At 36.2% G+C, this 288358-nt stretch overlaps 5 protein-coding genes and 16 long non-coding RNA genes across 23 annotated transcripts; 13 read left to right on the top strand and 8 right to left on the bottom strand.

Annotated features, from left to right (window-relative positions):
- Positions 1 to 54641: 54641 nt before the first annotated feature.
- On the top strand, positions 54642 to 57405 carry LOC139431845 (uncharacterized). 2 transcript variants are annotated; one of them, XR_011641875.1, is made up of 5 exons: positions 54642 to 54923; positions 54990 to 55827; positions 55882 to 56246; positions 56303 to 56763; positions 56816 to 57405. It is a non-coding gene; the product is annotated as an uncharacterized lncRNA (long non-coding RNA). The 2 variants fall into 2 exon arrangements; XR_011641874.1 differs by having other exon boundaries at positions 54642 to 55827.
- A 27-nt stretch (positions 57406 to 57432) lies between these two features.
- LOC139431844 (uncharacterized) lies at positions 57433 to 58658 on the top strand. The gene is made up of 3 exons (XR_011641873.1): positions 57433 to 57681; positions 57734 to 57907; positions 57960 to 58658. It is a non-coding gene; the product is annotated as an uncharacterized lncRNA (long non-coding RNA).
- A 2931-nt stretch (positions 58659 to 61589) lies between these two features.
- LOC139431843 (uncharacterized) lies at positions 61590 to 62546 on the top strand. Its single transcript, XR_011641872.1, has 4 exons — positions 61590 to 61820; positions 61884 to 62129; positions 62187 to 62263; positions 62322 to 62546. It is a non-coding gene; the product is annotated as an uncharacterized lncRNA (long non-coding RNA).
- Positions 62547 to 67330: 4784 nt separating this feature from the next.
- Positions 67331 to 68051, top strand: LOC111417854 (uncharacterized). Its single transcript, XR_002706733.2, has 2 exons — positions 67331 to 67558; positions 67625 to 68051. It is a non-coding gene; the product is annotated as an uncharacterized lncRNA (long non-coding RNA).
- A 12817-nt stretch (positions 68052 to 80868) lies between these two features.
- LOC139432081 (uncharacterized) lies at positions 80869 to 81444 on the top strand. The gene has a single exon (XM_071200419.1). It carries the CDS (start codon positions 80869 to 80871, stop codon positions 81442 to 81444), a length of 576 nt encoding a protein of 191 aa, XP_071056520.1.
- Positions 81445 to 82895: 1451 nt separating this feature from the next.
- On the top strand, positions 82896 to 276421 carry LOC139431697 (uncharacterized). Its single transcript, XR_011641752.1, has 3 exons — positions 82896 to 83276; positions 83332 to 83826; positions 276274 to 276421. It is a non-coding gene; the product is annotated as an uncharacterized lncRNA (long non-coding RNA).
- LOC139431695 (uncharacterized) lies at positions 83979 to 85032 on the top strand. The gene is made up of 3 exons (XR_011641750.1): positions 83979 to 84705; positions 84785 to 84907; positions 84961 to 85032. It is a non-coding gene; the product is annotated as an uncharacterized lncRNA (long non-coding RNA).
- LOC111417859 (uncharacterized) lies at positions 101623 to 102686 on the top strand. Of its 2 annotated transcripts, XR_002706735.2 has the most exons (3): positions 101623 to 102123; positions 102227 to 102458; positions 102613 to 102686. It is a non-coding gene; the product is annotated as an uncharacterized lncRNA (long non-coding RNA). The 2 variants fall into 2 exon arrangements; XR_011642007.1 differs by having other exon boundaries at positions 101623 to 102458.
- Positions 126008 to 128078, bottom strand: LOC139431867 (uncharacterized). The gene is made up of 2 exons (XM_071200083.1): positions 127655 to 128078; positions 126008 to 126937 (listed from the first exon to the last, which is right to left on the bottom strand). The coding sequence occupies exons 1-2, from the start codon at positions 127948 to 127950 to the stop codon at positions 126049 to 126051; spliced, it is 1185 nt and encodes a 394-aa protein (XP_071056184.1). The 5' UTR covers positions 127951 to 128078; the 3' UTR covers positions 126008 to 126048.
- On the top strand, positions 168614 to 169887 carry LOC139431983 (uncharacterized). Its single transcript, XM_071200309.1, has 2 exons — positions 168614 to 169124; positions 169172 to 169887. The coding sequence occupies exons 1-2, from the start codon at positions 169027 to 169029 to the stop codon at positions 169686 to 169688; spliced, it is 615 nt and encodes a 204-aa protein (XP_071056410.1). The 5' UTR covers positions 168614 to 169026; the 3' UTR covers positions 169689 to 169887.
- LOC139431957 (uncharacterized) lies at positions 171792 to 173554 on the bottom strand. The gene is made up of 2 exons (XM_071200267.1): positions 173044 to 173554; positions 171792 to 172996 (listed from the first exon to the last, which is right to left on the bottom strand). The coding sequence occupies exons 1-2, from the start codon at positions 173139 to 173141 to the stop codon at positions 172480 to 172482; spliced, it is 615 nt and encodes a 204-aa protein (XP_071056368.1). The 5' UTR covers positions 173142 to 173554; the 3' UTR covers positions 171792 to 172479.
- LOC111422201 (uncharacterized) lies at positions 198062 to 198711 on the bottom strand. The gene is made up of 3 exons (XR_011642006.1): positions 198428 to 198711; positions 198245 to 198375; positions 198062 to 198184 (listed from the first exon to the last, which is right to left on the bottom strand). It is a non-coding gene; the product is annotated as an uncharacterized lncRNA (long non-coding RNA).
- LOC139431979 (uncharacterized) lies at positions 200380 to 201889 on the bottom strand. Its single transcript, XR_011642005.1, has 2 exons — positions 201371 to 201889; positions 200380 to 201286 (listed from the first exon to the last, which is right to left on the bottom strand). It is a non-coding gene; the product is annotated as an uncharacterized lncRNA (long non-coding RNA).
- On the top strand, positions 202069 to 202572 carry LOC139431696 (uncharacterized). The gene is made up of 3 exons (XR_011641751.1): positions 202069 to 202173; positions 202226 to 202356; positions 202417 to 202572. It is a non-coding gene; the product is annotated as an uncharacterized lncRNA (long non-coding RNA).
- On the top strand, positions 204668 to 207818 carry LOC139431980 (uncharacterized). Its single transcript, XM_071200305.1, has 2 exons — positions 204668 to 205556; positions 205612 to 207818. Exon 2 carries the CDS (start codon positions 206854 to 206856, stop codon positions 207754 to 207756), a length of 903 nt encoding a protein of 300 aa, XP_071056406.1. The 5' UTR covers positions 204668 to 205556; positions 205612 to 206853; the 3' UTR covers positions 207757 to 207818.
- Positions 211923 to 212363, top strand: LOC139431897 (uncharacterized). Its single transcript, XR_011641932.1, has 2 exons — positions 211923 to 212057; positions 212118 to 212363. It is a non-coding gene; the product is annotated as an uncharacterized lncRNA (long non-coding RNA).
- Positions 221282 to 221933, bottom strand: LOC139431864 (uncharacterized). Its single transcript, XR_011641900.1, has 2 exons — positions 221459 to 221933; positions 221282 to 221357 (listed from the first exon to the last, which is right to left on the bottom strand). It is a non-coding gene; the product is annotated as an uncharacterized lncRNA (long non-coding RNA).
- On the bottom strand, positions 224481 to 224941 carry LOC139431862 (uncharacterized). Its single transcript, XR_011641899.1, has 2 exons — positions 224658 to 224941; positions 224481 to 224556 (listed from the first exon to the last, which is right to left on the bottom strand). It is a non-coding gene; the product is annotated as an uncharacterized lncRNA (long non-coding RNA).
- LOC139432186 (uncharacterized) lies at positions 225774 to 226384 on the top strand. The gene is made up of 2 exons (XR_011642058.1): positions 225774 to 226207; positions 226309 to 226384. It is a non-coding gene; the product is annotated as an uncharacterized lncRNA (long non-coding RNA).
- Positions 240399 to 244425, bottom strand: LOC139432193 (uncharacterized). Its single transcript, XR_011642065.1, has 2 exons — positions 244155 to 244425; positions 240399 to 240965 (listed from the first exon to the last, which is right to left on the bottom strand). It is a non-coding gene; the product is annotated as an uncharacterized lncRNA (long non-coding RNA).
- Positions 245730 to 247524, bottom strand: LOC139432194 (uncharacterized). The gene is made up of 3 exons (XR_011642066.1): positions 247230 to 247524; positions 246961 to 247172; positions 245730 to 246907 (listed from the first exon to the last, which is right to left on the bottom strand). It is a non-coding gene; the product is annotated as an uncharacterized lncRNA (long non-coding RNA).
- Positions 276422 to 288358: the final 11937 nt, after the last annotated feature.

The following is a 288358-nucleotide window of genomic DNA, read 5'->3' as shown; positions in this document are numbered from 1 at the left end:
CTGTGCGCTCGTCTTCTTCTCTCGGCCCGTCCTGCCGCTGGCTGTTGACCATCTTGGGGGCCCTCAAAAAACCATTCCCCAGGTCGCGGTAACTCGTATCCCAACAGCAGGGCGGCAGGGGTTTCTCTTGTCGCCGCGTTGCGCCGTGACCGAACGTTGAATAGAGCCCGATTGATGTGTCGATCCCAGGTCGTTGGATTTATGCCCTGGAGTTGGATCCGTATGCATTTCTTTATTTCTTGAATCCTCCTCTCCGCAGGATTGGCCTGAGGATGGTATATCGGCGTCGTCCAGTGGTGGCACCCCCAACGTCTCAGCGCGGAGTCCCAGTTGGCGCTGGTAAACTGAGGCCCGTTGTCGGATAAAATAGCCCTTGGATAACCATACCGGGGAAACACCTCACTCTCCAGGATGTTTATGATTTTCGGAGCGCTGCTGGTAGGGGCCGGAAACGCCTCCACCCATCGACTGAACAGGTCGGTGACAACGAACACAAACCTGTTGTTATCTCGTGTTTTCACGTACGGGCCCATGAGGTCTACTGCCAAAACTTCCCATGGTTGTGTGGGCGCTCGTGGTCGTAATGGAGCCCGTTCCTGTAGGGGTCCCCGCTTGAGCGATGAGCAGGCCCAGCAATCCCGGACGTGTCTGGCCACGTCTTCCTCTACGCCGAGCTACCAGTATTTCCTCAGGATGACCCTCGTGGTTTCCTCAGCTCCGGGATGGCCTGCGGTGGACGCGTCATGGTAGGCGTGCAACACGTGGTCGTGCATGTTCTGTGGCACGATCAATCGGTTACCATCGGGATGTCGTCTCCACAAAAGCCCATCATGCACTAAATACTGGGCGGCGACTCTAGCTTCCGCCGGGTTTGCGGGACCCGCCTCGTTGATTCCGTCCAGGGTACGAATCAGGTTTTGGCTGTGGGGATTTCGTCGTTGACTATCTTTTAAGTCGTCTGCTAGCCCAGGGAATTCGACACATGCGATGTGGGGTCGGACGTTTTTTGGTTCTTGTTCGGCGGATGGTGGAAGAAACATCCGGTCGACGTCCGTGTGACCCGCAGGGGTCGTTGCCTCATGCCCGGGTTGACGCGAGAGAAAGTCCGGGAGTTCGTTCTGTTCCCCCGGGACGTGTTGTACGTCAAATTTATATTCCTGAAGAAGGAGCGCCCACCGGGTTAACTTGGCGTTCCGGTCCTTCATGGTGTCAAGCCATAACAATGCTCTACTGTCGGTGCGCAGGGTGAATCTTCTGTCCTCCAGGTATGGTCGGAAAAATCGCATCGCCCAGACGACTGCCAAGCATTCCTGTTCGTTAGCGTGGTAGCGCTGCTCGGTGGGAGACAACTTGGCGCTGGCAAATGCGATGATCTTCCTTTCCGGTTCTTGGTAGAGGACCGCGGCAATTCCCTTCCCGCTGGCATCGGTCTGTAGCACGAAAGGTTGAGTGAAGTCTGGGCGTCTAAGTTGCAGTGGGCGGCTCAGTAGCTGTTTAATCTCGAGAAAGGCGTTCTCGGCTTCAGCTGTCCACTTAAACTGTTTCTGGCCCCGCAAGAGATCTGTCAGCGGGGTTAACACTTCGGCGCAGCGTGGGATAAACCCGCGTAGCCAGTTACACAGTCCCAAGAAGGATCGCAGCTGCTTCTTGTTGGACGGTCTCGATGCGTCGCAGAGGGAGTTGACGTGGTTCGGTAAGGGCTCCACTCCTCCTGGTGTAATCCGGTGACCCAGGTAGTCGATGGTTGTTGCCCCCAAGTGGCATTTTTCCGGTGATAACCGGAGGTTGTGTAACCGGAGTCGTTCAAACACCAGGTGTAAGTGTCTAAGGTGTTCTTCCCAGGAGTTGCTGTAGACGATGACATCATCCAGGTACACCAGGGCGAATTTCCGGAGGTATCCAGGGAGCACTTCTTGCGTCATCAACTTCTGGAACGTCGCCGGGGCATTCTTCAATCCGAAAGGCATGACGCGAAACTGGTAGGTGGCACCGTCGGGAGTTGTGAAGGCGGTTAAGGGTCGGGACCCCTTCTCCATAGGGATTTGCCAATATCCGGACCGCAGGTCGAGGCTCGAAAAAACGGTTGCCTGGCTGAGGTCCCGCAGCGTCTCGTAGATGATTGGCAACGCTGAGGACTCGTCCACCGTTTGCTGGTTTAATCGACGGTAGTCGACGCAAAACCTCTTGGCCCCATCTTTCTTCTCCACCAGTACGATCGGAGATGAATACGGGGAACGACTGGCTTCAATGACACCTTCCGCCAACATCTTCTCTACTTCACGGGCGATAAATTCCTTTTTGGTATAGGAGCAGCGGTATGGCGGTAGTCGAAACGGCCTTGCTGCTTCGGTGAGCTCCAGTTTGTGCTGAGTTGCCCCTGTGGTACTCTTATGGGAGTCGGTAAACACGTCGGGGAAGGCACGAAGCGTCGTTAGAAAGGCCTCTTTGTGTTTGTCCGGAAATTGGTGACGGATAGTACTGACGTCCAGGGCGGGCAGTGGCGCAGTGGGGCTGCCCCGTCGGAAGTACATCGTGGTCCTCTTCTCTTTCCCGAAGTGAAAACAGCCTCGTTGGAAATCGAGGATCACCCCTTGGTCGCGGAACCAGGGATCCCCAAAAACAAACGGGGTGCTGAGTCGGGGAACCACCAAAAACTGCTGGGTGCACTGGAGTCCACCGATGGTGAACTGGATTTCGGCCTTCCCGAGGATGGGCAACTGGGCATTCGGGTCCGCTTGGGTGGCGTAGGTGTCTCCCAGCGGTTTATAAGACGCGACGGCTCTTGAGCTGACGAAGTTGCTTGTCGAGCCGGAATCCAGGAGAGCTAGGCTGCGCCTTCCTGCTACCTCGATTATTACGGTCGAGCGGCTGGAGCAACCAGGTTCCTCCAATGTGGAGATTACTGCGGCCGTCCGGGTTGTCCTGGGCGAACGGCCGCCGGCCGCTTCGTTTCCCGAACCGGTGCTGCGTTGTAGGGGACAGTCACGGTTCCAATGGTACCCGGGGCAGTACCAGCATCGGGGCACCTTCTTCTTGGGGTTCTCGTTGTCCCCTTCAGGAGTCTTCTTACCCTTTGGAGATGGTGTTGTGGGTTGTTTGAGGAGGCCCGACTTCTTCAGAAGCGCCTCTGTGCGAATTGCTTGGTGTCGCAACTCGTGTATGTTGGCCGGCGTGGGGGACAGGTGGAGCTGTAGCTGAGGTAGCAGTAGGGCCACCATCATTCCAATGTCGTCGTCCGGTTTTCGGTGCAGACGCCGGGCTTGCAGGTGTTTGCGTTTCAAAAACGCCTGCACCGATTCATCAGTCTGCTGTTGGCGGCTGAAATATTGGCCGTTGACTTGTGCCAATATTTGCGGACTGTTGAACCTTTCCAACAGCGCTTGGTGAAATTCCGCGAAGGACATCTCCAAATCATCGAATGCACTCCACCATACAGCGGCATCTTCTCGAAGAAAACTGGTCGCTTTCTTTGTTTGTTCCGCTGATGGAATGCCGGTGTCAGTGAAATATGTCTTTATTACCTTGATGAATTCTGCAGGATCCTCCAAGGAATCGCCGGTGAAGCACGGGGGCTCGGCTTTTGGGATGCAGACATGTTCGGCCAATAACTTTGACAAGGCGCAAACCTGTGTCTGAACGGTCGCACTGTCTTGTTTCGGTTCTTCGGCGGTCTTCCCCATCTTCTGCGTTTGGGATTCTTTTCCTTTCTTCTCTTCTTTAATCGGTTGGGTGGGCCCCTCTTCTTCTGAAGAGCTTGCCAAATCTTCCTTCGTCGGATATGGCCGTGTCGACAATGAACGGCTTCTCGTTGTTGGTCCTTTTGGCATTATCGGGCCATACGTTGGGCGCCAATTGTTACGGGGGATGGATTGCGCCGAAGAAGAAACAACAGTTGTTGAATAAAACGAAATAATTTATTTACAAATATGTACAAAAAAAACCCTCAAAGGTTTTTTTAAGACGAAAGGGGTCGTCTTCGAATTGGCGGTTGAAGTGTTGGCTTGTTGTCGCTGCTGTTGTCGCTGTTATCGTTGTCGCTGTTGTTGTCGCTTCGGAGTTCGGTTGGAATTGACCGCTGATGGAAACCCGGCCGCCTTATATAGGCGCCCTTGGGTAAAACCCTATCAACCGGGCGTTGTGGTTGGTTGGCGACCATCCGATCCGTAGGTAGTGTTGACGACCAATGGCCAAGCAGATCGAACGGCGCTCAATTCGTACTTGGTGACAAGACCCTATGTAGTCTCCTACGTTTTCAAGAAAAGAGAGACGATACACTTAAAAAACCGCTTTTATAATCTCGAGCATTACCTTCTAGAAAAAGAGATTGTACGCTCTTTTGATTCAGATTGATTAGTTGTTTGGTTGAGTTTTCTTCTTTGGAATTTTAAATTGTAGTGTCTGTCGTTTGCCTGAAGGTTTCCGTTTATTGTTTCTGTGTGTGTAATAAGTAGTCTGTTGAAAACCAAAATTAAAGCTAGTAATACTAATACATGTAATAAAAACGTACTGCAGATTCAGACGAAAATGTTGTAGAAATTTAATAAATTAACGAGAAAAAATTTCATCGTGGCGCTGGTATCTTCTAATTATTATTAATTAATAAATAAGGAATGAAAAATGTCGTAATGATTTTTTTTTGCGGTTGTTGACATCATGTAAGAAGAATTATGACGTAATGAGGGCGAGAAATATTTAATTGCCATAGAAACTATCACTCAACGGACCTTGTTTCAAGAAAAAAAAGTTTATATACATATCTTGAAAGTCTTCAATTAATTCAGCAAGATCCCATTCCATTAGTAAATTTGAAACTGTTATCGAACCCTGCATTAGGTTTACCTCCATTTTCTTTAAAAATCTTCTATCTATTTAAAAAAAAGTAATGCACATTTTATGCACGTATTGCATGTTTGTAATTTTAAATCTGTATAATATCAGTACTTGCATAAATAAAAGAGTATTAATTAACTATTGAACTTACCTTTGATAACTATTTGCACGCCTATTTCGTGTACAAGTACGCACAAGTTAACACACACATCATGTGATATCATGACGGCGACAATCGACAAAAAACCTGGACATTATTAAATACATACTTCTTTTAACACAACACAAATTCCTTTTCAACTAAAGAATATTTTTCTAGAAATCATTTAACTAACCATTGAATTTAAGTAGTAGTTGGATAGTGACACAGTGCACATAAATTTGGAAACAATGCTAATTCTCCTTCCGAATAACTAAAATATATTTAAAATAAAAGATTATAAATTTTATATAATTTATATTTAATATTTGGAATTAAGAAAATTGCAGACTTAAAATGAAATGTATGTAGGCTTTAATCCCCTCTTATTTAAATTTATTTCATTTAAATGAATTTCTATTGTAACCACGATTATTTACGTTAAAATCAAGAAAAATGAAATAACAGTATCAATTCGTTATTATAACCGCTAATATTTTTCTGAGTGTACGTCTCGGATCTATGATTTCTGGTAACAGACAATTGTTATAAAAATATGACAATTTTTCTATTATTTTTGTGCAAAATGTTTCATCGCGGTGTATTTCTATGATTTCAACATCTTTTTCCGTATAGATAACAAAATAAGAAAAATGTGTATCTGTTACCTGCATCTGACCTTGTATTTGGTAATAATACGGGTGATTTTCTTTTAAATAAATCTTGTTGTCTTTGATGTAAGCAAACGGTATTTTTTTTTGTGTAATAGCTTCCCTAGGTGTTAAGTTTCTTGCAACAAATGGACATTTAATTTCAATCATGGAATTGTCTTCCGTCTTTCCATCTGGACTTGCAGCCAAAAATGGATGACGTTTATCCACGAATAGCCCACAGCTCTTTACTTTTACATTTATTGAGTTTCCTTTCAACGGTTTCAATAGCCAACGCTTCATGGGTTATTCCATAAGTTGTGACGGCGTTACCTTTAAAAGTACTATACAGAAGCATTTTTACAGTTCCTTCACAAACTGTTGAAGATCTTAACCGACATATCTTTCCAAAATTGGACGCCGTTAAACGTATTTTCTGATGATGAAACCAAAGAGGATTTTGGCGTTGCCCTAAAGTCTTGAAAAATTTATCTTTTTTTTTGTTGTAATCACCACCGCATAAATCACCTTTTCCTTTAGAGGCTTCAGGTTCGTAATTATTATCTGCTACATATAAAATAATAGTATTAGTACGATTCTTACGTTGCCGTCTTTTATATCTCAAAACGTCTCAATAGCTTTCTTACTAATACAGGGTCATCCACGACGACCGTCCATTAGAACTGTAAAGAGTTCTGCCCAAAATAGAAATTTGAAAATTCAGATTTAAGTATTATTAATTGCGTTCTCTTCGACTAAAATATTTTCAGATTTCTAGCACTTCCGGTTATACCGGAAGTCGCCACCTCCTTTATTTTTTTAAATGGAACACCCTATATATTTTTACATATTTGGGTTTGTCTGTTTTCAAGGTTTATGAATAACTTTACTTTTTGCAATTTGATTCGGCCGTTCTCGGGTTATTCGAATTTTTCTAAAAAAATCTGCTCCAGCAGACATTTTTTAAAAAAATCAGAGAACACTCGATTTTTGCGATATCAAGTTAGGATTCAGAACATGCGTAAGCAACATGATGGAGTATGTTTTGGTGCCGAGTACGGCTGTCTAGAACGCTTGGTCACTTTACTACGACACGTTAACTTTTCGAAATTTGGAAATACCATAACTTCATTTTTTTAAATGGCACCCCCCATATTTTATTACTTAGTCGTCTTCGGTGTCTCATTTTACATCTTTTATATCCCATATGTCCTATACCTAACATTTATAGTTTGGGAGATAATTAGGGTTCTTTGAAAAATGTACACATACAGTGTGTCCCCGGATAGGTGAAACGACTCTTATAAAATGTAAAATTTTTTCTATACTAATTGTCATCTTTTGGGGTTCAGCCCTGCTTGGTTAAAGACTAATTTTGAACATATTTTCAAATTTTAAAAAACAAGGGTGTGTTGACACTGAAGCGAAAACTTCTTGTGTGTCAGGTAAAGTACCTGTTCTATTTACAGTATGGTAAAATGTTACTAAGAAATTCTATTCAGAATGAAAAGTTATGATCATATGCAAATTTTCGGAATCATCGGCCTACTTTGACAAAACCCATTGTTTATTATTTTCGTAAATAGTACTTTATCAGGATTTTTTGTTTTGAGATTCAGATTATTCGGGAGAAATAAACAAACTGTTCTTAAAATGCTCACAAAAAATTAAGTGTGTGTTCACCCACAAAAGAAAACAGTTAATCAGTTTCATCATAATTTTTTTTCTTAGAGTGAATACTTCATGCTGTAAGAAATCTTTTGATTAAACGCCAACAAACACTTCTTTTAATTCTAGTATTTGGAAATTGTTCACTAAATAAAGCAATAATCATATTTATCGGTTTTCCCCGCTTCCATAACAGTGAATCACGTATACTTTTTCCTCTAATGTTAACATTGTACTTAAAAAACTGTTTAAGTTTAACAAATTACAGTTTGACAGATTAACAGTAACAGGAAAGCAATTTTGTTTTTCCATAGGAGTCTTCGTTAAAAATAAAATTGTTTGATATGGATTTTTTCAAAGTAGGCCGATCATTCTGAAAATATGCATATGGCCATAGTTTTTCATTCTGAACAAATCTTCTTAGTAACACTTTCACGTACTGTAAACAGTAAAGGTACTTTACCTGCCACAAAAAGCGTTTTTCTTTCACTGTCAAGGCTCACTTCTTTTTTAAAAATTGAAAATATGTTCAAAATTAGTCTTTAATCAAGCAGGGCTAAACCACAGAAAATGACAATTAATATCTAAAAAATTTTACCTTTTATAAGAGTCGTTTCACCTATCCGGGGACACACTGTATATCGATATTTAACCTAGTGTGCCATGAATACCTAGTGTGAGCTAGTGAATAACCAAATGAAGTGCGGATTTGAAAATTTGCAGACTTATGATGTTTAATGCCAGCTTTTTAACTAAAATATTTTCAGGTTCCGGGTACTTGTGGTTATCTACTCTGATCGCTGGAAAACAAGGTTTGTGTTAGGAATGTTGTAGTGGTAATGTATTATCGGACGATCAGTAAGGTTCGTTGAAATGCTATACAGGGTTTCAAATTATAATGTCAAAGTTACACTTAAGAAAAGCCCTAAAAGTCCATTTCTTCAAATGGCAACTCTAACATATGAATTCATTTGTGTAGAATGTCCTGCACGTAAAACATATTTTTAACGAGTTAAATAAATTTTTTAAAACCACAACATATTAAATTGAAAACATCCAAAGCGCATTGGATAACAAATAAGCTGCTAGAGGAAACAAAACTTTATTGATTAGATTTAATTCTAAACGAAACTGTACCTACTACCTAAATAACAAAAATAACTATTTAATTAAATGTTCAAAAACATTGTCATTTTCTCCTAAACATGCTTCTATTCTTCTTAACATGTGACGGTTGATGGCTTCCCGGATAGAACTGCCTTGTAACGAATTGAAAGCAGCGCGAATTCTATTTTGCATGTCGTTTTTATCGCTTACAGGATCCGCATAGACTTGGTCTTTAATAGAACCCCAAATAAAAAAATCGAGTGGGGTTAAGTCGGGAGATCGTGGTGGGTATGTGTATGGCCCGTTAATTCCAATCCATCTATCTTCAAACATGGCGTTTAGCACAAGTCTCACTGCATTGGTCCTATGTGCAGGAGCACCGTCCATTTGATACCAAGCATCACGGGCTTCATATTCTGGAAGAAGTCGCAATGCTGTCCCCAACACATTGTGTAGAATTGCTTGGTATCTCTCTGAATTTAAGTTTTCATCGTAAAAGAAAAGTGATAAAATTCTATCGTTTTTTGTAGCACAAAACACAGTAAAACTCCACGATTCTTGGAAGTTTTGCTCACGAATGACTCTAGGATTTTTCGGTGCCCAACAATGATTGTTATGGCGATTATACCCTCCATTTTTCGAAAATTTTGCTTCATCGGTCCAAATTATGTTTTTTGTAAAATCGTGTTACAGTTTCTTTTTCCTTATTTCTTTTCTTACTTTGGATTCTTCATTTTCAAATAATAAATCCAGATGTTCGGTTTTGTTTTGTTTTGTTTCAGCAACGTTACCGAGAGTTTCCGTTCTTACTTATCCTTATCCCTAGTTTCACTATTACTTTATAGAGGGCTTTTAAGAAACACGATATTTTTATTTAAAAATTTTATTATCACGGTATTTTTCGAGTTTTTTTTTTTTGTTTTCGGGTATAAATACGGACGAGTTCCGGAAATCGCTCTCTTTTCTGCAATCGAGTGCGCCGAGAAAATATTCGAGTTAGTGAATTTTAAATAGACGGGAAGACATTTTGGAATTTTTTTTGAAATTTGGATTTTGGGGTCTTTGTCTATACTAGGACGAGTCGATTGTTCCAGGATAGGATCGTGATAAAAAATTTACGCAATTATTTTTTCAATGCCAATATTTCGCAAACTATTGTTGCTTCATCAGGGCTTGAGCATTTACTACAAACAAAACCAATAGTAACAGTAAGAAATTACAAAAACAATAAAACGTACAATTGCCAGGAAAAAGGCGAAAAAACAGAGAAATCAAACGTAAAACTCGGCATCGAAAAACACGTGTGAGAAGTCGTTAAAAACAACCTGTGGCATAAGCGCCTGCGTACGAACGTTACAAGTTAAATCGACAACTTCACGTGAGGCGGGAAGCGCGAAAAATTTAAAAATAAATTTAAAAAAGTAAAAAATTTTTTTTTTTTTTTTTTTTTTTTATTAAGTTGATTTGTACATTTCGAAAACCAGCGAATAAATACTACTCAAAGCGTCTATATCTGTCCTAAAATTAATCGTGTTTGGTTGGGTAGATATGTGGAACATTTCCAAAAATAATCTGTTGTGATAATTAGATTCTCTGTCCAAAATTTTAACTTCATCAAAGTTGAAAGGGTGGTCATTGTCAAGGCAATGTTGTGCCAAAGCACAACCACGCTTCGAAACTCTAATATCGCTTTTGTGTTTACTAAGACGTTTTTTAAGCCATTGACATGTATGTCCCACATATCTACCCCCGCACAAGGAGCACGGTACAACATAGATAACATTTGACTGGTACTCCAACGGAGTCTGGTCCTTAAGTTTAGAAAACACCGTAGACAGTTTTGACGGGTAATGTTCGATATATTTAATATCATTATTGGGGATATTACTTTTAAACATAGTGATCAGTTTCTGTGTAAGTTCAGGTATATAAGTAATTTTCTTATAAGTAAACGGATTGTTGTCTGTGTTTGACTGAAGGTCCAAATTTTGGTTTGATGGTGAAGAACTAAAGTGCAATTTGTTTAAAAGTTTGGAAGGGTAATTATTGATCATAAAAATTTCTTTGAGTTTGTTGAGGTTGGTGTTGACCCACTGCGGTTCACAGATCTTCGTAATTCTATATTTCATGGCCATGACCGTATTAATTTTGTGTTTAATTTTGTGGAAGGATGAGAAATGGATATACCTCCCCGAGTACGTCGGTTTGGTATACCAGTCAAAAGAAATCTGGTTACTGTCATTTCTTATAACTTTAGTGTCCAAAAATGGTACATACTTATTGGTTTCTAGTTCTATAGTGAATTGAATGTGCCTGTTGAAACTATTAAAAAGGGACAAAACCCTATCCTGGGAACCTTCGGGTATAGCTAAAATGATATCGTCAACATATTTCTTAATAAACGGCAAATGAAAATCCAATTGAGGTATAATCATATCTAGTGTATAGTCCATTACTATTTGCGCTAAGATAGGGGAGATTGGAGATCCCATGGGAGTGCCAAAAACCTGCTTATAGGTTTTTCCGTTAAAAGTGAAGACAGTGTTATTGAATACAGTTGAAAGGCTTCTTAGGAAGAGACCCTGATCCATCGAGAAATGCTCCTGTACGAAATGCCATCTTTCCTTGATTATATTCACAACCAGTTCTATAGGGATGTTAGTGAAAAGACTGACTACATCTAGTGAAACCACCACAAAATGAGGGGGTAACTGTAGTCCTCTTAGTTCATTTACAAAGTCAAAAGTGTTCTTCACATTATAATCATTTCTGAAGTTGAAGGAAGATGTTAAAATTGATGACATCCACGTGGCAACACCATGCGATGCAGACCCCACAGCAGAAATGATGGGTCTTAGAGGTAAATTAACTTTATGGATTTTGGGTAGGAAATATGCTTTGGAAACGATAGAGTTGTTATTGATAAGTTTCTTTAGTTCAGCTTCACTGATGTAATTGGCATTAAACAAATCTTTAATCATACCATTGATCTTGGTTTGGGTAATACCCGCAAGGTCTTTATTGCCTAGTTGTAAATAAGTGGTTCCATCCCTGAGCATATACTCCGCTTTATCTATGTATTGTTTTTTGTCCATCAAAACTGTTGTTGAGCCCTTGTCGGCTTTCGTGACGATGATGTTAGGGTTTTCTTTGAGAAATTTTTTCGTTTCATGCTTCATACGTATCAAGTGAGCTTCCATACCCGTGGGGAAAACTTCCGAGGTTAAATAATTGGTAAGAATGTTGGTGGCTTTTGCTCTAATTAAGTTCTTTTTATTACTAGGACAAGAAGAGATTATATTTTCAATTTCCATCAACAAGGTTTTCGAGCTAGCCTTCTTGTTTAACTCTGGATCCACAAATTTGGGGCCCAACGACAACAGGATCCTGACACTCTCAGGGATCTCCACCTCTGTGGTGTTAACTAACCACTTATCAACATTGTCAGAGTTGAAATTAGCTTTAAAATCTTTAATTATATCTCTATTTAAGTTATCAAACTTCTTTACATTTAATTTTTTGACATTATTGTAAATTTTATTAAAGGTAACATGAACATTATCATTAAATGTCAAATAAATATTATGAGGTAAAACTTTTTTTATATTTTCTAACAATTTTTCAGTTAAATTAGTTAAATTATTGAGTTTATCTATTGTGATTTTAATTTCAAAACCTAACGTGCGTGTTGCTAACCTTTTACTGAAGGTTCCAATTTTTTGTAGTAGGGAACCTGCCGCACCATCCATCAAACCGCAAAGGTTTTTTGATCCGTCGGAGATGTGTCTGGGAACGATACCGTGCTTTCTACATCTGATAAGGAAGGTTAATCTGTTTTTCAATTTCGCCATTTTGATGTTGTTGTTGGAGATGGTCTTCATGTCCATCTTGATTTTGTGACCATAAGATCGTTGAATGTCGTCGTAAAAACCCATATACCTGAGAGAATATACAGAAACAAGGAGATTGTTGTTCAATCCCGTTAGCAACAAGGACGAGTCGATTGTTCCAGGATAGGATCGTGATAAAAAATTTACGCAATTATTTTTTCAATGCCAATATTTCGCAAACTATTGTTGCTTCATCAGGCCTGATGATGCCTGATGAAGCAACAATAGTTTGCATGACATGTTTGGGCCCTATGCCCGATAACTCCGCAATTCCAACACGCACCCGATTTCAACCCTGTCGTACGAGTCACCGACTCAGTTAACACTGGCGCCGCCGCCACGTCCACGTCGACCGACACGTAAGCCAAATCCGGTTCCAAAGTTTTGTTCATCCTTGTAGGAGGAACATAATCGTTAACGGCAGTCCGAGTCGCCTCTAACTTTCGGCCAAGCTGTAGTAATTGATCTACGGACTTAATTTCCACGAGGGCCAATTGTCGCTGAAACGAGGGTGTTAAATTCTTTACGATAATCTTTACTTGTGCCAATTTCGTAATATTTGTCCCCAACCGCGAGAATAAATTTTTCATGACCGCGACGTACATTCCTATACTTTCAGAAGGTCCCTGCGTACGTCGTTTGATTTCCTCTATTAACCTTTCATCGTAATCGACGGGTTGAAACTCAAATTTTAGTCCCTCAACGATTTCTTCCCAAGTCGTATACTTATCGCGATTCGCTCGGTACCATACTAATGCGGAACCCGTGAATAAATCCACAGCCGAAGTGAATAAAACCGCCTTCGAAACACCACGAGCCACCCTCAACTCATTCACTCTCTCGAGGAACGCGCTAAGAGACCTCCGACCGTCTCCTGAAAAATCAACGCCCCATTTCATTACTGGCATCGCGCGCTTATCAGTAACTACGTCATCGTCCCCGGACGTCACCGCCGATTCTCCGCTAAAATCACCAATGCCGGTGGACGATTCCATCGATTCAACCGCCGCGGTTCCCCGTTGCGGTGTGGATGTAACGCGTGTCTTCATTTCCAACCGGGTCATCAATGAGACAATTTCCCCCACGTATTTTGAAATGTTTTCGCGTTCCTCGTCCTCGGTCGCGTTAGCTCGATTAGCCCTACCAATCGAATTCCCGTGTACCAACCGTATAAATAATTTAATCAATTTTAACAAATCTAATCCCGATTTCCTTTCCAGATAAGAAAATAATCGAAGGGAACGGACAACGCGCAAGTGTATTTCAAGTAATCTATCTACAACACGACCGCAAGAAAATATTTTGCTGGCGATTCTTTTTCCCTGTATGGCCTTTTCCTTATGGGGCCCACGTCACCTAATTTTTTTTGAAGGCCCCACGTTGGGCGCCAATTTGTAACGCCAAAAAAAATATTAATATAAAAATAAAAAAAATAGTGTTTTATTACTAAAAGATTCTTTTCACGACCCCGGTTTTGTTGCGAACTCCCCGGCTTAACTCTTTCAGAGAAGGGAGGATTCGATTTACTTTTGGCGCCACCCGATCCGACAATCCGCAACTGGCTCTGAACCGGAAGAGTAGTAAAAAAAAATGTGAAAAGATCCAATAGTGCAAGTGGCACAAAAAAAAGAAAATAGTAAACAAGAAATATATTAAATAATAATAAATCCAGTTAGGTAAGTTTCAAAATGTATAATTTAATAAAAGAAATATACCATAGAAACCAAGAAAAAAATATCAAAATTATAATAACATAATAATTATAATAATAATTATAATAAAATTATGTTGTTTCTCCAAGTCGGTAGCTAAATGCAATTGTTCGAAATGTATCCCCCGTAGCAAAAAATCTAAAACAAAACCTGGTTAGGTAGTGAAAATTATCAGCTATACTTTTTTTGTTTCATTTTTAGTTTCCGAATGCAAAAAAAGATGGGGAACGTTGAGGGACAGTTTCCGAAAATCCATGAAATCTCAGAAAACCAGAAGTGGTCAATCAGCAGAAAAAAAGAAAAGTTGGCGATATGATAAGCAGATGTCATTTCTGGAACCGTTTTTGGCAGATAGAAAACAAATCAGCAATGTTGACATATCTGACTCGTCAGAAACAGAAGCGCAGGAGCAGGACATAAATATCTAAGTAGTCAGTCCTCTCAGTATTGCAAGCTGCTCTTCTACGTCTACAGCGTGCAATGCTACTCTTAATAAAACGCAAATGTTAGCCAAAAAAAAGGACAACATTCATCAGAAGAAAAATGCTACCTTATCATCGGCAGAAGTATTGCAAAATTATTTAAATGATAAAAGAAGACAGTCTACTCCAGAAATACCGCATACTTCTGACCCCATCAACAAATTTTTTGAATGTATGGCGGAGACTGTAAAAACATTTTCTCCGCAATTGCAAATAGAGGTCAAATCCAAAATATTTTCAATAGTGAGTGACGCGGAGAGAAGAAATATGAATTTCAGCTCGATGCCTGGTCAGGGAACGGCTTTTGATGAGAGCGTAATTTGTTCTTATATGTTATCTAAAAATAATTTTTTTTCTAGGAATAACTATTATTTTTAATTTTTTGCTGGACGAGATTTTCTTTAGTAAACTCGACTTAAAACAATTGTTTATTACTAACCTTAATGCTACAGCAAGCCTTTCTTCCTTTGATACTGCTCTTCGAAATGAAGTATTCTGGAATGTTAATTCATGCTCTAGAATATCACCAAGTTCCGAAAATTTAGTTGGTGACATTCTAAAATATTGGAAAAATTTATTCTCATCTTCTTTCAGGTCATTAAATAGATGATGGAACTCTCCAAGATTTAATCTTTTTCTATTAATGGGGTGAATCCAAGTGCTTCTCTTTCTCTTTTTCTTGCTCTCATCTTCTGCTAGTATTGCGGCCACTATCATAACTTCTTCATCGTCGGAACTACTGTTGACAAACATGGTGAATCTGTCGCTGGTAGATGTAAACTAAAAACGTTTCCATTCACATCACGCAGCATAGTTACCGGTTACCGCCGGAGAAGTAAGCGACCCTGCCATCCGTCGCTGCCAGGCGATGAACGGCGTCGAGCCGTGCTGTGACGGGCAAGTGAGCGACAAGCTTAACACTATGCCGTCCGGTGACACCACAGTGGTGTCGCGCGAAAAATATCGCTTAACGGCCGGCGTCACCACATTGGTGTCGCCCGCTTACGTATGGATCTACTATCCGTGCAAAAAGTCAAGGCGATATCTTCGCAACCGATCGATGAAAAAAATTGCGACAAAGTTTGTTGTAATCACTGAACATTTCTACGTAACATATGTTAATTTGAACATTTTAGGATCCGCGGTTTTCTTTTTATCGCGAGTTAAATGAAAAAAGTACCCAATTTTTGAGTGTGCCGGCAACTTTGTCAACTTTGCGATTTTTTTTCTCGAAAACTATTTGACGAAAAAATTTCAAATTTTAACTGGTGGTAAACCGATGTGTTATTTTATTTTTTCGATATTCCATATAGTTTCGCGGAAAATCGCGGTTTAGTAGGATGCGGTTATTTCGAAAACGACCTGGCGGAATTCAACGCGGTTTTTACCAAAATATGTCAAATCATGTCGGTTGTCGGATTCCGTTATCAGTTTTTCAAAATTAGGACTCCCTAATTTTTTAAGGACCATTTAATGGAATTACAAATTAAAGAGAAACAGAAATAAGCCATGCGGGGAGAGGTGGGGTTCCGGCCAATCGGAACAGAGTTGAAGAGATGTTGCTGGCGTGCGCTTCGGATGGGCCGTGGCGTCTTTCCGTCTACGTAGATAAAATGATTTTATTTCAAATTCAATATGTATGTTTCATTTTTGTATATAAGACATGAATAAAGTATATAAATTTAAACAAAATAGGGTGGCACTATTTTCTTCAAAATTTTTAATTTTGTTTTTAACATATCAAGAATATTAATAATTATTATTATTATTTTATTTTTATTATTTTATTTTTATTATGTTATATTCTATTATTATGTCTTATTGTTAGTTCTCCTGATTTTCAATAATGTCTAGCTATTTTCACGAAATTTAGAAGATATACATATGTAAATAAATGTAAAATTTGTTTGTTTTATATAATAATAATAATAATGTGCTTTTATTGAAACCACAAAATAAATACAACAAAACAATAGTAATAATAACAATAAACTAATAAGTAAACCACACAACAAATAAATACATATTTTGGCATATATGTTTCTTGATTTACATTTTCTTTGGCACTTATTCAGTATTTCTCTTTTTGATGATATGAAGCAAAACAATCCCCAAGATGTAACGCAACTCCACAAGACTTGCACATTAAATTCGTTGTCGTTCTTTTTTTGTTTTTGGTACAAACACGGCATCTTCTTCGTTTACGTTTATTAATTTTGGAAATGAGTATTAGCTGGTGTTGTTTTACCTGACCGGAAAGTCTGTGGATCGCATCAAGATGGGACGTACGCAATGTAGTATCTACCTCCGCGTGTTCCTCAGGAGCAGGTACATGATCTTTTATCCACGATTCAGATACTTTCAGTAAAAAATCATGAAATCGGAGATCCTTGTGTTTTGCATTGAAATGTTGACATGTTCTGAATGCATTAAATAATGCACAATTAAAGAGATACATCGAAACCTTTTTTGACCATTTTATGGTTTTTCTATATATAGGGTAGTAACTGAGAAATTGGTCTGCCCGATCCACTCCCTTCATGTATTTGTTGTAGTCCAATACACTTTCGGGTTTTTTAATTCTGCAATTGGTCTTTCTGCATGTTCTTTGAGTGTCAATCAAAGTGGCGTTATGTATCGTAGAGATTATTCGTATAATTTTCGTTTTCGAAGGTCTCCATAATTGCGTGAGTACTTCACTTTTTCGTTGATGGCAAGCTTCAGACACATTGAGTTTTGCGCGCTTTAATTTTTCTGGAAATCCTCTATGTTGTCGCATCGTTCCACAGACTCGAATTTTCTTTCTAAGTAAATTCACCGCAAGTTCTACACTGTTTCCATCACTGTTTTTGCTAACGGTTGTCCAACGCCAGAATATATTTTGAATGCTGAAATATATCCCGTATTGGAATCACATAGCATCCGAGTGAGTACGCCATATTTTATTATTTTCGACGGATTGTAAACTTTAAAATTTAATCGTCCACGCCACGGTATCATTCCTTCATCAATTGAGATGTTTTGGCCAAGATTAAACTTTTCTTCAAACTTTTTGGAAAAATAATCTATGATAGGTTGCACTTTAAAAAGTCGGTCGGCATTATCTGGTTTAGAATTATTGTCGGAAAAATGCAAAAATGATAATATTTGTCTAAATCTGTTACGTGACATCGTTTTCCGAAATACTGGTGTTTCTATCAACGGATTCATTGACCAATAGTCATCTATCTTTGCTTTTTTTACAATTCCCATCAAGATAGCAAGCCCAAACCATTTCCTAATTTCGGCTGCCGTAACATCGACAAATTTGGCACTTTTATTATCTAGTTTCCTTTTATTGCAATTTTGATTGTGGTACTTGTTCGTTTCACTACTAATATGTTCAAATAAATCATTTCCAATAAATAAGTTTACAACATCCTCGACGCTTTGTGTATCTTTGGGAAATACGTTTGGACCCAAAGACCCTTCAAATTCATTATTGGTCCTCGGTAAATCGATGTCTGACCACGGTGCATGTTCTTCATCTGATTCATCATGATGTTTTGCGCGCGACACCAACGTTGTGTCGCCGGCCGTTGACCCATATTTTGCGCGCGACACCACTGTGGTGTCGCCGGACGGCATAGTGATAATAAAATTATTATTATTCTTGATATATATCCAACTTGATATTATCCAACATAATACAAACGATACTAAAGCATTACTAAAGTCAACTAAAGTGCTTGCACTTGTCGGTGTACGATATTTTGCGCGCGACACCAATGTTGTGTCGCCGGTCGTTGACCGATGTTTTGCGCACGACACCAATGTTATGTCGCCGGGCGTTGACCAATGTTTTGCGCGCGACACCAATGTTATGTCGCCGGCCGTTGACCGATGTTTTGCTCGCGACACCAACGTTGTGTCGCCGGTCGTTGACCCATATTTTGCGCGCGACACCACTGTGGTGTCGCCGGACGGCATAGTGATAATAAAATTATTATTATTCTTGATATATGTTAAAAATAAAATTAAAAATTTTGAAGAAAATAGTGCCACGCTATTTAGTTTAAATTTATATGCATTATTCATGTCTTATATACAAAAATGATACATACGTATTGAATTTTAAATAAAATAATTTTATTTAAAATTTTAAATATCATTTTATCTACGTAGACGGAAAGACGCCACGGCCCGTCTGAAGCGCACGCCAGCAACATCTCTTCAACTCTGATCCGATTGGCCGGAACCCCACCTCTCCCCGCATGACTTATTTCTGTTTCTTTTTAATTTGTAATTCCATTAAATGGCCCTTAAAAAAATAGGAAGCCCTAATTTTGAAAAACTGATAATGGAATCCGACAACCGATATGATTTGACATATTTTGGTAAAAACCGCGTTGAATTCCGCCAGGTCGTTTTCGAAATAACCGCATCCTACTAAACCGCGATTTTCCGCGAAACTATATGGAATATCGAAAAAATAAAATATGCCCCATATTAAGAACACATCGGTTTACCACCAGTTCAAATTTGAAATTTTTTCGTCAAATAGTTTTCAAGAAAAAAAATCGCAAAGTTGACAAAGTTGCCGGCACACTCAAAAATTTAACTCGCGATAAAAAGAAAACCGCGGGTCCCAAAATTTTCAAATTATTATATGTTACGTAGAAATGTTTAGTGATTACAACAAACTTTGTCGCAATTTTTTTCATCGATCGGTTGCGAAGATATCGATCTCTAAAGTGAGGGGCCTTGACTTTTTGCAGGGATAAGTAATCTGAATTTTCTGCCGGCGCCAAGCGAGTAAATTTTTTCGAAACGTGCGGACGGCAAAGTGGTAATGTCGCGACGATTAAGAACTAACTTACCTATGATTGAAAAGAAATTAAACGAAACTGTTAATGTAGCACATTTTAGAGAAAGGGAAGAGATTTATATAATAGAAAAGAGAAGAATTACAATGACAGGCATAAATCAAAGGACTTGGGTGAGTTGCAAATTGGAGAATGGGTGTGGGGGTAATTGATTTAAGGGTTTATGGATATGTAGTTGAAAAGTGCGCGGAGCCACGATCATATATGATCCATACAAATCGAGGAGTGTTTCGCCGGAATTGGTGGCACTTAATTACAGCTCGTTATTATGAGAAACATACAGTCAATGCAACACCTAGTTGTGATGTAGACGCCACGAGAGCTGGCAGTAAATCATCATTTTCCGCTCTTACAAATGCCATACGTAGTAAATTACAATTCACAAACCGCTAGAGAGTAATGTGTGTTAGAAAGAGATAGCATTAGTTTAATATGTCTGCTGTACAATTCAAATAGCCACGTCGAAATAGTACGTCTATTCTTCTAAGGGATGTAACTTTATAATTATAACCTCAAATCGAAACGTCTTGTGAATGTTGTCATGAATCTGTCAGTGTTTTCACAAGCCGAAAATGAAATAAATTAATAATTAATGAATAAATTAATAACCACTGTTTAAATAAAACTTACTCAATCCCTTGCGACCTGTAAATAACCTTTTAAAGTATTTGTTAAATAAATTAATAATTACATAAATTTTATTATAAATTAATATTAACGATGTTTCGCTGCTTAACCTCCTAAATTTGACAATGTTTGACATATAACCTCCATTACTAACCTAACACATTTAAATGTATGTGGTGATATCTTGATTCATACCATTTTTAAACGTCAAGTCACTGCCAGCTCTCGTGGTTTCTACTATACACGAGGAAGTTCAGCACCCTTCCGAAAGTGATTATGATTATGTATTAGAATAGATTAATTTTACTATTCTTTAAACAAAACAAAAAAAAGGGATGTAATGTTAGAGCCATCTATTATATTGTATAGATACTAAAAAGGGTGTGTTCGTTAGATTAGTAGGGATAGCCGACGAGAGAGGGTTTTTTCGGTTTTTTCCTTTGTTCTAAATGTACGAAGGTTGTTAATAAAGTAAAGTGGTTATTAACTGGGTATAACAATCTAAACAAGTAATTTTATTTTACCTCCAATGCATAATACTACAGTAACCCTGTAATACCTTTCTGTAATAATGAACAGAGTATTGAAACTAATATGATGTTACCTTATAATCAAGAAATAGACCATATTACGAACGATATTAATACAAGGCGATGAAAGCTTGTTATTATTAGACATTCCAGAAATTACTGATATACACAACAATATGATAATATAGAAATAAGTGATGGAAAGACTGACGACATAACCTTACAAATAAATAACGTTTGCAAAGCCTTAGCGAGTACAGAATGTGATATTGAAGGAAATAAAAAGGCTGGACTAGAAAATAATGTGCGTTTAGAACATTTACCATATACAAATATTGAAGAAGAGATAGAAGTGCAAATGGATGATCCGGATTATGTGCCTGAATTAAATAGTGAACATGAGGAAGATGAAGAAATAGATAGTGATGATGGGGATCCGAATTATCTGAAACTACCACCCATCCCCAGGATGATGTAAGCAATGACACAGCTCAACAATCTGACTTACCAGAGATGAAAAGGAAAAGAAACAAGAGACAGTTTGTAGACAGCGAAACATGGAATGAAAATAAAAGAAAGTCGTTTCGCGAACAAGGAAAATAATATTTAGGAAGTAAAATGGTTGACAGAAAATGGAGATACGATTTGCCAAAAGAGGAGAGAAAAATGCAAGAGTGGTGCAACTGCAAACCTTCCTTGCGTGAGAATTCGGTGCTGAAATGTCACGATTTTTCAGAAACGGAGAGGGAAAATGTTTTTGTTCATTTTTGGTGGAAAAAAAGCAGAGTTGGGTCAGGTCGGCAGTCGTTATTTTCTGAGTTGGAAGATTGCATCTGGGAATGGATTGCAGGCAGGAGAGCAATGGCTTTGGTTGTGCGCAGGGCTGATATTCAAAAATTAGCCCTTGAAACAGCAATTGAATTTGATATATCCACAGAAGAATTTAAAGCATCGTCGTACTGGTTGGACAACTTCCTTAAACGATATGAACTGTCTCTAAGGAGATCAACAACATTGTTTAATCTGGAAGATAATGAAGTTGTTAAGCGTGCACTTGCGTTTAAGCTTTTTGTTGATGGCATCGATTTTTCGAAATACCAACTCTCCAACATGATTGCTATGGATGAGACCGCGGTATTCCTAAGCCAAGGAGCTCAAATGACAGTTCACGATTTTATGCTGCCACCACTGTGAAGAGGTCAGAATAGAGGTTTACTAGTTTGGGATTCAGCCAGTACACCGCGCTAAAGACATGAAAAACTTTCTTGCTGAGAGGAAGATTGATCAAATAATGATTCCGGCAGGAATGACTGGTTACCTCCAGACACTTGACATTGCAATAAACAAGCCATTCAAGGATCATTTGCGGATGGAAATCAATATATTGAAAACAGAATAGTGAGAAATCATCGAGGTAATTTTGTAAAACCAGGCTTACAAGAAGTTGTGAATAGGATAAAAAATTCATGGGACAAAATAACTGATAATGATGTTTCCAATGCACTACGAGCAAGCTACTTAGACAAGAAGTATTCATTTAACGATAGCTATATCGCAAGACATGAGAGATTCGGACCAATGATTCAACAGGAAATGGATTTGGAAGAAAATCAGAATATAATTCAGAATTTTATTTATAACGATGTTCCAGAAGAAGATGACATGACTAATTGAATAAATTTATATTTCTGTATTCTGTGTAAAATAAATATTAAATAAAAATATATAAATATACTTTTATTTTTGCCCTCCCCCGAAAATAAGCCCTAGCGCGTATTTTGGACCAAAAAAGAAAGTAAGACAGTGTCTTATTTTCGGAAAAAGACGGTACTATAATCTGCAAATTTATAATAGATAATGTTTTTATGAATATGGAACCAGGACAAAAAGTAATATTGCACAGTGATAGCTGTACACCCCAAAATCGTAATTCCACTTTGGCTAACGCATTAATAAACTTATCGATGACTCTGGATATAACTATTGAACAAAAATACCTCGAAAAAGGCCATACCCAGATGGAGGCCGATTCGATGCATTCAACGATTGAGAGACAGTTCCGGCACACAGACATCAATGTACCAGCCGATTATGTGAACATTTGTTTGAAAGATCGAGAAAAACAACCTTATAAAGTTTTTTATTTCGATTATCCTTTTTTTGAAGGATTTTCGCATGTTAAATTATTTGAAGTCATACGTCCAGGAAAGCGGGCTGAGGATGTTAAGCGGTTGATGTGGTTGGGAAAAAAGACGGCGCAGTTAAAATTACTTAAGAGATGTGGGAAATTATCTTATAAATTTAATGAAATGTCTGAAGTTATTAAGATCTTCAACATCGTTCATAAGTTGATTGTTGTGATTATTAATATGAATGTAGTATTCTTCTAAAAGATCTAATTCTTTAGACTTATGGAAGTTCCTTAGAAGTTTCAGATTATTTATATCTATTTTATGGTTAAAGTTATGAATGTGTTTACAACAGCAGATTTGTCTTTCGTTAGGTGTTCTTTATATCTTGTGAGTATATTACGTCCAGTTTGACCAATGTACAACATATCACATTTGGAACATTTTATTTCGTAGATGCCACTCAGTTCCTTCTCTGTAAATTTATGTTTATTTTATTTTATTTGTATTTATTTATTTGAACAAGAGAATACCAACGGGACGAACCCAATAAAGTTGTTCCACAACATATATTTATAAAGTACAACTAAAAAAAATCTTAATTTCTAAAACAAGCTTAAGGACAGAGCATTAAGGCATTACAATCATAGCGATACGGCAGGTAAAGATATAATTGCGGTTCTGATGTTGCGCTTAACATTAGCTGGATTATACGCGAATAAATCGCAATTAATGAGATCAGAGGTACGCTCCATTCTGAGAATAGGGGAATTCCGATAAGCATTTGTTCGCGGCATAGGTGCGTAAAATAAAAAGTCATATCGCAGTTGACGCGGGTTAACATGAAAGTCGATCCTAGCCAGTAAAGACGGTGAATCAGAAAGACCACTGACAAGCCTGAACAGAAAATGTACGTCATGATATGCTCGTCGTTGACGGAGAGTCAGAAATCCGAACATCTCACAGCTTGCGGGATAATCCACATATTCACGTCTGGTTTTGTAGCAAAGATATTTAATTGAGCATTTTTGAACTTTTTCTAACCGTTCGATGTAAACCGCATATTGTGGATTCCAGACAATGCTTCCAAAGTTTAAGACACTGCCAATATAAGCAGTATACATGCTTATAATTGCACTTGAGTTTGTGAAATGCTCGGTAGATCGTTTTATAAAGCCTAACATTCTGTAACATTTTATTACCACTCCGTCAACATGTCTGTCAAATATCAGCTTCTGGTCGAGTGTTACACCAAGATCGACGGTATGCGTCACTCGACGCAGGCCTTCCTTACCAATACAATAGTTATATTTGATGTAATCGCGTTTTTTAGTAAATGAAATAGTATGGCATTTGGCAATATTTAGAATAAGGTGATTTCTAACACAGAACTGGTCAAACCTGTCAAGGTCAGTCTGCAACTTCACACAATCATCTGTGGTCCGAACCGGCAAGAAAATTTTTAAATCATCAGCATACATTAAACAGCGTGAATTGGTTATACAAGAGAATATATCATTAACATATATTTAAAATAGTAGTGGTCCCAGGTGACTGCCCTGAGGCATGCCAGAAATTACTATAGATGGATGTGAAGAGTAGCCGCCCATGCGTACTACATGAACATTCAAAGAAAGACCAAAGTAATGTGAAAATAAAAGTTGATTCTTCTAATTCTAAATTTATAACACAATTCCTACAATCTACCAGTACATCGTCTGCCCACGAAGAAAATGTTAAAACTGCTGAAATTAAACTTTGTGTACAGCGGAACATTTGTTCAATGTAATTATGAAAACATTTGAAGAACATAAAGTTTCGACAAAAAACATAATTAGATTTGGATCAGATGGTTGTAATGTAATGATAGGGTCATTTAATTCGGTTCAAACAAGAGTCTGTGCCCAGGAATACACAATTTTAAGTGTATACTATGTTACTTGTTACATTTATGTAGCAGCCAAGCGCGTAAACATTTACCCATTATTGAAGATCTTGCCCGAAATACTTACAACTCCTTTAAGGTAGGAAATTTAAAAATATTACTGTTGTTTTTAATAATCTTTTCTTTTTTAGTCTAGCAGCAAAAGGTAGTCTTAACTTAAAGAATTCCACAGGTTTGTTGAAGTTGACGTTCATAAGATCCTTCATCCATCGCAGACCAGATGGCTTTCTGTAGCAATAGTGCCAAAGAGAATTTTAGAACAGTAGTCGGTGTTACAATTACATTTTAATTCGAAATGGTTAGATGAATGTCTTCTCTCTGTGGAGCAAATCCATAAAGGCTTGAATGATCCTTTCACAAAATTATATTTTATGTTTCTAAATAGTGTGCTTCCAAAAATTGCGACTATCAACCAATACCTTTAGTCTGACAAAACTGTAATTTGTAATTTACATCGTGTAATGTCAGACTCTTACAAAGAGTTACTGTTATATTATGTGGAAAGACGGTATATTATCGAAACAAATTTATCGCAGATCGATCCTGAGAATAGAATTTTTACCAAAAAATGTAATATATTTGGGAATACAAGTTTTTAATGAAATTAAAAAGCCAGAACTTTCCAATAATCATTTAATTAATCATTTAATAATTTCTATGAAAGATATCAGAACTTTTATAGCGCTCTCTGTACGAAAAGTAAAAAAAGATTCGATTTTGAAGATTGTTTACTGTCAAATATTCATACTCCCAAAAATGCAGTTTCACATCAAGTAAGACAAATATTTTCTTCCTTAGTAAATTGTACAACTCGTTGTTTTGATTCTAAAGATTCTCAATTAAATGATGATGAATGGAGACTATTGGCAAGTTATCATTTTGAGGTGAATGTGTAGCAAACCGTGGGGTCAATTAAAGTTATTGTTTGATTTTGTTTTAATTTTTAATTTCGTAAAGGTTCTCTGTATGATTTCTCCCCTACTTTAGTTTAGTTCGATCGTTTCTACTGTCCGAATTGTCGGCCAATGGAAACGATTGTTTAAATTAAGAGCGTTCGGAAAGAAAGGGTCTCAAGAAAATCTCAGACGGAAAAAAAGAACGGGCAGTTCCGTCGAGTAAGTTCGCGTTGGGCTCGAGTTGGAGTTCCAGTTTCAGTTCTTTCAGTTGAGAATCAAGATTAAGATCGATGGTCCGTATCACAATGAGATTTTTAAACCTGTGTAAGTAATATTTTGTAAATCAATACTAACTGCTTTTGGTTCTGTTGACTGGTATGTCTTTCGTATATTTAATTAGTTATATTTTTGTTTGTTAAATTTTGTTCAAAATTACCCGATTCCTAAAAATACGAAAGAGATTTTCGAGCTTTTCTTGATTTGGTTGGGGGGTATCGGAAATTCATAAATAATTTTTCTAAATTGGCGGCTCCACTTACGAGGTTAACGCGAAGGGATGTATATTTTTCGACAGGGGAAAGCGAAATAAAGGCTATTATGGCATTAAAAATGCAATTACCGAGGATTGTGTATTAACGCATCCTGATTTCTCTCAACCCTTTATTTTGACGACTGATGTGTCCGATCGAGGTTTGGGGGCAATATTGAGTCAAGTTAAGAACGGTTTTGAGACTCCTATAGCTTTTGCTAGTCGAGGGTTGAAAAATGCAGAACTGAATAATTATAGTACTAGGAAAAAGGAGTGTTTGGCGGTTGTATACGGAATTAATGTTATTTGTATGGTCGTAAATTTACTGTGAGTCCTATAACGCCGTTACGTACCGGAATCAACAAAAAAAATTTTTGACCAAGATGGTTTTCCCTTAACGCCTCCGTGACAACCCAAAAAAAATGAAAACACCGCCGAACCACAACTAGCTCAGTGAAGACGGGGAGGTTCGTTAATTTATATCTGGCGCCACGTAATTTATTACAGCGATGTCCATCAATTACGAAATGTAGATGTTCAGGAATAGGAATAGGCACACAAGTATCAGATATACAAAATTTCTATGAAACACCTGATATTACATAAAAAAATAATTTTGTTTATTAAAAACAAAGAAAAAAAAATTGAATTGTAGAAAGAAATTGAATAATAAAAAAAATGAAGATTCGAAAATATAAACTAAAGTATTATAACACAAATTTAAATAAATGGGAAACCCACTGTTTTGGGAGAAGTTAAAATTAACTTTAAAATGAAAATAAAAAAAAAACTGTAGAAAATATTCGGTAATAAAAAAAATTCAACAAAAGAAACTGAAACAAATTGATCTCGATACGTTTTGTTTAAAGTACAAGCTTGTCTTTTGAAACGTAGTAAAACCAAAAAAATTCGACGAGAAAAAAAATAAATAAAAAAAAAATCACCCCAAAATTTAGATTTTACCCTTACAATGTGAAATAATTTATTTGCAAGGTAAGTAAAATTTTTAAATGTTTATACTAAATTCTCAAATATAATTATTATTAACCTTTTCTTTTTTTTTATAGCGATTCAACACATTAATGAACACAAAATAACTTTACATATACGTTCTGACCTTGATACGGATAAGATTCTTCTTCATGCAGCGATTCCTCTGGAGAGGGAAAGTATTCGGAGTCAGCAGAGGGGAGGCACTCCACCATACAATTATATTATTTGATTTTTTTTTCTTTTGGAATGGAAAAATCCCAATGTAAAAAATCCAAAGAAACTATTCCCGGAATAATAATATCCCAAAATAGGAGGCCTAAAAATTAGTAAAAGGACGATACAAAAAATTAGAAAAGGAGGAGAAAGAGAAGAAAGAAAAAAAATTGTTAAATTATTAAGTTAAACTAATTTTTTTTTTGAATTATCAAATATTATAAGTATTGATTGTGTCTGAATAAATGATTGAATGATTAAATTTCTATTAAATTACTATCACATACCTCAGATGTTAAAGGCCTCGCACGTGTGAAAAGTAAATCGACTCAAAACGCAAAATAGCCGGGTTAACCGTAAGAAAGAACTTAAACTTGTTCTCAAATAAATTGTCGATGTGATGATCCCGATTAATTCGGATGCGTTAAATAAAATTATGACCAAATGAATCACTCAAAATGTCAACCAAAACACCTACACAACTACGTTACACGTTGAGTCTCGTGCCACCAAAAAAAAACTCGACCTGCGCGCAATAACTTTTCCGTATGAAATTTAAAATTAAGAAAATGACATCTATTAAAGAGAAGGCGAAATATAAGAAAAGAATAGAAAGAAAAGAAAATTTATAATGATAATTCCGTACAAATGAAGGAATAATAGGAAGGGAAAAAAGGATCTCCAGATTCCGTCGCTTAAGAAAAAATTACAATATAAAAAAAATTTACAAGTAACATAAATACAAAACATTGGAATAAATTAGACTGTAACAGTACTGATCATCGTCCATTGCGTTGTTTATTGACGATAAAGGATCCGAGCTCGAGGTTAGTTCGATGGGCTTTTACGTTGGCTGAATACGATTTCGATATAGTACATCGTCCCGGAAAGAAACACTGAAATGTCGATGCTCTGAGTAGGATCCATGTAATACTTGTCAAATTAGAATCGAAATTTAAATTAGAGGAAAGGAAGGGGGATTTATTTACAGCATCCCCGAAATATGCATTGGCTCATTGTGTATCTCAAGATCTTCGTATGTCTCAGGGAATAGCAAAAACTTTTAGACAAAATTTTGGACGGGTAGACGTATTAAAAGGACAAAATAAATCAGTGGGCGAAGTAGCGGTAACTGAATCCGGAAATCGATCTATTTATTATCTGGTAACCAAAAACGAGTATTATCATAAACCTACTTACAACTTCTTACGAAAATGTTTAGAAGATTTGAAGGCAAAAATGCTGAATAGAAACGACGAATTTTTGGCAATACCAAGACTTGGCTGTGGTCTGGATAAATCGGATTGGAAACTAGTACGACAAGAAATTAGAAATGTATTTAGCGATACAAATATTCAGATTATAGTTTATGTTTGGGATGAACCTACGAATCAACAAGTTGCAATGGTAAACGACAAGAATAAAGATAAATTTCTTCCAGTTTGGGATAAAGCAGTGATAGCGGATGTACAGAGAAAAGACGCTTTTTGTGCCGAAATTTTAAAAACAATCGAAAATCAAAATTCCGGAGAGATAGAAAATTTTAATTATTATGTGGATGAAGAGAATTGTAAGGTATGACTAATAGTAATGTTACTAATAATATTAAGTAGGTTAGGAGTAATAAGGTTATTTAATAAGGTTAGTACGACAAACATAACAAGGTTTGTTGTGCTACGTTAGCAGTAAGTCTAGTATAAGTAGAGTGTAATTAATTGTAAAAGATATAGTTACAAAGAAGTCAAATAGAAGTTAAGACAACGATACAGTCTTTCATTATTAATTGATCACCTTTACCAATCTTCCCAATACTTAATAGAGAAGAACACTTATTAAGTTATTACATGGCGATCCTGCCAGCGCGATTGCCTGCGCGACTCAATTAACATCTAAGAAGACAGAAGAAAAAGAAATATGAAGAAGAAAAAGAAATATAAAAAAGAAAAAGAAATATGAAGAATAGAAGAAATATAAAAAAAGTAAAAAAAAAATATAAAGAAGAAAAAGAAAAGAAACGAAAACACGAAGAATGTCAATTGCACGATATTTTTCACCTAAAATAACATGACTAAGCCCTGCACCGCTACCACATTCACCATCAACATCATCAAACTATACAATTCCTGACTGGATAAAGATATAAAAAAAATATTAACAGAAAATACTACAAAGAGTTCTTGAAAATATGCTGATGTGTTTCATTTGAAAACCTACACGCTCACGGTGACAAATGTTTACAAAGAAGCAATTCATTTACAAATATCAACAATATCTATTTACGTTAAATCGTACCGACTACCTCAATCATCATTATCATCAAAACAAAACGGAAAAATGATACCAAGGAATTTGATCCAATACTCCACTAAAGGCTTGATCACCCTGGTGTGGTGAATTGATTAAAAACGCGAAATATGCCAGTAAATAATCTTTAATGATTGGAACAGAGTTAGAGGCCTTAAAAAAAATAATAATTGAGAAGATAATGATATATTATATGTATAATGAAAATAAAGAAGTTCTACAAAAATTGGATTCTGGATCAGCGTCAGCAATAAATTCGTCGTTGACAGACCTTTTTAACTTATGTAGAAGGAAAATGTAGAAAATTAAATAATCAAGAATGATTTATAATTAAAAGTGATGCGCGCATCGCTATTAAAAGAATAGGACAAAGAATATGGTGAAAGATAGTCCAATTTGAGGACTCTACAGTTAATTTTGAAAATAGAAAGAAGAAAAAAAAATTATTATTATATATACAAAACAATTGTTTTTTATTTAGCGGGGAAGGTGTAAGGTATGACTACTAGTAATGTTGCTATTAATATTAAGTAGGTTAGGAGTAATAAGGTTATTTAATAAGGTTAGTACGACAAACGTAACAAGGTTTGTTCTGCTACGTTAGCAGTAAGTCTAGTATAAGTATAGTGTAATTAATTGTAAAAGATATAGTTACAAAGAAGTCATATAGAAGTTAAGACAACGATACAGTCTTTAATTATTAATTGATCACCTTTACCAATCTTCCCAATACTTAATAGAGAAGAACACTTATTAAGTTATTACATAATGTATTATACAATATGTCCCCGGATCGAGTTACAAAGAGGAAAAGAAATGTATTACCGATTTTTCAAACTTATCTCAGCATAAATAATGCGTCGGATATGGTCAAACCACCAAATCGCACGAACTTTATATTCTAACTATAGCAGTTAACTAATTATTCCAATTTTTATGTAAAAATTATACTTTTCCTTAATTAAAAATTTTTTAAGTTCAATTTACAATATTTAACCATAGAACCCATAAAAGTTACAACTTATGTTAGTGAAAAATAAACGAACAAATCAATTTAAAATATAGCTAATTGAATAAAATATTTTAACCACTTAAGCATCTCGAACGAGACCTTCTCACGCATCAAATGTGTTCCAATTTGCGCTATCCCGAGCAGGGGTGTGGAGTCGTCGCAAAAATACAGCGACTCCGACTCCACATCCGACTCCTAATTTTTTTTTTTGCTTCGACTCCGACTCCTGATTTTTTTTTGTTTTAATATGACTCCGACTCCTCAATTTCTTGTTAATTCGACTCCGACATATTAATTGGTTGTCGATACCAATCTAATCTATTCCTCTAATATTAAGTATGTGAGTATTTAATATTGACTATTTTATTCATTATTATTTATTATACGATACGCAGAAGTTTGCTAATAAAGAGACACAGTGAATTCTTTATGTTATTACGATTTAACCAATATACTTGATACTTTTATAACAATGTCGCTAATTTAGGAGATACAGGTTATTCAAGAAAGTATTTGTTTAAATTTATCGTTTGTTGATTGTAAAGGGTGGTACTTTTTTTTGTAAACTGAATTAGGGTCTGTGGAAGTTATGCGAAGTCAATTATACCCTACGGGGACACAATCCGGGGACACACTGTATACGATTCTCGTGTAAAATGAGTTTCGGAGATAAGACATATATCAATATTGTTTTCTTTAAGTATTATTGGTAGTGTGTTTTGATGCTGTCGAAGACCATTGGAATTCCACAACATTATCTTTAGTTGCTGTTTTTTAGACATTTTGATTTCTTTTTTGAATCGCTCCTTGGTTTAAATTGCTTTCAATGAAATCTAGACGAGTATATAAAGTTTTTATTATTTCTTCTTGTTGAAGTATTTTTTCTAGTATTAGATCTAATTTACTGTCAGCTTTCTTATCGGTTAATGTACTTACAGTTTTCTCTGTAGTTTCACCACTTGCTTTTTCGGCATACGAGACGCCTGGCTTTATTTTATTTGAATTTACTGTTTTCTTATTTCTGATGGCTTGTAGTTCCTTAATCACAATGCATTCACGGTAGTTCGCTGGATGATTTTCTCCACAGTTGAAACATTTAGCCGGGATTTCTTTGGCTTTAGTGCATTCGTTGGTCCAGTGTTCACCAGCACATTTAACACATCTCGGATTTTTGTGGCAGTAAGCTTTGGTATGGCTCCAACCTTGACACCTGGGGCATTTGTTTTGGCTTTCTGTACTCTTCGATTTTGACACGCATTCCTAATATATTTGTTATTTCATGGATTCTTTTTACATCCTCTGACGGTGCAAAATCCAAGATGTATAAAGGAAGAGGCTCTTTTGTTTTGTATTTTAACATTTGGGTTACATTACAAATGTTATACTTGCGCTCCAATAGATCATCTTTGATATCATTAACATCACAGCTTTTATGCACCTTTTTAGCGACTACTTTCAGATTTCTGGTTTGCTTATTTTCGTAAGTTGACCAGGACAAATTCTTTTCAGTAAGCATCTTTGATGCTTCTCTGTACTTTTCTTCCGAATTAAGATTCAGTTTTACTGTGCCGTTATTTAACGCATGTGTTAAAAATCCATCTTTAATTACGCTTTTAAGTAATTTATAAATGTCATCATATTGTTTGACGTTATAAATTAATATTGGTGGGGGTAGTAATACCTTTGTTTTGTTTTTTACGCCAGATTGTACGGGTTCAGTTCGATTTGTGCATCGCTAAAGAGCGGATATGTTTTGCGATCGTGCGTCAAGTGTTTTATTTTACGCTTTATAAATCGTTTATAGATGATATAAATAATGTAAAATAGTGTAAACAGTACAATATTTTTGATATTGATAAAATAAACATATTAATAATTTATTTATTTATTTATTTATAATTTATGGGTACAGAAACAGGACAAACCCAAATGATCTGTACCACGAAAAAAATTTACAATAAAAAAAAGAAAACGTGTACCAAGGAAAAATGAATAAAGAAAAAATCAAAATTATCAAAATTAAGGCGAGCAATTAAAAATAAAATTAAACTTAAACTAAAAACACCGGAATTCAGATATTATATATATACAAAAAAAAAGATAAAACAAAATAAAACAATAATAATAATACAATAAAGCCAAAAAGTAAAATAAAATAAAACAATGCCTAATAGCAATAGTAACGGCGAAATTAAACATTATACAAAAACAGAAACCAACGAGCTACCAAAACGAAGGAGGCAATTCGCTGACTGCATTAAAAAGTATGCGCCTAAACGTAGAAAATGAATGCTGAAACAAATCAATATCGAGCTTATCAGCCTGACGAGCCATTCGCAACATAGGGGAGTTTCGAAAAGCATTGGTGCGAGGAATAGGCGTACAGAACAAGAAATTAAAGCGAAGAAGACGGGGAGGTACATGAATATTGACCGAATTCAAAAGAACTGTGGAATCACACATATTGTGTAAAACCTTGTAGAAGAATAATGTGTCGTTACACAGGCGACGTTGTCGAAGGGGCATTAACCGAAAAGATCTGCAAGACGAATGATAATTAATATAAGGTATGGAAGATTTAAAGTTTAGATATTTCAAAAATCTAGATTGAATTTTTTCAATTCGGTCAATATAAATAAGGTATTGGGGATTCCAAACTACAGTGCAAAAATTAAGAATACTGTAAACATATGCGAAATATAAATTTTTAATCGCGTCAACGCTTACAAAGGAAGAGGTGGATCTCATAATGAAACCGAGCATACGCCAAGCCTTATTAACAGTAGTGTCAATGTGCTGTGCGTAGAGAAGCTTGGGATCAAGAGTCACTCCAAGGTCTCTAATAAAGGAAACGCGTGTTAAGTTTACGCCAGCGATGTTGTAATCGTAATGAACAGTATTCTTCCTTCTCGAAAAAGAAATAACATTACATTTAGACAGATTTAGGGTCAAGTGATTTTTAGTACAAAAGTCAGAAATCCTGAGAAGGTCAGTCTGCAGTCTAGAGCAGTCCAACGGAGAGGAGATACGCAGATAAAGCTTGAGATCATCTGCGTACATTAGACATTGACAATGTTTCACAACCTTGAAAATATCGTTAACATAAAGATTAAATAGCAAGGGTCCGAGGTGGCTACCCTGAGGGACACCCGAGGGAACTGATATAGGGTCAGAGCAATATCCGTTAACAGATACAATCTGGCTCCTACCTCGCAAATATGAATCAAACCAGCGGAGCAACCCACCATGAACACCATAACCATGAAGTTTTGATAAAAGAAGGCTGTGATCCACACGATCAAAAGCCTTGCTAAAATCGGTGTAAACAGAATCAACTTGACAATATTGGTCAAATGATGTTGAAATATAATTTGTGTACTCAAGCAGGTTGCTCTCCACTGACCGATTCGCAAAAAAGCCATGTTGTCTAGGATCGATTTTGGATTTAAGCCTAAAGAAGAGTCTGGTATAAACCAGTCTTTCTAAAACCTTACCGAACACTGACAGGTTACGACTACCGGATTTGAAAATGGGCAAAATATATGCACGTTTCCAAAAGGCAGGAAACGTACCTTCCTTTACAGATTTGTTAAATAAGATGGAAAGTGGTAGAGAAAGAGATTCAAAACATGATTTTATTAGGATAGGAGGAATACCATCAGTGCCCGGACCCTTATTTATGTTTAAAGCAATAAGAGCTTCCTCAACCTCAGACCGCTCAAAGCGCATCGGACCCAAACATGTAGTATCATTAAGGTCAGCATTAGCAGAATGAAGTGAATTAATTGAATTAACAGGATTAACAGAGGGAGGGACATACACCGAAGAGAAATATGTTGCAAATAGCGAGCAGACACCCTTACCGTCCCCGGCAACAGCCCCATTTAATGTCATAGGTGTAGGAATTGTATCCGCACCTTTCTTGTTTTTAATATAAGACCAAAAGTATTTAGGATTAGCTTTTTAATACTGCTCTCGACGCCACCAACATACCTCCCATAGTCGCGCCGAATGAGAAACTTAGAACGCCCTCGCAATAATGAAAAAGTCAAATAATCTATTTGTTTTCCATACCGTTTCCACTTAACATGAGCCCTTCGCTTTTCTCTGATCACTCTGATAGTATCTCGCGAAAACCACATCGGAAAACCACTAGTGAATTTGCGCTTGATCGGAGTAAATTTTTGAATGGCAAAATTTAAATGGTAATAAAAGAAATCAGCAGCAGGGTCTACTTCACGAGTATTTAGCTCTGTATCCCAGTTAATAGTAGACAGATACGAATCAATGTCAGAGAAATTAGCACGTCTGAAGTTAAATACGTATAATATAAATCATACACGCGATTTATAACAATAAATAACAATTCAGCAATTCGTAATTGCTGTTATTACGAAGTAAGTAAATCGGAATGCGCGTAATGTGCAATAATGTGTGTGAAATAAAAACAAACAATTAAGTGGGTCAATAACATGGAAAAGTTTACTCCAAAAACGGATATGGAATTCTCCCTGTTAAATTCCCTAAAAAAGAAAGAACACGCGGAACGTGTTCTTTCTTACAAAAGAACTTACAAAAGAAATCGAACAAACAAAGGAGCAACGCACTAAAGATGAAGCCACTCTTCAGAAACAAATAGATGACCTGAGGGGCATTATAGAAGGTCTAAAAACCCAACAAAATCTTAACCCTCCAGTAACCAACAAAGTGGTGTATACCACAGACGAAGATGAGTTAGCTTTGGAGACTGACTGGATAATAAAACAAGCTAAAAGAAACAAAAAACGTAAAACTGAAACCTCGCCCTCTAAACTGTCTTCGGAAATTGAAAGCAAACCTGAAAAGCAAAATACAAATGATTTTGAACAATTTTTAGACGACGAAGAAAATAAAAGAAGTGAACCTCATTTAAAATCAGATTTATCTGATAATGATGTTGCATTATTCAAACAAAATTTTGAAAATGCATTAGCATTGATGGAGAGATTTAACAGTATAGTAAATTAACTGTAAAAGAAGCTATTCCAAAATATCCCAAAATAGTTCAAAATAGTGCATGGGCTGTAACCGCTTTACCACCAACGCAAGTCAGTGTGGAACGGTTATTTTCCGCATTGAAAATAATAAAATCTGATTTGAGAGCATCACTCAAAGATGACATTTTAGAAGCGATACTATTTTTACGAACTAACGTTCAGTAATTTATAATTAATATTTATTTTATTTTGTGTATAAAAATATTTTATAAAAACATTACATTTAATAAATATTGTGTATCAATTAGTATTTAGTCGTGTGTAATTATGTTTGTATCATTTCTTTTGTTTTTGTTTTTATATCTTCTCTATTTATTTAAGTTAAGAAGTCGAGGTCGGAGTCGGATTAATTATAGTCGACTCCGATTCCGACACCACATTCCTAAATTGATTAAAGATGACTCCGACTCCGACACCTCACAAATTCACAGACTCCACGACTCCGAACTCCGACTCCGACTCTGACTCCACACCCCTGATCCCGAGTACCTCTCGCCACTTATAAATATTACGTTTATATTTTTATCTGGAGCGATACCTTCTCGCCCGTTTGTATTTCATAGAGCTTAGTGTATATTTATTGTATGCTCGTTCGAGTTCAGTGCGTGCGCCAGTGGCATGCGCCCGCATGCGTATAACAAAAAAAAACATAAACAAACACGATCAGACGTGCTTTTTCTTTGGATTCACGGTTTTATGCAGTGTTTTTCAGTTGCATATTTTAAGTGTATTATTTTGCAAATATTTTTTATTTATTGTTTTTGATCGTTAAGTAAGTAATTTTCACTTTATATTTATACATCAATTTCTATATTCAACAATTTTCATTTATTTTATTTGATTTTTTTGCAGAATGGAAAGCGATAGCGATAGCGGAGAGGAGTTCGATAATGAACATTCTGAACCCGATTCAACATGTTCAGCTATGAGTTCTAGTTCCGACAATGAAACAGATTCAAATCAATCGCAAAACGATATATCCGACGAATGGACGGAAATAAATATTGAAATTGAGTAAATTTTTCAACTACTTTTTCGATGACGAATTAGTACAAAATATTGTAGACCAAACAAATTTGTACTATGTACAAACTTCTTCCGCCAATGTTGAAAATACATCGTCTACCACTATGTCAGAAATGAGAATTTTTTTTTGCCGTTACCATGGCTATGAGTATTGTCCAAAAACCAGAAGAAAAATTGTACTGGACTAGAAGACCGTCAATTTTCACACCGTTTTATGCTAAGTTGATGAACAGTTGAAAACGTCAGTTTCTATATTTTATCAGCACAAATATTTTCTTATGGAAAATTTTGCTATCATTATTAGTTTTTCCGGAAAATAGATAAAGTTTGTTTTTTTAAATGGAACACCCAGTATATTATGGTATCTTCCGAAAGATGAGAACAATACGAATCCAATGATACCTCACAATCAAATATCGGTTTATTAGTTTTTCGCATAAAAATTAAACAAAATGCGGAATTTCGCCGGAAAAACCAACGTATCTTCCTCGACTACCTGTCGAAATTCAATCGACCAGGTAAATAGTGGACGGTAGGTTAACGGTCGGTATGTTACGTCGGTATACGCTCGAGCTAAGACGGGTTTAAACTTGCAAGTTCAATTACTTATCTTTTTTAGAAATGAAGTGAAAGTTGGGTGGAAGTATATTAAATTTATGAATTAATCATATTTTATCAAAAAATATTTATAAAGATTAATGCACTCCAATAATATATAACCAATCAGAGTAACGATCGCTTAAAATTTCGTCCAATAACGTGAATTTCTAAGTGGATAAAAGTTACCTAGGTTTTTCAACTGAATAAATCACACGTGATATTTTATAACTGATTAAAACGCGACTACCATATATATACTTTTGTTTACGTCCCGTTTTTGACAACTATAATTAAGTCAAAAATAATTAATAAATAATTAAAAATTGTTGATAAATTGTGCAATTGTCGTGTATTAATCTCCCTAAAATACGCTCGAGCTTGATTTTAAATCAGGATAATTTTATTTTTAATTCACTCAAGTTTTGTTACCCTTTGGAAATAACTCTCAATCAAAAACAAAAGATAAAATCGCTCCAGCTAAAGCTGTCGCGATTTTATCATGCTTTTGATTTCGAGTTATTTCCGTGGTAACAAAACTTTCGTGTAAAAATAAAATTATCCGATTAAAAGTCAAGCTCTTGTGTATTTACCCCTGAAAAAAATCAAAGTCAACATAAGAAATGAAATATAAGAAACGATCGATTTCGTTCAACCATATTTGTCATTAGCTCACAAAATTCTGTTCTTCTATTTAATTTCGCATTTTTATTTAAAATGGATGATATTATTCTTCTACTATTTCCGCGTCGTCCAACAACGACGCAGAAATATTTAACACATTACACGCTGATGCGATAGCAGCAGACGACATCTAATTAACTACCTATATTAACTACTTCTATTAATATCTGCACTTGTGTGTCTTCAGAAATTGAACGACGACCAGTTCTTTTGCGGTCTTCGACGCTTCCAGTTTCAAGTCAACAAAGATACGTTGGTTTTTTCGGCGAAATATCGCTTTTTATTTAATTTTTATGTAAAAAACTAATAAACCGATATTTGATTGTGAGGTATCGTTGGATTCGTATTGTTTTATTCTTTCGGAAGATATATAAGATATATATACATAATATACTGGGTGTTCCATTTGAAAAAACAAAGTTGATCCATTTTCTGGAAAAACTAAAAGTGACAGCAAAATTTTCTGACAAACCGACGTTTTTTTTGTTCATATTGATATCTCAATCTATTCAGAAGTTAAACAGGGGGGGTTACTTTACGCTAGCACTGTATATGGTCATCACTTATTTATACAGGGAAAGGAACAATTATCGGGGAACAACAAAATGTCAATTAACCAATGTCAACGCAAGTTGTAATGGCTCTCATGAAACCATTACTAAACAGAGGTTATTGCCTTACAATTGATAATTTTTATTCATCCGTTGAATTGGCAGATCTTCTAGTATTACATACCACCGATACCTATGGAACCATATGATCTGATAGAAACAGAAATCCTAAAAATTTAACGGTTCCAAAAAAAGTAGGGCCGGGAATTTCATCAGCATATCGAAAAAGAAAAATAATGGTGATGAGATGGAAGGATAAGAGGGATGTGTTCTTTCTCTCTACCATACATGGCACCAACTCCATAGAATATTCAAAGAAAAATATTAGAAAGAGCAAACCACAAGTAGTTATGGACTATAATTTCACCATGGGAGGTGTTGATAGAGTAGATCAACACCTCTCAAATTATCCTGTTGTGCGCAAAAGGGAAGAGAAGTATTATAAAAAAATGTTTTTCCATTTATTGGAGCAAGCATTGTGGAATGCTTTTGTTTTGTACACAAAACAAGTGGGCTCTACGAGTAACTTACAGTTTCGCGTACTACTAATCGATGAATATGTAGAAATGTACCATCATCCACAATATTCATCAAAAAGTGGTCGTCCAAGCTAGAGCAATCCATAAAGATTGACAGAACGTTACTTCTTGGAACCAATTCCAAGTACCGAAAAAAAATCGGCTCCAACAAAAAGATGTACCGTCTGCTACAGTAAACAAAATGAGAAGGGGAAGAAAATTCGGCGTGAAAGTCGGTATTATTGCCCTGACTGCAACGTGGGTTTATGTTTGACACCTTGTTTTAAGATTTATCATACAAAGTTGAATTTTTAATTTTTTTAAAAAATTAACGTTTTTTTATGATTTCTACTTTATCAATGTTATAAATAAAAACAAAAAAAAACTTGCTTTTTTTTGACCTCATTTCACAGAAAAACCCTCGCATTAAGTGGTTAAATGGAAATTTGTGTAATAACACACTATGTAAGTAATAAATATTATTTATTTGTAAGTGAACAAATCCTCATTCAAACAAATCCCCTCCTAATTCGGTACACAGTTCTAAATGCTTTATAAGAATTACAAATTTCCGCCAGTGGTAGTGATTCTATCGCATTAATTATTCTTAGTTTTAATAGCTCTGTATCATTTTGTAATGGTTCACTGTAAACAATTTGTTTCAAACGTCCCCAATTATAAAAATCCATAATTGTAAGATCAGGACTACGTGCTGGCTATCAAATAGGACCATTTCGTCCAATTCATTTTTGACGAAATTGTAAATTTAACTGGGGCATCTGTCTTGCTGAAAGTACATTGACCGTATAAAATTTAAGGGTAATTGGATTTACATCACTCCAATAACGACAATGCTGGGAAGAAACAATGTCATTTGTTGAAAAGTTATCTGAAAAGCAGCGTCTTCTTCATTTAGTCTCTTTCTCCGCGTCTTTATGGATAATACAGAACCCGTTTCCAAAATTTTTTTCATAAGTTTGCGAGCCCCAATGTGAGATATTTTTGGTGGAATTTTTGTATAACTACACGCAAACATGATTAACTAGTACCAGTTTTATGGTTTCTATGGTTACATATCATAAATTGAACTTGAAAAATTTTCAATTTAGAAAAAAGTCCAATTTTTACACAAAAGTTGGAATAATTAGTTAACTTTTATAGTTAGAGTATAAAATTCGTGAGATTTAGGAGTTGGAACATATCCGACGCATTATTTATGCTGAGATAAGTTTGAAAAATCAGTAACAACATTTTTTTTTCTCTTTGTAACTCGATCCGGGGAGATACTGTATATAATATAATATATTATATTATAAAATGTATAACAATCGTGATTTACTGGTTTTACCAAAATTCTTTTGTTAAACGGGCAATTCGAGATTATCATGACTTACCGTATGCTGGCCATAGTGGTCAGGCAAAAACGATGGCAGTAATGTATGATGGATTTTATTGGCCTAACATGAGCCGCGATATAAAGAATTATTGTAACAATTGCGAGTTATGTAATCGACGAAAAACTCCAGCGCACTTACAGAGGGTACCGCTACAAAAATTCCAAGCAATAAATCGTCCGTTCGAACGTACATCGATGGATATCGTTGGACCTTTGGTCACTACAGATAACGGGAATCGATATATTTTGACATTTCAAGATCACTTTACGAAGTACATCGAAGCTATACCTTTGCCAGATCAGAAGGCTGAAACAGTTGCCTAAGCTTTCGTGACTAAAATAGTTTATCGTCATGGAACGCCTAAACAATTATTGACGGATCAATCTAGTAATTTTGTTTCAAATTTAATGAAGGAAACGTGTAGGTTGCTAAAAATTGAAAAAATTCAAACTACCCGTTATCACCCGGAATGTAACGGATTGATCGAACGAAGTCACCGTGTAATTAAAGACATACTATCGCACTATATTTTCAAAATTCAAAGGGATTGGGATGAGTGGTTGCCTTTTGTTGTTCTTGCTTATTGCTCTTCTTATCACCGTAGCACAGGCTATACGCCTTATTTTCTCTTGTACGGTTGAGATATTGAGTTGCCGATTGACGATTTCATTAAACCTCTAACAACTAAAGGCCTATTCACACTATCGATCAACGACCGGTCAAGTCACGGGCCGGTTAAGTCACGGGTCGATCAAGTCACGGGTCGGTCGCGGTCCGGTCAATTTTCAATTAATTCACACTGGTGATCTACCGGCAGTCAGTGTGGTGTTGGAAACGTGGTGAAAAAATGTTGTCAACAACAAGTTTAATAAAAATTGCGCTAATTTTGGATGAAGAGGAAGAAGAAAATAGGATTTGTCACCTTATATAATGAACTCTTAGACGACGAAATTAAATATTTTAAATATTTCAGAATGTCAGTCAAAGAATTCAATGACATTCTTCAAGTAATTAAAGTTGATATTCAAAAGCAAAATACAACATTTCGAGAAGCTATATCTCCAATGCAGAAACTGGCAGTTTGTTTAAGGTAAGTAGTATGCCTGATTTTCAAATATATCTTATATCTTTTAAATATATTTTTTACTATAATATATGGTGAACGCAATGGCTTCGCGTTCGATTAGGTAGAAGAAAAATAAAGTTTTGATATGTTGTTATTTATTAATATAAATACATTAAAAAAATATTTCAAAATTAAAATAATATTTATTCAAATTTTCGTGCTTCTTTGCCCGGTAAAAAATTTTGAAAATACATTGACGCACTAGAATTCGGCCGTCTGTGTTCAGGGGGTAATGTGCTTGATGCCTGAGAGGAATTTGAGGATTGTGAAAAATGGTTAGATGACTGGTATTGATTGGGTGTGCAAGTTAAAAAATTAATATTATTAGTAGTAGAGGCAGTATATTCTAAATGGTTGTCTTGTGGAGGTGCTACTGGTGAAACTTGTGGAGATGGCATTGATTGTTGCAAAAATGAAATTCTATCATGTGCATGAAACGGCTGAATCTGATGATGTATGTATGTATGGATTGGGGAGTGCATGCAAAACCGCACGCCACACTTAGGCCCCATTGGGCCCCTTGTGCATCCTCCCATTACACACTCTGGTCACATCAACCAGCCTAAGGATTTACCAAAGGCTAGGACGGCTCCTAGAGGTGCATTCCTGATGTCATCTGTGGTCGGCCATTCCTCCCCGAAGGTCCTCATTCTGAGGTCGGTCAGAGAGGGGCAGTCACACAAGATGTGTTTAACCGTCTCGTCATCCTGTTCACAGGCTCGACAGAGAGGGGAGTCAGCAAGCTTCATGTTTTGAAGGTGCTTGTTTACCTTACAGTGTCCCGTGAGGAGACCTGTGGCAGTGCGAAGGGCACTTTTACCGAGCCCTACGAAGAACTGGGCTGTTGCGGCTGAAGGATATTTTAACAATTCCTTGGCGAGATGACAGCCCGGGGTACGGTCCCACCCGTTTAAAAATTTTTTGTGGGTAATGCGCTTGATTAACTCGATGTGAGTAGCTAAAGAGGGGGTAATTATCGGCTCGGGTGCACAGGGCGCTCTACCGGCAGCACGTTTGGCAAGCCTGTCAGCGTGGTTGTTACCCTTGGAGCCGGAATGCCCCTTAACCCACTGGATTCTGACACGATTGTATTTCGCGGCCTCCTCCAGTGCTTTGTGACAATCCATTACTACTGCAGACGTTATAATAACTCTGCTTAGAGCTAAAAGAGATTGTTTACTGTCTGTGAAAATAGTGAAGCACTTACCCCGCTTGTTGGATTCAACAATGCAGTCGGCAGCAAGTTTAATAGCAGTTAGTTCCGCTTGTATGACGGTGGTGCTGGACCCTAAAGGTTCCGAGAGGCGAATCGGGGGATCGTGAGAGAATACCCCGGCGCCTGCACCATTTCGTCCTGATGATATGACTGCACTGGTGGAGGGTCGATGTACTTGCTTTTGAGCGTTGAAACGCATTGTAAAAATTTGTTGCTTTGCTGTATGTTTGTCAGCAGCTGAAAATTTTTTAACCGTCTGTTTCATCGTTTCAAAAAAGTAATCAATTTAAGCAATTTATAAATATCACGTTAATTTATAATATTAAAACGGCAACAATTTGCGTAATAATTCTCGCTTTTACTTACAGATTTCTTGCCACCGGAGATTCGTTTCAGACGATAGCATTTAGTTATCGCCTTGGCCATTCGACGGTGCATTCTATCGTGCATGAAGTATGTAAAGCAATTGTAAACAATTTATTGGCTACATGCATTCCAGTGCCAACTGAAAGCGATTGGCACGATATTGCCAAAACATTTTGAATGCATTGTGTCATAATAAATAGTTTATTTGTAACGCCATCTAGTGGTGAATTAGTAGAATGATAGAGACAAGTTGTAACGGTCAAGAAATAAAATACGTTATCGTTAAGAACATGTTGTTCTTTGTTCCTAAATAAAACCCAAAATTAAACATGGTGTCAGGTTGTGTTTAACCAATTTAACTAAAAGATAATTGTTAGTTAAAAGAAAAAAAAAACGATAGATATTTAATTTGTTTTAAGAAGTTGGTGAGATTAAACGAAACATCAGGATCCTAACCTAAAAAAAATAAATAAATAAAGAAGGTGAGTGAAAACTGTATACTCATGATGGAAGAATTTCTAAAAGTTCAGATAGAAAACATAACTCTCTTAAACAAACAATTACAAGATATGCAGAGCCAAATAAATAGTTTAAATTCAACAAACGAAAATACAAATGTTCCTTGGCTTAAGTCATTACAGATCAATTTCGAATTATTTAAAAATAATTGGGAAAATTACGAAAAAGCCACAGGAATGGATAAATGGGTAGATAAGGAAGGTCAAAAAGTTGGAATATTACTAGCAGTAATCGGAGATGCAGCTAAGGTAAAATATAATAATTTTGGATTAACGGAACAGGATAAAGGTACCGTAAAATTAGTTTTCAATAAAATGGCTGAAAAAATTTTGCTTAAAAGAAACACAATGTATGAAAGATACAATTTCTTTCACTGCAATCAATTAGATAATGAAAGTTTTGATAATTATTTAATTAGATTATCCCGATATATAGATAATTGTGATTTTAGTAAGATAGAACCTACGACAATTAAAGATGTGATGTTAAGAGATCGTATTGCATTTGATATTAAAGATCAAGAACTAACAAAGAAATTTCTTAAAGATGATCCCGAGAAGTTAACTTTGGATGATGTTATTAAAGCATGTAAAATAAATGAAATCACAAATGACAGATTCAAGAGTCTAAATACAAATGAAGTTAATAAGATTGAAAGACGAAGTAAGGAAAATGACAGAAAATGTAAATTTTGTGGTAAACAACATCCATTTAAGAAAGATGTATGTCCAGCATTAAAACATTTTTGTAAAATTTGTAAACGTAAAGGTCATTTTGAAATATGTTGCTATCAAAAGAACAAAAAATTCAATGATAGAAATTCAGAAAAGGGTAAAGGAAAACATAAACAAGTTAAAGAAGTTGAAGGAGAAGAGGCAAAAGAAGAGGATTTTACAGTTTATAAAATTCAAGATAATTCTGCAATTGGTGGAAACGTGACTGCAAATTTAAATTTGAAGTTTGACAACATTTGGAAACAAGTTTCATGCGATGTTGATACAGGATCAATTGTTTGTTTGATGGGATATGAATATTTAATAAGACAATTTAAAAATGAAAAACCAGGTTTACGAAATTCTAATTACAAGTTGAAAGGATTTGGAGGACCAATAACGCTTAAAGGGGAAACAACAATACCTTGCAAATATAAAAATAAAATTTATAATATTGTTTTTCAAATTGTTGATGTAGAACACGGACCGTTATTATCTGCAAATGCTAGTAAAGTTTTGGGACTAGTTAAGTTTTGCAATGAAGTAATTATTCATAAACAGGAAGATAACCAGAATCTTATAAAGGATGCTGAAAACATTGTAAAGGAATATGATAATCTATTTGAAGGCTATGGAGAATTACCTGGGGAAGTTGATTTGGAAGTAGACCCGATGGTAAAACCAACAATCCAACCAGCAAGAAGAATTCCTCTAAGTTTACGTAAAGAAGTTAAAGAAGAATTGGATAAACTAGAAAAAGATGGAATTATTGTTAAAGAAGAACAAAACACAGACTGGGTGAGTAATCTTTTAGTTGTAAAGAAACAAAAAACCTTGCGTGTTTGTCTCGATCCGATTCCATTAAACAAAGCACTCAAAAGACCTCATTATCAATTCACGACAATAGACGAAGTACTGCCTGAGTTAGGTAAGGTGAAGGTATTTTCGACAGTAGATACGAAAAAAGGCTTTTGGCAACTTAAACTTAATACAAAAAGTAGCAAATTAACGTGCTTTTGGACACCTTACGGTCGTTACAGATGGGTAAAATTACCATTTGGTTTATCAACAAGTCCTGAAATATTTCAAATGAAAATGTATGAAATTACACATGATTTAAAAGGTGTAGAAGTTACGGCCGATGATATTTTGATGTATGGAGCAGGAGATACTATGAAAGACGCAATAATTGATCATAATTCTAATCTTAGAACATTGTTCGAAAGACTAAGAAAATACAACTGTAAATTAAATAAGTCAAAATTGAAATTGTGTCAAAATTCGGTAAAATTTTATGGTTATGTTTTAAGTAATTCCGGATTAAGAGCTGACGAGCAAAACATTGAAGCAATTCAAAATATGCCTAAACCAGTAAATAAAGAAGATCTTTATAGGTTTTTGGGAATGGTTACATATCTTAGCAGGTTTATAAAAAATCTAAGTACAAGTTCAGTTTATTTACGAAAGCTATTACAAAATAATCAAAAGTGGATTTGGGGAAAAAATGAAGATGAAGAATTCGAAAAGCTTAAAAAGAAAGTAGCAAATATTGAAACGTTAAAGTATTACAACCCAAATGAACCAATTGTTATGGAATGTGATTCAAGTTCATCAGGATTAGGAGTAGTTTTATTTCAAGAAAATCAAGTAGTAGCATACGCATCTAGAACAGTTACAAAAGCAGAAAGAAACTATGCTATGATAGAGAAAGAACTTCTGTCGGTGGTTTCTACAATATGATTGTAGAAAGTGTGGAAGAAACCATGGGCCAAGAAACTGTCCAGCATATGGTAGGCAGTGTAAGATTTGTAGAAAATACAATCATTATGCAGTTGGATGTAAACAGAATGAAAGGAAGAAGGTAAGAGAAGTAAAAGAAGATAGCAGATCGAGTGAAGAAGAAGAAGAGTGTTTGCAATTATCTTCAATCAAGGTAAAAAGAAATTTCCCTAGAAAAGCTCAGGATGGGAAGAAAATAAAATCTATGAGTGAAATTAGTAAAGTCAGCGAGTGGAAAGAAACAATTGAAGTCAGTGGTAGCTCAATTAGTTTTAAGTTAGATACAGGGGCAGAGGTCAATGTATTGCCTAAGCAAATTTATGATAAGATTAATTCTATAGAGAATGTAGATTTTAAAACTAGTAAACTAGTATTAGAAGCATATGGAGGTAAAAAAGTAAAGCCACTAGGCATTGTAGTATTACCTTGTAAGTCTAAAAATATTACAAAATTTCTTGAGTTTGTTATTACTGATATAAAAGGAACTGCATTGTTGGGGTTGAAATCTTGTTTAGAGCTAGGCTTAGTAAAACGAGTGAATACCTTAAATTATGATCAGGTTGATGATTTTATTAATGGGAATTTAGATATTTTTACTGGTGTGGGTAAATTCAAAAATAAATTGAAAATAGAACTTAAAGAAGGAGCGATTCCTGTTGTAAGACCACCTAGAAGGGTTCCAATAACTATCAGAAATAGGTCAAAGAAAAAACTTAGTGAATTAGAAAGTCAGGGGATAATAGAAAAAACGGAGCCTTCTGGTTGGGTGAGCAATTTGGTTGTAGTAGAAAAGTCTAATGGCTCATTACGTATTCGCCTTGACCCACAGGACTTAAATAAGGTGATTAAACTGTCTTATACCAACTATGGATGAAATTAGTAACAAATTAAAAAACAAACAGTACTTTACTGTACTTGACCTTAAAGATGGATTTTATCATGTGGAATTAGAGGATGAGTCGAGTGACTTGTGTTCATTTAGTACGCCGTTTGGACATTACAAATTTAAAAGGCTACCGTTTGGTCTGAATTTGGCACCGGAGTACTTTCAAAATATAAATCAAAATATATTTGGTGATATTGAGGGGGTCATTGTCTACTTTGATGACTTACTAATAGCTGCTGACAGTTCAGAGACTCATGATAAAATTCTGGGCGAAGTAATAAAAAGGGCCAGGGACAATAATGTAAAGTTTAACAAGAACAAGGTTCAGTTTAGGGTTAACGAAGTTAAATACTTGGGTTTGTTGTTCTCAAATAAGGGAATTTCGATTGACGAAGAGCGTGGAAGGGCAATTAAATTAATAGAGGCACCCAAGAATAAAAAAGACCTCTAAAGAATTCTGGGTATGTTGAATTTCTTTTGAGGTTTTGTCCCAAATTTTGCACAAGCCACAGCACAGCTTCGGGAATTACTGAAAAATGACATTGAATTTGTTTGGACTGGAGGTCATGAAAATTGTTTGAATAATGTAAAAAATTTGCTATGTGACGCTCCGATTATAAGAAATTTTGATGAAACGCTTGAAATTACAATTCAAACTGATGCGAGTAAGGACGGGTTGGGGTGTTGCTTGCTTCAGCAGGGTAAACCGGTCAGTTTTGCATCGAGATCACTAACTGAGTCAGAAAAGAATTACGCACAGATTGAAAAGGAGTTCCTTGCGATTGTTTTTGCAATTAAAAAATTTCATCTTTTTGTTTATGGTAGAACTGTAACTGTGCTAACAGATCACAAGCCGCTGGTAGCAATAATGACTAAAAGTATTTTAAGTGTTGCATCACCCAGACTACAACGTCTAAAAATCAAACTTCTTAAATATGATATTAAAGTACAATATTTACCGGGAAAATTTATGTTTGTGGCGGATACTCTATCGAGAGCCTTTTTGGAAGATAGTGTAGATGATGATCCAGACATGTTAGAAGTTATTCATACTATTAGTGTAAAGAATTACATAAATATGACAGAGGAGAAAAAACAAATGTTTAGGAATGAAACAAATGCTGATCAAATTCTTGCGACAGTAAAAAAGTATTACATGGATGGTTCGCCTATGAAAAAATTTCAGGGTCATATGAATACATTCTTTAATATCAGACGCGAATTGCATTTAGTTGAGAACTTGCTATTTTATAAGGAGAGGGTAGTTGTGCCTACTAGATTACGCAATGATATCTTAAATGTGCTACATGAAGATCACTGTTTCATAGTCAAGATGAAATCTATGTCAAAAAGTTCAGTATACTGGCCGGGACTAAATAGCGATATTGAACATTATGTCAGAAAATGTCATATCTGCGAAAGGTATAGGCCTGCAAACATCAAAGAGCCGTTAATTAATCATAAAATTCCAAACAAACCGTTTGTTAAATTGGCACCAGACATTTGCAGTTATGGCGCGAAAGATTATTTGGTAATTGTTGATTATTTCTCAAAATGGCTGGAAATCCTACCAATACACAGCAAAACAGCCACTGAGCTAATAGATAAATTTAAAGTAGTATTTGCCACGCACGGAATCCCTTTGGAATTAATAGCTGACAATATGCCTTTTGGTTCGTATAAGTTTAGAAAGTTTTCGGAAGAGTGGGGCTTTAAAGTAAAGACAAGTAGTCCTCGATATCCTAGGTCAAATGATCAAGCTGAAAGTGCGGTCAAAATTGCGAAATCGATTTTAAAAAAGGGTTGTGATTTACAATTAGCTTTGTTAAATTATCGCAATACAGCTATAATAGGAATTGGTTTAACAGCTGCTCTGATTTTGACCAACCGTAAATTCAGAACTAAGTTGCCTAGTTTAACGTTATCCACAACACCTAAAGATAACAATAATAAAATTAAAGAAAAAATTCTTAAAAAACAGGATTTGGCAAAACAGTATTACGACAATAAAACTAAAGAAAGAAAAGCCTAGGAGATAATGTGGTAGTACGTGAAGAGGGAACAAAACAGTGGGTTAATGCTAAAGTTATAAGTAAAGCTGATACGCCAAAATCATATATTATTTATAAAGGTAACAATCAGTTAATTAGAAGGAATAGCTACCATTTAAGGCCGTCCTTGAATTAACTGATTGTGACTCAATACCAAATTGTAACCTAAATGATAAGACTGATGTAGACCCGAATACCAGTTTAAGGAGAAGTGTAAGACATCCGAAACTTCTAGCAAAATTTAAAGACTTTGTAATGACTTAAGGGGAAGGTGTTATGTATGCAACATGGATTGCATGTGCATGTGCTTCGGATAGTATACGCATTAGTATTAGACAACTAGATGAACGTGTGTAATAGTTGTAACAGTAATTGATAATAAACAGTTAACTAAAGTGGTGTCTTAATTATTATAAGTAGAGACAAAACATATTAGGGGATTCTGCATTTCCCTTGAAAGTCAATCTACTACGCCCATACCCAGAAACCCAAACATGTGATGCCATAGAAAAAAGGGTGTTTAATTAACGTCACTGTCGTGCCAGACGTGTTGTGGAGAATGCGTTTGGCATTTTAACGCAACGATACAAAATTTATTTTCGAACTATTCATTCCAAACCGGACTATGTCGAACAAATTATTTTAACTACCTGTATTTTACACAACTATTTGCGAAATAATAACCTGTCACACTCTGAAAGCGATACACAAGTGAATGCACAAAATCAGTGTATATTTGAAAATTTTCAAAAGCAAGGTGGCAACGCTCAACAACAAGCATTTTTTGTCCGAGAAAATTTTACAAGTTTTTTCAATTCGGAGTCGGGATCTGTACCTTGGCAGTTGGAAAAGATATAAAACTTTTCATAAATATTTCACAAAGCTATTACCACGCAATATTTATTGTTGTTAATATTAGAATATTATTATTTACTTTTTGCAACGAATACTTATTATTTTCAAATACAGTGTAAGCCGGTTATAACGCACCCGGTTATAACGAACTTCCGGATATAACGAACGAACGTAACAGTCCCGAAAATGTCTCTATTTAATAATTTACCATTTATTCTTACTGATTTCCTTTAATTTCTTCCCAAATTGTTTAATTTCATTCAATTTAATATTACAAGATTATTGTCAATTGCAATTTAAATAAATTTAATTCATGATTTTTTTAAATTATTGCTTATAACGAACTTCGATTATAACGAACCGATTTTCAGGTCCCTTGAGGGTTCGTTATATCCGGAATACACTGTACGTACTAACCTGTATAATATAACCTCTTATATAAATAGTATATAAAAAGTATTTACTTACCTTGTTTTATTTTTTCCCCGATGTCCCTCCACACATCTGCTTTGTGTACACTATCTGAATATTTGTTATTTGAAAAATCGTATAATTCTGTACATTCGCGTACAGTTTCTATTAACTTTTCATCATTTTCACACGACAATTTTCCTTGTCGCTTCATTTTGCCGCCTTTTTTACAATGGAATTCTGACTTGCAGGCACTCGTCGGAAATCAACAGGTTTGAGCTGGTCAAATATTCTTTCAAATGATCGTCGCGGTCACATGACCGGCGCATGACCGCAAGAAGATCGCATGTGTGAATATACAGGGTGTTCAGAAATTAGCGGATAATCTACACGTAGTGTTATTCTTCGTTCGATTCTAAAGCGAAAATCTTAATTGCAAAATGTTGTACCATGCTTCATACGTTTTCACGAGGTTCTCAAAGGTCGGATAATTTATCCATAAATAATCATAAATATTCAATATGTGTTGATAAATAAGCTATAATTTGGAATAAAAAGAATTTTGAAAACTAGTTTTTTTTGTTCAAGTTATTTTGTTTTGCTTTAAAGTGCGTTTTTAACATTTTTTCATTATAACATCTTCAGGAAAAAGACATTTTTCAACGTAGTAGAACAACATTTTCACATTAAGATTTTCGATTCAGAATCGGTCATAAAATGTCGCTACGTGTAGATTATCCGCCAATTTCTGAACACCCTGTATTGCCGTGAAATGCATATGTTCAGTAGGAAAGAAATTTTGCTTTGACCGTGATCGCTCCGTGACTTGACCGATCGTTGATCGATAGTGTGAATAGGCCTTTCAAATGATCGCCGCGGTCACATGACCGCAAAAAGACCGCATGTGTGAATATACTGCCGTGAAATGCATACGTTTAGTAGGAAAGAAATTTTGCTTTGACCGTGACCGGCCCGTGACTTGACCGGTCGTTGATCGATAGTGTGAATAGGCCTTTATACTTTATTTTACTTTGAATTTTCGGTGACACTTTATAAACAATGGCGATAGAAAACCTAAAATTAGCATGAAATCTCGTATAAGATGGTAATAAATATTAGTATACTTATTACGTAAATAGACAAGTGTCACACGGATTATTTAGCATTTATTATAGACAATTAAATTGCAAAAAAAATTTTCTTCGAATCTTTGCATCGTTTAGTTTTCCAGAAAATAAAAACATTTTTGAAAGACAATTTAAAAAAAATTCTTAAACGATACAAATTTATCGTATGAAAGTGATTCATAATTAAATAATGCACCCAACTGCGAAGTAAAATTTTACATTTTCCATTAAAATAGTGAATTAGTAGCCAGTTCCGGTGTAACATAAAATGATGGAGACGTAATAACCCTCTTAAAACATTAACATATTTTGCCCATCGATATGTCAAGCAGTCAGTATCCATTGCTGCTGTAGTTTCGCTATAAAATCCTATTTTCCACTCTCGTAAGACACTCTGTAGGTTGCATATTTCGTACTTGGTTATTAAATATCGATATTGCTACAGTAATTATACTTTGGTAGATTAATACAGCAAAAAAATAAAGAGAGTCCTGAGACTGTTTCACCGCATACGTCTACTTCACTAGACACTGCGATGGGTAATATAAAATCCAACACAAGTGATATCAATACTGATAATGACAACAATGTTGAGGATACAGTGTCCACTAAAAGTTTGGCACCTTGTTGACTGGACGCAGAATTGTTGAAATCGGTTCATTATTTCAGCAAATTATAATGGAATCCGTTCATACCCCATTTAGTTGTGGATGGCAAAATTGTGATTTTATACAAGAAAAACGTGTAGGTTTACGTAGTGTTTTAATGTGTAATGTGTAACAAAAACATTGAAGTTTCTTTGGACAATAACAACGACATTTTAGACGCAAATGCGGCGGCAGTTACCGGGATTGTCTCTGTTAGTTGCGGTTTCTCGCAACTTGATAAAATACTGGCACATATGAATATTCCTCCTATGTCAATCTATACATTTTATGACCATTTTAATTCTTTTGGCGATAATGTTCATAATAACTTATTGGAAACCATGCAAGCGGCAGGCCGAGATGAACATACAATAGCTGCACAAGCTGGTATGTCAAACACGTTGAAAATCGATTATATGTTCAATTGAAAAAACCTCAAGGGTGCCATGATTTAATTGTTGTTACATTGAAATTTTGGTACACATATTAGCAATTGACATAGACACACAATATCAGATATTTTTTAACTTCTAAAACGGGAAATGACAGTTTAAAAAAATTTCTTTATATTTCTTATGAACAATCAGTTTTTATAAATTTATCGGTTTTAGGTAACATCGATTCGGATGGTATAGTTGGTCCCATAAAACCAACTATAACGCGCAATCGGGAGTTGCCTGTATTATAGGAGCAGTAACAGAAAAACAATTATTCGTAGGAATTCGCAATAAATACTGATCATATTGTGAAATATATTTAAAAAAGGGAGAAAATATACCAGCTCATAAATGTTATAAATATTTTAACAAAAGCAGTACCGCTATGGAATCCGATATCGTTCTCTACGCTAAAATATACTATTATGGTCAACCATATGGTCACAAAACTCTAATTAAAAAAATTGAATGCAAAAACCACATTTTGCGAAATATGTGTGGAAAATTAAAGAAACAAGGAAATACAACAGTTCTACCGGAATAAAAGTTCCACTCTTTCTTCGCGAGGAATTATTGAAATATATTCCGAGAATCTGCATAAGTGTGATTAAAGCCATTCAGCATAGAAAAAATGAAGGTCGAAGTGAAGCTGAACAAATTATAAGTTTGTCTAAGGATATAGAAAATACACCATCACATATTTTCAATGAACATCGACAATGTCAAAGTTTGGGTTATTTCTGCCAGGCACCTTATCTTACCAACCCACTTGTCCAAGAAATGAAAATATGCGGTCTCTGGACAAATATTCAGGAGGCTTTAACTCGTACAGCACAAAATGTTTCAAATTTGTTGATATACGTGGATACTAATATTGTTGAATCATACAATTCCGCTGTAGCTAAATATGTTGGAGGCAAACTTGTAAATTATAGTAACAGAGACACAATACGTTGTGAAGCTGCAGCTTTATCATTTGCCGCAAAACATAAATATATAAAGTTACTTCACAAATTCAAAAAAGGGTCTTATACTAATTTATATACAGCTACATATAAAATAATAGTATTAGTACGATTCTTACGTTGCCGTCTTTTATATCTCAAAACGTCTCAATAGCTTTCTTACTAATACAGGGTCATCCACAACGAACGTCCATTAGACGTTTCTATGGTTCTGGCCAAAATAAAAATTTGAAAATACAGATTTAACTATTATCAATAGCGTTCTTTTCAACTAAAATATTTTCAGGCTTCTAGCACTTCCGGTTATACCGGAAGTTGCCACTTACTTTATTTTTTTAAATGGAACACCCTGTATATTTTTACATATTTGGATTTGTGTGTTTTCAAGGATTATGAGTAACTTTACTTTTTGTAATTTGATTCGGTCGTTCTCGAGTTATTCGAATTTTTCGAGAAAAATTTGTTCCAGCAGACATTTGTTTAAAAAATCAGAGAACACTCGATTTTTGGGATAATAATTTAGGATTCAGAACATGCTTAAACAACATGATGGAGTATCTTTTGGTACCGAGTACGGCTACCTAGAACGTTTGGTCACTTTACTACGGCGCGTTAACTTTTCGAAATTTGGAAGTATCATAACTTCATTTTTTTAAATGACACCCCCCATATTTTATTACTTAGTCGTCTTCGGTGTCTCATATTACATCTTTTATATCTTACATGTCCTATACCTAACATTAATAGTTTGGGAGATAATTAGGGTTTTTTGAAAAATAAACAATAAACCTTGAAAACAGACAAATCTAAATATGTAAAAATATACAGCCGGAAAAAAAATTTTGTGATGGGAATGTTGTGGTGGTTATGTATTATCGGAGGATCAGTAAAGTTCTTCCAAATGCTATACAGGGTGTTCAAATTATAATATCAAAGTTGAACTTAAGAAAAGTCCTAAAAGTCAATTTTTTCAAATGGCAACCCTACCATATGAATTCATATCTGAATTTTATGAAAAATTTTGGATCAACTTTATGTAGAATGCCCTATGTCTAAAATATATGTTTATCGTGTTAAAACAATTTTTAAGCGAAATCACAAGAAATATCGCTAAATAGCAGCTACGGAGGACTATAAGAAGGAGGCATATCGACATCGGAGATTTGATGATTTTTTGACTCTAGGTTAAAGCTAGTTTGAAAAACTGACACTTGGTGCGCTGCGGTTCCAAACCACGGCGATTTTTATACTGGTCGTTGATTTGTGTGTGAATTAAAACTGTTTTTTGTTATATTTAAATCGTGTTACAAAGAAAACTAAAATGAATACAAAAAGTTCATGTTTTGTGCCATCTTGCAAGAGTGGTTATCCGTCGGTGGTAAAAAGAAATAAACTGAATAACATCAAAAATAAAAGTTTGTTCAAAGCAGCTAAGGTATGTAGTTCAAGCATATTTATTCATTAATTTGATAATTTTTACTGTTGATAATGTTGATTGTAGAATAATTCATTGAATAATTGCTGAAATGTTGATTGAGGTCGATTCAGATTTATTTAAAATGTGATTTTTAGTCGAATTGTCTGAACCTAACCCCCAAAAAATACGTTTTACGACTTTTTGCTTGAAATAGCGAAATTTAAATGTTGTTTACACTTACATTGACCGATATTAGTAGAGAAATGGTCATGTATAGTCTTGAACTTGTTTACTAGTTTTAAAAGTAGTTACTTAAAAAATGTACTTATTGGACCTCATTTAAGAACAAAGATTTATTAAAAAAGTGGCGGTGTGCAATTCCGAGGGCGGATAAAACGTTGATGTCTTCAGATGTCGTCTGCGAACTTCACTTTTTAGACGATGACATAATCAGGTACTATGAAACTACATTGCCTGATGGTACCATAAACAAAATAGAACGTGGTAAACCAAAGTTAAAAGACAATGCTATTCCTTGTATCTTCCCAAATCTGCCATCATATTTAACAACAATTAAGAACCAGAGAAAGGCTCCTCAAACAAGAATTGGGGCATCAGTACTCACCGATGAATCACTTTCAATGAAAAAAACCGAATCTTTACCAATTGAACAGCAAATGGAAGTTGATGAATGCAGCAGCTGCACTGAACCTGAGAACACTAATGTTATTAGTGCTTTGTATGTTGAGCAGAATTTTTTTCAATATGCACGAAGTAATTTAGAAAAAGTTATTTTGCCTACAACACTTTGGAGTGCAACATATGTGGAGGGGTTCAATGAAATAATATTCTTAGAATGGGATTTTTCACACACAATAAAGAAAAAAGTTTTAATAAAAGAACATTTTGTAATAAAACGAAGGTAAAAATACGGTTTCAATTATCTACCTTTTATGTTATTATTTCTTTTAACTAGGTGATGACATACGGAAATAGAAATGCTGAAGAAAAAATGCTCTATGGTAAGTAACGAAATTGTGCAAAACGTCATTAGTGATTTGCCATTGTATCAACAAGAAGCTGTCAAAACTTGTATTGCATCCGCCAAAGTTGCAAATCCAAAAAATAGACGCTATACACTCATTTGGATATATGAGTGTATTTTAATTAGAATTAAAAGCAAAGCTGTATATGAACATTTACGTAAAATGTTGCCTTTACCATGTGCAGCAACTCTTAACAAATATATTAAAAGAGTGAGTGGATGCTACGGTTTTCAGACAGCTATTTTCGAAATATTGAAAATGAAATCAACAGTTATAGCGCCAGAGGAAAGAAGAGGTAAGAACTAATTTTAAATAAATTTGTAACTTGTAACCTAAATGTTGTTCTTTTAGGCACTTTACTTATAGATGAAATGAAACTTACCGAAACAGTTAGTTTTGATAAACAAACTTTGAAGATTAATGGTTTTACTAACCTAGGAAAATACTCTCCTGAACATCAAAAAAATCAGAAAGGTGATCATGCGCTAGTAATGATGTTTCAACCTTTCAGGGGGTCTTGGGTACAAGCACTAGCTTGTTTTCTTAGTAAAGGTTGTGCCTCTTCAACAGTCCTGCATCATTTAATATTAGAAGCTATTATTCTTGTGGAAAAAGCAGGTTTTTTCATAGATGTGGTGACAACCGACGGTGCTAGTTGGAACAGATCTATGTGAAACAAATTCAATATTTCGGAGGAACAAATAAGCTGTCCACATGTTTGTGATGAAAACAGGAAACTTTGGTTTTGCTCTGATTTTCCTCATCTTCTAAAAAATGTTAGAAATTTTATTATTAAGCAGGCAGAAACTTGGGTAAGTACCTACTCATTTGGTCTCTTATAGTTTTATAATATTTATGTGATAGACACCTGATGGCATTGTTAAAGTTGCTCACTGGGATGCTGTAGTTGTATGTATGTATGTATGTATGGATTGGGGAGTGCATGCAAAACCGCACGCCACACTTAGGCCCCATTGGGCCCCTTGTGCATCCTCCCATTACACACTCTGGTCACATCAACCAGCCTAAGGATTTACCAAAGGCTAGGACGGCTCCTAGAGGTGCATTCCTGATGTCATCTGTGGTCGGCCATTCCTCCCCGAAGGTCCTCATTCTGAGGTCGGTCAGAGAGGGGCAGTCACACAAGATGTGTTTAACCGTCTCGTCATCCTGTTCACAGGCTCGACAGAGAGGGGAGTCAGCAAGCTTCATGTTTTGAAGGTGCTTGTTTACCTTACAGTGTCCCGTGAGGAGACCTGTGGCAGTGCGAAGGGCACTTTTACCGAGCCCTACGAAGAACTGGGCTGTTGCGGCTGAAGGATATTTTAACAATTCCTTGGCGAGATGACAGCCCGGGGTACGGTCCCACCCGTTTAAAAATTTTTTGTGGGTAATGCGCTTGATTAACTCGATGTGAGTAGCTAAAGAGGGGGTAATTATCGGCTCGGGTGCACAGGGCGCTGTACCGGCAGTACGTTTGGCAAGCCTGTCAGCGTGGTTGTTACCCTTGGAGCCGGAATGCCCCTTAACCCACTGGATTCTGACACGATTGTATTTCGCGGCCTCCTCCAGTGCTTTGTGACAATCCATTACTACTGCAGACGTTATAATATGCTGTAGTTGAAATAGAGCAAATTCAGAATCCTCACGGATTGAAAGTTTCTCCAAAACTTTGTTATGATGTACACCCAAAATCTTATCAAAAAATGAGTGTTGGTCGGGCTTATAGAGTAAGTACCTAACTTAAATTTCTATAATATATTTTAACCATAAAGTTTTAAGTTTTTTGGAAATAAGACTGCAGTTGCAATGAAGATTTATCAACCATTATCGAGTTCTTTGCATGATTGTGAACCAAGTATAAATTTAATTAATAAACTATTTGAGCTGATTACGATTATGAGTTCAAGAACACCAACTGACAAATGTTTAGAACCACATTCTGTGGAAGTCAAGGTTTTATGTCAAGGAATAATTTGTGATCATTTGGCTAACAAAAACATATTAGTTTATAGAAAATTTTGTAAGTTATCTAAAAAATTGGAAGACTGTTGCAGAAGAAAATGGCTACTGTTTCCTTTCAAATAATACTTATTTAGGATTAATAATTTCGTTGGAAGCAACGCTGCAACTTTTAAATTTTTTGTCCAGTGTCTGCGGCTTTAGTTACCTGATGACGTCAAGATTAAACCAAGATTCTTTAGAGGCACTTTTTTTATAATTTAATATTGTAGATTTACAAAGCATGAGTTTCTACCATTCCTATCGTTTTTTTTTTTAATTTTTGCTTGGCATTTGCTTGGCTAACTGCTTTTAGAATGTAGAATTAATAAGTAGATGTAGAAGCTTTTTTCAGCTTTTCGTTGTAGTAAAGTAAAAAACAATTAATTGCTCGTCTTATGATTGGTTCTAATGATTTGCTTGCACGACACAATATGGTTTCCTTGATGGACAGAAGAAACGCGTTTTATGAAAGGTTTCTACAAAGGCTTATCGAATATAACATCGATTGCCCTTTCATTCTTGAGCGACTAGGGTTTGTTGTTCCAAGGAGTAACTCAAGATATAGCTGCGTATTCGTCATTCCTTATGCTAGGACAAACATTATGAGACGGGCGCCAACATACACTCTCTGTAAAGTGGGCAACAGGATTCCAGACAATCAGTGATCACCTGCATGTATATTCAGTTTTTTACTTATTTGGTTTTTATTTTTACTTTTCTTTATAATTCGGTCAATTGTTAATTTCTTGAATTTTTTGTAATTTTTGTTTTTTTTTCTCCTATACAGATACATATTATTGTATTATTACATTATGTAATATATATTGTTATCCTTTTTTGGGCTATGTCTGTTGGGTAATAAAGGAATATTATTATTATTATTATTAGAAAATATTATGCTTAAATGGTATGACGCATTGATGTATGCTCAATGTACAGTTGATTTAAGAAAAGTAAAACAAAAGCAACAAACTGTGATATTTTCACATTTAATTTCGTTAGTCATTACTAGGGCACGGAACTTTTGTAACAAAACGATACCATTTCCCCCCTCCACTTGTTCTCATTGGCTAGTTTTCTGGGTTTGTTTTCTAGGAAGCCACTGAGAACAAGTGGAGGGGGGAAATCGTATCCTTTTGTTACAAAAGTTCCGTGCCTTAGTCATTACTCATTATTAATTTACATCATTTGACTTTTTGTTCCCGTTGTTGGTTTTGATTTTTTTTTTCAATACAATCGTTATTGTGTAAAACTACAAGAATTTTTTCTAGAACACTGAGTTACCTGCATTATATAGTAACTCATATTTTTTAATTAATAGAGTGCTTTTTTTAGAGGTTTTTTGGGATGACGAGGGGAGCATGTGGATCAAATGATCATCCTGATTCAAACCTCTTCATACAAGTATTTAGATTGATCAGTACTTACTCTCTCATTAAACCTCCTAAAGGCAGTAATATTGTGGGAGATGAAATACTAACAACTTTAATACAGGGTAGTGAAATTATTCAACAAACTGAAAAATATTCTGCCGAGTTTGCAACACATTTGGACAGTATAATGGAGAATTCTGTTTGGTTTACGGATATATCTGCTGAAGAAGTTGTTTTAGATCATGATTATTCTGTAGATAGATCTGATTTATTGATAGCCTACTTTGCTGGATATATGGCCAGGAAATCAAACCGATTTTCAAAATGTGAAGACTGTCATGAAAAATTAAAAATTAAAGAACCCACAGGAAAAGATAAACTCAGAGTATTACTTTCCCATGGACAGCTAATATATCCTTCAGAACTTTTATTTCAGCTTACAAAAACCTTAGAAACAACTTTTTTGCAGGTAGTTCAGTTACAGACCTTGAATATAAAAACGATTTTAAATGTAGCTGAAGCACTCGAACATGAACACGTTCCGTTAGTAGGATGTTCTGAACATGCAGAAAGTTTGACTGAAACATTAATCCGTTTTTTTCTTATTTCAAGAATGTTTATTTTGTGTAAAACTGTAAATAGTATCAACAAAACTGATAGAGAAAAAACAAAACTGCACTGAAAATTTGCTAAATTTTGAATTTTATTTTTTTTTTTCCTTATTTGTCTTTTCATTATTTGATTTGACAACGTATTTAAAATTTAATATCAAAATTTTATATCTTATGGACGAATTTATAGAAATCAAATTATAGTTAAAGTTATTAGTTAATTCGTCATCAAATTTTAATGTGAAATTATCTCGCAAACGTCATTGTGTATATTTATAATAATTGGAAAAAAATTAATGAGACTTTTATAAATCCGCCCTAAGTTTTTTTAAGTATTATAACTTATTTTTCAAATTTTTTGTGTAAAAATTAGTGTAGTGATTGTTCATGGACATTGCATGCATTTTTACAAATTTGGATTTTTAATATGTATTTTTTTTACAACTATTAATAATAATTACAATTATTACTTGATTCACGAAATTGTGTTTTAATGTTAATCAAATTGTAATAGGTACTTTATGACAAAAACATATTTTATAAAGATTTTTTGATCAAAAGTTGTTTGTTTTCCATTAGCACCTGTGTTAACCGAGCGTGGTTTGTAACATATGCGCCCTCTGGTGTTGTTTTGGTAAACTTGATTTCTAACTCAAGGACGAGTCCATTTTTAAAGCGTTGCGTTTACCACCTTATTATAGTCCTCCGTAATAGCAGCACATTAGAAAACAAATGAACGACAGAAAAACTAAACAGTTTGACATTTGCTAAGGCTATAGTTTATTTCTGTTGGTGTGATAACTAAGTTACATTTTGTAGTGTTTTGTTCTCAAAACTGTCACGTTTGGGTTTTAGTAATGAGGATTATTTGAATCTGATTATAATTTACGGAGAGTGCAACCGAATAATTGCGCGTACGTGTCGGCTGTTTACAGAAAGATTTCCAACTCGTCCCGTACCAACTAAGGGTATTGTAAACAAGCTATTAAAGAATTGTCGGGAATTTTGAACATTTTCTCAAAAATTTATTAAAACGAAACCTGTTACTGACAAAGAGGTAAATGAAACCATAATTCTTGCCTATTTCACTGCATACCCCTAAAATTCCATAAAAGATGCAGAAGTAGCTCTTCGAATTCCCTGGACTAGTATCCACCATATTTTATTAAAACATAAGTGGAAACCGTTTAAATTTTACGATGTTCAGCATTTGAAAGAGGGAGACTTGGCAGCACGAGTGGAATTTTGTGAATGGTTTTTAATTAAAATACAAGATAACAATTGTAACGCCAAAAAAAATATTAATATAAAAATAAAAAAAATAGTGTTTTATTACTAAAAGATTCTTTTCACGACCCCGGTTTTGTTGCGAACTCCCCGGCTTAACTCTTTCGGAGAAGGGAGGATTCGATTTATTTTTGGCGCCACCCGATCCGACAATCCGCAACTGGCTCTGAACGGGAAGAGTAGTAAAAAAAAATGTGAAAAGATCCAATAGTGCAAGTGGCACAAAAAAAAGAAAATAGTAAACAAGAAATATATTAAATAATAATAAATCCAGTTAGGTAAGTTTCAAAATGTATAATTTAATAAAAGAAATATACCATAGAAACCAAGAAAAAAATATCAAAATTAAATCCAAAATGGAAAAAGTATAAAATAATAATAATTTAATAAAAAATATAATTTTTCAATCCAAGAAGAAACTAATTTGGGTAAAAAAAAAAAAATCCTAACCTCAAAATTGACCACGACAAAACCTAACCTGATCTGTCACCCAGAGCTCTTGGTTTCGAAGCAAGTTAATGTGTAAATCAAAATCAAACAAAGTCTATCCCAAATAAAGCTTCTTTTACAAAATGTGTAAAATCAAAAAAAAAGGTAAACTAGCATTTAAAAAAAAAAATAACCCTTTCTCTAACCTTCTCCTTTTTTTTTGCTTAGGTCAACAAACTAAAGTATCAAAACAAAGTACCACTAAGAACAAGTATATAAAAAAAGGTGTATATCAATACTAAATCAAAATTACAAATTACTTTAAATTAATGAACAAAATTAGACTTTTGAAATTAAAAGAAAACATAAACGAGACCAAAATAATATACGATAAATATTAATCGACTTGATTATAATATATGTACTAGTTTCCAGGAGCCTGAAGGGCTTAAAATACAGCAGAGGGAGGTGAAAGTAAGTGACTCCACTCTTTTCGTTATGCAAATTTTTGTCTGACCTTGTCTTCGGTAGTTGAATCCCTCAAACGAAGATTTTATCCTTCGGAGTAGAAAATAGAAGTCCGGTCCTCAGCAACGCTCCTCGAGATGGTAAGGATAAATGGTTTGATATCAGGAATCAAATTATATAATTCCAGTTCTCTTTCAGGTGTTGTTAACAGGTGTTGCCTTAAATTGGAAAATTTTTGTCCTCCCAACAAAATGTTCCCGAGTTTTCCTCTCCCCACAAAAAGAACCTGAATATATTACCCGAATTAAATTTAAGTTAATTTAAAAAAAAAAAAAAAAATGAACGACCCTTACCTCAGTTGGTCGAGGTTCACGCCAAAACGTTTACTGAAAATATGTTAATAAATCCGGCAAACAACCGAAATTCGGAACAATCAATTTATTCCAAAATTTAATCGAAGTTTCGTGATTAATCCGCTAATTGCGAGTATAGACAAAGACCCCAAAATCCAAATTTCAAAAAAAATTCCAAAATGTCTTCCAGTCTATTTAAAATTCACTAACTCGAATATTTTCTCGGCGCACTCGATTGCAGAAAAGAGAGCGATTTCCGGAACTCGTCCGTATTTATACCCGAAAACAAAAAAAAAAAAAACTCGAAAAATACCGTGATAATAAAATTTTTAAATGAAAAATATCGTGTTTCTTAAAAGCCCTCTATAAAGTAATAGTGAAACTAGGGATAAGGATAAGTAAGAACGGAAACTCTCGGTAACGTTGCTGAAACAAAACAAAACAAAACCGAACATCTGGATTTATTATTTGAAAATGAAGAATCCAAAGTAAGAAAAGAAACAAGGAAAAAGAAACTGTAACATTCCCCTCTTTCCCACCAAAAGAAATTTTTCCCAAAATTTCTTTATCAAAATTCTAGGTCCCAAAAGGTAAGAAGAAGAAATGATAGAAAAGACAGAGAAGAAATGATGCAATTAGCTCAGATAAAAAAAAAAGATATAGAAGAGAAAACGATCATACAGTATTTGCGATGAAACCTCCGCGTCGTCATCGCCCTGTTCCGTTTCCGACCTGCCCGAATATGGCTTCAGATGTGTCACGTGCCAACGACCAATCAGTAATTCACCGGTAAGTTTCTCTAACTCGTAAATGTCATCCGCTATTTTTTTACGCACCCGAAAAGGACCTATGTACCGATCTGACATTTTGGCCGCTATACCTTTATTCGCGTCCGACAAAACAAAGTTCTTTCGCCAAACCAGATCACCGTCATTAAAGCTAGTCTCGCGTCTTCGGAGATTATAATTAAGACCAGATCGCGTCGAAGCCATTTTAATCCTTGCGTGTACCTCCGCGAACAGATTCTTAAATGCTTTTGCCCTAAGTTTCGTATTAATTTTTTCGTGTATTTCATCGATTTTATGCAGTGCTCCATCCAAAATGATTTCCCGCCCGTGAAGGATGTAATACGGGGAATAACCGGTAGTCGTATCTTTGGCAGTTCGCAACGCGCACGTGACCTTGGGTAAGTATAAATCCCATAACCGTTGATTGTCACTAACGTAAGCGGTTAACATAGTCTTCAACGTTCGGTTTACTCTTTCAGTCGGATTAGACTGAGGGTGGTAAAACGGAGTAAATTTAGCTTTAATATTATAGTCTTGAAGTAAACGTTCATACAATTTCGACCGAAATTGGACACCGTTGTCACTAATTATAATCTGCGGCACACCGTAGGTCAAAAGAATACCTTCTTCGAGGTTACGTACCACAGCGGAAGCTGTTGCTTTACGCAGCGGAAAGCACACCGGATATTTACTAAACAAGTCTAGTACAACTAGTATGTGAGTATAACCCTTGGAACTTCTAGGTAATGGTCCGATTATGTCTATACTTATAACTTGCCACGGACGTATTATACCGTTATGACTTCTCAGCAACCCCGCAGGAGCTCTTTGCTCAGGTTTAGTGCGTTGGCACACCTTGCACGCTTTAACATAACGAACGACGTCAGCACGATATTTGGGCCAGTAATAAGTAATAATGGTGAAGGATTTTGGACACGGTCTTTTCTACTCCTAAATGACCCCCTGCCTCAGGTGAGTCGTGGAGCCTTTTAATTAATTTTTCCCTTTCGCCTCGAGGAACCACGATTTTCCACATATCCCCGTCCGTCAAACGATAATCCGTCACTCGAATCTTTTTAAGCAACCTGTCCCCATCCGTCCGATACGAAGGATATCTATCGGGATTTGCTTTGACGGCCTGTACCAACCTTTGACACCACGGATCCGATACGCGATCAACCGACACTTCGTCCGCCAGCACCGGTACAGCTCGCGAAAGAGCATCGGGCACTACATGCTCCTTACCCTTACGATGTTTAATAGAAAAATCATACTGTTGTAATCGTATGGACCATCGCGCCAAACGACCAGAAGGTGATTTCAAATTGTTAAGCCAGACCAGAGAATAGTGGTCGGTCACCACGGTGAAATGGCTTCCTTCCACATAGGGCCGCAATTTTTCTATCGCCCACAAAACCGCCAAACACTCCTTCTCTGTAGTCCCGTATTTCCGTTCCTGCGCGGTTAACGATCGGCTCAAGTAGCTTATTACGTGTTCCGCTCCGTCAATCACCTGCGTCAGCACCGCCCCGACGCCGTAATCCGACGCGTCCGTCTGAATAGTAAATTTATGTTCGAAGTTCGGCCTGGTTAAAATCGGTGCCGTCACCAACTTTTCGTTAATCGTGCTCCACGCTCGCTCGCACTCATCGGTCCACAAGAACTTACAACACGACTTCCTTAATAACGCCGTCAGAGGAGAGACCACGGTCGCAAAATTAGGTACGAATCGCCGGTACCATGACGCCATACCGACCACACGCCGCACCTCCGACACCTTTTTCGGCGTAGGTATTTCCAAAATCGCTCTAACCTTCTCCGAGTCCACGTGTAATCCGTCACCGTCCACGATATATCCCAAATACCTTAATGACTCACGAAAAAAATTACATTTTTCTTTATTTAGGGTCAAGCCTGCCGCTACCAACCGACTACAGACCTGCTCGAGGATCTGAAAATGTTTTTCGATGGTCGGAGTCGCCACGACGATATCGTCAAGGTAGACGAAAACGTGAGGAGCCAAATCTCCCCCAATAACACCATCGATAAAACGCTGCCACGTGGCCGGTGCGTTAGTTAAGCCAAACGGCATCCGATTAAAGTGAAACAGCCCGCGTCCCGGAACCGTGAAAGCTGTGTACGGCTTGCTGGCCTCATCCATCGGAATTTGCCAGTATGCCGATTTAATGTCGATGGACGACAGATATCTCGCGTCCCGTAAACTATCTAGAGTCCACGAAATATTCGGCAACAGGTAAGCAGACAAAGTCACACGATTCAGCTGTCTGTAATCGACACAGAATCGATATCCACCGTCCTTTTTAGGGATCATTAAAATTGGCGAAGACCACGGGCTACTGGATTTTTCGACAATGCCCATCGCGATCATTTCATCGAGTACTCGATCGATGATCTTTTGTATAGCCGGCGAGACCGGGTAGTACCTTTGCTTAATCGGAAGTACGTTTTCGTTAACCCGAATTTTATGAGATACTAAATGAGTATGACCTAACTGACTTTTATGTTTAGGTTCAAAAATCCGTTGAAGAAGTTCCGGTACCCGATGCTTATCTTCTACCGACAAACTTTCACGCGCTTGTATGGCCGATACCGTGACATCCGGAGGTTCACATGAAAAGGACCAATCCCCCCTACGTAAATCAGGTACCACACCCATACGTCTCCAAAAATCTACTCCCAAAATTAACGCATGTCGTAAAGTCGGTACCAGCAAAATTTCGATGAGTCTTACGCGACCCTCAACAACCATCGGTACGGTCATCATACCTTCAATTTGACATCGGTCATTATTCGCGACAGTACATTGCGAATTAACTCTCGTTATAGGTATGCCTAAGTTTTTCAATATTAGTATCCCCTCTCGACCCGCGATCGTTTTAGTAGCGAGTCCAACAATCCCGCGATTCGTCTCCCCAAAATATTCACGTATAAATAGGGTCTTTCGTCGTCCCGTGCAGACGCGAAAACGTAATCTAACAAAACTCCGATCGGCTTTTGAAAGGTGGGACGGGTACGACACCGATCTATCGTCGACCCGCTGCCCCTTTTCCCGAACACGAATGACAATCTCGCGTTGTAACCCCGGGTGCACCACATCGTAACATAGTTTATGGAACTTGTGAGGCTATATGGAAAAAATTGGGACCGTTGGTAATACCTTCTCCTTCAAAAGAAAGTTGGATACAAAATGAACATGATTTCCAAAGATTATGGAATTTTCCCAACTGTATTGCTGCCATCGACGGAAAGCACGTAGTTACCGATAAACCCCCTAATAGTGGCTCATTATATTTTAACTACAAAAAGACATTTAGTATTGTTTTACTTGCATTTGTAGATGCACATTGTAAATTCACTGCCATTGATGTAGGCGCCTATGGAAGAAATAGCGATGGCGGAATATTTGCAAATTCTGCAATTGGAAAGAAAATGTTCAAAAATAATCTGGATTTACCTCAAGATAAAGCTTTACCTGGCACTAATGTAATTATGCCTCATGTCTTTGTAGGAGATGATGCTTTTCCTCTACACAAACATTTAATGCGACCTTATCCAGGTGGCGAAATACTGAATAACGAAGAAATTAAAATCTTTAATTACAGGCTCAGTAGAGCTAGACGTGTTTCAGAAAATGCTTTCGGAATTTTGACAAAGAGATTTCGTATTTATCAAAGACGCTTGCAAATTATCCCTGAGCACCTCGATAAAGTTGTACTTGCTACATGTTGTTTGCATAACTTTCTTCGAAATGATATTGGCATTGGACCGAAAACGGCGAAGATAATCAACCCTCACACGGATTAACAGATATGTCAGGAATAGGTGGAACTTCAACTGCACTTGCAATGGAGATTAGCAATACATTTAAAAATTACTTCTCTGGGACTGGTTCCGTATCATGGCAAACGGCAACAGTTAGGAAAGGCAAAAGAAATACGGCAGTCAATATTGAGACTGACACTTAGTAATTATTGTGCAATAACAATATGTGGCACAATTCATTTCATTAAAAATAAAATAAAATATATAAGCACGTAACGGTTGTAAAAATGGGTTTTATGGAGATAAAAAATTCTTTAAATATTTTTTAAAATTACAAACCGTCGCTTGTGACGGTTTGTAATTTGTGGTGACTTAGGAAAGCTTTGTTTTGTTGACAATGACAGTTTGTTGGTGTAAGTTGATTAAGAATTTTGTAAGTTTTCGGTGTTTTTTAAGTAATTTGTTACTATGTATTTTATTAAGGATGTTATTTTCCGAAGTTTTACTTATGGTAAGTACATTTAATTTAAGAGTTTTCTTTTTTTATAAATGTAATTTAAAAATGACAAATATGTAGGTACATCTTTTTTAATAGAAAATTAGTGGAAGGAATTACGCTACGGATGAATGCAGAGAACGGTGTGGAACTTTTTACCGATTTCCAAACCCAAAACTATCCACAAATATTTCAAAGGTCAATTGATCTAAGTGGATGGGAAGAATTGTGGCAACATGAAGACAGAATTTACAGAAATGTTCATGGTGGAAAGCATTTCTCTAAGGAACATGTTGGAGGGAATAGTAATAAGGAATAATAGTATGTTCTAGTTTTGCCGATGGTATGATAAGAGATTATGAGTTTATATATATATTTTATATATTATAAACATTATACATAGGTCTGTGCCTACAGGCTTATACATGCATGTTATATATTATATATAATTAAATAAATGTTATAATATAATAATATACCATAATTATAATACTTATTATACTTATAACTTTTTATTCATTTAATTTCTGTGTTAGTTAAAATACCATAGTAACATATTGTAAGCAATTTTGTTGGATCTTTATATATACAGCAATTAACCTTTGTGTAACATCAAATCAATGTTAAAATTTTAATATGACTGTTGTAACAATTGTACTTATACATTAAATTTTTATTTTATGAACGTTTTAGGATGAACCGATAGTCAGAATGTGACAAAGGTTTCAAATTGGAAACGAATTAGGAAAAATAACAAAAAAATAGAATAAGAATATTGAATACTGTTAATACTAATAATAAACGTCTTTATTGAACATAAATTATAATGCAAAATAGAACATAAAGTGTTTATTCCAAATTACAGTGCACATATCTGAATTAATGTGAATTTTTCTGATATTGTTAACATTTCCAACTATTGTAATTGTAAATTTCAATTATTTTATTTATTATTATTTCTGTTTAAAACTTTATAACTAGAAAACTTTTTCTTTATTATCTAAGATTGATTTATTGTCTAAGTTTTAAGTTTTTTACTGTTCAAAACTGTACTTTTGTTTTACAACATTCAATATTTAAATAAAATTTTTAAGTATACAACACACTTCTTAATTGCCCCAAAATCAAAAAATTATCTGAAAAGTTTTTTTACAATAAAAAATATGCCACAATTGAAATTGGCGGTATTTGATATTAGTATGGAACCAAGCATTTGGTGGCGCTAGTGCTGAGCGACAAAAATTCAACGCTAATGTCACATCTATACATTATCTATGATTCCGTCGACGGCCGGTCTGAGCCGTGCTGTGTCGGACTAGTGAGCGGTTGTTCATTCAATTGCATTGTTCCGATTCTATCCGGATTTTGACGGCACGTGCTGTGCCGTGCTGTGACGGGCAAGTGAGCGATAAGCTTTAATAACTCTGACGGGATGAATCCGCTTTCCGATGGAGTAGTTCTATACGCCAGCAACGCCATATAAATATCTTTGTTCTTCGTTAATAACTGTTTTGCTATTGCAACAGCTCTTTCGGCACAACCATTTTATTGTGGAAAATATGGACTGCTAGTAATATGTTTGAATTTATAAGTCATTGCAAAATTCTTAAAACTAGTTTGAAATTGAGGACCATTGTCGGTAGGTACGTACAACTTCTTCACGTTAGGGGATACCCGTAACGTGAAAAGGTTTGTTTAAATTTATCGATAATAGTATCTTCTCTCATGTCGGTTAACTCAAAGATCTCAAAAAAATGCGAATAATAATCCACGATTATTAGATACCACTTTTTTAATTTAAACAAATCTGCAGCCACCCTTTGCCAAGGCGTATCGCGTATTGGTTCTTTTAAAAACGTTTCTTTAGGATTTCGTCGTTCTTCAACACATCTCTGACAATTTCTAACCACATTCTCAATTTGTGTGGATATACCGAGCCACCAAAGAGACATCTTTGCTCTCTCCCGGCATTTCGTAATACCAAAATGACCGGTGTGAATGTAATCTAAACATTCCTTCTGAAGAACGTTGGGTATTATGATCCTTGTTCCTTTTGTTAATAGTTTATCATGACATGAAATGTCGTATCTGTATTGATACATAATATGGCAACATTTCCAATGGCAACGAACTCTTGTCTGGCCAAGACAATATAAGACTGACAATATTGTACCAATCGACTATGATCGTCATCTTTTAGCTGTTCTATCGCTATTTTTCCGAAATAATCATCCTTTATCGGTAAGTTTTGTGACGTCAAATCTTTCAAATATAATAACGGAAAATCAAAAATAAAATTTAAACAAAACAACTATTAGTTTATACCTAATGATACCCGCGAGTCCTCGACCGGCCCAGTGAAAATGGGAGGGGTTATTTATTTTTGGCGCCACGCAGTTAACCTCGCGTTGTTCACGAACTGCGACGTGTGGTGTTAAGGTGGTGATGTAAACATATAACACAACACAACAGAAAGCTATAAGGGAATTATGAGTTGCAATAATTTTATTAGAAAAAAATACTCGTAAAAAAAAATGATATTACAGGTAAGTAAATAAATAATGTACTTCTAAGATAATATACCAAAACAACTTCTTTTTTATAGGTTTTATCCAAAATTTGTAAAGCAAGAAAAAAAATATTGATGTTAGCGAGAAAGGGGAAAAAAACTGGACTTTACTGAACACGTAAAAAAAATTATCCAAAATAGTAAATGAAAAATGAAATTAATGAAAAACCGCGTTTAGACTCCGTAGAGTTGAGCTCAACCTAAGGTCCTTAAAAAAAATATCAAAACCAGATATCGCAAAAAAAAAAATCAATAAAAACTCGCCAACAAAAATTCACAAAGAAATATTAAAAATGAATCTAATTTATTCTGAATTACCTTTAATTAAAGACTAAAATTTAATTGAATGAACAAAATCTCATAATGAGATCAAAATTATTGTCCGGTTCTCCGGCAGAAATAAGTTGTTTAGTTATCTGACCTTATGTTCGTTGACTCTTCCAAACTGATCTGAAGGAAGTTTTCCACAGTGTACAATATGGTTTATTTTAGTTTATTTTTGTAAGACTGGTTTTTGTGTGTGAACACATGTTGGTGTTGTTACATTTCATTTTTAGGTTTAGTCGGAATAAAGTATTGGTAAAGAAAAGTTGTATTTTATTACAAATTTTACATTGGCGACGAGGAAAATTGTTTTAAAAAGTTAGAGTGATCAAAGTGATTAAAAGAAGTACCGTATTAGTAAAAATGGCTACAGACGGGAAAGAAAAGCAAGGAACGACGACACATGGTCGATTACGTGAGTTCGATCCACACGTGGATGAATGGGCGATATTTAAGGCAAGATTAGACAATTATTTCACTGCAAATGATATTCAAGCTGAAGAGAAGAAGAAGGCGATATTATTAAATTGTTGCAGTGAAGAAGCGTACAAATTAGTATATAATCTTGCATTTCCGACCGCTCCTGAAAAGAAAAATTATGCGGAACTTTCCGATATTTTGGATAACCATTCTAAAAGTGCACAGACGGTATTTCCAAATAGATTAAAATTTTATATGGCCCGCAAGAAAACCGAGGAATCGGCGAGGGAATGGTCAGCTCGGTTATGTTCATTAGCGTCAAAATGCGAATTTACCATCGAAATGGAGACGATTCTTAGGGATTTATTTATAGTTGGTTATGAAGAAGGCCCTGTTCAAGATCAACTGATGGAGGAAAAAGCGTCAGTAACATTTCAAGATGTAATCAGCATAGCTACACCAAAATCCGTGGCTTCGCATCACGTTATTAAAGAAATAAAACAAGAGGCCTGTTTACACGTGAGTACGAAGATGATCGCTTCGCAACATGGAAAACAAAAGAAGATGGCGATTCCAGTGGTGGCGAATCGTGGGGCGTGTTCGTTGACGACGCCGATGGCGACAAGTATGTACCGAAATAAAATAATTCATAGATGTTTTGCTTGCGGTAATATTGGCCACATGATTGATTCATGTAAATTTAAAAATGCTACTTGTTACAAATGTAATAAAAAAGGTCACATTGCATCTAATTGTCGTAATAAAGTAAAAAATTTTCAACATTTTTTAGAAGATCAAATTTTTAATATTGAATCTAGTAATGATAATAAACCAATTGTTGCGAATGTAGAAATAAATGGCAAAATGATGATTTTTCAAATAGATACTGGTTCATGTATCTCAGCAATTAATGAGAAATTATATTTAGAGAATTTTCCTAACTATAGGTTATATAAAACAAATAAAATTTTATATGTTTATAATGGTCAAAAAGTTAAACCAATAGGATATGTTAAATTAAGAGTTAAATACGCAAAAAAAGATGTAAACTTTAATTTTTTTGTGATTAGAAATGGTGGTCCACCAATCGTTGGTAGAGATTTTTTAGAATTATTTAATTTAGGAATTAAAGAAAATCGCGATTTAAATTTTGTTAGTTGTAATAAAGAACTTATTCAATTACGAAAAGAATTTAAGAACGTTTTTTGCGATAAATTGGGAACATTTAAAGATAGTACAATATTTTTGAAGTTAAAATCTGAAGATGTTACTCCAAAATTTTTTAGACCTCGTCCTTTGCCACTTATTTTAAAAAGAAAAGTTGAAATGGAATTAGATAGATTAGTCAATGAAGGAATACTAGAACCCGTTTCATTTAGTAAGTGGGGAACGCCAATTGTTCCTATTATAAAAAAAGATGGATCAGTGCGCATATGTGGAGATTTTAAGGTGACAATAAATCTATGTTTGGAAATAGAAAGATATCCAATTCCCAGAATTGACGAACTTTTAAATTCAATGCAGGGTAGTGTTATATTTTCCAAAATAGATTTGTCTCAAGCATATCAACAAATATTATTAGAAGAAAATTCCAGAGAATTAACAACAATCTCAACACATAAAGGGTTGTTTAAATACACGAGGTTACCATTCGGTATAACTTCAGCACCGGCTCATTTTCAAAAAATTATGGAAAGTTTGTTACAAGGTTTAGATTGTGTAATATGTTTTTACGATGATATTTTGATTGGAGGAAAAAACTTAACTGAACATATTGAAAATTTGAAAGCGGTTTTAAATAAACTTGAAAAAGCAGGATTTAAAATTAGAAATGATAAATGTATATTTTTCGAAAGTGAAATTTGTTATTTGGGTTACAAAATTGATAAAGATGGGTTACATACGACAAAAGAGAAAATAAAAGCAATTCAAGATGCCCCAATTCCTAAGTCGGTAACCGAATTAAAATCATTTTTAGGGCTAGTAAATTATTACGCAAAATTTGTTCCAAATTTGTCAACGATTTTGTACCCTTTGTATCAGTTATTACAAAAGAACGCCAAATGAGTTTGGTCTAATCAGTGTTCTCAAGCTTTTAATCAAGTTAAAGATATTTTAATTTCTGCGTCCGTTTTGGTACATTTCAATCCGGATCTGCCGCTTCAATTAACATGTGACGCTAGTAATTATGGTGTAGGTGCGGTGTTAGCACATATTTTTCCGAATGGGGAAGAAAAACCTATAGCTTTTGCATCAAAAAAGTTAAATAGGGCTGAAATGAGCTATTCGCAAATAGAAAAGGAAGCGTTGGGTATCATATTTGGCGTCAGTAAATTCAATCAGTTTTTATATGGTAATAAATTTACATTAGTTACTGACCATAAACCTTTAGTAACCATTTTTAATCCAAGCAAGGGAATTCCGACCTTTTCCGCTAATCGGCTTAGACGTTGGGCTGTTATTCTTAGTAATTATGATTATAATATAAAATATGTAAAATCAGAGAAGAATATTGCAGATTCGTTATCAAGAATACCAATTAAAGATGATACAAAATTAATTGATAAATGTTCAGTTGACTATACCGATTGGTAACTTTAATTTTAGGAGATACACCCAACACGGACGTACGTATAAGTATACTTGTGTGTGTGCATATGCGCGCGGAGTATGTTTGTGGGAGGGGAATCGCAAGAGTAGTGGATCGGAGAGCAGTCAGTCGTTTGACATCGTTCAATGATAAGAAATATTATAAAAATAATAACTAATATAATAAATGAAATTCAAATAAGACAAAGCAAATTCTTAATTCTAAAAATAAAAACAATTCGTAAGTAACTGAAATAAACTTTGTAAAACAACAAATAAAACAAAAAACTATAAAAATAAAATATTTTTCATATTAGGTGTTCAAATAAACCACCATTCTGTGCTAAACAATAGCCCAATCTATCGTAAAAAGTTCGCCTTACATTCGCTAGTATATCGGGACTAATATCCTGTATACAATTGCGAATTTTTGTTTGTAAGTCATCCAGATTGGTTGTCCTTTCTTCATCAAAACCATAAATTTTCGATTTTAAATATCCCCATAGAAAAAAATCATTGGGGGCTAAATCTGGTGATCTAGGCGGCCAAGTTAACGTTCCGCAAATAGATATTACACGATTTGGAAATTGTGCGTTAAGATACTCTTTAACTTGCCGGCTGTTGTGAGCCGGGCAACCATCTTGTTGGAACCAGATACTTCCAAATTGAACATTGTCTAATTGTTGAAGCGATGGGATTATGTCATTTTGCAAAATCTTTAAATACTTATGACCATTTAAATTTCCTTCTATGAAAAAAGGACCGATAATATGGTCACCTACTAAGCCAGCCCAAACATTTAATTTTTGGGGATATTGTGTACCAATATCGAGCAACGCTGGGATTATGCCGACCATGCAAAGGAAATGTAAATTCATCGGTAAATAAAATGTTTTTTATAAAATCAACATTTCCATCATAGTAAAGCAAAATTCCGCCCTTGTAATATTATCGTTCTCGCAGAGTTCCTGACTTTTTTGTACCTTGTACGACCTGTACCCGTGTTTCTTTAATGTTTTTAGGACGGCAACATGGCTGATAGCAAACGTCTCCGCAACTTGTCTGCTTGACTGATTTTTATTGCATTCAACATCAGCACATATCATCGTATCACGTAACTCATCTCTTTTACCCCTTCGTAATTTGTGTTTCTGTGGAGACACACATCCATGTCGCTCAAAGTTTTTAATAATATTTGAAATTGTTCCGCGACTAGGAATTGATCTGTTTTCATAGGCCACAGGAAACAAATTAATTATTTGGGCTACAGAATTGCCACCATAACACCATTTTATAATCTGTACCTTTTCCGCTACAGTAAACAACATCTTAGTTTTTTTTTGCTAGGGTTAACTGCAAAGCGATGCGACCAACTTCGCCTCTCAACAATCTATGAACGATTCAATTTGTGCATTACCCCTACGCTTGTTTATCCCCCACTTAACGACACCGAATATACACACACACGTATACTTATACGTACGTCCGTGTTGGGTGTATCTCCTAAAATTAAAGTTACCAATCGGTATAAATTTTTTTGAAGGTAGTGACATGTCAATAGATTATGAGCATATTAAAAAAGAAACTGGTTTAGATAGAATTTTGAAAGAGTTAAAAAAATATATTAAATATGGTTGGAATAATAAAGAAATAAATAAAGAGATATTAAGATATTTTAACTTTCGTAATGAATTAACAATAAGCTATGGAGTGATTTTGTGGAATAACAAAATTGTGGTTCCATATAAGCTTCGGCGAAAATTATTAGATGAATTACATTCTTCTCATATGGGAGCTGCTAAATGAAAGAAATGGCGCGTAATTATTTTTGGTGGCCTGGATTAAACAGTGATATAAAGAAAAAAGCACACAATTGTGAAAATTGTAGAGCACTTAAAGATAATCCACCGAAGCATCAACTTCATTTATGGGAATGGCCACGGGAACCTTGGTCTAGATTACATATTGACTATTTGGGTCCTATATATAATAGATGTTTTTTGGTGATAGTTCATGCTCACTCAAAATGGATTGAGGTTTTTCCCACTAGAAATACTACAAGTTCATTCACAAATGAAGTATTAAGTAGTTTATTTGCTAGATTTGGAATTCCACATGTAATTGTTTCGGACAACGGTCCACAATTTACATCTAATGAATTTAAATTATTTTTAAATAAAATGCATATTAAGCATATTACGACAGCACCCTATTCACCTGCATCCATCGAGATATACTATGTTTACTGGAGTGCGTGCTTTGAGCTAGAAAACGAGCCGGCCTCCCCCACCCCATAACGGCAAAAAGCTTCAACGTAACATACCACATAACAAAGTACCATAACATTAAGGTTTTTATTATTTTTTTATTTTTTAACTATTTATTATGTAATGTTTATTATTATAAAAATGTTTATTAATACTTTTATTGGGTTGATTGGGGGGAAAAATTAAATTGTGTTATTATTATTTTCCGGAATATTCCCAAGTTCCGCGCATTCAAGAGTTGCGAGGCGCGCCTTTATGCGTTTAACGCGCCATCTTTCAGAAACGCCGATTCTAGACAGGAAGTTGTTGCTCCTCCGCTCCTCCGTGACGTCATCCGCCCAATGTAAAAGGATAGGGAGGGGAGCCAACCACAAAGGCTTGAGGGAAAAAATAGGTTGGTAACAAGATCTGGTGACTTTTTAAAAAAGTAGCAGTCTACCTGGTTGGTAGTGGTTTAGTTCCACTACCAGCCACTAGGTGGCGCGTTACTTTTTTTAAAAGTCACCAGATCTAGTTACTTTTCCAATACCAACCTATTTTTGTTTTCTCCACAGCCATAGGTTGGTACCCTTCCCTATCCTTTTACATTGGGTTGATGACGTCATGTGGAGTGGATGTGGAGCTGTGGAGCAACTTCCTATCTAGAATCGGCGTTTCTATACTACTTACGTAAATTCCTACGGTTTCTGCCGAACCTTGAGTTCTATGTTTAATCTCCTGTAGTAAACGATCGTCATAATCCGGCGGCAAAAATTCGAGTCGCAGCCCCTCTACTAACTGATCCCAATCAGCAAAATAACCACGATTCGCCCGATACCACACAAGAGCTTTGTCTACGAATAAATCTACCGCCGACAAAAACAATGTCGTTTTGAAAAACCCACGGGCGATTCTTAATTCATTAACGCGTTCTAGAAATGCGCTTAACGAGTTACGTCCGTCTCCCGAAAATGTAATGCCCCATTTGACAACTGTAACTGTTTTAGCATTAACAGAGATGGCATTATCATCTTCCGATGATTCATTAGTTCTGGAAGAAACATCATCATCGCTCACCACGCTCGTTTTTAATACTGTAGCTTTAGGGGTTGACGTCCCTCTAGCTTTAAGCTCTAATCAAGTCGACAAAGTTACGATTTCTGATATAAATTTCGATTTAGTTTAACGAGTAGGAATTCAACGATTTGCTCGCCCTAACAAATGATTGAAATGAGTGTTCAACTTTCGAAAGTCCGAATGAATAGTAGTGATAGGCCCTAGAGCGTCGATTACCTTTGTTACCCGTGTAATTTCGTCTCTAATCCCAACAGAATCTTCCGCGAATGTAAATGGATATTTTGGCAACTGAAAACTTTTATGACGTTCCAAACGAATCAATTTGCGCAATGTACCCCGCATTTCATCATGACTCAGATGGTCAGTAATGCCTCTAATTTTTAACTCATAACGAAGCGCGTCAGCAAATAACTTTCCCACGTCTAAATTTCCGTCCATATCACTAACTTATATGTTTGATAAACGTAAGCTCAAAGAAGCAATTGGCCCCACGTTGGACGCCAAAATTTGTGACGCCAAATCTTTCAAATATAATAACCAAAAATCAAAAATTAAATTTAAACAAAACAATTATAAGTTTACACCTAATGATACCCGCGAGTCCTCGACCGGCCCAGTGGAAGTGGGAGGGGTTATTTATTTTTGGCGCCACGCAACCTCGCGTGGTTCACGAACTGCGACGTGTGATGTTAAGGTGGTGATGTAAACATATAACACAACACAACAGAAAGCTATAAGGGAATTAGGAGTTGCAATAATTTTATTAAAAAAAATACTCTTAAAAAAATGATATTACAGGTAAGTAAATAAATAATGTCCATCTAAGATAATATACCAAAACAAATTCTTTTTTATAGGTTTTATCCAAAGTTTGCAAAGCAAAAAAAAAATATTGATGTTTCCGAGAAAACTGGACTTTACTGAACACGAAAAAAAAAAATTAACCAAAATAGTAAAGGAAAAATGAAATTAAAGAAAAACCGCGTTTAGACTCCGTAGAGTTGAGCTCAACCTAAAGTCCTTAAAAAAAATTATCAAAACCAGATATCGCAAAAAAAAATCAATAAAAACTCGCCAACAAAAATTCGCAAAGAAATACTAAAAATGAACCTAATTTATTCTGAATTACCTTTATTTAAAGACTAAAATTTAATTGAATGAACAAAATGAATCTCTTAATGAGATCGAAATTATTGTCCGGTTCTCCGGCAGAAATAAGTTGTTGAGTTATCTGACCTTATGTTCGTTGACTCTTCCAAACTGATCTGAAGGAAGTTTTCCGCAGCAGCAACTTCTGGTAAGGTATAGGAAAGGTACATCAATTGAATAAATCTTCTTAAAGGTGTTAATGAAATAGTCCTTTCCAGGCAAGAAAGAAAATAGAAGTTCTTCTGGGACCAAAGTTGTCTCCGAAATATTGTTAATCGAAGAAGTTATGGAATTAAATTATTTCCAAAAACAATTGTCCAAAATTGCTCCTCACAATAAAACCTGCTTATAAAATTAAAGAGGAATGAATGAGGAATGGATGTTGGGATCTTTTTTTTTGTGTAGATGTAGTTTTAGGATAGTAGTTTTGTAGTGGTAGAAAGGATGCGTGATTAGGTGAACGGATTAAATGAATGGTAAATCAAAAGAATGCTTACCTCAGGTGGGCAAGGTTTTTAACCAGAGTTAATGTGGTAAAATAAGAAACTACGTCGAAATTCGGATAAACCGATAAATTCGAGAAAGGAAAAATCACATTCCTCGCAATCAATCACGAAAGATGAATCCCAAAAACTTGGATTGGAAATAACACAAAACACCCCAAAAATGGCGAACCAAAATTCCAAAATCAAACGTGATTCGCGTTTCTAATCTGGTTTCGAAAGAGAGCGAGAAGACTTTTCAAAAAGACTTTTATACCACAACGATTAATAACAAAATTACATCTGCGCAAAATAAAGTCACAACACCCTCTTGAAATGAAAGGAAGAAATTCATATTTATAAAGGAAATTTTAAAAGAAAAGGAAAAAGAAGGAAAACAAAATGTAGCATTACCAGACGTATGCTGGTGTAAAAAAGAATCTTAATTAATAAACACACTGTAAATAAAAAAAATTACGTTTTAATCATCAAACCCGAAATTATGCAACCCATAACTCCCATAGACAACACAAATAAACAATACTAAACAAAAAGAAATAAATTTAAATTTCGGACCGTAACAGTTTGTTTCAGACATACTTCCAGCACGAGCAATGGCAACAGCATGTTTTATTGCATTAATAGATGAATTATTTGATAATTGTAATGGGAGTGCAATAACTCCCCCTGACGGCAAGCCGTATCAAGTTACAAGCAATACAGGACACGATAAATTTTGGAATTTAACAAGGACCAGAATAGAGCAATGGCGATTTTTGAGGAATGCTAGGCAAAGTGTATGGAAACCACTTACTCAGTTAGGATGGCCACGCACCTTAAAAGCATTTGACAACATTTGGAAAGATTTACAATCTGCTGGTCTTGAAGCATTTCGTCCTAGGTACCGAAACCAAGATGCGTTAGAAAATTTCTTTGGTTCCATCAGATCCAGTTGTGGATGTAATGAAAATCTTACTGTAACTCAGTTCATAGGCGCATTTAAAACACAAGTGGTGAATTGTTTGGCAAAAAGAAATTTAAAAGGCAAAACTCGCAAAACTAATTGCGAGGAAGACAGCCTTGAACTTTTGCAATTTTAAAGAATTTTTAGAAACACCTACACCACAGCCAATTAAGGAAGAAGAACCTACAACAAGTTCCGTTATTGAATTAACAATGCAAGCTCTGCCTCAAGAAGTATTAACTACAAATGACATTCAAGACTTAATTTCATCTGGAAGTGTCCATTCCTTATCAGTTGCATATGTATCAGGATATATTGTGAAGCGAATTTTCAAATCCTTCAATTGCGATGTGTGCATGTCTATTTTAACATCTGATGACTTGGAACCATTTAATGCTTTTATTTCGGCCAAGGAACTCTCTGACGATACTAAACGATTATTTTATCCATCCGAATCTTTAGTAGTTACAGTAGGTCTTGCAATCACAGAACTAGAACGTATATTAACAACATACAGTAAATGTAAGAACATAACGAATATTTGTAAAGGAATAATTAATGAGAAGGTCGATTTTTCATTCTTAGACAAATGTCTTGAACACGTTGTATACAGGGTGCCCATTATGTATGGAATATAGTATACAGGATGTACGAAAAGTATGGAAGTATGGTTCTACAGCCTAAACTTCAACTTATATTAAAAAAAGTTTTAAATAAAAGTTACTTGAGACTATTTTCCGCATATCTTGATGTAGTAATAAAATAAAAATGATGACGGCAGTTTGAGTTATGACATGGTGAATGTGTTTTTTAAATGAACAGCCTGTTTATTTTAAGGTTGTTGGATTCCTTTTGACAAGGTGTTTCAAAATGCGATAAGGTTTTAATGCTTTAAACTGCATAGTTTTCGAAATATTGAAACTTTCATGTAAAAAGATTTGACAACCAAATTATGGCGTCATTGTGGGATTGTTATGTGTGTTACTATGGTAACGGTGGTGACTCAGCGTCACAGAGGTGGGCGGAGCTTATACCGACTGTAAACATCTTCGTTGCTAACGATAAATCCCCATATGCAATTTTTCAATTAGTGTTAAAATAAAATAAACTAAGCGACATATTAGATGACATTTTAAATGACATTTTTATGGCGATTTATTTTAGCAACTGTGGTTAGCAACGAAATTATTTGGAGTAGGTATAAACGCCGCCCACCTCTGTGCCGTCAGACGTAGGCAGTCTATTTTAAGGTGATTTCGAAAAGACCTTAATTGTAGATATTAAATAAATAAGAACATGGGTTTAGGACACGGAGATATTCTTAGTTATTCCAGTTATTGTTACTATTGAACATTACATACGCTTGTATAAAAATTACTAAACTACACATTTCTGGAGCAGGCAATGACGTGACGATATGATTGTTATGTGCGTTGCCATGGTAACGGAGACAGTTTAAACAAAGTAGAGTTGCTAGCATTATTAGTTAAATATCTACTAGAAAAATGGTACACTTAACGGAAACAGAACGAATTATTATTTTAACAATGTTTGGTCTTGAAGATCGTATGAGAACGCAACATGAAGTATGTGTTTTATTTAATGAAACATATCCAAATCGACAACCAATTAGTCAATCGGTTGTTAGTAAAACTCTAAAACGTTTTAAGGAGACGGGTCATGTAAAGGATATTCCAAAATGCGGTCGGCCGAATGTTGCAACAAATGAAGATATGAGGCAAGGTGTGTTAGAAGAAATAATAGATAATCCACATACCTCGATTCGTCAACTAGCCTTAAATTTCGATGTCACTACAGGATCTATTCAAAACATTTTGAAAAAGGAGAAACAACATCCCTATAAACCAGCTTTACTGCAAGAGTTATCAGAAAATGATTTTGATAGACGTGTACAATTTTGTGAAGAAATGATGAGGCGAATTAACGATGATCTAAACTTCATTAACAAGATAATATTTTCTGACGAAGCCACATTTTATTTGAATGGAAAAGTAAATAGACACAATTGTCGATACTGGTCTGCTGAGAACCCCCGCTGGGTAATAGAAACTCATACGTAAACGCCGCAGAAAATAAATTTGTGGGCAGGTATTTGTAGAGATCGAATTATCGGCCCGTTTGTAATCTATGAAAACCTGACTGGCCATCGTTATCTGGAATTACTGCAGGAACAAATAATTCCGACCTGTAGAGACCTTTTTCCGAACGAAAACAATCTCTGGTTTCAACAAGATGGGGCACCACCTCACTATCAACTAAATGTACGCAGGCTTTTAGATAAAGTATTTTTGAATCTTGGGATAGGCCGTAGGGGTCCAGTAGAATGACTACCACGCTCTCCAGACTTGACACCATACGACTTTTTCTTATGGGGTCACCTAAAGAGCAAGGTATATAAAAAGCGTCCTAACAATTTAGCCGAATTAGAACGGCGAATACGGTACGAAGTAGCTCAAATACTGCCCGATCATTTAAGAAATACAATTAGAGCTTTTAGTGATCGTTTAGGCCATTGCCTTGCTGCTAATGGACAACATTTTGAACATTTAATTTAATATTGTTACCGTTTTTGTTTTATTTTTTTTTATTGTTCGTTATGAAATTTCATTGTTTAATTATTATTTGTTACAATTAAATGTAGTAACCACCCATGTTCTTATTTATATAATATATACAAGTAAGGCCTTTTCGAAATCAACTTAAAATTCGGGCGGAAACTATCTCCGTTACCACAGTAACACACATAACAATCCCATAATGACGCCATAATTTGTTTGTCGCAACGTCAAATCTTTTTAAATAAAAGTTTCAATATCTCGAAAACTATGCAGTTTAAAGCAATAAAACCTTATGGCATTTTGAAACACCTTGTCAAAAGGAATCCAAAAGCCTTAAAATATACAGGATGTTCCATTTAAAAAACACACTCACCATGTCATAACTCAAACTGCCGTCATCATTTTTATTTTATTTCTACACCAAGATATGCGGGAAATAGTCTCAAGTAACTTTTATTTAAAATTTTTTTTAATATAAGTTGAAGTTTAGGCTGTAGAACCATTATTCCATACTTTTTGTACAGCCTGTATATCTCGGTAAATGTTGACTTTATAAAAAACATTTTATACAAAAGTTGTTTAATATTGTATTTGCCATAATAACACTTGATTTTTTTAAATGGCAATATACCCTTTCGTTAGGCTCATTTGATAGAGATTACTTTTCTCTTTACGATGACGTAAAATTTATTTGTAAAAATTGTTTATTAATAAAAATTAATCAATAACATTAATCTAGATATCCGAGATCGTCAATTACCTCGAATTAGTACCGTAAATTAAATTTACATACAAAATAAAACAAATAAACGAAAAATTAGTGTACATCTTCAATAATTAGAAGTACCTTCGAGGTACTTGACGATCTGATATCTAGATTAATGTTATTAGTAAAATTTTTTTGAAAAACAATTTTTATATTTTTCAACAACGTGTTTTGTTTTATTCGGGGGATATTCTTCCAAAAAAAGGCTTGTACATCTATGTTATTTTTTTTAAATACTGTTACTATTTTATTTCCGGTAAAACAATCTTAAAAATGCCTTTTTTCTGGAAGAATATCCCCAGAATTTTTATTCAGAATCTATATTAATATTTTACATATAGTACCGGGCCGGACATGTGCTGTTTCTACCTGTAATAACAATAGTACTAAAACTAAGAAGGCAGTAAAATCAATAATATATCACAATTTCCATGGGATCCGGAAATGCAAAAATTATGGGCAACAAAAGTTGCAAGAACTGGTCAATGCAATTTCCGCACTTGGCAGGTTTGTTCGGATCACTCTAGTGAAGCAGATTATAATAAGGATCTGAGAAATGAATTATTAAGTATTGGTTGAAATTGATTAAAATCGATTCCAGTAATTGATTTTCTTTCGTTTAGCACTTCCCTTACGAAAGATTTTAAAAAAGACTGCTGTGCCATCACTTTGTTTAGATGATGAGAATCAAGTGAACATGGACGAATGTGCAATTATGCACAGAAAAGAGCCACAACATGAATTTGTCGATTACGAGGTTAAATATTCTGTAATTTTGGGGGGAAATAAGAAACTTGAACATAAATTATTGATGTACCAAACTAAAATAAAAAATCTTCAAAAATCATTAACATATTATAAAAGCCGATGTTTCACAAAAAGCGCAATATCCCTTAAAGTTAAATCAATATTAAAATCATTTTTAACATCCAACCAAGTGGATTTAATATTAAAAAGGAAAGAACGTATTAATTGGACCCAAACAGAAATATCGAATGCGTTTACTTTGTGTTATTATAGTCGCAAAAGTTATACATATTTAAGAACAGATTTAAATTATCCACTTCCTGTAATTTCTTGTTTGCGAAGATATGCAGCAAAAATAAAAATTAATGAAGGTATACTAAGTGATGTTTTAAGTTTCATGAACTTAGCTGGAAAAAATTAAATATATTTGAAAAACATACAGTATTATTGTTTGATGAAGTTAAAGTAAAAACGGTATATGAATATGATAAAGCTAGAGATAAAATTGTGGGACCCTATAGGCAGATGCAAGTTGTTTTAGCTAGAGGATTATTTTCAAGTTGGAATCAGCCAATATACCGTATTTTCTCGAATCTTAACCGCACTCGAATCTAATCCGCAAAAATTTGTGGCGACTTTTCAACAAAACGACAACAACACAATCGAACCCCTTTTAAAAAAAATACAGATCTGCAACACCTCGGCTTCCCAGTGAAGATGGGGTGGGTTTGAATTTATAAGGCGCCACGCAGTTTCAGTTACAGATCGCTCTAACTGCGAAGAAGGCTGGAAGGGAAAAGGTTCGACAACACCAACATATAACAAAACACAAAGAAATCGCGGAATCATATACCATATAAAAACAAATTTATTAAGGAAAAAAAAATATGGTAAAACAAAATATAAAGTATATAAGTAGTAAATAAAATAACGGAAATTGTTCGAAAAAAAAAATCCCGAATAATTAGGGGGGTAAAAGAGAAAGAAAATAATAATGAACTGAATAAAACAAAATTAAAACAAATCTAAATAATGATCGCGACACGTCCCCGATTGACCCGAGCGCTCGATCAGGCGAACGGAAAAGAAAACAAAATCGAAATCAATACCGAAATTAATAACACCCCTAATAAATCCGATAACTTTACAAAAAAATTAATTGACAATTAAAATGAGATAATAATAATAAAGAACTGGTTTAAAGTGAAATGAACAAAATGAACCAGTGAAGTTAACAAAAAAATTAAATGGTAAGTACAAAAGAAAATCTTACTTTATAAAAAAATACAAAAGTATCTAACCACACTGATATTCTTTTTGTATAAAAAGGAAAATTCTGACCTTTATTCCAAACTCTTTTGAACGAAGGTTGATGACTTCACGGTGACAACAATTATACGTAGATACAGCAACAAAATCCAGCAAACCTCCTTTGGAAACACTTGTTCGATGGTAAGTACAGGAAACTTGGGTTATGTAGATTCTAATTTACTTCTTTATTCCAGGTAGTACTTGTTTCCAGGATGGGAGATTTCCCAAGCACTTATATAAGGAATAAGGCTCCAAGGAAAAAAAAAGCTAGCGTGTAAAAAAAGAAAGAAAAATGTAAATAGATAATTAGGCAAGAATGTAGGAATGGATGATTTTATGTAGTGTGAAAGGAGTTTAAATGAATTTAGGTTTAAGTTAGTATTAAGCTAAAATTAAAGAAAATGTAAAAAGAAAAACCTACCTCAAGGTGGTATGAGGTTTTAACCAGCAAAATGAATAATCTTTGTAAAAATGTGCAATAAATCCGGTGAAACCGTAATCGTTGAATAATTTCCAAACGAAAAATTAAAGGATTAATTAACTCAGATCCCGATAAATACGGATATAAATCGATCCAAAATTCTACACAGAATTATACCAAAATGTCGACTTAAAATTCTTGTTAACCATCCAAACACTACAAAGGCTGGTTTCAAAAGAGGAAGAGTAAAATCGCGCACGGGTATTCATTTCCCAAGATTTTAACCAAAAAAACTCGTTATAAAATCGCGCGATGCCAAGAATTCAAAATCACTCCCTCCCTCTATTATTGACAGTCCGAACTTAAAAATGTAAACAAAATTCATGATAGTAATGAAGAAGAGAAAAAGAAAAGTTTTAAGGTTAAGATTTATTGTGTGATTGTAATGAAGGTAATGAAAAAGAAAAAGGCGTTTAAAATGAGCGAAAGGAAAGGATTTAAGAAAAGTGATGAAAAGGAAAGGATTTTCAAGTGTTTCCAAGTTCGGCTTGCTGTAACAAAAAAACAAAAATTATAACAAGGTAAATAAACAAAATGGTATATAATTCCCCGACTTCTAACAATTACAGACAAATCACAAGGAAATTCAATAACCTCGAACGGAACCGTTACACCAGATTTTAAAAATTCATAGTGCTAAAAAATTTTTGTTTGCGAATGTAATCCGCATCTTTCTTTGAGTAATTCGACAACACCAAAACGATGCGATGCTTGTTGTTAACCATAAATATATATTTTTTCCGTTGACTGACGCTGATGCACCTAAAGAAACCTTGCTTACGACGAGTTTTTATTAGACTAGACTTTAAATTTGCCAAGCCAGAAAAAATTGGAAAATAAATATAATTTTAAAAATAAATAGTAATGTCTAGCACGAATTCAGTTCATATACTGCCCTCGTAGTAGCTCGAACGTGGTGTGTACTTAATTATACATATAATAGCGTTATTATAAAAAAAAGTTGCAAAAATCGAAGAGGTTCTTCTATACAGCGAAGTTTAAAGAGATGTTATTAAGAGTTAGCGTTAAGAAAATCGAAAAGCTGGTACAATTTTTGCTGTTAATGAGACTAACGTTGCGGCTGTTGCGGAAAGATAAGGCAGCTTTTGCAGACTGTGAGGCATCGTGCATAAAATTTACCGGGCCAAAGAAGAGACGATTTCATGAAATTGACGAGGCAGTTTCTAGTTCTCTCAAGAAAAACGAAAGGAGGGACTAAAAAGTTTTTAATACTAGCAAAGGTTGGACTGTGGGATTTATGCGCCGAATGGTGGTATCCTTGACGCGCAGAACTACAATTTCCCAAAAGCTCCTAATGATTTTCAAGAAAATTTCAATTTGTCTCAAACTGTGAATGCACTGGAAAGAACAGGTGTGTGGGAAATTTCTTTATAAACGAGTGGTTGCGAAAAATTGCGCATAACATTGATTGAGAAAAAAACCAGTCTGAAATCTGACAGACTTCCCGAATGACGTCTTATCGTTAGTTAGGCCACAACAAAAAGGATGGATAATGGAAAAGCTGATGATGGAATGGTTAAGACAAGTATGGAGTCGTAGACCAGAAGGATTATTAAATAAGGATATTAATTAATCATAGACTGATTGCCCTTGGTTTAGATTTCTTGTCATAATAATAATACCTGGTGGAATGACATCCATACTACAACCGGTATGTATATGTATATTAACAAACTCGAGAATTAACAAAATCGGGAGCAATTAAACGAGCTTCTGAACTTGCTCAGTGAGTGTGGGCGACATGGAAAACGATCCCTGAAAGCAATATTATAACATCATTTAAGAAGTTTTGTATAATCCGAATTGATCCGTATTGATCCGAAGATGACGTAATATGGGAAGAAAATGATACGATATGTAAATATCGTTCTAAAACCCTTAATAAAGTGTTATTGTTATAATGTGATATTATTTTACTATTTTCCAAATTGCAACTATACGACTGCGAATCTAATCCGCACCCGATTGTAATACGCATTTGATTTTAGAGCATATAAAATTTGTAAAAAAGGTGCAGATTACATTCGAGAAAATACGGTATATAGGATTAGATCAAAAAATGACCAAAGTGATCCTGTTTGATATTATAACTGCATTGCACAATTTAAGTTATACAATTGTTGCTTGTATGTACAAGTGATTGTGGAGCAAGTAATATGTGCTTGTGAAAGAATTGGGTATTACAACAGATAATACCAGTTTCAAACACCCTACAACAAATGACAACATTTATATGTTTGCGGATGCACGCCACTTATTAAAATTAATAAGGAATTGGTTATTAGATACCGGTTTCTCATTTAACAATTCCATCATAAGTAAACAGCCATTAATAGATCTAGTAAATTTAACAAACCAAGAGTTAAATGTTTGTTTTAAATTGTCATCAAAACATGTTGAGTGTATTAAAGCAAAGCGCCAAAATGTTAAAATGGTTTGTGAGTTGTTGTCACCTGGGTCATCTCAAGAGCTTGTGGATAATTTGGCAGAATTTATTGACATAGTTAACTATTGGTTCGATATATTTAACAGTTATATTGAAACTGATAAAGTACCAAGTAAAAATGCTTATGGTACTGATATAGTAACTCAAAATGAAATACTTGATAGGATGAAATATTTAATGGGAAATATTATACCATTAGGGAAGAAGTCTTTGCAAACCTTCCAGAAAGCAATAATCATTCCAATTATTTCTTTGAAAGAATTGTTTCAAAAATTAAAAGAAAATAATAATAATATACAGTATACTTGTACTTATACACTAAACCAGGATGCATTAGAGAATTTCTTCTGTCAACTGAGAAGTAAAGGTGGTTCAGACGACCATCCATCGTCTTTAAATGCATTATACAGGGTGTCCGCTGAGGTATCCGAGAAACTTTGTATATGAATTCTATAATTAATTTTAAGCACAAATGATTCTATTCATTTTCTCGAAATCCAACCGGTTGTTGAGATATCGAGGTTTGAAGTTGACAGATCATATGAATAGCATGCTAAACAGTACAACACATTGCTAGGTTGCCTATGGAAAAATTGCGATTTATTGTAATAAAAGCTTAATGACACTGCAATTATTAAAGCTGCTCAATGTGACCACCGCCTTGTGCAATGCATAAATCCTTTGTCGGAGCTCTCGTTTTCAGTTGTAGTTCTCCATATTGTTTTTTACCTCTCGAAACGCTAGTTAGTCACTACTATTAGGCTTTCCCGTTGAATACGTAAGTGTCTTCACATGTCCCCACATGAAAAAATCTAGTGAGGTGAGATCCGGCGATCGCTGTGGCCAAGCAATAGGACCACCACGACCTATCCATCGATTTGGATACTGTTCATTGAGGAAATTCGTGACAATTTTTGCATAATGGGCGGGAGCACCGTCATGTAAAAAGAACATTGTTCTTCTAATTTGAATAGGAATGTCCTCAAGTAATAGAGGTAGATCGTTCTCCAAAAAAGCCTGGTACATTTCGCTGTTCAAATTTCCGTCGAAAAAATGCGGTCCAATAACAACATCACTAATTATTCCAGCCCAAACGTTTACGGAGAATCTATTCTGGAAATGGGTTTCTCGAATAACATGAGAGTTTTCGAATCTCCACACATGTTCGTTATGAAAATTGTTGATTCCATCTCTGGTAAATCTAGCTTCGTCACAAAAAAAGAGTTCTTGAAAGAGTATCCAGATGATTTCTCCACCATTCACAAAGGCGAACTCTTTGGGGAAGATCCTCGGGAAGAAGTTGTTGATACTGGTTGGTAATGATTGGTTGGGATGCAGTCCGTTTTCCCGCAAAGTGTCATGCACAGCCGTCCTAGCTTGTCCAGTAAGTACAGAAATTCTTCGCATACTAGTACCATCATCATTATCAACAGCATCAAGCACTTCTGCAACATTGTTTCTTCGCCTAATTTCTCTTTCACAAGTCGATTTAGGGAACGCACCTCTTAATCGAAGAGTTGTAAAGACTCTACCGAAGGTTTGCTCGTCTGGAAGACGGCGGTTTGGGTATCGTCGTTGATATTCCCTAACTGAGGCGGTGGTACTACCGTTGCAATATCCATCTTCATGTGGATAAGTTGCAGGCATGATTTTAGCACAATTGATAACAATGATGACATTGATGACAATTAATGACCTGAATGTCAACAATTTTATTCTAATATCAATTAAATGGCTAATTATTCAATTACCTAGCAACATGTTATTTACTGTTTAGTATCTATCCATACGAACTGGTAACTTCAAATCTCGATAACTCAACAACCGTTTGGAATTCGAGAAAAGTGATTAGAATCATTTATGCTTAAAATTGATCATAGAATTCATATACGAAGTTTCTCGGATACCTCAGCGGACACCCTGTATAGAATAAGGGCAACTATACTTGGAAAGAATCCCGGTGTTTTACAGGCCGCTACCAATACTGTAGATCGTGGTCAAGAAGAGTATGTTGTGTCTTCTATACTAAAAAAAATGAAAATTAAAATCACGGATGACTGCTTTTCGGCAGAAAGCACTCTAACAAGTGATTCTTCTATTTCTTTAAGATCAGAGAATTCAGATTTGGATGTGGCTGATAAAATGAATAATAAAGTAAAGACTCGCTTGAATATATAGCTAGCTATTTAGCCAAAAAATATAGAGATAGGTATTATAGGTTAGGTGATTACACTTATAAATTAAAGGAAGATCATAACTATTACTATCTCATAACTATATACCGTCGTGGGTGACACATTTATCTTACGCTGGGTTAACTAAACCCACAAATACATGATTTACTAATGTACAACACTTAAATACATTTTTTGAGCGTTTTCATGATATGAAGTAGTCACTTGTGTTTCAGACTGTGGCTCATCAAATGTAGGCTTATAGAGGGATTTACAGATTAATCACACAAACACTTATATCAGTCAACCGTGCATTAGAAACAACATCTATTTCTTTGCAGACAGTCCACATTTACCAAACCATTACTTTTCCTATTTTCCAAAACGTTACTATTCAACCGAATACAACGCATTGGTGTTAAGTGAATTTATAACTTTAGTAAATGACTGGTTTGATGTCATGATTTCACATACACCATGCAATTCAATTATATTAAAAAGTGGCTATGGTAAAGAGGTAGATCGTCAAAATCAAATATTGGATTCTATGCACTATGTCATGTCGGAATTGAAATGTAAAAATGAAAGAGTGTTGCAGACATTTCAAAACGGAATTTTCATAAGGACATGAAAAGTCGATATAATATCCAATACATCTTAACACATAGAGTAAATCAAGACGTGTTAGAAAACTTCTTTGGACAAATAAGAAGTTGGGGTGCTTTGAATGATCATCCGACACCATTGAGTGCTTTAGAAAGGATACGGGTAATTGTACTTGGTAATTCAGCCTTATTAGGATCTATTCAAATGCTGAAGACCAAGAAACTCAAAAAGAATATTTAGTAGGGACTGTGTTTCGAAGTGCAGAAATTGCCTTAGGTAAAGAGTCAACAACGTCATCACTGTCAGACAAAAATATTGATGAGGAATTAAATATATCTCTTGAAAATAACACCCTGTTATCAGAAGAAGATGGACTGCAATATTTAGCCGGTTGGATAGCAAAAAAAATAAAACATTCATTTCCAAATTCGGGAGAATATACATACAACATTTTTGTTACTGATTTTTCAAACTTATCTCAGCATAAATAATGCGTCGGATATGTTCAAACTCTAAATCGAATGAATTTTATACTCTAACTATAAAAGTTAACTAATTATTCCAATTTTTATGTAAAAATTGGCCTTTTTTGCTAAATTGAAAATTAAAATTGAAGTTCAATTTATGATATGTAACCATAGAAACCATAAAACTTACAACTTATGTTGGTGAGATTAAGTCTTTTCATGCAATGTTACCCGTGAAAGAGAGAATTTATTTAGTACTGTACTATGGTACTAGTAAATCATGTTTTCGTGTAGTTATACAAAAATTCCAGCAAAAATATCCGAACACAAGAATATCTCATGTGGGGCTCGCAAACTGATGAAAAAAATTTGGAAACGGGTTCTGTATTATCCATAAAGAGGCAGACAAAGAGACTAAATGAGGAAGACAAGACAGTTGCCGAGCTTACCATTCACACATAATTGCGGGCCAAATGGTTAAATTTACAATTTCGTCAAAAATGGATTGAACAAAATGGTCCTATTTGATGGCCAGCACGTAGTCCTGATCTTACAATTATGGATTTTTATTTTTGGGGACGATTGAAACAAATTGTTTACAGTGAACCATTATAAGATGATGCAGAACTATTAAAACTAAGAATAATTAAAGCGATAGAATCTCTACCACTGGCGGAAATTCGTACTTCTTATTGTTAAAAATGTTAATTAATTCTTTAATTCAAATAATTTTATTCGTCTTGAAAAATACATTTATATCTAGTTACCTCTCGTTCAATTAAAAAAAAAGAAAAACACATCTGTCAAAATACAAAAGTGCATCTTTTCATTTTCGTTTTTCTCTCAAGTAACTTCTTCAGATCGCCTCATATAAAGTTTAACTCAGTGATAGTGCTTCAAATAATGAGAAGTAAGACAATTTTCTTCTAATTTAATGACATTTTATTTTATTCGGAACAATTCATTTTCATTGTATTAATTAACTAAGTAAATTCTAAACTCTTGCAAAACACTTATAAAGAATTTAGAACTCGTCTTCAAATGTGTGCCGAATTGGAAGGGAATTTGTTTGAATGAGGATTTGTTCACTTACAAATAAATAATATTTATTACTTACATAGTGTTTTATTACATAAATTTACATTTAAAATATTTTATTCAATTAGCCATATTTTAATTTGATTTGTCCGTATATTTTTCACTAACATAAGTTGTAACTTTTATTTTATTTTATTGGTTTCTATGGTTACATATCGTAAATTGAACTTGAAAAATTTTTAATTTAGGAAAAGTATAACTTTTACATAAAAATGAGAATAATTAGTTAACTTCTATAGTTAGAATATAAAGTTCGTGCGATTTAGTGGTTTGAACATATCCAACGCATTATTTATGCTGAGATAAGTTTGAAAAATCAGTAATAATTTTTTTTTCTTTGTAACTCTATCCGGGGACATACTGTTATAAAAGAAATGAAAAATTACATAATTATTATTTACCAACATGGGTGGAACGGTTATCACTTGGCGGGCTTACAATGCCATCACAAGAATTTTTAACCTTTATTACTGATTTAGAACATGAATTCCAAAAGATATTGGGAAAAAGTGAAATTGATCACTCCAAAAATGTTATAAAATAATTATTTAATAAAATATCACCTATATTTGATAAAAAATTACATAGTATTATTAACGTTTTTTTAAGGCAACCTGTATTTATTAGAATAAATTTTTTAAATAAAAAATATGACGAATTAAAAAAATCCAAAGCCTTTCAAAGGAAAATGGAAAAAATAAAAGCAAAAATTTCAAACCGTTAAACATTGTTATTGTATGATGTTTCTTATAATAAAATAAGTTTATTACTGATTAGTACTACTGTTATTAATTTAACTCGATTTGATTATATAATTCACGTCACTTTTATTACATTTTTTTATTTATTATTTTCTGCATGTTTTCTTGTTATAAAGTTAGTATTTTCTACTTTATTCCTTGTTTCATTGCTACATTATCATCATTGATAAGGATAATCTACTTTTCATAACGTTTTATTCTGTAATTAAGTTCTTTAATACAGCTATTAACCCATTACCGTTATCGGATATTATTATTTTGGGAACCCCATACGTTAGAAAAACACCCTCTTCCAGACACCGGACCACAGATGCAGCAGTGGCCTGCCGTAAGGGAAAACACACAGGAAACTTGCTAAAGGTATCAAACACGACAAGTATGTATGCAAATCCGCGCGAACTTCTAGGTAAAGGACCAATAATATCGATACTGATGATCTGCCATGGTTTTGTAACATTCACTTTACTTTTCATCTCTCCAGCTTTAGCCTTTTGTTCCGGCTTTGATCGTTGGCAAGTCTCGCATCCACGAATATACTTAATAACGTCGTATCGCATTTTGGGCCACGTATATAATTGACCAATCTTTGAAAGGGTTTTCATCGTCCTTTCGAACCTATCAACCTCCAATCGTTATCTGAGAGATTCGGATGATTGCTTTTGACTTTCTTAAAGATTTTCTTGTTTTCCACTCGATATAATGGATATTTTTTCGGTTTCGCCATGATTTTCTCACGCAATTTTTCATACCAAGGATTGTTACCTTTTTGTTTCCTTTTTTTTATCCTTTCCAATTTTCTTTCTTTTATTTAATTCTATTTAGAGATGCAAAGTTTTTTTTATTTGTAGAGAATATGTTCTTTTTTTTTACAGTGACGATTTTCACGGCGGTGCAGAATCCTATTTTTCTTTAGTTACCCTTTCCAAAAATGGCTGTCTCTGATAAGATTATTTTATTTTTTTTAATTATTCAATTTAGTTAGTCTAACGTTTCTCTAATTCAGTTCTTTTTACTTTTCAATTTCATTTATTTAATTTTATTAGAATTTTAAATTAAAGTTTCATAAATTTCACATAGTAATTTTTAATAAACAAATTTATTCTGAACATATTTTGATTTTGTTGGTACCAGATGTGACGTTAAGTTCACATTTTTTTTTATTCGGTATTTAAAGAAATCCGAATATGAGATTCTCTTTCTTTTACCAAGTCAGTCGTGAAAGACATATCTAGTGAACTTGTTGCCAAAATTTTTGAGTTTTGTGATTTAACTTTTGGATTATTTTGGGCATATCCGCTGTTAGCGAAGTCATCACGAAGATATTCATTTTATTTATAATTCCTGAAGGAATATAAATTTACGGAGTTATTCCGGAGTTAATTATTTTAACGAAAATTAAACAGTTTTTTTTTACTGACTAAGGCCTCGAAGATCGGAGGTAGGTTTCGTTTAGTTTTTTTTAACTTTTATTAAAGTCATTTAATTTATCTTTAATCCATTTACATTTGTGATCAAATTTAAATATATTTTTTTTTCTTAATCATAATCATAATCATAATCATAATCATAATCTTTATTGTGCCATAAGATAGTTCTCTTACACTCGTCAGTTCAATTTACAGGTTCACATTTACTACTAAGAAATATCAATATTACATTTTAAAAATTCATCGACGGAGTAAAACGCATTCGAAACCAAGAAATGTGTCAGTTTACGTTTCATAGTAAGAAACGGAAGACTTCTGACATTCAACGGCAACTTATTAAATAGCTTTTGACACATGTATGTTGGACCCCGTTGCGTCATACTCAATCTACACTTATCAACATACACATTACAACGATTACGAGTTGCATATTTGTGAACATCAGCATGATTTAAAAGCTCGTCGAAATTGTTCAGAGCATACAATAAACAATTTAATATGTAAATAGATGGCAGGGTTAGAACGCCTAAACGCACGAAGATGTGTCGACAGTCCTCACTGTATCCCAGGCCTCCCACAACTCTTAGGGCCCTACGCTGTAAGTTAAAAACCCGTTTGCTAGCGGGAGTGTTTCCCCACGCTAAAATGGCGTAAGATATATGGGTTTGTATAAGCGCGAAGTAAGCGGCTTTTACTACTTCTAGTTCCACCTTGACAATAAGGTTTCGTAGCAAAAAGATGTTTTTTGAAATTTTCTTACTTATAGCGTCAACATGATGATCGAACTTCAATATTGGAGTGGTTATGTGAACTCCCAAGAATTTTCCAAACGACGGGTTACCAAAATTAGTAAAATTAAAATTTCTCTGACTTAAAATCATTCTGACTGTTTTCCCATCATTCAAACACAACTCATTCGCGATGCACCAGTTACGTGCTCTATTTAGAACCAATTCTGATCTTTGAATGACCTCTTCAGCTTCATTGCCTCGGATAATTAATGTGGCATCGTCAGCATATAATAAACAGTCAATGTCCCTAAAATAATACGGAAAGTCATTGAAAAACATCAAAAACAAAAGAGGACCAAGGATAGAACCCTGTGGAACACCCCTAGTCAAACTGACTCTCTCCGATGTCGCTTGACCACAAGTCACCTGTTGCGTTCTGCCGGACAAATAAGATCGGATTAGAGCAACACTTTTATCGTCAAAATTATAAACATTGCGAAGTTTATCAATAAGAATTGGATGAGAAACTGTATCGAATGCGCGAGACAAGTCCAATAACAATGACATACAGTATTCACGCTTTTCAAAGCTGTCAAGACAGATATTCACATATTTAACTACCGCGTCAGAGGTGCACCTACCCCTACGAAAGCCAAACTGATGAGGGTGCAATAAATTATTTTGGTCCAAGTATGCGATGATTCTATTGAAAAGGGCCCTTTCAAATATTTTGGAAAAGGTGGGCAGAATACTTATAGGACGAAAATTAGCATTGTTATTCTTATCTCCGCCTTTATAAATTGGAATTACATTAGCTATTTTTAATAAGTCAGGAAATACGCCAGATGAAAAGGAAAGATTCACCAATCGTGTAAGGGGCGCCACATATAGGCCGGTGTTACTTCTCACAAAGTTTGCAGAAATGCCATAAATGTCTTTAGAGTTACTAGATTTTAAACTGCAAAGCAGATCACGAACTTCAATCGGCGTAACTTCACAACACGAAAAGTACACGCCTTCTGGAGGCAGCGTGTGACAAACGTCCATAGCGCAAACAGTTGAATCTGGCAAACCTCGAACCACCTCGTCAGCAATGCCAATAAAAAAATTATTTAATTCATTAGGGTTTAAATGAGAAGTGTCATCATTCATACCACTACGCCTAGTATTATTAATAAGATTCCACATTGCTTTTGGTTTATTCTTGCTCTGCTTAATAACTTCACTCGAAGCCTTCTTTTTTGCATCAGAAATCGCCTTTCTATATTGAATTCTAAGTTTATTTCTAGCATGAAGTAAGTCATCCATTTTAAATTTTCTATAAAGCTCACAAGAAGAGTTATACATATCCCTTATCTGTTTCAAATTGTTGTTAAACCAATTGAGGCCGTCATCACAAGACCTGAAATTTATTTTACATAGAGGAAAAGACGCATGAAAAGCCCCCACAATGACATTATGAAACATTCCATATGCATCATTCACGCTATCAGGAACCTCACTCAAAATTTTCCAATCGAATTGATTCAACATGTTAAAAAAGTTCATTCTACCGCTTAGTGTCAGAGGCCTGTGCAGTTTTGTATTATAGGTTTTAATTTCTTTAACATGATGTGTCGGTATACTAACACTTTGCGCCCTGTGATCTGATAAATTTGATTCAATCACAGTAGTATTGAAATTATTCGTAGAAAAATTAACAAATATGTTGTCAATACAATTATTTATTCTAGTAGGCTGGGACACTGTCGGAACAAAACCATGTGACACAAACAAGTCGCACACCATCGTCGCGTCAGCGCTCCGACCCCCAAACCATACATTAAAGTCACCCGCCACGACAACACGCAACTGATGGCGTAACATAGTCAATGCCGAGCTTACAATGTCGCAAAATGACTGAATATCACCAGAAGGGGATCTATAGACACAAATTATCACTACGTCAAATTTTTTACACAGTATACCCGTCATCTCACAATGTTTTTCCACAGATAATTTATTAATGTTATAAAGAGGGATGAAGGAAAATTCACGTTTAATTAGTATCAACACACCGCCACATTTATGATCAGAACGACTAAAAAAAGATGCAACGGTTTTGTCAGCAATGTTCATACCATATTCCAATTCATCCTCTCTGAGCCAATGTTCACAAACACACAAAACATCAAAATTTACAGGAAAATCAAAAAGGAAAGCATCAAGTTCACTAATTTTGTTCCTAAGGCCCTGGATATTTAGGTGAAATACATTTATTATATCATTCCTCAAGTCTACGCCACTTTCCACGGTCTCCGGTAGTTGTAAAAATTTTCGTTACTATTTAATAATATTTGTTCCTTAGAGCTAGTCTGCATGGGTAAACAGTCAATATTTATCACAGCATTAGTTTTCTTATGGTACTCACTATGATCATTATTAATAAGATTTGCAATGTGTGAAAAGATTTTACGTTTCCCAGAAGCATTCAAATGGAGTCCGTGTTTCGTTTTATCACGCCATGAGAGAACAGTGTTTGCGTCTATATAATAGTTTTTATTTCTGGGACTAATCTTATTAAAGAAATCAAAAATTTTGCAGTTGAAATTATAAATGCTAAAATTAAGTTCCTTCTTATCATACCAATACGGAACGGACAAGTACAAAACATTACACTGACGAGCTACAGCCTTTAATTTACGGTATACTAGTGCTGGCGGATCATTACCCTTTAGCAAATCATTACAACCGCCAATTACAAGAACATAATCATTTTTATTATAATCGCGACATATCTTACCAATACCATCCAATACAGTAGCAAACTCAGCATTAGGCTTACATATAGTGAGTAGATCGAATTTTGTTTTGTCCAGATAACATTCCAAAAAGTCACTAGAACCTCGCGCATGGCTGTCCCCCAGGATTAAAACTTTCGATTTATCCATTGGTTGAGAAATATGGTTTATCCCAGGAGATTTTGATGCGGATTGACATGGTATGGATAGTTCGATTGGTTTCACCAATGTGTTTTTCTCCAGTACATTGGGTATCTCTGTAAGGACACTATAATTGCATTTAGCCGTTTTCAGTAGTTTCGGGAGTGGTTTCTTCTTATTGACATCACCCACAACCAGATTGTCTGACGATGCCTTCGATAACTTCTTGTTTTTGTTTTGAGTCTTTATATATTTTGTAAGCTGTACAGACAACAAATTGACCTTGTCTTCTAGAGACTTTATTTTATTTAAAAGATTAAAAAAGAGTCTATTATGTTTTCTTGGTTTCCCCTTATTGACCACCGTAACCACACTTTCCATTGTTTCATTCAATTCGTCAGATATATTTAATGATTCGTTTAAGTTATTTTGATTGGAAATTAACGCATTTTTAAGTTTTTGCTTTAGGTAGCATTTAGAACCCTCATCATTAAGTCCGAGTTTCTGTAACTCTTGTTTAATTTGGATAAGTCTTAAAGAGTCTATCTTTAGGAGAATTTCACTCATATTTATGTTTATTGAAAAACCAGGTTTTTTACGAGAACCGGATTTCTTGCGAGAGATATCAACCTCTATAGTGTATACGATTTTGGTACTTAAGTTACCGACACTTAAAGCTTAAACATTTACAAACATTTTAATTAGATGTAGTTAAACACTGTATAAAAACACTCTATAGCACAACAATAGAACCTTCTTCAAAGACATAGAGTCTTCAATTCGACTGATAATAATAAAACTTTGTCGTAAAATCAAAATAAATACGGAGCACTTACAGACACGTGTGTGTCGCTGAAGTACTTCTTCGTCGCGAAATGAAAATGAATTTAATAAATGAAAAAATCGAATTTTTGTTTTTTCGCTTAAGAGGTGCTTTAGGGCCTTAAGAATAATATATATGTCATATAGTAATATATATGTCTTCTGTTGTCCGGGAGCGCGTTAGAATTTATGAGTACGGTTGCAGGCATAACGGTATAGGGGTCGCTATACGCTATACAGCGTGTCCCGTATCTTCCGCATCAGAGCATTATACGGTTGTAGAATACATTATTCTGAAGCGATCTTTCTAATAAAATTTTTTCGAAATGTTTATAATAACCGCACGGGAACTGTTTAACGACGACCAATAACGGACAACTTTGATTCATCGAAAAAGTTTATTTCTCTTTCCATAACGAATCTATTGGTGAGCGGACCGGCCGAGGGTGGCACCGATTACCTGAGTCTGATTTGCGATCTGCCGATTGGACGAAAAACAGTTCCTTTAAACAGTTCCCGTGCGGTTATTATAAACATTTCGAAAAAATTTTATTAGAAAGATCGCTTCAGAATAATGTATCCTACAACCGTATAATGCTCTGATGCGGAAGATACGGGACACGCTGTATACATTTAAAGTCCCTAGATTTACAAAGTACCGCGGTTCATGACGCCTGTTTTCGAACCAAAATGGCGGTTTGACAACTTGTCACTGCATCTCACCACTTATTTACAAAAATATTGCCGTCTTGTTGCCTTTGGAGTTGCAAAAATGAGAGTAAGAAGGACTTTCGACTCTTCAGAGTACCACGAGAAAAAAAGAAAGGAAACTTGGCGTAATGTTATCAATAGAACGACATAGTTTTAAATTTCCCGCTTGACTTTCGAGCCAAAATGGCGTCAAACCGCGGTATTTTGTAATTCTAGGGGACTTTATATACATTCGACTAAACATGTGTAGCGTCAGTCAGTAGACCGCGTGTCGACAGTTCAAAACAACGCGTTTCACGTCGTGTGTACGTTTGATTCTAGTAGAATAAAGTGATAATTAGAAGAAATTAGTGATAAAAATCCGAGTCGCGAAAAGAAAGGACAAAAAGGTGACCCTGCCTACGAAAAAAGAAAGAGAATGAGAAGCAAACGACCCCCAAATCGTTATGAAATGGAATGCCATGAAGATTTGAACGTCAGCGCATCGACAAAGAAACTGAAAGGCCGAAGCATTCACGACGTTGAAGTAGATTCAACGTTCGGTTATCATCTCTTAAACTTTGTATCCGTGGTGTGTAAAGTGTGCCATTCTAACGTGAACTTTACTGAAAGCAGCAAACGAGGCTTGGGATTCAAAATTATTATATCTTGTGGAAAATGCGACAAAACTGAAATACCGAATTCCCCATTTATCAAGAATGCATACGAAATTAATCGGAGAATTGTTATTGCCATGCGATTGCTCGGAATCGGTCTACAAGGCATAAGAAAATTTTGTGCCTTTATGGAACTGCCTCGTCCAGTTTTCCAATCAGTTTATGACAATATTATTGACCATATTTGTACTGCCGTAAAAATAGTTGCCGATAATATTATGTCAAATGCAGCGATGGAAGAAAAAAGAATTTCTGCCGAGAAAGGAGAAGAAAATGGAATTACTGTCTCGGGCGATGGGTCATGGCGGAAACGTGGCTTTTCTTCTTTATTTGGATTCGTTTCGCTCATCGGCTGGTACACAGGTAAAATCATCGATGTCGTAGTGAAATCAAAATATTGCAAATCGTGCGACTATTGGAAGAAGAAAGTAGATACCGAAGAATACAGTGAATGGTTCGAAAATCACGCGAATGAATGCCAATCAAACCAGATGGATCAGCTGGAAAAATGGAGGTCGATGCAGCCGTCGAAATGTTTCAGCGTTCTGAAAAATTACATGACGTACAGTACGGCAGTTACATCGGTGATGGCGACTCAAAAACGTTCAAAGGTGTCACGGATGCTAACCCATACAAAAACATAACGATAACGAAAAAAGAATGCGTAGACCATGTTCAGAAACGCATGGGCACCCAGCTTCGTAATTTGAAGAAACGTACAAAAGGCTTGGGCGGAAAAGGGAAACTGACAGGGAAGCTAATTGACGAACTGTCAATATATTTTGGATTAGCCATTCGTAGGAACTGCCAATCTGTAGAGAAAATGAAGATCGCTATATGGGCCACACTGTTTCATAAGTTATCTACAGATGACAATCATCAACATAACGATTGCCCGACTGGAGAGGATTCCTGGTGCTCGTGGCAAAAGGCCAAATCTTTAGGCACTTTGGACACATATACACACAAACCGCCAATGTCGGATGAAGTTTTCAACGCCATTAAGCCAATATACCAATAGCTTACCATTGATGACCTTCTCACTCTTTGCATCGGGGGTTACACCCAAAACAGCAACGAAAGTTTTAATGCAACGGTGTGATCGATAGCTCCGAAAACTATGAATTCCGGCAAAAAAATCGTCGACATTGCAACCATCATCGGATTGTGCATCTTCAACGACGGTCTGATGTCAATTTTACACATTTTCGAAACTATGAACATGGAAATTGGATCGAATAGCTATCAACTTTGTACGGAGGTGGATGAGAGACGCATACAACAAGCTCGGATCGGTCTCAAAACTGGTCGACAGGAAAAAGAAGACGACGACATGGAAATGGAAGGCCAATTGTATGGTGCAGGCATTGCAGATTAAAGGTATATAATAATTTAATGATTATAAATCCAAATACATGAAATTCCTCTTGATTTTGTATTTATTTTATTGTTAAGTCATTTAACGTTTCGAACTATTTACATAGTTCATCATCAGAAATCACTATAAAAAAGAACTTTAAAAAACAGATTACTTACCACATACGGAAACTTTATATCAGAATGATTCGAATGAATTAGACGTACGGAGTGTTGCAGATAGAGATAAAATAAGTAAATTCTATAAAATCAAATATATCCCGACAATAACCAATAAAATTAAAGCTATTTTTAAGAAATATGAATTTCAAGAAATCAAATTAGCACAATATAACAATAATAAATTAACCAATATTTTGAGTAATATGAAAGACAAAATAGATAAGACGGACAGAATTAATACCATATACCAATTAGAATGTAATAACTGTAATAAGGTGTATATAGGTGAAAGTAAACAACAATTACATAATCGTATAAAACAGCATAAATACGATACTAATCAACACAAAATTATTAATAAAACAGCCCTTTGCCAACATGCAATCAAGAATCGTCATAATTTTAACTTTGATACGCCTAAAGTGTTGACCACTGAAGGAGATACATTCAACAGAAAGAATATTGAAGCCATCTATATCACCAAAAACATTAACAGGTCAGTTAATTTTAAATCAGATTCAGGAAATATAGGTAGTTATTATGCAGGCATAATAAACAAATTAGATATATGATTAGTTACTAATTAATTGTAATTTTAGATATTGGTAAATTTTAAATTTGTAATTTGAATTGAATTGTATTGATTTCCGTAGAACACATTGTTAAAGAAAAACTGGTTCCGTCACGATATTCCTTCTTATAGTCGCTAAGTCCATACGAACACGTTGAAATGTTTTGTAATTTGAAAAATTTATAAAATGTAAGATCATGTAAATATACACAATTTACCGATAGAATTGATAAATTAATCAATAAGGATACTCGACAAAGGTACTTTTTTGTTTTTGTTTTCCTTTTTGTTTTTGTTTTTCTTTTTGTTTTCTTTTTTTGTAATAATCTATGCGTTGTACGTTCAATCTGTTTTAACAATTTCCATAAAGGAGATAATTTCGTCGACGTTGCTTTTTAAAGTTCTTTTTTATAGTGATTTCTGATGATGAACTATGTAAATAGTTCGAAACGTTAAATGACTTAACAATAAAATAAATACAAAATCAAGAGGAATTTCATGTATTTGGATTTATAATCATTAAAGAATAACCAATCCTCTTTAATCAATTAATATATTATAAAAGGTATATAATAATCTTCTACGATTTTTCAGTACTTCAAACTTTAAACGCGTTTTTCTCGAAACTACTTTTTTTGAACTGGGAGGAAAGATAACTCGAGCAAATCTTTACCGATCGACTTGAAATTTGTACAGTATATTCGAAACACATTTCTTTATGGAGCCACGTAGGTGTTTTTTGAAATATTACTAACTTTTTGTTTTATCGACGATTTAACGACTTTTTTTTTACTTAAATTTGTAAATTTTTTTAAATATGCACAATTTTTCGAAAAATCAATATATCGAAAAAATCCTACGTGGCTCCATAGCTGATGTTATATAGAAACTAAAAATGTTTGCTTTTATATTCCAGGTCAAGAATTACGGAAGATTTCTTTCCTCCCATAGACCCCCTTCCGAAATCAGGCGCCTTCGAAATACGCTGCAGAGCTGCCATTTTAAGATTTTCTTTTTTAAATTATATTTTGTTTGATACTTGAATACTAATAATATAAGACCTACTTTACAGATTTTCGATTAATCCTTTCATTAACCCAGAAAAAAAATCCGAAAATATGCCTTTTTTTTTCGAGCTCTACTGTGATGTCCCCCCTGTGATGAAGACTTAAAATTGGGATTAGTTAGTCGTTTTTATTATTTTTTTTTTAATTTGATTTAAATGTTTTTCCCTGACAAGCTTGTAGAGGGGGCGGGGGGGCGAATCATTAAGTTTCGCGATATTTTTGTTATTTGTTTCCCATTTTATCTCTTATAAAAAGAATGTGATTTGTGATTTTTTTTTTTATCTTTCATATTAACTGTATTTATTTATTTTTTTGTGTTATCTTTGCATCTCTTGAATAGAATTGTTTATATCGTTATTTTGATTTTAAATTTCCTTTTCCCTCTCTTTTTCCAACAACCCACTTCACCATTAGTGTGGGTCAAGGGATTTCAATGGTGTGGCGCCAAATAAATGAACTACCCCTCCAATCCTGAACTAGCCGAGATCCCCTTAACCTCATATTATTTAGATTGGGAATTAGGAATCAATTTATTTTTGTTTTGTATCTTCTTTTCTCAATTTGTTTTGAAGGCGTAACATTTTGGCGCCCAACGTGGGGCCACAAATAAATAAATATATACAAAATTTTCTTTTCCAGTGTATATTTTCTTGTGATCATATTATATTGATTTTGTTAATTTTTTTTATAATTATCACATTTATTATATTACGTAAAGCAGAAGTCAAATTCAATTATCATGGATGTGAACAGGTTGATGTCGACGAGTTAAAGTACGAATTAGCTATCCGACGGATTACAGGGAAATTTTCTTGAGATGAAATGAGACTGTAATATCTTCACTTTATAGTTTATCAGATTTTTATTTAAACACAAAGTGTTAATTTTAAAACATATTTTATTTTCCTTATAATACAATTACACCGGTCGCGAGTTTAATCGATTAGAGCTTGCTTAAGACTTCCCAGAGTATTCTATTCTACTTATTCCTATTACCTACGTCGACGGCCGAATTGCTGTCGTCAACAACATTATGATATTTCGTTTCTTTGGCGTAAGATTGCACATGGTTTAATTTATGAAATCTATTAAGGTATTTTTCCATTACACCTTCCCCGCCAAAGAAAGAAAAAAAAACCATTTCACATATGTTTTTTTTTCACACTTCTTATATTTTCTTACTTCTTATTATTTTCACTGAACATATTTCTTAACACGTTGTTTATGCACTAATATTTCTTTGTCTTTAATTTTAATTAGCACATTTGGAGCTTTTTCTTCCACTACTTCATAAGGTCCATTGTACAAAGGCTCCAATTTATTTCCGCACTCATTTTTTAATAACACCTTATCTCCTAACTTATAGCTAACATCGTGAGCTCTACTATCTAACTTACATTTTCTATTTATCTTTGATACCACTCAATTTTCTCTAGCTTCATTACAAGTAATTTGTAACTTATACTTCAATTGATTTGGATAGTCATCAAAATTATACAGGGGTTCAAAATCATATTCTAAACTTAGAGGTAATTGACATTTCTTTCCAAATACAAGTTCATATGGTGTAAACTTTGTTTCCGTATGAACAGTATTGTTAAAAGCAAAGCACCAAAACTGAATCCAAGAACTCCATGTATCTAAATTTTTGGAAGCATGTATTCTTAGAAAAAATCCAAAATTTTTATGGGTGTTCTCTAATGCTCCCAATGTTTGATGGTGATATGCTGTAGATTGCATTTGATTAATCTTAAGCATAGTACAACAGTCTTTGAATACTGAAGCTAAGAATTCAGTTCCTTGGTCGGTTACTATTGCTTTCGGAATTCCGTAGCTCAAGATAAAATTTTCAACAAATGATTTAGCCACTGTTGCTGCTTCTTTATTTTCAAGAAGGTAAGCCTCTACACACTGCATTGTCAAAATGTATTTGTTTCCAAGAACATCTTGATTAAGGGGCCCTACTAAATCAAGATAAACTTTTTGAAATGCCGAATTTGCAGTAGACGTAATAACTAAAGGTTCTTTATGCGGAATTGAATATTTATACCGCTGACAACTATCGCACTTTTTTATGAAGACTTCAATATCATGTTTAAGATTTGGCCAAAAGAAATAACGTTTTATGTTAGCATATGTGAGATTAATTCCTGCATGACCGCCAGTGGATGAATTATGAAAATCATTTATAATTAATTGTTGCTGTTCTCTGTTTTCAATAGGCTGGGCGTCAGTACCAACATTTATTTGTAATTTGTATTCTTTAATTTTATTTACGAACTTATACAGTCGGTTAATGAGCTCATTGTTCATTTTATTTTTATAACCTTTCAAGATATATATATTTTCAATCTCATTTTCAACGCATATTGATTGCAGGTCTCTCAACGACACATCTAATGCTGACGTTGATCGAGGTATCTGCTGCATAATAATTTTTCGTGCGCGCTTATCATAATATATGTTTTCCGACTTATTTTTAACTCTACAAATATTTAATTGTACTGCATTAGGGGGGCAATTCAATAACTCCACTATGCCTGGGTGATCAGTCCAGTCAGTAGAATCATTTTCATTGTTTCCCGTATTCAAATTTTGTTTCAATCTAGCTTGTGCCCGTGTAGTTACTAACACGTTAATACCCAGTTCCTTTAATTGTGTGGATTCAATTCTCGATAGAGCATCCGTAACTACATTTTCAGTTCCTTTTATATATTTTACAGTAAAGTCAAATTCTTCTAATACTAAGCGAAATTTTGTTAGTCGACTTGTTGGATTAGTCATACCAAATAAGTAAACCAGCGGTCTATGGTCAGTAAATATATCAAATTTTTTCCCAAATAAATATGGCCTAAAGTGTTTTACTGCCTAGACAATTGCCAACAATTCCTTTTCTATAGTACAATAATTTTTCTCTGCTTTATTTAATGTACGACTTGCATAAGCTATCGGCCTATGTGTTTCGTTAGACAAAACTGCACCTATTGCACTACCTGATGGATCCGTTTTTAATATAAGTTTTGATGTATTTGAAAAATTTGGATAAGCTAATACGGGTGGTGAGCTAAGTGAAGTCTTTAATAAATTAAATGCTTCTTGACATTCAGATGACCATTGAAATTCGATATTTTTACGTGGTAACTTATTTAATGGGTGAGCAATTTTCGCAAAATTTGGAATAAAACGCCTGTAATAATTGGCTAATGCCACAAATCGCTTTGTTTCGTTCGCGTTTCTCGGGGTAGGGTAGTTTTTAACAGCTGCAATTTTCTCTGGATCTGGAGATACTCCTTCACCAGATATTACATGTCTTAAATAAAGAAGCTCTTTTTTCAGGAAGTTACACTTAGACGGATTTAACTTTAAATTGACTTCTCTTAACCTTTGAAGTATTTTGGTTAAATTTTGATTATGGAGTTCTAAATTATTGCCAAAAACTATTATGTCGTCTAAATAAATAAAGCATGAGTCGTAATTTAAACCAGATGTTGCAATTGTGATGACTCTAGAAAAAGAACTCGGACTGACTTTTAGTCCCATTGGTAAACGTTTCATCTGGTAATGACCTTTGTCAGTTGTAAATGCGGTGCAAGGTCGGGTAGACGGCTCCAATTCCACTTGATAGTACCCTTGCGTTAGGTCAAGATGCGAAAAGTAAAAAGCGCCCGATAAAGAACACAAAATTTCATTAACGTTTGGTAAAGGAAATTTATCATCTTCCAGACATTTATTTACCAGCCTATAATCTATGACCACACGCCATTGTTTATTTCCATTGTTATCCGGTTTCTTTGGTACTAGTAAAAGTGGAGACGACCATTGAGAACGAGCATTATCGATAATTCCGTCGTCCAACATCTTTTGTACCTGTCTTTGTATTTCAGCTTTCTGTGTTTGAGGTTGTCGATAAGGTTTTACATATACTGGCACAGCATCTTTTTGCAAGTAAAGTTTTTGTTTGCAAATATTAGTCACTTCGAGAGGATCTCCTTCTAAATGAAAAACATCTGCAAACTTTGCACATATTTTTTAAATAGCTGTTTCTTCTTCTTTATTCAGATTTTTAGTGTTTATTAAGTTAAGTACTTTATCTATACGATTAACCGATATATTTTGTTTTTGAAAATTATAAAAATCATAATTTGAGAGTACTTCGACAACTGGTTTAAAATTTGTAATTCGAACCTCTTTGTCATTAACGTTTAGTATTCTAACTGGAATTAAATTTTGTTGTGGTCTAGCAAGGATACCGGCTGTAAAAACTCCTTTGCAAATTTCGGTTGGTAAAATTACACAATCGTTTTCTATTGATGTTTTAATATATTTAATGATTTCGCACCGTGGTGGAATAACTTGTTTATGTTTCGATAATAACGGAATACAAATTTTTCTTTGATTGATTTGTAAAGACATTGTAAAAGTTTCATAGTTTAGATTAGCGTTGTATTTTAATAAAAAGTCTAAGCCTATAATTCCATGAATAGAATCGTGAGAACGTGGAATGGGTGGGATATCGTATTATTCTGAAATATAATTGTCATTTTACATATCCCTTCCGAAAACATAGAACCACAGATACCGTTTAGTTTAGTTTTTTGAGAACTATCTATATAAGAGTTATTAACAAATTTTGAAAAAACAGCACTTATTGTAGCGCCTGTATCAATTAACAATCGTATTTGTCCTTCACATTCCACTTCTATGAAATTAGCGTCATTGACTTGTAATATTTTTTCCGACACATTATTGCTGACGACAAAATGTGGCGGTGTTATTTTTTGTTTCCTGTGACTCGTCTTGTTGTACCGCATAGATCCGATTGCCTACGCGAACATTACCCCTTCTGGCGCGTGTATAACCTCGAGTATTACCGCGATTGTTATTTTGATGTCTCAGATTTTGCTGATGATTATTATTAAATTTATGATTATAATAAGTATTATTTTGTGAATTTCCACGATTGCCGCGATTTCCACGATAGCCAAAATGTCCACGATAGCCACGCCATCCACGGTTTTCTCTCCAACTACCTCTAAAATGAAAAATGTGGGGGTCTTGCCCTAAATTATTCCTACTTTCATCAACCGCAACGGTTATAGCTTCCTTTAACGATGCACAGTTTCTAGCTTTGACAATATTGTTCTTAAATCATTATTTTTTAAGCCGTTACAAAACGCGTTTATTGCCAATGTTTCATTGACGACTGATAACACATTTGTGCTTTCTCTGTTACCTTTCGCTTGCGCAATAGTTAAATTGTTCATAAGGTTTTCAATTTCTGAACCAAAGTCGTTTAGTGATTTTGAGTTTTGACGCGCTTGGTGCAATTTTAAAGAAAGTGTTGAGGCCGATTGTTTACTTAACAAATGAGTTTTTAGGTCCTTTAGTAGGTCTGCTACAGTAGTATAACTTTCATTTAATTTAATTTTTGCTTTCTCGGATAAACGGGTTTTGATGACATATCGAATCAATTGAGTTTTACTTGGTTCATCGAGTGTATCAGAATAAAATTCAATGGCATCAATCAAATGTTTTATTGTGTCCTCCTTGCCATCCATTACTCGCAGTAATGATGACGCAATTTTAAGATCAAATTTATCAGCCATGTTTATATTTATTATTTCAAAAGATGTAATTAATTTATTTTTCCTATCAATCAATACTAACCTAGTGGACTCTATTGTATTTCTAATCTTAATTTTACATTCATGTATAACCTTCTGGACTTTATCCTCTAAATTACCTATTTCTAACGTATAATTTGTTTCTAATTCTCCTAATTCTGCTTCTAATTGATCTAGTGCCCTAAGCTTTCTTAAAATTAAATCTAAATTTGCTCGCTGTTCTTTATTATCCTTTCCAACGTTTGTTGCAAACTTCTCTAACTTTTCAGTTTACTCATTAAATCTGTCTATCATATCTATATTTACCCTATCATATCTATACACTTGATTCTATCTGATTTAATCTATTTTCATGACTTCTAGTTACTTCTTGTCGTATTTTCTTAATTAAACATCTTTTACAATAGTTATAAAAACAACGTATCATACCGATTACAATGAAGATACCAATAACGACAGCGCAGACTTCTAAAATGTCGTATTTCTTTCCATTTTCCACCGTTGTTCCTCCACTGTTTCCAGCTTGAGAAATGATAACCTCTTCCTTAGTGTTAGTTGAACCCATTTTTCCGTTTTAATTTGTGTATTTTTTACAGAAAACACAAACTACTGTTAATATTATGAAGACAGTAACGCTCAATGTTGTTGCAGCTATCCAAATCACTACGATTAATTGTTGGACTATTTCTTCTGATCTCAGTGTATAATCTTCATCCGTATATGACATTTTCAACACTTTTTATTACTTTTTTTTTTACACATAATATTACTAGTTTTTAATGTCCAGGGCTGGCAGGATCGCCATGTAATGTCTTCACTTTATAGTTTATCAGATTTTTATTTAAACACAAAGTGTTAATTTTAAAACATATTTTATTTTCCTTATAATACAATTACACCGGTCGCGAGTTTAATCGATGAGAGCTTGCTTAAGACTTCCCATACTATTCTATTCTACTTATTCCTATTACCTACGTCGACGGCCGAATTGCTGTCGTCAACAATATATGATATTTCCTTTCTTTGGCGTAAGATTGCACATGGTTTAATTTATGAAATCTATTAAGATATTTTTCCATTACAAGACATACTCTTAGAAAACTTCGAAAGATGGAAAAAGATTCAAGTTTTGAATGGCCCACATATCCATTTACTTATGAAGAGGATTCAAAAGCTGTGGACGATAAAATCAACACACTCACACCGTTAGTTGATGATTTTACAGGAAGTAAGGCTTCAAATAATTACAAAAAGTTAGATAGTCGACTTACTCATCTCTTAGATAGAGCTACACGAATAAAACCTACAACTAAAGCAGAACAGGATAATAAATCAAAATTAATATCCACGATTGTTTCTTTAATTTCACTATTGGAAGTTAAAGGGAAAGCTCACACTTCGACACCTACGAAATCAGTAGCTGAATTAAGTTTAATGGCAGGAAATTCTTCGTCAGGAGAAGAGACAAGTGATTCAACTGATGATGCTAAAGAAGTTATGTGTATGAAACCAATTCCTGTGACGAAATGGGGAACTAAATTTACAGGAGAACCAACATGTTCCTTGAGCGCATTCCTGGAGAGAGTTAAAGAATTGAGCGTTGCGAGGAGGGTGTTTCGAAACGCATTATTTTTGTCAGCGATTGATTTGTTCGAAGGTAAAGCCTTGATATGGTATAGAGCCAATAGAGACCCGTTTACGAGTTGGGAAGAATTGGTTGAACGATTACGTCAAGAGTTCCAACCTGTAGACTATGGTAGATTGTTGGAAGAAGTTCGTAAGACAACTCAAGCATCAAGTGAAACGATCGGTATTTATATAGCAACCATGAAGAATTTATTCTCAAGGATGAATGGGAAGATTTCAGAAACTGTACAACTTAAAATTATTATGAAGAATTTAACACCATCGCTTCAGAGACAACTATCGTTGGTTGAAGTTACTTCAATAGAAGGGCTATTGCAACTTGGAAGAAAAATTGAAGCTACACGAATTTCGGCGGATAAATATGTTCCTCCTCCAAAAAGATGCGATGCATTGGAGCCAGATTTAGCTTTTGTTGGACAAGGATCAGGAGAACCTCCGTCAGCCAGACCTGAACAGCATCAATCAACTAAAAATAAATGCTGGAATTGCGGCCATAATGGTCATAACTCACGTCAATGTAGAAATCCTCGTCAAAGACATTGTTATGGTTGTGGAAAACCTGATGTTGTCAGAAGTTCATGTCCAAGATGTTCGGGAAACGGATCAAGGGTGTGTCGGTAGACCGTCGTCCACACCAATCCTCCAAAGAAAAAGCGGTCGGAATTATTTTAGATTATATTTTTACTTCGATACGTGATAATGAAAGACCATACCTCGAAGTTAGTATTTTGGGACGTGGAATAGTAGGACTTTTGGATTCAGGAGCCACCAATACCATTTTAGGTGGACCAGGGATAAAAATTTTGAATAGATTGTCTTATGTTATTGAAAAATGTGATTTTACTTGTAGATTAGCCAATGGGGAGGAATGTATGGTTACAGGTAGAGCCAGTATTCCGGTAACTTTGGAGAATCGTGTCAGGATCATTGAAGTTTTGTTAATACCTAGTTTAAAACATACTCTAATTTTGGGAACAAACTTTTGGAAGAGGATGGGTATTGTGCCAGATTTAAGAAATGGAAATTGGAGTTTTTCGAAAGAACCGCCTTTGGTCACAGTTAATTCTATTTGTGCTAGATCTGCGTTACAACCAGAAGCAGAAAGAAAACTTCAGGCTTTAATTGAACGACTTTTTGAAGTATTTCCAGATCAAGTTTTAGGAAAAGCGACGTCGGTCGAACATAAGATTATTGCCAACGGACCACCAATAAAACAAAGATAATAACAATACAAACAATTATCGACAAGGAATTAGATGAAATGCTTAGTTTAGATGTAATTAAAAAATCTAACAGTCCTTGGGCTTCTCCAATCTTACTTGTGCCGAAGAAAGAAGGGGGATATAGATTTTGCGTCGATTATCGAAAATTAAATAGAGTTACTCAATTAGATGCTTACCCTCTACCTCAGATTTCATGGACTCTGGATCGATTGCGTGATGCCAAATATTTATCGTCTTTAGATATAAAGTCTGCTTATTGGCAGATCCCAGTAGAAGAGGAAAGTAGAAAATATACGGCTTTTACCGTCCCTAATCGTGGCCTCTTCCAATTCAAGCGTATGTCGTTTGGTTTGTCCAATGCCCAGCGACGTGGCAACGTTTTATTGACGATGTTTTGGGTGGAGATTTGGATCCATACGTGTTCGTCTACTTGGATGATATCGTTATTGTAACCCCAACTTTGGAAAGGCATTTGGAGATATTGGAGGAAGTTATTACACGTATAAGAAATGCTGGATTGACATTCAGCAAAGATAAATGCAGTTTCTGCAGGGAATCATTGAAGTATCTCGGCTATGTGGTGGATAGAAATGGGTTACGGGTGGATCCGGATAAAGTTAGAGCCATCTTAGAAATTCCGTTGCCAAGAAAAGTGTCTGAAGTGCGTAGGATGGTGGGAGTTGCCTCGTGGTATCGTCGCTTTGTGTCAAATTTCTCCACAATCATTTCTCCGCTAACATCATTATTAAGGAAAAATCAAAAATTTGTTTGGTCAGACCGATGTGAAAAATCTTTGAAAAAAGTAAAAGAAAATTTAATCATAGCACCAGTTTTGTCATGCCCAGATTTTACTCAAGAATTTACAATTCAGACAGATGCTTCTGATTTTGGTCTTGGAGCAGTACTCAGTCAGAATTTAAATGGAGAGGAAAAAGTAATTTCATACTTGAGTCATTCATTGACTGCACAAGAAAGAAAGTTCTCTACCACCGAAAAGGAATGCTTAGCAGTACTTTGGGCCGTCGAGAAATTGCGACCTTATGTTGAGGGAACGCAACCTGACCTTTACTGTTCTGACCGATCACTACTCCCTCGTTTGGTTAAACAATTTGAAGAATCCTAGCGGAAGATTAGCGAGATGGGCTATACGTTTGCAGCAATTCAATTTTACCATCGTACATCGAAAAGGGAAAGATCACTTAGTGCCTGATATGTTATCAAGATCAGTACCTGTTATTGTGGAGAGTTTGGAGGCTCCGATGAAGTCAGATCCTTGGTACGAAAAGATCATCAAATCGGTACAGGAAAATCCTTAAAAATTTAATAATTACCGACTAGAAAATGGTAGGTTATATAAACATATTTGGGATAAAGGATGTATTGGGTCGGAAGAAGAGCAATGGAAATATGTTGTACCTAAGATGGAACAAAAAGGATTACTTCAGCGATTCCATGATTCGCCAGAAGACGGGGGACATCTGGGTACCTATAAAACAACTTCAAAGCTCCTGAGGCGTTTTTACAGGCCGAAACTAAGGGCTGATGTTCAGCGGTACGTTCAAAGGTTCCAGATATGTCAAAAAAGTAAACCGGAACAACAACGACAGCCTGGGAAAATAAACAGTCATGTGAAAGCAGTAAGACCATGGCAATATGTCAGCGTAGATATTTTAGGACCGTTACCACGTAGTGGTCGAGGATACGCTTATATCTTAGTAGTTTTGGATTTATTCTCGAAATTTCCGTTAGTGTTTGCTTTGAGATAAGCAACGACCACTGCTATCGTTCGTAATTTGGAGGAAAATGTATTTTTGTTGTTTGGTGTACCTGAAGTTCTTATTTCAGATAATGGAGTTCAATTTCGCTCACAGGAATTCAACAAATTGATGATTAAATATCAAGTAAAACAACAATTCACACCTTTCTATCACGCGCAGGCCAATCCAACTGAAAGAACTAATAGAACAATTAAAACGATGTTAATAGGTTATATTAATGATAATCACCGAAAATGGGATTTCTACCTCCCTAAAGTTTTGTGTGCTCTCCGAACAGCTTCTCACGAGACTACGACTTATTCACCTTATTTCATCAATTTTAGCCGAGAGATGGTGACAAAGGGTAACGAACATCAAATGATTAATAGAAACGAAGAAGAAACAACACCTAAAGAAAAAAAATAGTAATATAGATAGATTATATCGTAAGGTACATGAAAGGATTAAAGTGAGTGGAGAAAAAACAACAGAAAGGTATAATTTGCGACATCGGAACACTAACTTTCAAGAGGGTGATCAGGTGTGGAGACGGAATTTTCAAATTTCGGATTCTGATAAAGGTTTCGCAGCAAAATTGGCATTAACAATAGGACCTTTTAGAATTAGAAGAAAAATCACTTCAGATATTTTTGAATTGGAAAATTTAGACGGAGAAAAACTTATCGGTCATTGGCACAGCACTCATTTGAAAAAGATTACGAAAATTAGTTAATCATCTTTTGCCCTGTGGCTTGGGCGACTAATAGAGCCACCGTATAATCGGCGGAAAGTAGAAGTCCTTCAAACGAATCGGTATAACCAACTCAAATAACATCTTTGATCAATCTTTGGTGCAGTGAGTTACTAAGTGATTTTGTGGAATGGTGGAATATTTTATATTTAGTTTGCGATGTAAAAATTTATATAGTTTAATAGTTTTAAACCCACCTTAATTTTTTTTCTTTTTTTTTTTCTCTTAGATTTCATAGTATGTTTTCGAAACGAATTCTTTTCTTTGGTATTACATTTAATCATTATTACTTATGTTGTAAATTAGAATTTAAGTACATATAGCAGAAATTTACTTTGTAAATTTCTTTTAAATAGGTAAGGAGGGAATGTTACCTTTTTGTTTCCTTTTTTTTATCCTTTCCAATTTTCAGCAGAATCCTATTTTTCTTTAGTTACCCTTTCCAAAAATGGCTGTCTCTGATATGATTATTTTATTTTTTTTAATTATTCAATTTAGTTAGTCTATCGTTTCTCTAATTCAGTTCTTTTCACTTTTCAATTTCATTTATTTAATTTTATTAGAATTTTAAATTAAAGTTTCATAAATTTCACATAGTAATTTTTAATAAACAAATTTATTCTGAACATATTTTGATTTTGTTGGTACCAGATGTGACGTTAAGTTCACATTTTTTTTTTATTTGGTATTTAAAGAAATCCGGATGTGAGATTCTCTTTCTTTTACCAAGTCAGTCGTTAAAGACATATCTAGTGAACTTGTTGCCAAAATTTTTGAGTTTTGTGATTTAACTTTTCGATTATTTTGGGCATATCCGCTGTTGGCGAAGTCATCACGAAGATATTCATTTTATTTATAAATTCTGAAGGAATATAAATTTACGGAGTTATTCCGGAGTTGATTATTTTAACGAAAATTAAACAGTTTTTTTTTACTGACTAAGGCCTCGAAGATCGGAGGTAGGTTTCCTCTAGTTTTTTTTTAACTTTTATTAAAGTCATTTAATTTATCTTTAATCCATTTACATTTGTGATGAAATTTAATTTTTTTTTTCTTAATTAAATCTAACACATCGTTTTCGATTTTCTTTCCACTTTAGGCTTTTAATTTTGGAGTAATTCATATCCTATTTAAAAGGAGCAAAAATTAGACAGTTTGTGAAACCTAAGACCTAAGCCATTGCAATAATCATTGTCCTTTCACGAAGAAGGATTACTGCTACTGCTGTGGAGATCGTCCCTGGAGGATATTACGTTTTTTTTTGGAAAACACATCGTCAACAAAGTTTCAAGGTCAGAACGTATCAATTTTCTTTTGGAATCAACGATTTTTGTAAGGAAACGAACATATTTTTTTTTTGTTCAAAAGTTTTATAAGAAAGTGTAAACAAACCTTTGTTATAACTTATTTTTTTTAATTCAATTCTTTCAACTTAACTTTTTCAATTTTCTTAAAGAAAGATAAATGAATAAAAGGATAATTTTTTTTAAATAAATACTTACACGGTTACATTTAAACTTAATTATTTTCATTTGTTAAAAGACTTAAAATTGGGATTAGTTAGTCGTTTTTATTATTATTTTTTTTAATTTGATTTAAACGTTTTTCCCTGACAAGCTTGTAGAGGGGGGGCGAATCATTAAGTTTCGCGATATTTTTGTTATTTGTTTCCCATTTTATCTCTTATAAAAAGAATTTGATTTGTGATTTTTTTTTATCTTTCATATTAACTTTATTTTTTTTTTTGTGTTATCTTTGCATCTCTTGAATAGAATTGTTTATATCGTTATTTTGATTTTAAATTTCCTTTTCCCTCTCTTTTTCCAACAACCCACTTCACCATTAGTGTGGGTCAAGGGATTTCAATGGTGTGGCGCCAAATAAATGAACTACCCCTCCAATCCTGAACTAGCCGAGGTCCCCTTGACCTCATATTATTTAGATTGGGAATTAGGAATCAATTTATTTTGGTTTTGTATCTTCTTTTCTCAATTTGTTTTCAAGGCGTAACAGGATCTGAAATTTCCATCTTTTCGCCCAAAAATTCTTCCACCATCACCGGGACAGACCTAGACAATCCATCCGGTGTAATATGCTCTTTTCCTTTTCGGTGTTTTATGGTAAAGTTATATTGTTGCAATCTGATTGCCCTTCTTGCAAGTCTACCTGAAGGAATTTTCAAAGTATTAAGCCACACGAGTGAATAATGATCTGTTATGATCGTAAAGTGACTCCCTTCCACATACGGTCTTAATTTCTCAACGGCCCACAACACCACTAAGCATTCCTTTTCCGTTACACTATATTTTCGTTCTTGGGAGGTCAATGATCTACTCAGGTAACAGATGACTTGCTCACCGTCTCCAAAATCTTGAGTCAGCACAGCACCAATACCATAGTCGGAAGCGTCTGTCTGAATCAAAAATTCATGGTCGAAGTTTGGTCTAGTTAAAATGGGAGCAGATACTAATTTTTCTTTGAGGCGATTCCAAGCATTCACACAATCGTCCTTCCAACAAAAATTCTTGCAAGTCTTTTTCAGTAAAGCCGTAAGTGGAGATACCACAGTAGAAAAGTTTGGTATAAAGCGCCGATACCATAAAGCCATGCCTACCATTCTTCGTACTTCTGACACTTTCTTCGGGATGGTGATTTCCAAAATTGATCGAACCTTTTCAGGGTCCACATGAAGTCCATTCCCATCAACAACATAGCCCAAATATCTCAAAGATTCCCGAAAGAATTGACATTTCTCTTTATTCAGTGTAAGACCTGCTGACATTAGTCGTGAACATACTTTCTCCAAAACTTCAAAATGTTTTTCGATGGTAGGTGTGACAATAATGATATCATCAAGATAGACGAAGACATGGGGGTCTATATCACTTCCAATTATTTCATCGATGAACCTCTGCCATGTAGCAGGAGCGTTAGTTAGACCGAATGACATTCTGTTAAAGTGAAATAAGCCATGATTTGGGATAGTGAAGGCTGTATACAATTTACTGTTTTCTGACATCGGAATTTGCACAATAGGCTGATTTAATGTCAATCGAGGATAAATATTTCGCGGCTCTAAGGCTATCTAAAGCCCACGACACATTAGGCAACGGATACGCGTCCGATAACGTAACCCGGTTCAACTGTCTATAGTCCACGCAAAATCGGTACTCGCCGTCTCGTTTAGGAATCAAAAGGATAGGAGATGCCCATGAACTATTGGATTTCTTTACAATCCCCAAAGCTAACATCTCGTCTAATTCGCTATTAACTAATTTTTGCACCGCAGGAGAAATAGGATAATACCTTTGCTTAATCGGTAAGGTATCTGGCTTAATTCTGTGTGAGTTTACTCAATATGATGTGGTACGTTTTACGGAACACTGGTTGACAGCTAATGAGATCGATTCTTTTGTGGTAAATGATTATAAGATTTGTTCTGCCTTTGCTAGAGTTTCAAAAAAAGGCGGTTACGGTGGTGTAGTCATATTATCAAAAAACGTAATAAAGACAAAATCTAGAGACGATATTGCAATGTTGTCAGTCGAATCAATTTGTGAAATCGCTGCGGTTGAACTTATTGATTATAATATAGTTGTTGTTAGTATATATAGACCCCCACGAGGTGACTTTAATACATTTATTAACACTTTAAACGCGGTTTTGATCCGATTGTGTATGAATGATCGAATAGTTGTTATAAATGGCGACTTTAATGTAAAATTCAATATTATTTCTGATAAAGAAAGAATAGAATTGCTAGATCTCCTGTCTAGTTGCGGCCTGGACGGTAAAATTACAGTACCGACTAGAAACCAGAATTGCCTAGATAATATCTTCACAAATGCACAGATCCCTTCCAATGCTTATGCAATTGATTGTCATATGTCTGATCATAAAGCGGTAGTTATTATAATAATAATAATAATAATTTATTATGTTAATAACCCAGAGGGCATACATTCGTCACAATCGAAATAGAAATACAACATAAAAACATATATAAGAAAGAATAAATTACTAAATACATTACATTACATTAAACCCCTGATAAAATAATCGGTGTAATAAATCGGTGTCTGGTCAGTAGCGACAAAGGCACAGTCGTAATACATCATAAAAATATCAATCGAAGGAAATCATCTATGGAGTAATACGCCTTCCCCACTAAAACATTTTTAATTTTGGTTACAAAAGCCTTATAAGGTAAGCTTCTATAACCACAATGCAAGACATTGAAGAACTTCACTCCATAGTAATTATATGCGTTTCTTAACCTCTCCAGTCTCAGTGCCTCCGGTCGAATGTCATTCCTCCCCCTAGTGCCATAATTGTGAACATCACTATTTTTCCTGTGCTGACTATGATGTAAAAAAAGTGAGCTTTAAACATTCCAAAATATATAATGAAGGAAGTGTTAATATTTTTAATTTGATAAAAGAAGGCCTACAGTCATCAGTATAGTTCAAGTTAGCAATATTTCTAATAGCTCTTCTTTGTATCCCAAATATTCTTTTATTGATCGGGGCATGTCCCCAGGCCAATAACCCATAACTTAGATGGCTCTGAAAAAGCGCAAAATACGCGGAACGCAATACCCGAGTAGAGGAAAACTCAGACAGACGACCCAACAGAAAGGCAGTGGAGCTTAAGCGTGAGGCTAATTTCTCACCATGAACATTCCAGGTAAGCCCGGAATCCAGATGAACACCCAAAAACCTGACTCCTCTATCCGCTACATAGGATTTAATAGTAGTTTGCTTTAGTGTAAAGGTCATTACTTCTGTTTTATCAGCATTCAGTGTTAGACGATTACTTGCAAACCAATGCCTTGCCGATTTTAACATTAAATCTTGCAATCCCCTGGCATCAACGTCAGAATCATGTTTTGTCAGCAAATTTGTGTCATCCGCATACAAGATTGAACTTGAGCTTCCACCACTCAGGAAAAAAGGCAAATCATTTACATATATTAAGAATAAAATAGGATCCAAAATTGACCCCTGAGGAACACCACTTGTAATATTCCCAGGGTTAGACATCACCGAGTTAAATTTAACAAATTGACTTCTATTTGTAAGATAAGATGACAAAAGCTTGCAAGCGTCCGGGGCGACATTGTAAGCGTACAATTTACGTATTAAAATAGAATGGGACACGCAATCAAAAGCTTTGGTAAGATCCAAAAAACTAGCTTCAGTGTATTGCGACGCCTCAAAACCATCGACCACATACTCGATAAAATTTTGTATAGCCAGTGCCGTAGAGAGTCCTTTTCTAAAGCCAAATTGTTGTTTGTTAAAAATATTATTAGTTTCAAAATAATTGATTAATTGATTTTTCAATAGCATTTCAAAAATTTTTGACAACACTGGCAGTATACTAATTGGTCTAAAGTTCGAAGGATCATCAATATCACCTTTTTTGAATAGCGGCAAAACACTTGCCAACTTAACTTTATCAGGAAAACATCCTGTGTTTAAACACTGATTGAAAAGAGCAGTAAGTCCTGGGATCAGACAGTTTTTGACCTTCTTTATCATTTTGGCTATGATGGCTTCCATGCTCATCGTTGAGAGTGATGAAAAATTAAAAATCAGGTTAACGATGATATAATTTTATTATTCGCAATTGGTGCTACAATGTTTCGACAGCTTAGCTGTCTTCTTCAGACACGACGTCAGATATGTGAGGATCTTGTGAGATTTATAATGTTGAAACGAATTACTTAAAGTCACACAGTCAAAAAACATCAAAATATTGAACAAGTACTAGGTTATGTTTAAAGAAGAGGATGGTCACAGAATTTATAACGGGGTCTCATCCTCGAGATAACGTTGTTTCTTCAACTCAACTTCAACTCTTTCAAATCAAGGTAATTATCAACGAGAACTCGAACGTAAAAGGATGGCCGCGTGGAAAAACCGGTTGTATTTCCAAATTAAATATTATTTTTCGAGAGTAAACGCTACGTCGGCGAATGTAGAAGTTAACAGAACTTTTCTTTCAGATTAGATTGAGTAAAGTGACGTCTTCAGTCTGTAGCAGCAGCGGATCGAGAAGGAAATGTCTTCTTTATCATGACCGCATTTAAACCAAATGCATCAACCGATTTGCCAGGCTTAAGGGCGTCAAAGGAATCCCGTACCTCCACCTGTGAGAAAGCTTTAAAGGTAAAATATTCCCTATTTGTGTAATTGACATGTTCTAAGAGAAACGACAGCGGATCTTCGTCCCCTTCCAAATTATTAGCCAATCTGTCCGATACATTTAAAAAGAAATTATTAAGTTCATTCGCGTCTAAATTACTATCCTTTCCATCAGCATTCCCAGAAGACTTATAGGTATTAATTATTTTCCATATAGCTGCCTGTTGATTTTTATGATTGATGATGTAATTATCAGTAGCATTTCGTTTAGCGTGATTCACTGCTAACCTGTATGCTTTACGACATTTATTTCGTTCAATAAGTACGTACGGATTTTTATTGATTCTGTATAATTCACAAAGAAAAGTAAGTTTTTCTTTATGTTGCCTAAGTTGTGAGTTATACCAAGCTATATTCAGTGAATCACGATTACGGGTATCTTTGACAGTTATAGTAGGGAAAGCGATCATAGCCGCGTTTCTCAAAAAGTCAATTAAAATATTAGTCTTATAATTGGGGTGGAGCCCCATATCTTTACAAAAACTAAGGTCATACCCACAAACATTATCAAAAAAGATTTCCAAGCCCCTTACTGTTATAGGACTGAACGTTCTATAAATATTACTTTTATTAATTTTGGAAGTCTGAAACTCAATGATTAACGCCATGTGATCTGAGAATAAAGTATCTATTACATTACAAGTGACTGGATCAGTAAAATTCACAAAAAAATTATCTAGACAGTTTTGCAACCTAGTTGGTTCCACAAAACTTGATTTCAAATTAAAGCTCTTTAGAAAGTCGAGCATCCTCAAGGTTTTTTTATCATTTGTTCCAAAGTGAACATTAAAGTCACCAACTAGAAAGATATCAGTCCGCTTTCTAATTAGTGACGTCATCCCCCTGGAGAGCACCTCCTCAAAGCCATCCAAGTTGAGCTTATTTTGAGCTTATTTTATTGAGCTTGGGGTAAAATTTTCTGCAACAAAAAAGGACGATCAAAATGCAGTTACAAGCATGTAGAGGGTCTGGATTGGCACTTTGTATCAGACCCTTAATAATTTTAGCAAAATTCTGTATGCATTAATAAACTACAATTTCCCCTTAAAACAAAAACCAAAAACACAAAAATGTAAAATAGTACCTGACGTTAATTTAGAGAACGCTCGTGAAACTGTAAACTTTTTAAGGGAATGGTGTACTATGTATCCCAGTGACATTAACAAACAGCTATTAAAAAAACACCGTAATATCTATTCTACGGCTATTAATAACGAATTGCAAACAGAATGATGAAAGGATCTTGTTGGCCGATAACAAGTCAAAAGTGTCTTGGGAGATTATAAATGAATACACAAAAAAAGCAGAAGTTGATACGTCTTGTTCTATTTCAGCAAATGATTTTAATAATTATTTTTCAAGTACCGCGCGTGACATTATCAACGCTATACCACATACAAATAAATCCCCCACGGACTATATAAGCCCGGAAATAAGATACAAAACCTTTACTTTTAGAGATGTAACCTTTATAGAGGTTCGAGATGCGATAGAGGGATTGAAGAATAGAAACAGCAAAGACGCGTACAACCTAAACACAAAAATTTTAAAATCAATAATTAATTTAATATATATCCCGCTTACAAAATTATTTAATCTATGTTTAAAAGAAGGTGTCTATCCATCATCCTTAAAGGTGTCGCGGGTTGTACCCGTATTCAAAAAAGGAGATAGAAGGGATGTTGGTAATTATAGACCTATTTCTCTCGTACCCGTGCTTTCAAAAGTGTTTGAGTCTCTGTTGGCGAAAATGATATATCAACATTTTGAAGACAACAGGATGTTTACAAACAGCCAATTTGGATATAGAGCAGGATTATCTACGTCGGCTGCTATACTTGAGTTGTCCAATGCTGCTGCAGATGCTTTTCACGACGGAGCATATGCGGGAGCTTTATTTTGTGATCTTAGTAAAGCGTTTGACTCGGTTTCGTTCTATATCCTAATTGAAAAATTAAAATGTTATCAATTTTCTAGTAAAGCCATTGATTTGATTCATGGCTATCTGAACAGTAGAATGCAATATGTTACATGCAACGGGGAGGACTCGAGTATGGCAAGTCTGAGTTGTGGTGTCCCTCAGGGGTCGGTCCTGGGTCCACCTTTGTTTTTGATCTATATAAATGATCTAACCCAATATATGCAAGGATCTAAATGTGTCATTTACGCTGACGATTCAACGGTTATTATTCAAGAAAAAGAATTTAAAGAATTAATTTTAAAGCTTGAATCTTCTCAAACGCTTTTATCTGAATGATTTTGCACAAATAAATTAAAAATGAATGCAGAAAAGACAGAGAAACTCATATTTACATTGAAAAATCTACCAGTATCTGAAAGCATTTATAAAACTGAAGTGAAGTTCCTAGGAGTTTATCTTGATTCCACATTAGTTTGGGACAAACATATAGAACATATTTCGGGACAATTGTGTAAGACCACTTATCTCCTAAGAAATCTATTTAGTAAAATCAGTACAAAATTGATGTTGCTGATTTATTTTTCTTTATTTCACTCTGTTGCATCGTATGCTATAATATCATGGGGTCATTCTTACCACATGCACAGAATCTTTAAATTGCAACGACGGGCTATACGTATTATCATGGGATTGCAGTATAGAGATGATGTGAGGGACTTTTTTGTAAGTCACAATATAATGACAGTTCCATGTCTATGTATATACAGAACTTTAATATATTTAAAAAGTAATCTCTCAAGATACCAAACAGTTCAGAGTGTGCATAATCAAACCGTACGATCGCACCAAAATATCAGAACCCCTTTTACAAGAGTGGCTAGAGGTCGAAATGCTGTCAACCATTTTGGGCCGTCACTTTATAATCAATTGCCACAAGATGTAAGGGATCTTCCAGTGAAACATTTTAACACTAAAATAAAAGACTACTTGCTTAGACGTGCCTTTTATTCCGTAGAAGACTTTGACTTTACATAACATATTTTAATATACATATCTTACTACATATTTGAATTATTTTATTTATATATTTAATTATTTTAATTTTATTATACATATGTGTGCGCTATTATTATATATTTTGTTTGTATTTTATGTGACTTGTGTAATGAATGTAATGTTCTGTGACACCAATAAATCTGAATCTGAATCTAATTCGAATATGATGCTGAACCAATGAGGTAGATCCTAATTTATTTTTAGATTCCGCACCGAAAACATTTTCAAGAAGCATAGTTAAGCGTTTCTCATCAGCATAACTGAGGTTCGATCGCGCTTGTATAGCATTTACTGAAATTTTGGGTGGTTCACTCGAAAAACTCCATTCTCCGCACCGCAAATCCGGTACCACACCCATTTTCAACCAAAAATCCGTACAGAGTATTAAAGCATGACGCAAATTAGGAACCAAAAGTACATTAATGAATTTAGTTTGGCCTTCAAGAGTGATTGGAACATTCGCGACACCCTCAATCTCGCATTCCGTATCGTTCGCGACCGTACATCGGTCGTTCGTAGACCGAATAGGCAATCCCATACGCTTTATCAAAGAAACACCCACTCCACCCGCTATGGTACGATTAGCACCAGAATCTAACAATCCTACAATTCGGTTACCAAAAATATCCACTGTTAAATATGGTCGTTCGACACCGATCTAACGTCGCATCGCTTGCCCATTTCCCGAACACTTTTTGCAGTTACGCGAAATAACTCCGGGTTCGCCGCATTTAAAGCAATGGCCATGGCACTGGCCGATGGCCAGTCTTTCGACAATTCCAGCACTCCATACGAGAAGAACTAGATAAATTCGCGCTTGCATTACTCACGCGATTCGTCGATACCTCATTAACCTCAACATGCGCGTACGCGAGATCAGGTTCAAGAACTTTGCTAACCCTAGCAGGTGGTACGTAACTATCTACAGATAGCTTAGTAGCTTCTAATTTTCTACCTATTTGGATTAGCTGGTCTACCGTCGTAACCTCTACTAATGCTAATTGTCTCTGAAAAGAAGGGGCTAAATTTTTCATCATAATGTTGATTTGGGTTGATTCGGAGACTCGAGTATTCATTCGCGAAAATAAATTTTTCATTATGGACACAAATATCCCAATCGATTCCGTCGCGCCTTGGGTTCTATGCCTAATTTCATCGTATAACCGGTCATCATAGTCGGCACGCTGGAATTCCTCCCTGAGCCATTCGACAAGCAAATCCCATGAATCAAATCGCTCCCTATTAGCCCTATACCATCGCTCCCATCAAGGCCTTGTCGCGAAATAAATCAACCGCCGATATAAACAACGCAATCTTTGAAACCCCTCGCGCAACTCGTAATTCGTTCACTCGTTCAAGAAAAGCACTTAATGAGCTTTTACCGTCTCCGGCAAAGGTAAGACCCCACTTATTAATCGGTATTGTTTTCCATGAAGTCGCTAAAGATTCATCTTCCGACGATTCGCTTGTTTCCGGCGACCCGCTACCCGGATTTAATAAAGAAACGTTCATTGACGGATTGGGCGTTGATGTAGCCCTAGCCTTCAATTCTAGTTTAGTTGATAGAGTTACTATCTCTGTGACATAATCAGCTACTTTCTTTTTCTTCGCAGGTTCAACAGTTACCGCCCTATTAATGCGTCCCAAGAGATGATTCAAATGGTTACTAAGTCTCTTAAAATCTGAACTGGCAACGGTGCCTGAAAAGTCTTCAATCTTATCTTTCATTTTTTTTAAATCGTCCTTAACCGCCTTAGAATCTTCCGCAAACGAAAAGGGATACTCCGGCAAAACGTAGCTACCGCTCTTCTCTAAATGGATTAGCTTACGCAACGTGTGTCTCATTTCGTCATGAGCCAATTGTGCCGTCACGCCGCCAAATTTCAATTCATACCGCAACGCATCCGCGGAGAGTCTACCTACATCTAACTTTCCTTCCATGATTCCCTCAAAATTCTCTAATCTAATTCTAAGTCGCATTGCCAATAAAAGTTGGTTTTCTTCTTAAGCTAGGTACATAGTGTCGACAAAGTCGCGGCGACAAAGACGCAAAGAAGTCGCATTCAGTATAAAATGCATGTAGTGTTCATAGTAACTGCGACAAAGACATTGTCGCGGCTGTGCGCGACTTAGTTGCATCTCGACAAAGACGCACCCATACGCAGCCTAGTGTAACGTAAATAGTGCCGTAAAATTTGTGTTCATGCTATCGCGTCAGTGTCGCTGATATTAAAAAAAGTTGAAAAATTCGCTATTCCGCATGTTTATATTTTTGTTTTAAGTTGTAGAGGGCGCTCAACTCGAGTTACATTCAGCTTATATTAATATAAGTTAATCGTTGTAGAACGAATACGTTTGTTTGTTAACAATACTTGACAATAATGTTTGACATCGAAAAATTTATTGATGCTATTGAAGAGCGTCCAGCTCTATATAATTTAGCAAATAACGACTACCATAATCGTGACTTAAAAATTAGGTTATGGGAAGAAATCGGAGAAATAATGTATTTAGATTGGGCTAAGTTAAATAATAAAGAAAAAAACGAAAGAGGTAAGTTAAAGTGTAATAATGTACTTTATTTCATGAAATAATTTAAATGTAATCATATTGCCAAGAAAGTGCACCTACAGAGGACACAAAATAGTCGGCAAATTTTTCCCTCGTAGCTAATGCAATATTTGAACCACCTCCAGTCGCAATAGGCTCAATATTATCGAATTGAAAATCTTGTACCTCGTCATTGTTGTGCGACCCATGATTATCTTTTCTTATTACAAAATTATGTAGTATACAAGCTGCCTTAACAACATCTGTAACAAAGTCGGGATCTAAATTTATTGCAGTATGGAAAATTCTCCACTTATTAGCAAGGATTCCAAAGGCACATTCAACATAACGCCTTGCTCTCGAAAGTCGGTAATTGAATATTCTCTTTCTGACGCTCAAATTTTTTCTGCTATAACCTCTTAAAACATGTTTACTACAACCGAAGGCATCATCTGCTACAATCACCATTGGTGTTTTTATTTTTGTTTGGAGTATAATGTTATCTTCCGGAATGTTTAACGTGTTGCTTTGTATTCTCTTAAACAACGAAGAATTTTTGAATACATTACTATCTCCACTTTTTCCATATGCACCTACATCAATGGCCGTAAAGCAGTAATTGCTATCTACCAAACCAAGTAACACAATAGAGAAAAAATGTTTATAATTGTAGTATAAAGAAGCACTATGTGGTGGTTTAACAATTCTGATATGTTTACCATCGAGGGCTCCAATACAATTTGGAAAATTGCTATTCCGGAAGAAATCGTCTGAAATTTTTTTCCACTGTTCTTCTGTGGGTTCCGCTAAAAACTCGTTCACCATAGTATTCCATACAGCACAACATGTTTCTCGAATAATATTGGACACAGTTGATACACCAACACGATACTCAAATGCCAATGATCTGAAGGAATTGCCCGTTGCTAAGAATCTAAAACGTAGGAGCATATTATTATAAAACTTTTAAAATCATATTATTTTAGGAAAAACCATGCAGAAAAAATGGAAGTCTGTAAGAGACAGCTTTAATCGAGAGTTAAGACTTCAGAAATTTCAGAAAAGCGGAGACTCGGCAACAAACAGAAAAACGTACGAATATTTTAACAAGCTTTTGTTTCTCTTGCCCAATTCTGAAAATCGTGAAACAGCTACTAATGTTTCGGTACAACTAGACGATAACGGAAATAATAATAACCTCAGTGAAACTCCATCTACATCTGGAACTCATAAAAAGAAGCGCAAAAGCAATTTTGAAGAAGAACTACTAAACATTTTACAATCCAAAAAGGCTAAATCTAATGACATTGAAAACGATAGTGATAGAATGTTTCTTCTGTCGTTTTTAAACGATATGAAGACGTTGTCTCTTCAAACAAAAAACTGGGTGAAAATGCAATTTATGCAAATAATGCAGCAAGCTACAACGGGGTTAAATGTCGGTCAACTTTCTCATGCAATAAATGTCGGACCATCAACACCTCAAATTAACCGACATTCAATTATACCCTTTAATTGTGAATCTACAGGCCATTCATCACAAAATTTTGAATCTCCTAGTCCAGCTGCGTCGTCGACAATGGATTCCGATATATATGATATGTACACACATTTATAATAATATTTAATAAATGCTTTCGTTATTACTTACCTGAGTGTTATTGCTACCCTTTCTTGAACAGTTATTCTTTGCATAATATTCCAATTTTTCTTTGAGACCGTATTTTTAACATTATTGCATAATGTATCAAATGTACTAGGTGTCATACGGTAATAAGCAAAGAACTTATCTTCATTCTCGCGTAATGTTATATGTAACGTGTGAAACTGTCCGTTAGTAAATCTATTTCTATTTATTGGATGAACAGAATATCTCCTCTGTCTTCTTTTCTTTCTTAAATGTCTGACAGCTAGTAATGCTACACAAGCATCATCAACGAAATCCATCTTTGAATTGCCAACAAACTGCACTACATGACGAATTTGTTCGACAATGTCGTGTCGCGGACAGTTTCAATTACTAGCGACAGCGACACGACATTGTCGCCGCGACTTTGTCGAGACTATGTACCTAGCCTTAGAGTGGCCCCACGTTGGGCGCCAAAAATTTGTGACGCCTAAATGTATTAAAGAAAATATATATAACTAGACAAAAAAAAAGGGACAATGTTTACATCTAGCGTTTCTCACGCGAGTCTTCGACCGGCCCAGGGTAGAAGGGAGGGTTATTTATTAGGCGCCACACAGTTGTTCTCGCGTGGTTCACGAACTGTGACGTGTGATGTTAAGAAGGGATGCAAACATAACACAACACAACAGAAAGGTGAAATAGAATTTTTGAGTTGCAATAACTTTAAAAAAAAATAATCATAAAAGAAACCAATGACAATAAAGGTAAGACAAAATGAATATATTGTGAAATAAAAATATAATATAATAAAGTAAACAAAACCTAGTATTTATCTTTTTTTTTTAAAGAACAAAAAATAAGAAAATTATCAATGTTAGCGAGTAAATAAATTGAAAGAAAACTCTACCAGAAGCAAATCAAAATAAAAATAAAACTGACCAAATTAAAAGAAATTAAATCACGCCACGGCCCCGTAGAATTGAGCTCAATGTAAAGTCGGTAAATATTTATGAAAATAATATATATATCGTAAAAAAAAACAAAACTTAACCTCGCCAACAGACTTACAAAGATATAAATATATAAAAAAAAACTGAAACTTAATTATTGAACTGCTTTTCTCTAAAATTTTAATTGAACTGAACTAAAAACAAAAATGAATAATGCTCTCAGTGAGAACCCAAAAGTGGTATTACGGTTCTCCAACAAACTTAAGTGTTGAATTTATCTGACCTTTAAGTTCGTAGAATCTTCTGAACTGGCTTGGAGGCAGATTTTTTTCTACAGCAGCTCCTCTGGTATATCTCAGGAAGGTAAGGTACTTTGTTTGATTCCTCCTGATGAGGTAGATGTTATAATTGTTGTTAGTTCCAGTGAGTATCGGAGAAGAAAGTCCTCTCGGAACAAGTAACACTACCAGGTTTATGGGTCTCCGAAGAGAAGTCAGAATGGAACTGTAACACCTGAACTTCTTGGCAGTAGTACCATCTTTGTAGTGTTTCCTCTCTCACACAGTTTAACATGTGATGATCAATATTTTGGCAGACATCAATAATTTTTTGTTTTAAATCCTCAATACTGTCTAGCGGAATTTCATATACCTTGGATTTTAAATAACCCCATAAAAAGAAATCTAAAGGTGTCAGATCTGGTGATCTTGCAGGCCATTCAAGCGGCCCACGTCAACCGATCCGCCGTCCATTAAAATTTGTATCAAGATAATTTCGTACTATTGTCACATAATGTGGAGGTGGTCCGTTTTGATGAAACACTAATTCCATTTCAAAATCGTCAGGATTCTGTTGTACAATTTGGAAAAGTCTTGGATTAATATCTTCTTCTAATAATCGTAAATACAATGTTCCGGTCAAATTTTCGGTTTTGGTCCCACGATGTGATTTCCCAATATGCCTGCCCAAACATTTATTTTCTTGGGAAATTGAGTGTTAACTTCGCGATATTCATGTGGATTAACATCACTCCAGTAACGTACATTTTGCCGATGCAATTTTCCATCCAAAAAGAAGGTAAATTCATCATTGAAACAAATATGTTTCAAGTATGATAGATTTCGTTCAACCAAATTTGTCATTAGCTCACAAAATTCTGTTCTTCTATCAGGGTCATCTTCTGTTAATTCATGAAGCATTTTAATTTTATATGGGTGATATTTATTCTTCTTTGAATATTTCCTCGCCATTGTTGGAATCACATCACACGTTGATGCGATAGCAGCAGACGACATCATGGCCGCATTAACTACTTCTGTTTATATCTACACTTGTGTAGATACAAGTTGTCTTCAGAAATTGAACGACGACCGGTTTTTTTTGCGGTCTTCGACGCTTGCAGTTTCCAAAAACTTATTTACAAGTTCTCTTAAATATTTTCCAATAATTGGATGTTCAGGAAATCATTAAATTATCGCTCTGTTTCATGTAGATTTCTATCAGCACGAGCGAATATTAAAATTGCTTCGATTTTGTGCTCTAAACTCCTAGCCATTTTGATCTCGCCTTTCTTTGGTTATACTTGGTCGGGTAGAATTCAAAGAGAGAAATGAAGGAGAATATTTGCATGCCGCCTTAAATACATTTCAAGGTACCTACAAACTTTAAAATTGTTATTATGACAATTTTTTCTTAGTAGTTTTAAGAAGAACTTTCTTTTTATTCTTTTGTTGCATTGATTGTATCATAAAAAAATCTGAAAAAACTGCCGATTTTAACCGTGCTTAACCCGAGCGTTGACCGACCTTTAACTGACCGTCCACCATTTACCTGGCCGATTGTATTTCGACAGGGAGGGGGTTACTTTACGCTAACACTGTATACCTTCTCCTGACACGTTAATTACTTAAAATTGCAAAATTACGGTACATTAGATTTAGAAGATACTTTACGCTAGCACTGTATAGTGTAATATAGTTGAACAATAAAGGAAGGGATATGGGATTTTAGGGAACTAAAAGTCAAAGTGATTATGAGGTGGAGAAGAGGAAGGACAATTGGTAACTAAGGGACCCAGATATTACGATATTCAGATTGTTACCATGGTCTGAAATCATCGTTTATCTGGGGGTTTTTGGGAAGGAGGTGTGTATGGTGTTTGGAGGTATGTGTGTAGAGGTTTAGAAACTGGTGAATTTGGTAAAATTCAAGTTTAAGTGCAATATTTAGTTTCATTAATTCACACGGTGATAAGAAAAATACATAACACCAATTCTATTTTCAATATCCTTTAACAAATTAATAATTTTATCAGTTTCACTTTGATCTTCATTTTTTCTATGCTGAATGGCTTTTGTCACACATATACGTATTCTCTGAATATTTTTCAATAATTCCTAGCGAAGAAAGTGTGAACCTTTCCTGGTTCGGTCCTAGGAACGGGTGTCTTGGGGCCTTTTAATACACTGAACGCGTGAAGATAAATCCATAATATTTGCGGAGCACAAAGGTTTACTGTAGACGAGTTTATTCAGGGAGTTTCGAGTTGTTCCGTCGCGGCATTGTTGACTGAGCCGCTCTTCCAAGTGGAACATTCCGTCGCTATGGAGACCGAAGTGGATGGAAAATACCGGTCGTTTTTAGTGTGTTGTGAGGGACCACATTGTTATCGTAGTCTGTGCGCAATGGATGGGCGATCGCGTTACTTAAGCGAGTTTGAGCGAGAAATGTTTGTGGGTATGGACATTGAGGGTGTATCGTTCTGTGAAATTGCGCGTCGTCTCGAGCAGTCGTTATCGGCAGTGCAACGGGCATGGTGAGAATGGTCCGAGGTAGGACATAGGTACCTTCAGCCGCGGCCGGGACGGCACTGCGCGTCCCCATCACACGAGGATCGCGCTCTTGTGCTCAGCGTTTTAGCGTCGTGTGTGTCCTCCTCAAGGCAACTTGGAGCTGTTGGCCACTGGCACGGGAAGGCGCACTCACTACGCAAACTGTACGGCGGCGTTTGGTAGATAGTGGACTGGCACGCGCGTCGTGTCATACAGCGGATTCCAGTAACACCCGAGCACCGTAGCATACGTCACGAGTGGGTCGACGCTAGGCATTAGTAGATTGCCGAGTAGAGGAACATTTTGTTTTCCGACGAATCAAGATTCGAATTGAGCACCGGTGATGCGCGAATTTTGGTTCGTGGAGCCGTGATGATCGTCTACTCGAGCAGTGTGTGCAAGAACGCCCTATCCACCGACAACCGAGCATTATGGTATGGGGTGCGATTACACATGGTGGACGTACACGTCTGCTGCGTGTATAGCAGACCATGACGGGTCAACGATACGTAGATGAGGTGCTACGGTCCGTTGTGCTTCCCTACGTTCGGCGGCTCCCATGTCTGCTATACATGCATGACAACGTACGACAGCACATCGGACGTGTTGTACAGATAATTGTGGAAGAGCAACGTATACGAAGCATTCGTAAATGCTTCCATGGCTAGCTCCGTTTCCGCATCTGAATCCGATCGAACATGTTTGGAACATGACTGGTCGGAGACTTCTACGTTATCCGGCTTCCTCGGCTAACGTTGAGGAGCTATAGAGGCGAGTTGGGGTGGCATGGTTGGCCATCCCTCTCGCTACAATATAGCGACTTATAGACTCCATGCCACGTCGTGTAGCGATGGTACGCGAAGCTCACGGGGGATATTCTCGCTATTGATGTATGATTCTTCTATGATTCTTCTCCCAGCAGAGTTGTGCCGTTCTCAATGTGAGAGTAAGTTATACTACTTTAGTACTACTTCCATACCAAATTTTATTGCGCTAGACACACGCGTTCAGATTATACAGGGTGTGCTCGTGAATTATTTCCAACAGTGTATGTTCGGGATCTTAGCGGTCTCGGGCGCCACCTTATGTTTAGAGAGTTAAGGAACTCTTTCGCCTCCAAGTAGCTTTTAGGTTACAGTCGAAGATTCAGGGATTTAACAGAGGGTGAAAAATAAGCATTCAACCAACAGTTAGGAAATAAAATCAATATTTATTATTATTGAAAAAAAAAATATATAAAAAAAAATCAATATTGGTGTTTACGGGAAACAGGAAAATTATACGCTACGGAAAACTCGCAATAGCACCAGGTCGGAAAGGGCCACAGAAAATTCGCAATAGTACAAGATCGGGAAAGTGCTACGGAAAACGCGCAATAGCACAGGATCGGGAAAATGCTACAGAAAACTCGCCATAGCACAAGATCGGAAAGTTGGATGAAAATTTATTTTACAAAACAAAATCAAAGTCCCACAATTGCAAGACCAAAACAAACTTACGACGGAAATGAAATTCGGTTTACTTGCAATATAACTGATCCAGAGATTTACAGATGAAAACTGACGAAGAACTGTTTAAGAACTGTTACAAATCGAACTTTTGGCCGGCTATTTATACTGTTTGGGGGTGAAAACTGGATTATACCGTGTGAGGACCGTATCAAAACAAGTTATCAAAAACTAAATTACAATGCGCGGCGCTAATTAATGAAAATAGCAAAATTTTAACGGCGCTATCGAATGCGGGACACAAATTTACCTAAATCCAGTTTTTGAGCGAATAAAATTGGTTAAGAAATAGACGAGTAATTAACAATTAATTAACAATAATGAACGGAAAAATTTATAACATAACTCAAAAGATACCCCTACTTGTATGAAATATTACAAAAATGTTACATACATAAACGTTTTCTCGACCGCGTGTTTCATGTTAACTCCAATTAATCGGTATTAATTTACGCGCACCTCAACACAAACTAACTGCAGCAATGGGGCGGTGTCCGGGGAAATCCTATACGGGTAGTATTTTCCATGGATGACCATCAAGAATGAAGTAAATTAATTAATTAAGATGCGGGATGATTTTGGTTAATAATAAACGGATTATCTTTAGAATCGTTAAACGGTTATTTCATGATACTAGTAAATGTTTGAAATCGGTTTGGTTATTCTACGATTTCTAATTCCACATCATAAAAAACAGTCACTGTACGGTAGCTCAACGGTAGCTCGCTGGCTGCTGAAATCAACTCGAAACGGTCGACCTTTTTTACAGTGACACACTCATTATCGATACTCATTCGTAGTTTACTTCCATGCGGTGTTATTTAATTATTTTCAATAATACTTTTTAGTAACCATGTGCTTTCGGCAATTACGTCATTCGGTGATTTCCACTAAATGCTTTTATCTATTTAAAATTCGGTCAGGGAACGTTTTCGGGAAAAGGCTTAACGGTTTTAAATGAATGATTATGAAAATTAGAAGTTTAATTAAGATGTTAGTCACCTCGAGTGACACATTCTTACTGTCATCCATAGCCACGCCTGGTGGTTCTCGCATTGCATGTTAGCCATGTATTATGGCAGAAGTTTCAGAATCTAGCAGCGCCAGGGGGAGCGAAACCGAAAAGGGTACGGTCGTAGAAAAAGTGAGGGAGATGGAGAAGACGGAGGCGGAGAGGAAGAAAGAAATGGGAAAGAAACAGAAAGTCGTAAGAAAAAAGAACCCGAAAGAAAGAAAGAAACTGAAATGAAAGATGAAGATTCAAGAAAAGAAGATGAATCTAGAAGAAAGAAAGTGGAAGAATCCAAACAAAAGGTAGCGAAGCTTGTTGCCAAAAGAGAGGTGGCGTTGACAGGGGAGGGTGAGAGGAACGTAGTAAATTGGGTGCTAGATTCTGACTCCATAGTACCGTCGGAAATCAGTGAATCGATGGAGACTGGCGAGGAATAGCGGAAGAGACAGAGGGACTCCGATAGTGAAGGTGAGCGGGATAGAGAGTCATCAAAAAAAGGGCGAAGCGTCTCGTCAGTGTTTGCGTTCGGCAGCGGACGGAGGTCTTCGCCCGGGGCCAAAGGGGATGATGCGCATGAAAAAATCGAAGTGGTAAAGTGGGAGAGGAACGCCTTGCAACAGTACCTTCTCCTTCCGGCAGCCAAGGTCAGCAAAGAGGCCACTGCTGTAATTCTACAACGCTGGAATGTCATGGAAGATGTACTACGAGAGCTGATTGTGGATAATATTAAGTTGAAGGAAGAAAATAAATATTTAAAGAAGCTGAAAAACTTACCTGGGGGGCCCAGTGTGGAGAAGTCGGCTGGTCCTGCGGTGACATATGCTGGGGTTGCTGCAAGGGGTCATGTGGAAGGACCTTCCTCGTCTGTGTCGAGGCCTCGTCGTGGCGTCCTTCCGTCCGAGCCTGATACGAGGATCCTCATTAAACCAGTGGAGGGTTCCAAGATCGCCAGTTCAGTCGTCGTGGAGGAGGAGATTTCAAAGGTCTTGAGAAACGAATTGAAAAGCGTCAAGATTAAGACAATGAGAACGACGAGGAATACTGGAATACTTCTGGAGGCGGCAAACAAGGTTGAGGTAAGTAAAATTATTAATTGTGGGAAAATTGGGGAGCTTGGTTTCAGGGTGGAGAAGCCTAAAGCGATGTTGCCAACGGTCCAACTGTACGATGTGCCAGTCGAGCTAAAAGAGGATGAGCTGAAACTGGACATCTTCAACAGAAATCTGGAGGAAAAGGGGAGGACCTGGGAGGATTTCGACAGGGAGTCCAAAGTGATAACGCGGCTCGGGAAGAAGGAGGGTTCCAGTACCTGCGCGGTCATCATGGAGGTGTCGCCGCTTGTTTGGAGCGAGATGATCAGCATGCAACGTATCTACATCGATCGTCGGGTGTGCAGGGTGGTCGATTATGTCCCGGTCACGAGATGTTTCAAATGTCTGGAGTTCGGCCACATCGCGCGCGTGTGTACGGGTGAAGTGACCTGTAGACACTGTGCGACTACAGGTCATAGTGAGATCGATTGTCCGGGAAAAGATCGCCCCGCGAGGTGTAAGTTGTGCTCCGGACGGGGAAGGCCGAGCGACCACCCGACGACGTCTGGTGGCTGCCCTGAGTTCGTGCGACAAATACAACTCCGGCGAGAAAAAACGCGGTACATTCAAGTTTAAAGTAATGCAATTTAATTGCCAGAGGTCGCGGGCTGTGATGGGCGAAGTAGTAAAAAGTGCGGTGGAAAGGGGTGTGGACTTGCTGCTAATACAGGAGCCATACTTCTCGCGAGACATCGAGATGTCGGTAAATAGTGTCGGTCGGCTAATCAAGGACGTTGGCGAGGATGTCGGTGCGGCTATCGTAGTGCTGAATGGTGCGATGGTTGTAACGGTGCTGGGGTCGCACACGAGCTCAAACGTTGTCTCCGTTGCGTGCGAAATCAAATTAATAAAAATTTGAATCTTAAGGTGCTCCACCAAAAGGTACTACACCTATACATTAACCATTAATAAACTTCATTCAATTAAAATTTATTCTAAATGATTTATTGGATAAATACAATTTACCAACGACTTTCTCTACCACCCCTTTCCCTCCCATAAGCGTTGATTTTAAAGCAATTAGAATACTCAAAATAAATTATTTAACTATGCAACGCTTTAAATACTCTAAAAATCAATTTGCAAACTAATAGATTAATATTTTTGTATTTTTATATTTTTATATATTTTTTTTTTTAAATCTTATTATTTGTTTAATTATTATTAATAAATATTGCACTAATTCAATTTATTTTTTATCAATAAAACACACAGCACATTCATTAAAAATTTTCCACCACTCATCACACTTTTCAATGTTTTTAACATCATCTTCCAAATTCGGCCAAACCATACCTTTAATCAGCATTCTATTCTTTAATCTACATCTCTCTTCAAATTTGTTCTTGCATCTAAATAAAACATGCATCGAACTTCCATTTTCACCGCCGCACAGACACAGAGGAGATTCAAATTTTCCGATTCTATTTAAATACTCCTCAAAATTACCATGACCAGTAATTAACTCAACAGTTTCGGGTTTTAAAAATCTATCCACCCTACCAACTCTAGGTATAAACAACTGGTAAGTCAACCTCCCAGTCACTGAGTTATCCCATCTATCTTGCCATTTTTTCAACATAAATTTCCTTATCCTATTTTTTACTGATCTCTTAGAAATCACGTTAAATCAAATTGTAAATCTTCGCAGACCGAAGCTTCTTTAGCTAACTGATCCGCTCTTTCATTACCCTTAATTCCAGAGTGACCCTTAATCCAAAAGAAATCAATATTATAATTTGAATCATTAATTAAATTCCATGTATCCTTTTATAAATAGATGGTTTCCTCATGTTTTTAAGGCCTTCCAAAACTGATATACTATCACTATACAATTCACACTTATCTATCTTTTCTTTAATAATATATTTAATTGCACTATTCACTGCCAACAATTCTGCATGATAATTATCACATAACGCACCTAATTTAATTTTTTCAAAATAAACTTCAACACCATCACTAAAAACAACAAACGCAGCACCAACACAATGCTTACACTTAGCACCATCCGTAAATAATTGAATTCCTTTATTCAAAACATTTTTCCTTGACTTAAAATCCATAATATCCCTTTTCGCAGGATGAATATCCGTTAAGAATTTAGCTTCCTTCTCTATTTTATAAGATTAGGTCGAGGGACGTTCGTAGGGAGGGAAACAAGGATAGATCAAATGTTATTTTAGAGGTATCGCCGGGTATAAGGAGAAGGTTGATTGGAACGGGCAGGATTTTTGTGAGAAGCTTTTCGTACAAGGTGAGTGACATTGTGTTGGTGTTGCGTTGCAACAAGTGTTTGCCTTTTGGTCACGTTGCGAGGTTTTGTGAAAGGGCTGTAGTATGTAGAAGTTGTGGAGTGGAGGGACACGTCGGAAAGGATTGTAAGAATGGAGATAAACCTAAGACTTGCCCGAATTGCAAGGTTAGGAGTAGGGCCGCCGGACACTCGGTGCTTGATACGGGGTGTCCGGAGTATAGGAGGGCGTTGGAAATGAGTAGATTTGTTTGGCTGCGCTTGTAGATAAAACGTAATTTACGGTGAAATTTTCGCGATTTAAAGCGAGTTTGTTTTGGCCAACGTTAAGGACCTTATTAGTGTTAGTTTAAAGTTAGTTAGGTGTTAATTAGTTAAGTTTTGTGGAAGTTATTAAGTGTTTAGTTAATAAAACAGCGTGTTTTTCGTCTTAAGGTCGATAATCGCTCACGGCCCTCGGGTCAGTGCGTGACGGAAAAGGTGTGGCCGAAGAAGGCCGAGAAAATGACTCCTTGGAAATTTCTTGGCCTGACGTCATCGGGACAAAATATACCGGGTGAGCGATCAAAATTTATTATATTGGGTGGCGCGTGAAAGATTAGGCCGTAACTCCTAAACGCTAATAGAACTTTTCTAAGGGTTTTTTTGCCCCCCTTAAACCACCCCGGGATAAGGGAGGCGAACATTTTTGGGTGGGTGCACTTCCGGTCAGACCGGAAGTGAATACATTAGTTTTAGATAGAACAAAATGAATTTTTGTTAATTATTCAATAACTATAAGAAATATACCCCACAAACTATATATATTTGTTATCAGAAGAAAATAACAAATTATTTTAGGTCATAGCCAACTATGGTTTCCATTTAAAAAAATAAAGTTACGTCTAAAATCTCGAAAATAAAAGATGGGAAAAAAAATCTTCCTACACCACTGAATTCTTCGTAAAAAGTTGCCCATATAATGTTTTATTTATAATACTCCATCGTTGATAATAAGTGAGATATTCGCGATTGTCGTTTTCGCAAAATTTTTACTTTTTGTCGATAGGGCGAAAACAAAAGACGATAGCTGTTCGGAGTTTTCGGCATTAACATTTTCTCGAAAAACGAGACATGTAAGCTACTTTTTTCTATCTCTTTTAGTTTCGGAGATAGCCTATGCGGACATCGAAATTGGGACACCCTGTACATCGACAGCAAAGCGTGTCGTGTCGTGGACTATGTTTTAGTTACGAGGTGCTTCAAGTGCCTCGATTTTGGGCACATTGCGCCTGTTTGTGACAAAGAGGAGAGGTGTTGGCACTGCGCGGAATGCGGTCACGCGGAAAAAGAGTGCAAAAACAAAGGTAAACCTCCGAAATGCGGGCTGTGCGCGAACAGGGGCAGACCGGCGGAACACCCAACCACATCCAGGGACTGTCCGGAGTTTACGAGGCAGATAGCATTGCGGCGTGATAAAACGGACTACTTTCAAGATTAGGGTTCTACAGCAAAACTGTCAGCGGTCAAGGGCGGTGATGGGTGAAGTGGAGAGAGTGGCGTACGAGCGGGACCTGGACGTCTTGCTCCTTCAGGAGCCGTACCATGCGGTGAATTTCAACCGCGAGTTCCGCGGTTTCGGTCGAGTCATAAAGTTCGAGGGTGTCGCGAGTGGTGCGTGGGTCGTGGTGAGAAATGATAACTTCGTTGTCAGTGTTGTGTCGTCGTTAACGGACGCGAATTGTGCCGTCGTGATGTGCGAAACCGAATATGTGCGTGTAGTGTTGGTCTCGCTTTACTGTCAGTACCCTGACAGTATTGACGTGTACCTCACAAAATTGGACGCGATTCTCGGGGTGTAATTTAGTGATTGGTTTGGACGCAAACGCGAGGGCGCCAATGTGGTTTGATCGTGTATTGGACGATAACGGGGTGAAGATGGCTGACTTCATCGTTGCGAGTGACCACGGTTGTGAAGTTAGCCATAGATTTTAAAATCGAAAAATGACCGATTTCTGCAACTGAAAACGCAAATTAAAATTAATATTTGAGTTTAGCACTCTTAGAACAACCCCTATACAAAAATTTACGGGGGGGTGTTTTCTTTTAAGGGCGTAAAAAAATCCCAAAGTTGTAAACATCGCATGCGCGCGAATACTGTTCGACTAAAATCGAGAAATGACCAATTTCTGCAAGTCGAAACGCAAATTAAAATTCATATTTGAGTTTAGCGGTCTTAGAATAACCCGTTTACAAAAATTTACGGGGGGGTGTTTTCATTTAAGGGAGTAAAAAAATCCCAAAGTTGTGAACATCGCGTGCGTGCGTATACTGTTCGACCAAACTCGAAAAATGACCAATTTCTGCAACTCGAAACGTAAATTAAAATCCATATTTGAGTTTAGCGGTCTTAGAATAACCCGTATACAAAAATTTACGGGGGGGTGTTTTCATTTAAGGGAGTAAAAAAATCCCAAAGTTGCGAAAATCGCGTGCGCGCTTGGAAATTTAGAGTTTTTGATTATTAGGTTGAAAATATGTAAGAGCGGATGTGAGAGTGTCGGGGCGCAGTCGTTGACTAAAAATGTAGGAATCTCATCTGGACCAATTGTAGCCTTTGCCTTGAATTTTTTGAAAGATTCAACCATTTCGTCGTAACTGACTTCGGAGATACCAAAGGTGACAGAATTAGTATCATAAACAGCGTGATCGTTACCAGTAGGTTACCAAATGATGCAGGACAGTACATAGCCTCAAAATGATCGGCAAATAAGCTAATTACTGTTGGCAAATCGGACACACTTTCATCGGCCCACTTAAGAGAGCCTGGAGATCTTATATTGTTTCTGCTTATGTTAACAAAACGCCAAACGTTGTTTGGTTCTTTTCTTATGTCCCTCTGAGATTTGACATAAACTTGTGCGATGATATCTGCAATGAGTTTTTCTATACAATTTATGGTGGTGTTTTTTAATCTAAGCATTCTTATTAGGTTAATGGAATACAGGTTATTTCCACCTTGCATGCTTGCCCTCAGATTTAAGTACGTGAGCGTCCAGGTCGTTGTATAATGCTTCATAAAAAACATTACAGTATTGTTCAACCGATGGTAACGTAAATAGATGAGTCCAGTCGATGTTAAGCAGTGCCTCGTACATGTCAGGCAGATAGGATAACATCTCGATCTATCAAATGTGTAGGCACCGATACCGCAATAATAAGTAGTAATACCGATTGGTAATTATCTTCTCGTACCAATGTAAAGTGTGAGTGTTTAATTTGAAACTCAAGTTTGAGGAAGCAAGTATCAAATCAAGAGTTCTATCAATGATATTCATTACATTATTTAATTGCAGAAAGTCATTATTACTTCAATATTAAAATTACCCATGACTATGGTAACCAAAGACATATCCAACATTGATTCAATGTAATCGAAGGTGTAACTATACATACATTCCTCCAGGTGTAACAGGTGGGAAATAGCAGACAACAATGTTAAAAGCCGATTTCGTCTTTTTAAAGTCAATCCGTATAGCTTTCAAGTCAATTGATTCAATAGGACAGGAAGCAATCATGAAATTCGAAGTAGCAACTCCGGAATTAACAGTCAGTAACATCTCTCCACCCTTATGGAAAGATCGATCACATCTAAAAACGTCATACCTGTCTGGAAAGATCTCGTAGTCTAGGACGCTCTTGTTGACCCAAGTTTCACTGAGAGCAATAATATCAAAGTCCTATGCATCGACCGAAGTAAAAAATTTGTTTTGAGAGTATATGTTGTACTCTGTCCGTTGGGAAGTAACTAGTTTTTCTTAACAATTCTCGAACATCCATTAATGAACTGTATTCTTAAATCATTTTCACCGTATTCAAAATCCGCATCAAACAAGGGAACTCATTGGAAATAATTTAATTGGTCCTGTTTGAATTCTTATAATTTTTATTACTTAGTTTTAGTTTTCAATTCGAATTTTCCTTTTCGTTCATAATTTCGTTCCTTTGTATGTTGTCTTTGTATTCATGTTACGCGTGCGTCTTGTCAAAAACCTGTATATTTGTAAAAATACCTGTATCGTGTCAGTCAGTCGATTAAAAGTCTTGAAAAGAGCGTGAATTTCGTCGTTTTATTGAACACATCAAGTTATAAGTTTTGTGGAGTTTCGAGAGAGGAAAAAAGAGGATATTTTCGTTTAATTCGATAAGTATAAAACTTTCAATTTTTGAATTATTCTAAACATTTGGTCCTTCGAGCCGGATTCTCGAATAAACGCGAAAATAAATTCGTGGAGGTGCTTGCAATTGTACCGGTTCAGTTTCAATAACAATTTCGATTTATTTTAAGATTAATTTTTCGGTGCGCAATTTCTTATTCTTTTTCGTTTTTTTTTTAACAAGACTTTACTTAAAATGGCTGAAACCCAATCCAAAACTGAATTGAATGCGCTTTTCGAGCAACAAAATGACTTTTACGGCTCTATTTCTCGCGTCGTGGAAAATACAAAAAAAATGGGTAAAAATAATTGGACATTAAATAATCTTCAAAGTCGTCTCGATCGACTGGAAGCAACTTGGAATGAATTTTTTAATCTTCATAAACGGTTAATTCAATATAAAGTCGAATATGCTGATACCGTGTATTTTTCGGACGATTTATTTTCGGCTTGTGAAGAGACATATTGAATCTAGAGCATTTCTTCTTGATTCTATTCGACCGTTTAAGGGATCTTCTTCAGCGGGATCGGTTCGCAGTGTTAGGTCCGTACAATCAGCTCCACCACCAATCGTCGATCCCTCAATACAACAACCGGTTCCACCGATTGCTACGGCGACACCGTCGTTTTCGTGTTCAAGACAATTACCACAAATAAAATTGCCTACTTTCGACGGTAACTACAATAACTGGCCCCAATTTTATGACTTATTTTCCTCAATGATTTATTCAAACGCTGGAATTTCTAATGTTGAAAAATTTCATTATTTGAAAATGAGCCTTGTTAACGAACCATCACAATTATTAAAAAATTTGTTGGTAACTAATGACAACTTTCAACGTGCGTGGACATTGCTGATCGAACGATACGAAAATCGTCGAGTTATGGTGGATGCGCAATTGACCTTACTGTTGTCAGCACGTTCGATTAAATCTGAATCAGCTTCCGAATTGAGGAGACTTTTCGGGGAAGTTAAAGAGGCTTTAGGAGCATTAGAATCTTTGGGATGTCCTATAAAATCTTGGGATAATATTTTAGTATATTTGCTTGTACGTAAACTTGACACAGAGACGGCCAAGGATTGGGAAAAATCAATTAGTAGCTATCGAGATCCTTCAATCTTCGACGAATTGGAGAAATTTCTCGTTCACCGCATCTACACTCTTGAAGCTATTGAAAAGTTACCTGGAAATGGTAAAAAATTTTCCCAAACATTCCCTAAAAGTGTTAATTTCAAAGTACACAATGCTTCGGCTACCGGTTCGGGCTGTTCGCTATGCGGTGCTTCTCATTACATTTCGGCTTGTCATGATTATCTCTCGCGGAAACCAACACAACGACTTGACTTCGTAACTTCTAAAGGACTTTGCTTTAATTGTCTTGGACCACACATGTTCAAAAAATGTCGCGTTTCAAAACGATGTCGTTTCTGCAATAAACCTCATCATTCAACTCTTCATGAAGCTCCTCCAGAGACACGTATGCTTCATTCTAAAGATGCTGCGTCAAAATCAAATGTACCAACAAGTCAACCGTCAAGTCATTTCGTTCACTCTCATCATCATCACATTCCAGTGCTTCTCGCAACAGCATTGGTTCGAATCGTATCACCCCGTGGTGATTCGATTATCGTTCGTGCGTTGATCGATCAAGGTTCGGAGGTGTCTTTTATTGGTGAAACTCTAGTGCAACGGCTTCACCTGCAACGGCGATTGGATCAAAACGTACGTGCGTTTCTAATGGCGTCGTGTCGATGCAACTATTTTCGCGTCTAAATCCATTTATCTCCTTTGAAGAAGAAACATTAATTATACCGAAATTAACGTCTTATGTGCCTCAAAAGTGCACCGATCGGTTGCCGTCCGAGCTAAGCGACCTTCCCTTAGCTGACCCAGAATTTACTTCGGACAGAAAAATTGACTTGATACTCGGAGTGCGTTTTTATTCCAAAATAATACAATGTGGAGTTAGAAAGAGTACCGATGGTCTTTTGATTGCTCAACAAACAGCTCTGGGCTGGGTACTTTCCGGAGCGTTGTCTAATCAACCTTCTTCTCATGTCGGTGCATACGGTTTTCAGTGTTCTATCGATCTTGAGTTCCTTGATATCATGCAACGCTTTTGGAAACAGGAGGATGACACTCTTAATGTTTCGCGTCTTTCATCGGACGAACGCGAGTGCGAAGAACATTTTAATCGAACTCATCAACGGGATTCTGACGGTCGATTTGTGGTTCGGTTGCCATTTCGCGAGTCACCAAATAAACTCGGAAACTCCTACTCGGTCGCTGTTGGATCTTTTCAAAGATTAGAATTAAGATTCGCGAGAAACGAACAGCTTCGTATAGAGTATGGCAATTTTATGCGTGAATATCTTTCACTGGGACACATGCGTCAAGTTCCAGTAACTTTAAGCTCTCCAAATTATTATTTGCCTCATCATGGAATTGTTCGTGAGACAAGCTCTACTACGCGATTGCGGGTGGTTTTTAACGGGTCGCAGCTAACTTCGACGGGAGTCTCGCTTAATGACTGTCTTTATACAGGACCGAAACTACAAAGCGAATTGATAGATGTTTTGACGCGATGGAGACGACACCGAGTGGTTTTTGCCTGCGATCTCGAAAAGATGTACCGGCAGATTAAAGTTCATAATGACGATTTACCATTTCAACGCATTGTTTGGCGTGAAGACGCTACTGAAGATCTTCAAAGCTTTGAACTTACCACCGTTACATACGGGCTTTCTTGCGCGCCTTACTTAGCGATTCGTTGCATTCGTCAAATCGCGGACGAACATTCTTCTAGTCAACCTCTCGGCACAGCGGTACTTTTGCGGGATACTTATGTTGACGATATCCTCTCTGGCGCGTAAGTGGACTTCGAATCATTCCGAATCATTAACGAATCTATCTCCTGAACTGATCGCAAAGAGTAACACTCTAGATATTGATAACGATCACTATCCCCGCGCTCTCGGGCTTCTTTGGGACAACGTCGACGATCAATTTTTGTTTCGTTTGAACGATTTTCGAGAATTTTCGGGTCAGGTTACAAAACGTTCCATTCTCGTTTATTGCCCGACTATTCGATCCTCTAGGCTGGCTATCTCCGCTGATAGTTACAGCAAAAATCTTCATGCAGGATCTATGGATCCGAAAGCTTGATTGGGACGAGTCGTTACCAAATGACTTAGCTCTAAAATGGACTTCTTTTCTAAACGATATTCGCACTATTCCAGCAATTCGAGTACCACGGTGGCTTGGAATAGAACAAAACGTTACGTCCATTGAACTACACGGTTTCGCGGATGCTTCTAATGCTAATTTGGGGCGGTCGTTTACCTTCGTGCGTTTGGGGATTCGGATGTTCGAGTTTCGATTATCTCTTCTAAAACGAAAGTGGCACCGTTGAAAACCGTTACCATACCGCGGCTGGAATTGTGCGCGGCTGTGCTTCTTGTGCGGTTGGTGAGACGCGTGATCCGTGCTTTAGACTTACAAAGTGTTCCCGTTCATCTTTGGAGTGACTCCACAGTAGCACTTTCATGGATATGTAGTCATCCCGGCAGGTGGAAGGACTTCGTCCGAAACAGAATAATCGAAATTCAGGACCTGCCTCAAGCTAAATGGTCTTACGTTCCAAGTCAGGACAACCCTGCCGATCTTGCATCACGAGGAGTCCCCATTCGTCAACTCCAAGGCGAAACACTATGGTGGACAGGACCTTCTTGGCTGTCTCTACCTTCATCATATTGGCCTTGCATTCGATCAACAATATCATCGGAGGCAGATCGCGAGCGACGACGTTCCATTCCAGTGACTCATACAGCATCTCCTGAGCACGGTTGGAACTTAAAGAATAAATATTCAACGTTGAATAAACTTCTTCGCATCACCGCCTGGTGTTTCAAATATTTTAAAAAATCTAAATCTTGTTCTGTTGTAGGCATTCTTACTCCCGATGAAATTAACCATGCAATGATGTTTGGGTCCATGAATGCCAGCAGCTTTATTTTCCTAATGAAATTCGAACTCTTCAGGACGGACAAACAATTCAGAGATCCAGTCCGTTGTACAAGCTTACTCCGTTTCTGGACGGTGAGGGATTCTTGCGGGTTACGGGCCGTCTTCGGTTTGCGTCACTGGACTGGGACGAGAAGCATCCCCTCATTTTGCCCAAGGAATCTAGGATAACTAGCTTGGTAATCGATAGTCATCATAGAGGGACATTACATGGAGGTACGCAGCTGACTCTGTCTTCATTGAGACGTCGTTTCTGGATAGTCGGCGGCCGTGTTCCTGTTCGATCTTTCATTCAGCGCTGTATAATATGTGCCAGACATCGAGTAGAAGCGAGTCAACAACTTATGGGACAACTGCCTCCTTCAAGAGTCACGCCATCTAGACCGTTCACACATACCGGAGTTGACTACGCAGGGCAATTTCAGCTTCGAACATTTCGGGGTCGGAATGGTAAGATATATAAAGGATATCTGATACTTTTTGTATGTTTAGCAACATCAGCTATTTATCTCGAAATTTCAACGGACTATACAACTTCGGGATTCTTGGCGGCATACAAGCGTTTTTCTGGGCGTCGTGGTCTTTGTAGATGCCTATACAGCGATTGCGGTACCAATCTCATTGGCGCAGACCGAGAGCTGCGATCATTGTTTTCTGTCGCTTCCAAGGAGTGGAGACACATGGCCGGTGTTCTGGGTGATGACGGTACTCAGTGGCGATTCAATCCTCCTGCTGCCCCGCACTTTGGGGGAAAGTGGGAGGCTGGCGGTCGTTCTGTCAAGACGCATCTAAAGAAAATTGTTGGTTCGACGCTGCTCACCTACGAAGAGTTTTCTACCGTCCTCATACAGATCGAGGCAGTTCTGAACTCGAGACCTCTTTGCTCACTATCCGAAGATCCCAACAACTATGAAGCTTTGACTCCTGCTCATTTTCTGGTTGGATCAGCGTTAAATGTTGTTCCAGAGCCATCTCTAGCAGACGAAAATATGTCTCGACTTTCACGTTGGCAACTTCTTCGAAGAATGGTGGAAGATTTCTGGAAGCATTGGCAGAAATTCTATTTGCAGTCTCTTCAAAATTCAACAAAATGGTATGAACAACGAAATATTCCTTCGATTGGTAGCTTGGTGCTTGTTAAAGATGAAAGACCCCCTGCAAAATGGATGATGGCGCGAGTTCAACAGTTGCATTCCGGTAGTGATGGCAATATTCGTGTGGCTACTATAAAAACAGCAACTACGACGCTTACTCGCCCTCTAGTAAAATTGTATTAATACGTTTATTTTTATGTTAATTCTTTTCTATTTCAATTAGTTTAATTTCATTTTGTTTTTCTTTAGTTGAATTTATATGTTACTGTATTCAACACATTCATATAATTTGTAATTGTAATTCAAGTTTTCTATTTGCAAAATTCACTTATTCTTTTGATTTATTTGTTTCGACGTTCCGCCTAAAATATTCAATGTTCTGTTGTTCATTATTCAAATTTCTTATTGCCAAAGTGTTTGGCAAGGCGGGCGGAATGTTTGAATTCTTATAATTTTTATTACTTAGTTTTAGTTTTCAATTCGAATTTTCCTTTTCGTTCATAATTTCGTTCCTTTGTATGTTGTCTTTGTATTTATGTTACGCGTGCGTCTTGTCAAAAACCTGTATATTTGTAAATATACCTGTATCGTGTCAGTCAGTCGATTAAAAGTCTTGAAAAGAGCGTGAATTTCGTCGTTTTATTGAACACATCAAGTTATAAGTTTTGTGGAGTTTCGAGAGAGAAAAAAAAAGAGGATATTTTCGTTTAATTCGATAAGTATAAAACTTTCAATTTTTGAATTATTCTAAACAGGTCCTTATTTTTTACCGGATGGTTTAACTAGCGCAGCATACAATGAATTTTTACATAACAATTTAATAGGCCTGCTTGACCATGTACCTTTAGAAAACAGATGTAATGTGGTTTTCCAGCATGATGGATGCCTTGCACACTATTCCCAAAATATTGAAAATTCATTAAATGAAATGTTTCCTAATGGTTGGATTGGGAGAGGAGATCCAATTCCATAGCCTGCAAGGAGTCCTGATTTGACGCCCCTTGATTTCTATGTGTGGGACCTCATGAAAGAAAAGGTGCATGTTTACACAAGTCAACTCTAAGGATAAATTAATTGAAAAAATCAAAAACGAAGCATATATTTTAAAAACGTTAATTACAATTACCCCCCCCCTAAATTTTTGTATAGGGGTTGTTCTAAGATCGCTAAACTCAAATATGAAATTTAATTTGCGTTTCGAGTTGCAGAAATTGGTCATTTTTCGATTTTAGTCGAACAGTATTCGCGCGCACGCGATGTTTACAACTTTGGGATTTTTTACTCCCTTAAATGAAAACACCCCCCCGTAAATTTTTGTATACGGGTTATTCTAAGACCGCCAAACTCAAATATGAATTTTAATTTGCGTTTCGAGTTGCAGAAATTAGTCATTTTTCGATTTTGGTCGAACAGTATACGCGCGCACGCGATGTTCTCAACTTTGGTATTTTTTTACTCCCTTAAATGAAAACATCCCTCCGTAAATTTTTGTATACGGGTTATTCTAAGACCGCCAAACTCATATATGAATTTTAATTTGCGTTTCGAGTTGCAGAAATTAGTCATTTTTCGATTTTGGTCGAACAGTATACGCGCGCACGCGATGTTCTCAACTATGGGATCTTTTTACTCCCTTAAATGAAAACCCCCCTCCCGTAAATTTTTGTATAGGGGTTGTTCTAAGAGTGCTAAACTCAAATATTAATTTTAATTTGCGTTTTGAGTTGCAGAAATCGATCATTTTTCGATTTTAAAATCTATGGATACAATCTATGGCTAACTTCACAACCGTCGAGTGACCTCCTGCTAGCGAATAGACGCTCTGACCTCTCGACGTTCTCCACTGTAAATGGGGAATCTAATATAGATCTTACCCTTGTTAGTGCGGGCGCTGCGCGGATGGTGGATGGCTGGGGAGTTGCTCCGTTAACGTCCTCGGACCATCGGGGAATCCTCTTCAGTCTGGTGGGGACAACTCCGGGAAATCTGAAACAAAAAAACGACACAGTTATTACCACAATAAAGAGAGTTAAGTGGGATAGAGTTGAGGAGTTGGTCAGGCGCGAGTTTGCGGAGAACAGAGTGCGGGAAATGCTTGGTAAGGGATCGGTTGACAGTGTAGTCGATGCTTTTACTGGTGTGGTTCATGCAATCGTAAATGAGACTATAGTTCGGAAACGCAGAGCGGGAACCAAATGCTGGTGGACCCACGAATTGACAAAGGAGCGGGCGTACGTTAGAAGAGTGAGGCGGGAGGTTCGTAGAATTGCAGTGGACCCGGCACAGGCGGAGTGACTACCAGTAATACGAAGTAACTATACAGAGGTCCTCAATGGTTACAACCGGAAAATTCTTGACGCCAAAAGGAGCAGCTGGGAGAGTTTTGTGGCTGCGAATAGACAAGATCCTTGGGGGCTGGTGTACCGGGAGGTGATGGAGAGAGTCCCCATCAGAAACATCTCATCATCGGTGGTGTGTGGAGGATCAGAACACGTGGAGTGGGCCGAGTCGGCAACCGCGTTGATTCGGGAGCTTGTGCGGTGCGATGAGTGCGAGCGCGGGGTTGTTGAGAGCGAGGTGTATAGTGCTCATGTGCCGGATGAGTGGATCGGTGTACGCGATTTGAATGCCGCGGTACAAAGTACAAAGGGGGGGGAAATCTCCGGGCCACGACGGGATTTACCCGGAATACGTAAAGTTCATCTGGGCTGTGAAACCGGGAGACCTGAAAGACATCTTTAACAGGTGCTTGGAGGAACGATGTTTTCCGAGGCAGTGGAAACGGACACAGGCGGTAGTGCTATTTAAAGATCAAAGAAAGCCCGCGTCTGACCCAAAATCTTACAGAATCATTTCCCTGCTACCAGTAATGGGTAAGATTCTTGGACGCCTTGTTTGGAATAAAATTGAGCGTCACTATGAGGCCAACGTTGGTCATAGTCTGCGCCAGTTCGGGTTTAAGGCGGGATCAGGTACACTGGACGCATTAAGTGCGGTGAGGCGGCTTGTGATGAACGAGCAAAAGAAATATATGCTGGAGGTGTTAGATATAAGATATAGATATAAGTGCGGCATTCGATAATTTGAAGTGCCTATTCCCAGACGCCTGAGGCTCGCGCAGGTCCCTGACAACATTTATGAAATCACAAAGGATTATTTTCGTGATAGGGTTGTTGCCTTGTCTTCGAGTGTGTGTTCTGTGGAGCGGCAAATGACGCGGGGCTGTCCTCAGGGGTCGGTGCTGGGGTCGAGGTTTTGGAATGTGGTGCTTGACTGGTTGCTCGAGGCTGACCTACCAGGCGTGGACATTGTGGTTTACGCTGATGACATCCTGTTCCTGGTCAGTGCGGAGAGCCGACTGGAGCTGGAGAGGCTGGGTGCTGAGGCGCTGGAGCGTGTTAACGTATGGGTTGAGGTGAATGGACTAACCATATCGAGGGCGAAAACGCAAATGATCCTGCTCAGAGGCCATATGACAAGAAAACCAACACTGAGGCTTGGCGGGGATAAGATACAATACTGCAAACAAGTTAAGTATCTAGGCGTTATTATTGACGAGCGGTGGAGTTTTATTCCGCATTTAGTCCACGTGAGGGAGAAAGTTATGGTGTTTGTTGAGAGACTCAGGAGTGTTATGAGGTGTGAATGGGGACTCGAGAGAAAGGCTATGCGTGTGGAGTATGAGGGATTGTTTTTGAGTGTGTGTATGTATGGGGTACAAGTATAGGGCGAGCGTGTGGCGAATAGCCATGTTAAAAGGCGGTTAGTCTCGATACAGAGGTTGATGTTGCTTGCAATGTTGCCGCTGTGTCGGACAGCCGCCAATGTCTCGTTACAGGTACTGGCGTGATGTCCGCCTTTAGATCTGGTGGCGGCAGGCCGGTACGTTGAGTACTGGTCTGGGCGTTGGGACTTCGTGGCTCCGCTCCCATGACCCCTAAACGTAAAAGGAAAAAGATGATGCTGTGTCAAATTATACAAAAATGGCAAGAGAGATGGGAGCACGGGGACCATGGGCGTGTTACCTTCCGTTTTGTGACTACGGTGCGGTGTCACTGGCCTGAGTGGATGAGGGTGGGGCTCCATCTTGGTTTTGCTCTGACGGGGCACGGTCCGGTGAGACAGACGCTCCATAAGCTTGGTCTGGAGGACGACGACCGGTGCTCTTGTGGAGCTGTGGAATCGATAGAGCATAGCCTGGGTGAGTGTTACAAGTACGATGTGTTAAGGAATGAGTGTGTGCGAGACTTGGGAGTATGTGATTGGGGACGGGTGGACTGGAGTGTGTTGATGGAGACAAAGCAGAAGTTTACTGTCTTTAAGAAATTCACAGATGCGGTTTTTGCCATTAGAAGGCTTGAATGTAATGGGTAACAATGTAGTACCTATGGTTATAGTGCCTGTAAAGAAAGATAATACTGCTGTAAATGTAGTAAGTTGTTTTTGGACCCACCTTTGCCTTCCGATGTGGTTGCTGGGCTCCTGTCTATTGGGACTCCGTGAACCTGGAACAGAGAAAAGAAAATATAATGTATATAGTGTAAATAAATATGTAAGTAATCATAATATATGTGTGTAGATGTGGATGGATGAGTTTATGTCGGTAACTGGGGCGGAAGTCCTGGGCTTGGTGCTGCCTAGGCGACGCTGTCCTATTCCGGGTGGCCCTGGGGGTTGTTGACTGGGTGCGCTGAACTTTCCCCTACTGTCTCCTTGGTCCTCAACGGGCTATGAACGCTGGGGGGATTGGGAGGTAGAGAGTGGGCCTTCGGGTACCGTGGGGACGGCGTACCTAGTCGGTAGGTGCCCCTTGGGTGGCTGGGGGGAGGCGCGCTTGGTAGTGTAGCCGTGCTTCGGGATTGATGCTCGGGGAGCGGCGGTTGGCGCGACGGTGTGCCTTTCATGGTGTGTCTGGGCGGGGAGGTGCGTAACTGTTACTCGTTGTCCTACGTTGGTCTTTGTTTGCATAGGTTATGACGATTGCGCAGTGGTTTCGCTGGTACGTGGGGCCCCGCCTCCACGTGGCAGGGATGGAAACTTCCCTCTTCAAGGGAAGGCTAAGAGGGCGAGTGTAAATGAGAGAGAGAGTTTGGAGCGGTAATGGGCCATGCCCTCAAACCGCATGTTGTGTAAAGTATGTTTGTGTGTTACGGTTGTATTTTTCCTTAATGTTTCATTTGAGTGTTTAACCTTTACTTTCCTAATTCTTCTTTTTAATTTTATTTTGGGTTAGATATTTTATTTTGTTATCGAGTATTTTGAGTTGCATAAATTTCGCGATGATTTATTTTGTTTATTTTTGTTTATTTTGTTGAATTTTTGTTTAATTAATTTTTCTTTTTCAGCGACAATTCTCCGAAGATCTCCTTTCGTAATTTTCCCTTTTCCTTTTCAATTTATTTTCCTCTAAACTTATTTTACTCCTTCGTTTCCCCTAAAAGATGGTGTTAATTCTTTCGTTATTCTTGCTTGTGCGCAAGTATCAATTTTTTGTGAATTTTTGAGGATATTTATCGTCTGTGTAAGATTTTCTCTTCCTCTTTTCAAGTCAGATCAGTACGTGTACGCACGTAGAGTTAGGATTTTTGGTAAAGCCATTTTGAATTTTTCGCGTGGTGATTGGTTCCTAATCCAAATTTTTGGGATTCATCTACGTGTTGTGCAACTTATTGGTAACGTTTTTGCACGTCCAATTATCGGATTACTCCGGATTAAACCGTATTTTGAAACTTTTCTAAGTTTTTCTGACTAAACCTCGAAGATCTGAGGTAAGATATTTTTATTGAATACATTTTATATTTTCCCTTACACATTCATACCTTCATTTATTCAAACATACATCCTTTTACCACCGAATTAATTAAACTATTATCATCATTTTTTTTTTTTTTTTTTTATATCTTATTTTTCCATCCTTTCTACTTTTTTTTTCTCTTTTCTAATTTCCTCGTGTTCATTTAAGGTTTTAATTGAAGAGCATAAATTTTGGCAACCTTTCTGTAACATTTTCGAGACAGAAGTTTGGTTATTTTGTGAGATTTTCAATCCATTTTCGAAGTTCTACCTTTTCGGAGGGGTTCTTCCTTGAGGATTTTGGTCGAGGTTGCATTGCCACCACCTATTAAGTTTTCCTTTCCCTGAATCGGAGGAGATTGTCGCTGGAGCTGGAAGAATTTGCTTGGATCGTCTACACGTGGTCAAGACAAGGTCAGACCTAAACGTTTGTTTTTTTTTGTTATATACCGCTTCCCGGTGAGCTTTTGTTCAATTAATTAGTACAATTTAAATTAAATTCATTAAAATCTAAATCAATTAAATTAATTAAATATATTTTATTATATTATAAAATTATCATAGATTGAGAATATTCAGTATTGTTGTCTGTTTAATCAAACAAAATAATTTTTATTTTTCTTGTAAAATTTTGGCGTACTTTTTTTGTTTCACGAATTAGTTTTTTTTATTTTCTTTCTCGACGCCACACTGATATCAGGGGTACGGGTCGTACGCGTAATTCAATTCAATTTATTATTTTCTTTTTGCGTAGTTGTTTTGGTCATTTATTACAATTTTTTTTTTTTGGTACGCCAACAATTCGTTTCTTTTTTTGTTGCTTCACGTTCGTTGGACAACAACATTTTTTTTTTCTTACGTATATCATAATAATATTTTTTTATTTACATTATTATTTTTTTTTTACCGAATAAATATTTTTTTTTTTGCAACTTAAAATATCTCGAACTTTTTTTGTGTTTTGTTATTTTTTTGTGTTTGTGTCCACTTGTGTCGATAGCATCATTTTACCACCTCACGTCACAGTTCGTGGACAACGCAGGGTTAACTGTGTGGCGCCTTATAAATAACCCTACCCGTCTTCACTGGGCCGGCCGAGGACCTGCGTTAGTTATTAAACTGCTAATCGACTATATCGTTCCTTTTTTTTGTGTTCATAAGTCGTCACAATTTTTGGCGCCCAACGTGGGGCCATATCATTTTTTTTTGGGGGCCATTTGGGCCACTTTTGCAGGCACAATTTTTTTTTTTTTTTGAAAGCGTTCTTTCAGGTGGACGATTGTTCTTTTGGTATTTCGGGGAAAGCACCGGAAATCTATTTGTTGATTTTCCTTTGTAGAGGTTTCGTTATTTTTTTTTGTTTGTAATAACATTTTCACACAGGAGCCATGGCAAAGCCCTTAGATATTTCCCGTTTGACTCAGTCTATGTTAACGTACGAGCTTGCTGTAAGGGGTGTGAGTGATGTCGCCACGGTGAAAGAGATGCGTGGTGTGCTGAGAAGTATGATTTCCTTGGAGAAAACTGGACGGAAAATGGATTACCCCGCTCACCCGTTTTCTTTTGATGTTGATTTACAGGCTCTTAATGAGGGTTACGATGAAATTAGACCGTTGGTGGCTGACTTCGCTGATCTTAAGTCTTCGCCGTCTTACAGGAGGTTAGCTGCTCAGTTGGTGCATTACAATGGGCGGATTGAGCGATCACGTCCGGCCTTGAACACCGAGAAAACATCTCGAACTCAATTATTGGTTAAATTTCATAAGCTTCGAGCGGATCTGGATTCTCGAGCGAAAGCGGTTTCCGTACGTAGTACGTCAGCAGTTGGTGGGGTCTTGGATCTCTCGCTGATTGAATTGCCAACGAGTTCTGAAGGTTCTGGTTCCGACGACGACGATACTGATTCTCGAAACGTTTCAGGTGGTGCTTCTGGTGTGATGGTTACGCCAGCTAGGAAATCGATACCGGTGGCCAAATGGGGTTTAACTTTTGATGGTTCTTCTTCGGGGTTGTCCCTCAGTGCATTTTTATCTCAGGTGGAGGAGCTTCGAGTGGCTAGGAATGTTAGTGTGGGTGAATTGTTCGCTTCTGCGTATGATTTATTTAGTGGCAGGGCCTTGGTGTGGTATCAGTCTATACGTAAGCGCGTTTCCGACTGGAAAGAATTGGTCGAGCTTTTGCGTGAGGAATTTCAGCCCTTCGATTACGAGGAACGACTTTTCGAGGAAATTAGGCAACGTACACAAGGTGTGAGTGAGTCGATTGGCATGTATTTAGCCGTCATGAATGTGTTTTTCGAGCGGTTGGAACAGGCTGGTCATGCGTTGCGTGAGTCCGTGAAACTGAAGTTAATCCTGAAAAACCTTGCTCCGTATTATCAACATCATTTGGCTATGGTGGAGGTGAAATCATTAGACGAACTTCGCCGTGTTTGTAGACAATTAGAGTATAAGCGTGCGGTTGTGGAAACCTATCATCCCCCTCCGGCGAGATCCAAGGTGATGGAGACCGATTTGGCCTGTATGGAGGTGATTTCTTCACCGGGTTGTTCTTCGGCGACTGTAGTGGTCGACAAGGTCTGCGAGACAATTCAATCGCCTGTTAGAACACGTTCATCCATTATTTGTTTTAACTGTCGTAAGGCGGGTCATATGAAAAATTCTTGTCCAGAACGGTTCCAGAAAAGGTGTTATGGGTGTGGAAAATTAGATTTTACTATTAGGAGTTGTCCATCGTGTTCGGGAAACGGGAATCGGCGGAAGTGAATGGTCGTCCTTCCTATGAGTCATCAAAATCGACCGATCTTGATATCCGTATGCAGAGTGTTTTGAGTTTTATTGTCGATAGTGCAAGGGGCGATGAGCGACCTTATCTTGATGTCGTCATTTTAGGTCAGGGGTTTAAGGGATTGTTGGATAGTGGAGCGTCGCGTACTATTTTGGGAAGATCTGGTTGGAGTCGTTTACAGTCTGTGGGAGTAGTGATGCATACTGCAAGGGGTTGCTGTACTGTTGCGAATGGTCAGAAATGTGAGTCGTTGGGAAGTTGTTCTTTACCGATTGTACTCCGTGGAAGAGTGAGGATCTTGAATGTCTTGGTGGTTCCTGGAGTGGAACATGAGTTGGTGTTAGGTGTTGATTTCTGGCGAGCCATGGGTATAGTTCCTGATTTGCGTAGCGGAGAGTGGACGTTTTGTGATTCCATCGAAGCGCAAAGTACTGATTCTTTATCGAGTCTTAGCGACGAGCAGAGACGACAACTCGACGACATGCTTAATGATCATTTTAGAGGCCAAAGGAATGGATTGGGATGTACCAGCTTGGTTAAACATGTGATTCGTACTTCCGCGGAACCTATAAAACAACGTTACTACCCTGTAAATCCTATTGTTCAGAGACACATTGACGAGGAACTTCAGAATATGTTGGATTTAGGTGTTGTAGAGCCATCAGATAGTCCCTGGAGTAGTCCAATCCTGTTAGTTAAAAAAAAAGATGGTAGTTTTCGTTTTTGTGTTGATTTCCGTAGACTCAACGGCGTCACTGAGCGTGATGCATACCCTATACCATATGTGTCCGACACCCTAAATAAATTGAGAAACGCGAAATACCTATCCACTCTGGACATTAAGTCTGCTTACTGGCAAATTCCGGTCGACGAGAATTCCAAAAAATTTACAGCTTTTACTGTTCCGAATAGGGGTCTTTTCCAATTTACGAGGATGCCGTTTGGGCTCCACAATGCGCCGGCTACTTGGCAGCGTCTTATTGATCAGGTGATTGGAGCGGATTTGGAGCCGAGAGCTTTTGTGTATCTTGACGATATTGTGGTGGTTACGTCGACGTTCCAGGAACATGTCGAGACGTTGCGGGAGGTTTTGAGACGACTTCGGGTTGCTGGGCTCACGGTGAGTCGTGAGAAATGTCAATGGGTTCGCCCGGAACTGAAGTACTTAGGTTATGTTGTGAGCAGTAGAGGTCTTCAGGTTGATCCGGAAAAGATTAAGTCCATTATAGAGCTTCCTGTTCCTAAAAATGTCAGAGAAGTGCGTCGAATCCTTGGTATGATGTCTTGGTATCGGAAGTTTGTTCCCCAGTTTTCCACCTATACAGCTCCCATCACGGATTTATTGAGGAAAAACCGGAAATTTGTCTGGTCTCCGGAATGTGAGGATTCTTTTCGAGTTCTGAAGGAGAAACTTATTTCTGCTCCTATTTTGTCTTGCCCCGACTTTGATCGGCCGTTCATTCTTCAGACTGACGCTTCAGGTTACGGTATTGGCGCGGTTCTGTCGCAGGTTGTCAATGGTGAGGAACATGTTGTGTGTTATTTGAGTCGGTCCCTTTTGCGTACAGAGCGTAATTATTCCACGACTGAACGGGAGTGTCTCGCTGTCCTTTGGGCTATCGAAAAGTTGCGTCCTTATCTCGAAGGTGTTCAGTTTCAGGTTATCACTGATCACGCTTCCCTTGCTTGGCTTCAGAATCTCAGGGATCCGGTAGGTCGTTTAGCGCGTTGGGCAGTAAGATTACAGCAGTATGACTTCCGTATAATTCATCGTAGGGGGAAGGATAACGTAGTTCCCGATGCTCTTTCACGTGCAGTTCCGATTGTTGATTGTGTGCAGGTTGAGCAGATTCAGGACAAATGGTGGAAAAGAGTGTATGAGTCGGTTTTAGGTGAGCCTTTGAAATTTCCTAATTGGAGAGTGTCCGACGGTCAGCTCTATAAGTATGTTGAGTCTAAGTTTCCTGGTTTGGATGGTGGGGATAGTTGGAAGTTAGTTATACCTAAGGAACACAGGTTAGAGAAACTGCGAGCGGTTCATGATGCCCCTACTTCTGGTCATTTGGGGATTTACAAAACCTATTTTCGTTTAGCTCAGAAGTGTTATTGGCCGAAAATGCGCTCGGATGTTGCCTCTTATGTTCGGCGATGTGAGACTTGTCTGGCTGTTAAACCCGAGCAGAAACGGCCGGCAGGGTTGTTTGCGACTCAGCCCGAGGTAGACCGTCCCTGGAGGATGATTTCTTTAGACTTAGTAGGTCCTCTCCCCAGGTCAAATCGTGGACATGCCTTTATTTTGGTCATAGGCGATTATTTTAGTAAATTCACTTTGTGTTTTCCCCTTCGACGTGCTACTGCCCCGGCGATCTGTCGACTTATCGAGGAGAATGTATTTCTTTTATATGGTGCTCCGCAGGTTCTCATATGTGACAACGGTGTTCAGATGCGTAGCAGGGAATTTGGTCAGCTGATGAAGCGTTATGGTGTGCGTATTCGGTTTAATGCTCATTATCATCCTCAGGCTAATCCCATAGAACGGACGAATCGCGTTATTAAAACAATGCTTGCTTCCTATGTATCCGATAATCATCGTGTATGGGATGATCGTCTTGCTCATATAGCTTGTGCTCTTAGGACCGCTCGTCATGAGGTCACTGGTGTAACTCCGTATTTTGTCAACCATGGTCGTGAGATGGTGTTGTGTGGTTCTGATTTTCAGCAGTTGGTAGATACAAATCAGGGTGTGTTGGATGTTAATGCCCGTGCTCATCAATTTCAGGAATTATTTAAGGATGTTCAGGTCAGGATTCGGAGAGCTGCTGAAAGATCGAAAAATAGTTATAATCTTAGACGACGTAATGTTGAATACTGGTTAAACCAACCTGTTTGGCGTAGAAACTTTGTCCTTTCCGATGCCGCTAAGTTTTATAGCGCGAAACTTGCACCTAAGTTTGTAGGACCATTTTATATTCATCGTAGAGTGTCTCCATGGACGTATGAGTTGAGGGATGAACGTGGTGTTGTCAAGGGTGTTTGGCATGCTAAGGATTTGAAACCTTCTCCCAACGTCCCAGAAAATGAGGATTGAATTGTTTTGTTTGATGGTTATGTAGGTTGTGATTGTCCTGTTGAGTAGGAAGGTTACCACTTTTAGGTTGATTCGCGTTGGTTTTGATTCTTTTGGAGTTATTTTGGATTCTTTTTTTTTATTAGTATTTCTTTCGGGGATTCTGCGGTCAATCTTTTGTTGAAGTTTTTTTGTATAACTTTATGCCTTACGGGATTAGTTTGGTAGATTCCTTCTTTTCTTTTATTGTATTAGGTGTTAGACTTTTGTATGTTTTTCTGTATGATTTGGCTCACCTGGTTGGGGCCTTATAATACGCCAGAAGACCGGATGTTTCCATTCCCGTTTGTAAGCTATTCTTAGGAATTTTGGGTCATTTAAAGAAGTTTCTTTTGAGATTTCTTTATTTTCGTTTGATTTTCAACTCAGACTTGTAAAGGGTTTTGTGCAGCCCTAAGTATTCTCCTTTTATATCCCTCCGTGTTTGCTTATTATAACTTTTAAAAAATTTTACGCCTTGTCCCCATGCACGTACAGCACGTTTGTAACCTCGTAGTCCCCGTTGAGTTTTTGTTTGGGACGAAAATTATTGTAGCCTTCAGCTTTTTGGTACTTACGAGTACAGTTTGGTTTCCTTATCCATCTTTATCCTCGTTTTCTGATTTGGTAGTTTGTCATTGGTTAATCCACTTGGTGGATTTATGTTTACTATTGTGGGGGTGCCTTATTTTTGTAAGGGGTGGGTTCGGACCATCAACCCTTCTTTGTTTTCCCAATCCTTTTCCACTTTGTATCCTTAATTGTAGTAATAAACCTTTTTTTGTTGTCCTTTTAGAGTCGTTTTTTTTTGTTTTTGGAATATCTTCGCTTCACGAAGAGTTCTGTTTTACGGATTTTGGTTTGCGGTGTGTGGTTTGGAGCGTTGTGTGACCGGGGCTCGATCTCTTGTAAGCCGTATTGTTTTGTATAATTTTCTTTTTCATTTCTACCTTCTCTAGGTATCTCTTCGCCTTTACCGGTCTTGAAGACTGCGGTCAATTGTAAATCCGGGTAGGCCTGTTAATTGTTCTTTTTCTAATCTTCTCTTTTTATACTATCTTATGATTTCCATTTTTTTTTGTTTATGGACGCAAGAGATTTGAGTAGCCGTTGCGCGTACGTAGCCAAATCCACATTAATCTCCCTAATCTTTTGTTTATTATTTTTTTTTCTTATTATTTTTATTCTTATCCTTCCGGCCGATTTGCCGAAGACCTGGTGGCTTTGGGCAAGTGGTGGACCAGGTGGATGGTTCCGAAATCTTGTTGTTATATTTGGGGGTTGGGTTGTTTGTTTTGATTTCCTCTCTTTATCCCTAATTTGGAGACAGCCGTTTGTAGTTTGATTGATGAGGAGGAACTAGATAGTTCCTAGGTTGATAAAAGTTTACTGGGTAAACTTTCTTGAAGTAAGGGGGGGAATGTTACGGTTGTATTTTTCCTTAATGTTTCATTTGAGTGTTTAACCTTTACTTTCCTAATTCTTCTTTTTAATTTTATTTTGGGTTAGATATTTTATTTTGTTATCGAGTATTTTGAGTTGCATAAATTTCGCGATGATTTATTTTGTTTATTTTTGTTTATTTTGTTGAATTTTTGTTTAATTAATTTTTCTTTTTCAGCGACAATTCTCCGAAGATCTCCTTTCGTAATTTTCCCTTTTCCTTTTCAATTTATTTTCCTCTAAACTTATTTTACTCCTTCGTTTCCCCTAAAAGATGGTGTTAATTCTTTCGTTATTCTTGCTTGTGCGCAAGTATCAATTTTTTGTGAATTTTTGAGGATATTTATCGTCTGTGTAAGATTTTCTCTTCCTCTTTTCAAGTCAGATCAGTACGTGTACGCACGTAGAGTTAGGATTTTTGGTAAAGCCATTTTGAATTTTTCGCGTGGTGATTGGTTCCTAATCCAAATTTTTGGGATTCATCTACGTGTTGTGCAACTTATTGGTAACGTTTTTGCACGTCCAATTATCGGATTACTCCGGATTAAACCGTATTTTGAAACTTTTCTAAGTTTTTCTGACTAAACCTCGAAGATCTGAGGTAAGATATTTTTATTGAATACATTTTATATTTTCCCTTACACATTCATACCTTCATTTATTCAAACATACATCCTTTTACCACCGAATTAATTAAACTATTATCATCATTTTTTTTTTTTTTTTTTTATATCTTATTTTTCCATCCTTTCTACTTTTTTTTTCTCTTTTCTAATTTCCTCGTGTTCATTTAAGGTTTTAATTGAAGAGCATAAATTTTGGCAACCTTTCTGTAACATTTTCGAGACAGAAGTTTGGTTATTTTGTGAGATTTTCAATCCATTTTCGAAGTTCTACCTTTTCGGAGGGGTTCTTCCTTGAGGATTTTGGTCGAGGTTGCATTGCCACCACCTATTAAGTTTTCCTTTCCCTGAATCGGAGGAGATTGTCGCTGGAGCTGGAAGAATTTGCTTGGATCGTCTACACGTGGTCAAGACAAGGTCAGACCTAAACGTTTGTTTTTTTTTGTTATATACCGCTTCCCGGTGAGCTTTTGTTCAATTAATTAGTACAATTTAAATTAAATTCATTAAAATCTAAATCAATTAAATTAATTAAATATATTTTATTATATTATAAAATTATCATAGATTGAGAATATTCAGTATTGTTGTCTGTTTAATCAAACAAAATAATTTTTATTTTTCTTGTAAAATTTTGGCGTACTTTTTTTGTTTCACGAATTAGTTTTTTTTATTTTCTTTCTCGACGCCACACTGATATCAGGGGTACGGGTCGTACGCGTAATTCAATTCAATTTATTATTTTCTTTTTGCGTAGTTGTTTTGGTCATTTATTACAATTTTTTTTTTTTGGTACGCCAACAATTCGTTTCTTTTTTTGTTGCTTCACGTTCGTTGGACAACAACATTTTTTTTTTCTTACGTATATCATAATAATATTTTTTTATTTACATTATTATTTTTTTTTTACCGAATAAATATTTTTTTTTTTGCAACTTAAAATATCTCGAACTTTTTTTGTGTTTTGTTATTTTTTTGTGTTTGTGTCCACTTGTGTCGATAGCATCATTTTACCACCTCACGTCACAGTTCGTGGACAACGCAGGGTTAACTGTGTGGCGCCTTATAAATAACCCTACCCGTCTTCACTGGGCCGGCCGAGGACCTGCGTTAGTTATTAAACTGCTAATCGACTATATCGTTCCTTTTTTTTGTGTTCATAAGTCGTCACATGTGTGTGTGTCATCCATAGATAACTACAATAGATGTGTAACTATTAACAAACTGCTTGCACAGCGTTTTTAGCGCCATCTATTGGCACGTGTCCCCTAACTAATCAATTCATTATATATGCAGCGCTTTTTTCAATTACATGTACCACTATTTTTTAATGTACACTGAGAAAAATGCTGTAAAATTTAGTTATATCACTGTAAAACTGTAATGAATGTATTGTACTTTCAAGTTTATTTGTTTGAAAACCATAGTAAAATAGCTATAAATTTCACAGCATTTTTGTCAGTGCTTATGATTTATAAGTTCAAATGCAATAAAAAATAAAAAGATTATATGAACTACCTTTTGTGGATAACATAAATTAACACTTTCTTTTCTATTATTTATTAATTCGTCTTATTTTAATGTATTTAACGGGTTTGTACTGAAATTTCATTTTAATAAGAAAGTAGTATTAATTTAAAGTTTACTGGGTATATATTAAATGCATTAAATTAATACTGCAGGTGTTGGAACATATTTGCGTATATTCGTAAGTAAAGTGAAAAAATAATACACCATACTAAGTAAAAAAGAAATTATTTAAATAAATAAAAATATATAAAATAAGCACCTTTATGATCTGCGTTTTTTTTTGTAAGTTATGAGTCTGATTGCAAAAAGGATCATTACGATATTTGGCGCAGATATCTTTGTCATTAAGAATTCTGTTTATACCGTTCGTCCAATTAAAAATACAAAAAATCAAAAATTCTTTTAAAATGTTGTTGACAACTTCTTGTGTATGCTCACAAACTGAAATTAAAGTTCACTTGATTTTTTAAATAATTATACAATGCGTAAAAAAACCTTTTTCGAAACATATACTGGGTAGTAAATGCATAATAATATTGTATGAAGTATATAACCCTCGAATAAAATTTCTTGTGCAGTACATTAATTTGGGAGCCATGGGTGCGAAATATTTTTCTGACACCATATCATGCCACTGTTGAATTTTGTTGCTAGATAAAATGTTCTGTTTGCAAATTTCACATTTGTAAAAAGAGCAATTTTTTTGGCAAGAAAGCTATTAATATAGCCCACAGCAATTTTGTCAACATAATATGGCATATACGATACTGTTGGAAACGAAGAGATTTTTGTTGATTGAGGAGTACAGTCTTCTTCTCCTACATCAAATGAAAGGAACTGACTTACATTTTTTAATAATTTTGTTCTATCTTCATTTTCACAATTGGCACCCAGTGAATGACTACTCACGAAATTATTAATTAACAATGTTTTAAAATTTCCAGTAAAATTAACAGGGGCCGTATTGATGTGTCTTCCACAATGTTGTCTCATTTGTCCGAATAAATTTTCTATTGGATCTTGGTTTAATAGTCGTGTTTTTAAACTGGATACACCATATTTTTCTTGCAGATATTTGAAAATGCCCTTCAAACTATTTAGCGTAACGATTCAGTTCTTGAAGGATGGTGGTGTTGATCTGCTGCCTTTCTTATCTATAAATTTCATGGTAGACAACATCTTTTTAGCATTTTGCCAAAAAGAGAGATGAGACGATTTACTCATTACTGTAAAACGCAATGATATGTTTGTGTTTAGCACTAACTGACTGGAATTGACGCTATCGAATAGATCATCGAAAAATTTTATTGCATATGATAGTCCGAGCCATTTTTCAAAATTCGAAATTTTTCGCGAGCCGCAATTAAATACGTATATATTAAAAAGGTATGCAAAAAAGGTATTAAAAACAATTTTTTTAGAGAAATTATATTTTATATACTAAAAAAAGAAAAAGGGCCCCGAGTACATTTATCGAGAGCCACAAATAATCATTCAAAGAGCCGCGTGTGGCTCGCGAGCCGCAGTTTGGCCACCGTTGGCATATACAGTGTTTATTGCAGACTGGTCCAATTTTCGTCCAACTACACTAGTTGTACCTATGAAGTTCAAAATGTAATTATTATACCGGGTGTCCCTCAAAAGTGACTCACCCCCATACTTTTCTTTAATTTTTGGTGATATAAGAAAAGCATTTGGAATGCATACTTAGGTCGCTAAAACGGATTATTACGACATGAAATCATTCTTTTTGTACTTCCGGTTATACCGGATGTGAGTACTAATTTTGCTATTTTTTTAAATCTATAATTTTTTTTTCTTCAGTTGGGTTTCAGTTGGGTATAGTATAATTTCACATAATTTTTACTTGAAAAAATTTTCACGATCGGTTATAATTTTTGAAAAAAAAATTATTTTCGTTATTTTATAACGTTTTAGTACCTTCGGAAAATGTATTACAACTTTTGACGCATAGTAGCTAGGTTAATAGTATAAACTACGTTATGTCCCTCTTATTGCTACCTGATCGTACAAATACTGCTATTAGTAGTATAGAAACGCCGATTCTAGACCGGAAATTGCACCTCCGCACCTCCGTGACGTCATCAATCCAATGTAAAAGGATAGGGAAGGGTACCAACCTAAGGCGGAGGTGAAAAAAAAATAGGTTGGTATTGGAAAAGTAACTAGATCTGGTGAATTTTTTAAAAAGTAACGCGCCACCTAGTGGCTGGTAGTGGAACTAAACCATTACCAACCAGGTAGACGGTTACCTTTTTTAAAAAAGTAACGCGCCACCTAGTGGTTGGTAGTGGAACTAAACCACTACCAACCAGGTAGACTGTTACTTTTTTAAAAATCACCAGGTCTGGTTACCAACCTATTTTTTCCCCCAAGCCTTTGGTTGACACCCCTCCCTATCCTTTTACATCGGGCGGATGACGTCACGGAGGTGCGACAACTTCCTGTCTAGAATCGGCGTTTCTGAAAGATGGCGCGCCTCACAACTCTTGAATGCGCGTGCGCAGGAGCTTGGGAATATTCCGGAAAATAATAATAACACAATTTAAGACAATTTAATTTTTCCCCCCAATCAACCCAATAAAAGTATTAATAAACATTTTAATTACATAATAAATAGTAAAAAAATAATAAAAACCTTAATGTTATGGTACTTTTTTTACGAATTCATAATACATTGATCTTGTAACCTTCTTGATCGATAATACCCTTAGCGAGCCGGGTAAGTAAAAACGTTGAGAAGCAAGCCGCCCCCGCTTCTAACTCCATCACAACGGAAGGTGACGACCATGCGCAGCGGTAAATCCAACTCAACTTCGAATAAATTTTTTCTTTGGTTTAAACTCACAAAGACTGAAAAAAAGAAGAAAAAAACACACAGAGACGACTATGAGACATTGCGCGCGGTTTACGTTTGACGGGTAAATCCAACTCAACTTCGAATAAATTTTTTCTTTGGTTTAAACTCACAAAGACCGAAAAAAAGAAAAACACAGAGACGACTACGAGACATTGCGCGCGGTTTACGTTTGACACGTTCGATTTCTAAAGTAAAACTGATTATGAGCGGGTAAGTAAATTAAGAACATGTAATTATATGCTTGAAAAAAGATTAACGACGAGACATGCGTTGAGAAGCAAACCCCCTCGCTTCTAATTCCACCACAACGGAAGGCCATGCGCAGCTCGTAAGACGTTTTTTCCATGAACAATAGATAGGGTAAATTCATCCAACTCAACTTCGAATAAATTTTTTCTTTGGTTTAAACTCACAAAGATCGTAAAAAAACACACAGAGACATTGCGCGCGGTTTCTAAAGTAAAACTGATTATGAGTTACGCGATACAATGCTTTCCTCGCCGGGCGGAAATGGTGTAAAATTACGACGCGGCGCATCGCTAAGGTGCAATACACCTCGCCGACGGAAGTGTCAAATTACCTAGCGGCTGCAATAATGCTGAGCAAAAATAATACAAATTATAAAATTGTTTTAATGCATTTTCAGTAACAAAAAATGATGTACGTGAAAAAAATACATTTAAATAAAAGACGGAAAAGGTTTAAATAATACAATTTAATTTTCTCAATTAACCCAATTTAATTATTTATTTTTTAAGTCACTACATATCCTGGAGCGCCCATCCCCATTACCTTGTTTGTACATCCTCAAACACAAAAAAGAAAAAATTAATAATAATATTGTAAAGCAAAAGAAAAAAACAAGGACTTACAATCAACCTCCTCCATCCGATTAATTATTACCCCTCGTGAAGTTGGAGACGGGGATCTAGGGCTATCATATAACCCCACTATGAAAAAAGATTGAGAAAATAAAATAATACTATAAAGCAAAATAACAAATAACGACTTACGATCCCGCATTCCCATCTCGTTGATGTTGGAGGAGGAGGAGGAGGAGGATGAAGATTCATTATCATCATCCTCACATTCCGCTAAGAAAAAAGAAAAAATTAATAATAATATTGTAAAGCAAAAGAAAAAAACAAGGACTTACAATCAACCTCCTCCATCCGATTAATTATTACCCCTCGTGAAGTTGGAGACGGGGATCTAGGGCTATCATATAACCCCACTATGAAAAAATATTGAGAAAATAAAATAATACTATAAAGCAAAATAAAAAAAAATAACGACTTACGATCCCGCATTTCCATCTCATCTATGATCCTCCTAATGTTGGAGGAGGATGAGGAGGAGGAGGAGGAGGAGGAGGAGGAGGAAGACGCTAAAAAAGAAAAAAATAAAAAATAAATTCGAGAAACTTGTTTATAAATCTTTTTTTAACGACTCAAAAGTTCAGGACTTCAAAATTTATTGAAAATATTGATGATATATTTTGCAAAACTTACCTACAACCACTTCCACCTCAAATTTGTATTTCCGGATGGTCGTTGTACCATCCGGATTTTCTCTAACGTGGAGTAAATATTCAAGATCCATTTTAACTTACTTTAACAATGATAGATGAAAATGATCACATCGTATTTATACTTAATTTTTACGTAAGAGAGGGGAAAAAATATTTCTCTTTTTTATATATTAGACTAGCAACATAAAGATCGGATTCGGTTTATTACATGAAAAAGGATCCTAGAAACAATATGTATTGTTACCGTATAAATTGTAAATTAAACAGTTTTTGTTATTAGAATAGTGAGAAAGCATCAGATTTAGTTTATTACGGGAAATTGTAAACCAATGACTTTTGAATTTCAATAAAATATTATTCCATCCGCTATCGATATAATTTGATCAGAAACTGATCTGTTTTATTCGACATATTCCTAAGCGGGAATTTAAGCGTGCGTATTCAAGCATCACAACTTAAATTTCATGCGGTTATAATTTAAATCTATTTTTTTAATTTGTATTATTTGCATTACAGCCACCTTAAATGTTAATACACGCATTACAGCCAACTTAAATGTTAATACACTCAATTATTTTAAATTTAAACTTTTAATTGATTGCGTCCTAAAATTGTAACTTAACACTTCGACAGCCGACTAATACCGAAACACACCGATCGGAGTAATCGGATCGTCACCGGAAATGTTAAGTTGCACAAAGAAAGAAACAACAAGTTTTGATAATCATTATAATTAGGAAATAACTTTTGATAATCATTAAGTCGAATATAAATTACACAACATTATGTAATCATCAGCTTCAACACCATGTTCCAATTAACAAAATGAGAGAATATCTCTTAACCACCCTCACGCCATTATATCTGTTTCAATATAGTATTTGTCACAAGGACTACTATATCAGGTAAAGATGTTACGAAAGCGATGGAAAGTATTTTAAAGGATGCAAACGTACTAACAAAAATCTTCAAACGGATCAAGAATAAAGTATCGGTGTTACAAGCGAACAAAGCGGTTGGTCAGATAAAATAGATCAATTAAAAACAGACCTGTTTGATTGTAGATACCTGTTTCGGTTTGAATCATCGACTTCTGATCAAATTATACCGTCAACGGGTGGAATGCTTCACAATTCGGTTTGAAGAAGCTGTGTTATTACAACTGATATAAACCGGTTGGTCCGATAAAAACTGATCGGTTTCCGATTGAATTATATCGTTAGCAAACGAAATTCTTTAGAATTACTGTGGGCGTTGAGGAGGAATTAACAATTAATTTAGAGATAAAAACTTGAGGTGCATCCGGACCCCGTACACGTTTTCAAATTTATTGAAGTCGGAATCAACGGTGGAAACGAAACTTTTTAAAAAGTAGCAGATGTTAAGAAAAAACAAAATTATATAACAATTTTTCCATTTTCATGTTGGTTTGCAATTTACGCGAGATATCTTATCTAAGGAACTAATGGAATATACGGGAATGACTTCATGAATTTTACAGGTGGGCTAAATCCTTTAATGAACAGGTATTAAAACAATTTTATAATTTGTATTATTTTCATTGTAGCTTTTATTTTAAAATGTTTAAATATATTATTTAAATTGGGTTGATTGGTAAATTGTATTATTTCCGAAATATTCCTAATTAGCGTTTTAAATTTCTATTTATCTGTATGTATTTCCTTTGGCGTCAATAATTCTATCGCTCAGCATTATTGTAACCATCATGTAACTTTACACTTCCGCTGGCGTGGTGCATCGACCTTTGCCGAACCTCGGCGGTTTAATAAAAACTATTTAATTTGCATTTTATATAGCAATAATATCAATTATTTCTAGAAACTTTAAGAATAAATTTTTTCATTTTTTTATGCGAGATATTTTATCTAAGGAACCTTTAATTTCATGCAAATTAAAAGTATTGGGTAATTTATATTTTATTATGAACACAAAATTTTCAAAGGATAAGTTAAATTTAATTTGAGAATTTTGTTTGCGCAATTTATCTGAAATAAATTATTATTACTTAATGGAATGACTTCATGAATTTTGCAGGTGGGATAAATCCTTTAATGAAAAGGTATTAAAGCAATTTTATAATTTGTATTATTTTCATTGTAGTTTTTATTTTAAAATGTTTAAATATATTATTTAAATTGGGTTAATTGGTAAATTGTATTATTTTTTAAATATTCCTAATTAGCGTTTTACGTCAACCGATAAATACAGATAAATAGAAATTTAAAAGTAAAAAAAATTAAAAGTTTAATAACATCATTATTTTATTTCATAAGCTTCGATAATTTTAAAATGTTTAAATATATTATTTAAATTGGGTTAATTGGTAAATTGTATTATTTTTGAAATATTCCTAATTAGCGTTTTGCGTCAACCGATAAATACAGATAAATAGAAATTTAAAAGTAAAAAAATTAAAAGTTTAATAACATAATTATTTTATTTCATAAGCTTCGATAAGCCGAAAGTTGTGTTCGTTATCCGGATCACGATTCCAATTTAATCCATGACAATTACATCTTAACCATTCGAAATGGATTTGAATTTTATTATTAAACCATGATAATCAGCACTTTTTAAAATCATAAATTGACAATTCTCTTTATATATACATTTATGCTTAATTAGCAAATTATTCAACGTATAAATGTCTCTCAATCGGTTCGATTAGCATACCTGCACTTAGCCTTCAACAGTTCAATTTTATAACAAAAGAAAGAATGTCTACACCACCATGCACTTTGCTGGTTAGCAGTACTGACATAATGAATGTGCCAGTAAAAACATTACATGTAGTGTGCAAACACCTGTTCTCCCGGTAAGTTTCTTTTTCTTTTTTTTCCTTTATTAATAATTCTGAATTAGGTATGGTTTAAAAAGCGTTGCAACAAGGGGGAATTGCGTGATCATCGCACTAATGTATACACCCAAAAATGAGACGCTGAAGAGGAAGTTCGGAAACCTCCCAGTGCAATATATGAGGCTGGGAGTTGAAAATGAAACGGAAGTACAGATGTTGGCATCGGTGATGCATAAATATGTTTTTGATTTAAGTGTTGATGGGGATGAGCAATCCCCCCAAATTGAAAGTCATCGAAAAAATCTCAAGAGACAACCACCACCACCACCATCATCATCATCATCATCATCATCATCATCAACATCACAAAAAGGAATGGTTGCAATTAATTTGAATGATGTTGATGATGATGATGATGATGATGATGCTGATCGAGAAGAAGAGCAAGACAGTACTAAAAAGAGGAAAGTAGTCACGTTTCCGGATGACGATGATGGCTTTCAAGCTTGTTGTACTCAAATAGTGGTAAATGATGATGAACAATGTGAAATGAAAAATTTTTTAAAAAATAGAAATAGTTAAAATAAAAATCATAATAAAACAAATAAATTTTTTATTGTATAAACCGATTATATAATCCTTTCATTAGTGCAACTTAATTGAACTTAAAGTTCAAAAGCAATACTATATATCAGGTAAAGATATTTCGAAAGCAATGGAAAGTATTTTTAAAGGATGCAATCGTACTAAAAAATCTTCAAACGGATCATGAACAAAGTATCGGTGTTACAACCGATAAAAGCGGTTGGCTAGATGAAACAGATCAATTAAAACAGACCTGTTTGATAGTAGATATCTGCTTCGGTTTAAATGATCGACTTCTGTTCAAATTATACTGATAAAAAGCGATTGGACCGATAAAAACTGATCGGTTTCAGATCGAATTATATCGTTAAAATAAAAATCATAATAAAACAAATAAATTTTTTATTGTATAAACCGATTATATAATCCTTTCATTAGTGCAACTTAATTGAACTTAAAGTTCAAAAGCAATACTATATATCAGGTAAAGATATTTCGAAAGCAATGGAAAGTATTTTTAAAGGATGCAATCGTACTAAAAAATCTTCAAACGGATCATGATCAAAGTATCGGTGTTACAACCGATAAAAGCGGTTGGCTGGATGAAACAGATCAATTAAAACAGACCTGTTTGATAGTAGATATCTGCTTCGGTTTAAATGATCGACTTCTGTTCAAATTATACTGATAAAAAGCGATTGGACCGATAAAAACTGATCGGTTTCAGATCGAATTATATCGTTAGCGGATGGAACAGATAAAAACTGATAGGTTTCTAATCGAATTATATCGTTAACAGACGGAATTCTTTAGAGTTACTGCTATCGATGTAACAACAGATAAAAGCGGTTAGTCGAATAAAACAGATCGATTTCTAATCAAATTATATCGATAGCGGATGGAATAATATTTTATTGAAATTCAAAAGACATTGGTTTACAATTTATGTAATAGTAATACATATTATTTCTGCAAACTTTTTGTCGTATCAAAAGACATTGGACTATTCTAATAACAAAAACTGTTTAATTTACAATTTATTTGTTTTACATAGCAACGTCGCTTTTATTGCAACGTCGCTTTTATTGTTTATCACAGCTCCAACGTAAACGCACCCTAAGAAGCGTAATGTAATGAAATTTATGTAAAAACTATTTTTTATTGTGATGGAACAACTAAAAATTAAATTGAATTAATTATGTTTGATATTCATAGACGTAAATTGCTTACATGTTGTACAATAAAATTCGCCCCAGGTGGCTATAATGATATATCCACCTGGGGCATCTGTTATTGTGATGATGTGACCGGCATCCGTGTTCAGGATGTCATCCATCTCCTCTTTCTCCACTAATACTATAACCCCCTGTAAATTTAAAAGAATAATGTATTATTAGTGGCTGCAAACTTTAAGTTCAATTAAGTTGCACTAATGAAAGAATTATATAATCGGTTTATACAATAAAAATTTTTTTTGTTTTATTATGATTTTTATTAACTATTTCTATTTTTTTAAAAACTTTTCATTTTACATTGATCATCCTCATCTACCACTATTTTACTACAACAGGCTTGAAAGTCATCATCGTCATCTGGAAACGTGACTTTCCTCTTTTTAGTACTGTCTTGCTCTTCTTCTTCTTCTTCTCGATCATCATCATCATTCAAATTAATTGCAACCATTCCTTTTTGTGATGTTGTTGATGATGATGATGATGATGATGATGATGATGATGATGATGATGATGGTGGTGGTGGTTAAACAACCTGATGTGTATCTTGTTGAAAAAGTGTTAAAGAGAAGAAAGAATCAAGTGTTCGTTAAGTGGTTAGGATTCGATTCATTGATACGACAAAAAGTTTGCAGAAATAATATGTATTACTATTACATAAATTGTAAACCAATGTCTTTTGAATTTCAATAAAATATTATTCCATCCGCTATCGATATAATTTGATTAGAAATCGATCTGTTTTATTCGACTAACCGCTTTTATCTGTTGTTACATCGATAGCAGTAACTCTAAAGAATTCCGTCTGTTAACGATATAATTCGATCTGAAACCGATCAGTTTTTATCGGTCCAATCGCTTTTTATCAGTATAATTTGAACAGAAGTCGATCATTTAAACCGAAGCAGATATCTACTATCAAACAGGTCTGTTTTAATTGATCTGTTTCATCCAGCCAACCGCTTTTATCGGTTGTAACACCGATACTTTGATCATGATCCGTTTGAAGATTTTTTAGTACGATTGCATCCTTTAAAAATACTTTCCATTGCTTTCGAAATATCTTTACCTGATATATAGTATTGCTTTTGAACTTTAAGTTCAATTAAGTTGCACTAATGAAAGGATTATATAATCGGTTTATACAATAAAAAATTTATTTGTTTTATTATGATTTTTATTTTAACGATATAATTCGATCTGAAACCGATCAGTTTTTATCGGTCCAATCGCTTTTTATCAGTATAATTTGAACAGAAGTCGATCATTTAAACCGAAGCAGATATCTACTATCAAACAGGTCTGTTTTAATTGATCTGTTTCATCCAGCCAACCGCTTTTATCGGTTGTAACACCGATACTTTGTTCATGATCCGTTTGAAGATTTTTTAGTACGATTGCATCCTTTAAAAATACTTTCCATTGCTTTCGAAATATCTTTACCTGATATATAGTATTGCTTTTGAACTTTAAGTTCAATTAAGTTGCACTAATGAAAGGATTATATAATCGGTTTATACAATAAAAAATTTATTTGTTTTATTATGATTTTTATTTTAACTATTTCTATTTTTTAAAAAATTTTTCATTTCACATTGTTCATCATCATTTACCACTATTTGAGTACAACAAGCTTGAAAGCCATCATCGTCATCCGGAAACGTGACTACTTTCCTCTTTTTAGTACTGTCTTGCTCTTCTTCTCGATCAGCATCATCATCATCATCATCATCATCAACATCATTCAAATTAATTGCAACCATTCCTTTTTGTGATGTTGATGATGATGATGATGATGATGATGATGATGGTGGTGGTGGTGGTTGTCTCTTGAGATTTTTTCGATGACTTTCAATTTGGGGGGATTGCTCATCCCCATCAACACTTAAATCAAAAACATATTTATGCATCACCGATGCCAACATCTGTACTTCCGTTTCATTTTCAACTCCCAGCCTCATATATTGCACTGGGAGGTTTCCGAACTTCCTCTTCAGCGTCTCATTTTTGGGTGTATACATTAGTGCGATGATCACGCAATTCCCCCTTGTTGCAACGCTTTTTAAACCATACCTAATTCAGAATTATTAATAAAGGAAAAAAAAGAAAAAGAAACTTACCGGGAGAACAGGTGTTTGCACACTACATGTAATGTTTTTACTGGCACATTCATTATGTCAGTACTGCTAACCAGCAAAGTGCATGGTGGTGTAGACATTCTTTCTTTTGTTATAAAATTGAACTGTTGAAGGCTAAGTGCAGGTATGCTAATCGAACCGATTGAGAGACATTTATACGTTGAATAATTTGCTAATTAAGCATAAATGTATATATAAAGAGAATTGTCAATTTATGATTTTAAAAAGTGCTGATTATCATGGTTTAATAATAAAATTCAAATCCATTTCGAATGGTTAAGATGTAATTGTCATGGATTAAATTGGAATCGTGATCCGGATAACGAACACAACTTTCGGCTTATCGAAGCTTATGAAATAAAATAATTATGTTATTAAACTTTTAATTTTTTTACTTTTAAATTTCTATTTATCTGTATTTATCGGTTGACGCAAAACGCTAATTAGGAATATTTCAAAAATAATACAATTTACCAATTAACCCAATTTAAATAATATATTTAAACATTTTAAAATTATCGAAGCTTATGAAATAAAATAATGATGTTATTAAACTTTTAATTTTTTTTACTTTTAAATTTCTATTTATCTGTATTTATCGGTTGACGTAAAACGCTAATTAGGAATATTTAAAAAATAATACAATTTACCAATTAACCCAATTTAAATAATATATTTAAACATTTTAAAATAAAAACTACAATGAAAATAATACAAATTATAAAATTGCTTTAATACCTTTTCATTAAAGGATTTATCCCACCTGCAAAATTCATGAAGTCATTCCATTAAGTAATAATAATTTATTTCAGATAAATTGCGCAAACAAAATTCTCAAATTAAATTTAACTTATCCTTTGAAAATTTTGTGTTCATAATAAAATATAAATTACCCAATACTTTTAATTTGCATGAAATTAAAGGTTCCTTAGATAAAATATCTCGCATAAAAAAATGAAAAAATTTATTCTTAAAGTTTCTAGAAATAATTGATATTATTGCTATATAAAATGCAAATTAAATAGTTTTTATTAAACCGCCGAGGTTCGGCAAAGGTCGATGCACCACGCCAGCGGAAGTGTAAAGTTACATGATGGTTACAATAATGCTGAGCGATAGAATTATTGACGCCAAAGGAAATACATACAGATAAATAGAAATTTAAAACGCTAATTAGGAATATTTCGGAAATAATACAATTTACCAATCAACCCAATTTAAATAATATATTTAAACATTTTAAAATAAAAGCTACAATGAAAATAATACAAATTATAAAATTGTTTTAATACCTGTTCATTAAAGGATTTAGCCCACCTGTAAAATTCATGAAGTCATTCCCGTATATTCCATTAGTTCCTTAGATAAGATATCTCGCGTAAATTGCAAACCAACATGAAAATGGAAAAATTGTTATATAATTTTGTTTTTTCTTAACATCTGCTACTTTTTAAAAAGTTTCGTTTCCACCGTTGATTCCGACTTCAATAAATTTGAAAACGTGTACGGGGTCCGGATGCACCTCAAGTTTTTATCTCTAAATTAATTGTTAATTCCTCCTCAACGCCCACAGTAATTCTAAAGAATTTCGTTTGCTAACGATATAATTCAATCGGAAACCGATCAGTTTTTATCGGACCAACCGGTTTATATCAGTTGTAATAACACAGCTTCTTCAAACCGAATTGTGAAGCATTCCACCCGTTGACGGTATAATTTGATCAGAAGTCGATGATTCAAACCGAAACAGGTATCTACAATCAAACAGGTCTGTTTTTAATTGATCTATTTTATCTGACCAACCGCTTTGTTCGCTTGTAACACCGATACTTTATTCTTGATCCGTTTGAAGATTTTTGTTAGTACGTTTGCATCCTTTAAAATACTTTCCATCGCTTTCGTAACATCTTTACCTGATATAGTAGTCCTTGTGACAAATACTATATTGAAACAGATATAATGGCGTGAGGGTGGTTAAGAGATATTCTCTCATTTTGTTAATTGGAACATGGTGTTGAAGCTGATGATTACATAATGTTGTGTAATTTATATTCGACTTAATGATTATCAAAAGTTATTTCCTAATTATAATGATTATCAAAACTTGTTGTTTCTTTCTTTGTGCAACTTAACATTTCCGGTGACGATCCGATTACTCCGATCGGTGTGTTTCGGTATTAGTCGGCTGTCGAAGTGTTAAGTTACAATTTTAGGACGCAATCAATTAAAAGTTTAAATTTAAAATAATTGAGTGTATTAACATTTAAGTTGGCTGTAATGCGTGTATTAACATTTAAGGTGGCTGTAATGCAAATAATACAAATTAAAAAAATAGATTTAAATTATAACCGCATGAAATTTAAGTTGTGATGCTTGAATACGCACGCTTAAATTCCCGCTTAGGAATATGTCGAATAAAACAGATCAGTTTCTGATCAAATTATATCGATAGCGGATGGAATAATATTTTATTGAAATTCAAAAGTCATTGGTTTACAATTTCCCGTAATAAACTAAATCTGATGCTTTCTCACTATTCTAATAACAAAAACTGTTTAATTTACAATTTATACGGTAACAATACATATTGTTTCTAGGATCCTTTTTCATGTAATAAACCGAATCCGATCTTTATGTTGCTAGTCTAATATATAAAAAAGAGAAATATTTTTTCCCCTCTCTTACGTAAAAATTAAGTATAAATACGATGTGATCATTTTCATCTATCATTGTTAAAGTAAGTTAAAATGGATCTTGAATATTTACTCCACGTTAGAGAAAATCCGGATGGTACAACGACCATCCGGAAATACAAATTTGAGGTGGAAGTGGTTGTAGGTAAGTTTTGCAAAATATATCATCAATATTTTCAATAAATTTTGAAGTCCTGAACTTTTGAGTCGTTAAAAAAAGATTTATAAACAAGTTTCTCGAATTTATTTTTTATTTTTTTCTTTTTTAGCGTCTTCCTCCTCCTCCTCCTCCTCCTCCTCCTCCTCATCCTCCTCCAACATTAGGAGGATCATAGATGAGATGGAAATGCGGGATCGTAAGTCGTTATTTTTTTTTATTTTGCTTTATAGTATTATTTTATTTTCTCAATATTTTTTCATAGTGGGGTTATATGATAGCCCTAGATCCCCGTCTCCAACTTCACGAGGGGTAATAATTAATCGGATGGAGGAGGTTGATTGTAAGTCCTTGTTTTTTTCTTTTGCTTTACAATATTATTATTAATTTTTTCTTTTTTCTTAGCGGAATGTGAGGATGATGATAATGAATCTTCATCCTCCTCCTCCTCCTCCTCCAACATCAACGAGATGGGAATGCGGGATCGTAAGTCGTTATTTGTTATTTTGCTTTATAGTATTATTTTATTTTCTCAATCTTTTTTCATAGTGGGGTTATATGATAGCCCTAGATCCCCGTCTCCAACTTCACGAGGGGTAATAATTAATCGGATGGAGGAGGTTGATTGTAAGTCCTTGTTTTTTTCTTTTGCTTTACAATATTATTATTAATTTTTTCTTTTTTGTGTTTGAGGATGTACAAACAAGGTAATGGGGATGGGCGCTCCAGGATATGTAGTGACTTAAAAAATAAATAATTAAATTGGGTTAATTGAGAAAATTAAATTGTATTATTTAAACCTTTTCCGTCTTTTATTTAAATGTATTTTTTTCACGTACATCATTTTTTGTTACTGAAAATGCATTAAAACAATTTTATAATTTGTATTATTTTTGCTCAGCATTATTGCAGCCGCTAGGTAATTTGACACTTCCGTCGGCGAGGTGTATTGCACCTTAGCGATGCGCCGCGTCGTAATTTTACACCATTTCCGCCCGGCGAGGAAAGCATTGTATCGCGTAACTCATAATCAGTTTTACTTTAGAAACCGCGCGCAATGTCTCTGTGTGTTTTTTTACGATCTTTGTGAGTTTAAACCAAAGAAAAAATTTATTCGAAGTTGAGTTGGATGAATTTACCCTATCTATTGTTCATGGAAAAAACGTCTTACGAGCTGCGCATGGCCTTCCGTTGTGGTGGAATTAGAAGCGAGGGGGTTTGCTTCTCAACGCATGTCTCGTCGTTAATCTTTTTTCAAGCATATAATTACATGTTCTTAATTTACTTACCCGCTCATAATCAGTTTTACTTTAGAAATCGAACGTGTCAAACGTAAACCGCGCGCAATGTCTCGTAGTCGTCTCTGTGTTTTTCTTTTTTTCGGTCTTTGTGAGTTTAAACCAAAGAAAAAATTTATTCGAAGTTGAGTTGGATTTACCCGTCAAACGTAAACCGCGCGCAATGTCTCATAGTCGTCTCTGTGTGTTTTTTTCTTCTTTTTTTCAGTCTTTGTGAGTTTAAACCAAAGAAAAAATTTATTCGAAGTTGAGTTGGATTTACCGCTGCGCATGGTCGTCACCTTCCGTTGTGATGGAGTTAGAAGCGGGGGCGGCTTGCTTCTCAACGTTTTTACTTACCCGGCTCGCTAAGGGTATTATCGATCAAGAAGGTTACAAGATCAATGTATTATGAATTTGTAAAAAAAGTACCATAACATTAAGGTTTTTATTATTTTTTTACTATTTATTATGTAATTAAAATGTTTATTAATACTTTTATTGGGTTGATTGGGGGGAAAAATTAAATTGTCTTAAATTGTGTTATTATTATTTTCCGGAATATTCCCAAGCTCCTGCGCACGCGCATTCAAGAGTTGTGAGGCGCGCCATCTTTCAGAAACGCCGATTCTAGACAGGAAGTTGTCGCACCTCCGTGACGTCATCCGCCCGATGTAAAAGGATAGGGAGGGGTGTCAACCAAAGGCTTGGGGGAAAAAATAGGTTGGTAACCAGACCTGGTGATTTTTAAAAAAGTAACAGTCTACCTGGTTGGTAGTGGTTTAGTTCCACTACCAACCACTAGGTGGCGCGTTACTTTTTTAAAAAAGGTAACCGTCTACCTGGTTGGTAATGGTTTAGTTCCACTACCAGCCACTAGGTGGCGCGTTACTTTTTAAAAAATTCACCAGATCTAGTTACTTTTCCAATACCAACCTATTTTTTTTTCACCTCCGCCTTAGGTTGGTACCCTTCCCTATCCTTTTACATTGGATTGATGACGTCACGGAGGTGCGGAGGTGCAATTTCCGGTCTAGAATCGGCGTTTCTATACTACTGCTATTACTGAAGCTACTGTATAACTAAACGTTTGGCTAGCACACGACACTTTCATTACTCGTATTTTACCAGGAATTACGTGGTCATCCTTCAATTTTGGCATGGCACGAAATTCACTGGATGGATTGTCGATGTAATATGCATCCAATATGTGTTGCCATTTTGCTGTATATTGTTGACCTTCTTTATGTATGTTAAATTTTTTTCAATAAAACGATTGCGTACACATTTTAGTAAATGTGGTGGATCATAAACATGAAAATACGTTTTGTCGTTTATTTTAAAGCAATTATCACCACGCCCTCCACGATGCTCTCAGACAAGGTACCGAATACCTTGTCTGAGAGCATCTGCTTTAGAATTTACTATTAGTTAATTAATAGCTGCGACATTTCCTTGGTCACAGATGGTGGCTACTACGTCAAGTCCACAGTCACCACATTTGGTTAAAATATTTTTAATATGCCGGACCAAAGTAAAAGTATTAGTAGCATTTTGGGAAAAGAAGTAACAAACAGTTTGTTTCCATTTATTATTTATACCCCTCAACATGAACACTAACGCAGTGTTTGCAATTAAATTTGTTGATTCAGTCCCTTGGTCTTCAAACCCTATTATTTCTTTAGTATTTTTATTAAAAAATAAATGAGAGTGAATTTTCATTTCATCCCATATCAAAGAACACATTTATCTTGAGGTTGGAGATCATTGCACACACTCCTTATTCTTTGAAAAATGGGGTTACATATATCTGGTTGTATAGTGTGGTATCGTTGAAGGGTTTTAGGTTTTTTAAATAAAAGCGTTTCTTCCCAACTACATGTGAATGTATTTTACACAAAGGTTCGTACAATACTGATGCTTACAAAAGCGTAATCAATTTTAAAGTATTACAGCAATAATGCTTACCACGGTAATACGGTTCAACGGACGATGACCTGATACTTATTAATTAATTTGCTGAGCATACATTTTATAGTTTAAACGTTTTATGATTTATTTAAATAATTATGAATATGGCTACATTACAATAGGAATTCTAAATAATAGACTACTCATAGTTTTTGCACTGGGTAGTGCAAAGAATGTTGACAATAATTTATATGCCCTACGACTTTGTTTAAACAAAACCAACGCCAATACCTTATCGTGAAGAGTATGTCGTCTACCATGGCTTGTTAATAAACAGTTTCGTAACTGACTTTTGATAAATGTCGTCATTGTTGTGCTGTATGGTGCCAGAACATGTTCCATCTGTTCGTTACTGTTCATATTCTCTAGATGAGCCAATCTGTTTCTTATAACAAAATTTTTTTGTTTCTGTTTAGATAGTAATCGTTTATAATTAGTAGCTCTTTTATATAATTTTCGGGCTTTTGGTAACAAATCTTTCTCTCTCCGAACTTCAACTTCTTGCAATAAAGAACCTTTATCCTCTTTTTCAAGCGAAACTGACAATATTGAAGCAAATAAAATACCTAGTACATTGTGATTTAACACATTTTATGTTTCAATAACATCTCTTCATCTGGCATTGTTGATGGGCCAGCATTCTTTGATGTACCTGCTCCCAATGAACTTGATTCAGCTTCTATAATTTGTTACGCCTTCAAAACAAATTGAGAAAAGAAGATACAAAACAAAAATAAATTGATTCCTAATTCCCAATCTAAATAATATGAGGTCAAGGGGACCTCGGCTAGTTCAGGGTTGGAGGGGTAGTTCATTTATTTGGCGCCACACCATTGAAATCCCTTGACCCACACTAATGGTGAAGTGGGTTGTTGGAAAAAGAGAGGGAAAAGGAAATTTAAAATCAAAATAACGATATAAACAATTCTATTCAAGAGATGCAAAGATAACACAAAAAAAATAAATAAAGTTAATATGAAAGATAAAAAAAAATCACAAATCAAATTCTTTTTATAAGAGATAAAATGGGAAACAAAAAAAAACAAATAACAAAAATATCGCGAAACTTAATGATTCGCCCCCCCTCTACAAGCTTGTCAGGGAAAAACGTTTAAATCAAATTAAAAAAAAAAATAATAAAAACGACTAAATAATCCCAATTTTAAGTCTTTTAACAAATGAAAATAATTAAGTTTAAATCTAACCGTGTAAAGTAGTATAGAAACGCCGATTCTAGATAGGAAGTTGCACCTCCGCACCTCTGTGACGTCATCAATCCAATGTAAAAGGATAGGGAAGGGTACCAACCTAAGGCGGAGGTGAAAAAAAATTGGGTTGGTATTGGAAAAGTAACTAGATCTGGTGAATTTTTTAAAAAGTAACGCGCCACCTAGTGGTTGGTATTGGAACTAAACCACTACCAACCAGGTAGACTGTTACTTTTTTTAAAAAATCACCAGGTCTAGTTACCAACCTATTTTTTTCCCCCAAGCCTTTGGTTGACACCCCTCCCCCCCTAACCTTTTACATTGGGCGGATGACGTCACGGAGGTGCGGAGGTGCGACAACTTCTTGTCTAGAACCGGCGTTTCTGAAAGATGGCGCGTTGAACGCATAAAGGCGCGCCTCACAACTCTTGAATGCGCGTGCGCAGGAACTTGGGAATATTCCGGAAAATAATAACACAATTTAAGACAATTTAATTTTTCCCCCCAATCAACCCAATAAAAGTATTAATAAACATTTTAATTACATAATAAATAGTAAAAAAATAATAAAAACCTAAATGTTATGGTACTTTTTTTTACAAATTCAATATATAACAATAAATATGGTAAAAAGGGTAAATCCAACTCAACTTCGAATAAATTTATATCTTTGGTTTAAACTCACAAAGGCTGAAAAAAAAAGACAAAAAAAACACAGAGACGACTATGAGACATTGCGCGCGGTTTACGTTTGACGGGTAAATCCAACTCAACTTCGAATAAATTTTTTCATTTGTTTAAACTCACAAAGACCGAAAAAAAGAAAAACACAGAGACACGTTCGGTTTCTAAAGTAAAACTGATTATGAGTTACGCGATACAATGCTTTCCTCGCCGGGCGGAAGTGTCAAATTACGACAAACGACGCGGCGCATCGCTAAGTAAAGTGCAATGCACCTCGCCGGCTGCAATAATGCTGAGCAATGGAATAATTGACCTAAATGAAATGCTATTGTATAATTAATATTAAGGAAGTAAAAAAAATAATACAAATTATAAAATTGTTTTAATGCATTTTCATTATCAAAAATGATGTACGTGAAAAAAAAATACATTTAAATAAAAGAAGGAAAAGGTTTAAATAATACAATTTAATTTTCCCAATTAACCCAATTTAAATATATTGAAACATTTTAAAATAAAATCTTGAAAGTTTACACACAATTAAATATATACAAAATTTAACAATCGGTAAAATTAACAAATACTAACAGTTTAAATGTAAAATAATAGGATTTATTAACATTTAAGTTGACTATAATGTAAATAATACAAATTAAAAATTAGATTGAATTTAAGCGGATTGATGAATTGAAGGTGAAATACAAACAACAGAATGATGTGTTTAAGAAATACATTTATTATTGTTATTTAATTTTTAAGTATACATAACTTTTATTATACAATTACATTTAAAAAAAAATATATCCATACAGATGATCATCACGGTCATCGGTCGGAAATTTTTTACGTTTCATAAGTAAAACATATATTTTATAAAACAATTAATATAGGTACATAAGTATGAACAATAGGGTATCAGATTACATATCACATTTCTTGAAAAACAAATTTCTAGAAATAACAGGTCTTATTGCTACATAAAATGCGAATAATTAAACAATCTAAATATAAAATATAATGTAGTTTTCATTTTAGTAAAAATTAATTTATTTATAGCTTAAATACAAGTAACTTTATTTTGTTTACATAAAAAATTTCTTAAAATTAATACATTGTTTTGTGAGCATACTGCTGGAGAGCCGGTGTGGAACCAACATTGATTGGATGTTGAATTTAATTTAGTCTCATCCTCTTCCGCAAATTCTAACGCGATATCTGTTACTATTGAATTATTATGGTAACGTGTTTCTAAAAATTGTTTCTTTTGATTTCCCTTAACAAATATTTGATCGTAGGAACAACCTAATCTATATTTGATTTATCATACCAGTTAAAGGTATATATTTGAAAACACGATCATGCAAGATTAAACAATAGAGGGAAGTAGCATTAGGTATCTCTTCACTCGTTTCAAATTCAATGCGAATATCAACGGTTCCAACATTTAAAATATCATTTTGCCGTGAACAATCAATTACAATAATCGGTGTATGTGCTATAAATGTATCTCTGTTAAACATTGGTTCTACAAGTTCTCGATCGTAATAGGTCTTTGCGAAATTACAATACATTTCATATAAAACTGCAACTTGACCTGTCTTAAAATTTAAATTTAAAGCTTCACAGGGATATTTCTCACTATTTAAAAACACTTTCATATCTGTTAAATTGCAGTGGTCAAATTGTGATGCAGAACGTAACGGATTATCTTTTCTATTAGTTTGAAACCCTAATATAAAGTATCTAGGCTTTTCTAATTGAGTAGATGTTTTAATTGTCCATGTGTGTTGTCTACTTTTTGGTAATGATGGGTATTCATGTAAATCAAATGATCTAAATCCCATGTCTAATTCAATTCCTTGTTCTATATACTCTAAAAGTTCTAAACGTTCAACATCAGCTACAGAAACATGAGGGACTTTCCATACTATTTTATTAATATTAATTATCATATTAGGTAAAAGACTTTCAATAACATTCTTGTCTGAATTACTGCGTACTAAAACTAATTCTTGACGGAGATTTATCAAAATTTTATTATAATCTTCGGCGAAACCAAGAAAATGTTTCAGGGGAACACAAAAATCAAAATCACCCTTATTTTCATTTACTTTAACATTTGTATATTCGAAACTGCATTAGAGGCATGATAGTATTCTGATCTCGTTAGTGAGCAAAGATTTTTTAATGTGCTAGCTATTCCTGGATTTCTTACTCTGTCAATTACGTTCCCACCACATTCAAATCGTATTTCACTAAACATATGACCGATCGGATTTACTGACAATTTTGTATCTTTATCAACGGTTCCATCATCTTTCAATAGTTGTACGTAAATAAAAGATTGACTTGGTAATGTGTATACGTCCTGTTGTTGAATTGCAATACGAATTTCATCGCTATTGTTAAAAGAATTTGATGAGTATGGTAAATGATTATGATACTGAATCCGTACGAGTGAATTATCAAATTCTACTTTATCCGAGACGTTTAAGATACTCATATTGTTATTATTTTATTAATTGTAAACCCAATGATTCAAGAAATTGTTTGTTTTGATGTGTTAACTGTTTCACAGTGTGAAGAGAACTAAAAGTATTCGTTTGATTTTGTGGGTTCATATTACCTTTAACCTTAAGAACCATTATTACTAGAGAGTTTTAAATGTAGTCTTATCTTGATGACTTCTCCTCTGAAATTGACCAACAATCCGTTTTGATCAACTATTTTAAGGGTAATATTATTAATTGTTTGTGTATTCAAAGGCATATATATTAAATTGTGGGGAGTTTCTGATATTTTATAACCTTTAGGTACTGTAGGAAAAAATGAGTAGATAGTGTGCGCAGGTATGTCGTTGTGATAAGCTCCACGTGTTATGTTACATTGCACTTGTATAGAATTTACTTTAAATATATCTACAATATTTCGAGCTCTGTGCGGGGATTTTATTGGATTCAGTACATCTGGTTTATTGAAACCTAATATTGTTGAGATGGAGTTGTTTACATTAAAATCAATAGTTTTGTTACATGTGATCACTGCTTGTAGCGTATTGTTGTTTTAGTGGAAGAGGGCGTGAAATAAATCCAGAATAACATTTTAGTTTCAGTATATTAGTTAATATTAGTATAATAAAATAACAACTTGTTTTCTTAAACAAAACCCTAATGTTTCCTACAACTGACAATCTACCCAATCTACTACCATCTTTTTTATTCTTTTTACTCTACGTTATCGACATTCTACAACGCCATCTATACCATCTATTTTAATTTAAACTTAAATGCATTTACAACACCCCTCCTCAATTAAGTTTTTAACATTTTATATTAATCTTATTACAAAACATTTTAATTTTTTGTGATGACACTGGTTTCGTTAAAGTGTCAGCAACCTGATCACTAGAGCTTACGTACAATAAGTTGAGTTTTTTTTGATTTACTAAAGTTTTTAAGAAATTATATTTGACGTCCACGTGCTTAAGTCTCTTATGGTCCGGTTACTCACATAATTTTATACATCATTGATTATCTTCGTAGCATGTAATTGTTAATTCCACTCCGCACAACTCTTTTAACAGCCCCACTAGCCACAAACCTTCACTTGCAGCTTCAGCCAAAGCGATATATTCCGCCTCCGCCGAACTTAAAGCAACTGTTTTCTGTTTTCGTGTTGCCCAGGAGACTGCAGATCCATTAATCAAATATACACAGCCAGAGGTTGATTTTCGGTCAACTTTGCATGTTGCCCAGGTTGCATCAGCAAAACATTCCAATTTAATTTCCTCCCTTATTTGAATTCTACCAAAAAATAGATTGTAACTCAACGTCCCTTTAATGTACCGAAGTATTCGTTTTAAATTTGTCCATAACGTTTTGGTTATTGGCTTATCCTGAAAGCGACTGAAATAATTCACTGCGGCACATAAGTCAGGTCTTGTTCCCAAAACAGCATAAAGTAAGGAACCTATAAGTTCTCGATAAGGAACTTTAACTGTTTCTATATCGGCGTCTTCTTCTGAATCGAATTCTGGTTTTAATTCACAAGGTGAAGTAACTGCTTTACAATTTTCCATATTAAAACGTTGCAATACACGTTCGAGATATTTACGTTGATCTAAGTGAATTCCATTTTCATATCAAACTTTTTATTTAATTTTCTTTTGACTAAATCCATTTCTTCTTTAGAGTTTGTAGCAATTATTAAATCATCAACATAAAGTAATATAAACATTTTCATTTGCGCGACCTTCTTATAGTATAAACATGAATCATAATCGGAAATTTTAAACTCGTTTTCAACCATAAAATCATTAAATTTTTTATTCCAGCACTTAGGTGCTTCCTTCAATCCATAAATACTTTTGATTAATTTACATACCTTGTTATTGTTTTTCTGAAAGCCATCTGGTAAATTCATATAAATTGACTCTTCAAGATCCCCGTGTAAAAAAGCTGATTTGACATATAGTTGTTCAGCGTAAAGATCATCATCAATTATTAATTTTAATAAAACTCTGAATGTACTCAACTTCGCTACAGGAGCATATATATCAGTTATCGTAAAGTCCTTTTGTTGCATAAAACCTTTAGCGACCAATCGAGATTTGTATGTTATACCTTCTTGACTTTCTTTTATTTTAAAAACCCATCTTGAATTTATTATTTCTTTATTCTTTGGTTTTTCAACTAGTGTCCATGTTTTATTTTTGTTCATAGCTTCCATTTCGGTTTTTATAGCATTCAACCATTTATGTGAATTTTCACCTTTTATTGCTTTAGGCATTTTCTATATCCATATTGTAATATTCAAATCTTCTAGGCATTCTTAATTCTCTCCTGTTTCTTAAATTCATCCCCAATTCTTCATTTTCTTCCTCAGTCTGTGTATCATCATCTTCTTCAATTTCATTGAAAGTTTCTTCATCTTCATTTAACATATGATATGGTTCTTTTACTGTACTAATTTCTGTTTCTTCCTTCGATTCTTTTGGACTTGGTGGTATAAATACGACATCTCTTGCAAATTCCACCTTATCGTCTTCAGCAATGTAAATTCTTAAACCTTTAACATCTTCTCCATAACCAACAAAAATACCCTTCTTACTCTTTTTGTCAAACTTCCTTCTCTTTTCTTTTGGTACGTTCATGTACACTTCTGAACCAAAAATTCTTAATTCATTTATATTGTAACCTTTCCCAAACCATAAATCGTACGGAACTTTTCCTTTGACAGTAATCTTGCCAGTACGATTTAAAACATACGTTGCTGTATTTACGGCTTCTGCCCAAAATTTCTTTTCAAGTCCTTTTGATTCCAAAAGGGTTCGAGCCGCTTCTACAATTGTTCTCATTTCTCTTTCGGCACGACCATTTTGTTGAGGTGTATATGGAATCGTTTTTTGGTGTGTGATTCCTTTATTTTCAATTAATTTTTTCATTTCCAGGTTTATAAATTCAGTCCCATTGTCTGTTCTTATGGTTTTTATTTTATTGCATGTAATTCTTTCAGCTTTTTCAAGAAATACTTTTACCCAATGATTAACTTCGGATTTTTGTTTCATAAAATATACACTTCTGAAATGACTAAAGTCATCTTTAACTAATAAAAAATACCTTGACCCTCCAATGGACATCTCCTCCATCGGACCACATACATCCATATGTACAAGTTCACACGTTTCTTTTGCGACTTTTTCACTCTCAACAAAAGGACTGCGAGCAGCTTTACCTTTTTGACACGCTTCACAACATTCTTCCAAACCAATATAACTTATATCATTCAATTGTAACAGATCTTTTACGTACTTGAAATTTTGATGAGCCATCTTCTCATGCCAAATTTTCAAATCTTGAACTTTATCCTCTTTCTTTCCAAGTAATGCCTCTTCTTCGTTTTTTTGGAGAAAATTCATCTCATATAATTTTCCACGTCTGATTGCTTCTGCACGTACATCACCATTCTTTCCAAGTATTTGACATTTTTCTTTATCCGATACTAATCGAAAACCTTTGTCCATAACAGCTCCCAAGGAAAACAAATTACAATCCAATTTTGGAACATATAACACATTTGACAGGACAGTTTCTATCTGTTTATTATTAACAATTGACTTAAGAGCAATCTTTCCGTAACCTATGGCCGATATAAACCTTCCATCACCAATTTTGACAGTTTTCTCATTTAAAAATTTGCAATAATCACTGAAACGTTTAAAGTTTGGACTCATATGTTCACTCGCTCCACTATCAAGGTACCATTTATTACTATTTATTTCTTTGGTTACGCAGCTTACGAAGGCATTGTTGTCATTTTCTTTATTTACTTCTTTTTCTTTATTTGTTTCTTTTTCTTTTAATTTAAAACAATCTTTTATTAAATGCCCTGGCTTTTTACAATAATGACAAGCTTTTTCATTACCATGTTCACGTTTATTCAAAGAAGTTTTACAATCTTTTTTAATGTGATCTAATTTACCACATGCAAAACATTTTACCTGTTTTTTGTTTCCGAAAGGTGTTTTTGATTGTCGAAAACCAAATCTATTTACCGTAAAAGCAGTAGGGTAAAATGCCCTATCGTTGGCACTTAATCAGTCATTGGCACTATTCTCATAAACTACACATTTTTAAGTTTTTAACGCTACTAGCTTTAGAAATCTTGCAATAGATGGAAGCACCCGACTGCTACGTCTCGAGTAAACATAACCTCCAGTCTGTTAGTTCTAATATGTCCGAAGCAAGTGTACGTGTTTGAACGTGTTGCAACTTAAGGGGAAAAACTAACAATTTCCGTAAGCATACGACTTTATATAACCATTCATATTTCAAATTATTTCGAAAATAACGTTTGTAGACTTTATATATCTGAAAGTAAAAGGGTTGTTTATTGATTGTTTTATTATAAATTACTAGGTATGTTGCCATTTTCGTTAAATAATTGAGGTGCCAACTACTAGGTTCTAAAAATTGCAAAATTCTAATGATTGTCACCCGTGCCAATTAGTAGTTTAGTGCATCTATATCAGACATTCAACAATTGGCACTGTGCAGTTTTAAGTTTTTTTCTGACAAACCCATGCTTTTTTTGATGCTTTAGATGCCGAAAGTTAAGTCGAAATCAGCCTATGTGAAAGGCTATACAGAAGACTATCATCAAAAGGCTCTTACAGAAATAAAAAATGGCGAATCAAAAAAAGCCGTTGCTAAAAGGTTTGGAATACCAAGGTCTACATTGCAATTTAGGTTAGGGCCCCATTTTTCTAAAATTCGACCTGGACCACAACCCTACCTAACAGATGATGAAGAAAAAACTTTAGAGGATTGGATTTTGGAAAGCCACAGGAAAGGTTTCCCTAGAAGAAAGATTGATCTTCAAATGTCTGTAAAATATTTCTTGGACAATAATAAGAGACCAAATCCCTTTAAGGATAATATACCAGGATCACGATGGTACCAATCGTTTCTAAAGCGTCATCCATTACTAACCAGCCGTTCTTCAGAAGGTGTTACACCAGCGTCTGCTGCCGTCGCAGAAACAGATATCAGGAAGTGGTTTGCGGATACAGAAGAGTACCTGAAAACTAAACACTACTTCTCAATTCTGGAAAATCCCACCCGTGTTTACAATGGAGACGAAACTTGTTTTCTGTTCATACCAAAACTGGGCAAAGTCATTGCTCCGAAAGGAACAAAAAATGTTTATGAGGTCGACCAAGGTAATGCGAAACAAAATCTGACTGTAATGTTTACATTTTGTGCATCTGGAAAAATTGTGCCCCCCTTAATAATATACCCGAACAAAAGACTTCATGCAAATATTACAAAGCATGTACCTGATGAATGGGGATTAGCGTGTAGTGATAATGGATGGATGAAATCTGAAATATTTATAGATTACATCAAAAACGTTTTTTATCCTCATTTAACGAAAGAGAATATTCAATTTCCGGTCATCCTGTTTTTAGATGGACACAAAACCCATTTAACCTTTGAATTAAGCAAGCTATGCTCCGAATTGCAGATTATATTAATCAACTTGTACCCAAACTCTACTCGAATTTTACAACCAGCAGACGTCTCCAACTTTAAACCCCTTAAAAATTCATGGAAACTAGGTGTTCTTAAATGGCGCAGGGAAAATCCGTATTGTAAGTTAGGAAAGGAACATTTTGCAATAATATTAAAAAAAGCTATTAGTGAGCTTAAATCCGAAACAGTAATCAATGGTTTTAAAGCTTGTGGTTTATATCCTTGGAACCCTGATTTAATTGATTTCTCTAAATGTCTTGGTACAAACAAACACATAAATGAGCATCCAGCTACGAAACCAACTTCTCAAAAAGCAAATGAGTTGTTGTTTGAACAGCTGTGTAAAATTTTAGGTCCTACCAAAACCGAAGCAATAGAAAATACCTTCTTAGGTGATTGCAGTTGCTCAGAGAAATGTGAAAACTTCGAAATTTCAAGTAAAATTTATAGGTATTTAAAACCAATATCACAACCAAATGATGAATCTAACGCGGAAAATATTTTCGAAGAGTCTACCATGGAAATAGATATTTCCTATGATGGTTTGCAGTTAACAGAAGAAGAGCTGCTCGATTTACCCATTATTTTTGCTGATTCTGAGGATTATGGGCAAGAAAACCTTCACAAAAAATCCCCACAAAGTCTAGAAGTTACGCATATAGACACAGTGAACCAGGATGACACGTTTGTTGAAATTATAAACCAGACAATCCAGGAAGACAAGTTCGTAGATACTACTCACCCAGAGGATAAGCTTGTAGACCCTACAAAACAAGAAACAGTAGAGCGAAGCAAACCCGAAATAAAAGACTTCCTAGTGTATCCAAAAACGCCAGTACGCACTGGAAAACGAGAAACACAAAGATTGCCATTCGTACTAACGTCCTCTACGTTTAAAAAGATCCACGAAGAAAAAGAAAACATTAAAAAAGAAAAGGAACGTAAGAAAGAGCAAAACAAAATTAAAAGATTAGAAAAACAAAAGGAAAAATCTTTAAAGACCGACAAAACAAAGACTCAGAAAGGAACTCTAAAGGACAGATTTTCAAATAGAAACGTAAAACGAATGGTTGAGAATATCAGTACACCAGAAGAAAATTTAACTTGTTATTATCAACCTACTGCTAATGTGAATGCTATTATTGAAAACTTTGAAGAAGATGAATCAGAAACTAAATCTGATGAAGCTAATCTTAATAGTTGCGTCCTAATAAAAAACAATATTAGTGTGAAGAAAGGTATGTGCTATATCTGCATTTGCAATATTCATATAAAGAATACGGGAATTCAATGTCAAAAGTGTAGTAGATCGTATCATGTATCTTGTTTAAAGAAGAAAGATATGTATCAAGATTTTTTTTTGTGTTCAACATGCATTAGGTTATAAGTGCCTAACAGAGAAAACATTATTTGGTTTATATTTGTTTAAATATTTATTGTTGTGTTAATAAATAAATCTGTTTATTTAATATAGGTAGGTTTCTTAATTAGTTAAGCACCTTTTTTTAATTGTCCTCACCTAATATGCAAGTTAACTGTACTTGATTGGTATTAGTGCCAATGACTGGAAATGTCTGTGCCAATTACCCGAAACATAGTGCCAATAACTAACATTTCGCTAAATTTGTATAAATGGCTAAATAATAACATCAAATGATAAGACTTTTAAGCAATATTTTTGAAAATCGTGTATAAACGACTTATTATCACTTATACGTCGAATAAACAAGTTGGTAAAGCAATAAAACTTTATATTACTCAGGTTATTTAATGATATTCCCTTAAACTGCCAATAATTGGGTACTTTACCCTATTTCCTAATTTTTGATCTCTTTCTTTAACTCGATCTTCCTCGATTTGTAAACGTGACATCAATTCATTCAAATTCTGTTTTTCACTTGATACTGATTCCCAAGCACTCACGAAATGTTTCAATTCATCGGGTAAGGACATCAAAACTTTTGTCATCAACATACGGTTGGTAATTTCTTCTCCCATGCACTTCAATTTTCCTTTTAAATCTTGTAATTGAGAGATAAATGCAATTACTCCTTGATTTTCATACTTCATTTCAAAAAATTTTTGTTGTAGTAGGTGAACACTTGTCTCCGATTTCAACTCGTAAACACTTAACAACTTTTCCCACATCTCATATGCATTTTCACACATCATTAAATGACTCATTGGACCTTCTTCTAATCTAGTAATGATCATTTCTTGCGCTTTTGTATCTTTAGCTTCCCAAGCCGCTTTATCTCCATTTTTATCACACTTCTCGGAACCATCAACCACTCCGAGAACATTTTTCGCTTTTAAACAAATTTTCATTTGATACTTCCACAAATTCCAATTTTCCGCCCCTTTAAGTTTGAGCCAAACCGCTCCTGAATCAGCCATTTCAATTTTCGTACACTAATTTTTCTAACCAAGCGACCACGCCTTAAACAAAATTCCCCCTTTTTTTGGTTATGTTTTTTTCTTTCTACGACAATTTCACCGCCCACTAAACAGGTGCTCTGGGCCCATAACCTGTTGTTTTAGTGGAAGAGGGCGTGAAATAAATCCAGAATAACACTTTAGTTTCAGTATATTAGTCAATATTAGTATAATAAAATAACAACTTGTTTTCTTAAACAAAACCCTAACGTTTCCTACAACTGACAATCTACCCAATCTACTACCATCTTTTTTATTCTTTTTACTCTACGTTATCGACATTCTACAACGCCATCTATACCATCTATTTTAACTTAAACTTAAATGCATTTACAACACGTATCCTCATCTGCTTGTAGGCTAAAGTTCACACCATTAATATTCTTTTCTTGAAGTTGTTTATTAATAGCATTCGAAATGTGTATTAATTCATAAGATCCTGTTGGTAGTGCTATCAATACATTATCAATTTTTAAGCAATTGTTTGTTTCATCAATATTTGGAATTGAGTTGTAACCATCAAAGCTTACAAGTGCCAGTTCATATTGATAATTAGAATTCAATTCTATTGTAGGGTGGTAATTTGCTGTTAGAACAGATGTTTTTCCTACTAAATCAAACGTCCACATCCTTCGATTGTTGAAGCTATACTGCGTCTGATGATAAGAAATGTAAACATAAATGACCACAATTACTCATGTCATAGGTTTGATATTGATGGTGATTATATTTAATTATTACATTATTCCCAGCACTCTTGAAATAATTTACAATTTCTTTACTTGGTTTTAAATTACCAAAACTATCGAAATAAGTAATTATATTTCCCTTCTTAATATAGGCTGTCCAATGAGTGCCAGGTCCTTTTATACTATCCAAATTAATAATACCTCTTTCATTATTATTAATACGCACAGGTAATTTATTTTGCATGAATATCCCTCTAAACTCAGGTATCCCCAATATTTTTACATAACGCAGTAAGTCAACGTTTGTTAGCGCTTTCTGCTGTCGTATGGTTTTTCTTGGCGTGCCTTTAAAAAAACACCTAATCCTTTTTTATATGGTTTTAAATACAGACCTTTACCTAAAGCTATTGATTCCATCGTTAGATTATGTCTTTGACTTTCCTTGAGCGCCGCTTGTGCTTGTTTCGCTTTATTGACAGCACTTATAGCGGAAGCAGTGCCACCTGCTAGAGCTCCTAACGCACTTAAACCAGCGAAAATTGGAATGAGCGGAAGTATACCACCGCTTTTCGGAATTGTAATAATTCTAGAACGAGGTTTCTTTTTGGCAATGCCTTTTACGACACGTAAAGCTAACTTCGCAGCAGATTTCAAATCATTAGTACTTGACTCTTTTAATTTAATTTTTGCATTTTTAACGGCTCTATTAAAAGAAATCGCTTTTTCACTTGCTCCTTTCTTCATGATCATCCAATCACTTCAATGGTCAGCAGACAAATGAATATTAAATGTTGAAAGTCAGACTTATATAGGACTCTGTTATACCATAAACATGAAAGTGATAAAACAACCTTACGCATTAAATGTTGATGATTATTCAATCACTTCAATGGTTCACAGACAAATGAACACTATATATATGAATTCAGACTTATATAACAGTTAGTTATACTGTAAACATGAAAGTGATAAAACAGCCTTACGCATTAAATGTTGATGATGTAACAATACAATTTAATAACAATCAATCAACACAAAACAGAAAGCATAGTTATTTATTTCCAAATAATCTACGTTGCATAATATCCGGACCTTCTAACTCTGGTAAAACAAATCTGATAATTAGTCTACTACAGGATCCTAATGGACTATCATTTAAAAATGTGTATGTGTATTCAAAGTCATTGTATCAAAACAAATATGAATATTTGAGAAAATTGCTGCAGCCTATAAAAGGTTTAGGATATTATGAGTATAGCAGTAGTGATGGCATAATGCATCCCTCTAAAGCGGATGAAGATTCAGTTTTTATATTTGATGATGTAGCATGCGATAAACAGTCAGTTATTCGTGATTATTTTTGTATGGGACGACATAAGGCAATAGATAGTTTTTATTTATGTCAAAGTTACACGCATATTCCAAAGCATTTAATACGTGATAATGCAAACTTTTTAATACTTTTCAAACAAGATGATCTAAATTTAAAACATATTTATAATGATCACGTAACAATCGATATGAAATTCAATGACTTTAAGAAAATGTGTGCAATGTGTTGGAAAGACAGATTCGGATTTTTTGTAATCAATAAGGAGGACAATAAGGAGGGGATATGAGCAATGGTAGATATCGTAATGGGTTTCATTACTATATAAAACTGTAATTGTGTATGTTTTTATACATACACAATCAGGCTATCAGTTCTGTGGACCTGGGACAAATCTCATGAAACGCTTAGCACGTGGAGATCCTGATCCTGAAAAGTATCGGTGTTCCAACCGATAAATGCGGTTGATCGGATAAAACAGATCGGTTAAAATCGGTCGGATAAAAACAGATCGGTTAAAACCGGTCGGATAAAACAGATCGCTTATGAACCGACCTGTTAAAACAGTTCCAATAAAACTCTACAGTAAGCACATGCATTAGTCAGTAAGCATTCATTCATTGTACTGAAAACATGGACTCAAAACAATTAACACGAAAGCTTATTAAAACAAGAGCAAATGTGAAAAAGAAATTGGAAAAATTAAAAGAGAGGAAACATAAAACTGAACATTTGCTTCAAGAGCAATATAAAGCAGTAACAACCCCTTTACAAAAAATTATTTCCACAATGAAACATCCTATTAAAGTTATGAAGGAGGAGGGGGAAGAGCTTAAATCTGAGGAAGTTAAAGAAGAACTTAAAACAGTAATACCTACAAAGAAAAGAAGAGTATCAAAAGCAGTACAAGCATCACGTATACCAGAACTTCATCATCATCAACAACAACAAGCGCCTCAATCACCAACAATATCAATAGTAAGCGATGATGATGTTTTTGCAACATCTCCATCACCACCACCACAACCAGCGCAACCATCACCAACTGTAGCAGCAGATGTATCGCCATTACCAGAAATTATGAATATTCCTGAAGAATCATTTTTATTATACTTGGAACAATTTGCTCCTCTAAGAAGATCTTACATTGAGGGCTATGTAAGAGATGATAACAATGAATTCGATTCTAGCAACAAGGGAGTCGTGTTAATATTTTTACTGATAAATATTACATTGGGGATAGTGAAATATCCTTTAGTAGTAAAACTAATGATATAACCATTGCAAATAAAACTTATAATGGTACGAAAGGTCTGTATGAGCTAATTTTCAAGAGGGAGCCAGAACAATTTACTAGTGATGATCAAAAGAATTACGTTGAAATACTTAAAACAACAGCAGCATTAAACAAAAATCAGGATAAAAGCAAACAAATTATGGGTGACAAGTCGGACAAGTACCGTCAAATAATTGCACCTCTTTTAAATTCAACGGAAGGAGTTGTACGACGGAGTAGAGTAAAAAGCGTTCCTGTTCGTATGAGAACTGGAGAAGGTCTCATGGTACTTCCAAATTTTGAAAAGTTAACGTGTCATAGTAAAGTGACCAAACGTTCTAGACAGCCGTTCTCGGCACCAAAACATACTCCATCATGTTATTTAAGCATGTTCTGAATGCTAAATTGATATCTCAAAAATCGAGTGTTCTATGATTTTTAGAACAAATGTCCGCTGGAGTAGATTTTTCTAGAAAAATTCTAATAACTTGAGAACGGCCGAATCAAATTGCAAAAAGTAAAGTTATTTATAAACCTTCGAAACAGACAAATCATGAAACAGTTAACACATCAAAACAAACAATTTCTTGAATCATTGGGTTTACAATTAATAAAATAATAACAATATGAGTATCTTAAACGTCTCGGATAAAGTAGAATTTGATAATTCACTCATACGGATTCAGTATCATAATCATTTACCATACTCATCAAATTCTTTTAACAATAGCGATGAAATTCGTATTGCAATTCAACAACAGGACGTATACACATTACCAAGTCAATCTTTTATTTACGTACAAGGGAAACTATTGAAAGATGATGGAACCGTTGATAAAGATACAAAATTGTCAGTAAATCCGATCGGTCATATGTTTAGTGAAATACGATTTGAATGTAGTGGGAACGTAATTGACAGAGTAAGAAATCCAGGAATAGCTAGCACATTAAAAAATCATTGCTCACTAACAAGAGCAGAATACTATCATGCCTCTAATGCAGGTTTCGAATATACAAATGTTAAAGTAAATGAAAATAAGGGTGATTTTGATTTTTGTGTTCCCCTGAAACATTTTCTTGGTTTCGCCGAAGATTGTAATAAAATTTTGATAAATCTCCGTCAAGAATTAGTTTTAGTACGCAGTAATTCAGACAAGAATGTTATCGAAAGTCTTTTACCTAATATGATAATTAATATTAATAAAATAGTATGGAAAGTCCCTCATGTTTCTGTAGCCGATGTTGAACGTTTAAAACTTTTAGAGTATATAGAACAAGGAATTGAATTAGACATGGGATTTAGATCATTTGATTTACATGAATACCCATCATTACCAAAAAGTAGACAACACACATGGACAATTAAAACATCTACTCAATTAGAAAAGCCTAGATACTTTATATTAGGGTTTCAAACTAATAGAAAAGATAATCCGTTAGGTTCTGCATTACAATTTGACCACTGTAATTTAACAGATATGAAAGTGTTTTTAAATAGTGAGAAATATCCCTATGAAGCTTTAAATTTAAATTTTAAGACAGGTCAAGTTGCAGTTTTATATGAAATGTATTGTAATTTCGCAAAGACCTATTACGATCGAGAACTTGCAGAACCAATGTTTAGCAGAGATACATTTATAGCACATACACCGATTATTGTAATTGATTGTTCACGGCAAAATGATATTTTAAATGTTGGAACCGTTGATATTCGCATTGAATTTGAAACGAGTGAAGAGATACCTAATGCTACTTCCCTCTATTGTTTAATCTTGCATGATCGTGTTTTCAAATATATACCTTTAACTGGTATGATAAATCAAATATAGATTAGGTTGTTCCTACGATCAAATATTTGTTAAGGGAAATCAAAAGAAACAATTTTTGGAAACACGTTACCATAATAATTCAATAGTAACAGATATCGCGTTAGAATTTGCGGAAGAGGATGAGACTAAATTAAATTCAACATCCAATCAATGTTGGTTCCACACCGGCTCTCCAGCAGTATGCTCACAAAACAATGTATTAATTTTAAGAAATTTTTTATGTAAACAAAATAAAGTTACTTGTATTTAAGCTATAAATAAATTAATTTTTACTAAAATGAAAACTACATTATATTTTATATTTAGATTGTTTAATTATTCGCATTTTATGTAGCAATAAGACCTGTTATTTCTAGAAATTTGTTTTTCAAGAAATGTGATATGTAATCTGATACCCTATTGTTCATACTTATGTATCTATATTAATTGTTTTATAAAATATATGTTTTACTTATGAAACGTAAAAAATTTCCGACCGATGACCGTGATGATCATCTGTATGGATATATTTTTTTTTAAATGTAATTGTATAATAAAAGTTATGTATACTTAAAAATTAAATAACAATAATAAATGTATTTCTTAAACACATCATTCTGTTGTTTGTATTTCACCTTCAATTCATCAATCCGCTTAAATTCAATCTAATTTTTAATTTGTATTATTTACATTATAGTCAACTTAAATGTTAATAAATCCTATTATTTTACATTTAAACTGTTAGTATTTGTTAATTTTACCGATTGTTAAATTTTGTATATATTTAATTGTGTGTAAACTTTCAAGATTTTATTTTAAAATGTTTCAATATATTTAAATTGGGTTAATTGGGAAAATTAAATTGTATTATTTAAACCTTTTCCTTCTTTTATTTAAATGTATTTTTTTTTCACGTACATCATTTTTGATAATGAAAATGCATTAAAACAATTTTATAATTTGTATTATTTTTTTTACTTCCTTAATATTAATTATACAATAGCATTTCATTTAGGTCAATTATTCCATTGCTCAGCATTATTGCAGCCGGCGAGGTGCATTGCACTTTACTTAGCGATGCGCCGCGTCGTTTGTCGTAATTTGACACTTCCGCCCGGCGAGGAAAGCATTGTATCGCGTAACTCATAATCAGTTTTACTTTAGAAACCGAACGTGTCTCTGTGTTTTTCTTTTTTTCGGTCTTTGTGAGTTTAAACAAATGAAAAAATTTATTCGAAGTTGAGTTGGATTTACCCGTCAAACGTAAACCGCGCGCAATGTCTCATAGTCGTCTCTGTGTTTTTTTTTGTCTTTTTTTTTCAGCCTTTGTGAGTTTAAACCAAAGATATAAATTTATTCGAAGTTGAGTTGGATTTACCCTTTTTACCATATTTATTGTTATATATAATTGAATTTGTAAAAAAAAGTACCATAACATTAAGAACTAAAGTAGTTTATTGGGATACACGACCAACACGACAAAGGCTAGATAATTGAAAAGAGGCTTCCTTTTATCTTTACCGAGCTTTCGGAAATTTTATTTTTCCTTCTTCATAGGTAACTACAATATTGAAGAACAAAAGTTACAATAGTTAACAAGCAAAACAATTGAACAACTTACAAAAATGGATTGCATAAAGGAACCGAACCAAAGCTAAACATGAGGTCGCAAACTTTGAGCACTAAACATATCTTATAAAAACTATACTTCTAATAATTCACTAAAGGTGAGCAATTAAAGATCAAAAGATACTAAAAATCATTACAAAGTTAATTTTGAAACTATTAAAAAATTATTACTTACAAAGAGAACACGTTAAAATTTTTCGTTAAAAGTTAAGACGCAATAAGTCACGTAAGTTTTTTATACCACAAAAACTGGAAAAGAAACAAGGCTGGCCAACCGTCATCACGGCGAAACACCAAATACACCAAAAGTGACCACTAGGTGGCGTTGAGAGGGGGAATAAAATTGAAATTATGAAAAAGGAAACAAAAACCGAAAAAGAACTAGAAAACCAACGAATCACCCTCAATTGATGTTTGATCCCTTCTACCCCAGTCCTTCATAACAAGGTAACTGTAAATAGAGCTAAGGTTTTGGGTGTCAGTTCTGAAGTTTAAGGAGTTAACCTCTTTATTGATGTAAAACATCTCTAAGAACAATCTCTTTGAATAAATTGATTCTTTATCAACAATCTGAGAATTCTCAAAATTAAAATGGTGACCACTGAGAACATGGTGATGAACCAACGCACTCTTGTTTTCATCTCTAGATTGACAATCACGTTTATGTTGTTTGATCCTAGCATCAAAATACTGACTGGTAGTGCCTATATAGGTTTTTTCGCAATTATTGCAAGGAACCCTATAAATAACATTAGATTGTAAACCTTTAGGAACCAAATCCTCAGTCCTAGAAAAACAGGTGGATAAAGGAAAGGAATTGCATTTAGCAAACTTAACCGAGTCACACCTCAGAACTGAAACAAGTTTATCAGTCAGCCTGGGGACGAAGGGAATCTTAACAAAGTGGGTCCGGGGGCCAGGGAGGCTAGATATGTCGTGCTGGTCGTCACCCTCAGAAGGTTGACTAATATTACGATGGTAAGTACCATTATGATAAAGAATTCTATTAACTAGAACTATCGGATACCCGTTGTTGACGAATATATCCCGGAGCTTTTTTAGGTTAGAGTCAAGAAAGCGGACATCAGAGATGGATCTGACACGGTTCACCATAGCAACCACAGTGTTCAATTTCTGATTGAGAGGATGGTTTGAATGAAAGTTGATAGACCTCCCCGAATATGTTGGCTTAGTATACCAATTTAAACTAATAGTCTGATCTAAATTTCTTATAACAATAGTATCGAGAAAAGGAACACTAGAGTTAGATTCAGTTTCAACCGTGAACTGTAAATGACTATCAAAGTTGTTGAACACATCCATAACATCGTCGATACGGTCGACAGGTACAGCCTTGTTGGACGAGGCAAGAGGAACCATCTCTCATAAAGTTAATGAGTTTAATATAAGGTTAGGAGCTAAGATTCTTAATTTTGAAATTCAAATTACTTGCTATGATTTAAAAAAATAAAAAAGGTTGATGAATCTATTGCGGAGCTGAAAAATAAATTATACAATGTGTTACCCTCTCACATGTGTGGGGAATTTGAGATCAGATTAGCTTTTTCTTATTCAAAGATTTTTAATAGAGTAAAGTGCATTAATGTAAAAAAGTTTAATGTTTTAAAGAATAGTAATTTAAAAAATTCAAAAAAAAATGTTTAATGACAACAAGGGTTGGTTCGTCAATAATACATCTATCCAAATACCTGAAGATGTCAAAGATTTTTTGTCATTGGGACCTAAGTTTGGCTTAATCCCTGATACCACTACTTTGTCTGTTCCTAAGCTTTTAGCAGATGTAGAGTCTATAATTAAAGTTTTGCCTAGTAATTTACAAAACATAAAAAGAGCTCAAGTTACAAACATTATGACTAATTTTCTTAATGGACACCAACACTTGAATAGTACCCAGCTGTTTTTGAAGAGGAGTTTGATCTCTACAAAAAGGTTTTTGAGGCTCGAAAGAGAGGACCCGATTCTTATATTAAGAGCAGATAAAGGACAGGTTACAGTAGCTATGTTTAAATCAGAATATATATCTAAGTCTTTAGACTTATTTAACGATCAGTCCACTTATTGTATTTTGGATAGGGACCCCACTTCAAAGATACAAAACAGAAACAATAAATTTTCAAAAATTTTATTAGAAAGGGAATACATTGATAAGAGATTGTATAACAGCCTTAGATGTCACAATGGTGTCATTCCCAAATATTATGGGTTGCCGAAGATCCACAAGGTGAACTGCCCTTTGAGACCCATCATATCTTTTGTAGGTTCCCCCACATACCACTTGTCAGAGTTCCTGTCAGGTATTCTGAAACTTTCTTTTAGTGAGAGAACTTCCTACAGTATCAAGGATACTTTCTCTTTTGTAGAGAAAATTAGGGATATAAAACTCCCCCCTAACTTTATGCTTATCTCACTTGATGTGGTGTCTCTCTTCACCAACATACCTCTCAACTTGGTGAGAGATATATTGTTACAAAATTGGGACCTAGTAAGTTCTGTCACTCCTATTGATATGGATTTGTTTTTACAACTGATAGTGTTCTTGTTTGAGTCTTCGGTATTTACTTTCAATGATGTTATTTACAGTCAAAAATTTGGCACTCCAATGGGTAGTCCTTTGAGCCCCATCTTGGCCACTATGGTGATGGATCATCTTCTCGATCAATGTATTCCTTTGTTGGGTTTTTCTCTTCCTTTTATCTACAAGTATGTGGACGATATAATTTGCGCTGTACCTGTCGACCGTATCGACGATGTTATGGATGTGTTCAACAACTTTGATAGTCATTTACAGTTCACGGTTGAAACTGAATCTAACTCTAGTGTTCCTTTTCTCGATACTATTGTTATAAGAAATTTAGATCAGACTATTAGTTTAAATTGGTATACTAAGCCAACATATTCGGGGAGATATATCAACTTTCATTCAAACCATCCTCTCAATCAGAAATTGAACACTGTGGTTGCTATGGTGAACCGTGTCAGATCCATCTCTGATGTCCGCTTTCTTGACTCTAACCTAAAAAAGCTCCGGGATATATTCGTCAACAACGGGTATCCGATAGTTCTAGTTAATAGAATTCTTTATCATAATGGTACTTACCATCGTAATATTAGTCAACCTTCTGAGGGTGACGACCAGCACGACATATCTAGCCTCCCTGGCCCCCGGACCCACTTTGTTAAGATTCCCTTCGTCCCCAGGCTGACTGATAAACTTGTTTCAGTTCTGAGGTGTGACTCGGTTAAGTTTGCTAAATGCAATTCCTTTCCTTTATCCACCTGTTTTTCTAGGACTGAGGATTTGGTTCCTAAAGGTTTACAATCTAATGTTATTTATAGGGTTCCTTGCAATAATTGCGAAAAAACCTATATAGGCACTACCAGTCAGTATTTTGATGCTAGGATCAAACAACATAAACGTGATTGTCAATCTAGAGATGAAAACAAGAGTGCGTTGGTTCATCACCATGTTCTCAGTGGTCACCATTTTAATTTTGAGAATTCTCAGATTGTTGATAAAGAATCAATTTATTCAAAGAGATTGTTCTTAGAGATGTTTTACATCAATAAAGAGGTTAACTCCTTAAACTTCAGAACTGACACCCAAAACCTTAGCTCTATTTACAGCTACCTTGTTATGAAGGACTGGGGTAGAAGGGATCAAACATCAATTGAGTGTGATTCGTTGGTTTTCTAGTTCTTTTTCGGTTTTTGTTTCCTTTTTCATAATTTCAATTTTATTCCCCCTCTCAACGCCACCTAGTGGTCACTTTTGGTGTATTTCGTGTTTCGCCGTGATGACGGTTGGCCAGCCTTGTTTCTTTTCCAGTTTTTGTGGTATAAAAAACTTACGTGACTTATTGCGTCTTAACTTTTAACGAAAAATTTTAACGTGTTCTCTTTGTAAGTAATAATTTTTTAATAGTTTCAAAATTAACTTTGTAATGATTTTTAGTATCTTTTGATCTTTAATTGCTCACCTTTAGTGAATTATTAGAAGTATAGTTTTTATAAGATATGTTTAGTGCTCAAAGTTTGCGACCTCATGTTTAGCTTTGGTTCGGTTCCTTTATGCAATCCATTTTTGTAAGTTGTTCAATTGTTTTGCTTGTTAACTATTGTAACTTTTGTTCTTCAATATTGTAGTTACCTATGAAGAAGGAAAAATAAAATTTCCGAAAGCTCGGTAAAGATAAAAGGAAGCCTCTTTTCAATTATCTAGCCTTTGTCGTGTTGGTCGTGTATCCCAATAAACTACTTTAGTTCCTAACAGTAACGACCGTTACTACTCCTAAATCATAACATTAAGGTTTTTATTATTTTTTTACTATTTATTATGTAATTAAAATGTTTATTAATACTTTTATTGGGTTGATTGGAGGGAAAAATTAAATTGTCTTAAATTGTGTTATTATTATTTTCCGGAATATTCCCAAGTTCCTGCTTTTTTCTCCTCCGCCATAGGTTGGTACCCTTCCCTATCCTTTTACATTGGGCTGATGACGTCACGGAGGAGCGGAGGAGCAATTTCCGGTCTAGAATCGGCGTTTCTATACTACTGTGTAAGTATTTATTTAAAAAAGTTATCTTTTTATTTATTTATCTTTCTTTAAGAAAATTGAAAAAGTTAAGTTGAAAGAATTGAATTAAAAAAAATAAATTATAACAAAGGTTTGTTTACATTTTCTTATAAAACTTTTGAACAAAAAAAAAATATGTTCGTTTCCCTACAAAAATCGTTGATTCCAAAAGAAAATTGATACGTTCTGACCTTGAAATTTTGTTGACGATGGTTTTTCAAAAAAAAGTAATATCCTCCAGGGACGATCTCCACAGCAGTAGCAGTAATCCTTCTTCGTGAAAGGACAATGATTATTGCAATGGCTTAGATCTTAGGTTTCACAAACTGTCTAATTTTTGCTCCTTTTAAATAGGATATGAATTACCCCAAAATTAAAAGCCTAAAGTGGAAAGAAAATCGAAAACGATGTGTTAGATTTAATTAAGAAAAAAAAAATTTAAATTTGATCACAAATGTAAATGGATTAAAGATAAATTAAATGACTTTAATAAAAGTTAAAAAAAACTAGATGAAACTTACCTCCGATCTTCGAGGTCTCAGTCAGTAAAAAAAAACTGTTTAATTTTCGTTAAAATAATTAACTCCGGAATAACTCCGTAAATTTATATTCCTTCAGGAATTATAAAATAAAATGAATATCTTCGTGATGACTTCGCTAACAGCGGATATGTCCAAAATAATCCAAAAGTTAAATCACAAAACTCAAAAATTTTGGCAACAAGTTCACAAGATAGGTCTTTAACGACCGACTTGGTAAAAGAGAGAGAATCTCATATCCGGATTTCTTTAAATACCGAATAAAAAAAATGTGAACTTAACGTCACATCTGGTACCAACAAAATCAAAATATGTTCAGAATAAATTTGTTTATAAATAATTCCTACGTGAAATTTATGAAACTTTAATTTAGAATTCTAATAAAATTAAATAATAAATAATAATAAAAATGAAATTGAAAAGTGAAAAGAACTGAATTAGAGAAACGATAGACTAACTAAATTGAATAATTAAAAAAATAAAATAATCTTATCAGAGACAGCCATTTTTGGAAAGGGTAACTAAAGAAAAATAGGACTCTGCATCGTCACTGTAAAAAAAAAGAACATATTCTCTACAAATAAACAAAACTTTGCATCTCTAAATAGAATTAAATGAAAAAAAGAAAATTGGAAACAGTAGTAGATAAAAGCCGATTCTAGAACCTCCTCTCAGAACCTCAGGTCAAGGCCAAGGCCAAGGTCACGTTGAGTGACCATGACCTTGACCTTGCCCTGAGGTTCTGGGAGGAGGTTCCAGAATCGGCTATTGCAAAGGGGGTCGTTGACCAGTAACCTTGACCTAAACAATGACCTTTACTTTGAGCTCACCTCAGGTCAAGATCACGTTTAGTGACCATGACCTTGATCAGTAACCTTGACCTGAACAATGACCTTTACTTTGATCTCAACGGAGACCTTGAAGTCAACCTTAATTGTGACCATTACATTGACCGTGTACGTGACCTGAAATGAAGGTTACACGACGTGAGGCCATTGAAAACCCCACTTCGGAGGAGGTATGCTTTAAATAGCAGATAGAAAATCGTGTTCAACAGTATTGAAGTAAGAGTGTTGTGAACATAAAGAAATTGAGGAACTTGTAGCTCCTATTTTAAGCAGTTTACATCGCTTAAATATAATGGCATCGAGAAATCCAATTAAAGTCATCGATATGCAAGGGTTTACTTTATCTTCGGGATTTCGAGTTAAAGAATTGGCTATCGGTGATGGTGAGTCGATTTCCCATTTCATATTTCAACCTGATATAACTTATGAAAGACTCAATAAGCGAGAATGTCGACAAGTGCGTTGGGAGGAGAATAACTTACACCATTTGCATTACGAGAATGGATATGTGCCCTATAATCAACTGAAAGACATTCTGGAACAGCATACATGCGGAGTGGAGGTGGTGTTTGTAAAGGGATCTCAAAAAGAAAAGGTATTGAGAGACCTATTATCATCGGTAAAGCCAGTGATTATTAATTTACAAGATAATATATATTGCCCTTTGCTTTCGTTGAGTCAAAATTCTTGCGCATATCATTATAAATCGGAAAGCAGTTGTGCAATTGAAAATGTTAAATTAATTTTAAAATTTTTAAAAATGGATTTAGATTAGTGTTAAAATTTAAAATTTAAATAAATTAATTTTTATTGTACTGACTTTTTTTATTCAATTTAAATGTATCACATTCCTAATCCTAATATATAAAATGGAAAAGAAAAACAACCGAATTAAATTTCATTTAATTTATTGAACTCGTCTTTAATAAATGATAAACAATTGCATATCTTTTTAACGTATTATTTATGGTGTCAACTCGACGCCCCCGAGTTAGCAGTTCATGATGTTTTTTTTTGGTGTACTCAAGTCGAGTGATGACTCTTCTCGGGTGCTCCCGGAGGAGTGGAGCATGACCGGGTTGGATTTACTTTGAGCTCACCTCAGGTCAAGATCACGTTGAGTGACTATGACATTGATCAGTAACCTTGACCTGAACAATGACCTTTACTTTGACCTCAACGGAGAACTTGAAGTCAACCTTAATTGTGACCGTGACGTCCCCACCTAAAATGATGTGCATAAATAGCAAGTCAGGTTCATAAAAGATTAGTTTCATTGAAATCATCCGACGTAGTGGTGACATAACAACGCAGAACAAGTAAGTCCATAAACACTTGTCTTACAGCAGAAGTATTAATGTTATATATACTTAGTGGGTTCCAGACAACAATATACAAAAGCACCGAAGAGAAGTCTCGAGGTTCAACAGGCGGTGTCCAAAAAAGCGAGCATAAGTCCAAAGGTGATAAAACCCTCGTTGACACCCGTGGCATCTGAAGAGGTGTTAAAACAAGAAAAGTTTAATACAGTTATAGAGTGTGGTAACAATATGCAAGCGGTCGCTGATGGAAAAGATTCGTTTGCAGACTTAAGCCCTTTTATTATGACGCAAAGTGTTAACGGTAATAATGAAGTAGTTTCGAGAATAGATAACATGGAGAGCTTAACCAACATGTCGGACAGTACAGTAAGAGCAAGTAGAGGTCCTCTATTTTCGGAAACAGTGTATGCACTAAATAAGAGCCGCACGAAATGTGTGGCAATAGGATTAAGTGCTGACTTACATTTTGAACCAGTGGTAAGGTTAATGGGAAAAGGTCAATGTTTAACATTAACGGAAAACGATTGGCACAACATTATTATGTATAAGTCAACAATCACAAACAGTTTTGCTAATCAGTCTCCGTCGCAGATAGTGTTGTGTGGTGTCAGTATATCGTGCGATTGGATGGAAAACGTTTGCAAGATTTTAAAGTTGGAGAGGGGTGGAGAATATGTATATATTGCATATGAATCGTTGCATGAGCTTTGGAACGTAGCAGATTTAGTAGCAACTCGACTGAAATTATTGAGAACTGTGAATTACAAAGCATATTATGATAGTGTTATAAACGCGTTAGCTGCAATGGATGGAGATGTGAAACGTAATATGTTAACGATGCTCAATGAATCGTGTTCTGAACAAATATGTATAAGTAAGGAAGTGATGTTGTACAATTTCGATAAAATCTTGTTGGATGTAGATTTGTTTAAATTATTTCACAATCAATAAAGACATGGGTAAGGTGCGGATTGATGAGAGTAAAAATGAGATGCATAGAATGTATGCATGGACTTATGCGTATAGACAATCACGAAAGTGTAATTGGGAGGAAATGTATTTAGATCGTCTTAGATTTAAGAATAGAATAAGTTATGTAAATGATATGTTACACCTGTACTTAAGCAGCGAATTTAGAAATAAGATTTTTCATGAAAGATTTAAATATGTAATGACTTAAAATAAATAAAAATTTTTTTCAAATGTGAGCGTATTATTAACCATCCAATATTCACCGAATAATGTGCGAAAGCTATTAAATATAATGGTATGAATGTTAGGACAGTGAAACAGTATGCATCGATCAAGCAAACGGTCTGGTCGAGGTATTGTGAATACATTAATCAATAAGCTTCCGATAGAACTACATTTGCCAGGTTATAATTATTGCGGTCCGGGAACCAAATTGGTAAAGAGATTAGTTCGTGGAGATCGGGGAGTGAATAAATTAGACGACGCCTGTAAAACGCATGATATTGCCTACGCAGCGACATCGAATTTAGCTGAGCGACACATAGCCGATAAAGAGTTGTATAAGACGGCGAAAGAGCGGTTGAGAAGTAAAGACGCAAGCTTAGGAGAGCGACTATCGTCGGCGTTAGTGTCAACGATAATGAAAGGAAAAACAATAATGGGTATGGGAATGCAAATTCGTGCCCTAAGACGTAGAGGGACAACTCGTCAGAAGTTGAAACGTGGCGGTAAGTTGTCGTTTACGCAGGCAATGAACTTAGTGCGGCGAGCGATTGCACAGACCAACAGTACGAATACAAAGGGAGATGTACAAGTGGGTTACAATCTGTTGAAACCTTATCAAGGTAGAATACTTAAACCGCGCGGAAAAATAATCAAGATTCCCAAGACGGGAGGTTTTTTACCCTTAATACTTGCAGCTTTGGGTGCTCTCGGTTCTTTAGGCGGAGGTGCAGCAGCTATTGCAAAAACCGTAAACGAAGCAAAAATAGCAAGGGAGCAGTTACAAGAAGCCCAACGTCACAATCGGGCTATGGAACCAAAAGCGATCGGCAGCGGTTTGTATATTAAACCATATAAGCAAGGTTGCGGACTAGTCATGAAAACGGTATCACGAAAATCAAAGCGACTAAAACGCCCCAAGAGGGCGAACAAAATTGGTACAGGAATGTTTATTAATCCATATAAAAAGGGTTGTGGTTATAAAACTGTAGCAAAAAACTAATAAAAATACCCCAACATTCTTTAACGGATGTAGAGTTAAGGCGATATGCACGAGCGCTTGATCTGTTAAACTTTCGTGTGGTGTACATGAGAAACAATTTACCGAAGAAAATCCGAAAACGAGAGAGTGGGATAATAAATCTTGATAATCGTACGGGTCCCGGTACTCACTGGACAGCTTACAACAAGGATGGTGTAAATGTTAACTACTTTGACAGTTATGGAGATTTACGACCACCGATTGAAGTGGAGAAGTATTTTATATCGGATGGGGGGAGAAATATTGTGAGGTATAATTATCGACGATATCAAAAAGAAGATCAAACAAATTGTGGACAATTGTGTCTGCATTTCTTAGATAGTTTAAATACCAAGGAAGTATCCGTGTAAGATTAGTCTTGAGAACAACAATGGAACAAGATACAATACATACAAGTTATACATTTACGCTCACCGGAAGGGGGTCGGAGTTGTCTTGTAACTTTAACCCACCGATTTATTTGAATGAACTCGGTACATACGAGTTAGCTCTTTTAAATTTCGAAACGTTCAATACGTTACCTAATATCGATTCAACAAACAATATTTTACAATATGAAGATCATATGGGAAATTTTACAGAGAATATTGAAATACCGCTAGGAACATACGATATTAACGATATTAACGAATACGTTAAAAAAACATTAACAGCGAGGAATATTCTCAGCGTGACTACACCGGGTACACAGATACGCATAAGAGGTAATAATAATACGCAACGTGCTGAGATAAAAACAAACCGGCGAATAAATTTTGCTAGCGATAATTCAATCGGTTCCTTACTTGGTTTTAACCCTAAAGTTATACCTAAAAACACGATAACAGAATCGGATCATATCGTGAATATAAATAAAACGAATGCATTACAAATTTATTGTAATTTGAGCTCCGGATCGTATACGAATGGACAACCCATGCACGTGTTGTATCATTTCTTCCCGAACGTACCGGCTGGTTTTAAAATAATAGAAGCTCCGCAACAACCGATTTACTTACCTGTTACAACGAACGTGATTAGTACATTAATAGTACGCATACTTGATCAGGACGGTCAGTTGGTAAACTTCAGAGACGAAGAAGTGACCGTGAGAGTGCACTTGAAATCGGTGTGAGTAGTAGGGTATTTAATATGGGTATAGTGTACGACGTTCGAAGAAAAGCACAGGAAAATCTGGGTGATAGAGTAATGTATAAAACGGTACGAAAGGATGTAAAACCTAACAGTAAGCGAAAATCAACTACCCAGTTAACACGCGTCAATCGTCAGTATTTAAGCAACTTAGGTTTTCAACTACTATAAATGGAGTCCTTAAACGTCACGGAGAAAATAAAAGTAGATAACTCGATTGTAAGTTACGAATATCATTCCCATCAACCGTTTGGTTCTACTAGCTTCGGTAACAATGATGAAATTCGTATAGGCATACCCGAAATAGACAATTACACATTGCCTCATGAAAGTTTTTTGTATGTGGAAGGGAGCGTACGTAAACTGGATGCGAGTGGTAAAGCAACAAAAGATGCTAGTGCAACTGCAAAATTGATAAATAATCCTGTAGCGTTTATGTTCAGTGATATTCGCTATCTTATAAATGGTGTTCAAATAGATGGAGTGAGAAACGTGGGGTTAACATCATGTATGAAAGGATACTTTTCGTATACCCCTCACGATATAATAAAGTTGGCGAACGCAGGTTGGAACATGGGCGAGGATCTGCTAGGTCAAGTGGTCCCAACATCCCCTGTAACGGATGCAATAATGGATAAAAATGGAAATTTTGGATTGAGTGTACCGCTAAAGACATTAATAGGGTTTGCTGAAGATTTTAAAACAATTGTGATGAATGTGAGACAAGAGCTAGTGTTAATTCGTAATAATGATGATAATGATGTGCTTGTGAATACGGTAGAAGAACCGTTACAGTTAAAAATCGATAAAGTTGTGTGGAGAATGCCCCATCTAGCCGTAGGCTTACGAGAACAATTAGCTCTAACAAAAATAGCAGGACGAAATATTGATCTGCAAATACCTTTTCGCAGTTGGGAAGTACATGAATATCCTTCTTTACCTCAAACAACAAAGCATTCATGGGCTGTGAAAACAGCTCCGCAGTTGGAAACACCTAGATTTATAATAATTGGGTTTCAAACAAAGAAGAAAGGAAAACAGTTGGCGAACATGGCAACCTTTGATAATGTAAAACTCACCAATTTGACGGTATTCCTAAACGGTGAACGCTACCCATACGATAATCTGAACGTAGACTTTGATAGTAATCGTGTCGCAGTGTTATATGACATGTATACACGCTTTCAAAAGTCCTACTATGGGAAGGAAGGAGAACCATTACTCACTCCGAAACAATTTATTGAAAATTATCCACTGATTGGAATTGATTGTACATATCAAGCAGAAGCGCTACACAAAAGTGGGGTAGAAATACGGATAGAATTTACGACAAAAAATCCGATTCCTGATGGTACCACAGCATACTGTTTAGTTTTACATGATAAGGCGTTTCAATATTCTCCACTAACAAAAATCGTCAAACAAATGACTTGAGTATGGGGAAAGAAGGGTTGGTAGTGTGTAGTTGGATCGGATCCTGAGCCGCATCGCACCCGTAGCTCATCATCCGAAATGTGAGACTTCTATATTCAGCGTAAACAAAAAAAAGTCGTAGAGTATAAGTTGTGCGACAGATTTCTACGGCTGCATAGTATGGATAATCGTGTTGATGTACGGAAGCAAGATGTATTCAAATAAAACTCAATACATAATTCTCGATATACAAGGTTTCATGGTCAACGAAGATCAGTTCGTACCTAAAGAATTAGCATCATGTGATAGTAACAAATGCATAACCCACCACGTTTTTCAACCGAGTAGCAGTATAGCTTCATTACCATCTAAATATAGGAATACTGCAAACTGGTTAATGACACATCATCATTGCATCGACTGGAAAGTTGGTTTTATCCATCCAATGGAATTCGACGCCATAGTCAAATATCTGTGTCGGAATGTCAAGAAAGTGTATGTTAAAGGACCTGAAAAAATTAAATTTTTAAGACATATTATTTCCGCGCCGATATTTGCGTTGGAAGGTAGTATCTATAAACTTGAGATGGGTATACCGAGCTGTGCTTTTCACTCGCGACGAAGAAGTATGTGCGCTCTTTCCAATGTACGCCACTTACAAGAAGTTGTCGAAGAGGGGGTGCAAAACAAGGATGCGAAAGACAGTCGGTGACTATAAAGCAGAGACAAGTCGTAATGGGGGATAGTTAAGAGCTGGTTGCGATGGAACAAGTGTTCACTGTGTTTGGGTGTTGGCCACTTACATCTGCCAAGAAAGTGTACAGCGTAATGAAAAAATATGAACAAGATGCCTCATTTGCGAACATTCCAGCTCGTGATTTAAAATATTTACCAACACAGTATTATTTCGATAAAGTACCATCTATGGAATTACGAAGAATTTGGACCCAACTACCGTTCACCTACCAGCAATCGAAAATGTTACAAATGAAGTTACCGTGTCTTGAACATTATAATAATGATTGTGCGGAAACTCATTTCGATGGACCACCACCACCTAAAATGCATTGTATTAAATGTACGTTAGAAAAGAAATAAATGTTATTTTTTTATCCATATTGATGAGTTTTATTTAAAGAAACCCCCTCCCCTCCCCTTCCCCCTCCCCCTCCCCCTCCCCCTCCCCCTCCCCCTCCCCCTCCCCCTCCCCCTCCCCCTCCCCACCCCCTCCCCTCCCCCTCCCCTGCCCCGCGCGGGGGGGTGGGGCAGGGGAGGGGGAGGGGAGGGGGAGGGGGGAGGGGGGGATTGTAACCCCCCTTGAGTCACGGGCGAAGATAAGGTCCGAACGACCTCGCATTCTCAGACAGTATGACCTCCCCTTGGGCCACAGGCGATAACAAGGAGAAAACCTGGACAACCTCGCATTCCCAGACAGTATGACCTCCCCTTCAGTCACAGGCGATAACAAGGAGAAGACCTAAACGACCTCGCATTCCCAGACAGTTGACCGGACAAATACCTGTTCACTAACCCGTACTTAAAGGTAGTGGAAAGTGGGTTACTCCTCACTCCGTGTGCAGCAGTCGCTGAGTGATATAGTAGTGTACAAAAGACGATAATTCCTTAAAAAGTGTGTTTACAATAATAACAGATTTTGTTAAAAACTGTGTTTTTCCGACCACGAAGAAATCGCCTTCTGCTAGAAAACCATTTGAAAAGTAAGTTACATCAATACAATTTTTATCGGTTTTCTTCATGTATGTTTGTGATGATTTCAGGTATTAATTGTTATACGCTGAGAAAAGTGGTTCTTCAGCGCATTGCAAACCTGTCAGACGTGATAGAAAACCATTTGAAAAGTAAGTTACATCAATACAATTTTTATCGGTTTTCTTCATGTATGTTTGTGATGATTTCAGACATTAATTGTTATACGCTGAGAAAAGTGGTTCTTCAGCGCATTGCAAACTTGTCAGACGTGAGCGAACGTATAATTTTAATAAAATAATCCAAATTTTTTGTAACCCTTTTGATTCCTTGAAGTCTTTCCCATTATGCTTCACTTAATTGGTAACAGCCACGCTCGTGCAAGCGATAATACCGATGGTATGACCGACCCACTGGTTGCCGTGCTGCCACGCAATAACGACAGTACGAATGTTGTTGAGTCAAGCCTACCGTCGTTACCATTATATTGCAGCGGCAACTTTGACGGTTTGAGTCGTACCATGCAGGATTTCACTACAGACCCACCACTGTACGAGCAAATAATGAATGAGCTCCGGTCACAGCCAGGGAACGACAATGGTGCGATTGTTACCACCAGTCCAACCTTGTCGTCCTACGGCTTAACTCGCATCAGTATGGAGATACGAGAAGAAGGAACATATCAGGAAGTTGTTGTGCCACCTGAACCTGCTACCAATCAGGCCGACGTGGTACAACCACTTCCAGATATTGTACATACGGATGTCACAAGTCAAGCACCTGCTGAAAACCAGGTGCTTGCGGCACCGTCTGTACCAGCGACGGAAGACGTATCCCAACCCTCCGATAGGATATGTGTTTCGCCTGTCTTCTCGAGTGGACCCATACGGTACACATCCCGCCGTATAAAAAAACGCGTCAACTTGTTGTCAAGGGGTTGCGTGAAACAAACTACCCGCCCAAACCCTTCTCCTGCTTCACAAGACTCCTGTAGATTGCTGCGCAACGCATTAGCCAAACCTCCCCGTAACACACGAAGAGTACCTACACTCGCTACAGTAACCAGACCTGCAACGGTGGTTACATCTCCACCAGAGGTGACCATCGACATCCGTGACAGCCCGCCAACTATCACAACTATCCCACCACAAAATGTGGTGTTCCCACCACCTTTACCTATCCCTACTATCCCTACTATCCCGCAGAGGCAAAATCTTCCAGCTGTAAATACCGCACATCCCGACCCATGGGTTGATGCGTTTCTGCATTCAACAACCAACTTGGCAAGCAGTCTTTTGTCCCAAGAGGATTTTTTCATCTTGGGCTTGAAACCTCAATTGCAAACCAAAGTGACGACTTTGGAACATCATAAGCGCCACTTCGTGAACGCGTTGAATGCAGTAAACCAGAATCCCACCGTCTGCTTTGCTGCTTCTTCAAACATCCTTAACATGTACAACACCAAAATTAACCTGTATAAGTCCCTTCTCAGGCTGCTGCCTGACAACGGTTAATAGCGTTTTTTTTTTGAAGCTCGTTCAGTTTTTTGTCTCTTGCAGTGTTAACGTTGCAGGAGTTGGCTATGGAGAGCGTTAATTCGACGATTTCCCGTAAAGACCGTACGTTGCGGTTAGTAGATGTTTTACCAAAGACTCTACTACTAAACGTAATGTACAGCTGGGACATATGCTTCTGGCGTCGAATATCCCGAAAGGGCGATCGAATCAATCTTGGGGAGGTTTGCTTCCCCACCGTGGAACGCTTTGGAAAGAAAATGTCGCAAGGCACCGTACATAAGTTGTTCCACGGTTCTCCGGTTGATTGGAGTTCAACTTTCGGAGTGGGTCTTCAGTATCAAGCAAGGTATGTTTTTTATGAATCACATTTGGGCAACCTTTGCTATCGTTGTCGACGCCGCCTACACCATATTAGTATAACGAACGTTTTACAACTGGATTGTCGTGTGAAATTGCGCTCGAAAATAAAGTATGCATCTTCTGAACGATTGCAGACTATTATTTTAAATAAAAAATATTGGTGTGCGATGTGTTGTCGTGTGTCTTTGTTTCGAGTCTGTTTTAAACCACAACTTGAGGAGGATCAAAGTACTGAGGAATTGTCGGAGGGATGTCTCAGCAACTAATATGTTGTAGGTGGTTTTTTCAAATTTGTACACCATCCTTGTATGATACTGAAAATCGTTCGAATTGATGATATGACAACAAGTTCGCTTCCTTTTCACCTTTTCCGCTCCCATGCTTTTGTTTATATGTATTATTAATTATTTATTTGAATATTTACCGTATCTACTTATTGTTACCGCTCCCATGCTTTTGTTAATATGTATTATTAATTACTTATTTGAATATTTACCGTATCTACTTATTGTTAATTTAATACTAAGTAGTGTAAATTGTACTGTGACTTACACTGCTTTATTTTGTTTAATCACATAACATCTGTATGTGAATAACCCACTGGTGGTTCTACTACATCAACCATACAGATACTTTTGAAATCATGATAATAAATAATTTTGTAAATTTATGTATACCACGTCTTATTGTAAAATAAATATTGTGTAATATTACGCACGCTTTAAATAACTTTCAAACTCAATGTTAACAGTTTATATAGTTAAAGTGTTGTAAACCATTATTTTGAAACAATGATAATAAATAATCTGCTGAAATTTTTTGTATGCTACATTTTATGATAAAATAAACATTGTTTTCTACTACGACTTCATTTCTTGTTAATCTCCCGTTCAAGTATCACCCGTCAGCATGGTTGAAGACGTTAAGTTTGTTAGCCAACCTTTAACACTACCAATCTGTAATCTTCATAACGACTTCGCTGCAAATAAATTTAAACGACATAGCGAATTATTTGGTGGGGAATGTAAACGTGGTTTGATAATTGGTTCTTCGGGTGCCGGAAAAACAAACGTAATGTTAACTTTATTGACAGCTCTCAACGGGTTGCGCTTTTTGAATGTATATTTGTGCTCTAATTCACTCTACCAAATCAAATACGAATTTCTACGACAATTACTTAAACCTATCCGCTCTTGCGGCTATTATGAATACTCAGATGTCGGACGATTTCTACCACCGTCAAAGGTGAAAGAATATTCAATTATTATTTTTGATGATATTGCTCCTACAGAGCAACAGATTATCAAGGAATATTTTTCATACGGTCGTCATAGAAACGTTGATACTTTTTTACTCGCTCAAAGTTATAGCGCCATTTCCAAGCAGCTTTTACGTGACAATTGCAACCTTTTAGTTTTATTTAAACAAGATCTCACTAACTTGAAACATATTTACAACGATCATTTGCTAGGGGACATTACGTGGGATGATTTTGTCAGAATTTGTCGAACTTGTTGGGATACACCGCACGGTATATTAGTTATTGATTTAGATTGCGATAAAAATAACGGACGCTATCGGAAAGGTTTCGATGAGTACATTATACTGTAAAACCATTGACTTTACGACTGCATGCTCAGTCTCTGTGCGATCATTACACTATCACGTTGAACTATGAATCGTAATGTTGCACAACAGTTAATAGCTGCGCGAGAAGATGTTAAACATAAAATACGCACTTTGAAAGGAGATATAAAACAGAAGCAGTCCATTGCCGAAGCTCAACTCGCTCCACTGAAAGAACCTCTGACAGATATTTCCAAAAAATTACAAACTGTCAATTTATTAGCGCTCGACAATAAATTCGGGATAAAACGTGATTTATTTACCCCGAAAAAGGAGCAGTCACCAGATATCTCAGCCTTACTGGCTGACTTGCAGAAACCTTCTAAAGGACTTAAACTGGAAACTCCTAGAGTGAAACCTAAACGTAGAGTTACGTCAACACCCATTAAACCGGGAGCTAGCATGGATGTTTCACCGGAACTCGCACGGAGTCCGCAATTTCTCAGCGACGAAGAGGTGTTCGAGGGTCGAGATACTACACCTGAGTTTTCTGTTCGTGAGTCAGACACATCTTTAGATGTCTACGAGCGGGACGCTAGGGAGCAGTTGGCGCGCATGAAAGAGAATATGGAGGGAATGATGGAACAGACAGTTATTAGAGAAGCTTTAGGGCAGCTGGACCCCTTACCACGTACCTATGTTACGGGTTTAACAGTAGATGTAAATAACGAGTTCGATCAAACTTACGGTGTTCGTGCACTTACCGATGGATTGTATATCGCAAATCAACCAATAACGTTTGACGGGAAAAACATTTTGGTGGGTGAATTTACTTATACAGGAACACCGGGGTTATACGAGTTGTTATTCAAAAATAAACCGGGTAAATTTACTTTACCAGATGCGAGAAATTACAAAGATATCTTACAACGTTCGAATGTACATAAAAGAGATTATGACGCTTCAAAAAGTATCATAACTGATGATGAAAATGAAAAGTTTGTGAACATAATCAAACCAATTTCCTTGGGTCAAAGACCAAATGTGTACTGGGCTCGATATTGGCCAAAACCTAAAACTGGATCAGGTCACTTAAATAAGTTGTTAGTACCTGCTGCAATTAAAGAGTACGAATACTGGGACGACGTGAACGAATTAGTTGATCGGTTGCGTTTACTACTTGCTTCCGAAGCAGCAGGTCATACTGCTCATCATAACGAAATTATATCCCTCATAGAGGAATTACGGGAAGCGCAAGTCATTCGTTAAGGGTATATAAACTTTTTTCTGTTTCTGTGACGCTTCAGAAGCCAATATGCCTTTAAACCGTTTTGGTGAACATGGTTCTACATCTATCGATAAATTTGGTAAGCATGTTCACCACCATGTTATACAGAACCACATAGCAAGATCCGAAGTTCTACAACCTTCATCAACATTTATTTTAACTTTACGTGGTGATGGAGATGTTGATCCAAAAACAAAACTTTATAAAATCACAAACAAAAGTGGAATTACGGATTACATCAATTCTTTCTACGAAGGTATGATAAAAGATGTTGTAAAGTCCGCTCATGTTCAGTTACTTGTTAACGATATCGTTATTAAGTCGCTCCAGGGAGTCCAACTCAAACGCGGAGATACCATTAAGTGTAAAAATAATGCACCGATAGGAGGACTACCTTTTCTTGTAGAGTTGTTGATTGAAGGGGTTGTAGAGTAATGGTTAGTGTTAAGCGAGATCTCGTTAACGAACTACATGCACCTGCGAGACGACATTATCGGCGACGCCGCGTTCTGCTTCACGGACTATTGGATCTTTATCAAGCTGATTTGGTTGAAATGATCCCATATGCGTCGGTCAATAAAGGTTACAAGTATATACTGACTGTTATCAACGCTTTTTCAAAATACGCATGGGCCTTACCACTCAAAACCAAAACTGGGAAAGAGGTTACTCAAGCTATGAAGGACATTTTGCATAGTAAAAAGAATATTACTCCGAGCAACTTACAAACCGATAATGGGAAAGAGTTTTACAATAGCGATTTTCAAAAATTAATGGAACAACTTAACATTAATCATTACAGCACCTATTCCACTTTAAAAAGCTCGATTATCGAACGGTTTAATAGAACCCTAAAAAATAAAATGTGGAAAGAATTTAGTATGCAAGGAAATTATCGCTGGTTAGACTTACTACCCAAATTACTAAAATCTTACAACAACACAATACATCGCACCATTCACATGAAACCTTCAGCTGTTAATCGACGAAATGAATCTGCTCTGTTAAATACTGTATACAATTCCATTAAAGTTGTCGACCCCAACCACCATAAATTTAATGTGGGGGAACACGTGCGAATTAGCAAGTACAGACACGCTTTTGCTAAAGGTTACCAACCAACTTGGTCCAATGAAATTTTCACCATAGCGACAGTTCAAAATACTAATCCCAGGACTTACCTTATTAAAGATGGTAGAGGAGAACCCATTCTTGGAGCATTTTACGACGAAGAATTACAACGTGTGAAACACCCGGATGTATTTTTAATTGAAAAAGTTCTTCGTCGAAAAGGAAATAAAGTCCGAGTGAAATGGTTGGGAATGGATAGCTCTCATAATTCTTGGATTGCAAAAAAGGATGTATTATAATTTTTACACTAAGAAAATAAAAAACTTTTTTTTTAATTTCGTTGATTTTATTTCAAGTAACCTTTTTAACAACCTACTTTCTACTTTATATACAAGTTTTGTGATACAAGCAAGTATTTTTTTTTTTTTACAAATTAACTGATCGCAATTTAACTAGCCATACATGTTTACGTTTAACAACTCCAATAAGTTGTCCAAAAGATCTTCCCTGCGTAGATCTTCAATAAGATAGTTTCCCCAAGCTAACGTATGACATCCATCCTCCATCACGTAACGTTTATCGTCATGTGCAGAGAGCGCCACTTTATTCTTTAGTTCTGTATACATCGTGTGATAGGAGGAGCGAAAGACATACATCTTTTTTCGCACAGAACCTCCATCTTCGATAATCCGTTTATATTCTGAAACACTTAAGTTTTTATCGATAACATACTTTTTCACACCCTTGGCACGCTTGACAACTCCTTCCAAAGTGTTAATACAATAAGCTTTAGCTCCTGTACCATAAAACGATGTTAATATCGTATTTGGGTACTCATCTTTCATTTTTCCAACTATCGGCGGCCCTGGAGGAATATTATGTCTTGTTTAACTTGTAATTAGAGGTATCGAACATCTCTATATTTTCTTTGATATCCTGGTATACATTCTCAGTAAATATTTCGAGAATTAACGAATCCGTATCTGTATATAACAATAATACGTTTTCACTATATTTCTCTTTTAAAAAATTATAAAAAAAGTTATAAATGACCGCTTTCGACAATTCCAGTACGCTAAACCCTACATACAGAGGTTTGTTATATTTGACCTCCACCTTCTGCATTTCAATGGCTGCCAAATTATGGCAGAAAATTTTCGATGACTTGAAAGTCGGCTTTGCGATAAGAGCTTCTGCACCGGGTCTCCTGTAACGATTCTCCCAATGTGACACTAATCGTATATCGACTCTATTTTCAACATTTTCCATCGTTTTCCCATACACGATATTATTCATTTGTTTATAATGATTTTTCCCAAATTCATTCGTAGCATTCATTCGTTTCTCAGAGTTAAAATCGATATATGGTTTCATCCACGGCGATTGTTGAAATTGCAATGCACGGTGTATTTTGGTTAGCTTAAGACCTTTTTTCACACATTCACGTAGGTTTACATAGTGAATTATGTATTTCGATTTATTTTGTAAGTTCGCAATCAACTTAGGATGCTTCGATCCGGGAGCGATTATGTTTTCGGGACAAAACGGTAGATCATCATGCTGGTTGTGTAACCTTTCGGGATACTCCAAATCCACTTCAAAGACATAACCAAGGTGTTCATCATCTAAACACTCCACATCTATATCTGCTATTTCTTGGTTCGACAACCATCGAAAACCGCCTGTTGGTAATTTACAACTCATTGCATACCCATACAAATTGGTAGCGTCCAAGTATAGAATATATGATGATGGTTTTTCCGGGTTAAAATCGTCAAGGAACTTGTTGTTTGCTATTGCAGATCGTTTTACACACATACAGAGACCGCCTCTAATTCCTTTCTTAAAAAAGTGTAACATGTCAATGTCTGATAACAATTCTAATTTTACACCTGTCATTTTTAACAGAGCATCCCACCCAAACCCGGGCGCAGTATAATAATGGCAAGGATCCAGATTGTAATTCTCCAAAGATATTGTCCTGAAATTTTCAAAGACGTCAGTCAACATTAACACATCTGACGTCAAATACAGGTCACTGTATTCTCCCAACGTTGTACACTTAAATTTATTCCATACAGTCTGTGCTCTAGAGTATTGTTCCTTTGAAATATTACTTGAACTCAATATGTCGTAAAACTGTGTATGATCAGGCAATTTACTATACTCCAACTTTTCAAACGAATCTACGAACGAATATGGAAATACACCTTTCTGGCGCATCAATCTAAATTCTTCAGAGTCTTTGAATTTTTTTTTCACTTCCACACAATCCTTATCATCCAAATATGAAACCAACTTTTCCAAAGAACTCGCCATAAATCTAAACGAGTCGACGAATCTTATTTTCATAAACACTTTGCGTTTCTTTCCCTTGTTATCGGTTGTTTCTCCGACAACTATTTTTTTGGAAAAAGAAATATATTTTTCTTTGTTTTGTGCTATCACCTCTACTTCCTCCTTGTTTAGGGCAATACTTTTCACAAACATGTGGGCATCGTAATTCGACAGGTTGTGGAAAAACACAGGGATAAACATCGGTAATTTATAATTTATATTGCAGACGGAATGCGCAGGACCCCTATACAATCCTGTCAAGTGATCGTGATCACACACTTTCTCTTCTTTGTTTATTGGTTTATCACAAATGTGACATACGGAACTCAGTTCATGTACAAATTGGTCCAGACAGCTTAGCGGTATCATATCCTTTGTTTGCCTCAAATGTTGTTTATAGATCTCTATTACATCCTTCTCCAATCTTATAATAAATTCCAGAGCAGCGTTTCGCCCTCGGTATATTCGGAATTTCGATAAGTTATCATCGTAAGCACACTTAATGTAGTACGCAAACGCGTATGGTTCGTGTTCAAAACATCGGGCCGTATATGGTTTATTATCATCGTAAACTTTTCCTTCTTCGGGCGTTAAGGGTTTCAGAATCGCCTCGAAATCGGCGTACACCACAAACGGAACTTTCATTTTTTTTTCAAATCCTTCAAATTGTAAAACATTTTCCTTTTCTAGATGTCCGAACTTATTCACTTTTATTTGTTCGCTTGGTACTGTTGCTTTCACTTTTTTACAGTCATCCATCTGATGTCGTACCAACTTGTCTTCAGTTGAAAAGTATTGCAAACAACCCTCACAAATATATCTTTGATGTTCATGAGTCGATGATTGTGTATTTATCAGTCGAGATAAGTTTTTTATCCAACAATAGTGGTTATTCCCGAAATTGTCGCTGACTACTAATAAGTTTACATGACGCTCCCGTTTCTGTTTACATATACATACAGTTACAATATCATCTACCATTTTCTCTCCATTATACCAAGAATTTATACCATAGACGTTAATTGAAATTAAAGCGTAAGGGTTTATTTGATCCATGATCGACCAGTTTTTGATAATTGAAAAGAAAAATCAACTGTACTTTTTACTGGTTTTAAATTTATTAATCGTTTTGTCTTACATGTTTCGATAACAAGTTATCATCTTCAGAGACGCTACAAAGAATTAAATTATAAATTATACTGGTTTTAAAAACATGTGGGTTAATTAACGAAAATGAATAATTCTATTTAAAAAATAACTAAAAAATACTTACTGCGTCAAATTTAATTAAGAAGAAACATTTAAATTAAGGTTCAACGTGAATACAATCAAAGATCGGGGTGTAAAACTAAAATTCTTGTTTGTAATTTGTTTTTGGTGTTAACATCTATGCTGTTGCTGTCGAAACAAAACGTAACGTGAACTTGTTCTTAATCGATAACGGAAAGAAAGAGAGATGTAACTAACTGGTTGTACCACTATTGCGAACTCTGTGTACGAATTAAATTGGTTTTTAAAAATCAAAATCACATTCATATCAAATATATTCTATGTTAAGATCAATAACTTAATTTAATCTTATATTATGTGTTCATTATTGTGTTTCCTACTTTCATTTTACAGATCCAAATGTCGATGAGTTTCAAAATGAAATATTTTCCAAAATGAGATAATATAAAACGAGAAATAGGGAGAAGAAAGGGGGGGGGGGGGGGGGAAGGGAAAAGGGAATGTTTGGTCGTAAGGATCCCAAAAAGTGCGAAATTGTGTATACGTACCATCTACACAAAGTCCTCTGCAATTTGGGAGGTTAAGGTTAAGGAATAGGAAAGGGGTTTATCAAGGATTTATAGAGTGGAGTCTTAAATGTGTGTATCTGGTCGTTTAGACATTCGATATTTTGATTTTTGGTTCGACATTTATCTATCTCATATGTTTCTAATAAGTTGAGCTTAAATCCTTTATTCTGTTTATGGAGTAGTGTCAAATTTTTATTAATGTCAAATTCGTGGTTATGGATAATCATATGTCTACCAAAGTTGGAATTTTGGTTATTTTTGTGTTCTTTAATCCTTTGTTTCAATGATCTACCGGTTTCTCCAATATATGTTGCACCACAGGTGTCGCACTCTAATCTATATACACCATTTTGTTCAAGTGTTTGTAATTTATCTTTTGCATTAATTAAAATTTTTCCCAAGGTATTATTGTTACTAAATGAAATGTTGACATTATATTTAAGAAAAGTTTTACGAATAGAATAACCAATATTGCCCGGGTAATTTATTGAGCGATAGATTTTAGTTATGTTTGTTTGTTGTAAGCTTGTTGAAATTAAATGTTGTTGTTTTTTATTATATTTTTTTATGATATATTCAATGTCTGATTCTGTATATCCATTATTTTTGGCTATATTATGGATTATGTCTAATTCTTTATTTCTGCTTTCTTTTGAAAGAGGTGTATTATAGTATCTGTAAATGAAAGCCCAAAATGCTGCAGCTTTATGGTTTTTGTGGTGGTAAGAATTTTTGGGAATGACCGAATCTGTCTGCGTCGGCTTTCTGTAAATGTCGAAAGTAATTAATTTAGCGTTGTTAGTCAAGGTGAGATCTAGAAAATTTAATTTGTTATCTTCTTCAATTTCCATTGTGAAGTTAATATCATTATGCAAACTATTAATGTAGGCATAGAAAGAATGAATTGAGTCTAGGTCTTTGTTATTCCAGATGATTAGTACGTCGTCGACGTATCTGCGCCATAGTAAGATATTAGGATTATTGGTATTTAAAATTTCTTTTTCTAAATTATTGAGGAAAATATCTGATAGCAACCCACTAAGTGGTGAGCCCATAGGTAAACCTTTTTTATATTCATAAATTTTACAATCAAACTGACAAAAATTTTGTTCTGTGCATAATTTTAAAAAATTGTAAATATGTTCAGTATTTGTATCATTGAATTTATCTTTAATTAACTCTTTTGCTAGTAGTAATGCTTCTGTAATTGGAATATTGGTGTATAGATTAGTTATGTCGAATGATAAAATAGTGTAATCTACTGGTAATGTGGTGTTCTTTATTGTGTTGATGATTTCGTTTCTGTTTTTTATGGTGTATTTTGGTTTGAATTGTATGTCATTTTTAAATATTTGTAGTAAAAATTTGGATATTTTATATGTACTTGAATCCAATGAAGATATTATGGGTCTAATAGGTAGGTTTTGTTTATGTAACTTAACGAGTGAGTATGCTAATGGTATTTTAGGGTTCATAGGAATAAGATTGTATATTGTAATATTTTGTTCTTTAAGAAATTCTTGTGATGTTTTTATCTGTTTCTTTACTTTGTTGTGAAATGCGGTTGTGGGGTTTTTATTTAATTCTACAAAGTTGTTTTGTTCAAAAAACTCTAGGGTTTTTGAGTTGTAAATATTTTTGTCTAAAATTACTATACCTGCATTTTTATCTGCCTTTGTAATTGTTAATGAATTTGATCGGATTTTATACTTAATCTTACGCAACGTATTAATTTCTTGTTTATTGTTGTTGTTCTGGTTATCGGGAACTTTTTCCTTTTCTTTCTTCTTCAAGATTTCTATTAATTCCTTTCTTAAATTCTCTTCTCCTGGGATTTTATTAGCAGCGACTTCTAAATCGATGGCCAGTTTTGCTGTGTCTTGTAGTTGTGGTTTTATTGCATACTTGTGTCCTTTGTTGAGTAAGTTCCATTCGTCGGTGGAGAATTGAATGTTTGATAAATTTGTAACTTTTTGGTGGAATTTGTAGGATTTTGAATATCTGGTAATGTTCGCTTTATTAGTCAATATATCATTTTTCCTTTCTTTTAGATTGTTAATCTTCTTTTGTTTAGTTTTCCATAGTCTTGTAAGATCTTCTCTTTTGAATGTTTTGGCTTGGTTTATTATTTCTTCTAATTCCAGGTAGTGAAGTTTTCTGGTTAGATTATGATAAATAAAGTTCAGTGTTCTATTATATGAATCTATGTTTTTATGATGTTCTTTAATTTCAGTGTTTACGTGTTTCATTCTAATTCTGTTTATTTGAGAATCAGTAAGATGTCGTGGAAGTTTGTAGTTTGTGTATTTTGGGAAAAGATTTTCTGTTTTACAGATGGAATTAAACTTGATATGTTGTCTCTTTAATTCAATCTTAAATGTTAATTCTTTGTAACGGTGGATCATTTCGGTAGTACCAAGGTTATCAATTAAAGCGTAAGGGTTTATTTGATCCATGATCGACCAGTTTTTGATAATTGAAAAGAAAAATCAACTGTACTTTTTACTGGTTTTAAATTTATTAATCGTTTTGTCTTACATGTTTCGATAACAAGTTATCATCTTCAGAGACGCTACAAAGAATTAAATTATAAATTATACTGGTTTTAAAAACATGTGGGTTAATTAACGAAAATGAATAATTCTATTTAAAAAATAACTAAAAAATACTTACTGCGTCAAATTTAATTAAGAAGAAACATTTAAATTAAGGTTCAACGTGAATACAATCAAAGATCGGGGTGTAAAACTAAAATTCTTGTTTGTAATTTGTTTTTGGTGTTAACATCTATGCTGTTGCTGTCGAAACAAAACGTAACGTGAACTTGTTCTTAATCGATAACGGAAAGAAAGAGAGATGTAACTAACTGGTTGTACCACTATTGCGAACTCTGTGTACGAATTAAATTGGTTTTTAAAAATCAAAATCACATTCATATCAAATATATTCTATGTTAAGATCAATAACTTAATTTAATCTTATATTATGTGTTCATTATTGTGTTTCCTACTATAATAGATACTATAATAGACCTCTTTCAAAAGAAAGCAGAAATAAAGAATTAGACATAATCCATAATATAGCCAAAAATAATGGATATACAGAATCAGACATTGAATATATCATAAAAAAATATAATAAAAAACAACAACATTTAATTTCAACAAGCTTACAACAAACAAACATAACTAAAATCTATCGCTCAATAAATTACCCGGGCAATATTGGTTATTCTATTCGTAAAACTTTTCTTAAATATAATGTCAACATTTCATTTAGTAACAATAATACCTTGGGAAAAATTTTAATTAATGCAAAAGATAAATTACAAACACTTGAACAAAATGGTGTATATAGATTAGAGTGCGACACCTGTGGTGCAACATATATTGGAGAAACCGGTAGATCATTGAAACAAAGGATTAAAGAACACAAAAATAACCAAAATTCCAACTTTGGTAGACATATGATTATCCATAACCACGAATTTGACATTAATAAAAATTTGACACTACTCCATAAACAGAATAAAGGATTTAAGCTCAACTTATTAGAAACATATGAGATAGATAAATGTCGAACCAAAAATCAAAATATCGAATGTCTAAACGACCAGATACACACATTTAAGACTCCACTCTATAAATCCTTGATAAACCCCTTTCCTATTCCTTAACCTTAACCTCCCAAATTGCAGAGGACTTTGTGTAGATGGTACGTATACACAATTTCGCACTTTTTGGGATCCTTACGACCAAACATTCCCTTTTCCCTTCCCCCCCCCCCCCCCCCCCCCTTTCTTCTCCCTATTTCTCGTTTTATATTATCTCATTTTGGAAAATATTTCATTTTGAAACTCATCGACATTTGGATCTGTAAAATGAAAGTAGGAAACACAATAATGAACACATAATATAAGATTAAATTAAGTTATTGATCTTAACATAGAATATATTTGATATGAATGTGATTTTGATTTTTAAAAACCAATTTAATTCGTACCCAGAGTTCGCAATAGTGGTACAACCAGTTAGTTACATCTCTCTTTCTTTCCGTTATCGATTAAGAACAAGTTCACGTTACGTTTTGTTTCGACAGCAACAGCATAGATGTTAACACCAAAAACAAATTACAAACAAGAATTTTAGTTTTACACCCCGATCTTTGATTGTATTCACGTTGAACCTTAATTTAAATGTTTCTTCTTAATTAAATTTGACGCAGTAAGTATTTTTTAGTTATTTTTTAAATAGAATTATTCATTTTCGTTAATTAACCCACATGTTTTTAAAACCAGTATAATTTATAATTTAATTCTTTGTAGCGTCTCTGAAGATGATAACTTGTTATCGAAACATGTAAGACAAAACGATTAATAAATTTAAAACCAGTAAAAAGTACAGTTGATTTTTCTTTTCAGTTAATTGAAATGTTATTTTCTTCCTCAAATTTTGGTATGTCTCTGATGGGTACTGGGAATGTTACGCAGTCAAACTTTAATTCTGTTTCCCTATAATCTGGGTATGATGATATTCTTTGCGGTAAACCTGTGGGTTGGTACAGCGCGGATATCAGTGCCCAAGCAAAGCACTTATTATCGTTATTTTGCACGTTTATTACCGCTCTCTTCCCTTTTATGGATGTCGGTAAGTCGATGTAGCTCGATGCTCTTGTAGGATTAAACTTGTTACAGTTCACTTCAAGATATAATATTTCCAACAAGGTCCAACCTGCAGTATTAACGCCTTTAGTTTCGCATTTTACTACTTTTCTATTCTTATACTCTTACCTGAGTCCCGTTCTTGGAATTCCGACATTTTCACCATAATCTCGTCCATAAAGTCCTCGTATGTTTGGTACAAGTCTACGGCTACTGTTATAATTTTATTTTTTGTGTTGAATGATTTGATTTCCACTTCTTCCTTCGTATTTATGAAATACAATCCAAAAATTTCCGTATTCACTTTTAAACTACCATTTACATTCCTCACGGACTGTATCAAACTGATAACTTTTTCTCTAATTCGGTTACTGAATTCCTTCATGTCTACGTACTTCCGTTCATGATCGCTCACTCTAAAACTACATATTTTATCTCCAAATATCGAATCTATTTTTTCTACACCATCATCTATTATTACGAAGGCTTTCTGTTTATGTTTGTTGCTGCGCAGATGTGAGGAATAACATTGTCTGGTTACGTGTTCATCACATATTTCACACACTATAACATCTCCTTGTTGATCCTCTTCCACCTTTCGACGTTTCCCAATACATGCTGTGCGTTGATGTCTCACAAGATTATCTGGTCTAGTAAACTCTTTGTAACACACGTCGCAGGTCAACATGTTCACAACACTCTTACTTCAATACTGTTGAACACGATTTTCTATCTGCTATTTAAAGCATACCTCCTCCGAAGTGGGGTTTTCAATGAACTCACGTCGTGTAACCTTCATTTCAGGTCACGTACAAGGTCAATGTCATGGTCACAATTAAGGTTGACTTCAAGGTCTCCGTTGAGGTCAAAGTAAAGGTCATTGTTCAGGTCAAGGTTACTGATCAAGGTCATGGTCACTAAACGTGATCTTGACCTGAGGTGAGCTCAAAGTAAAGGTCATTGTTTAGGTCTAGGTTACTGGTCAACGACCCCCTTTGCAATAGCCGATTCTGGAACCTCCTCCCAGAACCTCAGGGCAAGGTCAAGGTCATGGTCACTCAACGTGACCTTGGCCTTGACCTTGACCTGAGGTTCTGAGAGGAGGTTCTAGAATCGGCTTTTATCTACTACTGGAAACAATAAAAAAAGGAAGCAAAAAAGGTAACAAATTTTCATAACAGCATTAGTTTAATTGGTATAAGAATAAAAATTAATAACTTACCCATTAATACTTCATTTTGTGATATTGACAATGCACTTGCATCCGTTGTGGAGCTTTGCTCTACGGTATTTAACAGTGTAGTATCTGTAATTGTGTATATCAAGTTTATTTATTTATGCTCATAATTTGATAATGCTAGTGAAGTTTTGATTTCAGTTAAATTTGCTTTGTTTAACGCCATTGTATAATTAAAATGTTCAGTTATATTATTATTTATTGGTGGAATGTATAAAATTATAACTTTTGAACAAATATCTTTATGCGGTTTTAAGATTAAGGAATTTGTATAAACAGAACAGTTTGGATGTAGTTGCAGTACTCCTGTTCCGTTTAGTTAAATCGAATTTCGTTCTAGCGCAGATTTACATGATATATCAATATGTTCAATAATTAGAATGACACACAACAAATAAACTTGCCTCACAACTTCCATGCATGTGAACTAAATATATGGGTTTAGTTTGCTGACAAATATACGTATCAAATGATGATCGTTTAACAACTTTTGTGCGGAAAAGCGTGTTAAACAACCATCGCAAAGGTGTACAGAATGACCGTGGTTGTATACTTGTTTAGAAATCAAACGTGATAGATTTACAATTAAAACGTAATGTTCATGTCCATTTTCATATAAATAAAGTAAATTTATATGGGTATCCCGTCGATTTTTTGTAAAATAAATTGGTCCTTCCACCACGTATTCTTTGACACTCCTGACACTCTTCAGCTTGATGGTTAATACTTGCCACCATCTCATCATAAGTTTTATTAAAATCGGCGAATTGTGTAATTACTTCGAATTTGGTATTAAAATTCTTTTCGGACGCGGTAACGGTCTCATCTCCATTTTCATTAATTGTTGTTTTAATAAAAATGGATAAAAGCTCGAGTTGCACCTTCACCGAGCTGTTCAGTTTCATGTAAGGTGTGATAATATTTCCGACAGTATTTGGGGTACGCGCTAGATATGTGGAGATATCATCATCATCATCACGACCTCCAGATATTTTATAAGACGCAACTCGATCTTTGTAACAAGTTGCAATCTTCTCAACACCTTTCTCAATCTCTGTCGTATGATTTATCCTGAGATGTGACTCCAAAGCCATATGATTCGTGAAAGAAATTCCACACAAATCACATACCTTTGATGTATTATCACCCGATAGCGGTTGAGGAAGACGTTTAGAAGGTTGCAAAATTGACCTCACCGTCGATGATGTAGATGGGGGTACATCGATGGTGGATTTCGCTTTCGAATAATTTGCCATTGCTGGAGGTGGCGCTTGTCGCTGAGGACCAACTTCTAAACCATCTTTTATGTCTTTGAAAACTATCGAATCTCGAAAAAGATTTATCGCATAAAGAACACTCGTTCCTAACGTAATTAGTATACGAATGTCGTGTGTGCCGATCGAGACTCCTTTTGGCGCTGAATGACTTTTGACACTTATCACACGCGAACATCTTTAAAGAGATCTGAATTGAGAGTTTCAAATATAAACTTTAACGAGAGCAACCGCTTATTAAAACTGTTGATGTTGCTAGTACCACAGATGAATGTGAAGTAAAAAAATTCTAGAAATAATAGGTATTAATATTACATAAAAATGCAAACTAAGCAGTTTTTATTAAATCACCGTGGTGCAGTAAAGTTCAATGCACCACGTCAGTGGAAGTGTTAAATTACATTGTGGTTACAATAATGCTGAGCAATAGAATTATTGGTGTAAATGAAATACGGATAAATAGAAATTTAAAACGCTAATTAATTATAAGGATGTGAAAAATTAAAAGTTTTTAAATAAATAATAGGATTTTTAATATTTAAGTTTAATGCAAAGTAAATATATGTTTTACTTAGAAAAAAACATGTAAACCTAAACTATATTGTCTTTCGGTATCCAACTGTTATGGGATAAATCGAATCCTAACCACTTAACGAACACTTGATTCTTTCTTCTCTTTAACACTTTTTCAACAAGATACACATCAGGTTATTTCGTCTACGTAAATTTTTATCGCACAATCGTTTTCATCCGTCGGTTGTTGAACGTTAGATAGTTTACGTCCCTGGATATCATAATCTCCATCTACGGTTAAAGGGAATCCAATATGGCGTTGAGATGTAGTTAAATTCTCATCATTCAATACTTTATTCCGCGCAGAACGTAATGTACGACCAAACTTATCAATGCTCACGCCAGTCACGCTTGATCCGCTGTTCATCGGTACGCATAAATTATTATTATTATGATATAACGCCGCTCTCCTTCAGTTCTTCTATAATGGATGTGATTTCATTAATATGGGAATTGTTTCCTGCCGCATGTGAAGCGTACAACAATTTCAATCGATCTACCAATTCGTTAACATCATCCCAATATTTATACTCAACGATTTTTGAGTTCACTTCAAGATGTCGTCCGGATATTAATCCACCCCCAGATTTATTAAATGTAAATAAAGGTTTAATAATTTTAGTATACTTGTACGATTTATTTCCAACTATGGTACCTGTAAAATTTCGCTTATGCGCACCCGTATACGCTAGAACAGATTTGTAACCTTGTTGATCCTCTTCGGTATAGTTCGTAGGTCGTTTTAACTGTATAAGTTCATATAACCCCGTAGAGGCTTGTATGCGTTTTTCGCCTCCGAGAATAATATGAGAAGGTTTAAACTGGACAGTCTTCGATCCAATCATCCAATCGTTTTCATCAGGATCATAACGTATACCCATTCTTTCATCAATTTTTCCTCTTTTACCAAACGTATAATATAAATCACCAATTTGATTCGGTAGATTTTCTATAGGTAAATCCTCCGCCTTCAATTTTTGTTTTGCATCCGGCAGCGTTTTAAATTCATCATCACTTTCAGGAAAAGTTAATTTTTTCCTAAATACCGGAGTTTTAAAATCGGTTTCATCAAATTTCGTTTTAACGTCAACACCGACATCATCAGTAGGTGGATAGTGGTGATGGTAATGTACAGAAGAAGAAGGTTTCACTTCACTTAATTTATTAGTTATATCTTTTAATGAATCACTTAAAGGCTGATGTAGTTTAGCGATAAGACGGTCATCGTTTTCTCGACCGAGTTTAAGCGCTAAATATTTTTTCTTAATAGTATTTGTTATGTTAATTATAGCTTTATCTCTCTCACGTATGGAACGCTTAGTCATTTCATCGTTATGTGACATGCTTACTCTCACAAATACGAGATAACAGCGCAATAATTTAGTCCGGGTAAATAAATTTATCCATTCCTATACGATACCTTCCATCCTTTACTTCAAAATCTTTCATAATAATCATAGGGTTATATTTATCATCGTTCCAACACCGTTTACAAGCTTCCTTGAAAACATCAAACTTCATGTCGGTGTTACCGTGTTCATCATACACGTGTTTTAAATTAACCTCATCTTCTTTGAATAGAATTAAGACGTTTGCATTGTCTCGTATTAGGTGTTTAGGTATCCGCGTATAGGTTTGCGTAAGGTAGAACGAATCAATATTATTGTGTCGTCCCATACAGAAAAATGATCGAATCTTATCCTGTTTATCACATGCTACATCGTCAAATATGAAAATTGAGTTTTGTTTCGCTTCAGACGGATCTATAACGGCATCATTATCGATGAATCTATAAAGTCCTATTTCGAGTAACTGTTTCATAATCATTTCTAAAAATTCATATTTCGGTTGATGTAAAGATTTTGAGTATATAAGAAAGAAGCTATCGCGATTGGCGAAACCGGAAGTGGACTTTATATTAAAAGGTATAAAAAAGGATTGGGTTTATATTTAACTAAAAAGCAACAAAAAAACTTTTAACTAGGCTACCTAATAGACCTCTAACAAATCTCGATATAATAAAATACGCTAAAACACTCAAAATTCCAAATTTTCGCGAAGTGTATATGCGAAATGGATTGCCTAAAGAAGGTCCTAAATATTATGAGTCAGCTGTTGTAAATTTAGAAGATCACCGAGGTAGCGGAACCCATTGGGTAGCCTATAAAAAATTTTGCAATAGAGTGTTATATTTCGACAGTTATGGAGATCTAAAACCACCTAAAGAACTTTTAAAATACTTAAAAAAATGTTTAATTGAGTATAACCACGATAATATAATTTTCAAAAGGATAACCCGTATAACTGCGGTCAATTATGTATAAATTTCCTACTTAACATAAGAAATAACTCATTTGAGTGAAAATGTCACAGACGTTCACACTGGTCAGTACAAAAAGCGAAATCTCCGAAGACTATTATCCACCTATAGAATTAGACCCTAACTCAAGTTACTCGCTGGGTCTTATTGGATTCTATACGTATAACAGTATACCAAACATTGAACAAGGAGTAAACGATAAATTTTACTTTACCGAAATAGTGCTACCAATTAACAATTGAACGAAGCCGTAAGCTAGAAGAATCCAAACTTTCATCGTGATCTTGTTACCGTTACTGTAGTACCTATAGACATAAACTATCAAATTAATGTAAAGCGTAGTTTGCACCATTGATATTTATACGTTTGATATTTTTTGATTATATAATTGTAAAAAAAGGATTTCGATGGTCGAATTGCGAATCGCGTTTGAATGTAATTTTCTGTTCCCTTTATTTTGTAAGTTCAATTCAGTCACTAAGGTATTTGTTAACATTACTCCATCGAAATCCTTTTTATTATTTAAATTTTTGATGTAAATCCATTTTAGTTGTAAGTTAAATTCTGCTGTTAATTAGTTGACTTTTAAAAATTATGTTTAATTGTAAATTTAAATCATATGTGTCTCAGTTACCTTTTAAAAATCGAAGTGTTCACATCGTTGTCATAATGTCTTGGACTGACTTTCGGCTTAAACTGAAGCAGTGTTTAAATACCGATTTCCCAGAAGAAATTACCCAGCTCGATTTGGTACTTGTAGACATACGAGACATCGATGGTGATAAAATAAATGATTCGCAATTTGTACAGTTTTGTGAATTTGAAAATACCATATGGAGAGTTTATCGCAAGGGTGATATTCTGTATTTTGGTAGTGATGAAGACTTTGAAGATCATCGAAAATTTAAAGATTTCCTAAAAGTTAATGGATACTTTCCTGATAATGAATCAGCTAAATTAGTTATTGACCATATTAATGTTAATGATTTTGAATATATTAACGATTGTTATTATAATTATAACTATTGGCATGTGTCAACCGAACGTGTCAAACGTAAACCGCGCGCAATGTCTCTGTGAGTTTAAACCAAAGAAAAAATTTATTCGAAGTTGAGTTGGATTTACCCTATTTATTGTTCATAGAAAACGTCTTACGAGCTGCGCATGGCCTTCCGTTGTGGTGGAGTTAGAAGCGGGCTTGCTTCTCAACGTTTTTTTTACCTACCCGGCTCGCTAAGGGTATTACCGATTAAGATGGTTACAAGATCAATGCATAATAATAATAATAATAAAGGATATTGGTAAACCGAAGAACGCTCATATAATTGAATTTGTAAAAAAAGTACCATAACATTAAGGTTTTTATTATTTTTTTTTACTATTTATTATGTAATGTTTATTATTATTATAAAAATGTTTATTAATACTATTATTGGGTTGATTGGGGGGAAATTAAATTATGTTAAATTGTGTTATTATTATTTTCCGTAATATTCCTAAATTCCTGCGCACGCGCATTCAAGAGTTGTGAGGCGCGCCTTTATGCGTTCAACGTGCCATCTTTCAGAAACGCCGGTTCTAGACAGGAAGTTGTTGCTCCTCCGCTCCTCCGTGACGTCATCCGCCCAATGTAAAATGATAGGGTGGGGTGTCAACCAAAGGCTTGGCTTGGAGGAAAAAATAGGTTGGTACCTATTTTTTTTTCACCACAGCCATAGGTTGGTACCCTTCCCTATCCTTTTACATTGGATTGGTGACGTCACGGTGGTGCGGTGATGCAACTTCCTATCTAGAATCGGCGTTTCTATACTACTGATATTGCAATAGAAAACTTTGAAAGATCATCCTGACAAGTTAAGATATACTTATTAAAATGCTCTGTTTGGCTCAGAGGTTCTACACTGTCCAAAAATATTTTTTCAAAAGGATGGCTGGACGTTGTGGTAACAATCATGGGAACCTTTGTTTTCTTAGAACATTTAGTTTTCTGATAAGTTTCGCACTGCTTTACAAATCTTTTGATATCCTTATACATTTTAGGCGAATGATATTTCATTTTAATCCGTCTATAGGTGCGATTGACGCCCTGATGACCACCTACAAGGACTATAATGATATTCCTTGAGGATAGTATCGATTTCATCTGCGGATAATGTTTGGTTACAACTCGGATGGAATTTTGATAGAACTGTTTTTAAATATGTACCGTAACATAGTCCTAATGACTTCTATTTTGAGTTTTTCGGCATTAATGACGTTACTACTTAATGTTAAAGCTTTAATAGAATTTTGTAAACAAAGTTGTTTTAATTTCAGGAAATTATTGAATATATTAGAATATTCCGTTTTCTCTGTGGTTGAAGCTTTTACTAGAAGGTAGGCTGTTGTTTTGTTATTCTGAGAAAGCGTTACACAATCGGGGACTTGTCTATCTTGAAAATGAAGAAGAGCTTGTTCAGGATCCATAATTATTTGTATGTTAAGACATAAGAATTCAACGTCTACTGTGTCGATGATGTTGTTGTTTAAAATGACATGACGTTGAGAATATGCCAAATACTCTTTATAATCATCATTTGAATTCCCGTTTTCGATATGACATATTCTAGATAAAGTATCTGCAATTGTGTTTTGTTTTCCTGGTTAGCATATTGATTTGCATCGGTTGTTAAAATGAACTCACGAGAGAAATCTGGATATTGCAGGAGGGCGGTTATGTTAATTTCTCTTTTAATTGATGATAAGCTGCGTTAAAATCGAACTTGGCGTTTTTCTTAAGTAATTTATAAAGAGCTTGTGCTAGTACTGAGAAATTCTTAATAAATCTGCGATAGTACGATGCCAGACCTAGAAACGATTGTAATTGAGTTTGATTTGAAGGAATCGGAAAATTCACAATAGATTCTATTTTGCTAGGATCAGGTTTAATTCCTTCTTCTGAAATTATATGTCCCAGAGTAACCTCTTTTCGAAGAAATGTGCATTTGTTAGGTTGTAATTTGCGATTATTTTCGCATAATCGTTAGAAAATTTCTATTAATCTGGAATTATGCTCTTGTAAGTTGTCTAGATACACGAAACACTTAATATCTTGTAGGCCCGTAAGTACATTGCTCATGAGTCGTTGAAAGGTGGCTGGAGATCCTTTTAACCCTATTGGAAGACGTTTATATTGGTAATGACCTTCAAAGGAAAAAGCCGTGAGATGCCGACTAGCTTCATCAAGTGGAATCTGATGAAATCCGGAAGCTAAGTCAATTACTGAAAAATATTTAGATCTGCCTAGTTGATCCAGAATTTCGGTGATGTTGGGTAACGGATACGCATCGGATTCGGTTACATCGTTTAATTTCCTAAAATCAACTACAAGTCTCCAACATTTTTGACCGTTGTTGTCCGCTTTTTTGGGAACCACTAAAATTGGAAAATTATATGGTGATTTGCTATTTTCACTAATGTTTTCCGAAAGTATTTTTTGAATTTGGGACTTGAGCTCGTCTTTTTGAGATTCTGGCAATCGGTATGGTCGAACAAATATTGGCTTGTTTGTAGTTAGAGGAATTGTAGCTTTATTGCGTCGGTATGGGTTAAAATGTCACCTTTTAAGTAGAACAAATTGGAAAATTCTATGCAGATGTTTAAAAGTGAATTGCGTTCTTCAACATTTAGGTGCTCCATATAGATTTTAGCTTCTATCTGTCTAATTCGCGAATAACTAGTATCGTTTTGAAATTCTAGGATATCATAATTATCTAAATTGGCGAATTCTATTTGCTGTACATTTACTTCCATCGGAATTTCTGTTGAATTTAATATAGTGACCGGACAAAATCCGTTTTGAGGAGATGTGATTGAGTTACCAATTATTACGCCTGGACTCAGCTCCTTTTGGAGACATAACTGAGGTCCGTTACAATTAGTAGGGATCAAAACTCTGGATTCGGTGCGAGCCGGTATGTTGACCAAATCGACAGTTGAAACTTTAAACGAACATATTTTATCATCTACTTTGAATGTTAGCATCGAGATTGAATAATTAATAATGGCTTGGAATTTTATTACACAATCTTTTCCTAAGATACCATCGTAGGATAATGGAAAATTATCAGGGACGATATGAATCGTATGCGTAGGCGAAACTGAGTGATTTAAGATAAATTTAGCTTCACAAGAACCCAAGGAAGTTACAACTTTCATCGGTTATACCTTTAAGTCGGAGTTTATTATTTGTGTCAACGAACGAGTTATCGTCGGTGCGATTGAGTTTTAAAACAGTGATATCAGAACTCGTGTCTAATAAACGATTAGCGACCTTGTTTGTGGCTATGTCGAGTGGAATAGTTACAACAGACGGAGACAACTGTCTGTTTGAATGGAATTAGCAGATTCAGCGAAATTGAAGTTAGAATTAAAATTAGCGCTAAATGCAGAGACAGAGGCGGATTCGGAGTTAGAAATGTTACATGTGTCATTGATTTCTAGGCAGTTTTGAGATCTTGCGCTCGAATCACACTGCCAGACGCGACTCGACCCGACGCGTTTCCCGAATTCTGAATGTTATGATGTTGATTAACTCCGGATGGACCTGGTGCAGAAGTATTCTGCGGCAACGATGTTGAAGAATTAGAATTAGTAACCGGAAACCCGTTATTCTGACGTCGTGCGTTATTAAATTGCCGTTTTTTCCACTGATCGATTGTATGCCCTAGGTTTTTGCAATATCGATAAATAATTGCGGCATGATTGATCTGAAATTCTCGTTTGACTTCCGGTTACTGTGAATTCGAACTAGGATATTTGGGAAAAGCAAAGAGAGATTTGAACAGCAGTTGGCAGCTATATGATTGGGCTTTCCACGGTTGTAGCATTTCTTTGTGGCTTTGGAATTTTGCAAATTCGAATAATTTACTGGTTTTGAACTTTTGTTTACGCGTGCTTCCTCTACCGCGGCTTCTACAGCTTCCTTAAACTTACTAAACCTACTCACTTTAATTATAAGTTTAATTGATCCATGCAATCCCTCTACAAATGCGCTCAATACTGCTTTTGCATTTTAATTTTGTATAATATCTGCAGATTCTTACCAATGACTAGCGATACAAGCATCAGTTAAATCTAAACTTAACCTTTCCAATCGATTCGCGAATGATCTAATGTCCTCCCCGGTTGCTGTTTCGAATTTAAGTTCGGTTTGAATTTCCGCTAGGGTTCTTTTTTCACGATACTGCTCTTGTAATATTACTTTAAGGTCTTCCCACGATGCAAATGTTTTACACTTTATTAAATTGTATGCATTACCGGACAGCTTTGTTTTAATTACGCTCAATAACAATTCTTTATCCGCACGTGTGGTACATGTGGCGCAAACGATGTCGCAACACGCGATAAATTTATGAAGTTCTTCGCAACTACCACGAAATTCTGGTATCATCTTTGGTGCTATGTCTACTTGGAGAGGCATGATTTTTGATCGATTACTTCTAATACGAGTAAATCGGCTTTAGGAAGGGAGTTATCGTTCTCTCCGGACATATAAAGTTACATGAAGAAATAAGACTAGAAATAAGAGTCGATTTACGCGATTAAGACGATCCAGGGACGACTCAGAGACGATCCAGAGACAATTCAGAGACTATCCATAGACAATTCAGAGACTATCCATAGACAATTCAGAGACGATCCAGCGATGGTTCACTGCTATGCTCGCACTTTTCACTGCTTTTCACAGACACTTAAACTGGCACTGGTAACGGTCCCAAGGGATGATCGGTTGAACTCGAATTTTTTGTTCGTTAGCTGCTCGTTGTTTACCCTTTGTTTTTTATGACTATCGCTATTTGCTCCAGCGGTTTAAGTTTTGTTGTTATATGGTTGTCTTTTCTTCAATCACTACCCCACACCTGACACCACTTTGTTGGAACTTATGGTGGCTAAGTTCCGTTTTTGGGTTGGTGATTGAAACAACTGGTATAACTAAATATATTTATTGTTGTGTGCTTCCCAACAGTGCTTTCGATTTTACCACTTAAATCGATCTAATCCTAATTTAACATTATTCTATCGAACTTGCATTTCCCAACCGATGGTCTCATCATTTTCAACCAATCAAAATTTAATCAAGCGATATATTGACCCAATAAAACGCACTTGGCAACAAGTCCAAGATTGCTGACAAAGTAGAAAAATCTTGCCAAAACACCGATGCAAAACTCTTTTAAGACACTCTTATCTCAAAAACGTGGTATCAGCCCATTTAAAAATCAGACGCCTCAATCGAACCCAAAGACACAACGGTTCGAAGACGACTAGTTAAACCACTTGTAACCACGAAAACAATATCTAAACGGAAATAAATCCTCCACCCCAATCAATCATAACATAATAAAAATCACTAATAATGCATCGAATCTTACGTCAAATCAACCATAGATGGTGTTAAATTATGAAAACAATGAAATTACGAAAAATGAAAATAAAAACCGCTACACATGTACCTAAACTTGCTTTATGTAATTACTGTTTCCAGCATCTCAGAAAGTTCAAATTCATGAAAAAGTTCTTGTATTAGAGTCGGATGGTACTTTGATAGACGATAGTGAAGTATTGAGGTTATTACAAAATGAAACGTTAATTCTTTTGGAAGAAAGTGAACAGGGGATCCCCATCTGAGTAGAATCTACAAATGAAAATAGTATTTCCCTGCAAGCATCACTTACGTCTGATTTGGATATGTCGCCTTCTAACCTGTGAAAATAGTAATCGGAGTAACTCCATTTACGGCGAAATGAAAAATGTAAATGTGGTTGCAAATACTGAGCACTTATTTCAACGGACATGCTGGATATATGTGCTAAAGGCGAAAGAAAGAAAAGTATAACAACTGATATTGTGCATACAGTTATGAATGAACTAAAGGAAGTAAAAGAAGCTATACCTTCAAAGGTTTTGAAATGTGCGTAAAATATTCGTTGATGTTCCGTGTTGTAATTTGTACCTTTTTTATACACATTTTTGCTTTATTTATTTGTATTTAAATTAGTTTTCCGATTTGTCAAGAATCATAGCAATAAGAAGTTTTTGTTTTGTTTTCGTTGTTGTTGACAACAAGCGCGTCACTAATAATAAGATTTTTGTAAGAGCGTCGTTTGAGTCGTGTCGTACCTTCGTTATAATCAATAAATAATTCGTTACAACAAAAGGCAGCAAATCGTTATTCGTTACGAAGAAGTGTTAACCAGCGCTATAACATACGTTATATTATTCAACATGGTCCTTCGAGCCGGATAAAATTAATTATCGTCGTTTTTGAGATTATCATCAGTCGTGGTTGCCAAGCAACACAAACAGGAAAAATTTGGTGAGCTGGAATTCAAAGGAAATTCGGAAGAACTTTCGTCGGGACACGTTATCCACGGGCCGGAAGCATCCCCCTTTAAGTTTGAGCGTGTCGTAAGCATATAATCCTTTTTTTCCATTTCCTTTTCCCTTGCTTAAATTTGAATCAATTGCGTTGCGTTCATTTTACGTATTATCATGTCGGAAATAGAAACTTTAATAAAAAAACGTGGCATTGTCAAAGGCAAGCTAACTAATTTTTCAAAATTTATTACTAAATCGAAATTAGATGATAAGGGTAGTCTCGATCAGACGTGGGTTTTTGAGTTGGAACAACGGTACGATCGTGCACTTAATTTAATTAGTGATTTCGAAATCATTCAGGAGAACATTGATTTAGTAAGCGCCGACGGGGAGGTGCAAGCGTTAGAACGCGAAAATTTTGAGACGGCTTTTTACGCAAGCACTGCAGAAGCCAAACGTATATTAACAAATAGCAAAAATTCTCGCAATTCTTCTCTCATTGTCAGTCCTGCTCCGGAGCAATGCGTAAAGTTACCGGTAATTGATTTACCTAAATTTAATGGAAATAGCGAATCATGGCTGGAATTTCACGATATTTTCGAGTCATTGATTCATAATAATCATGCTGTAAATGACGTTCAAAAATTCCATTATTTGTTATCAACTTTAACGAGTGAAGCTCGATAAGTAATTGCGAGTTTAGAAATTACCAATACAAACTATGATGTTGCCTGGGATTTAGTTTGCAGTCGATATAACAACCCTCGAATATTAGTGCAAAATCACATTAAGGCACTTTTTAAAATGGAAAGAATTACTTCCGTTAACTCGAATGTAATACGCACTTTAATTGATAACATTCGCAAACATTTACGTGCATTAAACACATTAAAGGAACCCACCGATAAATGGGACACATTAATTGTATATTTAGTTTCCACTAAATTGGATTTTGAATCAAACCGTGAATGGGAACATCAAAAAATACAGATTGATAAACCCACATTAGACGATTTATTGGATTGCTTAAAAGGTAGAGCTGATTTATTAGAATCACTTGAAGATAAAGGGGCGTCTAAATCGTTAGTTAAACATCAGTCAGCTACTAAAGCTAGATCATTTGTAGTTTCAAGGCAGATAGATGCAATAAAATGTGTTTTGTGCAAGGCCGAACATAATCTTCAACATTGCCCTGAATTTCTTCAACTTAACATACAAAAACGTATAGAGCAAGTAAAAAAATTGAAACTTTGTATGAATTGTCTTCGATTGGGTCACTTTATTAATCAATGTAGGTCGGGTCTATGTAAACAATGTAAATCTAAACACCACACCCTTCTGCATATCACATATAATCGTTCAGATTCGCAACAATCACCAACAACACAATTACAAACTCTCACATCTAGTTCATTAACAACTGTACAAACTTTATTATCAACTGTCACTTTACATGCATTTGATCGGCGAAATAAAAAACACACATTTCGTGCACTACTAGATCCAGGTAGTCAAAGTAGCTTCATAACGACAGATCTTCGCGAAAGGTTGCATCTCCCTGAAACAAAAACAAATATCAGCGTTACGGGAATAACTCAATCTAAATCTACAATTTCTAGTTCATGTTTGCTAAAAATACATTCGCATTGTACTAATTTTTCACTTCAAGTTACGTGTCTTGTCCTTCCAGTAATTACTAGTAATTTGCCTCAGTTCGCTATCGATGTTAATTCGTTAAAGATTCCTGCTCACCTACGCTTAGCTGATCCTGAGTTTTATGACCCAAATAGTATTGATATGTTACTAGGCGCAGATTACTTTTGGAAATTGTTGTGCATAGGTCAAATCAAATTAGATGATGGACCGGTTATACAAAATACAAAGTTCGGGTGGATTGTTTCGGGTCCGGTTCAAACAAGCGCTGTGCCTTCTATCCAGTGCAATTTAGTTCAAAGCGCACAGTCATCAAAACTTCACGAACAACTCACGCGTTTTTGGGAAGTTGAGTCGGTGAACGTACCCATTTCGCTATCGAAATCTGACGCGTTCTGTGAGAAACATTTTCAAGAAACGACCTTGCGAACGGATGACGGCCGATTCATAGTTACAATTCCAATCGATGGAGAACTTCATCAATTGGGCAAGTCGTACCACAATGCCAAAACACGCTTACTAAGTATGGAGCGTAAATTCAAGCGATTACCAGAATTCGGTAATAAATATCGCGAATTCATGCGAGAGTACTCTGAATTAGGCCATATGCGTAGGGTAGTAGCACCGCAGGAATCAGATAAAAATAATTACTATATACCCCACCATGGTGTTATAAACGAAAAAAGCGCAACCACAAAGTTACGAGTAGTGTTTGACGCGTCGTGCTCTACATCCACCGGTTATTCTTTTAACGATTTGCAGGTTGTGGGTCCTACTATCCAACCAGATCTATTTAGCGCTCTAGTCCGGTACAGACAATATAGCATAGTTGTAGTATCAGATATTCAAAAAATGTATCGTGCATGCCTCGTTAACACGGAACAATTAAGGTTCCAACGTATTCTATGGCGCGATTCCGAAAATCTTCCAATAGAGGTTTACGAGTAACCACTATTACCTACGGTACAGCATCAGCAAGTTACCTACCGACTCGCTGTTTACAGCAGTTAGGTTTAGAAAGCTCCGATTCAGTGATTGCTAACGTTATTAAGAATCATTTTTACGTAGACGATCTTCTTACGGGAGCGGATTCAGTTGAGAAAGTTATGTACATTATTGACGGAGTATCACTAACTTTGAATGCGGGCGGTTTCAAGCTACATAAATGGGTTTCTAACAATCCCGCAATATTACGTTGTGTATCAGATAGTAGAGCGGAAGATATAATAGACATGGGACGTAGAGAAAATACGCGTACGTTAGGTCTGATGTGGGATCCTCAGAAAGATGTTTTTAAATTTAACATTAGCAAAAACACAACTATGGCACGGGTTACCAAACGATCTATTCTTTCTGAGATAGCTCAAATCTTCGATCCGTTAGGGTTATTGAGTCCTGTTATCATAAGGGCCAAAATTATCCTTCAACACATTTGGCAGGAGGGATTGGATTGGGATGTTTCACTTCCAAATCAAATTTACACACGTTGGTGTGAATTTCGTGACATGTTAGTTCTATTAAATTCCATTGAAATTCTACGTCATATTTCGTTAAAAAATGCGAATGAATTTGAACTACATGGATTTTCAGATGCATCAATTAAAGCATACGGAGCTTGTGTTTACTTACGAGCTACTAATTCTTATAATGATTGTTCGGTTCAATTAGTATGCGCAAAATCCAGAGTGGCTCCAATAAAACCTACTACGGTTCCGCGATTAGAACTGCTTGGTGCTTTGTTACTTACCGATCTTGTTAATAAAGTTAGAACAGCTTTAAATCTAGAAATTAAAAGAGTAGTGTACTGGACGGACTCTAGTGTTCTGACAGGATGGCTAGGAACTGATCCTAGTAAATTAATTCTTGACTTATCGAGATTGTCTGATTGGCGGTACGTTTCAACCGAGCACAACCCCGCAGACCCCGTTTCACGCGGTATAGACTCGGGAGCCCTCTCGGATTTAACAATATATTGGTGTGATCCTGTATGGTTAAAGCAAGATGAGTCGTTATGGCCACGTAGAACGTTTCGTTCTGAAAGTTTACCGGAAATAAAGGTTAACGTTCTAAAAGCTACTATAATTGAAGAATGCGTTATTCCGTTCACGCGCTTTTCGACCCTATTTCGGCTACAACGTGTAATAGCATATTGTCTACGGTTCATTAATAATTGTTCAAATAAATCTGATAAACGAACGGGTTCTTTAAAATGTTCGGAATTGAATGAAGCGCACATTTACCTAATCAAATGTAGTCAACGAGACTCATTTCAGGATGAAATCAATCATTTAAGTGGCAAGGGCAGTTTGCCGCAGAAAAACGAACTAACTAAATTAAACGTATTTCTTGATCACACTGGTATTATGCGCGTAGGCGGTCGATTACGCAATTCGTCTTATAACGTTGATAAAAAGCACCCGATGCTACTTCATAGTAAACACGTGTTAACGCGGTTGATCTTCGAACACGAACGCGTACAACTTCTTCATGCAGGTCCGCAACATTTACTAGCTTCAATACGGGATCGGTATTGGCCGATTGGGGGGAGAAATCTTGCCAAAAAGGTAATCTTTAATTGCATGCGTTGTTTTCGAGTAAAACCGCGGGTGTCGCAGCCTATTATGGGCGATTTACCATCGCAACGTGTTACTCCAGCACCTCCGTTCAGTACCACCGGCGTCGATTACGCTGGCCCGTTTCTTTTGAAAGATCGAAAAGGTCGCGGTTCTAAAACTTCAAAATGCTATATTTGTCTATTTGTATGCTTTATAACATGTGCTATACACCTTGAATTGGTGTCGGATTTGACTTCTGAATGTTTTATTGCAGCACTGCGGCGTTTTGTTGGTCGCCGTGGAAAGCCGTCTCAGATTTTTTCGGATAACGGTACCAATTTCGTCGGCGCGAATCGCGAGCTTCACGAGTTAGGAACGTTCCTACAAGGTTCCAATCAATTAACCGATGTGATTGAGAATGAGTCGATTAATTGGTCATTCATTCCCCCTAATTCGCCTCATTTCGGCGGTTTATGGGAGGCAGGCGTTAAAGCAACCAAATATCATTTAAAGCGGGTCGTTGGCAACGCAATACTTACCTTTGAACAATTTTATACGCTGTTGATTCAAATTGAAGCTATCCTAAATTCTCGCCCTTTGTCACCCTTGTCCACGGATCCCAATGATTTAACACCCTTAACTCCTGCGCATTTCTTAATTGGGAGAACGCTTTCGGCCCCACCAGATCCAAGCCTGGATCACGTCAAGTTAAATCGGCTGTCCCAATATCAATATACGCAACGAATTCAGCAAGACTTTTGGAAGCGTTGGTCAAAGGAATACATTTCGGAACTCCAACGCCGATCCAAGTGGTCAACTAAAACAGAGAATCTTAAAATTGATGAATTGGTTGTAGTAAAGGATATAATAAAGGATGACAACTTACCAACATTGAAGTGGTTATATGGTCGCGTTATCGCTCTACACCCTGGATCCGATGGTATTGCAAGACTTGCTACCGTACGCACCACCAACGGGATTATCAAGCGACCAACCAATAAACTTTGCCCGCTTCCAATGACAAATTAGTACTAATTTTAATATTATTTACTTTTTTTGTTATTGTTACCTTAGGTGATTGTCTATTAGATATAGACAATCAAATAATTTGTTATATGTTTTCTTTAGCGCTTCCCCCTCCCATATGCTCACTAATTTTTTTTTTTTTGAAAGGCAGTCCTTTCAAGGCCCCCATGTTGTAATTTGTATCTTTTTTATACACATTTTTGCTTTATTTATTTGTATTTAAATTAGTTTTCCGATTTGTCAAGAATCATAGACGAGCATCTTATTTAAGAAGACCCGACAAACTCAATTCTTCTTCACCATTAGTTCCTCCGCGCTTGTCTAAAAGAAAGACAAATATTATGTCAGACTGTGTCCAATGGCAACCAAATATAGATCCTAATGCGAACATATCTACAAATAAGGACGTTTTAAATAATATGGTTGATACTGGTGAAGATTTCTTCCATTTACTTGTACAAACTTATCCAGCACAAACGCAGTTCCTTAATGATATTGTTAAGCCGTCTACAATCAACGAAATTCTAAGTGAATGGCCAGTGATTTTTAAATTAGAATCAATTGAATGGCATTTTAAAAAATTAACCAACAAAGATTTAAGCTGTTTCTCAAATAGACTTACGTCGAAGGCGCAAAAATTATCGAATTTGGCATAGGTGTAAAAAAGACTGAGCCGAAATTGAACATGATCGAAAAAGATTTACATAAAGGGTCTTTCATTAGGAACTTCTGAACCTTGAAGTTGGTAGCAGCCATTGCTGACGCTACATCTGTCAGATTCAATCTGTTTTTCCAACTCATCATGGACGGATATAGCGTTCAACAACACGTGTAAATGATAAAATTGTTTTATCAAAATGGGTGTTCTCTGTTCGGGCAACGTTCCGCACGCTTCACCATTTTACGGTCGTCGTAATCGTCCTACCGAGAGGACTATTCGCAGTGTGGTGAATAAATTTGAGGCTACTGGTTCAGTAAACAAGAAACCAACACCTGTACGGCGACGAAACGCAAGATCTGTCGAATACATCGCCGCTGTCCGTGAGAGTGTGCAGGAGAATCCAAGGCAGTTGAATTCGCGTCGCTAACAACAACTCGGTCTTTCGCAGACCACAACTTGTCGAATTTTAATTTGGCGGCGCTACGTGCCACACAGCTCATGTCACATTGGACATTCTGCACAAGCAATTTCAGGGCAGGGTCATCTTACGTGGAGGAAATGTGAACTGGCCACCGAGATCGAATGATTTGACCACTTTCATTTTTCATGTTGGGTTTTCTTAAGTTGCAGATCTATGCGAATAAGCCACAAATAACGTCGGCCCTGCAAGCCAACATAATCCATGTCATCGGTCAAATTCAGCATGATTTATGAGCCAGAGTCATAAAAAATCACACACTTTGTTTTATTTAACTTTAAAAAATCTCTGCTATGAATTTCTTCTCCTCATACTTCAAAGAAGATACTAAATATTTTTTGGATACATGAAGGTAAGTCATAGATTCTTTATGTGGATGTTTGCTTTACTAAAAATAATACTGATTGTAGGAGTTAAACCAAGACGTTAGCGATGTAGGTATAAAAAGTATTGCACCATGCGTTCACACAATAGGTAAGAATATTATTTTATTATACCATTTAACCCTTGTACGACCAAGACTGGGTCAATAATGACTCAAATACAATAATGTTTTGTGGACAGAGACTTTATTGAGCTTTTACTTCTTCTATATGCGGGATGTGTGTCCTTCTATGATGCCTCGCAGAAAGGGTATTGCGCAGTGGCATTTTTGAGATGTCAGGGTCAAGATAAATCTGTCACCACTTCATTTCTTTATGCAAAAGCTCGTGTAGCTCCTCTTAAACAGTTATCGATCCCACGGCTCGAACTTTGCAGTGCGGTTTTACTTGTTGATGTTCTCGACAATATCAGAAAATCTATCTCTTCATTACTAACAATCGACTCAATTACAGCGTGGTCGGATTCTCAAGTCACGCTATCATAGATTGCAGCTTCTCCAAGCCGGTGGAAAACTTTTGTTGCCAACCGTGTAACATATATTCAAAACATCTTACCCGCTACTCATTGGAGAGACCTTCCGTCATCGTACAATCCGGCAGACTGTAGTTCACGTGGCCTTTTTCCTGACCAGTTAATAAAATCTGACCTGTGGTGGAAAGGCCCTCCATGGCTTTTAGATCTACCAGAAAATTGGCCTTCGCCCTTTCTTCATAAATTTGAGCTTTCTGATACAATTCCTGAAACTAAAGTACAACTTATCAATAACGTTGAAATTAAAAGTAACTGTATTGATTACCTTCTGAATAAATTTTCCTCAATTAAGAAAATTCAACGTATTTCATCCAACGACAAGAGTTCGCTAAATTAATTCAACAAATTGAAACCAATCAGCTGCCTGCTAAACCCGTTCGAAAACTAGCTCCCTTCCTTGATGGGGATGGTTTAATCAGGGTGGGTGGTCGGTTAAAAAATGCTGTTATACCGTTTGATCATCGGCATCCAGTTTTGCTACCAAAGAACAACCGGTTAAGTGAAGTAATCGTGGAAAACATTCACAAAAGATACCTTCGCCCGGGACAACGAACTGTCCAAGCATTGGTGCTGCAGCATTACTGGATTATCCACTCCAGAAGTGTGCTGTTCAGACTCCTCTCCAGATGTCTCAGATGTTTTCGTTGTAAACCGAAGTTGTATGCACCGATGATGGCTGATCTTCCGACAACACGAGTCTCTCAACTTAAGGCCTTTTCTCAGGTGGCGATTGATTTTGCTGGACCAATATACACCATCTTCCACCGTACAAGAGGAGCGCGGTCTGTAAAATCTTATTTTTGTATATTTGGGTGTACGGCCACCAAAGCCGCACACTTAGAACTAGTATCAGAACTTACCACCGAGGCCTTCATCGCTGTATTGAGGAGATTCACATCCAGACGAGGCAGATGCTCCCTTATTCTATCTGACCAAGGTACTAATTTTATTGGAGCAGCAAATCAAATCCGAAAAATGGCTAAGGCAGCGGGAGAAAGTTTGGATATTGAATGGAAATTTCATCCTCCTGGTGCCCCTCACTTTAACGGCCTTGCTGAGGCGGGGGTGAAGTCGGTCAAGGGTCATTTGGTGAGAGTAATGGGAGATCAAAAACTCACTTTCGAGGAGATCTACACGATTCTGACGCAGATCGAGACTGTTTTAAATTCAAGGCCTCTCACAGCCATTACTGAGGATCCCAACGACATGCAGCCTCTCACTCCGGGTCATTTCTTGTGTCTCCAACCAATTACTTCTATTGTTTTAGATTCTGATGTTACCCAGATTCCAATAAATAGGCTTACCAGGTGGACATTGCTCCAGCGAATGATCCAGGATTTCTGGAAGCGATGGACAGCCGAATACCTCAGCACGTTGCAACAACGGCATAAGTGGACTTTGCCAACGAAGAATCTTTCAATTGGGGACTTGGTTGTCATACGTGATGAGCAAACACCTCCACTACACTGGAAATTGGCACGGATTACCGAAATCTTTCCCGGAGAGGACGGTGTTGTCAGAGTGGCAGCTGTCAAAACCAACAATGGGTTCCTCACGCGCCCGGTAACAAAACTGTGCCCGTTACCGACGTAAATAATCACAATTAACAGTTATTATTAACGTCTTCTTTTGCCGGGGAGAATGTTCGGGCACGATCAATCGCCCTCTATTGAGGGGCGTCCAAGTTATAAATTGTAGTGTAATTCAAGTATTCCGCAAGATTCGTTCATTCTGCAACAATCATTCACACTGTAATAGTTTTAGTTTCATTCGCGATTTTAGTATACATGGCTAGTGCTTTAAATTAACATCCTTTCACATTTATATTTTTGTATGGTGGGTGGGAAACATAAAGAGTAAGAATTATTAAAATTATATTTATTTGTCTCTACGATCTTCTTTAATTGCAACCAGCACCCGTCTTTAGAGCCCGGCTTATTGTCGCGCGTTCAAATACAATGTTTTTCTTTTATGTGACGCTTTCCATGCAGTAGGCATTTATGGAAATATACTATATATTTGTAAACACCTCACATTCCTAGTCCTCCGCCAATTCATCTCACGAACCTCACTTCTTTGACTTTTGATGAAAAGGAGAAGAGATTACTACAGAAAGGATTTAAGTACGCCCCTAAAACCAAACCAAATTTACCAATGATTTCAATTGAAATACAGACAACAATAAAAGGACTTAAAGAAGAGAACGTCATTAAAAAGGAAATCCAACCTATCCTAGTGAAAGAAGAGAAAAAGCAAGAAATGTTACTGAAAAGAGACAAGAGGAAAGCTTTGGAAGAACACAGAATAATAAAAAACATCAGACGAAAAATAAAAGAAAACAAATAATCGTTACCCCTGCTGACAAAGGAGCTGGAATGATCATTATTACAGAAGACCAATCGTAGATAAAACAGAGGTCTTCCTCAAAGAAAACAATTTTAAAACACTAAAAGGATCCAACTATTAACTTCCATAAAAGAGTAAAACAACTGATTAAGAAAAACACAGAAATTATAAAAGAACTCTTAACTGACAAAATCAACTTTCTGCCAACGAACCCACGAATGCCAAAATTGTACGCACTTCCGAAAATTCACAAACACAACATGCCCATCAGGCCAATTATAAGTTCAATTAATTCTAGTACTTACAAGCTATTCAGAATATTAAAGAAATTTATCAGAAATGTACTTAACTTCAAACCAAAACACACGATCAACAGTCGAAACCAAGTTCCGGAGATTATCAAGAAGATTAATTTACCAAGGGACTTCAAAATGCTATCATTTGATGTGAGTAACCTCTACACAAACATCCCTATCAATGAAACCCTGGTAATCCTTAAAAACTCAATAAAAACAGAAATAGGGAATAACAACAAAACAAACGCCATTCACGATCTATTCAAAATTTGTATGGAACAAAACTTTTGTATATGTATTTAACAAATATATCCAATTCGATGGTAGTCTACCGATGGGATCCTCCCTAAGTGGAATTTTGGCCGATTTATTCATGAATGAATTAGAGGAAAATTATGTAATTAATAATAATAACCCATTTAAAGGAGAAATAATAACCTGGATAAGATATCTAGATGATATCCTTGTACTTATGAAGGATGATCAACATATTACCAATTTACATGAATACATCAACAACCTACATCCTAAAATAAAGTTCACAATTGAGATGGAGAATGACAACAAAATTAACTTCCTAGACTTTACGCTCCATCGAGAAAGCAACAAAGTGAAATTTACAATTTATAGAAAACCAACGCAAGCAAACACCATTATTCCATATGACATACCACGATTTTTCCCACAAATTCGCCTTTAAGAACATACCTACACAGCTGAACTATATCTGAACTAAATCAACAAGAATTGGAGAGAGAAATTCAAATGATACAACAAATTGCCGACGACAATAACTTCCCACAAAACCAAATGAGAAAACTAATTTCAAAGTTCCAAAATAGATTCACCTTGGAAAGTATAACTACCTTAACGAACGATACGATAAATAGAGAAAACACATACAGATCGATCACTTTTCCGGGAAGCATCTCAACTGATATTAAGAAAACTTTTAATAGAAATAAAATAACGGTATGTTGTATTTTTCAAAAACAAAAACACTAAAGGATGTACTAATTAACAATAAAGAAAAAACATCCATCCTATCAAAGAGCGGAGTATACATGTTACAATGCGTCTCCTGCTCCGCCACCTACATTGGCCAAACCGGAAGAAGCCTAGGAACGAGATTAAAAGAACATAAAAACAGCTCAAAGTCGAACTTTGGAAGACACCTAATGTTCAACGATCATCATTTGAAATGATCAATCAATCATCAATGAAAATAAAAACAAAAAACTCCTACACCAACTTAACAAAAGTAATCTTATGGAGATGATTGAAACCTACGAAATAAACAGATTTATCAAGAACAACCCGGATAGTCAGTTTGAATGAGCAGATTGTGCCTATGTACACACCATTGTACAACTGTTTAAAAAATCCTTTCCCGAAGAATAATAAAATTACAACTAACTAAACCCTGTGCAAGTGGACGAGAAGCATGAGTTAGGTGGCAACCCAACCCAACCCAATGTTACAGAATTATTTTTATTTTTCAAAGTTTTAGCGAAGTCCTTCGACAGGATACCTACGTTACTGATTGTAATACAACATAACCTTAGCTGTACCGTGCTTTTAATGTTTGAAAACTAGTGACAATTCAATCGACAACTACCTTTCTTTAATTATAATTCTAGTTTATCACTATCTATTCATTAATGTATTAAATTGTAAATGTTACCTTTTGTAAAGGTTTTATGACGTAAGTTGATTTTAATTTTGGTTTTAGAACGATTTTGAGATGTATGTATATTGTAGGATTTCTACTGATGACGTGCAGGGCCCGAAACCTGGAATAGAAAAATAAATTAAACATATACATCATCTCAGTATAATTTTATTCAAAACCTACTGACTAATTGCACGAGATGAAAACCTATATAAAAGATTTTAATACTGATGATATCGTTATAACACGCATATCTGGTAGTAAGTAAAATTGAAACTCAAATACAACATTTCCATATGATGTGGAAACAATGGCAAAAAGCTGACGTTGAAAACAACATACCAAGCTATAGAAATTATAATATTCCAAAATCTAGGGAAGTTTTATGTCGTATAGCGTATCTTAAGCATGCAGCAACACCCATATCACAAGATATAAAGCTCAACATAAATATCCGCAGTAAGACTTTGTTTAATATAGATCTAGATAAAAGATTGTTTGGTTTATATGAAATTATACGATGGTGTGCAAATCCGTTTTATAGAATAACTAGGAGAGTATCATCTATAGCCAGAATAGCAGTGTTGTTAAATACCCGAGTATTTATTTTCAAGGGTGAATTTCCTCGTAAACTCGGGAGTATTCACGCAAGATGGGTATTTAGAGGTACTTATAAAATTTAACTTAAATTGAGTTGTTGGCTGTTTTGCAAGCACTTCAAGAATGCAGAGTCGATTATCGATACACCAAACTTGTTTATAACATCTACAAGAATGCTACAATGACGGTAAAATTGCGTAAAAGTACTAAAGAGAGTGGAAGTAGTAAAGTACTGATTGTGAGTAAAACAAGGCGATACAATGTTGAACCCAAATTGTTCATCACAGTCCTAGAGAATGCATTTAAGCAACTGGATTGGACCCAAAAAAGCATAAACATTGATGGCAAATACCTAAGTAATTTACGCTACGCGGACCGAATCGACATACATCGTATTGTGCCGTTTAGTTTAATTTCTACTAGTAGTATGTAATTTAATTTGAGGACTGATGAAAAACAGTAGGCTTACACCATTGATTGGTGCTAGCCAGACTGACTCAATTCTCTTTGGTTCATTGTTTCGAATTAATTTGTATATTTCCAATGTATTTACTGTTATTATGTGAACCAATAAATATAGTTTATTATTATTATTAACCAGATAGCTTTGAGAACTTATCTATTTGGATTAGACTTGATAAATCCCAACATTGGTTTAGAAGTTAAACTACGACAGCCCACCGATATTGAGACAGCAGAAGGTTACGCCCTGGAAATTACTAACTATAACACCCAGAAACAGTTTTCTTTTTAATACATGGCAGCGAATTGCATCGCCAATGCGAATCATTGTCAGACCACATCCCATGGTAGCCCAACATACGGCGATGCAAACCATAGGAGGTTTTTGCATCAACTCGATGTCAGTCGAGTTTTACAGTCTTAATGAGTTTTCAGGTCACTAACATTGAAAATGGCTTAGCTTTGTTTCCTGTAATGAAAGATGATACAGACAACGTAATTATCCCGGAAGCACTCGTCGAAGTAAAAAACCATGAAACGCAAATTTTTGTTACAAACAACTGTGGAAACCCGATCTGTCTGAACCCGACCCCTGTAAAAGTGCAACCAGTAAGCGAAATTGAAGAAGAAATAAACATTGGTTATAATTTTATAGATCAAAACCATTTAGCGGCACTTCAAGAAAAAATGTGGAAAAGAATTTGAAAGTGGATCATCTAAATTTAGAAGAAAAGAAGGCTCTTCAAGCATTATTATCGAAATACAAACATTTATTCTATATAGAGGGACGACAATTAACTTTTGCTCATAAAATGAAACATCGTCTTAACCTAAAAGATAATGGACCCATCTATGTTCGAAATTATCGTCAACTAATTGAGACAAAAAAAGAAACAAAAAAACAAACTATGGAACTACTACGACAAGACATCGTGAAAGAAAACGTTTCGCCTTGGAACGCACCTGTCCATATCGTAACGACCCAAAAAGACGGAAGAATAAAAAACCGAATGGTAGTTGACTTCCGAGGACTAAACAAAAGAATTATAGAAAACAAATATTCAATTCCAAACATTGCCGATATATTAGATAAATTGGGCAGGGCAAACTATTTTACCTCTCTCGATTTGGCATCAGGCTACCACCAAGTCGAAATGGAACGAGAAGATAGAGAAAAAACAGCGTTCAGTGCCGAACAGGGCCATTTCGAATTTAAAAGAATGCCTTTCGGATTGAAAAACGCCCTGGCTACCTTCCAGCGTCTAATGGACGAAGTTTTACGTGGTTTACTAGAAGGCACATACCTGGTATATCTCGATGATATCGTTATTTACTCTTCATCACTGCAAGAGCATATACAAAAACTAATTAAAGTCTTCGACCGTTTAAATTCAGCTAATTTTAAAATTAACCTACAAAAATGTGAATTTCTCAAGAAAGAAATTAAATATTTAGTACATATTATAACAGACAAGGGTGTTAAACCTAACCCAGAGAAAATTTGAGCAATCATATAATTCCCCTTACCAAAAATAAAAACCGAAATCAAAAGTTTTCTCGAACTACTGGGATATTACCGTAAATTTATTAGAGATTTTTAGACGTTTACATCTTGTCAAAAGAAAAACGCTAAAATCAACATCGAAGATTCAACATACATAGCCGCATTCGAACAGTGTACAGGATTACTTACTAATGAACCTATACTAACAATAAGATGCCCAGACTTTACCAAAAATTTATTGTGACAACAGATGCGTCAGATATCGCTCTTGGAGCTGTTCTTTCACAGGGCATAATTGGAAAAGATCAGCCTATTTGTTACGTGTCTCGAACATTGTCAGAGACAGAAAGGCGATAGTTTATGCTGTCAAACAGTTCAGACCGTATGTGTATGGAAAGAAGTTTACAATCTTCACGGATCATAGACCGTTAGTGTGGCTTGGGTCGTTAAAAGAGCCCAACTCCAAACTAATGCGCTGGAGAATAAAGTTGGAAGAGTACGATTCTGACATCGTTTATAAAAAGGACAAAGCCAACACGAATGCAGATGCAACACATTAAACGATCTGAATGTAATTACACAGAGCGATCTAGATAGCATTCTACCAAATTTTGACGATACAGAATTATTAGAAATAGCGAGCGAAATGTCAATTTCACTGATTGACTCACCTGCACCTCTAGCTATCCCTGATATAGGATAAGGAATTGCTCGAAGAGAAATAAAAATATCGGATAGACCAACCATACAACTAAGATCAACACGTCGGATAGAAGAAAATAAAGAAAATTCTGACAATAATACTATTCATACTACACAGACAGTAGATCCAAAGAAATCGATTGAAATCCAGGACACTATTATTGACTATAAAAAGACGCAGTTCATTATAACAGAGAGTTTGGGAAATGGATTAGAAATTACAATCAAAACAAGAGGAGATAACGCCATACACTTGGTACGAATCCCAGCAAAAAACCAATATGAACACATTCTAAATTTATATAAAAACTACATGGCTGGAAAATGTGTAACGTTTATAATATCGAAATGTCAGAGAGAGGACCACGGATAATCAGGTGCCTACGAAAAGCGGAAGTTATTTCAGATGAAGCAAAGATGATCGAAATAGTAAGAACGTATCGCGAAGGAATGACGAACCATCGTGGGATACAAGAATCTTTAGAACATCTCAAACGGAAATACTGGTGGTCGAAAATAGAAGAAACAATCACCAAGGTTATTAAAGCCTGTGAAACATGTAGCAGGGATAAATACAACCGAAGACCCGATGTGCCATTATTATCGATAACTGAAACTCTAGACGCCCCATTCGAAAAATTATTCGTTGATACTTTCCCTTTCGCAAACAATAAATATCTAACTTATGAAGAATTTAGTACAGTACTAGTTCAAATAGAAGCGGTTCTTAATTCACGGCCCCTTTGTTCGTTATCTGATGATCCTAACAGCTATGAAATTCTTACGCCAGGACATTTTCTTACTGGTACTGCACTTAACGTCGTCTCTCTCGGTGGCAACACTTACGGAAAATGATCGATGACTTTTGGAAGAATTGGTCACGTTCTTATCTACAAAAAATGCAAATCCCCACCAAATGGTTCGAATCGAAAAATTTACCTCGAGAGGAACAGTTGGTTTTACTCCAGGATAAACGATATCTGCCTTCAAAATGGCTGCTGGCAAGAATCATCAAATTACACGCCGGTTCAGATGGCCTCGAACGTGTCGTTACAGTGAAGACTCCAACCACCACCCTTACACGGCCACTCACGAAAATTTGTTTGCTGCCAGACATCGATTAAAGCTCAATACTCAATTCATGTTTAAATTTTATTCAATTTCATTTTGTATTTGTATTCTTTAGTTGCCTACGGCAAGGAGGGCGGTTAATTTTAAAAGTTAATTTGTATATCCATGGAAGTTTTTCCGTGTTGTTTTTTTTGTCAATAAATATCGATTCGTAGCTTTTTCAACATATGTCAATGTTCTCTGTAAAAGTGATTTCTCAATACATTTTTGTATAAAAACAGTGTTAATCGAATATAAAAAAGGTAAGACAATATTCAGAACATTTAGACAATAACAGTTGATTGGCACAGGTGATTTGAGCACGCAGCCCCAAACGTATTGAAGGATTTGAGAGAGAGAGGAGAGAGAGATATTTTCAAGTAATCTTAGACGATTTCTCGTTTATTCTTTTTTATTCAGTGTTAATTTCTTCTGTAGCAAATAATCTGCTAGAGCTACGCTGGTATAGTAGTGGACAGTAGTAATTTCATTTTTGTTTGAATTTTCTATTGGTTTCACTAATCGCTTTACAATATTCATCGGTTTGTTAGATACCATATACAAACCATCTCGTTGCTTGCCGCAATAAATTTCTATGTTGTATGTATAAAAAGTTTTCGCATAGCAAAGTGCATATATTTTTATCCCATATTTAGCGAGTTTGTTTGGCATATACATGTACATATCCATGCACATCTACCTCGGAAAGGATGCAACATTTCGCCTATTGTGACGAATTCACCTAACTTGATAGACGCTGTTTTCTAGAAATTTCTCGAAAAAACACCGAATTGCTGCCAATTTATCAGTTTTACGCCTATCCACTCTTGTAACTTTATCATCAAAGCGGAGAGATCGAGTTAAAAACAAAAATCGTTTGTAGCTCATCACTGCTCTAACAATTTGAATGCCTGTTCCATCACTGCTCCAAATTTCTTTTACATTGGCAAAACGTGACTTTTTAATACCTATTAAGAAAAGTATTTCCAAATAAACCAATAATTCGTTTATGTTGGTATCTTTGATATCTCTGCTTCGTGTGTAATCACGATTTGATCTCAGAGATTCTATATGAGTATTTGTATGTGCCACAATATTTTCAAGCATTATACTATCGATAATTTTTTGAAATAGTTCTAATTCACTAAGATTTTTTACACCACAAGTAGGACCTGAAACATCTTTTATCATGTTAATATTATTTTTTTTGACATTGTCTTTTCCAACATAAAAATCTTCTATACATGTCTCAATACTGTCTTCATACTCTTCAGAAGAATTATCCACTTCAGATGCGCTGTCAAAATTATTTGTAGCCGATTCGGCGGATTGTAGGCGGCGATCAAGCGGACGCACCCCGATAGTGTTCGTACCACAATCGTAGTAGCTTCGAGATGTTGAAGAGGGGGAGTCAGATCTTCGTAATGATCCAAACTGGTCCTTACAAAGATGGCTCTCCCCTCGGCTGACACCTCGACGCCAAAATGATGGGACTACGCAGAGGTGATGTACCAGAGGAGGGGGACGATCTGACGGTGGTTCAGTGCAACCTGCATCATAGCAGGGTTGCAACTGCCACCCTTTGTCGTCACCTCGATATGATGAGTAACGTTATCGCACTGATCCAAGAACCCTGGGTTAATAAATCCAGGGTCTGCGGACTCAGTGGTTTAAGCGGTTCTATTTTCAGCTGCCCCAGGGAAGGGAAGATTCGAACCGCCATTTACGTACCTAAACATGTGCGGAGCTATCTGATGCCCCAATTCACGGACACAGATGCGACGACCGTTAGGATACGTTCTACTGTCAACCGGAAGGAAACACATTCTGCTGACATCTGTTTATCTCCCCATTGAGGACCTGCCACCATCCGAAGGATTGGTGCGACTGGTTGAAGCCGCTAGGGTAGGTAAATGGAATCTTGTCATCGGCTGTGATTCAAACGCTCACTCAACGGCTTGGGGTAGTGCGAATGACAACACTAGAGGTAAGGCCCTCTTAGACTTTATTTATTGCAGTAATTTAGACATACTAAACCGAGGCACTGAACCGACCTTTGTAACTGCGAAAGGTCAGTCGGTAATTGATATCACTCTAGCCTCCTTTAATATTTCACAATCAATCCACAACTGGAGGGTTTCCGACGTTGTTTCAATGTCGGACCACAGGTGGATTACTTTTGATCTTGGAAACACTAAGATCGTAAACAAACTGAGTCGCAATCCCAGAAGGACGGACGTGGATAAGTTCAGGTCTACACTATCTGGGTTATTGACTAGACTCGGTCGACGAAAACCAGTGGACAGCTGCGAGCTAGAGAACTATTCAAAGTCTCTACACAATTCCTTGATCCTTGCCTATAAAAAGGCTTGTCCCCTCCGTAGGGAGCAGGTATCTGGGCGCGCTACCATCTGGTGGTGCCCCGAGCTTGCCTCACTGAAACGAGAGGTGCGGACTGCCTTCAACAAAGCTAAGGACTCCAGGATCGACTCTGACTGGCACCTCTACAAGAGGAAGCTGTCAGCTTTTAAAAAAACCATTCGTCGAAAAAAGCGAGAAGCATGGAAGAACTTTTGCGAGGAAATTACTTCCTCTGCAGAGGTCTCCCGCCTAAAAAAGGTGCTTGCTTCGAGCCCTGTTCAACGTATTGGCATACTAAAGAAGGAAGACGGTTCTTATACCGACAACCTTCAAGACAGTTTACAGCTTTTAATGACTGTTCATTTCTCAGGTTCGGACAACTTTAACGATGTCCAACAAGAGAAAATTCACGTACCTACCGCTGATGAATGGCTTCTGGCCAAAGTCATCTGCAAGAAGGAGAAAATACGGTGGGCTGTGAATACGTTCTCGCCGTTCAAAACTCCAGGACCGGACGGGATATCACCGGCCCTCTTACAATGGGGACTGGATGACCTGCTACCGCACCTGAAGAGTATTTTCCAGGGATGCCTGGCGTTCCGCTATGTACCGGGAAGTTGGCGTGAAGTCACGGTCAACTTTATACCTAAACCGGGTAAGCAAGATTACTTCCTTCCGAAGTCCTATAGACCAATTAGCCTCTCCTCCTTTCTATTGAAAACGTTGGAGAGGCTTTGCGATCGTTACATTAGAGACTCTTGTCTGCGCAGCAGGCCACTAGACTCTAATCAACATGCTTACACCCAGGGAAAGTCCACGCTGACGGCTCTTCACTCAGTGATCAGTTTCGTCGGTGGTGCGCTGGACCACAAAGAGTCCGCCCTCGGGGTTTTTATTGACGTGGAAGGAGCTTTTGATAAAACTACCTTCTCCGGAATTAACGACGCCTTGCTAGAGCATAACGTTCCTCTGGCCCTGTGCGGCTGGATTGAGAGCACTCTAAGACAAAGGGTCGTCAAACTAAGAGCTGGCCAAGCCACTCTTCAAGGGGCTGTTACTAGAGGCTGTCCGCAAGGGGGGGTACTTTCTCCACTTTTGTGGAATCTCACCCTCGATAGCCTCATGAAACGCCTAAAACTAGCCGGTTTTAAAACCGTTGGCTACGCAGATGACCTGACAATCCTCATTAGAGGCAAGTACGCTAACGTACTCCTCGATAGGATGCAGGAAGCACTCAATCTAATTGAGAACTGGTGTAATAAACAATGCCTTTCCGTCAATCCCAAGAAGACAGAAATGGTTCTTTTTACACGCAAGCGCAACATTGGCAATCCTAGATTGCCAACGCTCGCTAAAACTCCACTTAAACTGTCTACTGAAGTTAAGTACTTGGGCTTAATAATAGACAGTAAACTAACGTGGAAATCCCACCTAGACAATAGAGTTAATAAAGCTTGTGTCGCCTTCGGCCAGTGCCGGAGGGCTGTCGGGAGGACTTGGGGTCTGTCTCCCAAGATAGCCCTGTGGATTTACACCGCCGTTGTTCGACCAATGCTAACGTACGGTGCGGTGGTATGGTGGACTAGAACTTCTAGGTCTACCGCCACCACTGCACTTAATAGAATACAGAGACTCGCGTGTCTGTATGTTACAGGTGCGCTGCGATCAACCCCCACCGCGGCCATGGAAATCATGTTAAATTTACCACCACTCAACCTACATATTCAGGAAGTGGCGTTGGTAACCATGAAAAGACTACAATCAGTAGGAACTATGAAGGATGAGGACGCTGGCAGCAGTTCAACACTCTGGAGGGAAGCAGTGTTAGACACACCCCTACTCGAGTGTAAGACTGATCACAGACCAGCAAAATATGTTTTCTCAAAGAAGTACCTCACCCACGTCAGTCCCACAGTAGTAGATGAACGAAGAACTTTTAAGATCTACACTGATGGTTCAAAAGGACGAAATGGTGCAGGCGCCGGGGTATTCTCTCACGATCCCCCGATTCGCCTCTCGGAACCTTTAGGGTCTAGCACCACCGTCATACAAGCGGAACTAACTGCTATTAAACTTGCTGCCGACTGCATTGTTGAATCCAACAAGCGGGGTAAGTGCTTCACTATTTTCACAGACAGTAAACAATCTCTTTTAGCTCTAAGCAGAGTTATTATAACGTCTGCAGTAGTAATGGATTGTCACAAAGCACTGGAGAAGGCCGCGAAATACAATCGTGTCAGAATCCAGTGGGTTAAGGGGCATTCCGGCTCCAAGGGTAACAACCACGCTGACAGGCTTGCCAAACGTGCTGCCGGTAGAGCGCCCTGTGCACCCGAGCCGATAATTACCCCCTCTTTAGCTACTCACATCGAGTTAATCAAGCGCATTACCCACAAAAAATTTTTAAACGGGTGGGACCGTACCCCGGGCTGTCATCTCGCCAAGGAATTGTTAAAATATCCTTCAGCCGCAACAGCCCAGTTCTTCGTAGGGCTCGGTAAAAGTGCCCTTCGCACTGCCACAGGTCTCCTCACGGGACACTGTAAGGTAAACAAGCACCTTCAAAACATGAAGCTTGCTGACTCCCCTCTCTGTCGAGCCTGTGAACAGGATGACGAGACGGTTAAACACATCTTGTGTGACTGCCCCTCTCTGACCGACCTCAGAATGAGGACCTTCGGGGAGGAATGGCCGACCACAGATGACATCAGGAATGCACCTCTAGGAGCCGTCCTAGCCTTTGGTAAATCCTTAGGCTGGTTGATGTGACCAGAGTGTGTAATGGGAGGATGCACAAGGGGCCCAATGGGGCCTAAGTGTGGCGTGCGGTTTTGCATGCACTCCCCAATCCATACATACATACATGGCTGTCCCGCCGCCTCTTGCGCCAACTCTATCGTTTCGATAGAAGCGATAATTGGGCAGCCGTGGCCTGTCGCCCGCTCGCAGATGGGTTTCGCTAATGAGTATCGCGTCAAGGTCGTACCTTTCGGCGAACTCGCGAAGTTCATTCTGTTTACAGACAAGGCCGCTGCCGTTCCAATAAGCCAACTCAAGCGAATGCGGTACTCTCGGTCTTCGATGAGTCATCATAAGAGTTTCATCATCTCGGACATGATTTGGACGCACAACTTAACTCGTGCGTCCCTATCGGATTTGTCGATTTGGATGACCTCGCTCATCGTCGCCAGTATGCTGACGAGGGGGTCGGTTGGGGGTTCAACCGCGATCGACCCGCTTTTACGATGCCTCCTATTGTGACGCCTCCTCTGCGACCTCGAGAGCTTCGGGGGGTCGTCGGTCGCCTTTCGCTTCGGCTTGTTGAGCTTAGCTTTGGGCGCCGCGACCTCTTTCCGAACTACCTTGGTAGCTGGAGCGTTCGCTTTCGGCTTTTTCGCCTGACTACTAACCGCTTTCACGGGTTTCGCCGCGACTACTGGAGCCTTTTTGTTCCCCTTTTGCGCCTGAATAGGTCCTTCGGGGGAACGGTCGCTTTGACCTTTGGGGCTGCCGCCGGCGCCCTCGTTTCCGCCGCCTTCGGGTGTTTTGGGCACCCTTTGTAGTTGGCGGTATGAGGGCCACCGCAAAGGACGCACTTGGCGGGCGCATCCTTTACTTTGGCACAGGAAGCCGTCGGATGGTCACCAGCGCACTTCACGCAACGAGGTGCACCGTTGCACATTCGTTGAAACGTGTTCCAATCGAGGACGAACGGCCTCCGAGTACTCGTCCTCCAGGTCGCTGCTGGCCTTCCTTTTCCCGTTGGATGGACCGACTGCCACGTCGACATCCATTTTACCCGCCGGGATGGAAGCCAACGGCTCGGCGAATGACCTCGTAGTGGAAGTGGTCGCCGCCTCCCCGAGGGAGGCGGTGCGGCCTGCCGCGCTGGTCGTCGCATCCTCGAGGGAAGCAGTACGGCCTGATGGTGCTATGGCTTTCGCCTCCACTGGGGAGGCAGTGCTGCCAAAAACGGGGGTTGTTTCGGTTGTCACCTTCTCGGGGATGGCGGTACTAACCTTACGTGTGCGTTTAGTCGCCACCTGCTCAAGGGAGGCGGTGCGGCCTGCCGCGCTGGTCGTCGCATCCTCTAAGGAAGCAGTACGGCCTGGTATACCTGCCTTGACTGCCGCCTCCGCTGGGGAGGCAGTTCTGCCAATAACTGGTTTCTTGGTCGCCGCCTTCACGAGGGAGGCGGTGCGGCCTGATGATTTGGCTGCCGCCGCCACAGGGGAGGCAGTCTTGCCAAGAACGGGGGTGGCGTTGGTTGCCGCCTTCACGGGGATGGCGGGTCTGACCTTACGCGCAGATTTAGTCGCCGCTTTCAACGGGGAAGGCTGACGGCTTGGTGGAACGGGTCTCAATGTCCCGTTCTTATCGATGATGTGGGTGTCGACCACGCTTGCTAACAAACGAAAGTCTCCACACGATGCGGATAAAGTTTTCTTCTCCATTTTAAGAGGCATTTCTGCCACCTTAAAACGGTTTGGAAAACCCAACCCAACCCTAAAAAGGGTGCTCTTAGTTTCGAAAGAAACTTCTATCGCCTTGTTGTCGCTCTCTCAAGGGCACCCAGTAGAATTCGAATCCTCCCTCCCTCCTACGCTGACGCTACAGGACTGGAAGAAATCTTCGATCTTCTCTCTGTGATGTTGTTCTCTTCAGCGCTCGACGTTGAAGGTATACAGCTGAGCTCTGGCTCGTATCAAAACCGTTCGTTATGCTAAAAAATCTACCTGCTTGTATTAAAAAAGTTATACTATATTCGGACACTTGCGGAGGACAGAACAAAAACACTGTCACCCATACCGCCTTTGTACGCCGACCGGCCGGCCACGCCCACCTACTCCCGATTGGTCAGCGCTGAAGGGGCAACCAACCGGTCGCCCTATATAAAGGGGAGAAATCCGACTGGGATTCATTTCCTACCTTGACGGTAGAAAGGCGCGCATCAAATTGAAAGGTACGCGTTCGAGAGAGCGAATCCTAACTGCAGGCGTCCCTCAGGGGTCGTTGCTTTCACCGATACTCTTTTGTATCTTTGTGAGCGACCTACCCCGTTGTGAGGGCACTCAGTTAGCGATGTACGCCGACGATGTGTGCATCTACAGCAGATCTTGGTCCCCCGAGGTCGCCGCTCGTAGACTGCAGGCAGCATCGGACGAACTGCTAGACAACTTCGCAAAGTGGCGGGTCAAAATCAACGCTGATAAAAGTACCGCAATACTTTTTACTCGGCGTAGACAGAGACCCCCCGATGCGATGGTACTGCAAGGGGACGAGCTCCCCTGGCGTTCTGAAGCCAAGTATTTGGGTGTCATTCTGGACTCTAAACTAACTTGGAAAAGTCACATCGAGTCGATGGCGAACCGGGCGAAGGCAGCTCTGGCCAATCTGTACGCTCTGATAAATCGCCGAAGTAAGTTGGATCCTCTACGGAAGATTCGACTCTACAAAGCGGTTATCAGACCTACGATGACTTACGCCTCTTCCGTCTGGGGTTACGCCGCGCACTCACACGTGCAAAAACTCCAAGTTGTTCAGAACAAGGTCCTAAGGATGGCATTTGATGCACCTTGGTTTGTCAGTAATGCGACACTGCACAATGATTCCCAGATGGCGACCATCGAGGAGTTCATTCGTGACAAGGCCAGTACCGAGTTTACGCGGCTCGAAAACCACCCCAATCCCCTCCTAGCGGGATTAACGGATTACGACGTTGAACACCTTCGCCACAAACGGCCAAGGCTGCTTCTCGTCTGACGATCCAGGAGTCCGACTGTCCTTCCCAATTCCACTTCCGATGTCACTATTAATTAGTGAAAATTTTGTAATATATTTTCCGTTTGTTTTAGGTCCGATGAAGAGGGTTAGGGAAGAAATTCCAGGTACCTCAAGAGGCCCGTCATGTTCACCGTTCACCTGGGATTCATTCCGTCCGGAACCTGCACGAAGACTTTTATTTATGATACGATTATTATTATTATATTCCATCTGTAAATTACAGCAAACATATTCTTATTGTTGAATATTACACCACTGTTTCATTCCCGTCAACGATCCTGGTAACAACACCTACGTAGCGCAATGTTAACCTTAGTTTTGCAAAAGTGTCCACACATTTCTACAATAGAACATAAATTCATGTTGCCTGGACACTCTCATATGGAAGTGGATGGCGATCATGCTGTGATTGAGAGGAAAAAAAAAGTAGTACATTGATAAGCCACCCCCATGATTGGTATCAGCTGGTCCGATCGTGCGGTCCTGGATTTTCCGTTATTGAGATGATGTAGGAGGACTTTTTAGAATTCTCACATATATTGAAAGGTAGTTAAAAGAAAAAAAGATGTTGCACAAAACAATTTTAAGTGGCAACCGGTACGCTGTTTAAAGTACCGCAAACAGTTTGGTATCATCCAATTCAAAACCAGCTTAGACGATTATGAACCATACCAAGAGGTGTCCTTCTTGCGGCAGAAAATATCCGTAAAATGGCTAGATGATGGCGGCAACGTCCCACAAATTAGAAACACCTTATTGCCGATATCCAAAGAAAAGAAGGGGGATCTGTTGTCCCTACTACAGTTTATTCCCCCTGTATTTCATAATTTTTACAGAGGCTTGCCTTCATATGGCTCAACTGTGTCGACAGATCCTGATTTAGGTGAGATTGATTCAAATTCCGACAACCCCAACTTTTGACAATCTGAAGTATAAATGTGCGATTTTTGTTATTTTAGCTTAAAGATTTGATTGTTCTAGTTCTTACTATATATACATAAGTAATTAAGTTATGTATACATATACATAAGTAATTTTGAGGTTAATTTAATTTAACCCTAGAACACTAACCATGCGTACAACTTACGTACATAGAAAAGGAAAATGCGTCAACATGACCTTCTAAGGTTAGTAGACTGTTTCTTAAAGTGCAACGCTCCCCACATTTTCGGAAGGTTTTTAAATAGTGATGAGTAAATTTTACGTATATAAAATTAAAATTAAAAATTAAACGAATTCCACCAATATTTCTAAAAGGGTCTTTTAACCATCAAGAAATTCTTAAGGATATAAAAAAATTAGTAAAATGTGAATTCACAATACATTATTCCACTGATACAACTAAAATAAACATAACCACTGAAGATGATTTTCAGACCTTAATTAACCATTATAAAACCAGTAAAATAGACCACTACACCTATAGAAACCCAGATTCCAAACCACTTTCGGTGGTTATCAGACATATTCCCCCGTCACTGACAGAAGAAGAAATAACAAATTTACTAATCGAACAAGGTTTCCCAGTATTAAAAGTAAGTAGATTGTATAACAAAAATAAGATAGCAATACCCATATGCGCTATCGAACTCACGGTGACCGAAAAAGCATCAGAAATCTTCAAGTTGAATAAACTTGACCACACTATTGTAACCGTAGAAGCCAGACGCGCTTCTCGCTCTGTTCCACAATGTTATCGTTGTCAACGATACGGTCATACCAAAAATTACTGCGCAATGCCACCAAGGTGTGTCAAATGTAAAGAAAATCATTTAACTAATGAATGTCCGAAACCTACTAGCGATCCACCTCAATGTGTTAACTGTAATGAAAATCACCCAGCTAATTACAGGGAATGTAAATACTATCTAGAACAAATTAATTCTTGAAACAAACCTACCACAAGTCGACAAAGACGGCACGAATTAACCATTCCATCCTTAAGTGCACAACCCAACTCAATCCTACCCAATTCTTCTAATAATCCCAATAAAACCTACGCAAATGCAATTAAAAATACAAATACACCACAAAATTTAAATGAACCTACAACTTCCTCAACTGATCCCATCGTTAATACCATAATATCTGCCATACTTTCATACTTACAACCGCTTCTGCACCAATTAAAAACATTAATTTTAACAAACCTCTCCAATATTCTCCAGAAAAATGATTAATAACGCAAATATAATTCTATACGATCTCCAAAACATCTGGCTCTAAATGAGAATTTCACAATTCCAGGTTACAAAATCTATCGTAAGGACAGAAATAATCGCATAGCTTGGAGGGGTGGCTGTATTAATTAAAAAAAAAGTTCACGAATCAACAACTCCTATTAGTTAACTGCAGTAATATTGAAATTATCGGTATAGAAATTACACTTACTGATAACTCTACCCTTAACATCTTTAGTGCTTACAAGCAACCCAATAAACCCCTCATTGAGGAGGATATAAAATCAATCTTCAATACTAACCGCCAAATTCTGATGTTGGGTGACATAAACAGTAAGAACACAGCTTGGGGATGTAGAGCTAATAACCAAGCGGGAATTAAACTATTAAATTTGTCCTCAATATACAACTTCATAGTGCACGCACCTAATACATACACATACTATCCACATAGAAATGATTACCAACCCGACATTCTAGACGTCGTATTGACTAAAAATTTCAATAAATTAATAAATCAAGAAGTGGTGGTAGATTTGGATTCAGACCACCTTCCTATGATTTTATCGTTCAAAACCTCACCGTGTCTTACCAAAAATAACAACAAACTAGTAACTAACTGGCTTTTGTTTAAAGGCGCACTTGAGAATACCTTCAATAATAACGACTACAGTCTAAATACCCAAAAGTCAATTGACCAAAGTGTACAGCTTCTCACAGAAACAATCAATATTTGTATAAAACAATCATCATTCCCCAAATGTAAACCGCAGTTTGATAATTATCTCCCGCCATCAAAAATCCAATCTATTATAAACCAGAAAAACAGCCTGCGACGTGAATGGCAAATGACGAGAAACCCTGCAACCAAGTCAATTGTTTGTCAGTTTAGGATTTCGTTTTTTATTGCTTTATAAGCTTACAAATTATTTTTTGTTATAATAAACAAAAATTATTCTTAGCAAAATGTTTTATTTATTTATTTTTACATATCTACGTAAATTTTACGTATGATTAGTAATAAAGTGTTATATTTTATGGTTAGTATTATAGGGTTAAGTAGAAAACGTTTATGTTTTCAGTATGTGGCCGATCACATCACTCAATATTATGTATTTGTTTCACAATGTTGTTATGTATGTTATTTGGCAGATGTAACAAGTCGCTCAAAACTCGTTACACCCAGTGCGTATTCAATTAAAATTGAATGCACTGGGTGTGAAATGGTGAGAGATGTCACTTTATTAAAAGATATTACTACTATGTTGTTTTATTTTAAAATGAATAAGTTTTTACCCTCTCCTGAAAAGTGACTGATTTTGACTTATGTACTTATTCCCACCATACGCAGAATTATTGTAATCATTATTTTACTTTGTTTTAGAAAAGGGCAAAAAGTCTAGGATAGCGAAAACTCACTAACCCAAGTCCCGAGAGAAGCTCTCCCAATCCTTGGCTCACTTTAAGACGCGAGAAGTTACTAAATGTAGCCGCCCCTTAACAACTGTAATTACCGAATATGAAGCGTCAGCAATTAATTGTTATAAATAACTGCGAGTACTTCGACATCGGGGAATTGTAATTCCGACTCCACGAAGTACTCCAATCGTCGATGCGGTGTTCGAGTTTCCGTATTCATAAAGTCTTAAGTAATAAATTATAATTTTAAATAAAAGTTAAATAAATAAAACGTTTTTTTAATAAAAAAACTCTAAATAATAGTTAAATAATGTAATTGTACCTGATGATCGACTTTACGTAGGTTTTATCTACCTAAAGTATATACTAAGGTGATGGAACCTATCAAAAATAAATTGTTAGACAACTACATTTGCATAAATGCCAATGAGACTACGGATATTGTTGGTAAATGCGTTGTTAACCTGCTAGCAGGGGTTATGCACCCTACCGAGACCTACGTAAAATAAAAGGCCGTAATGCTTCCCCACTCCGTACTTAAGGTCATGTCATTATGTCATTTTACCACACCCGGTATATTTGAAGATGTTGTACGTGAAGTTGGAAATAAAGAATAAGGTGCGAATTCTTCAATACGTTGCTCAAGGACCATGAAAAATGTGTAAATGTTATGTTGGATGAAATTTATATTAAAGGTGATATATCTTATAAAGGTGGTAAATTGCGAGGCTTTTGTACTGACAAAAAAGAAGTACCATCAATGGTACAAGCGTTCATGATTACATCTGTTCTTTCTAAAAACAAAGATATTGTTGCTATGTACCCAATAAAAACTTTAAAAGCTCCCTTACTATTAGAAATGTTAAAAGAAGTGCTCAGAATTCTAACAGATATAGGCTATATTACAATTACAGTTATTTCAGATAACAATTCTGTTAATAGAAAAATGATTGGGTTTTTAAATGGAAGAACCTTTTATCTTCCTTCCAAAATCCTTATGATGAAAATAACAAAATATTTATTTTATTTGATACGGTACATATATTTAAAAGAATTAAGAATAATTGGTTAAATCTGAAAGATTCTGACAAAACCTTTTTCATTCCTGTGTTAAATTAACAAAACGAATATGAAATACAGCCTGCTCCCTTCTCCCTTATAAAATTATTGTATTTATCTGAAAAAGAAAGTATTTTAAAATTAGCACCTACTCTTTCGGACAAAGTAATTTTCCCATCGTCACTTGAACGACAGATTGTAAATTTAACGGTTCGATTATTTGACGAAAAAAATGTTTCTGCATCAAAAACTTTTTTTTTAAAGAACCTGAAAAAGTTCGTCCAGTCATATTTTTCCTTACACAAATATGCGTGGTGGAAAATAGTAAATTGTGGCACTGTCTATGGGCGAATTCAGTGTCGGGATCCTTATAAAGAGCCTATACAGCTGATATTCGAAATATAAATAATTTTCATTATCAACTACTCCGGTTGAAGACAGTTAGTATTGGTTCAGAACCTATGGAGGAAGATCCTAAAGTAAGTATTAAACTTAAAAATTCTAAGAAAGGAGGAGGCACCTCCGCAAAACAAGATCAATCTACAACAACCACAGCGATGAAAGATGCATCTTCGATCATCAGAGGTTCAGTGTCGTTAATCTGTTTAAATATATTAGGGGTAATGTTAAAAAAAATTTGAAGAAAAGAAATTGTAGGATACTACAATAATGGTAATAATTATATTTATTACCATTAGTTATAGTTGTATATTTTTTCCAACTGCCATGCGTCAAAATTGTATGATTTTCTCAACAATGATTTTAGATTGTATTAAATAAAATTGTTTAACTGTTATTTACTTAATTCATTTTAATCTAACCCATCCACACCGCCCCACCGGTAGGCGCCTGCATGCACTCGCGGGCCGGAAGGTGCTTCACCCCCACCACAACAGAAACCTACATTACCCACACCGCCGACACTCTCCAACAGATGGCGCACTCCATGACGTCATACATTACGCCACACCATCTGTGACGTCACACGTGACGCGGGAGCCGGAGCCATTTCCGGTCCAGAACCGGCATTACTATACTACTATAGCTTTTTTTAATTATAGGTTATGAAAGACATAGAAAGCATGATGGATTGTGAGAGAGGTGAAGATGTAGAATAATCTAAATAAATTTAAGCGAAATATTTATCGTTTTGTTTTGTAAAGTATGTAGAATAGGTACAACTTCAGTTTTATACTCTATGGTTACAAGTTTACATTTTATATTATTTACTGGACAGGTTTTGATGTACGATGAATCAGTAGAAATTGATTTAAAAATATTTAGGTAACATGACTTGATAGGTCTTTCAAAACTATCTTTCAAGTCACAAATGACGTTACCTCTTATAATTATTTTCCCATCTACTAGTAAGGCACATTTCATAGCTACAATATTATTATCAAAGTCTAAGAACCATTTATCATGCTTTCTTGTGGATAAAAAATACCCATTAAATTCAATTTTAATAAAGAATCCTTCTTCACTTTTTTCTTTGAGTATTGGAAAAGTTAAATTTTTGTTAAATCTGAAATAATCCATTTCACAATGTATAACTTCACTCATACGTTTCGCTACTTGTGCCACTGGCAAATTTCCGTTTCTTAACAAGTTCTTGATTAAATATAATCTATTTTCAAAAGGATGAGCATTACAAGAAGGCAAAGGTCCGATTCTTCGAACTTTATCGACTAAATGTGTGAGATTGTGTACTTTTGCTGGTAATAAAATTTTCTCCATAGATATCGGCAGAGTCCTCTACAAAACTTTCAAGTAGCGTTTGAGCTAACGTCAGAAAACATTTGTAGGTATTACATGAGCAAATAGTTATTGCACAAAATAATTTCAAAAAATGTTCGTATATATCTAAAGATAATACGTCTTTTAGTATCACTGTTCCAAGATAATGCAAAAATGTGTGATACTCTGTACCCTTCCAGTGACATAAAACGTCTAAACCACGAACAGCTCTATGAACTTCAGAAGGCATTTTACAGTTCTGCAGGAAATTTGAAACAGAGCTAATTTCCCTTGCAGACCATTTACTTCTATAGTTGCCAAAACTACCATCTCTCCAACCCAATAAACACTTCTTCATTATACCTAAATCAATTAAATGAAGAGAATCACTAATTGGAAAGTCTTCAATCATATCTATATCTAGCGAGGTTAGTGGAGTCTCTTGTTTGTGATGTGAACCATATGCTTTTTTGCGAAAAGCAGCATCTGTTCTTTTCTTGCATCCTGATGTTGGAAAATAGACAGTATGAGATATATAAGAATATTCACCTATTGTGGTACATTTAAGACATCCTTGTTTGCTATTAAAGTTTGCAACACCTGCAGAAAAACATATTTTATCATAAAAAAGTAAATTGTTATGGTATTTTTTTAGAAATATTTAGTGTTTCATTTATTTAATGTTTCAGTCTTACCTTTCACAAAAGCTCTAGAAGGCGAATCGCATATAAAGCATCTTAATTTCACTATAACTTTCTTATTATCGATTATTAAACCTTTTGATAATATTACCTTTGCTTCTTTTGTAAAAGGTTGTAAATAAGCCGACAAATCAGCGGGTTTTCCTTTGCCACAATAAATACCAGTGATCATTGGTCGCACTTCAGGCAATTCATGAATATTGAACAATATCGGCCAAAATTCAATTCTACTACTTTTGTATATAGGTAATCCATCTAAATTAATATTTACAGAAATATATAGGCTGGAGGGTCTGACATTTGGGAAACAATTTGCTTTAATGCACATTCAAAACCCTTATGCCAATAATGCCCATTCCCTACTTTTATCATCGTAATAGTTAGATAAGTTTTTAACAAAGTTTTGGGATCTTGAGGAAGTACAATTGGAAAATTCTGATTTATGATATGAAAAAGTCTCTTAGTGCTAAGTGAGATATGTGATATTGAACTGCCCATTTTCTTATATCACTTCTAAATGTTACCTTTTTATTGAGCTCTAATGTTTCTAAATCATTGTTACCGTTAGATTATAGTTCAACTAACAAACTCTCGGTTGCCTTTTCGTAGTCACTGCATCCTCTTAGACTCGGTGAATCATTCTGTACTGTAGCGACCTTTGTTTGTGGTTTACAATGAGTTGTTGTATTTAATTGTGTCCCTGAATTTTCAATTAATATCCTTTTAGGATTTTCCCCTAACATATTTTCACTTCTTTTAATTTTCTTCCATCGACTTAGTAAATCTGACATCCTCTTAAATGTGTGTGTACTTAAATTGACAACGTCCCACACGGTCAATATTAATTTAAAGCCTTTCTATTTTGTAGTAGGATCTATCATAACGTGTTTGTGTGAATACAGATCATTCTTCTTTTTTGGGAGCTATACAGGGTGATTCGGGAGGAAATGGAAAGATTTTAAGGACATGTCTAGGAAGCTAAAATAAGCAAAATAAGCCCATATGTTCAAATCCGATTTTCATTTGTTTCCGAGATAATTAGGTTTTTCTTTTTAAAAAGTTAATCAAGTTATGTTTGACAACGTTATCCTATATGACAATTTGAAACAAAATGTTAATTAAAGTGATAGTTGTAATTGTTACGAAATAATAAAAATGCCTCACATTTTCAGTCATAGAGAATATGCAGATATGGTGTTTGTTTATGGTTTTTGTAATGGTAATACTGTTCGTTCAGTAGAAGAGTATCGACGTCGTTTTCCGAATCGAAGAATTCCTAATAGGCAAGTGTTTCAAACTGTTTTTACACGTGCTGGCGAAAGTTGAATGTTCCCAAGTGCAAGCATTGTTTCTGAAAAACAGCAAGGGCTCAGTTTGGAACATGAAGAAAATATTCTGGATGTTGTAGAAAATAATCCAGGGATAAGTACAAGGCGCATGGCAATACAATTTGAAATTCCACAAACAATGGTTTGGAAAACATTAAAGCAGCAAGGCTTAAACGCTTTTCATTTGCAGAAAGTACAAAATCTCCAAGAAGCCGATTATCCATTAAGACTACAATTTTGTCAATGGATTCGTGAAAACAGAAGATTACTTAAATGCATATTATTTTCTGATGAAGCTCAATTTACTCGAGATGGAATTAACAATTACCATAATAATCATCGATGGTCGGACGAAAATCCCCATGCCACGCAAGAACACAATTTCCAACATCGGTTTAGTATTAATGTATGGTGCGGCATTCTAAATGATCAGTTGTTTGGTCCTTTTGTGTTGGATGGCCGTCTTACTGGGGAAGGTTATTTACATTTTTTGGAAGACCATTTAGAGGAAATATTGGGCGATGTACCTTTGAATATTCGACAACGTATGATCTTCCAACATGATGGAGCACCCCCTCATTATTCAAATAATGTGAGGAATTTTCTAAATACGCATTTCGGCGATCGCTGGATTGGCAGAGGAGGCCCGCCCGCACCCTTGGCCACCGAGATCACCGGACCTCACTCCCCTAGATTTTTGTCTTTGGGGATGGATGAAGTCCTTAGTTTATGCTAGGAAAGTGGACACAAGGGATGCGCTACTAGATCGTATTCTTAATGCTGCGGCGTTCATTAGAGCGAATCATTGTTCACTGAAACTGGCTACCAGGTCCATTTATAAACGCGCAAATAAGTGTATCGAAGTGGGTGGTGGAGTTTTCGAAAATTTAATGTGAATTAATGCTACTTGTTTTTTTGGTTTGTTAGTTTAGTAATAAATTTTGCTTTAATTTTGAAATTATTATTGTTCAAAATATCTCAAACAAATGAAAATCGGATTTGAACATATGGGCTTATTTTGCTTATTTTAGCTTCCTAGACATGTCCTTAAAATCTTTCCATTTCCTCCCGAATCACCCTGTATAAAAGCTTTAACCACCGACAAAATATCACTGTAACATAACTATTTTATATCGCACTTTTCAAACGCAATGTAAACTCCAGTAAAATTTGCTTAAAATCATTATACAATATATACAACATTGTTATATAGCGGTTTTATAAGAACGTTTTCCTGATCGAAATACGCCTTCGAGAAATACCACAGAGTTATGAATGATTTCACTAACACTGGAAATGTGGAAGAAGAAAAACAAATTGCGGTATTAGCTAGCGTTGAGGTAAATCCTCAAGTTAGCACTCGACGTCTTGCAATTGACGAATTGCAACTGAGTATTAAAACGCAACAAATATCACCCATACCACATTTCATTGCATCAACAGCTTTATGGCACCAGAACGAATGCGGTTGGACGTCAATTTCTTTGATAACGTGCTATTCTCGGATGAGTCTACTTTTACAAACAAAGGACAAGTCAATAGACATAACATGCACTATTGGAGCGTTGAAAATCCGAGATGGTTGCGTGAAGTAGAACATCAACGACCTTGGTCGGTTAATGTTTGGTGTAGCATAATTTAGTGATAAATTGATCGGTCCATACTTTACTGATGGTATGCTGAATGGGGAGAAGTACCGAATTTTTTTAGATGACGTCTAACCAACGTTAGTTGTAGATTTGAGTAGGGAAGAAAGACAAAATATGTGGTGATAAAATGATGGGTCAGCACATTTTTCACATATTACACGTGAAGCTCGGGATTATGCTGGGTGATAGATTGGAAGGGGAGGTCTAATTTCCCGGCCTGCCAGATCACCTGGTTTAACACCTCGTGATTTTTTTTTGTGAGGCGACCTTAAAGATAATGATTATCGCGAAGTACCGAGACTACGCCAGAAAACATGAAAGAGCGGATAAGTAATGCGTGCAGAAATAGTAGCTAAGAAAACCGTTTAAGATGTAAAGAAAGTTTTAGTACCTTTCTACTAAAACTTTCTTTACACCTTAATAAATGTATTGAAGTGAGTGGGGAAATATTGGAACATTTATTATAAATTTTATACTTGTTGTTTATTAATAGTATAGTTTAATCATTTTTTAATAAATAAACAATATTTAAAACTATTTGAATAAAAAAATTGTTTAGATGTTGTCTACAAAAGATGTTTCGCCGTCGTACTGGCAAAACCACACGGTAATTTTTTTTTCATTATTTTGCTTCTATCCATAGATTCTGATTTTGCAATCAAAAACATAGGGTGCCATTTAAAAAATTGGCCGTGACCTTCATATGCACAACTTTAATTTAGTTCATTTTTATGTAAAATGGCCCGTTTTCGAGACAATTGCTTGTCTCACGTTAAATGGACCACCTGTATATAGCACCAGTGGTGCAATGCCATAAATGCTGTCGGTATGGTCATACGAAGTCCCGGGTATGCAGGAAAACATGATCTTAAGTACACTGTTGGAAATAATTCACGAGCACACCCTATATAATCTGAACGCGTGAAGATAAATCCATAATACTTGCGGAGCACAAAGGTTTACTGTAGACGAGTTTATTCAGGGAGTTTTGAGTTATTCCGTCGCGGCATTGTTGACTGAGCCGCCCTTCTAAGTGGAACATTCCGTCGCTATGGAGACCGAAGTGGATGGAAAATACAGGTCGTTTTTAGTGTGGTGTGAGGAACCAGATTGTTATAGTACTCTGTGCACAATGGATGGGCGATCGCGTTACTTAAGCGAGTTTGAGCGAGGAATGTTTGTGGGTATGCACATTGAGGGTGTATCGTTCTGTGAAATTGCGCGTCGTCTCGAGCGGTCGTTATCGGCGGTGCAACGGGCATGGCGCGAATGGTCTGAGGTAGGACATAGGTACCTTCAGCCGTGGCCAGGACGGCCCTGCGCGTCCCTAGCACACGAGGATCGCGCTCTTGTGCTCAGCGCTTTAGCGTCGTGTGTGTCCTCCTCAAGGCAACTTGGAGCTGTTTGGCCACCGGCAGAGGAAGGCGCACTCATTACGCAAACTGTACGGCGGCGTTTGGTAGATAGTGGACTGCGCGCGCGTCGTGGGATACAGCAGATTCCAGTAACACCCGAGCACCGCAGCATACGTCAAGGGTGGGTCGACGCTAGGCATTAGTAGATTGTCGAGTAGAGGGATATTTTGTTTTCCGACGAATCAAGATTCGAATTGAGCACCGGTGATGCGCGAATTTTAGTTCGTCGGAGCCGTGGTGATCGTCTACTCGAGCAGTGTGTGCAAGAACGCCCTATCCACCGACAACCGAGCATTATGGTATGGGGTGCAATTACATATGGTGGACGTACACGTATGCTGCGTGTATAGCAGACCATGATTGGTAAACGATACGTAGATGAGGTGCTACGGTCCGTTGTGCTTCCCTACGTTCGGCGACTCCCAGGTCTGCTATACATGCACGATAACGTACGACAGCACATCGGGCGTGTTGTACAGACCTTTGTGGAAGAGCAATATACGAATGCTTCCATGGCTAGCTCGGTTTGGGACATGACTGGTCAGAGACTTCTACGTTATCCGGCTTCCTCGGCTAACGTTGAGGAGCTATGGAGGCGAGTTGAGGTGGCATGGTTGGCCATCCCGCTCGCTACAATACAGCGACTTATAGACTTCATGCCACGTCGTGTAGCGATGGTACGCGAAGCTCACGGGGGATACCCTCGCTATTGATGTTTCTCCTCCCAGCAGAGTTGTGCCGCTCTCCATGTGAGAGTAAGTTACACTACTTTAGTACTACTTCCATACAAAATTTTATTCCGCTAGACACACGCGTTCAGATTATAGAGGGTGTGCTCGTGAATTATTTCCAACAGTGTATTATTGTTAACAGAATATGTTAGTTAATTTAAATAGAATAATAATATCCGATTTAAAAAAGTTGTATTTATCATCCTGAGATATAATTTGATAATTACATATTATATGTACATAGTGAACTTTTTTTTAAGCATTACTTTGGAAAGATCAAAAAGGTATGAAAAATTATATTTGCGTAAACAATCGTTTTCTTCTCTTTACCTAAATTCAATAAAATATGTATTTAAATGCTTTATTTGTTACTAGCAATAATATTCTCAATTTTGTCGTAATTTGTGAATAAAAACGTAAATGAAACCCGGCTCGTCGAATAAACATAATTAAAATATATATTATATTCTTTCTATTACAGATAGCAATTCTCTGAATGCCACCCTAACCAACTATTTGCAGTTGTCACCAAGTACGAATTGAGCGCCGTTCGATCTGCTTGGCCATTGGTCGTCAACCCTACCTACGGATCGGACGGTCGCCAACCAACCACAACGCCCGGTTGATAGGGTTTTACCTAAGGGCGCCTATTTAAGGCGGCCGGGTTTCCATCAGCGGGCGAAGAGAGTCCGTGTAGTGTCTTGAGGAGTGCAACATCGCCTGGAGAGAAGTTGAAGAATTCGTCCGACCTGCTGCGAAAGCGAAGGAAGGTGGAAGGTTCATATTCTACTTGGGTGACCTCGTCAAAGCGTAATCCGGAGTAGGTAAGTTTCTTTCGAAACTGAGAGCGCCCTTTTTAGGGTTTGTTCCTGCAAGGGAAAGTGAGTTGTTGCCTCATTTTTAATCGGCAGAAATGCCTTTTAAATTTGGAAAAGGCACATCCGTATCGTGTGAAGACTTTAGCTTGCTAGCAAGCTTGGTCGACACACACATTGTTGACAAGAACGGGAAGTTGGTTCCTGTTCTTTCCAGCCGTCCGCCTTCCCCGCTGGAGGCGGCGACGAAACCTCCACGCTCGGTAAGTTCCGCCTCCCCCATGGAGGTGGCAACCGAATCGTCAAGTCGTCCGCCTTCCCCGTTGAAGGCGGCGACCAAATCTTCACGCTTGGTCAGTTCCGCCCCCCTCGCGGAGGCGGCAGCCAAAACGTCATGCAGCCCGCCTTCCACTTTGAAGGCGGCGACAAAACTGCCACGTCCGGTCAGTTCCGCCTCCCTCGCGGAGGCGGCAGCCAAAAAATCAGGCCGTCTGCCTTCCTCGTTGAAAGCGGCGACCAAAACGCCACGTTCGGTTAGTTCCGCCTCCCTACTGGAGGTGGCAGCCAAAAAGTCAGACCGTCTGCCTTCCCCGTTGAAGGCGGCGACTAAAAAAGCCCGCCCGGTAAGTTCCGCTTCCCCCGTGGAGACGACAGCCACTACGTCAGGCCGACTGCCTTCCTCGTTGAAGGCGGCAACCAAATCGTCAGGCCGTACGGTCTCCCCCGTGGAGGCGACGACCAGCGCGGCAGTCCGCAACGCCTCCCTCGCGGAGGCGGCGACCACCACCCTACCGAGGTCCTTCGCTGAGGCGCTGACTTCCGTCCCACCGGGTGAAATGGACGTCGATGTAGCAGTCGACCCATCCAAATCCGCAGGGAAAAGGAAGGCGAGCAGCGACTTGGAGGAAGAATCTTCGGAGGCGGTGCGTCCCCGCATGGAACCAGTTTCCAAGCGGATCCCCCCGGTAATCCTTCACGCTAAGGAGAACTGGGATTCGATTTCGGCGGAGATGGCGAGACTTAGGATCGCCTTTTCGAAAGCCAGAGCGGTTCCGCAAGGAATCAAGATAGAGCTCCCCACCGTGGAAGCCTACCGCGCTCTGGTGAAAATGTTGATGGCTGGTAAACACCAGTACCATACATTTGCCCTCCCCGATGATAAGCCGTTAAAGGTTGTCTTTAGAGGCGTCCCTACCAGTATTGGGGAGGACAGCATTGCTGCCGACCTGAGAAAACAGGGATTCTGGCCTGAAACCGTGAAGCGGTTGCGCCAGGGCTCTGAACGAAGGCCAATTCCCCTGGTTCTGTGCGTCTTGAAAAAGACCGCGGACGCCAAGAGGATTTTCGACCTCAAGACGGTAAAGGGGTTAACCATTACCGTCGAGAGCGCTAAAAAGAAGACGGAAGTTGGTCAGTGTCATCGCTGTCAGCGTTACGGCCACTCCCAAGGAATGTGCAATGGTGCACCTGGTTGCGTTAAGTGCGCCGGTGATCACTCGACGGCTTCCTGCTCCAAAGCAAAGGATGCGCTCGCCAAGTGCGTCCTTTGCGGTGGCCCTCATACCGCCAACTACAAAGGGTGCCCAAAACACCCGAAGGCGGCGGAAACGAGGGCGCCGGCGGCAGCCCCAAAGGTCAAAGCGACCGTTCTCCCGAAAGCACCTACTCAGGCGCAAAGGGGGGATAAAAAGGCTCCAGTAGTCGCGGCGAAACCCGTGAAAGCGGTTAGTAGTCAGACGAAAAAGCCCAAAGGATCATCCGGATCGACAAATCCGATAGGGACGCACGAGTTAAGTTGTGCCTCCAAATCATGTCCGAGATGATGAAACTCTTATGATGACTCATCGAAGACCGAGAGTACCTCATTCGCTTGAGTTGGCTTATTGGAATGCCAACGGCCTTGTCTGTAAACAGAATGAGCTTCGCGAGTTCGTCGAAAGGTACGACCTTGACGCGATACTCATCTGCGAAACTCATCTGCGAGCGGGCGACAGGCCGCGGCTGCCCAATTATCGCTTCTATCGAAACGATAGAGTTGGAGCAAGAGGCGGCGGGACAGCCATCTTCGTAAGGACCAGTTTGGATCATTACGAGGATCTGACTCCCCCTCTTCAACATCTCGAAGCTACTACGATTGTGGTACGAACACTATCGGGGTGCGTCCGCTTGGTCGCCGCCTACAATCCGCCGAATCGGCGGTTGTTGGAAGACGATCTAACGGGTGTCTTGGATACGGACAAAGGCGTGGTTATCGCCGGCGACCTAAACGCCAAGCACCCATCGTGGAACAGTCGGATCGCAAACGCGAACGGTAAAATACTGCGGAGTTTTACCGACGAGACGGGCATTGTCACCGATGCCCCCGCCGACCACACGTATTACCCGTCGAACGAAAGGCAACGATCTGACGTTTTGGACGTGGTTGTAATGAAAGATGTTAGACTAGTTCATAGAGTTACCACGCTCAACGAACTTAGTTCCGATCATCTCCCTGTGCTGCTGCAGCTAGGAGACGTCCCGGACGTTCGCGTCCCGGTTGAACGTTCCACTGTATCGTGGCCGGCTTTTACCGACCACATGCACCACAATATGGGACAAATACGACCGATCCACAACGCTCAGGAACTGGATGAGGCTGTTGAACGACTCACGGTCGCTATCGAGGATTCTCTTCGATACGCGACCAACACGATTCCCGTAAAGGACCGTCGATGGGCGCTACCAGCGCGCATCAGGGAACTTATGCGGGAGAGTGATCGCGTCAGACGGACTTATCAGCGAAATTGGGATCCCGATCTCAAAAGACGCTATAACCGTCTGCGCGATGAAGTGAGAAGGGAACTCGCGGAGTTCCGATACGCGTCTTTCGACGCCAAACTCGACGCCCTGAACACCGAAGGCGATCACTCCTGTTGGAAGATGGTCAAGGTGCTGAAGGGGAACACGTCACGCATGCCGCCCATTCACGGTGAAACCGGAATGGCTTTCACTCTCGAAGAGAAAGCGGAGGCTCATGCCGATAACTTCGAAAACCAGTGCAGCCCGCTATGCGACGATGACGAAGATGAAGATTTCATCGATCGAGTCGAGCGCGTGGTGAGCAGGCGACTGGCTGTAGAAGATGATCGGCACATCGAGCACGCTTCCCCAACCGAAGTGAAAGAGGCAATCGCGAGATGTAAGTCGAACAAGGCATCGGGACCGGACGGAATAAGAAATGCCGCTTTAAAGGCTCTACCTTTAAAAGCGGTCGTTTCGCTAACGGGGATCATCAACGCGACGCTCCGGCTGCGCCATTTTCCCACCAAGTGGAAAAGCGCGGACGTCGTCGTGTTACCGAAACCCAGTGCGAATCCAACGTTCCCGCAAAATTATAGGCCCATCAGTTTGCTTTCTTGTCTCGGCAAGGTATGTGAGAGGGTTGTCCAGACGAGGCTACAAAGATCCGTTCAAGATCTTAACCTCATTCAGGACGAACAGTTTGGTTTCCGACCCAAACATTCGACCGTACACCAGGTACTGCGACTTGTCGAACACATAACCGATGGTTTCAATCGAAATCAAAGCACTTGTGCTGTGTTTTTCGACGTTGCCAGAGCGTTCGACAAAGTATGGCATGAAGGACTTTTGTTCAAAATGCTAGAAGCGGGCGTGCCCCTGGCGTTAGTTCAATTGATCGCGTCCTACCTTGACGGTAGAAAGGCGCGCATCAAATTGAAAGGTACGCGTTCGAGAGAGCGAATCCTAACTGCAGGCGTCCCTCAGGGGTCGTTGCTTTCACCGATACTCTTTTGTATCTTTGTGAGCGACCTACCCCGTTCTGAGGGCACTCAGTTAGCGATGTACGCCGACGATGTGTGCATCTACAGCAGATCTTGGTCCCCCGAGGTCGCCGCTCGTAGACTGCAAGCAGCATCGGACGAACTGCTAGACTACTTCGCAAAGTGGCGGGTCAAAATCAACGCTGATAAAAGTACCGCAATACTGCAAGGGGACGAGCTCCCCTGGCGTTCTGAAGCCAAGTATTTGGGTGTCATTCTGGACTCTAAACTAACTTGGAAAAGTCACATCGAGTCGATGGCGAACCGGGCGAAGGCAGCTCTGGTCAATCTGTACGCTCTGATAAATCGCCGAAGTAAGTTGGATCCTCTACGGAAGATTCGACTCTACAAAGCGGTTATCAGACCTACGATGACTTACGCCTCTTCCGTCTGGGGTTACGCCGCGCACTCGCACGTGCAAAAACTCCAAGTTGTTCAGAACAAGGTCCTAAGGATGGCATTTGATGCACCTTGGTTTGTCAGTAATGCGACACTGCACAATGATTCCCAGATGGCGACCATCGAGGAGTTCATTCGTGACAAGGCCAGTACCGAGTTTACGCGGCTCGAAAACCACCCCAATCCCCTCCTAGCGGGATTAACGGATTACGACGTTGAACACCTTCGCCACAAACGGCCAAGGCTGCTTCTCGTCTGACGATCCAGGAGTCCGACTGTCCTTCCCAATTCCACTTCCGATGTCACTATTAATTAGTGAAAATTTTGTAATATATTTTCCGTTTGTTTTAGGTCCGATGAAGAGGGTTAGGGAAGAAATTCCAGGTACCTCAAGAGGCCCGTCATGTTCACCGTTCATCAGCGGGCAATTCCAACCGAACTCCGAAGCGACAACAACAGCGACAACGATAACAGCGACAACAAGCCAGCACTTCAACCGCCAATTCGAAGACGACCCCTTTCGTCTTAAAAAAACCTTTGAGGGTTTTTTTTTTGTACATATTTTGTAAATAAATTATTTCGTTTTATTCAACAACTGTTGTTTCTTCTTCGGCGCAATCCATCCCCCGTAACACAGTGACAAAAACAACTTCAAACAAGTTTACGAATGCAATTCATATGTATATCTTCTGGTAGTGGCTAGGTCCCAATGTTGCGTTATCGCAACGTTCAACTTCAAAGTCACTTGGAAACTAGATTTTGTAAAAATAATTAGCTATTCCTTCACATTCTTGTTCTGTGAAGTATGCTGTATATGAAAAACATTCAGGATTCAAAAAAAATATAATAAGAGTTCCTTTTTACAATGCTTTTAAATTCATATTACCATGCTAAAAATTTCACCATTTTTGTTAATTTATATTTACGCGTAAAAGTGGAATTATCTATGATAAAAAATTGTATAGGTGTGCTCAAATCCTTCTTAAACAAATAGTGTTTTTCTGGTCAAAAATCAATGCTTTTAAATATTAAAAAAAAATCATTTTGTGAACGTGGCGTTAACGCAACTATGGTCCTAAATGGGTTAATAAGAAATTGATTTTTATTACTATCCCTATTACTATCCCTTGTGGTTCACCTACATGATTATGTTAATATTTAGAATTTATTATTACTTTTTTTTTTTTCTTTATTATTATTTTATTTGTTATTATTGATTGTTTTCTTTCTTCTTATTATTGATGGGTGAATAAAAAAAGTATTAAAGTATTATTAAATTGAAAAATTTAAATATTCTCATATACACTGTTGGAAATAATTCACGAGCACGCCCTATATAATCTGAACGCGTGAAGATAAATCCATAATATTTTCGGAGCACAAAGCTTTACTGTAGACGATCTGATGGGGGATAACCTCGCTATTGATGTTTCTCCTTCCAAAAGAGTTGTGCCGCTCTCCATGTGAGAGTAAGTTACACTACTTTAGTACTACTTCCATACCGAATTTTATTGCGCTAGACACACGCGTTCAGATTATACAGGGTGTGCTCGTGAATTATTTTCAACAGTGTAATTTACTAATAAAGCAAACCCCAGGTGCGTATTTTGTAAGGGTAATCACTTAGCGACTGAGATAGGCACTCCTTACGCTGAAAGATCTTGCCCCGAATTCCAAAATCAAACCAAAATTAAAAAACTTATGGTAATATTTCCGCTTACGAAGCAATGATGGCTGCAAACAACACATCAGATAAGCAATTTTCTATAAACAGGCTAAATAATGATACCAAGTTCCCAAAACTACCTTCCAATAACCTGATTAATTTTGGTTCTAACGCGAATGGTAACAAAAAGACTACACAACTTAAGAAAAATTTTACGTACTCAAGAGTAGTTAGGTCTTATGCCCCAGGTGGTTCTCTTAAACGAAAATGTGGGACACCTAATTTTATACTTGTTGTTGATTAATATTATAGTTTAATCATTTTTTTATAAATAAACTTTTTTATAAGTGAACTTTTTTTTAAAATTATTTTACTTTTATCCATCTACCATCCGTTTCGCGCGCTATAAGCTTCATTTACAGTGGCGCTGTTATTTATTAACCGTTAATTTCACTCATTCAGAGTTAACCCACGTTGTAATGCCACTCAATAAAAGTTTCACACGTGGTTTTTTGACAATGTCCGAATTTTCGTTAATTTCAGTGCAATTGTAAGTAAATTTTAGTTTTATTTACTTTAAGAATGATTTATTTTGTATTTCATAGTACTACGAACTCGCCCTGAGGAAGTATCGAAATAGATACGAAATATTGGCAGAATCAATTGAATTGCGGTTTTATTGCATACAATCCTTCCTGAGAACAATAATTATCCTTCAAACTGCTAACAGGATTGAGGAAAAGATCTCCTGCTTATAAATCTTTAGACAACATTTATTGTGGACCAAAAGTTTCAATTGGTATTCAAAATCGAATTCTTACTAATTTAGAACAACATAATTTTTTATTAAAATGTTTAGACATTTATGTTGAAAGTGCTCATTAACTCTATCAAAGATTTCCTTTTAAATCTCCAGAAATATAGACAATTAAGTTATTGATATTTTTAGATCCAGAAAATATCAAATCCGTTAATTCATTAGGACCGGTAGCAACATTTTTCCCTCATTTAGTTGCAGATATCAATAATTTAGATAGAGAATAGAGATTGCTTCAGAATAGTACTGAAATAGATACAAGTCTAGAAACTTTGCAATTTTGGAAAAAAGTTTGTAATCTTCAGAAAGGTGACGGTGTACACAGCTTTATTCAGAACTGTATAAATTTGTTAGTGCACCACCACACAGCAGTGCTTGTGTTGAGTGTATTTTCAGAACAATTAATTTAGACAAAACGAAAATTAGAAATAGGCTTTCCACTGAAACAATTATCTGGAATATTACATTCTAAATCAGAAATTAACAAAAATAATCAGTCGTGTTTTAATTTTGAGGTTACAGATGGTGATTTAAACAAACATTCTTCGTTAATGTACACAGACAAGTAGTTTAATTTTGTGCTGTTAACTAATTGTTGTTAACTTACTTTGAGTTTTATTTTGTTAACGTTTGTTTGTGTTGCATAGTTTGTATACATTATACATGTATATAGATTGTACTATAAATTTTTGCATAACTTGTATTATTATTTTATATAAAAGCTATTTATGAACAATTTGTTTTATTGTAATTGCGTTGTAGTATTAAACCCAGTATTATAAATATTCTATCGGTATCGCAAATTTATTATTAATTCACTGTTGGAAATAATTCAAGAGCACACTCTGTATAATCTGAACGCGTGTGTCTAGCGCAATAAAATTTGGTATGGAAGTAGTACTAAAGTATCGGTTTTAGTAAAAATCGGTTTTCTTCAAACAATCGCCAATTTTGGCCTGTTCGGAGTTTCTAATCGATCTAATTTTAACGATAATAAAATTTTAATTAATCTTTCTTCTTAAAGAAAAAAGTGGTGAGCTTGAAATGTGAGTCTTCGATGAAGGGTTTAAAAAACACGGGCATACATACATAAAAAAATTTTGGTAACATAAAATGTATTGGCTGTAAGTCGCTGGAGACCGCGAAAAAGTAATAATATACAAATAAAAATTTGTAACAACTGAAGAAGTCAATCTAACTCGGCATAAAATCACCGTCGCTGATTGCCTGGGAATTGCCGGACAGACGCCACCCCGGCGGGACGGTTATTCTTCGACCCAAAACAACACCACACATTTATTGTTAATATTACTCGTTTCTTATTCGTTGGTTATTAATAGTGTATTATTATGGATAGTGAAAGAGAAAAGTTGTTTAATCTTTTTAAAATCGAAAATTAAAATCATATACAGTTCGAAATTTAAAAACAAAATCAAAAATTGTGAGTGAGGCTTCGATCGCTTTGTATAGTGACGACACAAAACTGAATAGATTGAGAATTACAAATATAATAAAAGAGAATTACGCGAATATTGTTGGAGTTTCAGAAAAATCAGAAAGAGCTAATCGCAATAAAATAATTGACGGCGGTAAGTGGTCCAGAATTTTATTAAAAAGAGTAAATTGAGACTACGATTAATAGTAATTGTTATAGATGATGCAAATAAAGCTAATGACATAGAAACTATTGAAAAAGCTGAACGTATTGGAGAAAAAGTATTCAGTTTCGAAGTAGAACAGCATTTTACTTCCATAATAAATTCGTTAGATCAAAACAATTTAGAGAGAGCTGAGACTGAGGATTGTTCTATTGCTGTAGATGAAAAATCAGTATTAGACGTAACACATGATTGTGTAAAATTAAATGATAACTTAACTAACATATATGCAAATCCAATTTGCTTAAGAACAATTGTACCGCCAAATTCAAAAAATATTTTCCCTGATCCTATTAACGGTGGACTTTGCAATGTTTTGGAGGGAACATTTAAACTTACTGCAGGTGAATTAGATGCTATATATGATCGAAGCACTAACTGTTCTTCTTGTCTTAATTATAGTACATATCATTTTGTATTAACGGAAAAATTATATCTTGTTAATAATACATTTAATACAATTAACATTAAGTCCCACAATATTTTGAAATGTAGAAAACTAATAATATATTGTTATTGTTGGCACCCTAACTGTAAAAAGTTTAAATTAAATTGTAAGATATCTGACGAATTGCACGTAAATGTCTTTAGTAACTCCATAAATTTTTCTCACTCATCGCAATTAACCCGACATGTAAAGAACGTTGAAAGATTATTATTAGGTAACCATTTAAAATTTTCTTCAAGTTTGAAAGTTTGAAATGAAAATATTAAAGTCAGCTGCAGAACAGTAAAAAATACCGTACATTTGAAAAAAATAAAATTCGATTCCGTCTATAGAAAGGTAAAACCGAATTTAAGACCAGAAACGACAGAAGTACGGACGATATTTACGATGTAATGTTAATGCAGAGAGAACATCCAGAATATATTTACAGAATAGGTCAACCATTGTCAATCATTATATTTAGCAAAGAACAATTAGAATGTGCAAAATATTTTTCTTCAAATCAGAATATATATATAGATGCAACAGGTACTTTAGTTCGAAAGCCATACAATAATTCGAAAAGAGTGTTTTACTACGCGGACACAATGCAATTGGTTAATAGCAGAATTTTACCAATATTTGAGTTTATTTCCGAAAAACATGACACTTCAACTATAATAACTTGGTTAGTCGAAGTTAGGTATTTTTTTCAGCGCAGTCATTATTGGCCGATATTTGAATCAGTAACAGTTGATTTCAGCCTAGCACTAATAAATGCAATATCGGAAGGTTGGAACTGTATACAGCTATCTAAATATCTCAACATAATTTTTGATGTTCTTCAGAGCGGCGACTTGAATCGCATTAATAATTTTATTGATTATTTTAAAAATTTGCTGGTAATTTATTAAAGTTTGTAACGAAGTTACATTTTGTTTATTTTCCGAAAAATTTATAACATCCGAATATACTTCCCACATTACCCCGACCTCCTACAGTTTCCGCCCGATTTAGAGAAATCCAAAAATTGATACCCTATTACCACCCACTTATGCAACTTTATTCGCATTTTCCTTAATTTCTTAATTTCCTTAATTAAACTTCAAATTTTCATGTTAAATCATTTAAAACCGTTAAACCTTTTTCCGAAAACGTTTCCTGACCGAGTTTCAAATAAACAAAAGCAATTAGTGGAAATCGCCGAACGACGTAATTACCGAAAGCACATAGTTTCTGAAAATTATTATTTAAAATAATTAAATAATACCACAACAAAGTAAAATACGAAGAAGTATCAGTAATCAGTGTGTTACTGTAAACAAGGCCGACCGTCCCGAGTGAGTTTCAGCAGCCAGCGAGCTACCGTTCAGCTACCGCACAGCGACTATTTTTTTTATGATGCGGAATTAGAAATCGTAGAACAACCAAACCGATTTCAAACAGTTACTAGTATCATGAAATAACCGTTGAATGATTCTAAAGACGATCCGATTATGATTAACATGATTATTAACCAAAATCATCCCGCATCTTAATTAATTAATTTACTTCATTCCTGATGGTCATCCATGGAAAATACTACCCGTATAGGATTGCCCCGGACACCGCCCGACTGCTGAAGCTACTTTGTGTTGAAGTGCGCGTTAATTAATACTGATTAATCGAAGTTAACGTGAAACACGCGGTCGGGAAAATGTTTTTGTATGTAAGTGCCGTAAACGCTAACCGATTTTGTAAATTATATTTTTGTAATTTTCCACATAAATAAGGGTATCTTTTGAATTATGTTATAAATTTTTCCGATTATTATTTTTAATTAATTGTTAATTACTCCGCTATTCCTTAATCAATTTAATCCGCTCAAAAAAGGGATTTAGTTAATTTTGTACCCCGCATCCGATAGCGCCGTTAAAATTTTGCTATTGTCATTAATTAGCCCCCCACATAATAATTTAGTTTTGATAACTTGTTTTAATACGATCCCCCACTCGGAAAAATCCAGTTTTCACCCCGAACAAGTATAAATAGCCGGTCAAAATTTCATTTTAAATCAGTCTTCAACTGTCTCAGAGAGTCTTCAACTGTCTTGATCAGTCTTCGACCATTCTGGATTAGTCTTCGACATTCTTCAAGAGTCTTCAGCCGTCATCAACCGTCATCAACCGTCTTCAAGAAGTTCGCCAGACTTCACCGAAAAATCTCCGAGTTCTGGAAATAACCGAGTTTCATCGTAAGTTTGTTTTTGGTGGTGCAATTGTGGGACTTTGATTTTATTTTGCGAAATAAATTTTTATCCAATCTCCCGACCCGGTGTTGCTGCGAGTTTTCCGCAACACTCTCCCGACCTGGTATTGCTGCGAGTTTTCCGCAATACTTTCCCCGACCTGGTGTTGCTGCGAGTTTTCCGCAACACTCTCCCGACCTGGTATTGCTGCGAGTTTTCCGCAATACTTTCCCCGACCTGGTGTTGCTGCGAGTTTTGCGCAACATCTTCCCGACCTGGTGCTATCGCGAGTTTTCCGTAGCACTTCATCCAGACCAATTATTCCCTTATGAATAATCATATCAATTACATCCGAAGTACGAGTCCCACAAGATTGCACTAGGCCAGACGTTTTCCGATTATATATTTAAATAAAGATTTTTTTTTTCCCTCCGTAAACCCCTATGTTGATTTTTTTTTTATTATTAATAAACTTTGATTTTATTTCTTAAATTTACGAACCGCATGTGTTTATTTTTTTTTACCCTCTCTCAAACACCCTGAATCTCCGACTGTAACCCCCAAAAGCTACTTGGAGGCGAAAGAGTTCCTTAACTCTTTAAACATAAGGTGGTGCCCGAGACCGATAACATCCCGAACATAAAAAAAAGAGGCACCAAGACCCCTTTCCTAGGACCGAACCAGGAAAGGACGTCGCAAGTTAATGTGCAGAGATGTCAATAAAAATTTCTCTGATCATAATACACGAAGAAGACTAAAAGAAATAATCGCATCTTT

The sequence above is a fragment of the Onthophagus taurus genome, chromosome 11, assembly GCF_036711975.1.
Source record: "Onthophagus taurus isolate NC chromosome 11, IU_Otau_3.0, whole genome shotgun sequence".
Classification (NCBI taxonomy): domain Eukaryota; kingdom Metazoa; phylum Arthropoda; class Insecta; order Coleoptera; family Scarabaeidae; genus Onthophagus; species Onthophagus taurus.
Note: the sequence above shows the minus strand (reverse complement) of the source record. Positions and strands in the feature narration are given on the sequence as shown.

What these genes read in the sequence shown, in the direction of transcription:
- LOC139432081 (XM_071200419.1), top strand. Translation starts at nt 80,869, where the DNA reads ATGGTACACTTAACGGAAACAGAACGAATTATTATTTTAACAATGTTT.
- LOC139431867 (XM_071200083.1), bottom strand. Translation starts at nt 127,950, where the DNA reads ATGGATTTCGTTGATGATGCTTGTGTAGCATTACTAGCTGTCAGACAT. An exon ending in AGGGTAGCAATAACACTCAG is followed by an intron (nt 126,938 to 127,654) that starts GTAAGTAATAAC and finishes CCTACGTTTTAG; the next exon opens with ATTCTTAGCAACGGGCAATT.
- LOC139431983 (XM_071200309.1), top strand. Translation starts at nt 169,027, where the DNA reads ATGTCTACACCACCATGCACTTTGCTGGTTAGCAGTACTGACATAATG. An exon ending in TGCAAACACCTGTTCTCCCG is followed by an intron (nt 169,125 to 169,171) that starts GTAAGTTTCTTT and finishes ATTCTGAATTAG; the next exon opens with GTATGGTTTAAAAAGCGTTG.
- LOC139431957 (XM_071200267.1), bottom strand. Translation starts at nt 173,141, where the DNA reads ATGTCTACACCACCATGCACTTTGCTGGTTAGCAGTACTGACATAATG. An exon ending in TGCAAACACCTGTTCTCCCG is followed by an intron (nt 172,997 to 173,043) that starts GTAAGTTTCTTT and finishes ATTCTGAATTAG; the next exon opens with GTATGGTTTAAAAAGCGTTG.
- LOC139431980 (XM_071200305.1), top strand. Translation starts at nt 206,854, where the DNA reads ATGCATCGATCAAGCAAACGGTCTGGTCGAGGTATTGTGAATACATTA.